This window comes from Lepisosteus oculatus, chromosome 14, assembly GCF_040954835.1.
Source record: "Lepisosteus oculatus isolate fLepOcu1 chromosome 14, fLepOcu1.hap2, whole genome shotgun sequence".
Taxonomy (NCBI): domain Eukaryota; kingdom Metazoa; phylum Chordata; class Actinopteri; order Semionotiformes; family Lepisosteidae; genus Lepisosteus; species Lepisosteus oculatus.
Genome location: NC_090709.1, coordinates 28,892,557 through 29,176,270, shown reverse-complemented (window position 1 = coordinate 29,176,270; position 283,714 = coordinate 28,892,557). Strand labels below are relative to the sequence as shown.

The following is a 283,714-nucleotide window of genomic DNA, read 5'->3' as shown; positions in this document are numbered from 1 at the left end:
TAGAGCGGGGACGAAGGCAGTGAAGAGAGAGAACGTGGGAAGAAGAGAAAAACGCAAGGGAAAAAAAGCAGCGTCGTAAAAGAGGTGACGGAGCTGTCCTCTCAATAAGAAGGGTGCCAGCGAGCCTTGCTCTCGCTTATGGCCACACCCCCTTGAGCACACCTGATCTCGTCTGGTCTCGGAAGCTAAACAGGGATGGGCCTGGTTAGTACTTGGATGGGAGACCGCCTGGGAATACCAGGTGCTGTAAGCTTTTAAGCGCAGGAGGCGCCCTATCCCCGCTCGCTCGCTCTCATTCCCCTGTTCACACGTGCAGTGCGGCTTGTCCGTCTGTTTATTTGTCAGCTTTGGCGAGACACGGGTGCTTGTGTATTAGCGTGAGCGTTTTTTATTCTGATCAGGAACAGTTTTACAAGTCCGCAAAGGATCGAGGAAAGGTTTATCGCCAGCTGAGAAGAGACACAGCGCTTCGGCTGTGGAGACTTGTTCGGCTGGCGTTCGGAGAGTCGCGTTTTTCAGAATTGTATTGAGATCGTTTTCCACAGAGCTCAGATGTCAAAGCACAGCAGCAGCTCTCCACAGCGATCCTCTATAGCGCCCTTTCTCCCGCAGCTCCGTCCTCATTGGAAGGAAGCAAGAGTGAAAGGCTGAAGTGAAATAGAGCGGGGACGAAGGCAGTGAAGAGAGAGAACGTGGGAAGAAGAGAAAAACGCAAGAGAAAAAAAGCAGCGTCGTTAAAGAGGTGACGGAGCTGTCCTCTCAATAAGAAGGGTGCCAGCGAGCCTTGCTCTCGCTTATGGCCACACCCCCTTGAGCACGCCTGATCTCGTCTGATCTCGGAAGCTAAACAGGGATGGGCCTGGTTAGTACTTGGATGGGAGACCGCCTGGGAATACCAGGTGCTGTAAGCTTTTAAGCGCAGGAGGCGCCCTATCCCCGCTCGCTCGCTCATTCCCCTGTTCACACGTGCAGTGCGGCTTGTCCGTCTGTTTATTTGTCAGCTTTGGCGAGACACGGGTGCTTGTGTATTAGCGTGAGCGTTTTTTATTCTGATCAGGAACAGTTTTACAAGTCCGCAAAGGATCGAGGAAAGGTTTATCGCCAGCTGAAAAGAGACACAGCGCTTCGGCTGTGGAGACTTGTTCGGCTGGCGTTCGGAGAGTCGCGTTTTTCAGAATTGTATTGAGATCGTTTTCCACAGAGCTCAGATGTCAAAGCACAGCAGCAGCTCTCCACAGCGATCCTCTATAGCGCCCTTTCTCCCGCAGCTCCGTCCTCATTGGAAGGAAGCAAGAGTGAAAGGCTGAAGTGAGCTAGAGCGGGGACGAAGGCAGTGAAGAGAGAGAACGTGGGAAGAAGAGAAAAACGCAAGGGAAAAAAAGCAGCGTCGTAAAAGAGGTGACAGAGCTGTCCTCTCAATAAGAAGGGTGCCAGCGAGCGTTGCTCTCACTTACGGCCACACCCCCTTGAGCACGCCTGATCTCGTCTGATCTCGGAAGCTAAACAGGGATGGGCCTGGTTAGTACTTGGATGGGAGACCGCCTGGGAATACCAGGTGCTGTAAGCTTTTAAGCGCAGGAGGCGCCCTATCCCCGCTCGCTCGCTCATTCCCCTGTTCACACGTGCAGTGCGGCTTGTCCGTCTGTTTATTTGTCAGCTTTGGCGAGACACGGGTGCTTGTGTATTAGCGTGAGCGTTTTTTATTCTGATCAGGAACAGTTTTACAAGTCCGCAAAGGATCGAGGAAAGGTTTATCGCCAGCTGAAAAGAGACACAGCGCCTCGGCTGTGGAGACTTGTTCGGCTGGCGTTCGGAGAGTCGCGTTTTTCAGAATTGTATTGAGATCGTTTTCCACAGAGCTCAGATGTCAAAGCACAGCAGCAGCTCTCCACAGCGATCCTCTATAGCGCCCTTTCTCCCGCAGCTCCGTCCTCATTGGAAGGAAGCAAGAGTGAAAGGCTGAAGTGAAATAGAGCGGGGACGAAGGCAGTGAAGAGAGAGAACGTGGGAAGAAGAGAAAAACGCAAGGGAAAAAAAGCAGCGTCGTAAAAGAGGTGACGGAGCTGTCCTCTCAATAAGAAGGGTGCCAGCAAGCCTTGCTCTCGCTTATGGCCACACCCCCTTGAGCACGCCTGGTCTCGTCTGATCTCGGAAGCTAAACAGGGATGGGCCTGGTTAGTACTTGGATGGGAGACCGCCTGGGAATACCAGGTGCTGTAAGCTTTTAAGCGCAGGAGGCGCCCTATCCCCGCTCGCTCGCTCATTCCCCTGTTCACACGTGCAGTGCGGCTTGTCCGTCTGTTTATTTGTCAGCTTTGGCGAGACACGGGTGCTTGTGTATTAGCGTGAGCGTTTTTTATTCTGATCAGGAACAGTTTTACAAGTCCGCAAAGGATCGAGGAAAGGTTTATCGCCAGCTGAAAAGAGACACAGCGCTTCGGCTGTGGAGACTTGTTCGGCTGGCGTTCGGAGAGTCGCGTTTTTCAGAATTGTATTGAGATCGTTTTCCACAGAGCTCAGATGTCAAAGCACAGCAGCAGCTCTCCACAGCGATCCTCTATAGCGCCCTTTCTCCCACAGCTCCGTCCTCATTGGAAGGAAGCAAGAGTGAAAGGCTGAAGTGAAATAGAGCGGGGACGAAGGCAGTGAAGAGAGAGAACGTGGGAAGAAGAGAAAAACGCAAGAGAAAAAAAGCAGCGTCGTAAAAGAGGTGACGGAGCTGTCCTCTCAATAAGAAGGGTGCCAGCGAGCCTTGCTCTCGCTTACGGCCACACCCCCTTGAACACGCCTGATCTCGTCTGATCTCGGAAGCTAAACAGGGATGGGCCTGGTTAGTACTTGGATGGGAGACCGCCTGGGAATACCAGGTGCTGTAAGCTTTTAAGCGCAGGAGGCGCCCTATCCCCGCTCGCTCGCTCATTCCCCTGTTCACACGTGCAGTGCGGCTTGTCCGTCTGTTTATTTGTCAGCTTTGGCGAGACACGGGTGCTTGTGTATTAGCGTGAGCGTTTTTTATTCTGATCATGAACAGTTTAACAAGTCCGCAAAGGATGGAGGAAAGGTTTATCGCCAGCTGAAAAGAGACACAGCGCTTCGGCTGTGGAGACTTTATTAATAAGGCCCCTCAGTAGTTGAGATCTCTGTTATTCCCATCTAGAAACATGCAATCAGCATGTTATTGCTGAAGCAATAGTCACAACATTATTCCACACCTGGGTGAGATGCGGGTTATGATGACAGTCATGCTTTCTACACCTTATACTGAGCTCAGAAATGGACCAAGCGGACATCTCACGAGCAGATCCCTCCGCGTATAAGAAAGGCAACTTGTCTCAGCAAAAATACAAAAAGGCAAAAACCCCACACTTGGAATGCAAACCTACCCTAAAAAGGAAACACGGTTTTAAAACGAACTTGATTTTCCCCTGGAGAAACCTTTTTATGGACACACATCGCATCTATTACACATGTAGAACTAAATATAAAGATAAAACTTAATATAAGAAGTCATGACATATCACACATGACGAAGTCTGGTCCAGAATAAACAGTTTACACTGACCCACCTTTATTTACCCTGGTCACTCACTTCTATTAACTGTTTAACTGGGTAACAAATTAATATTTGTTTCAATTTGGGATCTACACCTGGGAGCCCTGAAATGTTGGCCAGAGGGGAGAAGCTGATATTCAGACGTGAGAATATATTAAAATAAAGGATCTGATGTTGTTTTTCACCTGTCTAATCAAAGCTTGTTCAAAAATTATCTGATTATAGGACACACGAGTTTATAATCATACTCATTCCACTTTTTAACCCCGTATATATGCACAATATGAAACGTATATACACTAAATCTCACGTGTGACTCCCATAATATACATTTCTTTACGAAAATTAGGAACACTTACTACAATTATCAACCCCCCATGACGAGGCAATATTTAATACCTTTGTTTCTTTGTGGGTTCAAAGTTCTGTCCTGTCGTTTCACACGTAATGTTTTAGTAGTTATCTCAATTTTCCTTTGCAATTATCTCCAAGATCATCATCAACTTTTTGTAAAACGCTATGGACAACTGATATTTAAAGAAAGTCCTGTACCAAAACGTCTTCGTAGGGAAAGACAACTTTTTTTTCCTTACGTTAGTCGCTACACGGTTACTCAAAAAATCCATTCACCGCCTTTAAAAAAAAGTTTCGTTTTTTATTGTGGTTCACTGACATTTCTGTCACAATTCTGAGGGACCCCAAATAAAATTCACTTGCCGGTATAAAGACGCCGGCGAGGATAAGACAGGTATCGAGCCACCTGCGTATCTAGCGGACGTTTAAAATAAAAAAAATGGCGTGTAATGTTGCGAAGGGCTACTGTTTTTTTTATAGTTTGTCGATTGTAAGGGACGTGGGCCGCGACAGAAATACTGGACGGGGTGGGAAAAGCTTGATTGATGGTTTGTTGTACCGCAACGGTCACAATTGACTCACCAGCAAAGATGGCGCCGAGGCCACATCGGCTCCCTCCCGCCCTGCCTCGCACCGAAGCTCGAGCTGCGGAGCGCGACGCCAAACCGCCAGTCCACGGGCGCGGGCGCCGGACATAGACGTCATAAACCCTTCCGAGGCGCAGGAATTATAGATCACTGTAGTTTCTTCTGGACCCGGGTTAGGGACAGTGTGCCCTCCGTGAGAGTCTTCTGAGGAAGCCAGTGTCTCATGGGTGTCCAGGCTTGGTACCATCTGTCCATCACAGGACACACAGACACACACACTCACACACCCTGGACAGGACACCAGTCCATCACAGGACACACACACACTCACTCACACACCCTGGACAGGACACCAGTCCATCACAGGACATACACACACCCTAGATAGGACACCAGTCCATCACAGGACACACACACTCACACACCCTGGACAGGACACCGGTCACTCACAGGATACACACACACACTCACACACCCTGAACAGGACACCAGTCCCTCACAGGACACACACACACAACCTGGATAGGACACCAGTCCCTCACAGGACACTCAGACACACACACTCACACACCCTGGACAGGAACCAGTCCATCACATGACAAACACACATTCACTCACACACCCTGGACAGGACAGCACTCCATCATAGGACACACACACACCAGGGCCAGTTTTCCCAGAAGCCAATTAGCCCAAAAGCCTGTCTTTGGACCCGAAGAACACAGGGAGAACATGCAGACTCCACACAGACAGCACCCCCCCCCCCCCCGGGTCCAGACCCGAGCCCGGAGCCCCCCCGCGCTGAACCCCTCCGTACAGACGGCCGCACACAGCTCCGTTGTTCCCGATTCCCGAGGTGATCTGTTAAAAGAAGCCGGTGTGTTGCCTCCAGGTGACATTTCCTACTGGAGTCAGGACAGGAGGCTCTTCTGTACACAGAAGGGGATGGGGGTGGGGAACAAGCCGCCCAGCCCTGTGGTTGAAGCCGATACCCCGGCTTCTCTCCAGACACAGCTGGGTGAGCTCCTCCAGTCAGTACAGGGGGCTCTACTGTACACAGAGGGTGGTGGGGGTGTGGAACAACTCCTTTGTTCGGGGCCTTGGGGCATTCTTGTTGTGAAAGGCGCTATATAAAAAAACTGAATTGAAATTGAATCTTACAGGTTTGGGTTTTTCGGAGATCTTGTCAGAGATCTTGTCTGACGTGCCATTTCAAAAACGTAACGACACTCCTCACGTCCGAACGCCGCCGGTCTGTGACGTAACGTATGCTTACACAACCATGACGGTTTCATCATGGACAGCACGAAAGCCCGAAAAGTGGTTGACGTTTTAATTTGGCGATGGATCCCAGTTTTTTTTTTATTTTGGAGGCCAAAGAGGACAAAAAAGGAAACGTCTGGAGGTGGATCGATGGTCATCTCTGCGGTTGTTCTGATGTTCTGGAAAAAACAAAACAAAAAAAAATGGCTCGCTTGCCCGGTCGTGTAGTGTTTCCACACCCCACGCAAATCAACTTCTCTTCGCCCCCGGGGGCTCGTCGCCCGCCGCACCCCTCTCACGTGATAGGGGCTTCCCCCGGCTGTGACGTACTTACCCTACCCCCTTTTCCGCCAACGTCATACCGAAGGTCGCGCTTTGGGCCGCGGTGATGTTGACGGACTGTCTTGTAGCGTGAGAAGGGTTTAAATTTTGACTTAAGGAGTTGGCCATCGTTATATTTCGCGAGGTATCATACGGGGGGAAAAAGAACATTTATATTTATCAACCTACTAGTAATACTGGGTGGATGTCACGTTCCCCAAAGTTCAGTGCCTCTCTCTAATAAAGTAGAAACGCGACATTAAACTCCGTTCGAAACGGGAGAAATCACCAGGACACGATACAACTGACGTCCGGAAAATAAAAAAATAACTCCTATTCCCATTTGTAATGACCCTGTCGTGTTTTTCCCGGTGTGCGCTTCTCTTTCGGAGACCGTTTCTCTCTGGTGTTGTTTTGCTGTTGGAATAAATGCCGAGGTGACCCTTCTGTGTGGAGTCTGCGTGTTCTCTCCAGCGGGTCGTTTCCTCCACCGCAGGGGCTGGTCAAACCGGGGTCTCCCAGTCGTCACAGAAGTGTGTGTCGTTTTGGGTGGTGGGGGGGGTGCATCGGGGATACTGCGCCCCGAGGGGGTGACCTCTCACCTTACTCCGGACAAAGGGAGAAGACCTGTACCTTCACGAGTCCGGGTTGTGAAAACTTCTTCTGGCAGTTCAAAACGTTTCGAAGAGATAACAGCGCTACCCTGTTTTCCATTTCTATCGTGTATTATTATACAGTCATAAGTATCTGTACTGATCACAGAGTCCCCCTCTCACTGCCAGGACTGAAGCCCAGTGCAGCACGAATAATAATAATAATTAATAAGTCTGGACCCTCCCCTCAGAGCTCTTCCCAGGTCAGGGTGATCCCCTCCAGCCCCCACAGTGTGCAGCCCCTACCTGGATGATGCTCCAGTCCGCTCAGCACACAGCAGCTCTCAGTGGGGAGGAGAGCAGAGGGATGGAGCCAGTTCAGAGAGGGGGGTGATAAGGAGGCCATGATGGGTCAAGACCAGGGGGGGAATCAGGCCAGGACACTGGGGTAACACCCCTACTCCTCTCCAGAAACACCCCGGGATCGTTAATGAGCACAGAGAGTCAGGACCTCGGTTTGACGTCTCATCCGAAGGACAGCGCTTGTTTACAGTCCAGTGTCCCCGTCACTATACTGGGGCATCAGGACCCACACAGACTGCAGGGTGAGCGCCCCCTGCTGGCCCTACTAACACCTCTCCCAGCAGCAACCTCAGTTTTTCCCAGGAGTCTCCCCTCCAGGTACTGACCAGGCTTCTACCTGCTGGGCTCCAGTGGGGAGGGGGCTGCTAGCTGGGAGCTGCAGGGTGAGATGGCTGCTGGGCAAACGATGGCTAAAGAGCTTCCTAGGACACCCTGGAGTTCGTGGTCAACTTCCTTCTCTTCAGACGGAGGTGGCTTGAAATCTGTCTCGTTTCAAGGAGTATTGGACACGATGCCCCCCCTGCTTTAGCCCCGCTAACTGGTGGCACGCCGACAACGAGGGCTCTCGGCCTCAATCCATCAACCACAAACTCTCCGGGATGAAAGAGAAAGACAGACTCTGTTCGTTCGTTTCGGGGGGGGGAGGGAAAAAAACAAAAGCTTTTTTTAAAAAACATTTCAATGATGCTTAACAAAAGAACAAAAATTACAATACAGATTAATGTCAAGGGACACCCCCCCCCCCATCTTACGATCATCACAGGACCTTAAAATAATACTTAATAATACAAGGTCATGCAGACGATCTGAGGACTCAGGTGGAGATAATGTGAAAGTTTTCCACAGTCCAGTCTGGGGTCCCTCAGCTTCAGTCCAGACTGGGGTCTGGGGTCCCTCAGCTTCAGTCCAGACTGGGGTCCCTCAGCTTCAGTCCAGACTGGGATCTGGGGTCCCTCAGCTCCGGTCCAGTCCAGTCTGGGGCCCCTCAGCTCTGGTCCAGTCCAGTATGGGGCCCCTCAGCTCCAGTGCAGTCCAGTCCAGTCTGGTGTCCCTCAGCTCCAGTGCAGCCCAGTCTGGGGTCCCTCAGCTTCGGTCCAGCACAGTCTGGGGTCCCTCAGCTTCGGTCCAGCACAGACTGGGGTCCCTCAGCTTCGGTCCAGACTGGTGTCCCTCAGCTTCGGCCCAGCACAGACTGGGGTCCCTCAGCTTCGGTCCAGACTGGGGTCCCTCAGCTCCAGTGCAGTCCAGACTGGGGTCCCTCAGCTTCGGTCCAGCACAGACTGGGGTCTCTCAGCTTCGGTCCAGACTGGGGTCCCTCAGCTTCGGTCCAGCACAGCCTGGGGCCCCTCAGCTCCAGTCCAGTCCAGTCTGGGGCCCCTCAGCTTTGGTCCAGCACAGTCTGGAGTCCCTCAGCTTCGGTCCAGCACAGACTGGGGTCCCTCAGCTTTGGCCCAGCACAGACTGGGGTCCCTCAGCTTTGGTCCAGCACAGACTGGGGTCCCTCAGCTTCGGTCCAGCACAGTCTGGGGTCCCTCAGCTCCAGTCCAGTCCAGTCTGGTGTCTCTCAGCTCCGGTCCAGTGCAGTCTGGGGTCCCTCAGCTTCGGTCCAGCACAGTCTGGGGTCCCTTGGCTCCAGTCCAGTCCAGTCCAGTCCAGTCCTTGGTGGGGAAGGCGACTCCGATCTTAGCTGGCACAGAACCAGGAAAGGAACCTGGAAAGAATATTGTTATTGCAGGTGTGAGGGACACAGACACGGACATCACCATGACATCAAACAGCAAGAGGAGACTCCTTCTTGAATCACAGACACGACCGGGCGGCGTCCCCCTGTCTGCTCACCTGCACCTCCTCTTCTTCTTCTTGTCCTTCCCGGCAGCCTGCTCCTCCTCTCCCTCGCTCTTCCTCTCCTGACACACGGTCTCCGCCGCCTCCATCGGCTCGTCCTTATCATCTGTCTCCACCGACATGCAGCTCAGGGACTTTAAAAAGACGCACCAGCACTTCTGAAGCAGAGACAGGAGAGTCACGTTAAGAGTCGGACTGGACACTCCAGGACATGAACACTGCACTGAGAGAGAGAGGGGTTCATACACACACACTGACTGGACACTCCAGTACATGAACACTGCACTGAGAGAGAGAGGGATTCATACACACACACTGACTGGACACTGGACAGGAGTAAAGAGAGAATCAGAGCATTACCCACTTTCTTTTTCTTCTGTCTCACAGGAGGTGGTGATTGGACCTCCTCCAGCTGGAGTCCGAGTAGGGAGAGAGGGGGCAGGAGAGGGACAGCACAGGGAGAGAAAGAGAGAGACAGGTGAGTCAAGTGTCCCAAGAGTACAGAGACTCTGCTGAGATCACACTCGCAGTGAGTGAGCCTGGGTGTAGCCCACTAATACTGACCCACTGTACACCATAGGACAGAGAAGAGGAGGAGGAGAGAGACACACTGCCTAGACACCACAGGACAGAGAGGAGGAGGAGAGAGACACACTGACTGGACACCACAGCACAGAGAGGAGGAGGAGAGAGACAGTGACAGACAGGGCTGACAAGACAGACAAGATGGCGAAACTCCACCACAGACAGGACAGGAGGCAGGGTGGGACCAGCACTGACCTTCTTCCTCTCTCCTGCCGGAGGAGCTGTCTCCACCTCCTCTTCCTCCTGCAAGTCAAGAGACAGGCTGAGAGAGAGACGGGCTGGTGGGACATCGGCGAACAGAGCTGAAGGCAGAGAGCCGGGGAGACAGGCCCAGCTGGGACAACGCAGGACAGACAGAGAGACAGACAGAAAGGAAGGAGAGAGAGACACAAAGATGAAGGCACAGAAAGACAGCAGGCAAAGAGAAAGATTGAGATTGAGGGACAAACAAACCGAGAGAGAGAGCGGAAGGAGAGAGAGAGAGGAAGGAGAGAGAAGGACAGACAGACTGACAGACGGGGCTGAAAGAGAGAGAGACAGAGAGGCAGGGACAGACAGACAGCAGGACGAGAGAGAGACAGAGATCGAGGGACAATAATTTGGTTTCGAAATTTATTCTGAAAATATACAATCATTCACTCCTGAAAAATATCGAGTTCAAATTATACATTATGTACAATATTGTAATCAACATATGGCTAATCATCAAAAATAAAAAAAACTGTACTGGGGGACACAACTGGCTGTGCTGTTCTGGACAGAACACACTGAGGTCCAGTTTCCACCTCCTGCAGGATCAAACAGCACCTCCACTGGCTCTCCAGTGAACAGAGGGACAGACAGAGAGGCTTCAGGCTGCAGGGTGACATTGTCTCTGTGAGCTGAAAGACAATCAGGACAGAGGATGATATAAGAACACACTCTGTCAAGAATATAGAGCCCTCTAGTGATCCTACTGTAGACCTGCTCACCACCCACAGTGACGATCACAGTGCTGATACTGCTTCCATTAAGGTCCCTCACTGTGTAGTTGCCCTGATCAGCTGGAGTGAGGGAGCGGAGTGTCAGAGAGCTGTTCTGCACTGACACTCACTGTTCGTAACTGGGGCCAGGGAGCCCTGCGCTGCTCAGTAAGACTATACGATTCCGGACAGATCGTGCAGGATCAAACAGCACCTCCACTGGACCAGCAGTGTGGAGGGGGGAGACAGAGAGGCACCAGGCTGCAGGCTGTGGACTTCTGAGTGAGCTGAAAAGGGACAGGTAGAAACATGTTGAATATTTAGTTTTACAACAATACCTTGAGTTTGGACTGCGATCAGCTTCATTTTGTATTTCAGCTGTGAAAATGCAATTTCAAAAATGCACGCCACAGTCATGTTAGGTTCAAGTTACAGTTGCATCACAACTCAATACATTTGCAATTCACTTCTGAGATAATTGTTCCTGGTGTTTGTGTTGTGTATGCCTTGCAATGGAGGGGTGAGAAATAATGGACTTATTACATTATAATGAATAATAATTGCTTACACTTATATAGTGCTTTTCTGGACACTCCACTCAAAGCGCTTTGCAGGACATGGGGACTCCCCTCCACCACCACAAATGTGCAGCATCCACCTGGATGATGGGACGGCAGCCATAGTGCACCAGAACGCTCCCCACACACCAGCTATGAGTGGGGAGGAGAGCAGAGTAATGAAGCCAATTCATAAATGGGGGTTATTAGGAGGCCATGATTGGTAAGGGTCAATGGGAAATTTGGCCAGGACACTGGGGTAAAACCCCTACTCTTTTCGAGAAACACCCCGGGATTTTTAATGACCACAGAGAGTCAGGACCTCGGTTTTACATCTCATCTGAAGGACGGCACCTGTTTACAGTTTTTCCAGTGTCCCCGTCACTATACTGGGGCATTAGGACCCACATGGGCCACAGGGTGAGAGTTCCCCCTGCTGGCCCCACTAACACCTCTTCCAGCAGCAACCTTAGTTATTATTGTGAAGAATGAAAGAATATTAGGAACATGAAAAGGTTGAATGTTTTAAATGCGTTTTTTTACTGAAACATCCGCTACAGAGATGCGCACACACGTCATTACAAACGCACACCTGCACAGAGACGTCCTCAAGCGCCTTGTTCACAATTATGGGCTCCAATAGGAACAAAAAACGCCAGCCTGACAACTCGAGCATTCAAACCAAGAACCCAACACGTACTTACGTTGGTAGCCTGTGCAGAAAAGCAGAAAGAACCACAAGCCTTCTCTATTGGGAGGAAAAACACACACTCCCTCTCTCACACTCCTGGTTTCCTTAAATAGCTCATTCTTCATCTCTGGCTCCTACATACAGTATAGCAGCGCTCAGTCTGCTTTGAATAAGCCATAAATCTAAGATTTGTTTTATCTGTTCCTCTTGTCTAGGCCTAGAGCTGCTTTTCATAAAAGAGCTGTTTGCATAAATAGCTAGGGTTACAGCTGAAGACACCAGCTTCATCCCCCAGTGTGTTATACGTCGGGAGCAAGAGAAGAGGGCCAGGCCGTGCCATTTCATAGATTTTTCTTCTGAAAAGTCAGTTTCTCAGAGGCAGATTTAGCCCCTCATGCATTGTAGAGAGATAGACACGCCCGCGCGCGAACAGTTAGAGCTGCACCCTCACACAGAGTCAGACCCGCACAGACACGTCCTCTTGTTTAAACAAATACACAAACCTGACGGCGCTCACAATGATCCAGACACACACACACACACACACACACACACACACACACACACACGACATCAGTAGTCACTCTCGCACACTGGACCCCAGCTCAGTCCTCACCTCCAGCTCCTGCAAACCGCTTCGAACAAACTGCATTAAGAAAATTAGGTTGCGTTCCGGTAGCAGGCCATCCTGGGCACCAGTGTGAGTTACACACTCATTTGTAAAAGCCCTTCCGCATCGTCGGGCATGCTTCACAGTGCTGGACCTGGGGTGTGGGTGCTGTCTGTGTGGAGTTTGCATGTTCTCTCCCTGGTCTGTGGGGGTTTCCTCCAGGTGCTCCAGTTTCCCACAGTCCAGGGACAGGCTGCCACTTTCACTGGGCAGTGCACCGTCACCGTGGCAGCATGGTGGGTCGGATCTGATTTCAGTCTTTATTTCCTTTTTTAGAGATCCTGTAACCAGGACCTGTTCACTGCCATGACGGACACAAGGAACAATAAAGCCGAAGTCTTGTTTCCCACAAGAAACAACAAAACCGAAGTATTGTTCGATGTGCCGGTACAAACTTTTAGGTTATATAGTCCTTCCTTGCTGCTTCAGACGTCATTCGGTGTTATGGTAAGGGGGGGGGGGGTCGTGGTATTTGGCCAGTTAAGAGACCCTGGCCAAATGGTCAGTTTAAGATTATGCCCCCTCGCATCTGGAATCCTTATCAGTTAACCCCCTTTCCTGCCATAAACCCCTGTTGCTTAGAAGTCTAATTTTCAGGCAGAACTGACTTAAGTTAACCCTATTTACATCTTGTCTCTTACTTCAGCCCTCTTCCATTTGCTAGTTTAAAGTTGTACAACCCATTTGTATGCGACAAAAGAAGCCAGTCTGTTTCCGCCCGGTTTCGAACCGAGGGCCTTTCGCATGCAAGGCGAACATGATAACCACTACACTACGGAAATGGTGGTAAGATGTGCCCAGCGGCCCAGTGCTGAGCTTCGCCAATGCGTTTCAGCTGCCTCCAGTGCCTTTATTGGAGTGCGCTGATGGACCGTGCTCTCTCTCCAGAGACCAGCACGCCTGTCATGGACGGAGCAGGAAAGGCGGTGCCACATTCTACAGCCCTCTCCACGCAATCGGGCTACTGAAGTGGAGAAAATCGCCTCTCCAGAAAGTGCAAATATCATAGAGGTAGAGGTAGGGAGAGAGGAGGAGTACAAATTCAAGCAGAGGCCTGAGTGGAGCACTGTCGTATGGCCCTGACATCAATCCCTCAACTCTCTGCATAAAGCAGTGTCTTATGGCCATAACATCCCACCCCCACCACTCTCAATGGAAAGCACTGTCGTATAACCATGACATCCCACCCCCACCACTCTCTGCATAAAGAAGTGTCGTATGGCCCTGACGCCCACCCCTCCACTCTCTGCGTTAAGCTGTGTTGTCAGGCCCTGACATCCCACCTCCGCCACTCTCTGCGTAAAGCAGTATCTTCAGGCCCTGACATCCCACCCCCGCCACTCTCTGTATAAAGCAGTGTCATATGGCCCTGACATCCCACCCCCACCACTCTCTGTGTAAAGAAGTGTCGTATGGCCCTGACACCACCCCTCCACTCTCTGCGTTAAGCTGTGTTTTCAGGCCCTGACATCCCACCTCCTCCATTCTCTGTGTAAAGCAGTGTCATATGGCCCTGACATCCCACCCCCACCACTCTCTGCGGAAAGCACTGTCATATAGCCCTGACACCCACCCCTCCACTCTTTGAATAAAGCAGTGACGTCAAGCCCTGACATCCCACCTCCGCCACTCTCTACGTTAACCCCTGTTAACTCGCTTGCTGAATGATCTCTCAAGAAATCCCTGGTGAGATTCAACAGGTGTTTTCTTCAACAGCCACTAAAAGTCTGATGACCTTCTCTGGATTTCCTGAATATGATGTAAAATTAGTTCAAATCATTTGGTAGTTAACAGAACAAAATGCTTTGGAGGTACATTTAAAACAGCAGAGCAACACTGTAGCACTTCGTGTGTGACTGAGTTTAAATGTGTAAACCTGTCTCTCTATGAACACGAGCAAAGAGTTCTCACTCAACAGAAGATTGCGATGTGAGCACAATAATGTAAGACATCTGGTGATGCCAGGGATTGAACTCGGAACTTCATACATGAAAAGCACGCACTCTACCACTGAACTACATCCCCTATAGCACAGATGGTGGAACTGACTTAAAGATGTGCATATGTTCACTGACCACAATCCACCCTTCATGAATAATTGAAATGAATAATTTATTTTTATATCCAGTCACATGGGCGACGGTGGTTGATTCTTCAACGGGGGAGAACGTTTTTCTACCTCCTTACTCGACTGTCTTTCAATTATGTTTTCTTTGAAATCTTTTTGCATCTTTTAAGTGCTTGCGATTAAATTACGCATAGAAAAACAGCAGTACAGTTGATGTTCATGGACCGATGCACACAACTCCAGTGATAAAGCCGTCTGTAAATATTGTAGAAGAACGTTAAAGGGCGAAACAACGCTCCAACCACGGGAATGGTAACAAGAAGGATCGTGTTCTTATTTAATATGTGCTTTTGAATTGCCTTGTCAATACACACAGGCTTTAGAGATGGACAAATAATTTACAGTGGTGTTTGTAAACAAAGATGGAACATGTTTTTTTCTATACCAGGAAGAAAGGAGCAGAGTCTTAAACTTTAAGAGACAGAAACAATACCTCATCACAGCTAACACTAATTAAAACAACATCACAACAGAAGAGTGAAGCCTTGGGTGAATCAAATTAGTTTTCATTGGTTGTCTGTGTCTTCATAACTTTGTAGGTGAGAGAGAGGATTGCGAAAATGTGCGGGTGCTTCTTAGAAGTGTGTTGGTAGTACAGGTGACTTCCAAATAATTGAGCCGGGTTTTAATCCCGGCCAGTGCATCCCCAAACCTTTTCAAGATAATCATTTATCCGGTAGCACATCTCCTGAAACTAACATTCGAGGTAGGAAGCGTGCTCTTAAACACCAAAACACTCAAAAAGGAAGAAGCAGATCTCTGTACACAAGACAGTAGTGCGATATTAGAATTTCTGAGTTCTTGATGGATTCAGGCTCCTTCTCAAAGGTCCTTGCTCGCCAAATAACTTTACATCTGAGGAAGAGCACCACGGAAAAAAAACCCAACTCAACAAGCGAGCGTGTTGGTTGCTCTTGCTCTTAATGCAAGGAGCTGTTTTTTTTTCCTTGCAATAATCATTATTAACCAAAAACAGTAGCACAGGTAAGTCGCATTTGTGATTATGTCACTTCTCTGCTTCAGCAAGGTCAATAAAAGACTCTGAAAGTAGTAAAGCAAAACTGAACTCAAAATCATATTAGGAATTCTGAGCGATATCTCCATACAGGTAATCCAATAAGAACGTTGAAATATTTGAATATAATCTCTCTATATATTTCGCTGCTTTTTACCCGGAGTAAAACTATTGGATTGAAGGAATGCTAACCGCTGGGTTAAAATGTATAGTTGTTATTTGGAGAAATCTGTAAACTCGTGATCTTATATGTTTTAAAAGACAGCACAGGGAAAAACGACAGTGCTGATTATTTTCCAGAGACAGAGCACTGATGACCTCTCCGAGCTGATTGATAAAGCTCACCCAGTGGATACTCTAGCAGAACATTCACCTCTGTATCCAAAGAAACGACAGGAACAACATCAGGAAGCACAATCAATTCCCCTTTTAAATCTTTCCTGTAAGGTATGGTATGTGAATCCATGAAGTTAATCCTCTGATCTCTTTTGATCACGAACAAAGTATTTCTGATGGAGCGCTATGTTCAAAGATTTAATAAGCTTTACCCCTGCCAACGATTCGGCGTGAAGAATTAAAAGTTTCACAGACAAAAGCAGCTCACCACCACAGCCAATATTAAATGTACTTGCCGGTACACTATCATGTGCACTGCCTCAAAAGTGATCTCGGCAGACGTTGTTCCCTACATAAAGCTGAACGTGCCAAAGAGAATTTCTGTTGAGAAAACAAAATATTTTTTCTGCTTGATGTTAAGCCTGTCTTTTAGAAAGTCTATCTCTAAACACCTTCCGCAGCCTAACAAAAAGCGCTTTTACTGATTGTATTGCAGGTCTTAAAACATTAATATTTGGCAGCAGTGGGATTCAAACCCACGCCCCCAGAGAGACTGGAGCCTAAATCCAGTACCTTAGACCACTCAGCCACGCTACCTTCCTCCATACCCATCTTCACATTGCTGGCTTGGACTAGGGGGGGCTTCAGCTCTTGTCGTCAGATCTAATGATATCATGACATGTGGAAGTGACTGCACCTTCATCTTCCGAGATGCTTTCAATAACACAAACGCTACTTTCACTGGCACAAACACAGCAATAATGAAGGTGGTGGGATTCATCCTTTGTGCTGTTTGTAGGGGTGCAACTCTACGGTGATCTGCTGACTTGAAGAGCAAAAATCAAAATCCTCTGCTATTACTGTTGCTTTTTTCATAGTTTCTTCAAATCCTTCATTTGAACGTAGATTTTGAAGGATATTGATGATAATACCACATAAATTGTGGTTTTCTTGTGATCGCCAATTTTATTCAAATAACAGCCTTTTTTACAGTTCCTTGTGTGTTTCACAAGGTATAATAGCCCCCTTCGCATCCTCAGCTAACATATTTTAAAATTACAATAGCTTATACAGCATGCATGTTTACATTTATATTAAAATTAAAGTAAATATACAAGAATACATACAGTGCTAACCCAATAATTCTTGTCAGGTTCTGCAACAAATCTGCGTTGTTATTTTAACATGTTTCAGCTGAGGGTGCAACAGGAGTATAAATGAATTTTCCCGCCAGCCATTCAAAGACCAAATTCCATGAGTGAACATTATTTTCTCAGATGTTGCCGGCATTGGACTTTGCCGGTGGTATTGAATTATGTCCACAACTGTTGTAGTAGTTCCTTCTTGAAATTCGACACGTGCAAAGCACTCGTAATATCATAGGTGTTAAAGTTCGCTGAGTCTATTCGAGTCATGGTGTGTATCCCTGCCTATCATTGGGAGACGGGTAACTTTTTTACACTCAGATTCCAATCTTCAATGCTTTGTGTGAGAGCTTACATAACTTTCATTTTCTCACAATTTCTGACGATTGTTCCAAAGGGGCACCCTGTCAATTCCGAATACTTTTCAAAAATCTGCCTGCATGTTTGATTATTGTCATTTCATTTAGAAAAAGTTCAATATTGATCATAACTAAAGAAAATAATGATCACGAACAAAAAAGGGATAAAGATGCAAGTCGATCTTGAATCAGAGTTGGGTGAAACGGCTTCTGTTCTGATATGGTTGTATGAGAAACAGGAGGAATCGCCAATCTCCTATAGAACATGAGTTGAATCAGGAGTGAGACATTTCATATACTCGTGCATATGTCAACGCCTGACCTACATCGTAAAACTAAATTAAAAACTAACATTAAGTTGTCAGAGTCATTCATTTATATACAAACAAGAGACAGACCAAGTAATAATTCTACATTAGTTCAGGTGGGTAAACTTGAACTAACTAACTAATAAACCTTTTAATAATTCTACATTAACGTGTCCTACATTGATCAGACTAATTGACATGGTCTGATTCAGAGCCTGTGCAGTTCGTGCTAATTACAACAAGGACAGTTCTGATCCCTCATCACCGAACTGAACACAAGCTCAGCTGTTCTCCAGTTTTGTTACGCATGGTTTTTCATTGCAATTGAGTTCAGAGCTGGAGCTGATCTCCAGACAGTACAGTGTTTTGGGTAAGTTGTCGAAATTCGCATGAGGCTGCAGACAACTTACCCAAAGTGTTTTCTATAGCTTTCAGGTGGAGTTCATTTATATAAAACAACGTAAGTGGTATAAACGCAACAAGCCAGACGGCAGTCCAACTTATAATTTTCTGACGCGAGGCCTGACGCGTTATTCATTATGCCACTGACCCTGCTATTGTAGTGCTAAAAAACACGTTTTCTACATTTATGTCTGTTCACTCTAAAAACTCTAAAAAGGACAAAGGGTTTGTGTGTCCCGCTAAAATTCCGCTTCATTTCGAATGCAAATAAAAACCGTTTTGTTCCAAGAAATCATAGATTTGTCACATCCTTCATACTATACTTCTCTCTTGTATTAGTAAAGCATTTTGATTTAAACTGAACAATATATGAAAGGTTTCATCTATACACTTACACATAATAAGTATACGAATAAATACTCGGAAGAAGCCGCAGCTCAGGTATTAGAGAGATTTAAAATCGGATCGGAGGATTTAGAGTCCAGACTGCAAACCAACAGCTTACATGGGTCTTTTATAGAACCCTTTTGATTTCCTCTACTTTGTCCCTGTGATGTCATTGTCCTGCTCGCAGCCGAGCCCGACACACGTCTGGTTTCTGTCGCTTGACGCACACCCTGCGGTCCATGCGGGTCCTAATACCCCAGTACAATGAAGGGGACACTAAACTGTAAACAGGTGCCGTCCTTCGGCTGAGACGTAAAACCGAGGTCCTGACTCTCTGTGATCATTCAGGAGAATGGTGGTGGTGGAGGGGAGTCCCCATTACCTGTAAAGCGCATTGAGTGGAGTATCCAGAACAGCGCTATATAAGTGTGCGTAATAATAATAATAATTATTATTATTGTAATGTAAAATGCAATAAAAAATAAAAAAATATCAAACTTTGATTCAAAATAGATTAATGTAAAAACTGATAAAGCTAATGCTTTTTTCAGGGCTATAGCTGTAGCTGCGAGAAGGTTAAAAGCGCACAAGTGATCTGTCTTTCGTCAAAGTAATTGCCGGAGCAGTAAGACGCAGAGCACCATCCAGCAGCTGTAGACGATGTTCGGGGAAGAGCTAATTCTGTTTTTAGCACAGGGAGTGAGAATGAGCTCAGTCCGGCTCCGAGCAGAATCCATCCTGGTTTGGTTACAGTGCGCCTGAGGCTCTTTGGATCGCAACGTAAAAAAAACAATTGCTCACATCGTGTGACTTCCACGACAGGAAGGAAAGATATCACTTAAAAAAATCAGAACTGAAGATTTGGATCCTGGGCCTCAATTTGATCAAATTATTAAAATAATAATTATTAAAATATCAAATTGTGTTTCTGCAACATTTCGTGCACAGTACGCCATTTTTATCTAAAAATAAAACAACAGTCACAACGAGAGCTTACACGCAGTCTGGGGTATATTCCCCTTTTATATTTTTGCCACTTTATATCGAACCTGTTATACTCCCAGAAGTGCACAGTAGCTTGTACAAATGTACAATTCACCACTGGTATAAACAGATGTGTGCCGTGTTTGCCTTTGTAAGCATTTGTTTAAAAAATAAGTTCACAATACAATAAAAACACAGAAAGCACAAACTTCATAATACAACGATACAAAATCAATACCAAATCATTATGCCAATTAAGTACCTATCCTTTGAAAACAGAGAACACCTTTATATCTACAAAAAACTTGACATTTGTATGTATTTTTGAATTACAAAGCAGACAGAGTAGTCCCTTAATTCAAAGATCGGATCTTGGCCAAAACAAGACAATCAGACGTGGGCTGAATTCGGAACAGGAACCTCTACTTCGTCGTTTATTGAACTTTTGATAAATGTCTGAATGAAACAGATTCGCTTTTTTAACTCTTTGATTAAAGTACACAAAAAGCACCTTCCTTCGAGCCGGAATCGAACCAGCGACCTAAGGATTCCCTACTGACTCCACTACAGTCCTCCGCTTTACCAACTGAGCTATCGAAGGGACGTCAAGCAATGCTCCCTAGCACATACTGCCCAATGTAGTGAAATGTTCCGGGTGATTTAAATCCCACTTCGACATCAAGTTTCCAACTCGTTTCCTTAGTCTTGTTTACCTTGAATTTAAGCCACGAACCAGGATTCTACTGTATAAACTTCCAGGGATATTACAAAATGTTTGATGGGGCATCAATCATTCCAGGCGGAAATTGACTCCTTTTTTTTCTCGAGGGATCATATTAAACATGTCATTAGTATCGAGAGGAGGATCACCATGAGACACAAAACAAACAGTTTCTTTCTGTCTTTATTAGAAAGTAGCGTTTGTGCTACATTAATAATATTTTCGTGGAAATAAAGAAGTTTCGAAATGTGGTTTTGAGTTAAATATTAGCGTGTTCATGTAATTAGTTTGTGTTTGTCATTACTATATATATATATTGCCATGTTACTAGAATTTGTAACTGAAGTTTACTAGTTGTGTTTTTTATGATGGTTAGACATTTGTTGATTACAATATTGTATATAATGTATAATTTGAACTACATATTTTTCAGGTGTGAATAGTTGTATATTTTAAGAATAAATTTCTAAAATAAATCATTGGCTTTATTTACTAGTTTCTACACCTATAAAAATCTTTCTTTGATGTATAATAGACCTTTAACTATATATGTATAGTAGTCTTCTAAATTTATCCGTATAATAAACTACAACCATTTATGTATAATAAACATATAATCAATTTCATTCTAGACCAGTTACGGAGCACAGTTACTCGTGTGGTATGCGTTCAATAGTCGTATATTCTACATCTTTTGCGCACTGGGATGTGCCGATTTTAACTTGGCAAACCAAGATACACATTTTCTAATGAAACCTTAATTAAAAGACAGTTTGTTTCTCGAAAGCGTGTTATGTAAAAAAAAGAGAAAAACGAAAATATATGGATGGTAATCTTTCAAAGCTGAAGATTTTACTTTTGAAAAATTGACATTTTATGTACTGTATGCAGATGCATTCGCTGGTTTTAGAACTTTGCTGTACTTCCTGAATCATTTTCAGTATTATAAAGTGGGTGTAGATTTTTCTTTCAGGTTAGGACGCGAGTGTGTACATGTGTTTGATTTTCGTTTCACTGATTCTCATTGAAGATTTGGGAATTAACGACGAAAGAATCAGTTGCCTCGGAAAGCAGAAGGTTTGGTTCTCAACGATATTGAAGACACGCCCATGTAGAGCAGCGGGTGATGATTTGTGCTATAAAAGACCAAGTGCTCAAAGTGACGTCTGCGTTTACCGTTTAGACTTTTCATCTCGGGCGCACTTTTAGAAAGCAAAGATAGAGCAGTTGTGTTGAATCACATTATAACAGCTGTCAGCCGAGTGGCGCAGCGGAAGCGTGCTGGGCCCATAACCCAGAGGTTGATGTATTGAAACCATCCTCTGCTATGTACACTTTATGCACGATTGATAAGCATACCATCAGTTTAATGAAGTGCATTAAAACTGTTTTTTTTCTCTCGTGTGTATGAAAGCTTCACACTTAAGGTACTCTTTCATCTTTACCAATAGCAGATGCCCAAATGTATCTTTGGTTGTTCTGCGATCCTTCATAGTTTCCTCAATTCCTTCAAATGAACATCCATATCAAAGCAATTATGTATATATATTACAATTAAGGTACATATTAAAAATATCAACGCACATTTGTATAATGCTCATTTAATAATGATTGTCAAGGATTGTCAAGTTCTCCAACAAATCTGTGTTCTAATTTTAAAATATTTTTGCTAAGGATACAACGGGTGTATAAATGAATTCTCCCAACAGCCAGTTAAAGAAAAATTCCACACGTGAAGATGGTTTTCTTGGACATTGACTTAGGTACTTATTTGTTTACTTGTTGTAGTTGCACACGAGTAAAACACGAAGATTTCCTGCCACATTCAAGAGGGTTTGCGAAGAAATCCCTTCGATTTTTAGCGGAGATTTTGTTTACATCATCACAATCTGAAGCACGTCCCTGAGTACGTTTGACCCACCAGCCCTTTGTTTAACAGCTGCACAGGGACACATTCCCGTTGCTTTTCACAACTCACATGTTTGTAGTAAAAGAAAATAAAATACTGTCATTTTCTTGCCAGCTGGCAGTATTTCTTCGGCACTGACCAGGAGTAACCAAGAAGTTCATTTCATCTTTCGCAGGCTGTAATCTACAGAAAAGGAAGTGAATACTTGTATTAAGCTAAATCAAGCCGACGGAGTTGCACTGCTGTTGTTTTTCTCCACTTTTCGTTAAAAGGAGAAAAAATCACTGGCATTTTTTGGAAGCATTTCTTCTGTCCTGAGAAGCAAGATTTGTATTTTATCTTTCAGAAGTTGTATGAATTTCTTGAAGTTCAGAAACAAATTGTTCCAGAAAAGAAATGAACACTTGCTTCAAAGTAAATCAAGACGTATGTGTCTCTTGCTGTGTGTGCTCTTATCTGTCCATCTCTCGCTCCTCTTCTCTCTGGCAGTCTGTGTAGAGTATCTGAAGGGGATGTAACACCACTTGGAAAAGAAGAAAAATTCTCAGGAAAAATTCTCAGGCAGAATAAAAAATCATTATTCTCTTCTCAGTCAGATTCACAGCTCAGACTCACACTCAGACAGGATCTCAACTCCGTACTGCTCTCTATCCTCACAATCCAGAACTAGAAGATATTCAGACAATCAGTGCTGCTACATGAACAATATCAGACAGAACAGCCTGGACTCATGTCACATTTCCCCCTTTTATCCTTCCTCCCAGCCCTCTTAGAGACATAAAAGACCTCCTGGTTCTCCTCTCTGTGAACTGGGCTCAGGGGTCACTGATCTGGCAGTTGTGGGCTCTGTTCCAGGTTGAAAGCAAGAAGGTTCTATTAACGCTTTCCAGGACTTCCAGCCCTTCAGTATTACTTTCTTTACTGTATGTCAGCCTCCCAAAATGTTTATAAATGTTTTATAACACATATGAGTGTGGAATTATCTTATTATTTATATATAGTATTTATGTAATAAACACCAGTAGTGACACTATGATCAGTATATTGATTATTTGTAGCCGATGGTCCGATGGTCGTGTCTACAATAGTGACCATTTGACCAGTCTGTAGCTCTGGGCAGTGGGACTCAGATCACACAGAAGACCCGTCTGTGTGTGATTCCATACGAGCCCTGGGATTCAGCTACTCTAACAAATGTCTCATAGACCGTCTTATAAATTTACAATTAGATGAAGTCATGTAACAGTTTTACAGATAATTTAAATAATCAGACAGCAGTTTTGGCAGTGGATACATCTCCACATGGGGAAAAGAAACTGAAATATATGTGCTCACTGTGAAGTAGGAAGAGGTGGTCAGACAAGCAAAACAACTTTGCAAATAATGTGAAGTGACATTGTTTTGTGTCAATCAGCTCACAGATTTCGCTTCATGTGCCTTAAGCTGTGCAATTTGTATGGTTGTTGAATGAGATTGGTTTCTTCACAAGCCCAGTCAATTGCCCAGCTTGCCGACGCACACCTTCATGAAGACTCTCTTTAAGATTTCATTGTCAAGTCGCCTCCTTTGCATACAATAGTAGCACCGACACTAAGAGAAAGGATGAGAAATGGCGTTTATCAAGCGATTGCAGTGTTTGTTTGACTGAGGATCCTTGTGTGCTGAACTGGCCTCTGGAGAAGTGTAGTGCAGTAAAACAGAAGGTTTGTGTCACTCAAGATTGTTACAGAACAGAACAATACAATTACAATACTTTTGTGAGAGTAAATATTACTGGTGCATCACAGTTCTTATAATGGTGAAAACAGGAGCACCTTCTCTACATTTTTGACTGAAGTATTTAAACGGAAAGAAATAATATCACTATGCAATTCATAAATGCAATTGAGCTCCTCTAAATGTTCTAGTCTGATGAAACAATGTATAGAATTAGGTGACAATATCGGAATTAATTCAAATGCACAAGATTAATTTTCAGCAACAAAAAAAGTGCTCGGAAATATTTTACAAGAATGAAACCTAACATTCACCTAAATAAACATTAACCCTCTACATAAGTAGAGAACAGTAGGACAGAAGGTTAGTGTCACTGGACACTGCATCAGAGAGGCCGATCTCTTCTCCCTCATTATGCAGGCTTACCCACTCATGATGAACTGTCCTCCAGTGATACTCAGCTGCCATCATCGACTCAGACATGACGTTCATGTACATATTATACCTTAATATGGCACTGCGTTACAATAATTTGATCAAAACAACTGGTGAAAAAATAATAATCAAATATTTCTTTCCTTCTTTTAGTAAAGATAAAGACTTTGTCCAAAAAAGAAGCATTTATACCTTTCCTCTCCTACCAGCCCTTACAAGTCACCCAGTTTTTAATTTAGAGCTGGATTAAAGCTCTAGTCTCTTTGGGGGTGTGAGTTGGAATCCCACTGCTGCCAAATATCTCCAACTATCTCAGTGTTAAGAAGCAAAAAACACACATTTGCTGCAGAAGTAACAGGAGAATTTGTGCCATTCAGCCTTATAGCGTGATGTCATTTTCTCATGCTCATTTTTAGATGCTTGTGATCGAATCTATGATTCTTATGAGTGTGCCCTCCATAAAGGTAGCAGATATAACGTGCCACGTTTTCAGAGAATCGCATTAAATACAGTTCAGAAGAAGGCGACAAAGTGTCCGCTAGGCAGTTCAGCGATTTCAACAGTGTTCTCTGTTGATTAGGTCCAGAATGACACCCGTTACAACACACAGTGTCAGGCATCAAAAAGACTTCCCAAAACCCTGATCCTCTCCTTGATCCGGTGATGGCATCCAGACATTTCCTGCAACAAAGCCAGGATACGATCTTCAACAACACGAGTGAAAGGCTAATTCCCAACCTTTGCAATCCTTTGCAAAGAAGGACCGCATGTGCTCAGTGTTAAATGCACTGTTCATTATTATTAATCATAATAATAATAATCTTTACATTATATAGTGCCTTTAAAGGTGGCTTTCCAAAGCGCTTTACAGAATGAAACCAATAAAGTTAAAAAATACACAAGATAAGCAGGATGAGAATACACAGTTAGAGGAGACAATAGATGGTGGTATTAAATACAGTAGGAACAGAGGGGTAAAGAATAGTTCATTAAAGGCTCTTCTTTGTCAATTCAATGAAATGTTTCAGAAATGCTGAACGATTGATGTGTTTCACGCGCAGCGCGGGCTCTCCTTTGCTTACAAATATTTTTTTTCCACCAATTTACTCAACTACGATTTTTGCTGAGCATTTTGTTTGATTGCTTCCTATTGTATACTGCACTGATTTCTGTATTGTTCAATTTCCCTGTTGATTTTAATTTCTTGTTTTCTAAGACAATCAGACCAGCTGTTCTGACCATACCTTGCACTGGAGCCACTCTTTTCTTTCCAAAGGCGTGGAGAGAGATGCTACTGCAGGTAACACCCCATGAGAAACATCATGAGCATCTGTAAAAGCTCTCTACCTGCCCGCTCCCCACACCGACGTGTGTGAGCAGGGATTTAAAGGGACATTTTGAAGTGTAGAAACATTTTATTGTTACATACTTTTTCTGTGCAGTTAGTTCTCCTTCAACTCCGCCCAACAACAGAGGTCAGTTTTAATACAGGAGTAAAGGCACATTGCACATCTGCAAAACATCACATACAGGTTTAGGGAGAGCTACATCAGTGATTGGAAGGTAGGAAGTTTCGGGTCACTTTTTTATTATAGATTCAAGCAGCCCTGAATACCTTTTCAAGAAACATTTCAGAATCCCAGTCACGTCCAGTATGATTGCTACACAGGTCTACAGTATACAATCAGAATACTGTTTGTGCGTTATATAAAACACACCGCCCAAAGTATTTCTAAAACAGGAATTACACGTTTCTGAATGCGCCCTCCTTTATAAATAAAATAAAAGGTCTGAAGCCTGCTCCAAAGAAGCACTATATTCAGAGCTGACAAAGAAGTGATAGGAAACATCTCGGAAAACGAAGGTGCAGTCATTTCCAAGCATCGCACAACAAGAGCTGAACCCACCCGACGTTCTCCAAAAGAGTAAGGTGTTGGGAGTGTGGCTGGGTGGTCTAAGTGCTGGGTTTGTGCTCCATTTTCTTCGCTGGGTTAGGTTTGAATCTTGCCGCTGCTAAGTGTTGGTGGGTTAAGACCTTCCTTCTATTGCGAGTTCAATGGGTAAAAGCTTTGCTTGACAGTCTGTCGAGAGACTGAACTAGGTGTTTCAAGATAGTCTTTGTCAGCTTAACATCAAGGCATAAAAAAGCCTCATTTTGTGTTCCCAACAGCAATGCTCTTTGGTCCCTTCAGCATTATGCAGGGAACAACATCTGCCGTGATCACTTTTGAGTCAGTGTGAATCGTAGTGTGCCGCAATTGTTTTTTAAATTGGTTTTGTAGGCATGGTGCATTTTTCTGTGAAACTTGAATGCTGTGCTTTTTCACGCAGAATCATCGGCAGGAGCAAAGCTTATTCAATCTTTGCGCACAGCACTCCATCAGAAATACTTTGTCCAAGTTTTGAAGAGATTGTGGGATTCTCTGCACACGTTCACATTGCGTACCTCAGACAACAACACCATTCGATGGGAAGTTGATTCTGCTTCTTGCAGTTGTCCCTGTGGTTGCAGTAGTTACAAAGTTGCACTTTCCTCCACCTTCTGCTATAGTATTCACTGGGTGAGCTTCATCATTTGGCTCAGAAAGGTCAACTGTGCTTCGGAAAAAATCAGCTGCAGTGTCGTTATTTTGTCGGTGAGTATGGCTGTCTTTTAAAGCACATGAAAAACACGAGTTTGTGGATTTCTCCAAATAGCAACGAATTCAGTTGTGCAGTGCTTTACTGCTTTCAGAGGGTCTTTTATCAACGCTGCTATAGTAGAGAAGTGACATAATCACAAACACAGCCATTTGTGCTGGCTGTTTCTATCACATGATTTTAACTAATTTATCATCATCTCCAGGAGAGCACCTCGCACTGCTCACTGAGCTGATGTACAGTATGTGCCCATTTCTCAAAAATTAAATATCATCTGAACTGATTTTTTCTATTTTAAATGCTTTCCTACTCTTTTAATATTTCAGTTAAATCTTGAAGTACTTTCCATTGATATTAATCCTAGTCCCGATGAACGATTCTTGGACATGGTGTACCTTGAATAATGTTCTTATAGGTTCCAGTTTGGAAAAGTGCGCTCTCCAGAAGCTACCGAAACCTCCAATGGTCACACAAAGCTTAATGCAATAGCAACGTTTGGGGTTGAAAAAGAATATTACTTGCTATGAATACGAACACTGTTACAGGAGGCGCGTAAGGACTATTTTAGCTCAGATCATCAATTTATCTTACATTTCTACTCCATTAATATCGCTATTGAGTGCTAAAGGTAGGTCCTGGCAATACTTCATGAGATCTTCTTAAGAAAACTTAAAAAAATAGATTTCCAGTGCTGAACAAAAAGTAAAAAATATCGATTATGTGCAACTGATAAAATCTCTCTTCCAGGGATGTTGTAGCCACATGCAAATTACTTTATCAGCTTTAAAAGTTTCTTTTGCATTTATAAGACGATCAGCATGACACTCAAAACATACCTGTATTCAGTAAGCGCTGAGTCTGCTGGCTGAGCAAGTTGCCTCCTCTACACACAATAGCAGCCCTGAAGCTAAGATAAATGAAGAGAAATTGCTTTTATTGGGCACTTTTCATATCCTCCCAAGGGCGATGGAGTTTTTTTGCGACACTGCTTTTCCCTTTTTTCTTCTTTCTGTACTCTGATGGAAAAAAAAAACGAGAAATCATGTAAGGGAAAAATGTATTTTTTTTCATGGAGAAAACCTGCACCAGGAAATGTTTTGTTTTGAAGAAGTGATTTAACATGATACATGACCTAATTTACTGGAGTAAATGCTCACACTGCAAGGTCTGCTTTACTACAAGAGAGAAGTAGAGTGAAAGATGTCATAATTTCACTGCGTTGTTCAAGAAAACATCTTTTTCTTTGAATTCTAAATCAATCAGAATTTCAAAGTGACACACAAACCCTTTGTCTGTATTAAAGAGATGATATTTTAAAACTGATAAAAATGTAGAAAACACGTTTCTCACTTAGAAATTTTAGATGGGATGGTGTATTACTAGTTGCAGCGCTGAACTTACCATGGTGCAATTCAGTTACATGATTGGCCAGTGGTTTAATGGATAACGCGTCTGATTTTGCATCATGAGATTGTAGGTTCGACTTCTACCGGGTTCGTGTGTTTTTAAATCAGGCTACTCAGAAATAGATGTCCATTATGTGAATGAACCGCACCTGAAAGCAAACGTTGGTCAGGTTTCCTTCTTTCCAGCATGAAATAGCAAATCGTTACAAAAAGCACCAGCTAATGTCCAATAGCATTTTAATTAACATGAATATACTGTAAGGTCTTGGTACATGGGATTGGATTTCATCCACAATTTAAAAAAGGGCAAATTATATTTACAGGCTTCAGACACTTTTTAATACAAAAGTGACCTAAAACTCTGTAACTTTCAGGTTAGTTTGAACCTGTAATGAAAAAGGGGCCTGAAACTTCCATTCTGTGATGTAACTGTCTCTAAAGTCGGACGTGATGTTTCACGGATGTGTAGTGTGCCCTTTCTCTTGTCGTGTTCAAAATGACTTGCTGTGTAATTTCCTGAATGCGTGTTCTGTACTGCTCTGTTATTTCATTTAGATTATCTATGTGGTGTACAGATAAAACCAAACTGCATGGTATAATTTCCGGGTTCGGCACCAGCTGAACCTGAACATACATCAGCCAATCTCGACATGATTTGAACACACAACCTTCTGATGTGGTATCAGATGCACTACCGTTGCACCACAAGGTCACTCCCCGTAAGTGCTTTTAATTCCCCCAAGGAGAAAAATCAGCGTCCCTGAAAAAGATTTTTTTTTCATTCTCTCCTGTGAGAAGCGTCGCTCTTCCAACGAGGGTCTCTTCTTCCCAGACCACAGATTATTCTTCCTGTCCGGCTCTCATACAGAGAACAGACACACTGTCTCCACTAATGTGTTTACTACATCTATAGATCTGACCCCCTTACAGCCCTGATATTCCTGGACAGGATCCCATATTGAGCAGTATTTCTCGCGTTGTGAACTTACAGTGTGTACACAATGTACTTTATACATAAAGTAAGTGTTTTCGTAACTCTTGGACGTTTTGTGAAAATATTACTGGCATGTCAAAATCGCCCCCTCAACTGAACAGTTCCACCCCCCTCAGTTTTGGATAAAAGGTTTGGATAAAAAGTTTTTGAACACTTTCACTTACTGAACTTGAGCCGTAAAAAATAGTTGTACTTTGTCAATGGTCAGATAACTATACTAACCCCGAATTCACAGTTACTACATCAGACTGTTTGATGTGCAGGGGGCTATCCATCCAGGAACAGCACGTTACATAGTGTCTATGTTTTGGGGTGTCAACATTATTATGACCTTATTTGCTCAGGTGGACCAATGGCTTGCAGTAGTTTATCCTTATACTTACAATCGTTATATAACTAGGACTGTAGTTATAGAAGTTTGTACTTTCTGTTGGTTTTACAATGATTTCTTAATGATTCAGATCCTCGTTACCGTTGATGTTGTTGAAAAAATGAACACATATGGTTGATGCTCCAGGCAAAAATAATCACGTGAGTTCTGATGAACGTGGAACTGTTCTTTATCACTAAATACCAGATTGCTTGTCGTTATCTTCTAACATGAAATACTAATCAGTGGCATGCTTACGAGAATTCACTTGGATGGTTGCAACGGCTCCGTTTAAACCAAAATATCACTGCCCCCCTCAGGATTTCAGACCCCCCCCTACAGATCATTCCCCTGGCGCCAGTCCTGGGTATAATGATGAACATAGCTGCCTTGCAAGCAGTGAATCCGGGTGTGATTCCCACCTGACCCATCGACAAACCTTTTCCAATGAATCTTTGATCGATTTAAAAAAGTCTTGAAGCTGGTAGGCTAGGGAAGAAGCACTGTTTGAGTGCACTGAGGAAAATGTGCTACTGTGCTGTGCTGCTCCAGTAGCGCAATTGGTCAGGTTGTGGTGCTTTTGTAGTGGAGTCATACCAAGGTTGTGAGCTCAATCATCACGTGGAGTAGGTTCCGTTTTCAGCTGCAGAAACGTGCTGTTGAATTTAAGTTGGTTCTTGTGTTACTTTTTCCTCTCAATGGAGCTGTATTAATGCAGGCACACCTGCTTCCATGTCAAGTTATTTTATCATTGCTCACAAACCAACACACTGCAGACACCTCTGATATTGTCACTGTTTGTGGGCCACATGTTCCTGCTGTCAGCCTACCATGATCATACACCTATAGAAATATTATTGCTGTAGTACAGGAGCGAAGAAACTAAACGAAAGCACACCAAGTTTAAAAAGGTCAAAATGTGTCAAAGCCCTTCCTCGAGGAGGATGGGGTTCAAACCTACTTGTGTAGAGTATCATGTACTAAGAGAAGAGTGCTTTAACCACTAGGCCACCTCCATACACACTTTATCCCCCTCCGGACATGAGTTGGCCTCTTTCCCCATACTCAAGGGTAATTTTCCTCTTCCACCTACAATTTCAACATTTACCTTGCGAGATGTCAAACCACAGAGCCTGTGCTGCGCTTCAGTGTTAGCTGTAGTGGACAGCCCATTGAACATAAAAAGCATAATGACATAAGCCATTTCTCGTCACTTGCTCAGCGAGCAGGCTCAGCGCACACTGAATGCAGGTGTCTCAGAGCAATTGAGATGTGTCCAAGTGGCTGTAAAAGGGATATCTGATGCCAATGCCATGGCTTAGTTCTCTGGTTGGAGTATTCTCGGTCGCATTTAATGGCAACGTCATGGCAACGTCAGCTCAAACCACCAAATGGAGACGGGCGTGCCGACAAGCTGACCCTGCTGATGCAGGATTAACACTAGGATGCGAGAATGCTGTGGCTTAGTTGGTTAAAGCGCCTGCCTAGTAAACAGGAGATCCTGGGGTTGAGTCCCAGTGGTGCCTGTCTTGCCACACAGTTTATCATTATGGACAGCAACATGCTTCTACATTAAATTTAATGGAAGTGTTCATTTAATTTTTGGAGCAACTTGTTTTTAAAAAAATCCATACAAATTGCAAAAGATAAAATACTCATCTGTTTTGTCAGTGCAGAGGAATTACTGCCAGCTGGCAAGGAAACGAAAAAGATTTTTTTGTCTTTAGCCAAAAACCTGTGAATGTAGAAGAAAGGTGATGTGCGTTAGTTTCTATGGCACAGTCAGTCAGCGTATCCTTCAGTTAAACATAACGTTGGTAAATCAAAAGTCCCCAGAGACGCATTTCAAATTAATCCGACCTCAACACCGTCTCCCCTAAATGTGATGGGGTTTCTTTGGATGTCCTTAAGCATCCTGATAGTTGCAGAGATTTCAAACTTTTGGCACAAGTCAAACTACAAGAAGTTAATAATTGAGCGCCTAAGTCAATATCACGGGAATGTGACTATGTAAACTTAAATAGTATTCAAAATATTGCAATTTTGTTGTAGTTTAAAAAGATATTTTAGCTGGGGATCCTCAAATGATGAGGGTAGAAAAGAGAACTATTCGACACCATCAGGAGTGCTTAACGTGATAAAAGTGTTTTTTAATCACAAAGTGAAAATAGTGAATTTGTCTTTCACTTAGGCGTTCATTAAAAGCTCATTAAACAATGAAGGAGAGGCTCGTGTTCCGAATTCTCTTCGTGTCTCATTGTCTTGCTTTGATTTTTAAAATGTACACTGTTGGCTATTCACTCTTCCTAACACAATTAAAGAGCCGAGTTTAGTTCAGAGGTAAAGCATCTCATGCATCGTTTTCTATCACCAGCATCTCCACTCTGGATTTCTTTTTAAGCGCGATATCTTTTCTGTGATTTCTTTCGTTTGAATTCCCTCATGTGTGAATTTCAGCGCGACACATAAACTCGTTTGTCTGTTTTAAAGAGATGCAATTTTTAAAACAGACAAAATGAAAGACTGTTTAACTAAATACACATAGAAAACGTACACCTAATTGAGAAAATTTGGACTGGGGCGATTTATTATTGTAGCGGCGCAAGCTCATAGTGGTGCACTTGAGGAATGCGGTACAAGGGCCAGTGGTACACTGGATAACGCATCTGATTATGGATCAGGAGACTGTAGGATTGTAATGCTCTTAAACCCAGTACCATAACCGTAGTGTGTTCAGTCCTACACAACCTTTCTATCGACTGAATAAGCCTCCTGTTCCATCTCCATCTTCTTCCCACACATTCCGGCTATTTCAGCACCATTATTGTGGGACCACAGTCACAGATACGTAAGGGACACTATTCTGAAGAACCGTCTTAAATAAATAACGTTGCAAAAGGTAACAATAAGGGTTTCTTAATGTAACCTTACATTTGGCCGTACAATACAATTTTCTGTACCCTCAAAAAACTAAAAAAAAAATATTACTGCTTTCTCCTGAGAAAAACAAGTTTAGTGTCAAATCACAATAAATAATACAACAAATATACTAAATTAACACCCAGATATGACAACACACAGCTATGACAGAACACATTGAAGACTTAAAAGCCCTTTACATTTTTATTTCCTTAATTTCCATTCTCTTCCCTCCCCAGGATAACTGAAAACTAACTATAATAAAGACTTATGCATTACTTGTAATACAGCTACTAATAAAGATATACATGGAAGTTAATTATTAATAAATAACACTTTTATTAATAAATACATGTTAATATTTATATATATAAATATTTGTGGTGTCTGCAAATTTTTGTCGTTAAATATAATAATACTTTTCAAGCAAGTGGTGCATAACCTTGTTACTTAATGAGTACATTATTTCCATTACAAGACAGTTCTGATGTGATCAATTGTTCTGCTTAGTCCGCTACTGAGTTGCTTAAAACCTATGAAGAGGTGGTTTAAGCTAGACTCCTAATGCAGTAACATCTAACGGGCAGCAGCTGTTATTTTAGGTTTGTTGCAATTGAGAACAGGTTTAGTACAGAGTTGCTGACAAATTTCAGCGGAGTTTATTGAATATAAGTTTATTGCAATTGACCCATTGTAGCTACCAATCAGCAGCAAGGAAAAACAAACTTCACTTGTGCCTGTCAAAAAAATGGAAACAGAGTAGTAGTTTATGTGGTAATTTCAGGTACTGTACAATGTAAGAACTAATGTTAACTACTCCCATAGTAATGCGTGGGGTCCTATCAATAGAAAAAAACAATTGTTGTAACCCGAAAATACAACAAACACAAAACAAGAAGTCTTCCAGGAACCTAGGTAAATCCCGGTAGTTGTCTAACAACTACGAAAAAAAAAAACAAACGCAACAATTTCAAAAGAAAAAGAACATTAAAAACAAATCTGGGGAACAACAAAAACACAGAGTCTAATGCGAGAGCTTTTTCAAGTCTTCAGTGCTCCTCTCGTCTCAGTAGACCTCTCTCATATATTTGTGTACAGGTCAGCTGGAGATACACAGCTGATGGTAATTTAAGTAGGGAGCTGCGTCAGCATGCATGGGCTTCAAAGGAAAAAGTCAAGGTTTATTCCATGCTGAAAAGAGAAGGAAACACAATGTTTCAGCTGCGGAGCCTAATTTGATTGTGACTCGAAGTAAACCTTTACTTCTTCGTTTGATGTTAATTTATCTTCATCAGATACCTGATAGTATCTAAACTTAACAGTTGCTTTCAGTAGCTAAAGACACTAGGTGAGGCTTAAACTCACAACCTCGGTATAACTCCGCTGTGCACTGTTGTATAAGTACCGCGTGCTGACCAATTGCACCACTGGAGCTGTGCAAGGTGTGCAGAAACACAGGGTGAAAACGGTTTCGGTTGTGGATCCATCTATACATGGGGAACACTAAAATAGCAAGGAAAATACAAGAAAAGAAACTGAAAGAATTGTGCTAACAGCAAAGGGGGACGCAGGGAGGTGGTCGGACAAGTAAATCAGCCTGGCAGATTATTTGTATCGACATTTTTTGAGTCAATCAGCAAACAGATTTCTCTTCATGTGCCTTGAACTGTGCAGTTTGTATCTTCGTTGTAGATAGGTTTCTTCAGAAGTCCAGTAAACTGACAATAATGGAGAACTAGCTGACGCACCCCGTCGTGAAGACCCTCTGTAAGGTGATTACACGTTTCATTTTCAAGTCGCCTCCTTTACACGCAATTGCAGCCCGGACACTGAGAGAAAGCAGGAGAAATGGCTTCAATTTCAATGTGAAAGCGCAGTACAGGCTCGATGGCTTCACATCTCCCATCAATCAAATAAAATTACAGTAAAGCGATCTAAATATGACTCTGAAGTACTGGGAAAGACGATTATTTTGAGCGTGCCTACCAGGGTCTGCTACGAGGCTGAAGTTACAGTAGCTTCTTATTCACCAGCTTCTTATGCGTGTTTTTCGTTCCACCTTAAATGGTGCTGCTGTGATGTTATGTCACTTTTCGCCTGTAGATGGCTCTCTTCAATCAGTACTAATCCGGCTGGAATACTGTAGACATCTTCACTGAAAGGGAATATCCAAATAGCGACTGTCCAAATTATATTTTTGTATGGAATATATTTCAGAAAATCGCAAACCAATTTTAAAAACTCACCACAACACGGACTTACACTGGGAAAAGGTGATTGCACTTTCTGCTTATTGCTACAGCCTTCCCCCCGATTATGAAAATGTCTCACAGTTCTGACACCGCCGTGTGAAAGACAATGTAACAGACTATCAAAATCCTGAAGTACAAGAAATTTTAATGCACCAGTTTCTTTAAATATGACCCTCTGATCCTGGCATGTCAGAATACATTTCGAAAAAGTATGGCACGAATTGCACGAATTGCAATGGCACAAATTGTTGAGAATATCACTGACCTTGCCGATATTTGCAGGGGATACGAGTGTTTTGCACATGTTGAACTACGACACGTCAAAATTGAGCTCCTTAGTCAATATCACCGGGAATGTCCAATAATGACGAACATCAGTAGCTTCAAGGAAACTTAGACTCACACATGGAGTTTTATCTTCGAATGGAGGTTGGGAGAATTCATTTATACTCTCGTTGCTCATTAGCTAAACTATTTAAAAAATATATGACACAGATTTGTTCGAGAAAATTGTAATTGCCTTAAAGAGAGTCTTCTTGAAGATGTGCACCAGCTAGCTCTCCACTGTCAATTGACAGGACTTGAGAAGAAACTGTTCTCATACAACCAACATACAAATTACACATCTTAAGGAACATGAAGAGAAATCCGTGTACTAAATAACATAAAACTGTCGCTGCAAATTATCACCAAGCTGTTTTATGTGTCTGACCACCTCTTTCCTACTTTGCAGCGAGCACAAATCTTTCTGTTTCTTCATCGCTATTTTACTGTCTCTTTCCCCCATGTGGAGATGGATCCACAGCCGAAACTTTAGGTCAGTTCCTGTTATTCTGTCTGATTGAAAGAGCTTTATTAAAGGCACTCCCATCTCTGCAGGAAAGTTATTGCTGCTCTCAACACAATATACTGCAACCAAATATAGCGATACTGTCACTGCCTGTGGGCCACGTGTTCCTGCTGTCAGTCTATTATGTCATGTTCATCCACAGCCAGAAACATTACTGCTGGAGCACAAGAGTTATATAGGCGCAGTCCATAAAGCAAGAATCTCTTAAACTCAGAACTGTGGGTTCAGCCCCCACATTGGGTCCCTCTGTGTCAATTTCATCCCCCCAATCCTCCTAGCATGACCTGATGGCGTAACAGTGATACCCAGTACCCAGCGTAATTCAGCTTTCTTTCCACTTGATTCAGATTTTGATCTGAAATCATCGGCCGAACAAGAGTTTGTCTAAATCGAGGGAGATCTGCTCACAAGCAAGTATTAAACACTTCAGCATTTTCTGTTCGAATACCACACTTTGTCAAAACACTGCCGCTTCTTAAGCTTATAAGTAACGGTTTTTGAGCACGCATTGTATTGTTAATGCTTATATTAAAAAAGCATAAATTCACATAGTGGAATTTGGACTGAACAAAGTAGTCCAGCCCCTTTACAACATTACATACCCACTGATTAAAGCTTAAAACTACAGCAGCAGGAGTAACAATAATGACAACAACATGTTTGGAGTTCGGCATTTCATTTATTCTGCGGAAACATCGTATCGGAATGAACTGCCCGAGATAAAAGAGTAATTGCGGCTTCAGATCGTTTTTACAGAGCATTGCGTTGTTCTGTTCATGCTGACTACACACTTTAGATTTGTCATTTACTGCAGGCGTTGCTTTTCCAGGTTTTTCTGAAATTCCTCGCATTTGAGCCAGCACTAAAACATTTCATTCCCGTCGCTGAATACATCGTGGAAACGGTATTTGCAACGGAATGCTGTCACACATGAAACCTTTTTGTTATTCGGTTCTGAAGTTTGAAAATGAAAATAAAACGGTGGTCAATTCATAGGCTTGAAAGAAGTCCAAGCAGCATAAAAACCCGCGAATTCTCACAAAGGCTGCACCTTTCTTCTGCTGCTTTTATAAATCTGCCTTAAACATTTGAATGCATACCTTACTGCTGCTAATCACATTCACGTGTTTACAAAGCTTTTTTCTGTCCGTTATGTTTTTGCTAAGCAGTTTCTCCGTTTTCCTCGTACTGTGATTGTCAGCGAGCACAACAAGACTGAAACAGTGTAAAGGCAGGTAAAAAAGACAGGGTAAAACGCCTGATTGTCGGGAGTGGGATTTGAACCCGTGCGTCTATTTGGAGAGTGAAACACAAAGCTTAAAAGACACGAAGTTGTGAATTTGCTGTTTTAAACTGCTCGACTGTCCTGAAAAAAATGTGTGCTGATTGCTTCTTTCTTACCAAAAACCCAAACACACATTGAACATTTACCTCTACCATACATGTCAAAAGCTCACTCCCCATCATTTCTATCCCTTTATTTCATTCTTTTGATGCGTGTTTTTGCACATAACCTGTTACCTTTTTGTTGTTTTGCACACTGCCTGTTGTTGTATTTTGCGCATCGGCTGTTGTCTCTGTCTTTCTTTTGTTATACAATTGTATTGTTGTTGTGTTTTTTTTCTTTGTACTACTTATGTCCGAGAGCTAGCTAAATAGCATTTCGTTATACCTTATACCTGCGTATGAGTATAATGACAATAAACTTGAACTTGAACTTGACATAGTCTTGCAGGCAGTATATTATTTTATCGTTTACTCGTTTAAAAAAACACGGTCTTCTCGTTCCTAAGTCAGATTTTTAGTGCTTTCGAACGTTACTTCCAACCTGGACTGACAGCTCACCAGATCTGTTTGTGATCAGACCATGGAGTCAGGGGCTGTACCAAGCGCACGTTCCTTCCCAATGCTGAGGCGATCATTCAGAAGATGGGTGTGAAGAGAGACAAGCTTTGTCGACTAAAAAACAAGGCAGGATATGCACGGATACTAATCACTGGCGATAGTTATGTTCTCTTACTATTGAGACTCCTACATTGCAAGTTTTTTTGAAGACTTCGAAATAGGCACGGGTGGGGTTTGATAAAACGATCGTCGATTTACGAGACTGACGCCTTACCACTTGGCCACCGCACCTTCGAAAAAACGTGGGAATAATGTTGTTCAAATTATTTTTTTTCTGAATCTGGTTTACATCGCCTGGAGGTAGCAACAACAATAAAAGGGATACTTAACAAGGCGATACACTGTAGCAGTGTGACTCCAACAGATGCTCCTGAAGAGGCTGGAGGTTTAAGCCAGCTCCTTAGAGCGCTCGGCCGTGTTACTCTCAACAGCGGCTCTTCAGCTCTTGTTGTTTGACCTAGTGGTTTTATGAGGCGTGGAAATGACCGCAACTTCGTTTTCTGAGATGCTTTCTCTCACGTGGTGAAATCTCGACCTCTTTGGCATCTCTGGCTATAGTTCTTCTGTAGAGCACCTCTGCTTATAGTGCCCTTGAAGTCATTTTATTTTTACAGGAAGACGCATTCCATAACAATCTCTCCTGTTTTAGAAATGCTTCATAAGGCGTGTTTGATTCAACGGACAAACAGTATACTAATTGTTCAATGCAGATCTATGCAGCATTCGTACTGGATTTGACTGGGATTCTGAAATACTTCTTGAAAAGGTATTCAGATTTGAGAACCTATAATAAAAACACAGACCTGAAACTCCCTAGCTTCCAATCCTTTACTCTTCCTTTACTCTCGTAGTTTTCAAAACGACCTCCGTTGTCGGGCGCAGTTAAAGTGGAACTGGCCTGACTGCACAGGAAAGTACGGAATGCTAAAATGTCCCTTTAGACCCTCGTCATGTCTCTGTGAGGAACGGGTAGGTAGAGAGGTTTAATAGATGCTCATGATGTTTCACACGGGGTGTTACCTGTTGTAGTGTTTCAAAAGATGTGTTAGCGGACCACAGATTATCTTGAAAAGATTTGGGTTTGCACTGGCTGGGATTAAAAAACTGACTCAATTATTTGGAAGGCGCCTGTACCACCAACGCACTCCCGAGAAGCACCCGCAAATTATCACAATCCTCTCTCTCACCTACAAAGTTATAGAGACACAGACATCCAATGAAAGCTCAAGGCTCCACTCAAGGCTTTATTCACTCAAGGCTCCACTCTTTTGTTGTGATGTCATTTTAATAAATATTAGCTTTGACAAGGTGTCATTTTTGCCTCTTAAAGTTAAAGTCTGCTCCTTTCTTCCTGGTATAGAAAGAACTAAAAGTAAATTATTCAGCTCTACCGCCTGTGTGCATTGACAAGACATCCCAAAAGGACATATTAAATAAGAACACGATCCTTCCTGTTACCATTCCTGTGGTTGGGGCGTTGTTTCACCCTTTTACGTTAAATCATCAGTACTGCTGTTTTTCTATGCATAGTTTAATCAAGAGCACTTAAAAGATGCAAATAGGTTTCAAATAAAATAGAATTGAAGGACAGTCGAGTAAGGAGGTAGAAAAAAAAGCACTCCCCCGTCTGGGAATCAACCACCGTCGCCCATGTAACTGGATGCAAAAATAACAGATTAATTTGTGCCCAGCCTCTTGAAGCTTCGATGCGATTATTTTTCCTTCCTTATTTTTCATTCCTATGAATTTACTCTGTAGTAGAAGAAACGCGAAAGTGGGAAACTGCAGGCATTCTTCGTGAGTGGTGTGATCAGTGAGCACTTGCACATCTCTAAGTCTGTTCCATAAACTTTTTCATCGGGGATGTAGCTCAGTGGTAGAGTGCATGCTTCGCATGTATGAGGTCCCTGGTTCAATCCCTGGCATCTCCAGGTGCTTTATATTACAGTACTCACATCGCAATCTTCTGTTGAGTGAGAACTCTTTGCTCGTGTTCAGAGAGAGCCAGGTTTACACAATTAAATGCAGGCACACTCGACGTGCTGCACAGTTGCGCTGCTGTTTTAACAGAACATTTAGTTCTGTTAAATCCTAAATTATTTGAACTAATTTAGTTAAGGAAAATGCAAAAGAGCATGACAAGTATTGATCGTATAAAATATCCATGGCACAACTCGAGAAAGTACTGAAGGACTACACATCGACTTTTGATGATTACAAGAGATTCAAGAAACACAACCGTCCGCACCTGGGTTTGGATCCTGAACGCTAGAGTTAAAGGAACATAAGCGACGTTTATGACCTATAAACTCTCTAAATTGTCTTATAGTTTATGAAATAAAAAAATTACTTACTGATGATAGACGATTTATTAAATTTTAACAAAATCACAATTACAAACTTTTTCGGTTAAACTGTTATTCATATACTCTAACGTAAATAAACGTTAGTGTCTTCCGGTGTGTGAGCCAATTTCTCCCAAAAATATTCGTTAGTCTGTCGGGAGGCTGTGCAGGGTGTGAAGAAATAGAATTTCTAAAAGACAGGCTCCCTAAGCTTAACATCAAGGCAGAAAAAATGCTGTTTTCTCTACAGAAATGCTCTTTACATTTCAGCACTGTTGCAACTCCCTTTATAAAGGGTGTGCACACGTATACAACCAAGGCATTGAAAGATTTTTTTTTTAATTATTGTTCCAAAAAATGTTCCATTTGTTTTCTTTTTAATGTTGTTGATTAAAAGATTTTATTAAATGAGAAAAAAATCTGAATGTGAAAAAAGGTCCAAATGCTATTGAAAAAAATCAGTAATGTGAGGAAAGATGGATTGTGGGAGCCCCTTAACTACCCATGTCATGCTGTATTTCTCACTCATTCTACTGGGAGTGGTGCCGTCGCTTCATGATAAAGTCTGTCAGTGGTCATTCCAGACGGGTCAGGTATGACTGCTCTTCGGAACAAGAGACACGTGACTTGCGAGGATCCCGACAGTGTCGACTTTCTTTCAGAGCCCGGATAGCTCAGTCGGTAGAGCATCAGACTTTTAATCTGAGGGCCCAGGGTTCAAGTCCCTGTTCGGGCGGATGTGCTGTTCTTAAGTCTATTGTGAATGTCATTCTAAATAGTCTTTAATCTTTCACTGTTCTAGCTGTACTTGGTTATTTTAAATGTCCATTACTTGTCCATTACTTGTATTTACTTGTATTTACAGTAGTGTATTTAGTGTTTCATTTCACAAACCGAAAGTGTTCAAGTAGATCTTGTCACTCTACTCCACTTAATAAATTAAATCACAGTAGAGTACAGAACACGCAGTGAGGAGCTCACACAGTGAGTACTCTTGAATACAAGAGGAAAGGCACACTGCAACTCTGCAGAACATCACGTCCGAGTTTACAGTGACAGCAGAGGTTGGAAGCGACGTAGTTTTTTAATACTCGCTCGCTGAAGATCTCTCAAGAAACCTCGGTGGAGATTTAATGGGTGTCTAATAATCACGTTCAAAAAGGTGACGATAAGTTTTTTTTTTAACTAGGTAGCCTTAATGGCAACACGGTGTGAGTAGATCTTAAAGCAGCTGCAGAGTACCCGTAATGGCAACACAGTGCTTTGAGTTTGGCTTTTCTTATTTCTTCTGCAGAACCAGTGGAATCGGAATATACTGATCCGCATAAGAAGCGCTTTCGGGTTCTGATCATTTTTATTGAGCGCTGCTCTAAGTACCACAGGCAAGATGGCTGGTGGTCTTAGGCGTTGCGTTCAGGTCGCAGTTAACCCTGGAGACGTTTGTTAAAATCTCACTTCTAATAAAGAGGTCTTTCTCGTTAGAGTAGAAACGATAGAAGCCTTAAGCGGGAAAAAAATCACAACATCTCGCATTTCACGTGTTTAATGTTAACTGTCTCAGTGGTTGCCTCGGTGATTGATGGCTCTTCTCCCTCGCAGGGTGACGGCAAACTTCTTCAGAGAGGGAGTCTCCCACGCACGGCTTTTCTTTATCAAGAGCTGAGACAACAGAAACAGACTTCCAACTGACATGAATTACTTCTTGAGCGTTTATGACTGTCTTGAAAAGCTGAGAGCAGGTGAAAAAGTCTTTGGAAATGAGGCAATGACTGCTGACAGTAAACAGAGCTGACGCTCAGCTGCAGACAAGCGCTCCTCGTTAGTATAGTGCTGAGTACCCCCGCTTGTTGCGCGGGAGACTGGGGTACGTTTCTGTGACAGGTCGCTGGTTTAATTTTTTAACAACCTGACTTCACTTAAAAAGTGTGTACTGTGTCCTATGTTTCGGACTTGTTACAGCGGTAGAATATGGAGATCATCTCCAGTTTTGAGCTCAACTGCAACAAGAAGTCATGCTAAATGTAGTATAGTGAGTAGACATCGCGAGACAACAGAACGAGAGAGTAGAAGGCGGGAATATATGGTGTAAGGGCATGATCTGTGTAGTTAACAAAATAGTTAAAATAATATAAAAACGTATTTTTATTAAGATACAAAACATTTATTGCAACGAGAGATGAGTGCTTGACGGACTCAAAGCGGGCAGAACACTGCAAATTTTAGTTCTCTTGCTGGTAGAAACGAACTTTTGAATTTTAGGACTTTTCGTTTAGCTAGCGCCATGGAAGATATGGCAGCCGCGCCGAGAAGCTTTGCTTATGCCCAGCTTTTTCCACCGCTTCCACTGAACCTCGGAGCTCCGGATTTGTATACGGAATACAAGATATGCATGGAGTCGTACAGATTTTTTTTAAATAGCCAGTGGATCTACAGAAGCTCAGGATGCTGTGAGACGTGCTACATTACTGCACTGTATCGGGGCTCCCGTGCAGCGGATTTTTGCCAACCTCCCTGGAGAAAAAGACTGTAGCTGTCTTAGACGCTTCCTTTACACCGCGGAGAAAAGTGGTTTTAGAACGGCATAAATTTAGGCAGAGAACTTAGTCTCAGGACGAATCTGTTGATGCTTTTGTGACTGCACTAAGAGAACTGGCTAAATCTTGTGACTTTGGAGTATTGGAAACTGACATGTTAAGAGATCAACTTGTGGAAAAATGTGCACATAAGAGACTATAAATTGCTGCAGGAGGAAGGGCTGACACTAGAAAGAGCTCTTACAGTCGCTAGAATTCATGAAGCAGCTCAAGCAGAATCAAGAATGCTTTCTGACCACAGTGACAAAGTGACACTGAACGGGGCGCTCGCTCAAAATTTACAATCAAAAGCCGAGCAGCAGGACACAGTCATGCTAGAGAAATAGAAGAACAGGGGACGGCTGACATTACATGTTACAGGTGCGGACTAACAACGCACAAAGCAGATGAATGCGGAGCGTGAACAGCAAAATGTCTACACTGCAAGAAAACAGGACATTGTGCACATGTCTGCAGAACATTACGTCCGAGTTTAAGGACAAGTATCCCTTTTATTGTTGTTGCTGCCTCCGGTTTACATTTGGCGATGTAAACCAGATTCAGAAAAAAATAATTTGAACAACCTTATTCCCATGCTTACAAGTAGGTACGGTGGCCAAGTGGTAAGGCGTCGGTCTCGTAAACCGAAGAGCGTGGGTTCAAACCCCACCCGTTCCTGTTTCATTTGTCACCGCTTTCCTTTAGTTTCAAAGTCTTAAAAAAACTCACAATGTAGGGATCTCAATAGTAAGAGAACATAACTGTCGCCAGTGATTAGTATTCTTGCATATCCTGCCTTGTTTTTTAGTCGACAAAGCTTGTTTCTCTTCACACCCAACTTCTGAATGATCGCCTCAGCATTGGGAAGGAACGTGCGCTTTGTACAGCCCCCGACTCCATGGTCTGATCACAAACAGATCGGGTGAGCTGTCAGTCCAGGTTGGAAGTAACGTTCGAAAGCACTAAAAATCTGACTTAGAAACGAGAAGACCGTGTTTTTTTAAACGAGTAAACGATAAAATAATATACTGCCTGCAAGACTATGTCAAGTTCAAGTTCAAGTTTAAAGTTCAAGTTCAAGTTTATTGTCATTATACTCATACACAGGTATATGGTATAACGAAATGCTATTTAGCAAGCTCTCGGACATAAGTAGTACAAAGAAGAAAACACAACAACAATACAATTGTATAACAAAAGAAAGACAGAGACAACAGCCGATGTGCAAAAAACAACAGGCAGCGTGCAAAACAACAAAAAGGTAACAGGTTATGTGCAAAAACATGCATCAAAAGAATGAAATAAAGGGATAGAAATGATGGGGAGTGAGCTTTTGACATGTATGGTAGAGGTAGATTTTCAATGTGTGTTTGGGTTTTTGGTAAGAAAGAAGGCACCGTGAGGTTCAGATCATAGGTGAGAGGTGAGGAGAGAGTGAGAGAGGCTGGGAGTTTAATAGTTTGATAGTGCGGGGGTAAAAACTGTTTCTGAGTCTGGTAGTCCGGACCCGAATGCTCTGGTACCGTTTTCCATGTCATGCTAAATGCCACAAATTGTGTTTGTCCAGTCGTATCAATCATCCTAAAGTTACAGAAAATCGGATGCGACTGGTGCAATCAGCGCACATTTTTTCAGGATAGTCGAGCGGTTTAAAACAGCAAATTCACAGCTTCGTGTCTTTTAAGCTTTGTGTTTCACTCTCCAAATAGAGGCAGGGGTTCAAATCCCACTCCCGACAGTCAGGCGTTTTACCCTGTCTTTTTTGCCTGCTTTTACACTGTTTCAGTCTTGTTGTGCTCGCTGACAATCACAGTACGAGGAAAACGGAGAAACTGCTTAGCAAAAACATAACGGACAGAAAAAAGCTTCATAAACATGTGAATGTGATTAGCAGCAGTAAGGTATGCATTCAAATGTTTAAGGCTGATTTATAACAGCAGCAGAAGAAAGGTGCAGCACAATGCAATTTGTGAGAATTCACGGGTTTTTATGCTGCTTGGACTTCTTTCAAGCCTATGAGGTGACCCCCGTTTTATTTTCATTTTCAAACTTCAGAACAAACAAAAAGGTTTCATGTGTGACAGCATTCCGTTGCAAATACCGTTTCCACGATGTATTCAGCGACGGGAATGAAATATTTTAGTGCTGGCTCAAATGCGAGGAATTTCAGAAAAACCTGGAAAAGCAACGCCTGCAGTAAATGACATATCTAAAGCGTGTAGTCAGCATGAACAGAACAACGCAATGCTCTGTAAAAACAATCTGAAGCCGCAATTACTCTTTTATCTCAGGTAGTTCATTCCGATACGATGTTTCCGCAGACTAAATGAAATGCCGAACTCCAAACATGTTGTTGCCATTATTATACTCCTGCTGAAAGAAGAAAGAAAGAAAGGTGTCCTAAATGAACTTTGTCGCCCGTGGGAGATGTCAAGTGCATTGGACATGAAAAGTTCCCGATAAAACCCATTTCTGTACGTTTCTCTTAGTGTCGGGGCTCCTATTGAATGTAAAGGAGGCAACATGCTCAGCCAGCCGACTCAGCGCTAACTTAACGCAGGTGTCTCAGAGCGGAATTATTCAGAACAGGAGCCTCTACTTCTTTGTATACTGAGCTTTCGGGTGAACGTCAAAGTGAAAGACAAATTCGCAATTTTCACTTTTTGATTAAGGAACAAGAAAACACCATCCTTCAAACTGGATTCAGACCAGGGACATAAGACATACTCGCTGTTTTTTCTACAGTTTTAAGAGCTAGCAACTGAGCTATCGAGAGGTCTAAAATAAACGTTTTGTCACACGCGTAGCCCAATGTAGTGTAGTGTTCCTCTTTATTTAAATCCCAGTTCGACATCAAAATACTCACTCCCCATAGTCTCGTTTAGTAGAAGAAATGCAGGCTTCTACTCTATTAACGTCAAGAGTTCTTCTAAAACATTTGAAGGGATATCAGTGCAGGCGGAAATTGACTCTTTTTCTTTATGATTTGGTCATATGATTTTTCTTCATATGATTTGGTTTTGATTTTGAATCGTTATATTATTAAGTTTGTGCTTTCTCTGTTTTTATCGTATTGTGAACTTATTTTTTAAACAAATGCTTACAAAGGCAAACAGGGCACACAGTACAAGCTAAATACCCCAGACTGCGTGTAAAGTCCTCCTTGAGGTATGCTTTCAAAATAGCTGCACCAGTCACTTGGACACAGATAAACACAGGGATTTAAAATTCAGGAATATGAATGGTCAATTGCATACAGTTGGGTTTTTTACGTTTTGTATTTAGCGATTTGTGTATAAATCTTTTAACAATTCATTAAAATGCTAACAATATGTAAAATAAAAACAACAGCAACGTTAAATGCCGGGGAGACGGGCAGTTTTTTTTTACAATCAGATTCCAATCTCTAATGCTGTGTTTGAGAGCTGTGTGTGAGAGCTTACTGTACATAACTTTCCTTTTCTCACATTTTCTGAAAACTATTCCAAAGGGGCACCTGTCACGGACATCCAAAGGGACTAGCCATGGGGAGTAGGAGAGCGGAAAAAGACCCATATGCGTAGCGGCGAGACGGGAAAAAGGCCCGGGCTCATTAGTGCAAAGAGTTCAGGAATGCCGTAAAGAAACCTATGCCTTCTCGGCCTTTTGGCTAAGATCAAGTTCAAGTGGCATGCCCGCAGTTCTTGTCTTTCCAAAGGTCTAGAAGGCGATCGAAGATTCTGAAGAGTGCTTGAGCTGGTATCGCTCTAGGTTGAGCCTAGGGGGTTAAGGCCAAGCAGCAGCTGAGCTGGGTGGGATCCGGCAGTAACGTTCTCTCTCTCTGCTCTCTCCTCTCCTCTCCCCTCCCCCTTTCTCTTGCTCTGCCTCCTTGGCCTCTTGGCTGGAAGTGGGTACACGTGGCCTGCCCGCGGTGCTTGCTTTCTTCCTCGAGACTCGGAAGCGCTATCCGCTCCCTCTCTCTCTCGCTCTCTCTCTCTCCCTCTCTCTCTGCCTCCTTGGCCTCTTGGCTGGGAGTAGGTACACGTGGCCTGCTTGCGGTGCTTGCTTTCCACCTTGAGACTCGGAAGCGCTATCCGCTCCCTCTCTCTCTCGCTCTCTCTCTCTCTGCCTCCTTGGCCTCTTGGCTGGGAGCAGGTACAGGTGGCCTGCCCGCGGTGCTTGCTTTTTTCCTTGAGACTCGGAAGCGCTATCCGCTCCCTCTCTCTCTCGCTCTCTCTCTCTCTGCCTCCTTGGCCTCTTGGCTGGGAGCAGGTACACGTGGCCTGCCCGCGGTGCTTCCTTTCCACCTTGAGACTCGGAAGCGCTATCCGCTCCCTCTCTCTCTCGCTCTCTCTCTCTCTGCCTCCTTGGCCTCTTGGCTGGGAGCAGGTACACGTGGCCTGCCCGCGGTGCTTCCTTTCCACCTTGAGACTCGGAAGCGCTATCCGCTCCCTCTCTCTCTCGCTCTCTCTCTCTCTGCCTCCTTGGCCTCTTGGCTGGGAGCAGGTACACGTGGCCTGCTCGCGGTGCTTGCTTTCCACCTTGAGACTCGGAAGCGCTATCCGCTCCCTCTCTCTCTCGCTCTCTCTCTCTCTGCCTCCTTGGCCTCTTGGCTGGGAGCAGGTACACGTGGCCTGCCCGCGGTGCTTGCTTTCTTCCTTGAGACCCGGAAGCACTTTCCGCTCTCCTCTCTCTCTCTCCTCCTGCGCCTGCACCTAGCTGGGCTTTGCCCACAAGGACAAAGGCCAGGGCTCCCTCGCTGCTCCCTTTGCTCTCTCTCTTTCCCTCCTTTTTTTTTTTTTCTCCCTCAGAGATGGCAGACAAGAGGACATTGATCCGGTTCCACTGGACAAAGAAGACGGAGCCGATGCCGACTGCAAAGGCCTTCTTTATGACCTTCCTGCGAGGGATCTTGCAGTTGGTGGCCGGAGATCTCTACTGCCTCCAGGACAACAAGGCAGAGAGATACATGGAGGCCTACATGGCTACGGACGCATCGTACGAAAAGGCAACGAGACTGATCAGGGAGAAAGGTAAGCACCCTGGTTTCTCTGATTACAGGCCGGAGCCGATGAGGAAGACGAATCAGAGGACCATCACGGTTTGCACATACAATCCCTACGTACCAGCGGAACGGGTAACAGCGTACCTAGGGAGGTATGTAACCGTGGAGTACCGTGAAAAGACGGGGAGTCTTTCATGATCTGGCCTCAAAGTCTTTCTCAGTTTGTTTCTTACAGGAGGTCCACCTGAAGGATGAAAGCGACAAGCTGACATTCACCAGGGAATGGACGAAGGGAGAATCATGCTGGAGCGTAGGAGGGGTCCACTCTTCCGGAGTGGGAATCCTCCTCGGAAACCCAGAGATGACGCTGGTTTCCTCCTTCTCGGTGGTGCAGGGCCGGATCCTGGTCGCAGACATTGACTTTAGGGGGCAGAAGTTGAGAGCGATTAACGTCTATGCTCTGACGGAACCCTCTATCCGGAAGGAAGTGTTTGCTGACCTGGTCTGCTGCTGCACCACCAACAGACAGATGGTGCTCGGCGGGGACTTCAACGTCGACCGGGAGAAGGGGAGCGACGCTAGCTCGGCAGAGCTGGAGTTGCTACTCAAGCAGTTCTCCCTGGTAGACGGCTTCAGACGGTGCCGCCCTAACGACGCCGGAACGACCTGGAAAAACTCCCGGGGAGTGTGCAGCCGCCTGGACTACATCTTCCTGCACACGACCTGCTCCCTGGAGTCGGCGACGGTGTCCCCGGCGTGGTATTCCGACCACGGTCGCTTGACGGTGGTGGCTAACACCAGCCTGCCGGCATTCGGTCGTGGGTACTGGAAGCTGAACTGGGAGATACTGGAGGAAGACGACTTCAGGGCACTGTTCCGGAAAGACTACGCGAGCTGGGTTGATCTGAGAGACGGCTTCAGCTCCGTGGTGGAATGGTGGGAGTCGGTGAAGGACAGGACCCGAACACTGGCGCAGACGTACTGCAGACGGAAGGCGGCCAGGGAGAGGAAGGAAGCTGCACGTCTCCAGAGGCAACTCGAGGAGGAGTACAGCTCGGCTAACGGGGGAGGAGCCTCCAATTCAGCCCGGGCACGGGACCTGAAGGAGAGGCTCCGCAAACTGCACACTGAGAAAGCCAAAGCTTTCCTGGTCAAGGCACAAAGGGAGCATTATGAAAATAATGAAACCTGTTCCTCCTATTTCTTCAACCAGGTCCGGGGAGCCCAGAAAAAGAGGGTGATCCACAGCCTGAGACGGGGAGATGGAGAGGAAGTGCTGGACGAGAGCGACAAAGTAGAAGCGGCCACCGCTTTCTACACGGAGCTCTTTTCAGAAAAGCAGACGGAGGTGGAGGCAGGCGATGCTTTTCTGGAGGGGCTGAAGGCACGAGTACCGGAGGAGGTGAGGGAGGACTTGGAGGGTCCGATAACGGCCGAGGAGCTGAAGGCGGCGTTCTTGTCCATGGAGAATGGCAAGGTGCCGGGGCCGGACGGACTCCCCAAGGATTTCTACACCTGCTTCTGGGACACCCTGGCGGCAGATCTGGTGGAAGTGGCGCAGGAGATCTTCCGCCGGGGGAAACTCGGAGACACCATGAGGGAGGGCGTCATCTCCCTGCTCTTCAAGGGAGGAGACGCCGCCGACCTCAAAACTGGAGGCCGATCACGATGCTCTGCGTGGACGTAAAGATCCTGTCCAAGCTCCTGACCGGCAGACTGAGAACCGCCCTCCCCCACATCATCCACAGCGACCAGACGTGTGGGGTGGAGGGGCGATCCGTCAGCTGGAACCTCCAGCTGACCAGAAACGCCATCGCCTGGGCCGAGGACCGGAACGTGCCCATGATGGTGGTCAGCCTGGACCAGGAGAAAGCCTTCGACAGAGTGAACCACAGCTATCTGTTCAGGGTGCTGGAACGCTTCGGTTTCGGAGAGAGTTTCAGCCGCTGGATTCAGATTCTGTACTCTGACGTGGGCAGCAGAGTGAACGTGAACGGAAACCTGGGGGATTTCATTCCCCAGGAATCCGGAGTACGACAGGGCTGCCCCCTTTCACCCATTCTCTATGTTCTCTTCACAGAGCCCTTAGCAGAGGCGGTGAGACGGGACCCCGTCATCGACGGCCTGGAGATACCGGGAGGCGCGGGGGAAACCCTGAAGAGCTCTGCACGGAGCCCCTCAGAATACTGGGGGATTCCTTCCAGAGCCGGGACAACGAGACCAACAACTGGACCGAGAGGATCGCCAGGGTGAACGCCAAGCTGGGTCTGTGAAAAACGCGGTCGCTGTCCTACACAGGGAAAGTGATGGTGTTGAAAGCAGACGTCCTGCCGGCTTTTGTTTACCTGGCGGTGGTGTACTCGCTGCCGGCCAGACTCAGACGAGCGCTGCAAGGGATGATCTTCGGCTTCGTCTGGGGCGGCAGGTACGAGTACATCACGAGAAACCGGATGTGTCAGCCGGTCGAGGAAGGGGGTCGAGATGTCCCCCATTTCCCCCTGAAACTCGACTGCATCTTTTACTGCAACCTCTGTCGGGCGCTGCGGGAGCCTATCGGCCACAAGTACCAGTACTTTGTCAGGCTGTGGCTCTCCATCCCGATGAGGCACTTGGTCCAGTGGTCAAACACTGGGCCCAAGGCAGAGAGGCAACCAAAGTGCTACACCCACGCTGTCAAGTGGAGCAGGAGGTATGAGGCCACGAGACAGCCAGAGCTCTGCACCAACCACAGACCTCTGTACAAAGAGGTGAGGGGGCATCTGGTCGCCGACGAAAGGCTGCAAGTTCCCAGACAAGTCTGGGAAAGGACGCAGCCTAAAGAACTGGACAACGAACTGAAGGACCTCAACTGGATGGCCGTACACAAGAGACTGGCTACCAGAGAGGTCCTCTACAGACACTCGCTTACCAGGAACCCGCATTGCCCCCGGGACACGTGTTTCGTCGAGGAGACTCAGGAGCACGTGTTCTGGAGCTGCCCCTTCGCCAAGGCGGTGTGGGGCAGAATGGACAACACCATGCAACTCCTGGGGACGGGTGCGGTGCTCAGTTACCAGTACATTCTGCTGGGGCTGGCACCTACCGGACTGGACAGAGGGACGCAGTTCCTGATATGGCTGCTGCTGTCCCTCACAAAAAAAGGCCTGTGGGACGTGAGGAACAATCTCATCCGGCACAACATGTGTTTTTTTCGGAATAAAGTATATTTTATAAGAAAAAAAATATGCAAGCTTACTGCCTCCTACGGGCTCTGTATTTGTTAGCGATACAAGACCCGCTGTGGAGACATGAAGTGAGGAGGGTGTGTACATTAAAAGGCTCATAGCGTCCCTGGAAGGGCTCAAACCACCACCCTTTTGGTTAACAACTGAGCCACAAAGACGCATGTACAGCTTAACACTTCTCGGTCTCAGTGAAAGTGATACACTCCGTAAAATTTCCAGAGATTCATTTATTTTAAAAGGAAAATCACCAACAGCGGCCGAGATCTACTGGAGTTTTTTCATTCTATACTGCGATTTCTGAAGGGTATCCTGTGAAAATACGAGTTTTGACGAGAAGGGATGGACATATAAGGTCAAAAGGCTTGGGGAATTGAACTTTAAGGTGAAGACTGCGGGTTCAGTAGCAGCAGAACCTGATCAGTATCAGTTGACTCCGATATACTTTGAAATTGAACTTGGGGATTTAGAGTCAGACGTGCTACCGTTGCACCATGGGGTACTTAATTTAAAAAAATAGAAAAAACAATCAGTGTTCCTGGAGCTGTAATTGAGAACAACACCTACACAAGAGCTGCGCAGGAAGAATAAAATGTGGTCTGGGAAGAAAAGACTCTCTTCGGAAGAGCTGCGCTCTTCACAGATTTTTCTTTGTGAAGCTCATTTGTCTCCTTTGGGGAATTCAAAGGCACAGACAGCTGTGACTTCATGGCCCAATGGTAGCGTGTCTGACGCCAGATCAGGAGGCTGCGTGTTCAAATCATGTTGAGGTCAGCTGTTACTTTTTCAGGTTCTGCTGGTCCTGAACACAGAATTCACACCATGCAGTTGAGTTCTATCTGTACACCACATAGATAATCTAAACAAAATAGAGCAGTACAGGACACGCAGTGTGGAGCTCACACAGGCTTACAGTCTCCAGCATTGGAGTGAAGGGGAAAAAAAGAACTTTGTTTTTTTTTTTTAAGAGAAAAGGCACAGTTCACATCTGCTTAACATCACGTCCAACTTTAGAGACAGCTACATCAGATAATGGAATTCCTGAAGTTTCAGATAACTTTTTTTAATACAGGTTCAAGCAAACCTGAAAGTTAATGAGTTTCCGGACACTTTTGTTTTATTAAAAAGTGTCTGAAGCCTGAAAATGTAATTTGAAAAAAAAAACATTAGCAGGTGCTTTTTGTAACGATTTGCTATTTCATGCTGGAAAACAAAGGAAACAGACCCAACGTTTGCTTTCAGGTGCGGTTCATTACATAATATACGTCTATTACTGAGGAGCTTGAATACAATTTACACGAGCCAGGTAGAAGTCGAACCTACAATCTTATGCTCCGAAATCAGACGCGTTGTTGATTAAACCGCTGGCATTTCACATGACCTGAATTCCCCCATAGTGTGCTCAGCGCCGCTACTAGTAATGCACCGCTCCGTGTAAAATTGAGAAACGTGTGTTTTCTGATTTTTTATGAGTTTTAAAATATAATATCTTTAAATCAGACAAGGGGTTTATGTTTCGCATTGAAATTCCAATTGACTGAGAATTCAAAGAAAGACTGTTTTCTTCCACAACACCGTATAATTATCACATCCACCAGACTCTCCAACCTCTCCAGACCTTGCTGGTTGAGCAATTGCTCCGATAAATTAGGTCACGTATCATGTTAAATCATTTCTTCTCAACAGAACATTTCCTGGTGCACGTTTTCTCTATGAAAAAAAAGACATTTTTCCCTTGCACGATTTCTCGTTTTTTATCAAAGCGTACAGAAATAAAAAAGAAGAAGAAATAGTGTCGCAAAAGAACTCTGTCGCCCTTGGGAGATGTCAAACGCATTGGACATGAAAATGCCAGATAAAAGCCAGTTCTCTTCGTTTCTCAGTGTCGGGGCTGCTATGTAAAAGAGGCAATTTGCTCTGAGCGCAGGTTCAGCGGTTACTGAACGCAGATGTCTCAGAGCGGTGTGTCCAAGCAGCTGTAAAAGGTGATGGTTGTCCTGTCACCGTAGCTTAGTTGGTTAAAACGCTTCTCTATCAAACAAAAGAACGGAGATTCAAATCCCAGCCGTGTCTTTCTTCCTATCTTGTAGTACAGAACGTATTTCGGGCAACCACAAAGGGCTTGATTTCGTTAAATGCATGTGTTCATTTCCTTTCTGGAAAACTTGTTTTTGATTAAATTCACACAGATTGCGAAAAATGAAATTCAATTCTTGGTTATCAGTGCAGAAGAAATATTACCGGCTGACAAAATAAACGGTAAGAGATTTTTTTTTTTAACCGAAAACTTGTGATTCGAGAGAAGGACCTGCCAGTCAGTGTCTGTGGTGCAATTGGTTAGCGCGTTCGGCTATTAACTGAAGAGTTTGTAGTTCAAGTCCACCCAGGGACGGGGTTCTTTTGCGATGTAAACGTTGTCTTCAGTCGATTGGATTTCTCAGCGAAACCATAACCATTTTAATATTTGCAGGAAATGCGAATGTTTAACACGTGTCAGGGTCACCGGGAAATGTCCAATAATGCCCAACATTGCAACTCCCCAGAAAACCATATTCACCCAAGAAAAAGTATCGTCGAATCTTCATTTATACTCCAGTTGAATCCTCTGCTGAAATATTTTAAAAATAAAATGCAGGTTTGTTTGAGAACTTGACAAGCATTGTTACGATAGCACTGTGCAGTTGGATTTTGATATTTTGACATATTTACCTTAATTTTAAACATAAATACTATACAGTCTATTGTAATTTTAAAATATGTTAGCTGAGGATGCAGAGGGGTGAAAGGGAAAGGTCAGAGGGTATAGTAAAAACAAGGTTAGGATTGGTGGAGGTGGTAGGGGTGTTGATGGTTTTTCTCTGTAGAGGATGACTGAGTTTTTTATCCTTCTCTGAAGTGAGAAATTGGAAGTGAAGTCATAATCACTGAAAAACATATTTTTCATTTAGAAAGAATTAAAAAAATATAAATCACTATGAATTACATTTAGCCTGTTCTGATCTAGGTTTTCTATTTACTTTAATATGCCATGTTCAGAATGTCACAACGCAGAAATGCAACAGTGAAGTTTTGTAATTACAAATGTTCGTGATGAGTGATTTTGTCTCTCTTACCTTAGTGTCAGAATACTAAGATGTTTTGGTAACAAGGAAGGAGGGAAAAAGTAATTCAGCAGAAGGGGTGCTATTTTGTTGACTATAAATCCTCGCATGCCATGTTTAGAGGGTCATATTAAAAAAATGGTACAGTAAATTTTCTTATACTTCATGATTTTCATAATTTGTTACATTGTGTCTCACACCTTTGTGTCACAATTCTGAGATTTTTGTTTTCTAGACAGGGGCCATCACAACACAACAGAAAGAGCAATTAGCTTTTCCCTATGAATTCTCTCATGCCATATTCAGAGGATCATATTTTAAAAATGGTACAGCAACATTTCCTGAAGTTCAGGATTTTTTAGAGTCTGTTACATTGTGTCTCACACCTCAGTGGCAGAATTGTGAGACGATTTTATAATCAGGAGGGAGGATCATAGCAATAAGCAGAAAGTGTCATCACCCTTTGCTCATCCTCCGTTAACCATATATTCTCATATGCCATGTTCTAAATGTCCCATTGTAAACTGCTATAATAATATTTCTTGCAAAATGCAAGATTTTGAGACTTTGAGAATTCACGTTTTGCCTTTGTCTTATTTACTTGTTGTCTGACATGCCAGTTTGTGTTATTGTGAGTTTTGAAAATTGGTTTTCGATTTTCTGAAATGTGTTTCATACAAAAATGCAATTTGGATAATCATTACTTACATATTACCCTTTACTGAGGATATGTGCAGTAATCCACTCGGATTAGTATTTTTAAAAATTACTATAGAGAGCCATCTACATGCGAAAGGCGGCATAACATCACAGCAGCAGCATTTAAGGTGGAACAAAAAACGCGAAACGAAGCTGGCGAATAAGCAGCCAACTTCAGCCTCGTTAATGCAATAGGATTGGGTGAGGTAGAAAAATATTTCTTCCTCTGAATCCTAACATTTGTGTAGGTGTTCTAGGACTTCTCGCCTCAGATAAAGCTGCCAATACATCACTTATTTCTACTCCATCAATATCAGCAGTGTTATCAGTACTGAGCCCTAAGTGTAGGTCCTGTTATCATATAAAAACTTGAACGTATCGACTGCATTCACCTGATAAAATCTGATAAAATTGAAAAATACATCGGAAACAAATTTGCCTGTTTTTTTCAGATCCAGAAGAGAATCATAATGAGACTCAAAACAGACCTGTTTTTAATTCTTTCCAGGAGGAAAGATTATTCAGATGCAAGCATGGGTCCAAAATCAATGTACTCACCTATCGCTGTTGCTTCTTCAAATCCTTCAACTGAACGTCGATATTGAGGGATGATATCATACAAATTTTGGTTTTGTTTTAAAGCAAATTTTATTAAAATATGAGCCTCTATTATAGTTGTCTTTGATGTTTTGCAAGGTATAATAGACCCCCTTGTGCCCTCTGCTAAAATATTATAAAATACAACAATCTTTATATACAGTATATATAGAACAGCATTTATGGTTACATGTATATTAAAATTAAGATAAATATACACAAATATTAAAATAGAAATGTACAGTCCTAACATAATCATGCTGTCCAACTGTCTTTTTTGCTTTTCAAGTTGTCCAACAAATCTGTGTTGTAATTTTAAATATTTTAACTAAGGGTGCAACGAGAGTATAAATGAATTCTCCCGGCAGCCATTTAAAGGTCAAAGTCCATGGCTGAATATGATTTCCTTGAATGTTGGTCATTATTGGCCATTCCCAGTGTTAATGACTAATGTACTCAATTGTTTACTTGTTGTAGTTCGACGCACAAAACAACTGCATTTCCTGCAAATATCAAGTGGGTTAAGGTTTTACTAAGAAATCCAATTAAGTAGAATAATGAGAAATGGGCTCGAACCACTAACCTTTCAATTAACAGCTCCCAGAGACTCACGTGCAACCCTTTTCTCCATTTGCAAGCTTTTGGTAAAAAAAAAAGACTTTATTCTTGCCGGCCTGTGATATTTGTTTTGCACTGATAAGCAAGATCTGTGTTTCATCTTTCGCAAGCTGTATGAATTTCATGAAAAGCAAGTTGTTCTACAAAGAAAATGAAAACTTGCATTTAACAAAATCAAGCCGCATGTGATCATCCATAGTGATACATTCTATAAGACAAGACAGGAAGAGAGGCACCACTGGGATTTGAACTCAAGATCTCCTGTTTTAATAGGAAAACGCATTAACCAAATCAGCCAAAGTGGTATCAGAGTATTAACATCATGTCTGATGTCAGTGATTGCAGCTGACTATCGCTGGAGGACAGTTCACTGTGAACAAGTCAGCCTGCATAATGAGGGGAAGAGACCGGCCTCTGTGATGCACTATAGAGTTACACTAACCTTCTGCCCTACTGTTCTCTGCTGCATTCTACCCTAGCAGATAAATATTGGTTTCCATGCATGTAAGGTTTCTTTTTTTTGTCAAATATTTTCAAGCATATTTTTGCTGTTGAAAATAAGTGGTTTGTGGTTTTGAGTGTTGTGTTCCTCTTCCCTTAGTGTCACCCAAAGTGATACATTGTGCTTCGGCAATTCTTCAGGCTATAGTGTTTAGAGGAGTTCAGTTGAATTAGTTTGCATAGATAAATTATTTATTTTCCTTTTAATCCTTTAAAGCATATTACATTGTCAATACATTGTATCTTTCTTCCTACTAATTGTCATCATTTTTTTTTCTGGCATGATCTCGTAATCAGATATTTCAGAATCTTCCTTAAAAACTAGTAAAAGAAGTGGGACACATTCATGCACACTAAAAAATACGAAAGGGTAGCAGGACACAGTAACCACCAAACATCTTGTAGATTATGAATGTGCCTAAAATATTTCAGTACTTTAGAGGGTTCTGCCATTTTAGATGTTGTACTGTGCCTGTCTGATTTATCAAACGTCTCATTTAAATCTCCCGTCATTTCTATATCAGTCTGAAGGCCTTGCAGTAAAGATTGCAATTCATCCCAAAATGCCGTTTCCCACTGTTGATACATACAAAGAAATTAATGTACATTTTCCCCCCAAATTAACCAATTTAAAAATCAAATGCATCCCTCCTCATCTGCAGTTGGAGAGAATAATGCCAGGATAAATACAGGTTTAAAAGTCAGGAGCATTGATAGTCCTATTTAAAAATTTTGCTAAAATGCTCACAATATATTAAAAAAGTTCTATAAAATGCAAAAATCATTAAAACATTTTAAAACAAGGTAAAAAGAAATGATACACAGTTATAAAGGTCAGGAATTATCAATTTGAAGTTACAATCCACTTACAATATGCCAAAAATGGCAAGAATATGTAAAACAGGTGTATATTTTTTTTAAAATAAAACAAGTTAAAAATAAATACTAAATAATTCAGGAATGTGTTTGATCAGATGCTTACGATGAGTGTTGTTGGTGTTTCGTGTGATTTAGCGAATTGAAAAAAGATTCTATTTAAAAACGGCAATAGCTCGTATGAAAAAAATAGTTCGTAAGTATCTTTGTTGTAACAGCTGCACCAGAACTAGTGTATTCATATTCAGCAGAAAAGTACCTGAACTTGACTGGTTTATATTCAGTTATGTGTGTTGGGAACAAAAGGGAGACTTACTGTACATGCATTTTATTAGGTTTTAGGAATCAGAAAATGTATTTTTACACGTTTATGCCTACGAGCAGAAATAACCTCCTGCTTTCAGCGCTTTTATTGTTTCTGCTTGTAACCTCGAACAGAGAAACCCAGTACTGACTCACAGAAATGCCCCGGAGTTTCTGTGTTTCTGGGATTTAAGAGGGATGTATGAAGACAGTAAAGGTGAGTTTGTTGTTTTTTCTTCCCCAGCTGAAGAGTATGAAGGCGGTTCAAATGGAATGTACAGAACAGAGGGTGCAGACCTAAAAGGTCTGCTGAGACATCTGATTTAGAAAGTGATCTTACTCTGAGTGGAAAACTGAGGGAAGATCATTTTCAGAGTCCTCAGATGGCTGGTTCTCCCATGGGATTAGTTCTCTCCAATCCTACTGATCCAGCTTTAGAACTAGAGACTCAAGGAGGGCAGGTGGAGAACCATCCTATTGATGGTGGGAGTGGTGGCGGAGGAGGCAAGGAGAGCAAATGGAAAAAGAAAAAGGCCTGTATAGTAGGTGTCACAGACTGAATGATTCTAGCCAGAGCTTTTAGTCTTCCCTGGTCTAACTTTAAGTATGGCTCTGAACATTGTGTCCATAAATGTGAGAAGCATTCGATCCAAGTTAAGGGCAAGGACTATATTATCATTTGTGAGTAAGGTAAATGCTGATATTATGTTGTTACAGGAGTGTGGATTACCTTTTAAAAACACCTATAAGGATATGGAAGAACTGTGGACATTGGGCCCATCAATTTGGAGTGGGTCCAATGAGAATAAATCTGATGGTATAGCTGTTTTAATTAAAAATATGATGGTAGAGGTACGTCAGTACCTCGTAGTGAAACCAGGGAGAGCACTGGTGTTGTATCTGGGTTTCATTAATGTCAAATTTAAACTTTTAAATGTGTATTGTCCGAGTTGCCCACATGACCGATATGTCCTAATTCAGGAATTGAGAGAATATTTATTGGGATGGGAACCACTGGTTTTAGCTGGGGATTTTAATTGCCTTTTAGAAAGAGAAGGAAGAATGAGGGGTGAGATACAGGTCCAATTTGATAAATGATCAATATTATTGCAAACGGTATGTAAAGATTTTAAACTGAAAGATGCCCTCAAACTTCATAGTCAGGGGAGGGCAGGCTTCACATGGCACAAGTCTAATGGGACCCAAGCCTCACGTATAGATTTTGTTTTGATACGTGATTTTACTTGCACAACTGCAGGCTTAACCCCTGTTTTTTTTTTCTGATCATTGTTTACTGTCATGTACACTTGCTATTCCAAAGGCTGTTACTGTGGGGAAGGGTGTGTGGAAGCTGAATATTTCACTTCTGGAGGATGAGGAAGTGAGGAGCAGGTTCAGGGAAAGATAAGGAATGGCAGTCTTTGTATGACCTGTTTGGCACAAGAGCACAGTGGTGGGAGGAGGTGAAGGAGCGAACAAAAGCATTCTTCATAGAGATGGGGAGGAGAAAACAGGCTAGGATACGAAGGGTTGAAAACGGATTACAAAAGAGATTGCAGAGGTATGTTAAGTTATTAGAAGAGGGGTGGGACTTCAGTGAGGAAATCAAAGAATTAAAGAATGAGCTTTTAAATCTCTCTAGAGAAAAGATAAAAAAAAATCATGTTTCAAAGCAAAGTGAAAGAGCTTGAAGAAGATGAAAAATGTACAAGATTCTTTTTCAAGAAAAGGGTTGCAGGGAGGGGACTAATGTCAGCATTGAAGGGACGAGAGGGGGTTTTGCAAACTTGTATGGAAGACATGTTGACTGTAGCTGAGGATTTCTATGGGGAGTTGTTTGGAAAGAAACAAGTGTCTAAGGATTTGTTAGAAACATTTGTGAAAGTGGTTCCAAAGAGTGTAAAAGATGATACCGTTTTATCAAAAGGCCTTTCTGTAGAAGAGTTAATGGAAAGTTTGAAGACCTTCAAAACGGGTAAAACTCCAGGGTTGGATGGTCTACCCATTGAGTTTTACAGGGCCTTTTGGGATATTTTAGCATTGGATCTTTTAACCATTTTTAAAGAATTTGAGTTTTTAGAAGAACTGCCGGACAGCTTTAAGACGGGAGTTGTGATCTTACTATTCAAAAAGAATGATCGCACAGACCTGACAAATTGGCGACCGATAACTTTATTGAATTGTGATCTTAAACTGCTTTCCAAGTGTTTAACGCTTCGATTAAAATCTGTCCTGAGTGGAGTCATTCATCCAGATCAAGCTTGTGGTGTGGCTGGGAGGAGGATCACGGACAGCCTGATACTGATTAGAGATACCATAGGTTATGCGAGAGAGAGGAATATTGGATTAGCGGTCTTAAACTTGGATTTTGAGAAAGCTTACGATCGTATCTCTCATGAGTATATGTTTTGAGTACTACAACAGATGGGGCTTTCAACCAGGTTCCTCACTTGGGTAAGGTTATTATATAAGGGTATAGGAAGTAGAATAATGATTAATGGAAGCATGTCAAATGTGGTTAATGTGAATTGCGGTGTTCGCCAAGGCTGTCCGTTATCCCCACTCCTTTTTGTTTGCTGCATAGAACCACTGGCACTAGCCTTAAGAATGGAGAATGGGATTGAAGGCATTAAAATCCCTGGGAGTGGGGCCCAAGAGGTGAGAACTGTACTATACATGGACGATGTAAATGTTTTTTGTACAGATTATAAGGGAGTCAGAAATAGCTTGGAGATGACAACCCAGTTTTGCGGAGCATCAGGGGCCAAGCTGAATAAAAACAAATGTGTGCTGATGCAATATGGAAACTGGAGTGAAGAGGAAAATGTGGGAATCGCAATTCGTAGAGATGAAATAAAGATCTTGGGAATAAACTTTGACAGAAATGGGATGGGGAGTAGGAATTGGGAGAGGGTGGTAGGGAAAGTCAAAAGCAAGATCGGTCTGTGGAGTTTATGGGAATTGACAATGGTAGGCAAGGTTTTAGTTGTCAAGACTGTAATTTTACCATTACTGTTGTTTGTCAGTGCTGTTTTTATGCCATCAAGGTCTGTTTTATTGGTTTTAAAGAGGGCTATTTTTTTTTTCTGGAGGTCGAAATGGGAGAGAGTAAAGAGGGTGGTTGTAGAAAAAAAGGTGGAAATGGGTGGAAAAGGTATGCCTGAATTGTTCACTTTCCTAATATACAAATATGTATCATTACATTTGTCTTTAGCGGTAGGGAACAGGGGGAAAGTATCCTTTATGTCTCGCTTTTTGTGTGGTTTTTATTTAAGGACATTGAAAGTTTTAGAGATCCCTTTAACAGCACCTGTTGCTTTTAACCTCCCATATTCATATTTTATCATAAAGAAATTTTTAAGGGAATGGAATTTGGAAAATGAGGCACTGGATGTGTTGACAAGTGTAAGAAGGTTGGAACTTGTTGTGTGGGGTAGAGGTGCAGTATGTAGTATGTCATATTCGTGGCCTCGTGGCTGGAGATCCCAGCCATGTTTGGAAAAGGTTTGGCCACATGGTTTTGTTGAATAGACACAGAGACATGTGCTGGTTGATTGCACATGAAGTTTTACCAACAAGGGCTGTGATGCATTCGAGAGGCATGGGGAAGACATCAAGGTGTCCAGTGGAAGGATGCGGACAAGAAGAATCCTTCCGGCACGTCCTGTGGGACTGTGGCATCGCAAAAGAGGTGTGGACATTGGCTAACAGCTGGATAAGGTGCTTTCTGGCTTGCGGTATAAGTGACCCCCAGGTAGTGCTCTATGGATATGGACTTGAGAAGCTATCGAAATCAGAAGAAAGCAAAGCCTGGCAGGTCATCTGTTGCCTAAGGGAAGCTTTATGGAAGACTAGATCTACATTGGTATATAGAATGGAAAAAATTCGGCCTCTGTCAGTGATACAGAAGACTGTGTCTTATTTGAGAGACTACATTTTGATCCACCGGAGAAGATTTGGGGAGAAAGAGACTGAGAGGGTCTGAGAGTTGACATTATGGCCCAAGCATGTTGCAATCATGGATCACAAGTCATGTTTCAGCAGGTCATGTTGGAAACTTTTTTTTGTGATACCTCTTCCCTTGCACAAAAACTGTCTAGTGTTTTTATTCTTCGCTTTTGTATCTTATTTAATTTTATGTAGAACTTAATAGTGTAAGTTGTTATTGCTTGTGTATCAATAAAAACTTTAAAATTTAAATTTCCTTTTGAGCTGATGCTGGGTTCTTTCTCTAAAGTTATTGGAGTTGTTGGTTACTGTGCTAGACCGTCGGGAATAGCGCTATTATTTATTTCTTCTGCTCAAACAGGGCCGGGCAAAACTTAAACTATAACCCTGTTTCAGAAAGATTGAGTCTGAGGGGTAATAGGTGGAGGTTAAAACCCCAAATAAGGGGCTGTTGTTGGTGAAAGCAGTAGATTGGGTCTGATTTTGCTCGTTATTGACCTCACTCACGCAAACTCCGTACGCATTAATGTAGGCGGGGCTATGTGAGATAAAGATAAGAGTGTCCCTTTGTGGGGAGTCCCTTCCCCTGCCCACTCTCCCACTAGGGTCTGTTGTAACCCAGTGTGAAATTCAGCATATTGCAGTTCACCTTTTGATCGCTCAGCTGAGAAGCCCTGGAAATATAGGGCAAACACAGGAGACACCCACCAGCCTCAAAGGAGAGTTTTTATCCCCAAAGGATGACTTGTTTTACAACAGCAGACAATATCAAGAAACAAAAACCTCTATTCTGCTGCTCCAGGCTGGTTTCACTGGGAACAAGTGGGGCTGTTTGTAGAGGGGTGGAGGAAGTTAGATGTAAAGTGTCCAGTCTTGTCAAGGGTAATAAAGCTCATTAGATCTGATTAACCAGTTAAAATGAAATGGTCTGCTTTCTACACAGAAGCCAGTTGTCTCTTCTCAATGTGGGGATGAGTCAGTCAGTCAGTCAGTCAGTCAGTCAGTCAGTCAGTCACATTACAGCGAGGCAGGACTGACAGTCTTGTGTGATCTATTTCATCTCCTGTTACCCCATCTTCCAAAGACAATGGTCCAGTCCAGCCTGGAGTGTCCCAGACTGCTCTGTCTGTGACAGTGGAAGGCTTATCTTTTGTCTCTTGTCCAGCCGGGATGTGACAAATAATGACCCCTCAATGAAGGAAACCTTGGCCTTTGTTGGTGATTACACCCCCTGGCAATGTTACAGGCATTGGGGGAACCTCGGTGATCCCACAGTCCCCCATAGACACTGGCCAGTCTACACAAACCTCATTCATCATTCATCACAGTCCTGACCCCTGTTGTGTCACCCAGGTCTTCTCTGTGAGACAATGATTATTCAGGGAAATTTAAGGAATATATTCCAAAACAGTCAATGGAAGTATGGAATTAAAATTAGTCAAATCTTTATAGATGGAGTATGTCACCTGTTTAATATACTTTTACATTGTGACAAAATTGGACAAATTTTTAGTCCACCATATATACATGCAATGTTTTAAAGACGGGTCTCTGCACTGCACAGGAATCTTGGTTCACTTACAAAAACTTCAGCTTATAACCCATCTGAAGTGTTTTTTTTTTTTACTGCTTGTTCTTTAAGGTTAAGATACTAACTCATTGACATTGTTGATTAAAATAAGACTATTGACAAAGTATTCATCACAAAGGTATTATGCCAAATAAACTCTAGTAATCAACAGCAATTAAGAAAAGAAAACAAAGACATCTTCTGAGGATGCCAGATGGAAATACAAACACACACACTCACACTTAGGGCCAATTTTACCAGAAACCAATTAACCCACCAATGATCTTGGACTGATGTCTGAAAACCAGAGCCCGTGAAGGAAACCAAAGCAAACAGTGCAATATAAAAGTTCTTCAGGTATTAGAACAGACCTAGCTTATCAATATAATACTTATGTCTGAACTTCATAGAATGGTGACACTTCAATCTTTCATATTCAATGTTTTGCACAAAATCAACAGCTGAGAACAGACTGTCATATACCTTTATCCACTGGTTTTCAGAGCAGAGACATCCATGTGGACAAGAGTTCTTTCCCTGTGGTCCGCCGCACTTCAGCTAGCCACGTTCTGGCAGGGTTGTGTGTACTCCTCTGAACGTGGCCTGTTTTGAATATCGGGCATTTTGTGCAAATTAATAATGTGAGCATATTAGTATGATTTGTGTTGAAGCCAAACAGAAAATCGCTGTAAGAACTTTAATTTAATCTCCAGTGTCACTCCTAAATGCTGACCATCACCCATCTTCTGATTTGTAGATGCATGTGTTAATGGATATTTCTTGTCTTCTTTTTTTCACCCATATGCTCTTCTCTGCATCATTAAGTACTTCTGGGTCATCTCTTGTACCTTGTGGCATCTTGGCTGGTGGTGAATGGCAGGTTGCTGCTATAAAAATAACATGCCTACCAATATGATTATGTTGAAGACAAAACCAAAACAATACAACTGTTTTGCACTGTATAATTTACACTATCACAAGCTTGTCATATTTACAGTCATCAAATGATTTGGGATGCTGTTCCCGTGAACAATGTTGTTGGTTTAAGAAACAGATTAAATTTCAAATCTTTAGATTTTAAATATAAACCACTGACAATATGGTAATCACTTTTGCAACTTCTTAAAAGTTATAAGATAGCTGTAGAGCCATGTTGTCTTTAACCTATTCAGAAACTACCACTTAAATTGTAAGAAATTGTTCTCTAGACACATCTTGTGGGCTCTGTTCTCGATGAATTGGAAAGGTGTCACTCATGAATTCCAGTACTCTGTCGATCTCTCTCTTATCAAGAGACTACCCATCTAATGCTGCAGGAAACTCCAGTGCCTGGTCTGGGAATGCTGTGCTATTCAGATTCTGTCAATAAATTTCAAGAATGGTTCACTTCTCAAAAGCTTTTTTTTTGTTTACACGATGTGGCATTTCTTTGCAGTAACAATTGAGTGGGGTAGTTATCTGCCTTCTATGCTCTTCTGAAAATTATGTATCTTTTTGGCAGTCCCATATCCCTTCCTTATATCCTTGCTGGTGAGAATGAGAAATGCCATTTTTAAGACAATAACACAAACATAATTCTAACATTAATTTTAAGCTACAAGAAAATGTATATCTTCAAAATATGCACTTTAGTACACTTACTGAGTTTCTGTTTTGGAAATGGTCAGTGATCCAACCACTCCAGAGCTTGTCCTTTTGCCTTGAAATGATTTTCTGGAAATGCTATAATCAAAGAGGAGCTCCTCTCCCTCAACAATGTCATTTTTTTGTCACAGACAGGATTATGACAGGCTGTTCGTTTATATAAATGACCCTCTTACAGCCTTGATGTATTTATTTTCTTTGATGGATTTATCCACTCTTCTGATCGTCTCCATATCTGTGAGGCAGGCACAGTGTTCTTCACGAGCATCAGTGCACAGTTTTTGTGCAGGTCCATCAAAAAAAGAAAAGATGTATCTTCTCTCCCTTTGCCATCTGTGCCGTTAGGGCTTCAGCGGCTGTCTCTGTGATGATCTTGCCATGATAATCACACACCACCTCTCCTTTCTGAAAACCTGGAAGTCGCAACCTTCTTCCCCTTCACAGGATTGTCACTGATGCTCAGGCCTTCCCAGATTTGATGCTTTTCTATCTATGCTTGTCATTTGGTGGCAGTTCTCTCTTGGGCTTCCACTTCTCAAACACTTCAGATACTGTTGATGCATTGGCTGAGCAGTCCATCTTTTGAATATAGTAGGTTACCTGATAGCCATCTAGTGTAAAGGTCTAGAAGGAAAACCACATCATAAATCCTCAGAATATATTCCAAACTTAGTGTTTGTCGGTGAAGATAATTGATTTGTAAATTTGCCATTAACGGTCTGCAGTCTCACTTCCTCTGTCCTGATTTCCACCTGTCATGACTTCTAGTCAGTTTCAGATGCTCCTTTTTTTGTTAAGCTGCCCATATAATAACACTGGAAACACCTTTATCAGCTGCTGAAAGGCTGTAGCATCATCCATCTTCGGACATGTAAATCCTGCAGCTGCTGTTGTGGATCTTGGCCTTGATCCACTGTTGTAAAAATTTTAAATAAAATATCACAGGTCTCTGTAACACAGTCAAAAAATAACTGAAGAGGTGTACTGTATTCAAACTTACTCCACAGCAGGCATGCATTCTTGTCCAGAGTCTGATGATTGATTGCTTGACCTGAAGTTAAAAAAAAGAAATGAATGATTGTTTTGTGAGAGACTTATTTTGAGATTGTGATGATGCTTACTAAACTCCTTGTCCTGCAAAGCCTTCAATTACTTTGATTGCTGAGCAGATGCTGGCTGAGTCAGTATTCTATAATGTTTCTCTGCGGGCACATTGGGTCATCTCAATTGCCCTCCTGGCTGGTAATGAATGGCTGGAGGTATCTACAAAACAAACAAGCAAGCATTTGTGATTGTTTCCAACCCACAGAAATATAAAGTAATATATTATTCTGTTTACTTCTCATGCAGTCTTCTCAAGTCGTTGGAAGGACTGTGAATTGGCTCTCCCGCAGATGAACTGAAAAACTTCACAGCTGCTGACCTGGGCGTTACAGCTTAGTTTAGTGAAGTAAAGATGAAACAGCTGATAAAACACAAACAAAATGCAATTAAGGTAAATTGGAGATTTTCTTAAATACTATACATGATGGGAGCTATGCAAGTGGAGGTCTTTTGTTCTGTATTAACATGGATTTTAATGGGCTTCTATGAAAATTGGCCATGGTGTGAGTGAGTCCTGTGATGGATACAGTGGGTGATACAGTACTTTGCATCCACTGCTTGCCAGGATGGTTCCAGTTCTACCACAACCCTGAATTGAGTGGATGGGTATATCAATGTAGCCATCAACTTGCATGTTTCTCTTCTTCACTCAACGCAAAGGAAGCCACCTGTTGTTTGAGGTTTTGTGCTCTTTAACAGGAATTATGACCATTTTTGTGCCGATTGTTGAAACAACACTTTCTTTGCACCCATTCCTCAACCTGTAATAGCGAGAAAATAAAAATGAATACACCAAACTGTAAAAATCCCATATATGTGTTGTAACAGAAGGAATAAGGTTCTTGATCCCGAGATGAAGTAAAACAGATGAGTTTATTGCATGCAAGGAACAATAAAGCCGAAGTCTTGTTTCCCGCAAGAAACAACAAAACCGAAGTATTGTTCAATGTGCCGGTACAAACTTTTAGGTTATATAGTCCTTGCTTGCTGCTTCAGACGTCATTCGGTGTTATGGTAAGGGGAGGGGGTCATGGTATTTGGCCAGTTAAAAGACCCTGGCCAAATGGTCAGTTTAAGATTACGCCCCCAGGGGGTTCCTAGCTCGCATCTGGAATCCTTATCAGTTAACCCCCTTTCCTGCCATAAACCCCTGTTGCTTAGAAGTCTAATTTTCAGGCAGAACTGACTTAAGTTGACCCTTTTTACATCTTGTCTCTTACTTCACATGGCTAAGCATGGGTTTAAAGTATATTCAACAGTGCAGGTGCATCCAAAGAAATAGATTTTCCCAAGCCCTCGGAAAGAATTACCATTTCCAAAGATGTCTAGTTTCAAGCATTAACATCCAAAGTACCTGTCTTAGCTGGGGCAGGAAGTTTGCCAAGCCACCTGAAAGAATTACCATTTCCAAAGATGCCTGTTGTAATTTACACACCTTGCCCCAAGGTCCTGTCAGTCAAAAGCATCTTTATTAATAAGCCTCAGTGCCTTGGTATTTTTTATTAATCTAATATCAAGAATCTCACCATGTGCATGCTGAGCTGTGGAATATATGTATTGTTTTATATACTGTAAAATCGAAATACCACCTCTTCCTGTTTACTTATCCTTTATTGCATAATCAGGGGCAAATAAAACTAAATCAATGTCACCTGCTGGGTTCAAAATGCCTTCAGGGGACACCAAAGAGGAGCCACTGGACTATAAATACCCATCCATGTTATAACACACCCACCAAGGGTTTTTTAGTTTAACTCTGAGCTTTGAGAGATTTAATACCTATGGTACCCATATTCATCCTTTATTTAAGGGAAGTACACATCCTAGACACACAGGAAACCCTCTTGCCCCAAGGGAAGACCGATACTTTGGATGGTAATGATTGAACCTGGCTTACAACAGACATCTTTGGAAATGGTAATTCTTTAAGATGCAAGTAATAGGTTTATTCCATGCTGAAAAAAAGAAGAAAGAGAACACAACGTTTCGGCCGTGGAGCCTTCTTCAGGTGTCATGGATCTTGGAATAAACCTATTACTTGTTCCTTTGCAGCCTACGCATGCTGACGCAGCTACCCACCATTCTTTAAGATGGCTTGGCAAACTACATGCCCCAGCTAAGACAGGTACTTTGGATGTTAATGCTTGAAATTAGACATCTTTGGAAATGGTAATTCTTTCCGAGGGCTTGAGAAACTCGATTTCTTTGGATGCACCTGCCCTGTTGAATATACTTTAAACCCATGCTTAGCCATGTGTTTAAAATTAAATTATAACAATTTCTGTGTTTGATAATGGCAGCAGAGCCTTCCTCCACCCACTGCTTTGCCAAAGGGGAGTGCTGTTTTCTGGGAGGGGTGGAGTCTTTGCTTGGGGTAACTTTCTGCTGAGTGCAATATACCTTTCACTTTTCACCTGCAATCGAGACAGGAGGTACAGTAACTCTGAGACTTGACTAAGGTCCTGGATATTGAATCACTACTACGATCAAGAGGCAAGACTTTACATTTTTACTTTTAAATGCATTTGCTGATAACCTTTTAAAACTAATATGCAGTCAGGCAGATGCATCTTTATTCTTAAGCGTCTCTCAGTGCATTGATATTGTTTTTACTAATCAAATATCAAGAATCTCATCATGTGCATGCTGAGTTGTGGAATATATGTTTGTGTTAAATGTTATTGTTTTGTATATTGTATAATTGAAATACAGCCTCTTTCTGGTTACAAGTATTGGCTTAGAAGACTTCTCCTTGCATTGTATAATCAGGGCCAGTTCAATGGGGCATTCAATTAATTGAGAGCTCTTTCTAGTAGATATGAATGCAGAATGGAGACAGATTAATTGCAATAGTGAAACTGCAAATGAATATAAATGAGAATGTTCACTTTTTTATGAAACCATTATTTATTTGGGAGCAATGAGCAATACAATAAAATCATTATGCTCAAACTATGAGAGAGAAAATTAAGGATAATTTAAGAAATCAGTCTTAGCTTGTTTCTATACACAAATTATATTATTTATTTTCAAACGAAACCCGCGAAGATTCCCCTGGTGTGCAAGATGTGCCTGAATACTTTTGATCAGCTTCCTGCTCACTTGAAGAGGGCGTGTATGAAGCACGCCACGGCAGAGGAGATCAGGATGGCCTCTCAACAGGCGAGGAAGGACATGATGAATCACCTGAAGAACGGGGTCATCGTGGATTACAACAGAATAGAGATCGTGTCTGGTGAGGCAAACAGGACAGTGGTTGTAAGACTGCTGGAGTCCTTGGGCCTTTTTGTACGTGGGAAGCCTGAAGAGACATTGGCAAGGTGAGATATTTTTAATTTGTAAGGCTTCTGTAGTTTCTTTTTGAAATCATTGTTACAACATATCATGCAAAAGCATGTTGAAAAGAATCTACCTGTATTCCAGTGGCCCTGAGCAAGAGGCCGCTGTCCAGGAGGAAGAGATGCCAGAGGCTGCTCCAGAAACTGAAGTAGAAGCGGAGGAGGAAGGGGAAGATAGGGAACAGTAAGACTCTCTGCTCAATAGGGTTTCTAGTGCTTTATTTTTTATTGGCACATTGTATGTATAAAAATTGATTTTGTTTCACAGAGGCAAGACAAAATGTAGCCTTAATTGGGATGTCAGTGAATTGGTAGATATACATATTCACACGGGGCCACATCTAAAGCCATTTTCTCCCAGAAGCCAACTAAGAAAATGGAAACACTTATAATACATGTAATTGTCCATCTGCCTTATATCTACAGGGTGTCAGTTAAAGGTAATCTAAAAGCTCTCCGAAAAAGAGTTGCCCTGGCTGGACTTTACAGAAATAACTCTCTTGATTCTCCTCTCCTGGCTGGCTTTAAACAATACCTTATCCAGGGCCTGGGAATGGTAAACTGCTCCAAGGAGGTAGGTATTTGGTACATGGTTTTACTCGGCTTAAATTTCACATACCACGGATGTTGGTCATAAAAATAATGACTTTCACTATATATGTTTTTCAGGTTGAAAATGTCTCCAGGTTCCTGTTTTTTATGGATCCATCGGAAGTTTCCTTAAGTTTTCTGAAGGACATTTCCAAAATGCAGACATTTGTTTCCCAGTTGAAGATGACTGGGCTGTCTCACCAGACCATTGCAGGTTATATCATTAATATCAGCAGATTCCTGCTCTTCGTCCTAAAAAAACACTAGCCTGCAAGTGGAGGATCCCAGTCAAGCTAAGAGTTTAAAAGACTTCAAGAGCAATCTAAAGGATATAAAAAAAGAGAAACAACAAGAGTGTCAGACAGGAAATAACCAGAAAGAGGTACTTTACTTATTAAATGTTGGTTCAACTTGTACTTGCTTTTCTATTCAAACACATGAATGTTGCCTTTTGGAGGCTGATAGTATTGCTCTCTCTCCCCCAGACAAACACAGCTGCAGAGTCCTCCACCTAAACTAAGCGATTGCTTGAAGGTGTTGAGTGTTGCAAAGAAAGATGTGCAGCGGATACTGGGCAAGACACACACCTCTGCAGACATCACCACAAGTGAGCAGATTGTTGTGATGCTTTACCTGCAGGCCATTCTCCAGCTGAAGCACCTTCAGCGCCCAGGGGTGGTAAACAATATGACAGTAAGCATACAACCGAGAATTTTGATTATAGATGTTCTTTTTGAGAAATTGTATTTAATTAATATTTGTATAAAAAAATCTTCTGAATTCAGGTCCTGGATTGGATACAGCGAAAAATTGTTGTGAATAAAAGTGGGCAAAACAGGGTAATAATCTTTGTCAAAGAGCACATGGCTGCAACTCAGCGACTAGCTTCCTTTGCACTAAATGAAGAAGAGGAAAAGGTGAGTTGAAGGTTTTATTGATATTTCATTGCTAAAAACTGTCTTTAGCATTCAATGGTATGTGAAGAATACTGCATTTAAACTGCATTTTTATTTTTTTTATTTTCTTTTTGTTTTACTGCTACTTCATTAACTTACGCTGTGATGCAAACTGCAGAATGGAAATGGAACATTTTTTTGTGTATGCAGGAGGAGAACCAGTTCACAATCCTACCTATGATCTGCGAAGACTGCATGAGAAGTAAATTGAATTATATAATTATTTTGATGTATTTTCTTTTTACTTTTCTGTGGCTTGAAAACAACTATTTTATATATATGTTTGTTTTGCAGGTACCACCTACCACTGATTACTTGCTATGTTGCAAGAAGGGCATTTGAAATGGAAATAAAGCAGCTACCTATTGATCAGAAAACTGTCCTGAATGATTATTTAGGTGTTTCAAACGGAACTGTTGAAAACCTAGCCAGAAGGCTGACAGATGAGGACATGTGCTCAGCCAGCGAATTACTTCATGTCATTGTAGAAGCAGGATCTCTGTAAGTGTCACAGTGATATCTAAATTCAGTATTTGAAAGTCAATATTTAAGATAAACATAAATTTCTCATATTTTTTTAAACTTCAGTTCAGGATCAGGAGAGCAATCTTCAGGCTATGGACAAGAACGTACAGCTGCTATACGGTAAGTTTTAATTCAATATTCCTCTTTCAGTTACCTTTTAGCCACTCTGTCTTAGATCTGAGATATTTAAGTTTTCTTTTTACAAATAGGTCCACTGTGGCAGCTGCTGCATATAGATGCCCAAAGATGGTTGATGCTGCAGCCTTCCAGAAGCTGATACAGATGTTTCCTGTGACATTAGATGGCCAGCCTCCCAGAAAGAAAGAGCGCCTGAGAGTGACCGGCGTTCACAATCACCACTGTTACAATAGATGGAGAGCTGAGCAGAGGAAAAGGAGGCAACAGAACATATTCGGTAAGAACAGGATTTCTTCCCTTTTTAAAGAGTAATATTTCAAGAGTCTATTACTGGATATATTCTTTGGGTGGATTTCTGATTTCTCACTACAGATCAATACAATAGACGGTTACCAACAGAAAGCCAAGTGATCCATTATATAGAAAAAATGGGATGGTCAACCAATACACCAGCTGTGTCCGAGGTACTTCAGAACTGGAAGCCGCATGTAGAAGTCCAACCAAATGGCAAGGACATTGAAAATCTGGTAAAACTCTAAACCTGGAGAGGCCTGCACATCATTGACGATCCTGTGAAAGGGAAGAAGGTTATAACTTCCAGGCGTTTCCAGAAGGGAGAGGTGGTGTGTGATTACCATGGCAAGGTTATCACAAAGACAGCTGGAGAAGCCCTAATGGCACAGACGGCAGAGGGAGACATGGGATATCTATTCTTTTTTGTTGGACCTAAACAAAAAATGTGCATTGATTCGCGTGAAGAACACTGCACCTGCCACCTGGATATGGACACAATTGGAAGGCGCATAAATCATTCAAACAAAAAAGCCAACCTCAGACCAATTAAAGAATCTTTTGTAATTGACGAAAAGACTGACATAATTCTGTTCTTGGTAAAAAGAGAGATTGCAGTGGGAGAAGAGCTCCTATGTGATTATGGTGTCTCCAGGAAGTCGTTTAATGGAGAAGGACAATCTCTGGAGAGGTTGGACGAATGATCATAAAATAAAGCTTTTATTTTAATTCGATTTGTTGATTTATTGGTACATGCCCAGGGCAATAAGCAGTCTGAGGATTTATTTCCAAATGGCATAGATCAGTGAAGTAGTGCAACACACTGGATCATTATATTATTAGAATCTATTCTACTTAAATTAGGTAGGTTAGGGTTAGGTGCAGGAACACTGTATTTAGGATGTGTTTGCAGTGATTCTGTGTTTCTAGCTTCAACACAGTGATATATATATATAGGCTCAGTGATTTATTGGTACATGCCCAGGGCAATAATCAGAATGAGGATTTATTTCCAGACGGGCTAAAGGTAGTGTTGTGAAATACTTCAATACACTGGATCGCAGATTTAGACCCCCTGCACTCTTACTCCTTAAATAACATTTTAGAATAATACGTTTAGTATATTTAGTCCCTAATGCTGAAAGAAATGATCATTTGTCTAACATGCACAGGTGTGTCTCAAAGGATGCAGTGCTCCTGAAGGGCTCTCAAACCCTGCATTTCAGATTCCTAGTTGTATCCCTCACATGTGGCACCTCAGAATGACTTCTAACCTTACCTGTGGTGTCTTTAATCCCTATTGCTCAATGCATGGTGAACTTACTGCATACATGTGTCTTGAGAATGAGGAATGGGCCCTTGAAACACTCATTTGCCCGTTTCACAAATGATCGTATTTTACTAGAGATTCTGTTTGGGATTCAGATGTGCATTCAGACAGCAATCCCTTTTAAAAAAATGAAACATTCTGGATGAGGTCAAAGGTGCAGGAACACTGTATTTAGGATGTGTTTGCAGTGATTCTGTGTCTCCTGCTTCAATGCAGTGATATATAGATATGCTCCTGTAATTTATTGGTACATGCCCAGGGCAATAAGCAGTCTGAGGATTTATTTATCGACCTTCTACAGCCCCAGTGTGTGCGGGTCTCTTCTTCGTGGAGAAGAAGGATGGGAGACTTTGACCCAGCTCTGACTATCCAGATCTCAATGAAATAACTATTTAAAAAAAATAATATCGATAGCCCTTGCCTCAAATAGCAGCAGCTCTCGAGTCAGTGCAGGATGCGACTGTTTTAAAAAAACTAGATCTTTGGGGGGTGTACAGTATAATCTTTTTCATATACGAGAAGACAATGAGTGGGAAAACAGCTATTAATGATAACACATGAACATTAGGAATATCTGGTTATGCCTTTTGGCCTAGTGAACGCTCCAGCAGTCTTCCAGGCTTTTATGAAATGGAGTTGATCGCGAAAGATGACAACAGCCGAGTTCAAACAGACTCGGCTGTCAGTAATTAGTCATCGCCGCTGACACATCTAACAAAGGCGAGTCGCGATTATGTCTTCCACTGGGAGCACCCCTTGTGTTTCGCCAGTCCTGCTGCATGTACAGTGTAGAAAGTTCCACCTACAATGTAGATACATTTTAAATGCCAGAACTGCTCAGTTCTAGTAGAGTTGGAGGACAGATTTTGCATTTTGGAGGGGCGCATTAGCACACTATTAGATATTAAACACATTGAGGGGAGGATAGATTCAGCTCAGTCGGAGCACTCAGTCAATTCAGAATTGGCTGCAGTCCCTCCCGGCCCAGCTGTCTCCAGCTTGACACTGGCACCAGCAGTGACCACACGCGAGCCCTGGGTCAAGGTCAGATGGGGGTCTAAGAGCTCAAAGACGACCCCCTGCACACCAGTTGCCCATCTGACTCAGCAACAGGTTCTCTGCTTTAGGCAGCGTGTCCGTCGATGGGGATAAGGTGCTCTGAATTGGCAGCTCGATAATCAGGAAAGTTAGAACTCCTAACCGTCACAAATCTGAGGTTTCCGTAAAATGCTGACATTGAGGCGAAACTAGACATTTTCCAGCAATGAAGTCTCCACCTTGGTTGTTCATGCTAGAACTAATGAATAAAGTATCAACAATCTGAGATGTTAAAGATTTAACGTTTTATTGCATTTTATTGTCTGGTCCCTTACAAATCCTTTACAGTAACCTATAGTAGGCTATATTCTTACTAAACCACTGGTTAGAGACTTGGTGTGCATCAAATAGAATAACCTTTATCAATAAGTGAACAGCCTGGGCTTTTTTTAAACAGTCTCCACCCAAACTGGAGAGGATCATTAATTCTAACCAAGTTGCCCGCCTGATTGCTAAGAGCACATCCCCAGGTCTCAGTACTGACACACAGAAGGACATGATGGAAGGCTTAATACTCCACATATAGTACTTTTTAGAAGTGTATAATATTAGCATGCCCAGAGGGGTTGGGCAGCCAGTTGATCTCGAACCTCGAGAAATATTTTTTGTCCTCCTTACTAAGGAGTTTTTGGTTCCTCTCCTCCATTTTCTTCTGGTCTTTTCTGATCTGTATTCACATGTATGGTCACTTGCTTCTGGAATGGTCTAAGAACATCGAGGCCATTTACAAGAAGTGTCAGAGCCGGCTTTACTTCTTGAGGAGGCTCAGGTCCTTCAATGTACCTAGTAAGATGCTACATTTGTTCTATCAGTCGGTGGTGGCGAGCGCCATTTTCTACACAGTGGTATGCTGGGGCTCTGGGATTAGAGCCGTGTATTCTAACAGGCTGAATAAGCTCATCAGGAGAGCAAGCCCTGTCATTTGGTCTGGCCTGGACCCAGTGGAGGTAGTGGCTGAGAGGAAAATAATGTCCAAACTAGAGGCCATCATGGACAACGTCTCCCATCCCCTCTATGACAGGCTTGTAGAAATGAAGAGCACGTTCAGCAGTAGACTGATTTATCCACAGTGCGACAGAGAGCGCTACAGGAGGTCATTCTTGCCTTCTGCCATAAGACTGTACAACACATCCACCTTGCGTCTGGGCAGAGGCAACATTGACAGTGACCTGTTTCTGGACTGAACAGTAAACTGATACATCTGTTCTTTTTCTTTTCCCGTTTACAACCGTTTTTGTGCAATATATGCCAGGGACCTGTGCAGTATATTTATATTTATATTCAAATTGTGCAATAGGACTTTTTTGTGTACTGTTCTTTTCTGGTTTGTTCTCCGTGTGTTCCTGACTGTGAGTAACTCTTCTTAGTGCACTTCTCACTGTACTGATTGTATTGTATGTATTGTATTATTATTATTGTATCATTCGTTACACTGTGGCTGTGTTGTCTGTGTTAAACTGCTGTTGCACTGCAATTTCCCTCATGGAATCAATAAAGTATCTATCTTTCTTTGTTAAGCACCTTGGAGCAACCTTGTTGTGAAAGGCGCTCTATAAAAATAAATTGAACTGAATTAATAAAGTTGATTATGTAGTCAGCATGTTTGTATTAACCCCTTTCTCTCTCTCAGTGCTGTGTTAATGTACTGTAATGTCCAGTCCTCTTAGCCAGTGCCTCTAGAGTAGGAGGGTCTCAAACAAGCAGCACGAAGCAATTATCTGTGGCCTGCAACGACTCACTTGGACTAACAAAAAGTTACCCGTGAAATTCAGTAATTTGATGCATTGTTCTAGAGATTCATTTTCTGTTAAATAATCGCCATGGAGATATTGTAGCGAAGCAGAGGTGCACCGAGCTAATGTATGTGCCACAGTGCAGGCTAAGAACTATAGCCTGGAGATGGTCTGAGGGTCCGTAGATTGACCACTAGGTCACACTGCCTATGTAAATAGTGACTATAAAACCTAAGGTAAACAGTATTGTTAAATTAATTGTTTACTCCTGTTTTGTCCCTTGTCTTGTTACCACCCTAAACCCACGTACGTGTCCTATTCACATCCCCTGAGTGTGTTAAGTCTCTCTTCCCCAATTGCTGCCTGATGGAGTGCTGTTAATAAAGAACGTAGACAGAAAGATTTGCCAGGTTAGTCTCCACATCTGGTAGAATCATAATGTTTGGCAGGATGTACGTCAGTGAACAGTTTCTCTCATCAATGAAGATCAACAAAATCAGTTTATGCTGAAGACTCACTGATGAACGTGAATGAGCAAAATTGTGATATCAGGCCTCATGTTGACGTTCTGGTCTCTGCAAAATGCAGAAGCAACAAAGGAGCCAGAAGGACAAACTTCAGAAATAACCTCACACGCCAAGTACATTGAGGTAAAGTTAACCAACGTATGAAATAAAAATTTCAATTAATTTTTTTAAATATTTGAAGTATTTTGTATGTGTATGAATGCGGCCCCCCAATTCATTTGAGTTTGAGACACCGGCTGTAGATTCTAGATTAAATGTTGGAGATGATGATGCTGTTCAAGCTCTGTACTAAACCCTGTGTTTCTTTGTCAGAACAAGATTGTGGGAAGCTGTTTAGAGATTTGTAAAGGAACAGATCTGCTCCGTTTTGCTTGTGCGTTTTGTACTTCTGTGGCAGAAGCCAAAGAAAGTTCCACAGCAGTGGACAATAATGTAGCTCCAGGATCATTAATGACAACTTCCCCCCCATCTTAACAGATGACCCTGACATGGCTATCCTCTTTCCTGACCGTTCCTTCATCTCCTATCGCCGACCAACTAATCCGCGCAACCTCGTTCACAGCTCCCTTGACCTCACTCAGCAATCATCCACACCACGCACTTTCCCCTGCAACGGACTTCACAGCATCACCTGTGAATACATATCCAATACCACGCTCATTCAAAGGTCCCCTCTGGACAATTCTGTCACCCAGATGACATCATGCATTTCCGGTGATCTTAGTTACTGGATCTCTTGCAGAAAATGCCAAGCTATTGACATTGGTGAAAACGACGACTCACAGACCATTTCAGGGAACACGTCAGAGCTGCAATTTCTCCACACTGATAGTTCCCTTATTCACCTCTAAAGGCTGCGATCTTCCTCATCTCCCCATCTGCTATTGCAGAAAGACATCCAAAACCATACTTATCCTTAAACTTGGATCACACCACCTCCTTTCTCTCTTTCTAATCCTCTTGCCGAATGTGCTCCAGAACTTGATTATTCATTCACACCTGCTCTATGCCCATTTGCTCCCTACTTCCTGTCTGTTCTTACCTGCTCTGCCTTTTGTTCTCCAATGCCTTCCCCTCTCTCCCTCACACCTGAAGACTCCACAACCGAATTGTGGTATTTCTTTTCAGCATAGAACGAACCTCTACCATGAATACCAGGAAAGCAATTTAATTTTTTGGCTCTCACAGTGCAGAAAGGTTTCCTAAGAAGTGTACAAAGTTGTAAAGAGGGTCATTGGGTAATGCAGAGTGTGACAGAGTGGCTCTTTTTTTCTTTTGATGAATATGAAATACTCCAATATTTGCCTCTAACCTTCTGGTATGTTTGAGTGTGTATGCGATACGAATGAAGTATGAATGATACTAACCTTTTTTATTTCCCTAAAATCACTGCAGTGTTTCCTCAGTGGAGTGTTGTTTCATGCTCGTCAAGATGACCACCAGTCACTTTTTCCGCTTGAAGTATCCCACAATGCTCCCACAAATGGTTTTAAAGGGAAAGGTTACTGGTGAGCCATCTAGAAATAACAGATTTAAGATTATTTGTTTTGTTTAATTGGACATAACTTTGTCAGAGTTGCATGACTGTTGAAACCTATACGTTTTTTGTGGATGCTTAAATACTTTATTTGTATCAAATTGCCAATCTCTGTTAAAAAACATGAGCGAGTCCCTTCAAGAGATCTTAATCCCTCCATTGGGGCCCTCTTTTCTGACCGCCCCATCATCTCATATCGCCGACCACCTAATCTGCGTAACCTTCTTGTTCACAGCTCCCTTGACCGTCCTCAGAAACCATCCACACCAGGCACTTTCCCTTGCAACAGAGCTCGCTGTATTACCTGCAAGTACATATCTAAAACCACACTCATTCAAGGCCCCTCAGGACAATTCCAGATCACCCAGATGGCATCTTGTACATCCAGCAACCTTATTTACTGTATCTCTTTCAGTAAATGCCCAGCCATCTACATTGGAGAAACAGGAAGGAGACTCGGAGACCGCTTCAGAGAACGTGTCAGGGCTGTGAAGATTAAAGATCTCTCCAAGCTCATTGTTTCTCATTTCACCTCTGACGGCCACGACCACTCTAATCTCTCCATCTGTGTTGTCAAAGACGGCTTTCCAAACTTGTCCATCAGAAAGACTACCGAAACCAAAATTATCCTGCAGCTAGGATCACACCTTCCCCCTTCTCTTAACGACAGGCTGCTCTTCTTCTAAATTTTCTCCATTCATTGGAAGTTTCATTTCACACTTCTTTACACCTATTCTGACTTCACACGTCTTGATTGGCCTCTCTTTCTGTCCCCTGCTCCCGTCTCTCACTCCTCCTCCCTCCCAGCCTTTGTTCTCCTGCTACATTACCTTTGCTTACTGCCCTATCTTTCTCACACCTGAAGAAGGCTCCACAGCCAACACATAGCATTTTCTTTCTTCTCTTTTCAGCGTGGAATAAACCTATTACTTGTTCATTTAAAATGTGTTTTGTATTGTTGTAGTCCAGTAGTATTTACTGTATATATTGTATTAAAAGTTGGAATGTAAAGGAACAGTTCTGTTTTGCACATAACTCATTTGGCTTGTATCATTTAATAAAGTGATGTATTCAAGTACTACATCCCAGTTCACTAGGGTTAGAGTACACACTTTCTTCCAATGGGGTTGAGTTAACCAAGACCCACCCTTCAATGAGAAACTCACTGCCCATTGGAAAACATGTTGGTTTTGCATTGCTGTACTGTATGCATTTTAATAAAGTTATGATAGAGCATGAAAGGTCATAAAAGGGTTAAAGTAATGGATAAGTTATGGTCTCATATGATAATGTGTGGTCCCAAAAGCACTGAAGTGCCAAATCCAGTATTCACATACTTAATGTGACGTTCAAAGTCAGAATGTCTTCACTTATGCGACAAAAATGCAAATGACATTTAATAAAAAAGACAAAATGATTTAATTTCTGCTTCAGATGTGCTTGATGTGTGGATAAATGTCAAGTTATCAGACAAGCTGTAGAAGTGTATCCCATCTCTCTATGGTAGGACTTCACATATTGTTTTTGTTTTTTTAGAAGTATTTTACTCTCCAGTTAAAGAAACATGCTATAAGTACTTGAATCTTCCTACAAAACATCTCATTGAAATGAAATAGCTTTACTTCTTATTTTCTACATGCAGCCTGACCGTTCTTAAATGATTTGTACATCTCATCAGAAGAAAAATGAAGAGGGCTAGACTTTTAGTTGCAAAAAATGAAAAGGAAACCCCTAAACGTTTGATATGCAGTTTATTTTTTTATTTACTTGCACAACCATTGTTAAGATCCGTTCAATTTCAGTTTACTGTTCCTTAATATTGAAACAAAGGCAGGGGAAAATGTCAGTGATGATTACCCTCAAAAAGTTTTAATAAGTGAAAATAAAGAAATGAATAGGTTATGTTCTCACATGAGAGCATGTGGTCCAAAAAGCACTACAGTGCCAAATCTAATATTCACATATGTAACGGGCTCTGTCCACTTTTAAAGCCAGAAAATCTTCACACGCTACAGGAACATTGATGACATTAAATCGTTGTCATGTTTATTCAAGTTACTCTACAGATGTGCTTAATGTATGGAGTGGTACGTCAGTGGACTGGACAAATATAGAAGTGTATCCCATCATTCTATGTGTACGACTTCACACAGTTTTTGTTCTGCTTATTAGAAATAATCGACTCTCCCGTTAAAGAAACATACGCTACAAGTACTTGAATTTTCCTAGAACACAACTCATTGAAATATCATTACTTATTTTGCTTTGTCTAGTTTCAGTGTGACACGTGTGAAAACTGGTTGCAAGAATTGTGCCTCTCAACTGAAGAATGTGAAAGGCCAAGAATGAAGACACCTGGTTATGTACATTTCACAATGCCTGTAGTGCCGAGTAGTTTAGGCATGTATACTATCACCATGGTATGTTTTGTGAGCAGGAAATGTAGTGCTACTTTAGATTTGAAAAATACAAAAACTTATATTTATATGGAAGTGTTTCAATATAATGCGTTTGGAAGTTCATCTTCAGGCTCTGTTTTGTTCTTAGTATATTCTACTACTTAAAAAATTAAAAATGAAACCCTTAAAAGTTATTGATAATCAGTTTTTATTCCTTATTACATGCTTGCACAACCATCGTTAAGCTAGAATATGATGCATCAGTTACATATATTTTATGTCCTATACTACTGAAACAAATGTAGGATAAGATGTTAGGGATGATATTAAAGAGTGATTTCACAACCAGAAATGTGTGGATTTTCAAAACAAATAGCTGCGTACTCCAAAAAGCACCGAGAGGGAGCACCAGAGTATTGCATGTTACAGATATGGGTTTAAAGACCTAATTCCAATACCATTTTTATGTGAGATTTGAAAAATTCTACAGATGGTTTTCAGTTGAACATTAAACAGTTAAACTATTCGGGTCCTTTATGTAGGCCTCTCAGCGGGAGGATTTGCATAGGAATGTGCTTCATTTAAAATGTTTTTCAAAACCTAACCACCTCAAAAAAATGAATACAGGATTTTCCTGCATTCCTCTTCACAATACTGTAAAGTTGGTTTCAACTACTGACTGAACCAGGTTCAAAACAGACCAAGGAGCAGCTCTTTAGCCAAAGAGCTGTGGGGATATGGAACAAGCTAACCAGCCATGTTGTTGAAGCCGATACCCTGGTTTCTTTCAAGAAACAGCAGGATGAGATCGTTGGATTAGTAAATCAACTACCAAACGACATAGGAGGCCTTTTGCTAATTTACTTTTTTTGGAACCTCTTATGTTTTTGCATACTAGGCACCACTAATAAGTGAACAGCCACCCTGCACTGCAAAGCATTGTATATGTGCAATATTCCTTATCTCTTTCTACAGGATTACTCTGAAACACAGCTAACTACTGGTTTCAATATGCCCAACATTGGGGGAACTGTCCTTTTGATAACTGTTGACTTACAGAATGGATGGAGTCGCAGATCTTTTCTAAAATTACAAATCGTATACAACACTAGAGTTAAACAGTGAAGATCATTTCAAAACTTGGTCAATTGTTTCCGTGATTTAGTCAGAAATCACAGGTCATGTACTGCTTTCCCCAAGTTTGCAAGCACAAGATCTCCAATATGGACACACAGCATCTTGCACCCGGATCTGAACTGGAAAGGGAGGTCGATTCCATTTGGTCAGAGCTTGTTCAGATATTTTTGTTTCCAGGTTATTGATGCGGGACTCACAATACAAGTAGAGCAGCACAACAGGAAAGTGCTGAAAAAAAAAAGACTTGTCACTGACCAATCTGGGATGGTAACCAATGATGAATGGAAAAAAAATTGTCAACTTGTTTAAAAAGTCTCGGGATTTTGGATATGAAGTTTTACTTTATAGATCGATATAAGCCATTTTAAATACTCGTTGTGTAAATGAGACTCATTGTACAGATTCCTAAAAAAATACCAAGATACAGACATTCTCATTCTAAATGCAACAAAAACACCACAAGAAATTGTTTTTTTTTTATCCCAGAGCAGTTGGTGATCACTCACAGGTAGTAATCTACAACAAATTTATCACTCAAGTTGATTTATATAAGTACTTAGGTGTACACATAGACAATAACCTCAACACATAGATTGCAAACTTGACTAGTTCCTTACTTCAGAGAAGGAAAAAAAAACTCAATCATCTTCTACAAAAAAAGCCCAATAACACCCCTACCAGCTCAACCAATCCCAACCTTGTCATTACTATACCTTCTGACCTTTTCCTTCCACAGGATGAGCGATCTCTTCTTAGCAAAGGCCTCAGTTTTGTTCTAGTCCCCAAGAAGCTGGACACCCTGCAAACCCAAGTCGACCTCAACTGTTTTTACCACGGGATTCAGCTCAAAGTTCATTTTGCTGACGGCTCCTCCTCTCCAGTAGAGGACAATAACCCAGTCACTGATGCCATTAACAATATCAATCCTAAACAGAGCTCTTGGACTCCAACTGGCCTCTCTGTCTCTCTACTGCTCCTGCCTCCTCCTCTCTCCCAGCTTTTGATCTTCCGTGCTAGAGTTGACAACCCACGCTACTGTATGGTCACCCTCCATACTGTCGGCCACACACCAAACATGTCAAACAGACAGGATACCTTCCAACAAGGAACCAGGATCATCTACAAAATGACCCAAACAGTTCACCATTTACAAAACAGCAGTTTTTTTGGACGGGAGAACAGAACACCCACCAGCCTATGACAGAAGACCGAGGAACTTAAGCACCTCATAAAACCTTCCAAGCCAGCCAAACTCACATATTTGAAGCTGGTAAGCAATGCCAAAAATTGGCTTCATACCACACTGCAGATCCTCGAAGAGCACTACGAGGAAAATCTGTCATTACAACTAGAGGATCTTGAGCTTCCCCACAGGGAGGAAGCTTTCACGCTTGCTTCCAACTGATCAAAGAAACATTATGGGAGGAAATTACATAAGGACACGTTGGCCCATACACAAGCTATCAATACTGGGTTAGGGAAGGACACTGGGGCAGATCAAATTATCACAGCAGTTCTTAAAGTCTACAATGGCTTCTACTGAAAAGACTGCAACCAAGACTAAGTTTAGAGTTTAGTTGTTTTATAAAGTCATTATTTTAGAGCAAGGTATAATTCTGATAAAAAATACAATAAACAATATGGTGAAGCTATTGAAGAGAAAATTAAGCCTCAGTGAAGAAACTGAAACAGTCTTAATTTGTTTCTTCACACAAAAGTTATTTATTTTCAAAGGAGACCCATGAGGATTCCTCTGGTGTGCAAGACCTGCCTGAAGACATTTGACCAGTTTCCTCTTCTCCTAAATGGTGTGTATGAAATGAGCCTCAGCAGAGGAGATCAGTGAGGTCTCACTCCATGCCAGGAAGAACTTATTGAATCACCTGAGGAATGGGCAAGTTGGGGATTAATTAATAATAATTGCTTACACTTATATAGCACTTTTCTGGACACTCCACTCAAAGCACTTTACAGGTAATGGGGACTCCCCTCCACCACCAATGTGCAGCATCCACCTGGATGATGCGACGACAGCCATAGTGCGCCAGAACACTCACCACACATCAGCTATCAGTGGGGAGGAGAGCAGAGCCAATTCATAGATGGGGATTATTAGGAGACCATGATTGGTAAGGGCCAATGGGAAATTTGGCCAGGACGCCGGGATTACACCAATACTCTTTTCGAGAAACACCCTGGGATTGTTAATGACCACAGAGAGCCAGGACCTCGGTTTTACGTCTCATCCGAAGGACGGGGATTGCAAGAGCATAGAGCTCATGTCTGGTGAGGATGTGAGACTGGCAGAGTCAGGGCTGTTTTACGAGCTGTTTTATGTGGAATCCTGAAGACAAATCATCAAGGTGAGATATTTATAATTTATAAGGGTTCTTCTGTTTCTTTTTTAAATGTACCATTATGTAAAGGTATGTTAAAATAATAAACCCGTGTTCCAGATACCCTGAGTAAGAGGCTGCTGTCCAGAATACTTCTATTTTAGTTTGTCTTACAGGTATATAATGTTTAAATTTGTATCTTATATTCCTACTGACCCCCAGTAGTTAAAAGTCATCAGCAGGCTCTCAGGAAGACAGTGGCCCAGGCTGGACTGGATAGATAGCACTTCCTGGATGCTCCTCTCCTGGCTGCGTTTAAATAGGACCTTACTAAGGATCTGCGGGTGGCAGATTGCTCTCAGGAGGTATTTGTTTTTTAAAGGCATTTACAAATTGATCAGTGGTATTTCCATAGCACATGTTTTTACCCCTTAGCTTAAAATTCACCCATGTGAAATGTCAGCCATAAACATTATGACTTTAAATTTTTCAGGTAGAAAATGTTTCCAGATCCCCATTTCTTTATGGATCGATCTGAATATTCCTTAAACTTTGTAAAGGGCATAACCAAAACACAATTATTGTAACCAAATGAAGACCACTGGACTGTCTCACCAAACCATTGCTAATTATATCAAGAACATAAACCGTTTTCCGTGCTACATCCTGGATGCAATCAATGTAAAAGTAGATGATCCCAGATTGGCTAACTTCATCATCAACTTCAAAAGTATCCTAAAGGATATTCAGAAGAAAAACAGTAAGAATGTCGCCAAGAGATTATCAGAAAGAGGTACTTTTCATTTTTAAAATTATTCAACTATACTTCTTTTAATTTGAATACAAAAGAGGTTGATAGCATTACTTTCTCCCACAGATATAGGCAGATGCAGAGTCCAGAACCAGAGTTTTTATTTTCTTGCTATTACAGGTTGAGGAATGGATGCAAGGAAAGTGTTGTTTCAACAAGTGGGCAAAAAAATGGTAATAACTGCTGTTAACCAGCACAATACCTCATCACAGCAGCTGACTTCCTTTGCATTGAGTGAAGAGGAACATTAATATACCCCTCCACCTGATTCAGGGTTGTAGTGGAACTGGAACCATCCTGGAAAGCAGTGGGCGCAAAGCACATTATCCCCCATAATGTGACACCAGTCCATCACAGAACTTGCAACCTCACACCATGGACAATGTCCATAAAAGCCAATTAAAATCCATGTTAATACAGAACAAAAGACCTCCACCTGCATAGTTCCCCATCATGTACAGTATTTAAGAAAACCTGGAATGCACCTTAATTGCATTTTATTTGTGTTTTATCAGATGTTTCACCTTTACTTCACTAAACTACGCTGTAATGCCCAAGTCAGCAGCTGTGAAAGGAGACAGAAGTTTTTCAGTTAATCTGCGGGAGAGACAATTGACAGTCCTTCCAACGATTTGAGAAGACTGCATGAAAAGTAAGCATAATAATATTACTTTAATTTCTGTGGGCTGGAAACATTCACACATGCTTGCTTGTTTGTTTTGTAGATGCCACCTGCCATTCATTACCAGCCAGGAGAGCAATTGAGATGGCAGCAAAAAATGTAACCGATGCACAGAAGAGCATTTGTGGCGGATTACTTGGCCCATTCCAATGTGCCTGCAGAAAAACATTATAGAATACTGACTCATGCCAACATCTGTTCAGCAATCAAATTAATTGAAGGCTTTGCAGGAGAAGGAGTTTAGTAAGCATCATCGCAATCTTAAAATAAGTATCTCACAAAACAACGATTATTCATTTTTTTTTTTGGAATGTCAGGTCAAGCAATCAATCATCAGACTCTGGACAAGAATGCACACCTGCTGTGGAGTAAGTTTGAATACAGTACACCTCTTCAGTTATTTTTTGACATTGTGTTACACAGACCTGTGATATTTTATTTAAAATTTTTATAACATTGGATCAAGGCCAAGGTCCACTACAGCAGCTGCATGATTCACACGTCCGAAGACAGATGATGCTATAGGCTTCCAGCAGCTGATACAGGCATTTCCAGCATCGTTAGACAGGCAGCTTCCCAAAAAGAAGGAGCATCTAAGACTGACTGGAAGTCAAAGGCAACACTTATGACAGGCGAGATCAGAACAGAGGACGTGAGACTGCAGACCATTAATGGTTAGTTTACAAATCAATTATTTTCAACAACAAACACTAAGTTTGGAATATATTCTGAGGATTTATATTGTGGTTTTCCTTCCAGACCATCATATTATCAGGTTACCAAAGAAGGCCAGGTAACCCGCTATGTTCAAAAGATAGGCTGGTCAGCCAATGCATCAACAGTGTCTGAAGTGCTTGAGAAGTGGAAGCCCAACACAGGACTGCCACCAAATGACAAGCAAATTACAAAGATAGTAAAGCATCAAACCAAGAGAGGCCTGAGCATCACTGACAATCCTGTGTAGGGGAAGAAGGTTGTGACTTCCAGGCGTTTCCAGAAGGGAGAGGTGGTGTGTGATTAGCATGACGAGGTCACAAAGACAACTGCTGAAGCCCTAATGGCAAAGATGACAGAAGGAGAGATGAGATGTCTTATTTTCAGATGAACGTGCACAAAAACCGTGAATTGATGCTCATGAAGAACACTGTGCCTGCCTCCCTGATAAGGAGGCAATTTTAAGATGGATAAAGAGAAAAGACAACGTAAGGGCTGTAAGAGAGTCATTTATAATCAACGAACAGCCTGTCATAATTCTGTCTCTGACAAAAAGGGACATTGTTGAGGGAGAAGAGCTCCTCTTTGATTACAGCTTTTCCAGGAAATAATTTCAAGGAAAAGGACAAGCTCTGGAGTGGTTAGTTCACTGACCATTTTAAAGTGCATATTTTGAAGATATTCATTTTCTTGTACCTTGGAATTAATGTAAAAATGATATTCATGTTAATGTCTTGAAAATAGCATTTCTCATTCTCATCAGCAAGGATATAAAGAAGGGATATGGGACTGCCCAAAAGATACATGATTTTCAGAAGAGTATAGAAGGCAGATAACTATCCCACTCAATTGTTACTGTAAAGAAATGTCACAGTGTAAACAAATATGTGAAGCATTCTTGAAATTTATTGACAAAATCTGAATATCACAGCATTCCCAGACCAGGCACTGGAGTTTCCCGTAGTGTTAGATGGGCAGTCTCTTGGTAAGAGTGAGATCAACAGAGTACTGGACTTCATGAACGACACCTTTCCAATTCATCGAGAACAGAGCCCACAAGATGAGTCTAGAGAACAATTTCTTACAATTTTAGTGGTAGTTTCTTAATAGGTTAAGGACAACATAGTTGTAGAGCTATCTTTCAACTTCTTAAAAGTGATTACCATATTGTCAGTGGTTTATATTTAAAATCTAAAGATTTAAAATTGAATCTCTTAAACAAAGGACATTTTTCACAGGAACAGCAGCCTAAATCAGTTGATGACTGTAAATATGACAAGCTTGTGATAAATTGTAAAGTGCAAAAGTTGTTTTGCTCTGGTTTTGTCTTCAACATCATACTAATAGGCATGTTATTTTTATAGCAGCCGTCTGCCCTTCACAAGCAGCCAGGATGCCACGAGGTACATGAGATGACCCAGAGTACTTAATGATGCAGAGAAGAGCATATGGGGGAAAAAAAGATGACAAGAAATATCCATTAACGTGCATCTAGAAGCCAGAAGATGGGTGGTCAGCATTTCAAGAGTGGACAATGGAGGTTGAATTCAAGTTTTAACAGTGATTGTCTATGTTTGGTTTCAACACAAATCATATTAAGGAACAAGTAATAGGTTTATTCCATGCTGAAAAAAAGAAGAGGTTTGGGCACACCTGAAGAAGGCTCCACGGCCGAAACGTTGTGTTCTCTTTCTTTTTTTCAGCATGGAATAAACCTATTACTTTCTCCTTTGCAGCCTACGCATGCTGACGCAGCTACCCACCTGAACTACAAATCATATTAATATGCTCACATTATTCATTTGTACAAAGTGCCCGATATTCAATACAGGCCACGCTCCCATGAGTACACAGAACACAGCCAGAACGTGGGTAGCTGAAGTGTGGCGGACCACAGGGAAAGCACTCTTGCCCACACGGATGTCTCTGCTCTGAAAACCACTGGATAAAGGTATATGACGGTCTGTTCTCAGCTGTTGATTTTGTGAAAAACATTGAATATTAAAGATTGAAGTGTCACCATTCAATGAAGTTTAGACATTAGTATTATGTTGAGAAGCTAGATCTGTTCTACTAATAGCTGTAGTACCTTAATATTGTACTATTTGCTCTGGTTTTCAGACATCAGTCCAAGATCATTGGTGGGTTAACTAGTTTCTGGTAAAATTGGCCCCACGTACAAGTGTGTGTGTTTACATTTCTATCTGGCATCCTCAAAAGATGGTTTTGTTTTTTCTTAATTGCTCTTGATTACTCGAGTGTTTTTGGCATGATACATTTGTGATAAATGCTTTTTCTTTGTGAACAGTCTTATTTTAATCTACATAATGTCAATGAGTTAGTACCTTAAAGAACAAGCAGTAAAAAAAATGAAGTTTCAGGTTTATTAGCTAAAGTTTTTATAAGTGAACTGAGATTCCTTTACAGTGCAGAGACCGGTTTTCAATATGCTGCATGTGCTCATGATGGACTTGAAATTCGTTTTTGTCACAATGTAAAAGTATAATAAATAGACAATATACTCTATTTATCAAGACTTTACTATTTTAATTTCATACTTCCATTGAATAATCTAAATAATCATTGTCTCACAGTGAAGACCTGGGTGACATAACAGGGGTCAGGGCTGTGTTGACTGAGGTTTGTGTAGACTGGCCATTGTCTATGTGAGACTGTGGGATCACTGGGGATCCCCCCCCACCAACACCTGTAACATTGTCAAGTGGTATAAAGATAAAGTTTCCTCCATTAAGGGGTCACTATTTGTCACATTCTGGCTGAACAAAAGACAAGATAAACCTCTAACTGTCACTGACAGAGCAGTCTGGGACACTCCATGCTAGACTGGACTGTTGTCTTTGGAAGATGGGGTCACACGAGATGAAATAAATCACACAAGAGTAGCAGTCCTGCCTAGCTGTTATATCACTGACAGACTCACCCACACATTGAGAAGAGAGCAGTGGCTTCTGTGCAGAAAGCAGAACAATTCACTTTAACTGGTCAATCAGATCTAATGATTTTTTATTGCCCTCAACTTACTCCAGCCCCCCTTGTGGAAACAACCCCCAATTACTGTTCATGAGCTCCCAATGGAACAAGCCTGGAGCAGCAGAACAGAGGTTTTTGTTTCTTTATGTTGTAAAACAAGTCATCCTTTGGGGAATAAAAACTCTCCCTCTAGTCTGGTGGGTATCTCCTGTATTTGCCCCATATTCCCAGGGCTTCTCAGCTGAGTGATCCAAAGCTGATCTGTAAGGAGCTGAATTCCACACTGGGTTACAACAGACCCTGGTGGGAGAATGGGCAGGGGAGGGCCAGTTGTGCTTCTGAACTAGTCCCCTTCTCTCCTACTCTTGTATTTGCATCACAGTCTATAAACTCCAGCCCTATTGCTTTTCTTCCAGTTCATTTTTTTTTTAAATACAGCTCGTGAATTATGTATACTCTTGTGAAGTATCAAGAAAGCACTCTTATCTTTATTTCACGTACACAGCAGACCGCTTGACAAAAAATAAATAAATAAATAAAAGCGCTATTCCCGACGGTCTAGCACAGTAACCACAACGCCAATAACTTTAACTAGAGGAAGAAAACCCAGTTTCTACTCAAAAGGAAAAATCATAAATCTCCAACACTGCCTGGAGACTCTGTGTGTCCGCGCTCAGCGGTTATATAGGACAGGACTCGGCGCGCAGCAGGTGCGGCTCATTGCTCTGCGCTCCCCGTGCGGAATGCGTGTCTCCTCCTTCAAGACTCATCAAACTCCCTTTACTGTCTTCATACAGTACATCCCTCTTAAATCCCAGAAACACAGAAACTCCGGGGTGTTTCTGTGAGTCAGTACTGGGTTTCTCTGTTCGAGGTTACAAGCAGAAACAAAAAAAGCACTGAAAGCAGGAAGTTATTTCTGCTCGTAGGCATAAACGTGTAAAAATAAATGTTCTGATTCCTAAAACCCTAAACAAATCCATCTAAGTCTCCCTTTCGTTCCCAATGCACATAACTGAATATAAACCAGTCAAGTTCAGGTACTTTTCTGATGTATCTGAATAGTTCTGGCGCAGCTGTTATAACAAAGATACTTACGAACTTTCATACGAGCTCTTGCCGTTTTTAAATTGAATATTTTTTTGACCAGCATCACTCATAGTAAGGATCTGACCAATTACATTCCTGAATTTTAAACGCATTTAGTATTTATTTTTAACTTGTTTTATTTTAAAAAAAAAACACACCTGTTTTAAGGTTTTCTAGCCATTTTTAGCATATTGTAAGTGGATATTTTTCAAACATTTTATGTTTTTAAATCGTATGAAACACAATCAACCCATTGTAACTTCCCATTGATAATTCCTGAGCTTTATAACTGTGTATTAATTCTTTTTACCTTGTTTTAATAATTTTTGTATTATTTTTGCATTTTACAGAGCTTTTTAATATATTTTGAGCATTTTAGTCATTTTAAAATAGGACTATCAATGCTCCTGACTTTTAAACCTGAATTTATTCTGACATTATTCTCTCCACCTGTAGATGAGGGAGGTATTTGATTTTAAATTTGTTGATTTGGTGGGGGAAATATACATTCATTTCCTTGTATGTATCACCAGTGGGAAACTTGGCATTTTTTGGATGAATTGCAATCTTTACTGCAAGGCCTTCAGACTGATATAGAAATGACTGGAGATTTAAATGACACATTTGATAAATCATTCATAATAAATACAATTTATTTAATTTAAAGCATAAAATTTGCTTTAAAAAGAAAACCACAATTTGTACAATATCATATTTCAATATCGATGTTCAGATGAAGATTTTGAAGATTTTAATATCATTGAAGAGTACATCGATTTTGGGACAATGTATGCATCTGAATAATCCTTCCTCCTGGAAAGAAGGAAAAAAAAGTTTTGAGTCTCAGTCTTCAGGATCCCCCCCAAAAAACGTGCAAATTTGTTTCCGATGTATTTTGGATAAAGATATAACTCTCATAGAAGATACATTTTATCAGTTGAATGCAGTCGATACTTTCGACTTTTTATATGATGATAGGACCTACACTTAGGGCTCAGTACTGATAACACTGCTGCTATTGATGGAGTAGAAATAAGTGATGTACTGGCAGTTTTTTTTTTCTGAGGCAAGAAGTCCTAGAACACCTCCTATAAAAATGTTAAGATTCAGAGCGAAAACTATTTTTCCACCTCACCTAATGCTATTGCATTAACGAGGCTGAAGTTGGCTTCTTATTCGCCAGCCGCTGCTTAGCGTTTTTCGTTCCATCTGAAATGCTGCTGCTGTGATGTTATGTCGTCTTTCGCCTGTAGATGGCTCTCTACAGTCATTTTTAAAAATACTTATCCCGATGTATTACTGTACATTTCCTCAGTAAAGGGGAATATGTAAGTAGATATGTAATATCTACTATCTAAAATGTGTAAGTAGAGACTGTCCAAATTGCATTTTTGTATTGTAATTGCATTTTTGTATGAAACACATTTCAGAAACACAACTCACAATAAAACAAACTGGCATGTTATACCAGGAGTAAATAAGACAAAGGCAAAACGTAAATTCACTGGCACTTTCTGCATATTTTCCACGACCTTGCCTTTTGATCATAAAAAGTCTCAAACTCTTGCATTTTACAAGAAATTTTAATATAGCAGTTTTAAATGGGACATTTATTACATGGCATATGAGACTATATGGTTAACTGAGGATGAGCAGAGGGTGATCAAACCTACCTCCTGGTTATAAAAATGTCTAAAAATTCTGACACTGATGTGTGAGAGACAATGGAAAAGACTATCAAAATCCTGAACTTCAGGACATGTACCATTTTTTAAATACGACCTTCTGAACATGGCATGAGCGAATACATTGTCAAATGGTAAATGCAATGTTTGCTATATTTCTAGGGCCCTCCCTCCTGATTTTAAAATCGTCTCATATTTCTGACATCAAGGTGTGAGACACAATATAACAGACTGTCAAAATCCTGAACTTCAGGACATTTTATGATACCATTTTAAAAATATGACCCTCTGAGCATGGCATGTGAGAAAATGGCATGTGAGAATGCATTGGGAAAAGGTGAATGCAATTTCTGCTGAATTGCTATGGCCCTCCCTCCTGATTACAAACTCGCCTCACAATTCTGACACTGAGGTGTGAGACACAATGTAACAGACACTATTAAATCGTGAAGTACAAGAGATTATACTGTTACGTTTTTTTTATATATTGACCCTTTGGCATGTGAGGACTTGTAGTCAACAAAATAGCACACATTCTGCCAATTTGCTTTGTCCCTCCTTCCTCGTTACCAAAACATCTTAGTATACCAACACTAAGGTAAATGTCTCTAAATCCAGAAAGTAAGTTGTCAAAGTATATCGGAGTCAACCGATACTGATCAGGTTCTGCTGATGCTGAGCCCGCAGCCTTCACCATAAGGCCCAATTCCCCAAGCCTGCTGACCTTATATGTCCATCCCTTCTCGTCAAAATTTGTATTTTCACAGGGTACCCTTCAGAAATTGCAGTATAGAATGAAAAAAACTCCAATAGATATCGGCCACTGTTGGCGATTTTCCTTTAAGATAGATAGATAATACTTTATTAATTGACAAATGATTCTCCAGAAATTTTACGGAGTGTATGACTTTCACTGAGACCGAGAAGTGTTAAGCTGTACATGAGTCTTTGTGGCTCGGTTGTTAACCAAAAGGGTGGTGGTTTGAGACCTCCCAGGGACGCTATGAGCCTTTTAATGAACACACCCTCTTCACTTCATTTCTCCATGGCCGGTCTTGTACCGCAATCAAATACAGAGCCCGCAGGGGGCAGTAAGCCCGCATATATAGCTCACTGTGTATATAATGAAGAAGCGGAGGTTAGTTTCTCATCTGCATGTTGCAGAGCCTTATGCAACTCGTACCAACAGTTGGGGTTTGATCCCTGCACAGGCTATTAGTTGAAAGACCATTGTAAATCATGTGTAACAGATTTATCCAGCTGGCTTTTATGTTTCATACTAAATTGCTATCTTGAAACCAAAATAATTAGAAATATGGAACACAACTGTTGTTCCCCATGAAGGAAAGCTGTTTTACACTGACGTCACTCCTTTTTATTTAATCCAGATTTTAAAAACAACTCCGCCCTATCAAAGGAAAATGTTACACAAAAGTTGGAAAGCACACTCTGAATCCATCTGTATATTTGATTTCCACAATCCGTTCAAGGCTGCCTATGTTAATCGTAAGTGTATAGATGAAACATTTAATATATTGTTCAGTTTAAATCAAAATGCTTTAATACTACAAGAGAGAAGTATAGTATGGAGGATGCGACAAATGTGTGATTTCTTGGAAGAAAACTACTTTTCTTTGCGTTCGAAATTAATCGAAACAATTGACACACAAACCCTTTGTCTTTTTTAATGAGATTATATCTTTAAACAGACAAATGTATAAAATGTGTTTTTTTTTACCTAGAGATTTTGGACAGGGGCAATGTATTACTAGTAGAGGCTGCTGACTAATTAACACTACTGTCTGGAGATCAGCTCCATTTGCAATAAAAAAATGTGCATAACAAAGCTGGAGAGCAGCTGAACTTGTGCTCAGTAGTCAGTATGGTGCTGAGGGTTCAATACTGGAATTGTTGTATTAGCACGAGCTGCACAGGCTCTGAATCAGACCATTTCAATTAGTCTGATCAGTGCAGGACAAGTTAATGTAAAATTATTGCTTTGTCTGTCTCTTGTTTGTATAGAAATGAATGTCTCTGATAATTTAATGTTAGTTTTTAATTTAGTTTTAGTTTTACGATGTAGGTCATGCGTTAATATATGACATGTCTCATTCCTGATTCAGCTCATGCTCCATAGGAGAGAAGAGATTCCTCCTGTTTCTCGTACAACCATATCAGAACAGAAGCCCATGTCACCCAGCTCTGATTCAAGATCGAGTTGCATCTTCAACATTTTGTTTTTGTTTCTGATCATAATTTTCTTTAGTTATGATCAATATTGAACTTTTTCTAAATAAAACAAAAATAATCAAACATGCAGGCAGATTTTTGAAAAGTATTAGGAGTTGACAGGGCGCTCCTTCGGAATAATCATCAGAAAATGTGAGAAAAGGAAAGTTACGTAAACTCTCACACACAGCATTAAAGATTGGAATCTGATTGTAAAAAAACTAGCTGTCTCCCCGTCGGTAATCAAACCCCGGTGACAGGCAGGGACACAAAACAACTTTACTAACTAGGAGCGCTTGCTAGCTATTAGGAGGCATTTACTCTTAAGTATGTTACTGTTTTGGGTTTTGACTTTAATTTTACAAAAGTAAAGGCACACGGCACATGTGTGGCACATCACGTCCGAGTTTAGTGACAACTACCTCAGAGATTGTAAGCTGGGACAACACGGGGGAGAGTGGTGGTCCTGCACCAAGACCACCTGGCACCCTACCAGGTCGATGGTACGACCACCTGGCACGATGGGGCGTCCGTGGGCCGCCAGCCGCCACCACGCCGCAGTGGCCGCTCACGCAGAGTCCTGCAGCCTTAAGCAGAGTATGAGTACAGCCTAAGGGGGGTGTTCGACGTTGGCGGGACGCCAGACGCTTCAGGTGGGGGCAGTGTAACGCAGTGGTGAGGAGGACGCGCACCTTGGCGCTCATAGTACCGTGGAGCAGGCTGGGAGTTGTAGCCGTGAAGAGTCTGAGGGTCAGCACGATGACCAGCGGCTGACCCTGCATATGTAAATAGTGTCTTAGTAGTTTTAGTGTCCTGTATAGCTTTATAAGTGTATAGCCTGTAGTTAACGGGTTACCACCCTATCCATGTGTACGTGTTCTGTCGGTCTCCTCATGTGTGTGTATATCCTCTGTTTGGTTTTTGTGTGGTTTTGATAGGAGAATAAAGCAGTTGCTTGGTTTACTATCATGTTTCCACTTGTCTTTTGTCCTGAGGGAACCTGAAAATGCTACATGATCAAATTATTAAAATAATAATTATTAAAATATCAGATTATGTTTGTGCAACATTTCGTGCACAGTATGCCGTATTTAACAATAAAACAACAGTCACAACGTGGGCTTTACACGCAGTCTGGGGTATTTTCCCCTTTTATATTTTGGCTGCTTTATATCAAACCTGTTAAACTCCTAAAAGTGCACAGTAGCTTGTACTTAATAAAAATATACAATTTTTTGTATAAACCGCTTGTTATGGATTCGGTCAGAGAAACCGAAACCAAGTAGTGAACCCACTTGCGGGAGCCGACAGAGACGAGTCGTGATCCTAATACCGTAGCCGAAGGAGAGAGCCGAGAGTCCAAGGGAAGCCAGTGATCCAAACCGAGAGGGAGTAGCCAAAGCCAAACCGTAATCCAAAACCGTAGACGAAGGGGAGAGCCGAGAATCCAAGGGAAGCCAGTGAACCAAACTAGAAGAAAGCAACCGAAGCCGAGCCGTAATCCAATAGATGTAGTAAAAGGGGAAAAACCAAAGTCAGAACCAGAACAGTACGAGGAGGTTGAAGGCGTAGCGCAACTAAGAAGCTCGAAAGGGAAACAATACTGAGCGAGGGGGTAGGGAAAGACTAATGCTTAAATACCAGATGAGACGGAGGTGTGGTGGTGAAAGCGTACACTGATAGGTGGACTGATGAACTAAGGCTACGCCTTCTTCTGCCTCTTTCGTTGCCGAGAGGCAGGGATCGTTACATTACCCCCCTCTCTATGGGCGGCTCCCGATGCCCTAGCTGGACGATTAGGGAAACTCTGATGGAAATCCCGGATCAGGTTTGAATCCAGTATATCTCTTTCCGCTACCCACGACCGCTCCTCTGGACCGTAGCCCTCCCAATCCACTAGGTATTGCAGGGATCCACGAGACCATCGGGAATCTAAGATCTTATTTACAGTGTAGGCAGGAAGTCCATCAATTACATGAGGTGGTCGGGGTTTTTGTTGCGGTTTAGACAGAGTGGATCTGCGAAAGGGCTTAAGGAGGGAAACATGGAACGTAGGGTGAATCCTGGCACAAGGCCAGCCGATAAGTTACAGGGGTAACCTGGGTGAGGACACGAAAAGGGCCGATGAACCTGGGAGCCAGCTTGCCAGAAGGTTGCTTTAGAGGAAGGTTGTGGGTAGATAACCAGACAAATTGTCCACGTCGAAATCTGGGTATGGTTCGACGGTGCCGATCCGCCACGGTCTTCTGCCGAGCTGCAGTGTGAAGAAGGGTGGCTTTAGCCTTCTTCCAGAATTCCTGTAGGTTAGCGATATATTCTTGAACAGAAGGAACTTCTGTGTCCGGTGGGGAGTCCGGGAAGAGAGGGGGCTGATAACCTAAGGCACACTTGAATAGAGACATGCCGGTCGATGAAGTATACAAAGAATTATGAGCATATTCTGCCCACGGAATCAATGATACCCAGTTATCTTGGGTAGATGAGATATATGCCCGTAAGTTGGTTAGCAGTTCTTGATTCATACGTTCAGTTTGACCATTGGCCTGCGGGTGGTAAGCTGAAGTAAGCGAAACTGAGGCTCCCAGTGATTTACAGAAGGCCTTCCAAAATCGTGAAATAAACTGGGGGCCCCTATCGGAAACAATGTCTTTAGGGATGCCATGAAGACGGAAGATATGCAGTACGAACAGGTCTGCTAGTTCCCTAGCTGAGGGCAAGGAAGGTAGGGGAATAAAATGGGCGGATTTCGAGAAACGATCTACTACAACCATGACTGTCGTGTATCCTTGGCTTGGTGGAAGGTCAGTAATGAAATCAACTGAGAGGTGGGTCCAAGGACGGTCGGGGATAGGTAAGGGTTGAAGAGGGCCTGCCGCCCTCATCCGAGAAGACTTAATTCGGGAACATATAGAGCAGGATTGGACATACTCCTTGACATCCTTAACCATGGTTGGCCACCAGAAATCTCTAGAGATTAATTCCAAGGTACGTCGGAATCCAGGGTGTCCGGCGAAGCGGGAATCATATCCCCATTGTAAGACAGAAGATCTGACTGGGGTTGAGACAAATAACTTGTCCTGAGGGCACTGAGGAGGTACAGTTTGTCCAGCCAAGGCGCATCTAACTATGACTTCTATGTCCCATCTGACAGCTGCCAGGAATTTACCAGAAGGGATGATGGGTTCAGGAAGCAGTTCAGCCTCAGGGGGGTCGTGGATCCGTGAGAGAGCATCAGCTTTGATGTTCTTAGAGCCTGGAGTGTAGGTGATAAGGAAATTAAATCTGGAGAAAAGAGGGACCATCTGGCCTGGCGAGGACATACACGTTTGGCCGATTGTAAATACTCCAAGTTTTTGTGATCTGTGTATATCAAGAATGGATGATGAGCTCCCTCCAGCCAGTGCCTCCATTCCTCCAATGCTAACTTAATAGCCAGAAGCTCACGATAACCAACATCATAGTTCATCTGTGCAGGGGATAACTTCTTAGAAGGCGCAGGGGTGAAGAATCTGTTTTTCTCCATGACGTTGAGAGAGAACAGCGCCCACACCATGGCCAGAAGCGTCCACCTCAACAACAAAAGGAAAAGAAGGATCAGGGTGTTTCAGGATGAGGGCAGTAGTGAAAAGGTGTTTCAGGTGCTGAAATGCCTCTTCTGCTTGAGGGGTCCATTTACCTTGTCTGGGTCCTTTGCGAGTTAAACAGGTTATGGGAGCAACCACCGAGCTAAAGTTTCAAATAAACCTCCTATAGAAGTTGGCAAAACCAAGAAACCGTTGTATGTGTTTAAGGTTCCTGGGTGTGGGCCAATCAGTAATTGCAGAGACTTTACTTGAGTCCATTTCCACCCCTTCTGGAGAGATGATGTAACCTAAAAAGTGAATCCTAGAAGCATTAAAAGTGCACTTCTCCAGTTTGACATAAAGTTTATTCTTTATGAGCCGGGAGAGTACTTCTCTGACATGGAGAACATGATCCTGGGTATTAGATAAGGTATTAGAGACAATTAGAATGTCATCAAGGTATACCAAGACAAACCTTTGTAGCAGATCACAATAAATATCATTAATAAAGGTTTGAAACACTGCTGGGGCATTTACCAAACCAAAAGGCATGACCAAATATTCATAATGTCCATGGGTTGTCATGAATGCCGTCTTCCACTCGTCCCCTTCCCAAATACGGATTAAATTATAAGTCCCTCGTAGATCCAGTTTGATGAAGATCTTGGCGCCATGCACGGACTCAAGCGCTGCCGGAATTAGGGGCAAAGGGTACTGGTTCTTAATAGTGATCTCATTAAGGCCACTATAATCAATACAGGGACGGAGCCCACCATCCTTCTTTTCCACCAAAAAAAACTGGCACAAGCAGGAGAAGTGGATGGGCGTATAATTCCAGCCTTCAGAGAATCTTGTATTTATATTTTCAGGGCCTCGGATTCCATATTGGAGAGTGGAATATACGACCTTTAGGAGGAATAGTTCCTGGCAAAAGGTCGATGGCACAGTCATAATGTCGGTGGGGTGGGAGAGCCAAGGCCTCTTGCTCATTGAAGGCTTTCTGTAGATCAGAATATTGGGGGGGGGTATCGTAGGAACACCAGAAGGGGGCGTTTCCATGAGTGCAACTCTTACAACCTTGCAGACGACAGCAACTACCAATACATTGGGGTCCCCAAGTTAAAATTTCTCTACGGGACCATGAAATGTTAGGGTCATTCTGTTGGAGCCAGGGAAAGCCTAGTACAAGGGGATGTGATGGTGTCTCGAGGAGATAAAACCAGATATCTTCCACATGTATGGCGCCAATTTGCAATCTTATTAATTCAGTTTGCCATCTTATAAGTCCTGGAGACACTGGGGAACCATCAATAGATTGTCCACGAAGAGGAGGAGTCACCTGGGTCAGGGGTAATTTCCAAGCTTGAGCTAAGGAGGCGTCAATGAAGTTCCCTGCTGCCCCCGAGTCAATAAAAGCAAGTGGCGTCTGTTTAATACCCCAAAACAGTGTAGACATAATAGAAAATCCTGAGGAAAACTTAGAGGATTGAGTTAACTCACTCACCACAGGATCTTGAGTAATAGGGAGGCGCCTCAAAGATGAATGTAAAGCAGGGCAGTCAGCTTTAAAGTGTCCTAATTTTCCACAGAACATACAGCGGCCCTCTCGTCTGCGTCTCTCTCTTTCTTCTGGAGTTAACCGGGTGTGGGCAATTTCCATAGATTATTCCGAGTCTAGAGTGTTGGTAGGTGGTGGCCGAGGAACCTCTAGTATCTGTGTCTGAGATCTTTCTCTATTCCTCTGACAAATTCTAAACTCTAATTCCAACACCTGGGAAATTACTTCCTCCAAAGTTCTGCCCAACTGTGGTATAGTTACCAGGTGATCCTTTATTTCTTCACATAACCCTTGCGGAAAAAGAAAAATTAGGACCTCATCCTCCCAGTGAGTCTCTGCTGCTGCTACTCGAAGGTTTATGGCATAATCCTGGGCAGACCTGCGGCCCTGGCGGATAGATGAGACGAAGGAGAGAGCCGAGAGTCCAGGGGAAGCCAGAGATCCAAACTGAGAAAGAGCAACCGAAGCAGAGCCGTAATCCAAAAAATGTAGTAAAAGTGGAGAAACCAAAGCCAGAACCAGAACAGTACGAAGAGGTAGAAGGCGTAGCGCAACTAAGTAGCTTGAAAGGAAAACCAATACTGAGCGAGGAGGTAGGGAAAGAAATACAAGATGCTTAAGGTGCTTAAATACAAGATGAGACGGAGGTGTGGTGGTGAAAGCGTACACTGATAGGTAGACTAATGAACTAAGACTACGCCTTCTTCTGCCTCTTTCGTTGCCGGGAGGCAGGAATCGTAACACATGGTTCTAGTGTAATACTGCTACTACAGCTACTACTACTGCTGCCACTGACACAACTGCAACTAATAAAATTTTACAGCTACTCCTACTGCTACTACTAATGTTACTAAAGCTACTAGTAGTACTGTTACTGCTACTAATACTGCTGCCACTGACACAACTGCTAATACCACTACTACCATTACTACTACGACCATGACTTCAGATTCTAATACTAATTCTGATACTAATACTCCTGCTACTATTACTGCTGTCATTACTACTAATAGTGATAAAAACAGAGCACTCACAGCTCTGTAGACATTGGTCTGGACTCTAGAAAGTGATTCCATTTGCAAGCAGCTCTGGACCTCAACACCTGTTGATGGGTCACTTCTATCAGACACAACATTGGAGCCCAAGCCCACCTACAAACACATTCACACACAGAGAGATACAGTATACACCTACACACTCACACACATTCACACACACAGACACTACACATACTGACTAACACCATACACATTTATACACACAATCAGACACATACATGCACAAATACAAACTAGCACACATTCACAGACACACACATACTGTAGACACTACACTCAGAGATACACACCCACACACTGATACGCACACATTTGCAGAATCACACATAGACAGTACACATACTCACAGACACAAACTCACACACTGATGGACATCACATACACTCTTACCTACAGTTACACTATAACAAACACTAACAAAAATACCACTAATATGACAACAGTAACACTATCACTATAACTAACACTATCATTATTACTAACTATAACACAAAGTTACTACTACACTACTAATACTAATAATAACAGTAATAATTCAGGTGGGTAGCTGCGTCAGCATGCGTAGGCTGCAAAGGAACAACTAATAGGTTTTATTCCATGCTGAAAAAAAGAAGAAAGAGAGAAAGAAAGACTGTGATACCTGAAGTAGGCTCCACGGCCGAAACGTTGTGTTCTCTTTCTTCTTTTTTTCAGCATGGAATAAACCTATTTCTTGTTCCATAACAGTAATAATATCACTAAAACTAACATGACTACTAGTGTAAATAGTCTAACAGTATATCCATAATAAGCACTAATATTAACATGAATACTAGCATTAATATTAAAACTACCAGTTGTACTCTCACTAATTTTAACATGAATACACTAGTATTAGTATTAGTAGCTGTCCGTGACGTCACCGCTCTTTGTGATGAAGGCGAGACACCTAGCCGGGCACAGTGACTTGGCGCGTGTCGCCGTGGTTACCATACTTATGATTTGTAAACAAATAGAAAATGCATTTTAACTGTTACTTAAACAAATTTATCAACTTGGAATATAATTCTCTAGTTCTAGGATTAAATTCCTAAATAATAATTTGAATAACCATTCTTTAATTTCGGATTGAACATTATTAACACTTAACGCACTATGGTACTGTAATTGATCGATACAGGCGGTATTGACCGTTTTCTAGATATTTAAAACAGGGTCAAGAACGGGAAAAGAATCAGTACTCACCAGTCGATGAAGTTAATCGTTTATTCAACGGTTCTTCAGTTGAATTAATTGGTTGTCGATAGATAAGTGATCAATAACTCTTCGCAGTGCGTTCCGCGCACCTCCCGCGGTCTCGCTCGCTGATCCCGGCGCTCTGGCTGGTGTCTCTGACGTCACAGTGCTCTTTCTGACATAAACAGATGCAGCCATTCAAAACAAGTGGGCGGTACCGCATTATTTTGCGGTGGGCTTTACAGAGTCCACCGCGAGTTACCGTAAATTCTCCTATAATACCGCAAAAAAATAATAGTATCCGGAATTTCCGCAAGGTGGAGCTAATGAAGCTCAACCTCTCATGTTTGAGCTGTCGCCATCAAAGTCTTTAACGAAGATATTACTAATAGTATTAATAATGAATGACCTTGGACAAGCTGTAAACTCAAAGTATTGCCCTGGTCCACATTCTTTTTTTCATTGACCGTTTTTGTAAAAGTAACACCACAGCATTTTGCAATCACACATTTGTTTCCAATCATGCAAAGTACAGTAATTTTTGAGAATCGATTCACCATACCTTTCACATGCTCATAAAAGAGATTGATTTAGAAACATAACATATTACTGTATGCAAACTGTACTGTATACAGTATGTATATGTATATTTAATGTCTTAACTGTGCCCGTTTAAGTATTGAATATTCATATCTAATTTTACCACTGAAGGGAAATCTTAGTACCTGAGCATAAAAAGAATAGGAGCATACTGTAACACGTGTGAAGGCCATAAACTATATTAATTTTGGAACTTAAACATACAGTATATGGCTGGTCTCGGTACTTTAAAGAAAACATACACACCAGTATTCCATTTCTCCCTAAACATTTTAAGCATCGAAGTCTTTAACTAACGTGATACCGGAGTCAACAAGCATACTTTTAAAATTTGATTAAAAGGGAATATAATATGGAATCGCGTATCTAAAGAAATTAATAACGATATAATTATATTCATGTACCGCAACACAAGAATAGTACACGCTGTACATTGTCTGTTGATAATGTTTCTGTAGTGCTTTTTCAACACTCTCCATGTGACCTTGCTGGTGGCGCTGTTGGTAAGGCTCCCAACTTCCCTATCACAATGTCTGTGATCAAATCCCACTGAAGCCATGACTCTCTCTTTAACAAACATTTCTTTGAAAAAATGAAACGTTTCCCTTGGTCAGAGATTAAATAAAACCTCACTCGCACCAAACAAATTTATATTTCTAAATATAAATATTTCAAAATATCACAATATGATCGAATTTAAGTCATTTTAATAACAATGAATAGTCAACTAGTGGTAGTGGTAAAATTCCATATAAATATTCAATGCTAAAATGGGCACAGTAAAGACATTTACTGTAAATCTTTCTACGACCGACCAACGGACCACGAGTGCCCCTGTCGGTCAACCAATCACGCACCGCGGTGTTTTGCATCAATTACCTCCGGCACTTTGAATGGCTGCATCTGTATAACATCTCCAAAAAAAAAACACACCGGGCTTTGAAGAGAGGCGATTCATAACAGCTGGAGAAGGTGTAATATTTGTGTGCGTCAGCAGTGAAACTGCATGTTGATTGATGGAGGGCTGAGCGGGGAATAACGGTTGCTCAGGGTCACAGGTCATAGTGAATTTAGGAGCTAACTGGTTCGGAGTTACAGGTTAAATAATAAAGAGTTTGTTCGATTGTCACATCTTCGTCCTGGGTTCTTAATTTTTACACTATACGTGTAGGAGAAACAAGACAGTGTGTGTGTGTGCCCAGGTAATTCTGGGAGACAGATCGAATTTGTGCGTGGCAACAAAAGAAGTCTGTTTCCGCCCGGTTTCGAACCGGGGACCTTTCGCGTGTGAGGCGAACGTGATAACCACTACACTACGGAAACAGTGGTAAGACGTGCCCAGCGGCCCAGCGCTGAGCTTCGCCAATGCGATTCAGCTGCTTCCAGTGCCTTTATTGGAGTGCGCTGATGGACCGTGCTCTCTCTCCAGAGACCAGCACGCCTGTCATGGACGGAGCAGGAAAGGTGGTGCCACATTCTACAGCCCTCTCCACGCAATCGGGCTACTGAAGTGGAGAAAATCGCCTCTCCAGAAAGTGCAAATATCATCTTGGAGAGTATAAATCCTATTGCCGAAGGTCAGCCCTGTCTACCAGAGTAACCCTCCCACAGTGGTGATCAGCTCGTCTCACACGCGAGAAGTTTCGGTTGGAAACAAGCGCCCCCTCTTCTCGCACGTTTTGCACGTTCGAGTGGTTTTAATGCGGCTCCTTCGTACACGGTGCTGATCTTTTGGAAAGCAGGAGGCAAAACCGACACGTTCGCATACCGAGAGTCGAACCCGGGCCGCATGGGTGAAAACCAGGAATCCTAACCCCTAGACCATATGGCAGCGAACAACCACACTGTTCCCGGCATCATGCAAGCAAACTACATAAATATGAGAAAACACGCAAGAGAGTTGTAACTCAGAGTGTCGAAGGGTCGATGTATACTGGGGCTCAGTTGAAATGCAACGTCAGGACTTTTCCGAATTATGTCACACGAAGAGAGCACAGCCTTTTCCGCCCTGCCACGTCTGTATCGGTAACTCGCCGTGATCGTATAGTGGTCAGTAATTTGCGGTGTGGCCGCAACAACCCCGGTTCGAATCCAGGTCACGGCGGAATAGGGGCGTCTGCTTTTACTACTTGCACGAATGAAGGCAAAAAAAAGCCAATCGATGTGAACGAACGGCGCTTTGCAGAGGAGTACTGCCTGACTGGATCGTTGATGAACAACAGAGGCCACTCCGACCTCTTCTCGGTTTTCTTCAATGACTTACTAAGGATTTTCTTCACATTCGCCCATGCAGGGGAAGCCAGTTACACCAAAGCAAACGCAGGAAAGTGCATTTCAAGCAGAGACCAGGAGGGACTTGTTTACACCGAGAGTGGTCGGAGAATGGAACAATGCGCCCAGCCCTGTTGCTGGAGCCGATTCTTGATGAGATCTTGGGCTCACTAGAGGCCCCCGCTGGATGCTAATCTTTCTGTTGTTCTTGCAGGTCCTGCGCTGCTTTTGAGCCGACAGAGCTCGTCCTGGTCTGTCGGCACAGCCCAATTGCAAATGATCGGCTCCGCGTACAGAAGGAACGTGCGTTTGGTACAAGAGTGCACGAAGGCACCGGAAATACATTGGGAACAAATGACCAGTCGCTCAAGACCTCTGTGAAGTACAGGAGCGTGCAAAACGAGGCTGTTTCCACCCGGTCTCGAACCGGGGACCTTTCGCGTGTTAAGCGAACGTGATAGCCGCTACACTACGGAAACGGTGAAAGATAAGAATCACGAGAATCAATTTAATTCCTAAGGGTTATGTACTTGTTTTGAGAATCTAATGTAGAAGTTTTAAACAAGTTCAATTACGAAATGGTCTAAATGAATGATATACCGAACTTATGTCCTCTTGATATGTGTAACTCTTTGTAACTGAATTAATTTATATCTTTTGTATTCTGATAACTCTTACGATAAGATCTGTTAGGTTTACATGCATATTCTATATATTAATAAATGTATCCTCGTGTATTAGTACCTGTTGAGGTACTTTGAGTTATATCGCATGGTTGGATTCTAAGACCATTAAAAGAATCAATTTTGTGATTTACTGCCACAAAAATAATTGTCCCAGTAAATGCCCAAACCCCTACAGAACTGGTGCCTTGTGAGAGCACACTATAACAGTGTGTGATCTCCTGTCCCAGCCTGAGGAGCAGACAGCGAGCCTGTCTCTCAATAATAATAATACAGTGTGTGATCTCCTATCTTAGCCTGAGGAACAGACAATGAACCTGTCTCTCAATAATAATAACCTAGTGTGGAATGTCCTGTCCCAGTCTGAAGAACAAATAGTGAGCATGTCTCTCAATAATAATAGAACAGTGTGTGATCTCCAGTCCCAGCTAGAGGAACAGACAGTGAGCATGTCTCTCAACAATAATATGAATAAACTGTGTGATCTCCTGTCCCAGCCTGAGGAACAGACAGTGAGCCTGTCTCTCAATAATAATAATATAGTGTGTGACTTCCTGTCCCAGCCTGAAGAACAGACAGGAGTGAGCCAGTCTCTCAATAATAATAAAGCAGATTACAATCTCCTGTAACAGCCTAAGGAACAGTCAGGAAAGAGCAGGTCTCTCGATAATAATAATACAGTGTGTGTTCTCCTGTCCCAGCCTGAGGAACAGACAGTGAGCCTATCTCTCAATAATAATAATACAGTGAGACTTTCTGTCCCAGCCTGAGGAAAAGACAGTAAGCTTGTCTCTCAATAATAATAATACAGTGTGTGATCTCCTGTCCCAGCCTGGGGAACACTGAGCCTATCTCTCAATACTAATAATACAGTGTGTCATTTCCTGCCCCAGTCAGAGGAACAGTGAGCTTGTCTCTCAATATTAATAATACAGTCTGATCTCCTGTCCCAGCCTGAGGAACAGTGAGCCTGTCTCTAAATAATAATAATACAGTGTGTGATCTCCTGTTTCAGCCTAAGGAACAGCAGTGAGCTTGTCTCTCAATAATAATAATACAGTGTGTGATCTCCTGTCCCAGCCCAAATGACGACACAGTGTGCCTATCTGTCAATAATAATAATACAGGGTGCGATCTCCTGTCCCAGCCTGATGAACAGTGTGCCTGTCAATCAATAATAATAATACAGTATGTGATCTCCTGCTCCAGCCTGAGGAACAGACATTGAGACTGTCTCTCAATAATAATAATACAGTGTGATATTCTGTCCCAGCCTGGGGAACATACAGTGAGCCTGTCTCTCAATAATAATAATCCAGTGTGTGATCTCCTGTTCAAGCCCAAGCGAAGACACAGTGAGCCTATCTGTCAATAATAGTAATATAGTGTGTGATCTCCTGTCCCAGTCTGAGGAACAGACAGTCAGCCTATCTGTCAATAATAATAATGCAGTGTGTGATCTCCTGTCCCAGCCTGAGGAACAGAGAGTGAGCCTGTCTCTCAGTAATAATACAGTGTGTGATCCTTTGTCCCAGCCTGAGGAACAGACAGTGAGCCTGTCTCTCAATAAAAATAATACAGTGTGTGATCCCCTGTCCCAGCCAGAGGAATAGACAGTGAGCCCGTCTTTAAATAATAATAATACAGTGTGTTATCTCCTGTCCCAGCCTGAGGAACAGTGAGCCTGTCAATCAATAATAATAATACAATATGTGATGTCCTGTCTCAGCCTGTGGAACAGAGAGTAAGCCTGTCTCTCAATAATAATACAGTGTGTGATCTCCTGTCCCAGCCTGGGGAACAGTGAGCCAGACTCTCAGTAATAATAATAATACAGTGTAATCTACTATCCCAGCATGAGGAACAGTGAGCCTGTCTCTCAATAATAATAATACAGTATGTGACCAACTGTCCCAGCCTGAGGAACAAACAGTGAGCCTGTCTTAAAATAATAATAATACAGTGTGGTATCTCCTGTCCCAGCCTGGGGAACAGTGTGCCAGACTCTCACTAATATTAATAATAATAATACAGTGTGATCTACTGTCCCAACCTGAGGAACAGACAGTAAGGCTGTCTCAATAATAATACAGTGTGTGACCACCTGTCCCAGACTGAGGAAAATACAGTGAGTCTGTCTCTAAATAATAATAATACAGTGTGGGATCTCCTGTCCCAGCCTGGGGAACATTGAGCCAGACTCTCAATAATAATAATAATACAGTGTGATCTACTGTCCCAGCCTGAGGAACAGACAGTGAGTTTGTCTCTCAATAATAATACAGTGTTATCTCCTCTCCCAGCCTGGGGAACAGACAGTGAGCCTGTCTCTCAATAATAATAATACAGTGTGAGCTCCTGACCCAGCCTGGGGAAAATACAGTGAGCCTGTCTCTCTATAATAATAATTCAGTGTGGGATCTCCTGTCCAACTCTGAGGAACAGACAGTGAGCCTGTCTCTAAATAATAATAATACAGTGTGTGATCCTCTGTCCCAGCCTGAGGAACAGACAGTGAGACTGTCTCTCAATAATAATAATACTGTGTGAGCTCCTGACCCAGCCTGGGGAAAATACAGTGAGCCTGTCTCTAAATAATAATAATACAGTGTGTGATCCTCTGTCCCAGCCTGAGGAACAGAGAGTAAGCCTGTCTCTCAATAATAATAATTCAGTGTGGGATCTCCTGTCCCAGCCTGAGGAACAAACAGTGAGCCTGTCTTTCGATAATAATAATACAGTGTGTGTTCTCCTATCCCAGCCTGGGGAACAGTGAGCCAGACTCTCAATCATAATAATAATACAGTGTGATGTACTGTCCCAGCCTGAGGAACAGACAGTGAGCCTGTCTTTCGATAATAATAATACAGTGTGTGTTCTCCTGTCCCAGCCTGGGGAACAGTGAGCCAGACTCTCAATAATAATAATAATACAGTGTGATCTACTGTCACAGCCTGAGGAACAGACAGTGAGACTATCTCTCAATAATAATAATATTGTGTGAACTCCTGACCCAGCCTGGGGAACATACAGTGAGCCTGTCTCTCTATAATAATAATTCAGTGTGTGATCTCCTGTCCCAGCCTGAGGAACAGTTAGCCTGTCAATCAATAATAATGCAGTATGTGATGTCCTCTCTCAGCTTGAGGAACAGAGAGTAAGCCTGTCTCTCAATAATAATATAGTGTGTGACCACCTGTCCCAGACTGAGAAAAAGACAGTGAGTCTGCCTCTCAACAATTATAATACAGTGTGTGACCTCCTGTCCCAGACTGAGGAAAAGACTGAGTCTATCTCTAAATAATAATAATACAGTGTGGGATCTCCTGTCCCAACCTCGGGAACAGTGAGCCAGACTCTCAATAATAATAATACAGTGTGATCTACTGTCCCAACCTGAGGAACAGACAGTGAGCCTGTCTCTCAATAATAATAATACAGTGTGTGATCTCCTGTCCCAGCCTGAGGAACAGACAGTGAACCTCTCTCTCAGTAATAATAATACAGTGTGTGATCTACTGTCCCAGCCCAAACGAAGACACAGTGAGCCTGTCTCTCAATAATAATAAAACAGTGTGTGATCTCCTGTTCCAGTCTGGGAAACAGAAAGTGAGCCTGTCTCTCAGTAATAATAATAATATAGTGTGTGATCCACTGTCCCAGCCTGAGGAACAGACAGTGAGCCTGTCTCTCAATAATAATAATAATACAGTGTGTGATCTCCTGTCCCAGCCTGAGGAACAGACAGTGAGCCTGTCTCTCAATAATAATAATACAGTGTGTGATCTCCTGTCCCAGCCTGAGGAACAGTGAGCAGTCCTAATAGTTACCGCTTTCCTGATTTAGCTCAGCAGCTTTTATTTCGCCTGAAGCGCAAGCAACTTGTGAGAACAGGTTGGGTTTGCTGTGCTCAACTGGCTCGGCGTCTTCGTGTCGTAGCGCCGCAATGGTGTGTTTTCCTTCCTTCTCTTTTCAGCCTGGAAGAAACATTTTACTTGTTCCTTTTGTAGCCGACGCATGCCGACGCATGTGTTGTGTTGTGGATTTTCCCCTTCTTGAATTTGTACTCCTCCTCCCTCTCTCTTCCTATCTTTACCTCTCCCTCTCTCTACCTCTCCCTCTCTCCCTAACCCCCTCTCTCTCCACCACTCTCCCTCTCCCTCGCCCTCCACCTCTCTCCCTCTCTCTACCTCTCTACCTCTCCCTACCCCTCTCTGCTCTCTCTCTCTCACTCTGGAGTTTATTTTCCAGACAGAAATCCAGCTCCGTCCCTGCTGTGGAAGATTGGTGATGCAGGATGAGAGCCCCTAACCGAGAGCACTGCAGCGGCAGGTTCTGTGGTCTGTTTCAAATCCGCCCGCGATGAGACACCGAGGAGAAATGAAGAGCCCCAGTTGCGCTAGAAAATCACCCAGAAAGAGACTTTCAATGTAGGAAAAATAAGTCGTTAGTAACAGACATAATATGTTTGTTTTATTTTTTTAATCGCTGCGATGTGTGACTAAGCTCATACGACTAAGCGTTGCCCCCTTTGTCTAGATCTGGTAACCTGCTCATCGCTGGTGGGCCAGATCGTGTCCCCCGTCACTATACTGGGGCAATAGGACCCACACAGACCGCAGGGTGAGCACCCCCTGCTGGCCCCACAGAGAGGGAGAGGTAGAGGTAGGGAGAGAGGTAGGGAGGGGAAAAGTGAGAGGTAGGGAGAGAGGTAGAGAGAGGGAAAGGTAGAGGTAGCGAGAGAGAGGAGGAGTACAAATTCAAGCAGAGGCCTGAGTGGAGCACTGTCGTATGGCCCTGACATCAATCCCTCAACTCTCTGCATAAAGCAGTGTCTTATGGCCATGACATCCCACCCCCACCACTCTCAGTGGAAAGCACTGTCGTATAACCATGACATCCCACCACCGCCACTCTCTACGTAAAGAAGTGTCGTATGGCCCTGACACCCACCCCTCCACTCTCTGCATAAAGTAGTGTCGTCAAGCCCTGACATCCCACCCCCGCCACTCTCTGCGTAAAACAGTATCGTCAGGCCCTGACATCCCACCCCTGCCACTCTCTGCATAAAGAAGAGACACCTTCCCCTCAACTCTCTGCGGAATGCAGTCTCGTCAGGCCCTGACATCCCACCCCCGCCACTCTCTGCCTAAAGAAGTGTCGTATGGCCCTGACACCCACCCCTCCACTCTCTGCGTTAAGCTGTGTTGTCAGGCCCTGACATCCCACCTCCGCCACTCTCTGTGTAAACAGTGTCTTATGGCCCTCACACCCACCCCTCCACTCTCTGCATAAAGCAGTGCCGTCAAGCCCTGACATCCCACCCCCGCCACTCTCTACGTAAAGAAGTGTCGTATGGCCCACACACCCACCCCTCCACTCTCTGCGTTAAGCTGTGTTGTCAGGCCCTGACATCCCACCTCCGCCACTCTCTGTGTAAACAGTATCTTATGGCCCTGACACCCACCCCTCCACTCTCTGCATAAAGCAGTGTCATCAAGCCCTGACATCCCACTCCCGCCACTCTCTACGTAAAGAAGTGTCGTATGGCCCTGATACCAACCCCTCCACTCTCTGCATTAAGCTGTGTTGTCCGGCCCTGGCATCCCACCTCCGCCACTCTCTGTGTAAACAGTGTCATATGGCCCTGACATCCCAACCCCGCCACTCTCTGTGTAAAGCAGTGTCATATAGCCCTGACACCCACCCCTCCACTCTTTGAATAAAGCAGTGTCGTCAAGCCCTGACATCCCACCCCACCACTCTCTACGTAAAGAAGTGTCGTATGGCCCTGACATCCCATCCCCACCACTAACTGGGAAAAGCAGTATCGTCAGGCCCTGACATCCCACTCCCGCCACTGTCTACTGTCATGGAAATATAACTATCAAGGAAGCCACAAGAGAGAGTTCTCACCTGAGAAAACAGATTACATCATAGAGCGAGAGAAGAAAAACTAGATTTGTTATTCAAAGCTTATCAGTTACTTTCAGCTAATTCTAATGACCAGACAGCATATATTGTTTTGGTACATTGTCTTCTAAACTAACCTAAACAGTGTACTTTGTTGACTAACTGTTTTCTAAAATTCTGCACGCACTGCAGCACAGCAGTTACATCCTTGAAATATATTATCTAAAAGCACCAATATATTTTTTTCAAAGCTCTCTACATTTTTAAGAATCAATTTACTTATTAGATTTCCACTTCACTACGTAAAGAAGTGTCATATGGCCCTGACACCCACCCCTCCACTCTCTGCATTAAGCTGTGTTGTCAGGCCCTGACATCCCACCCCTGCCACTCTCTGTGTAAAGCACTGTCGTTTGGCCCTGACACCTCACCCCCGCCACTCTCCGTGTAAAGCAGTGTCATATGACCCTGACATCCCAACCCCGCCAAACTATGTGAAAAGCAGTGTCATATGGCCCTCACATCCCACCCCCACCACTCTATGTGTAAAGCACTGTTGTATGGCCCTGACACCCATCCCTCCATTCTCTGCATAATGCAGTGTCCTCAGTCCCTGACATCTCAATACCCCCAATCTCTGCGTAAAGCAGTATCGTTAAGCCCTGACATCCCAACCCCTCCACTATCTGCGTAAAGCAGAATTGTCAGGCTCTGACATCCCACCCCTGCAACTCTCTGCGTAAAGAAGTGTCGTATGGCCCTGACACCCACCCCTCCATTCTCTGAGTAACGCGGTATCGTCAGACCCTGACATCCCACCGCCACCACTCTCTGCATAACGCGGTATCGTCAGGCCTTGACATCCCACCCCCGCCACTCTTTCATAAAGCGGTGTATTACGGCCCTGACATCCAACCCCCGCCACTCTCTGCATAAAGCAGTATCGTCAGGCCCTGACATACCACCCCTGCTACTATCTGCGTAAAGCAGTATCGTCAGGCCCTGACATCCAAATACCGCCACTCTCTGCGTAAAGCCCTCTCGTATGGCCCTGACACCCACCCCTCCACTCTGTGCATAAAGCAGTGTCGTCAACCCCTGACATCCCACCCCCGCCACTCTTTGCGTAAAGCAGTATCGTCAGGCCCTGACATCCCACCCCGTCCACTTTCTACGTAAAGCACTGTCGTATGGCCCTGAAATCCCACCTCATCCAGTCTGCGTAAAGCACAGTCGTCAACCCCTGACATCCCACCCGCGCCACTCTCTGCGTAAAGAAGAGTCGTATGGCCCTGACACCCACTTCTCCATTCTCTGCATAATGCAGTGTCCTCATGCTCTGACATCCCAATACCGCCACTCTCTGCGTGAAGCAGTATCGTCAAGCCCTGACATCCCACCCCCTCCACTATCTGCGGAAAGCAGTATCGTCAGGTCCTGACATCCCACCCTCACCACTCTCTGCGTAAAGAAGTGTCGTATGGCCCTGATATCCCACCCCCGCCACTCTCTGCGTAAAGCAGTATCGTCAGGTCCTGACATCCCACCCTCACCACTCTCTGCGTAAAGAAGTGTCGTATGGCCCTGACAGCAATCCCTCCACTCTCTGCTTAAAGCAGTGAAGTCAAGCCCTGACATCCCACCCCCTCCACTCTCTGCGTAAAACACTGTCATATAACCCTGACATTCCACCCTCGCCACTCTCTGCGTAAGGAAGTGTCTTATGGCCCTGACACCCACCCCTAAACTCTCTACATAAAGCAGTGTCTTACGGCCCTGACATCCCACCCCCTCCACTCTCTGCATAAAGCAGTGTCTTACAGCCCTGATATCCAACCCCCGCCACTCTCTGCGTAAAGCAGTATCGTCAGGCCCTGACATCCCAACCCCACCACTCTCTGTGTAGAGCACTGTCGTATAGTCCTGACATCCCACTCCTGCCACTCTCTGCATAAAGCAGTGTCTTATGGCCCTGACAACCACTCCCGCCACTCTCTGCGTAAAGCATTATCGTCAGACCCTGACATCCCACCTCAGCCACTCACTGCGTAAAGCAGTATCGTCAGGCCGTGACATCCCACCCCTCCACTCTCTGAGTAAAGCACTGTCGTATGGCCCTCACACCCACCCCTCCACACTATGCGTTTAGCAGTTTTGTCAGGCCCTGACATCCCACCCCCAGCCCTCTCTGCGTAAAGAACTGTCATATGGCCCTGACACCCACCCCTCCACTCTCTGCGTTAAGCTGTGTTGTCAGGTCCTAACATCCCATCCCCTCCACTTTCTATGTAAAGCATTGTCGTATGCCCCTGACATCCCTCCACCAGCACTCTCTGTGTAAAGCACTGTCGTATGACCCTGATATCCCACCTTCTCCGCTCTCTGTGTAAAGTACTTTCGTCAGCTTCTGACATCCCACCCCACCACTCTCTGCGTAAAGCAGTGTCGTATGGTCCTGACACCAATCTCTCCACTCTCTGCATAAAACATTGTCTTATGGCGCTGACATCCCAACCCCACCGCTCTCTGTGTAAAGCCCAGGTTTTTGTTTGTTGTGTTTGTGCTTGTGTACTTTTTTGTTTTAAGTCTCCGGAGCTTTACTCGACCCCCCTTCCTCCACCCAATAAAGGTTAATACCCCGGAGGAGGGGGTAGCTCTCAGCCGTGGACTCCCGGAGGTTTCCTTTCAGTTAAATGAGGTTTTTACTCCCCCCAGTGCTGGGCAGCTCATGTATTTGTATGGGCGTCGGGAGCCGCCCATGAAGGGGGGGGTACTGTCACGCCCTCTGCAGCCAGAGGGCGCTCCTTCTCTGTCCTCTCCCTAGTTTCCGGTCTGCTGTCCTTCCTGTCCCTCTCTTTCCCTTGGGCTATATATTTCTGGGTCTTGCACTCTGTACTCGCTCAGCATTGACGTTCGGATGTCCTGAGACCCACTTAGCACCAGGGCGCCCCACGTCCGCTCCCTGAGGGCATAGGTTTCTATACGGCATTCCTGAACTCTTTGCACTAATGAGCCCGGGCCTTTTTCCCGTCTCGCCGCTACGCATATGGGTCTTTTTCCGCTCTCCTGCTCCCCACGGTTAGTCCCTTTGGATGTCCGTGACACTGCCAGCAGAGATGAAACTATGTTGTGTTAAGATTGTATCGCACAGTAGGAGTAGGAGGATCTCATTTAGAATAGTGCATATAATGTTGGTGCCTCTTCTTCTCAATTTAGGGTAGTTTCCACTTTCATGGTTCATTCCGAAGAAATCAGATGGGTTGACTTTGATCTATGTTCAAGACTCAAGAGATTCTGTCAGTGTAGAACACTACCCCCTTCAGACTAAAGATACTCAGCTCCTTCAGACCTGTCAGTGTGGGACACTCCCTTCAGACCAAAGAGACTCGGTTCCTCCAGCCTGTCAGTGTGGGACACTCCCTTCAGACTAAAGAGACTCAGCTCCTTCAGCCTGTCAGTGTGGGACACTCCCTTCAGACTAAAGAGACTCAGTTCCTTCAGACTAAAGACTTCTTTCAGCCTGTCAGTGTACCTTTGATGGAAAGGGTGCCAGTCTGTCAAAGGATGCTAACCACTGTACCAGAACTGTGCCACCATCTGACTTCTGAACAGTGTAAACTAATTTTCTGAAATAATCTGCTGAAACTTTGTTGCGCCACCTTCTTTGTTGACAGTGTTTTGTCTTTGTCGTATTGGTTTTGCTGGACCTTGGCCATAAGAAAACAAATTTATCCCCCCACCCCAATAGATATAAATCCAAACCTGATTTGCCAGGGATTAAAATTTAAATGAGTCCAAAGTAAAGCAGAGAGACTGATTTGCCTAGGCACCTGGCACGGGGTGGGGGGAGGAGTCCGATTTGAATATTGTCCCTGCAGAGAATCAATTAGATAGGGCCTAGCTAAGCCCAAATGGTTTCCTTGGGGACCGCAGCTAGGTGATCCGAGGGCTGTACAGTCCTGGTAACAGTCCACGTCTACGCAGCATCCCGGGACGTCGGAGACACTCCTCGCATCCAGAGGGGAGAAGAAGGGTGAGTGGTGACTAAATTAGAGAGGAAAAAAATATCGAGGAGCAAAGTTTCAGAAAAAGTGCAAAATTTCAGAAACGCTGTGTAATGAGTGACTTATTAGGAAATCCCGATGTTACTGTTTCGAGGTGTGGAAGAAGATTTTGAGGATTATAGGGAAATTTCAGGACATTTTAAAGATTATCAATGTCCAAACCTGCGAGAAATGTAAGCTTTGTTCGTTTGAGAGTCTGGGAACTTTTAAGCGGGTAGGTTTTTTTTTAAGTAACAAGCGAACCGACAGGGCTCAAAAAGAGCGTTTATTTCACTTTAAGCCCGCAATGTGACCTGTTTTGAAGAGGGAGTGGTTGGTTGTTTTATTGGAGTAAGTGGCGACACCAAAGCCAGGCTCTGCCCTGCCAGTGGAGATCAACACGTAAGCGAGCCAATCAGCACCAGCAGCGGATTACTACTAACAAGCGCCGCCGCACGAGTTAACACACCTGCAATTGCTCTACCGTGCGGCACGCCGGGTTATTTATACCATTCGTACCTGATTCCCGTTGCTCGGTATTGAGTTCTCTACTTGTTGCTCAGCCTAGCGTTCTCACCCCTCTTTTGCCTTCCTGGAATTCTGCCTGCACCTTTTGCCTTCGGACTTCGGATCTCGTCTCGCCCTTTGGATTGTTTGCTATCATTGCCTGTTTTGGATTTGGCCCTGTAGCTCTCTTATCGACTACGATTCTGTCTCACGTTTTGGATTGTTCGCCACCAGTGCCTTTACCGGATCTCGACTTACCTTCGCCTTCGGACTACGGCTCAGCTCCTGGATTTGCTCGGTACGTTTACTTACCTCCCTGCGACTCCTGCATCTGCATCGGATCCTTTTCACCTCTACAGAACATCGTTACAGCCTTAAGTGAAACTGTACCGGTCAAGCGATGTTGACCCAGGGAGAACCTGATGAGAAAGATGAAAAACGATCAGCTTCTCCTTTATTTTCATGACATCACCTTGCTTTAAGTAACTGCTTATCCAGTTAAAAACAAATCGGTGTCTCTGTGGCTCAGGCTCTGTGCCTGTGGCTGGAAGGGTTTGCCGGTTCAAGTCCCGCGGCTGGCAGAGGAATCCTACTCTGTTGGGCCCCTGAGCAAGACCCTGAACCCCAGCTGCTCCAAGGGTGTCGTATAAATGGCTGACCCTGCGCTCTGACCCCCAGCTTCTCTCTCCCTGCCTGTGTGTCACATGGAGAGCAAGCTGGGGTCTGTGAAAAGACAAATTCCTAATGCAAGAAATTGAATATGGCTAATAAAAGTGATCTGATCTTACCAATTCAAGGCCACAGGACCTATTCTGGCAAGCAAAGGGCACTAGGCGGGCTACACTCTGGACAGGACGCCACTCCATCCCAGGTCTTGGTAAATTGATCATGTATTATGTCTTTATTATATTATATTATATAGTATGTGTTGTGTTTGTCCGGCAAAGCCAAGTTCCCATCTGGGCCACTAAAGTCTGGAACCTAATTGGAAACTACATCTAAATGAAAATCGAAGAAATCTGAAAGGACCTCTTAAGTGTTTCTCTGATTGCAGATTCACCGACCCACAGTGATGGCTAAGAAGATATGCCTCACCTTAATCGTCTCAGGTTAGTGAGTCCTTTTTTCATTTGTGTGGACTAACCCTGAACCTCTGTTTGGAAAGATGATGTTGCTTTACTGCACAGTATTCAAGTTCAAGTTCAAGTTCATTGTCACTATACTCATATACAGGTATATGGTATAACGAAATGCTATTTAGCTAGCTCTCTGACGATACGTAGTACAAAAAAACAATGCAGTGTGCAAAAACAACAACAGGCAGTGTGCAAAACAACAAAAGGTAACGGGTAATGTGCAAAACAACATCAGATGTACAAAAACATGCATCAACAGAATGAAATAAAAGGATAGAAATTATGGGGAGTGAGCTTTTTGACATGTAAGGTAGAGGTAGATTTCAATGTGTGTTTGAGTTTTTGGTAAGAAAGAAGGCACTGTGAGGTTCAGATCATAGGTGAGAGGTGAGGTGAGAGTGAGAGAGGCTGGGAGTTTAATAGTTTGATAGTGCAGGGGTAAAAACTGATTCTGAGTCTGGTAGCCTGGGGCCAAATGCTCCGGTACAGTTTTCCAGATGGTAGAGGGTCAAACAGTCTGTAGCTGGGGTCTGTGGTGGTCTTTAATGATGCTTAGAGCTTTCCTCAAGCACCATCTGTCATCAATGTCCTGTATAGATGGGAGGGCAGCCCCAGTATGTGAACAGAACTGGGTCACCAGCTCTCTGTAACTATCTGAAACACAACGATGGCTACTTATCGACAGATACTTTATTGATCCCGTGAGGGGAAATTGCAGTGCGACAGCAGCACAGTCATCACAGCAACAGTGTAATGAAATGATACAACAATACAAAAACACAATCCAATCAGTCCAGTCAGTGAGAAGTGCGCTAAGAAGAGTCGCTCACAGTCCAGAATATACAAAGAGCAAGCCGGAACAGTACACAAAAAAGTTGTATTGCACAATATAAATATATTGTCCCTGGCATGTATTGCACAAAAAACAGTTGTAAACGGGGAAAAAAAAAACTGAGGGAAGCAGAGAGTTTACTGTTTAGTCCAAAACCAGGTCAGTGTCAGTGCTGCTCCTGCCCAGACACACAGTGGATGAGTGGTACAGTCTGATGGCAGAAGGCACGAATGACCACCTGTAGCACCCCCTGTCCCACCGCGGGTGAATCAGCCTGTCGCTGAATGTGCTCTTCATTCTCCCAAGCATGTCTTAGAGGGAAAAATGGGAGATGTCCATGATGGCCTGTAAGGTTTTTCCTGGGGCGCACGATCAACCTTTTCGGAGTTCTCCAGTAAAGAGGCAAAGAAATATGTGTGCAGCTTCATTCAAATACACCGTTTGCTCCTGCCTACTTGTTAATTTTATTTAGAATTGGTCACAAATTTATATAGTGTCATAGGGAAAAAAAAAACAGTGAACAGTTATAGACAATTTGCCAAGGTTAATTTATGGCTGGTTTTAAAAAAATGATTATATACAGTATATGTATTGTAATCTCCTCATGTGGGCTTTTTCTCTCCTTTCCAATATGGACCGGCAGAGATGGAAGATGAAAAGACCTCTGAACTTCGGTGTTGAAAGGGCTGGAGCTTACAATCAGTCCCAATACAGTCAGTCCAGGCGGTCTGTGTCCCCGGTCCAGTTAGTCCAGGCGGTCTGTGACCTCTGGTCCAGTCAGTCAAGGAGGTCCGTGACCCCGGTCCAGTTAGTCCAGGGATCTGTGACTCTGGTCCAGTTAGTTCAGGGGTCTGTGTCCCCGGTCCAGTCAGTCCAGGGGTCTGTGTCTCTGTTCCAGTTAGTCTAGGAGTCTGTGTCTCTGGTCCAGTCAGTCCAGGGGTCTGTGACTCTGGTCCAGTCAGTCCAGGGGTCTGTGCCACCAGTCCAGTTAGTCCAGGGCTCTATGACTCTGGTCCAGTCAGTGCAGGGCTCTCTGATCCTGACCCAGGGAGAGCTCAGGTCTAGTAAATGTTACAGGTCACCCTGAATCGCCAGTTTTATTGATGTTTGCTCCCAATGATCCCTTAGTTACTTTATTGAACAGACCACCTGTTTAATCGATCATAGTCCAGGTGATCCAGGCCTTTATTAATTGATCAAAGCACTGTTATTTACTCCTGGTCCTGGAGTGTGACAGGTAAATTTATGAGTGAGAGCCTTATAACAGTGCCAATCGAGTCTAATTGCATTTAGAGTGTATTCAAACCATTAAGAGTCCAGGAAAGGACATCAATATGCAGGACAATATTATTTGCAGGCTCCCTTTAAAACCCACTGGGAAAGGTTCAAGATGCTTCTAAATCTGGAGGTCTCAGTCCTGGTCCAAATCCAGGTATTAAGAGCCTAGGATGGAATAAAGATTAAAAGATACAAAAGCCCTCCAGGCTCAGAAATCAAATCAAATCAAATCAAAGTTTATTTATCAGATGCACAACAAAATGGCATGCAGCAGCAGTAGTTGCTGGCAATGAATTGTCTTTTTCTGCGAGCTCACAAAAACCACAAGAATCACAAAATTCACAAAATCACAAAATTGAGGTTACATTTTTTTAAATGGAATAAAACTCAATATGAGTAGAGCTGCTATGTGTCCATGGTGTATGCAATATATACAAGTAGTGCAGTTATGCTGAATATAGTGAAAACTGTGCGTCCATGTAGCCATTACAGGTGATTTGCTAAAGGAGCTGCAGGTTGGCTATTTAGCAGTCTAAAGTCTCAACAGTGAATAACAGTCTTATAGTCTCAAAAGTGAATATCAGAGCTCTGGGGCCAGGATTGGCCCTTCATTCCATGTTATCTTCATATTTCCACGGCCTTTCCTTTACTTATGTGCTTTGTGAGGAGACTGTTCAAGACTTTTTTCTGTTGGGGACACAGTCTCTTTCTGCAGGATCAAGATGGCTAAAGTCTCATAAGCACTTGGCTCACCAATGACTGGAGTGGTTGCACCCTGGATTCAGTTCTGCTGTCTGCTGTCTGGAGTTGGTATGTGCCTCCAGTTCATGTGTGTTTCTTATAGGTTTGCCCCGGTTTCTTCCCATAGTCCAAAGCCATGCTGGTGGGTTAATTGGGTTCTGGGAAAATTGGCCCTGGTGTGAGTGTGGGCATATCTGTGCCCTGCAATAGGCTGGTGTCCCTGTGTTAACATAGTCATTCATCTGTCCTGCCTTGTGCCTGTGGCTTATGGCTCGCTCACATTGTTTCGCGGATGCAAACGACGCATCAGCATAAACACCTGTCTTTTCCCCGAGTATCCTCCCTGAGTTTTGCATTGAAAGTTTGTTTTTCCTGCCGGCACGCCAGAACCCCACACTTAGACATGATCTGTCAGGTGTTTTTGGTTTAAATCATTTGAATTTCATTTGCTGCCCGCTTCTCGGCCTCCGCTAATCCCGCTGTATCACCTGCGATCGTCTGCAGTCTGGACTGGTCCGCTCATCTGGATCTGAGCAAAGTACAGAAATGACCAGGGGGCCGATTGCTCATCCAAGAACCTGTGGCCACCAGCCTACCAACTCGGAGGTTGTACCTCCTTAGATAGATAGATACTTTATTGATCCCGTGAGGGAAAGTGCAGCGCAACAGCAGCTTTACACAGACAACACAGCCACAGTGTAACGAATGATACAATAATAATAAAAATAATAATACAATACATACAATACAATCAGTACAGTGAGGGGTGCACTAAAAGAGTTACTCACAGTCCGGACACACAAAGAACAAACTAGAACAGAACAGTACGCAGAAAAATCGTAGCACACATATGAAAATAAATATAGATCTAAATATAGATATAAATATAAATGTATTGCACGGGTCCCTGGCATATATTGCACAAAAAACGGTTGTAAACGGGAAAAGAAAAGAAGAGGACAGATGTAGCAGTAGATGTGTAGATGCGTTCAGTCCAGAAACAGGTCACTGTCAATGTTGCCTCTGCCCAGATGCAAGGTGGATGCGTTGTACAGTCTTATGGCAGAAGGCAAGAATGACCTCCTGTAGCGCTCCCTGTCGCACCGTGGATGAATCAGTCTATTGCTGAACATGCTCTTCATTTCTACAAGCCTGTCATAGAGGGGATGGGAGATGTTGTCCATGATGGCTTCTAGTTTGGACACCATTCTCCTCTCAGCTACTACCTCCAAGGGGTCCAGGTCAGACCCAATGACAGAGCTTGCTCTCCTGATGAGCTTGTTCTGCCTTTTAGAATCCACAGCTCTAATCCCAGGGCCCAAGCATACCACTGCGTAGAAAATGGCGCTCGCCACCACCGACTGATAGAACAAATGTAGCATCTTACTACATACATTGAAGGACCTGAGCCTCCTCAAGAAGTAAAGCCGGCTCTGTCCCTTCTTATAGATGGCCTCGATGTTCTTAGACCATTCCAGTCTATCGTCGATGTGCACTCCCAGGTACTTGTACGAGTCCACCATCTCCACGCCACTCCCATGGATGTAGATAGGAGTAGGTTTGACCTTTTTCCTCCTGAAATCTACCACCAGTTCCTTTGTCTTTGTTACATTTAGTTCCAAGTGGTTCAACCTGAAGTTCAAAGTCCGAAGTATAGAGAGTGAAGAGGAATGGAGAAAGAACTGTCCCTTGAGGTGCCCCTGTGTTACTCACCACCTGTTCAGACACACAGTTCTGAAGTATCACAGACTGTGGTCTGCCTGTCAGGTAGTCAGTGATCCACAAGGTCATGGAGGCATCGACTTGCATATCCTCCAGCTTCCTCCTTAGAAGTAAGGGCTGGATGGTATTGAAGGCACTGGAGAAGTCTAAAAACATGATCCTTACAGTGTTGCCAGCCCTGTCCAGGTGTGAGTAGGCCTTTTGCAGCATGTAGATGATCGCATCCCCCACACCAACACTGGGCTGGTAGGTAAACTGTAGGGTGTCCAGTGATGAGCTTACCAAGGGGTCTCAGGTGGGATAAGACCAACCTCTCCAGTGTCTTCATGACGTGAGAAGTCAGTTCAACTGGTCTGTAGTTGTTGAGGACAGAGGGGTGCTCTTTCTTTGGTACCGGGACCAGGCATGTCTTCCAGAGCACCGGGACACTCTCCAAGCGCAGGGTCAGGTTGAATAGTCGCTGGAGCACTCCGCTCAGCTGATCAACACAGGCCCTCAGAACTCTGGGACAGATGTTATCTGGCCCTGTGGCCTTACCCTGGTGCAGCCTCTTCAGCTCCTTCTTCACCTGGTCAGCTGTGATGGTCAGCCTGGCCTGGGGGATGGTGCTCATAGGGCTTTCAGTGCTGCAGGTGTTAATGGCGGAGGTGTTGGAGTGGCAGCTGTGGGGGATGGGTGGGTGAGTAGCTGTCGGGGGTTGTAGCTGTAGGCGGCCATGTTTGTGGGGGGATGGAGGAGGTGTTGGGCAGTCGCACCTGTGAAGGGTTAGGGAGCGTGTGGCTGTGGGGGGATGGGTGTTGAGCCACAGAGGACCCTGGATCAAACCTGTTAAAGAACTGGTTCAACTCGTTGGCCATCTCCAGGTTCCCCTCTGTTGCACCCCCAGCCTGTTTGAAGCCAGTGATCTCTCTCATGCTGATCCATACATCCCTTACCCTATTCCTTTGCAGCTTGTCCTCTACCTTCCTCCTGTAGGCGTCCTTGCTCTCTCTTAACTTCTGCTTTAGCTCCCTCTGTACACGCTTGACCTCTTCCTTATCCCCCCTCCTAAAGGCTCTCTTCTTGTCATTCAGAAGAGCCTTCAAGTCGCTGGTGATCCAGGGTTTGTTATTGGAAAAGCAGTGTACGTCTTTGGTGGGGATGGTGTTGTCTACGGAGAAGTTAATGTAGTCAGTGACACAGTCCACCATGCTGTCTATGTCGTCCCCATGTGGTTCGCACAGCACATCCCAGTCGGTGGCCTCCAAAGCACCACGTAGATCCTCCATAGCCTCTTGAGACCATCTCCTCACAGTCCTCATGGTTGCAGGTTGACGCTGGACAATAGGCTTGTATAGTGGTGTAAGCAAGACAAGGTTGTGATCTGATCTGCCAAGGGGGGGAAGGGCTGTGGAACTATATGCATCCTTAGCATTGGCATATAATAAGTCCAGTTTTTTGTTTTCTCTGGTCGGGCACTTAACAAATTGGTGGAAAGTAGGCAAAGTGGTGGAAATAGATACGTGGTTAAAGTCCCCTGAAATAGCTATAAAAGCGCTAGGGTGCTTTGTTTGTAGACTGGCTGTGACTGTGTTTATGACGTCACACGCTACCTCTGCGTTTGCCGTAGGTGGAATGTAAACAACAACAAAGATGGCGCATGTAAACTCCCGCGGTGTCCGGGTTACAGACGCACTCCTTAAAATGAGTATGTCCACCATCTGTTGTTGACAAGCACCGCGAGCCCCCCTCCTTTCCTCTTACCACTCTCGGTGTTTCTGTCCGCCCGCACCGTCTGAAAGCCGCCGATGGTAACGTTCGAGTCCGGAATAAGTTCCTGCAGCCACGTCTCGGTGAAACACATGATACTGCATTCACGATACTCCCTCTGGCTTCTCACCAATGCTCCCAGTTCGTCCATCTTGTTCACTAAGGACCGCACATTTCCCATGATGATCGAAGGAAGGTAGGGTTTAAATCTCCTTCTCTTCGCATTTTGCGTCGCACCTGCCCCACAGCCTCGGCTTCTCCTCCTCAGCTCCTCCGGTACCAATGGCTTCTCTCCAGTGAGTAGAGCCGGACGCGCTAGCGCGATCAGCTGGTCATGCGTGTAGACAATGCCTCTGTAGCTATCGGCATTGCAACCCGATAGAAACAGAGGTCCGAGTATCAGAAAAAACAAGAAAAAGCATGTCAGCTTTCTAGTATCCATCATGTTGTGATCGCAAATCTAGTTGCCGGCAAAGGTATGAAGAAAAAACACTAACACACTAGCATTAACTAACTGAAAGAAACAAAAAGACAACAAAAAGACACAGACCTGCTGTAGCAGGCTGCCACTAACACGGCGCCATCTTAGACTGATTATCATCTGGTCTTGTTGATGCCGTTGCTTTTTGCCAATTAATCGTTCCGCCTGACTTTGATATCAGCGGTGCTCTTGATTATATGATATTCCATCCTCCCACCTGTTCCACCTCATGCAGTTCAGGGTGGTGGGACAGCCAGAGCTTATTCCAGTAAACAGCAGGCACAAGGAGTGGTACTCCATCACACTGGCACTAACTCTCCCAGACGTCAGTGAACATACCAGCATGCCTTTCGACTGGGGAGCAGACTGGAGCACCCTAGAGGAAACCCAGCGTGAGCACAGTGTCGAATATACAAACCAGACCAGAAGCAGAGCTGAACCTAGCGTCCCAACGCTGAGAAACTGCAGTCCTAAAGCCCCTGTGCCACTTCACAGTGCATTGGCAGACCCATTTGAAATCCTCCCCCAGGGAAGACAAAACCACTCAAAACGACAGCCACAAATGTCGGGTTGAGAAGTGCCGGGCCATTCCCCGACCGGATTTGCTTCTCCGACGCTTTGGCACGTCGTGCGCAGGCTTGGCCAGGCATCGCGAGCTGGTCACCCCTGCTCCTAAGCCTCAACCCTGCCTCCTGTGTTTCAGGCCTCTGGGGGTTGGTCTCACCTCACCGCTACCACTTCGTGAGCAAGCGCAGGACGTGGGCGGGGGCTCGGGCGTACTGCAGGGGCCAGTACACGGACATGGCTACCGTGAGTGGGCCAGCCGACCTGGAGCAGCTCCTTGCCACCACCGAGCCGGTCACGGGCTGCGCCTGGACCGGCCTGTACTATGTCTGGGACCTGTGGCAGTGGTCCCTCGGGGGGGGCTACCTCTACGGCGTGGGGAGGTCTGCTTTTACCAGCTGGCGTGCGGGAGAACCAAACAACTACGGCGGCAAGGAGAACTGCGTGGCGATGGTCGGCGGCGGGTTGTGGGCAGATCGCCCTTGCAGTTTCACGAGCTATTCCGTTTGCTATCAAGGTAAATGGCCCCTGAGTCTTTTACGGCCTTTTACGGTCTTTCTCACGCGACTACTGCATGTGAAGGTGGTGGAGGGAGGGGGGGGCTTGGGAGTACGAGTAATTCCTCCTTATGAAATTCCCCATTGTTCTCGGAATTGAATCCTTTGAGTGGCTCTTGGGCTGATGGGATGGCGGCACCGGGGCCCTGGGTTCAAATCCTGGGGTGGCGAGGTGGAGTTTGCATGTTCTCCCCTTGTGCGTGGGGGTTTCCTCCAGGTGCTCCAGTGTCCTCCCACAGTCCAAAGACGCTCTGGTGAGTGAATTGGCTGCTGGGAATGTTTGGCCCTGGTGTGACTGTATGCGGTGCTTGTGCGTCCGTGCAGTGGACTGGCGTCCCATCCAGGTGGTATCCTGCCTGTTGCTTGCCGAGGCTGCTCCGCGACCCTCAACCCGACTACTGACTGGGGTTCACTTCTTCAGGGGGGGAAGGCGCAGCCGATCAATACTTCCTGGTGGCTGAGGCCAAGAACTGGACAGAAGCCCTGACGTTTTGCAGAGAACATTACACCGACCTGACCCGGGTGAGGAGCCAGAGCGAGAATGAGTTAGTAAGAGTTACGGCCGGAGGCAGGGAGGTCTGGATCGGACTGTTCACCGAGCCCTGGAAGTGGTCCGATGGGGACGTCTCCACTTTCCGCCCCTGGCAGGTGGGCGAGCCCAACAATTATGGCGGCATCGAGAGCTGTGGCGCCGTGAATCTTCAGGGGAGTGCGAGAGGCTCCTGGAATGACTATAATTGCAACACCACCTACGCTTTCTTCTGCTACAGTGGTAAGTTATCGCGGTGCCACTTCGACAGCCTTATGGGGGTAACCTTGCGGGGAACGTCGCCTTCACTTTGCTAGTCCACGACCGCTTGTCCAGTTCGCACTTGTGGTGGCCCAGAGTCGGTCCCAGGGTGCACTGGGTGCAGTGGTTAGCATTGCTGCCTCGTAGTGCCTGAGCTCTGGGTTCAGTATCTGGGCTGTTGTCTGCATGGAGTTTGAATGTTCTCCTTGTCTTTGCGTGGGTTTTCTCCTGCAGTACAAAGACATGCTGGTAGGTTTTGAATCGGCTCCTGGGAAAATGAGCTGTGGTGTGTGCCCTGTGACGGACTGGCATTACTGCCAGGGTTAACCCTGCCTTGCACCTGTTGCTTGCTGGGATAGACTCTGGAACCACCTTCAGAGCACCAGTCTTTTGTAATATTGTAAGTGATGTTTTGACGTCCTTGACCATATAACTGTCCCTCAGACCAGGCAGGGTGAATCACTTAATGCTACTTCAGAATGGGGTTTGCCTCTTTTTTTGTCTTCTATGCTGTTTTCATCCTTTCCTCCACAGGGAAGAGAGTGGTGCTGAGAGTAAGGATATTAATGGACTCGGAAGTGAATCCTAATGACCCAGATGTTAAAGAATGGCTTCTGGTCCAGGTATAGGAAATCGACTACTAGATTGTGTCAGTGTGCATAGGTGGCTTGCGATATTCCAGGCTCCTCGTAAAGAAGAAACTAAGCAAATCATACTGTTGGAGCTGCAGTAGACAAAAAAGATCATCCAGTCAATGCTATGCATAATGAGCCACACATTGCTTTGTTATACAGAAATCAGAAATACACTCAATCATAATGGTTGTCACACATTGCACGCAGTGGGTTCCTACCAATATGAATCATTATTGGGGATTTTCTTTGGTTAAAAAGCAGCATTTTAGGAATTCAGGAAACAATCAGATGAATATAAAGGGATAGTGTACTTATTATTGTAGTGTTACCTCACCAAAATCATTTGTGAAGAATGAGCCAGGGAGGCAGTTGCAAGGGTCAAGATAGGATGGAGGGAGGGGAGCAAGAGAAGATTAGCGCAGAGCTGTGGACAGACTGGGAGTATTTATAAACTGGGGAGTGGAAGTGATTAATAAACACAATACAAAACAAACAGAAGAAATTACTATTATCTTCCTTTTGGCATTTTGAATTAAGGGAGCATATGAATAGGCCCAAAAGTGCAGGGTAGAGTTATAGAGTTAATAAGGGCTTTAAACTAGAATATAAGAGAGAGAATACTGGAGATCATAGTTGCAGTTATATTGAAGCGCTGACCTTTCCCTTGCTGGCTTTGTTTATTTTATCATGCCTGCTCACGTTGGATTGCTCAAAGACCCTTCCGAGTAACCACAGCAACCGACGTGGCCACCTGTCAGTCACCTGGTTGCCGTGACAGTGCAATTGGGTGGAAGATCAGTTCCACCTGCTCACAGTCAGCCCTCCACTCGCTCAGTGTTAGGGAGTTCAGGTTTGAGCCTTGGTGTTCCTTAGTCAAGTTTTCCTTGATTCTTTGACCCCATTTCCCTCGACCTTGCTCTTGGATTGCCCTTGTGTTTGCTCCTTGGCGTCGAAGATTTCTCGCCTCGACCTCGTCTCTTAGCTGCTTCGCTTGGGTATCTATCGGCTCCGGGCTTTGCTTGCTTTCGACGTCACCTATCTGGCTGCCTCCCTGCTTCGTTCTGCAACTTTGAATCCCACTACGTCCCACGTTTTCCAGAGCGCTCACTCCAGCTGCCACCTCCCACTACAGACCACTATCACCCACCACAGGCGCTGTCTGCTGCTGCTTCCCTGTTTCGCCCGGCGATCGCGTCCTCCCTGCCGCGACAAGACCGCGGCTCTCGTTCAGGAAGACGTACCGGGCCCTGATTTCTGACCCGGGCTGCTGTGGTACTGTCCCCTCCACAGGTGACGAGAGAGCTGTCCAGGCACACCGAGCTGGGCAACACCAGCTTGCGCTGGGGCCAGGAGGACAATGGCGTGGTGTTCTCGAAAGACAAGGAGGAAGATGGTGAGATGCTTAAGCAGCACAGCCTTGGCGACGCGCATTCTGAACGCCAGGAACTTCATCGGTGATGTCTTTGCTCCACAGGGCAGTGCCACCCTATGGGAGACTGAGTGTCGGAGGATCAGTCTGCACAGGATTCCTCTGTGAAACACTGGCGACTGGCCACTGGCGACAGACCGACGTCTAAGAATAATGCAAGCTTCAAATACCGTAGCATTTATATTAAGGTTCAATATATATGGATATAGTATAATATTTTCTCTATGAGTGGTTCTCTGTTTAAACATCAAGGTCTGGTCTCAGTACAGTGAAAATGCATTGAGAGTTGTTTAATGAATATATATATATTATCACATTTAAATGTAGTAGTAGTATTCAGGTCCAAGGAAATACTTTTTGAGAATTGTTTGCTTTGGCAATCACTGGTGTATTTTTCCTCTCACATATGTTTGGAAGGGAACATTCGATCAGCCTTACTGGGCAACTTGACTTTCTGACCAGCTGCTGAAAAGTTGGATTTCAAAAGTTTTAAGGAGAATAAAAATGGTTGGTTAGTTGATGGTTGATGACATTGAAACCACAGATCAGAACAGGTGGACTTACAGTAAGTGGAATATGATTAAACGTCAGATTTTCAATTTTGACAGCTTAGAGACTAACAATAGACTAAACAGATTATGAACATCTATTCTACACAGGGGGACATAGTGGGATCTTTGTAAATTATTCCATGTATTATAAGTACATGTGTACAGAACAAACACTGAGCTCTAATAAGCTGAATTGTCTATTGGTATCATTAACTTTTCATATGTTCTTAAGTAATTTGATTTGTTATAAATAATAATAATTGCTTACACTTATATAGCACTTTTGTCGACTCTCCACTCAAAGCTCTTTACAGGTTAATGGGGATCCCCTCCACCCCCTTGTGAGCAGGGTGACAGTTGATCCACTGTGAGAGCGGAGGGAGTGTCTCCTTCTACTGCACGGACACCGGAATTCAGGGATTAAGCCGCACTTCCTTAGTGACCGTTGCTATGCACGACTTTCGTTTTTTTTTATTGCAACAGCAAAAATTTATACCGTACAAACAAGAGTACATATAACATATAACACCAATAACACCGTCAGGGGCTACATACTGTAATACAATTGCACTTGACCAAAAAAAAGACTAAACAAGGTAAAAAAAAGATAAGGTCCACACAACTCTCACATTCTTACATTTAGAAATACTGTATTGTAGATAACGCCCTCATGCCTATTTTAAACTTTTCAAACATGTGTCTCAGACCATTTCATTTAATCAATATAAGAAAGTGTAGTATTAATGATTTAAAAGGAACATACTTCAAGGAACTTCTTGAAGGAGACATACTGTATATATCTGTGCATACTCAGGGTTATAGTGCTACTTAATCACGCTGGAATGTATGGAATAAATAGCGGATTATAGTGACCATGCAGCTTGGTGTCGGTCACCAGAGTAATTAAACAGTAATTGCCTTTGCTCCTAACAAGGCTGTCAAGAAAGGATCGAGGCTGTCAGGGTTGTATAAATCTTGAATATACCTGCTCAATATCTGGAACTGCAGTCGACTTTCATGAGCGTAAGACATCATCCAAACTAGGTACTGTGTAATCATCGTGGTCGTAGCTCCTCTGTCATCCAATGGAAGCACAAGGCACCCGCGTTCAAGTCTTTTGTGAGATCATGTGCATGCATCCAGGATGGATAGTGGTGTACCCTGCTAGTCCAATAAGGGACACACACACACGGAAGAATATGCAGACTCCACCCCGACAGCACTCTGGGTCTGGAATTGAACCCGGGGCCTCTGCAGTATGAGGCAGCCAAGCAAAACCACTGAGCCACAGAGCTGTCCCCCAGGTACTCCATATATATCAAATAAGGAGTCTCAGAGGCTCCTTAACACAATTCTAGCTCCTTAACCTGAAGCACTGGACAATAATGAGACAGGCCAATTTCTATTAAATAAAATAAAAAGCAAACTTGAACTAAATCTCTTCCTACAAAGTGGATGTCCAAAAGCAAACAGAGTTTTAAAAAATGCATCACCATCTAGGACTACAACACCATGCTTTGACACCCCCAGGGTGGTAGAAACATTCACCACATAATTACTCTGTAATCAGACTTCCTGCGGTTTCAATGTGAAATATACATCTTTCAGCTCAAACGTGTTCATGCTCTGTGGTGTTGTCATTGGAAGCTTATTAATATTCGTGTCCAGCATTCATGTTCCATGCGCCTGAAGTGTGTTGCCATCTTAAACAGCTTAATAATAAAAATTAATAATAATCCCTTACATTTATATAGTGCTTTTCTGGACACTCCACTCAAAGCACTTTACAGGTTAATGGGGATCCCCTCCAGCCCCACCTGGATGATGCTCCAGTCCGCTCAGCACACAGCAGCTCTCAGTGGGAAGGAGAGCAGAGGGATGAAGCCAGTTCAGAGATGGGGATAATTAGGAGGCTGTGACTGGTAAAGACCAGGGGGGGATTAGACCAGGACACTGGGGAAACACCCCTACTCTTTTCGAGAAACACCCTGGGATTGTTGATGACCACAGAGAGTCAGGACCTCGGTTTTACGTCTCATCCGAAGGACGGCGCCTGTTTACAGTCTAGTGTCCCCATCACTATACTGGGGCATTAGGACCCACACAGACTGCAGGGTGAGCGCCCCCCTGCTGACCACACTAACACCTCTCCCAGCAGTACCTCAGCTTTCCCAGGAGGTCTCCCATCCAAGTACTGACCAGTTGCGAGTTGCAGGGTGATATGGCTACTGGCTATCCAAACTGCGTACTTTAAAAATCTTAAAATCTTTTTTAAAAATCTGCGGCCGGCAGAGGAATCCTACTCCTTTGGGCCCCTGAGCAAGGCCCTTAACCCCAACTGCTCCAGGGGTGCTGTACAATGGCTGACCCTGCACTCTGACCCCCAGCTTCTCTCCCTGTCTGTGTGTCTCATGGAGAGCAAGCTGGGGTCTGTGAAAAGACTTTGTGAAGACAGTGGTAAAAATGGCACATAGCACAGCTTCTTCTGGTGCAAGATGACTACAGCCCCTGCTGCCATCACACACAGAAGTGCCAGAATCACCCTGACATGCAGTCTGGAATCCAGGTGGTTAGAGTTCAGACATGCGGCATAATCTGTTATAGAGACAAGAAAAGTTTCAGACGTTACCTGCTGCATAACAAAAATAATGTGACTCTGTTATCACCCTAGTGTGTGATACAGTATAATACACACTGATCTGCTCCAGACTCACCTGTGTGTGATACAGTATAATACACACTGATCTGCTCCTGTATCACCCCTGTATGTGATACAGTATAATACACACTGATCTGCTCCAGACTCACCCCAGTGTGTGATACAGTATAATACACACTGATCTGCTCCAGACTCACCCGTGTGTGATATAGTATAATACACACTGATCTGCTCCTGTATCACCCCTGTATGTGATACAGTATAATACACACTGATCTGCTCCAGACTCACCCCCGTGTGTGATATAGTATAACACACACTGATCTGCTCCAGACACTTACCCCAGCTCAGCGTGACGCTGTGGTTGGAGCTGTGATGAGTGACAGTACAGCTGTATTCCTCGATCTTACTCTCTCAGATCTCCACACTCTTCCTCAGCTGTCTCCATTGGGTCTGAGCCCACTGGACCACACGTCCTCTCCCTCGGTCTCTCCAGGCCTGGACAAACTGACCTCTATGACTCTAGGACTGAAGCCCCAGTGACCAGACAGGACAGGGAACAGCTCTGTGTGTTTCCCAGATGCTCGGAAGAGACAAACACCTGAGGAGAGACTGAGAGGGAGACCAGAAGCAATGTTAACACACTGAGAATTAGTGTGGACACTGTGCAAGGTGAGGCAACATCGCTGCACAGACAAAATATTGTGTGGCTCCTTTCTGCAAACCTTTACAACCAAAACATGTCAGTATTAGACAATTATACAAATCAAACACATTTTCTCTTTGTCTGTTCCTCAGGCTAAGAAAGGAGATCACAGTAGAACTGGAGCACTGCAGACACGTCCTATTCACACAGGATCACACAAGCTTCACATTCACACAGACACAGACACACACTCACACACGAGCCAATTTCCCATAAGCCAATTTACCCACCAGCAAGTGGGAGGAAACCCACACAAACATGAGGTGAACATGCAAACTCCACACAGACAGCACCCCAGAAACTGCACTGTGCCACCCACTCCTCTGCACATGGGGGAACTTCTTGTGTAGAGCTTCTAGGTGCATTTGTCTCATATTGTATCTGATATCTCTCTGTCTCACCTTTGTGTGGTTTTTGTGTTTCTTTCTGTACTGCAGGAATCTCTTCAGTGTTTCCATACAGTCAGTCTCCAGGAAGAATCTGGTATACTGGTTTTTAATCTTGTTCTGGTTCCAGTCCCTTTGAGTGCCCTCTGCCTCCAGGGAACTTGCTCTCCAGGTCATGTTGTCCACCTCAAAGGACAGGAAGTCTTGTCCATTGAAGCTGTAGTGATCAAACAGAGCCACACTCCCATCATCCTCCAGTCTACAGCCTTGCCACCTCTGGAGCGCATCTGGAGAGAGAGACCGAGGACACTGACACAGACAGAGAGACCAGGGACAGTGACACACACAGAGAGACCAAGGACAGTGACACACACACACAGAGACTGGGGACAGTGACACACATAGAGAGACCGGGGACACTGACACACACAAAGAGACCGGGGACAGTGACATCCATTTTCTAACAGCTGTATCCAGTCCAGGGTCACAGGGGGGAGCTGGAGTCTATCCCAGCAAGCAACAGGCACAAGGCAGGGTTCACCCTGGACAGGACACCAGTCCATCACAGGACATACACACACACACCCTGGACAGGACACCAGTCCATCACAGGACACACACACTCACACACCCTGGACAGGACACCAGTCCATCACAGGACACACACACTCACACACCCTGGACAGGACACCAGTCCATCACAGGACACACACACACACACTCACACACACACCCTGGACAGGACCCCAGTCCATCACAGGACACACACACACACACACACACACACACACACACACACACACACACACACACACACCTGGACAGGACACCAGTCCATCACAGGACACACACACTCACACACCCTGGACAGGACACCAGTCCATCACAGGACACACACATACACACACCCTGGACAGGGCACCAGTCCATCACAGGACACACACACACCCTGGACGGGGCACCAGTCCATCACAGGACATACACACACACCCTAGACAGGGCACCAGTCCATCACAGGACACACACACTCACACACCCTGGACAGGACACCAGTCCATCACAGGACATACACACACACCCTAGACAAGGCACCAGTCCATCACAGGACACACACACTCACACACCCTGGACAGGGCACCAGTCCATCACAGGACACACACACACCCTGGACGGGGCACCAGTCCATCACAGGACATACACACACACCCTAGACAGGGCACCAGTCCATCACAGGACACACACATACACACACACACCCTGGACAGGGCACCAGTCCATCACAGGACACACACATACACACACACACCCTGGACAGGGCACCAGTCCATCACAGGACACACACACACCCTGGACGGAGCACCAGTCCATCACAGGACACACACATATACACACACACCAAGAAGTCAATTAACCCCCCAGCCTGTCTCTGGACTGGGAGGAAACTGGAGCACCAGGAGGAAACCCCCACAAACACAGTTCAGAACTCCACACAGACAGCACCCCAGGTTCTGAACTGATCCCAGGGCAGGAAAAACAACCACTGAGCCTCCCCCAGACATCTATACCTTTTATTTGTACGGAAAGTATTATATATAGAGACATGTAAATATCACTTCTCGAACCTGTTGTTTCCAGCTTCCTGTAAAGTCGTTTGGAAAGTTATTTATTTCTGATACGAAGTAGGAGTGAAACTCCGAAGTAATGAAGACAGAAGTCGGTTCAACGACAAAAGGAGTCAGGCGCCTCTGAAGTCCGCCTACGCGTCAGAAACTGGTGCGCGTTTATGCCCTGGGCCGTTGTCATTGTTTTATTCGGTTATGCAGTTTAAAATATTTTTAAGTTAAAGAGAGCTCTCTACTTCCGTCTCTGAACAGGTTTACGATGATGATACACGCGTTTCCTTGTTCTCTGACTGGCCATGCGGCGGCCATGTGACGAGGAAACGGGAGAGAGCAGGACGAAAATGAAAGAGAGAGAGAGACGGTGGAAATGTGACAGTTAAAATAAACTGCCAGAAGAGAATAACCGTCTCCGTCCCGTCCCTCTCCCTGCAGGCGGAGTGTTTAGTCACCGCCGACCTCTCGTACCCTACAGCAGTTAGTGAACAGGGCACTAGGTACTACTGAGCTTCCGTCCGGACTAAACCCGGAGAGGACGGCGGTTCACTCACCCGTGGGGCAGCCCGGACCCAGATTCCCGTCTCGGGTTTGACAGCCCGTCTCCTGCGGAGCCGGAGCGGACTGGCGACGCGTACACCGGCCAGGCAGCAGTTTAATCGGAGGTTGTAATCGTGGGGGGGGGAATTTAACATTACGAGAGTTTCTTCTGTTACATTTTTTTTTCTGTTAGGGAAATTCATATTACAGGATAATGTAAATTTACTATGTAAGACGTTTAAAGGTCGAGGAGAGGTTGGGAAAGCCCCTGAAACCCAGCGCTGGAAACGTTGTCCGTCTCCACTAGGTATAGAATGCACTCTTTACACGTCATTCACAGGCGTCACGTTACTCGGGCAACGGAGGTACGCTTATCCTCGGTGGGCAAGTTGATGTAATTCAGTAAAGCTGGAAAAGATACTCAGACACGTTAATTTATCACCTGCATATATTAACAAAGTTATTTTAGATGGACTTGCAGAACTATACTGTAGCTGCGTCGGCATGCGTAGGCTGCAAAGGAACAAGTAAAAGGTTATTCCATGCCTTCTTCAGTTGTTAGAAAGACAGGGCAGTATGCAAAGATAATTTTCTTTTTATCTTTGCTTACTGCAGTTTATCTTTGATGACAACATCAAAGACATTAAGGAATTCTTACAGCTAACAGCTCCACATCAACTTCCTTTTATAACTAACCTCATCAGATCTCTCAACTCCCAACTCTTCCAGTTTCTCACTTCAGAGAACGATAAAAAACTCAATCATCCTCTACAGAGAAAAACCATCAACATCCCTACCACCTCCACCAATCCTAACCTCGTTTTTACTATACCCTCTGACCTTTCCCTTTCACCCCTTTGCATCCTCAGCTAACATATTTTAATATTACAACACAATTACAATAGATTGTACAGTATTTACAGTTTAAAATTAAGGTAAATATGTCAAAATATCAAAATCCAACTGCACAGTGCTAACAAAACAATGCTTGTCAAGTTCTCAAACAAATCTGCATTGTATTTTTAAAATATTTCAGCAGAGGATGTGACGGGAGTATAAATGACGATTCGACGATCATTTTTCTTGGGTGAATATGGTTTTCTGGGGAGTTGCGATGTTGGGCATTATTGGACATTTTTGACACGTGTTGAACAATCGCATTTCCTACAAATATTAAAATGGCTGTGATTTAGCTGAGAAATCCAATCGACCTATGCGAAAACAATGTTTACATCGCAAAAGAAACCCGACCCTGGGTGGACTTGAACCACCAACCTTTTGGATAACAGCCGAACACGCTAACCGATTGTGCCACAGAGACTGACTGGTGGAGTATTTTCTCGAATCAAAAAAAAAATATCTTACCGTTCTTTTTGCCAGCCGGTAATATTTCTTCTGCACTGATAACCAAAAACTGAATTTCATGTTTCGCAAGCTGTGTGAATTTAATCAAAAACAAGTTTTCCAGAAAGGAAATGAACACATGCATTTAACGAAGTCAAGCCCTTTGTGATTGCCCAAAATGGTACGTTCTGTACTACAAGATAGGAAGAAATACACAGCTGGGATTTGAGCATAGGTTCTTTTGTTTAATTGAGAAGCGCTTTAACCAACTAAGCTACAGCGACAGGATGACTGTCACCTTTTACAGCTACTTGGACACACTGCTCTGAGACATCTGCGTTCAGAAAGTGTTGAACCTGCTCTCAGAGCAAATTGCCTCTTTTACATACAGTAGCAGCCCCGACACTAAGAAACTAAGAGAAATGGCTTTTATTGGGCATTTTTCATGTCCAATGCGTTTGACATTTCCCAAGGGCGACAGAGTTCTTTTGCAACACTATTTCTTCTTCTTTTTTCTTTCTGTACGCTTTGATAAAAAACGAGAAATCATGCAAGGGAAAAATGTCTTTTTTTCATAGAGAAAACGTGTACCAGGAAATGTTGTGTTGAGAAGAAGTGATTTAACATGATACGTGACCTAATTTATCGGAGCGAATGCTCACCCAGCAAGGTCTGGAGAAGTTGGAGAGTCTGGTGGATGTGATAATTATACGGTGTTGTGGAAGAAAACAGTCTTTCTTTGAATTCTCAATCAATTGGAATTTCAGTGCGGAACATAAAGCCTTTGTCTGATTTAAAGAGATTATATTTTAAAACTCATAAAAAATCAGAAAACACACGTTTCTCACTTTGAAATTTTAGACGGGGCGGTATATTACTAGTAGCAACGCTGAGCACACTATTGGGGAATTCAGGTTATGTGAAATACCAGCAGTTTAATAAATAACGCATCTGATGTTGGATCATAAGATTGTAGGTTCGACTTCTACCTGGCTCATGTAAATTTTATTCAAGCTCCTCAGTAATAGATGTCTATTATGTAATGAACCGCACCTGAAAGCAAACATTGGGTCTGTTTCCTTTGTTTTCCAGCATGAAATAGCAAATCGTTACAAAAAGTACCTGCTAATGTCCAATAGCGTTTTTTTTTCAAATTACATTTTCAGGCTTCAGACACTTTTTAATAAAACAAAAGTGTCCAGAAACTCCCTAACTTTCAGGTTTGCTTGAACCTGTATTAAAAGAAATTATTTGAAACTTCCGGGATTCCATTCTCTGATGTAGCTGTCTCTAAAGACGGATGTGATGTTTCGCAGATGTGAACTGTGCCTTCTCTCTTGTGTTCAAGGGTATTCGCTGTGGGAGATCCTAACTGTATGTCCAGTAGGGCTCTATTTTGTTTAGATTATCTATGTGGTGTACAGATAGAACTCAACTACATGGTGTGAATTCCGTGTTCAGGACGAGCAGAACCTGAAAAACTAAAAGCAGACCTCGACATAATTTGAACACACAGCCTTCTGATGTGGAGTCAGACATGCTACCTTTGTGCCACAAGGTCACAGCTCTCAGCTGTTTTGAATTCCCCAAAGGAGACAAATCAGCTTCACAAAAAATTGTCCTGTGAAGAGCGCCGCTCTTCCGAAGAGAGTCTCTTCATCTCAGACCATATTTTATTCTTCCTGCACAGCTCTTGTGCAGGTGTTGTTCTTGATAACAGATCCAGGAACACTGACTGTTTTTCTATTTTTTTTAATTAAGTACCCCATGGTGCAACGGTAGCATGTCTGACTCTAAATCCCGAAGTTAATTTTCAAAGTATATCGGAGTCAACTGATACTGATCAGGTTCTGCTGCTGCTGAACCCGCAGTCTTCACCTTAAAGTTTAATTCCCCAAGCCTTATATGTCCATCCCTTCTCGTCAAAACTCATATTTTCACAGGGTACCCTTCAGAAATCGCAGTATAGAATGAAAAACTCCAGTAGATCTCGGCCGCTGTTGGTGATTTTCCTTTAAAAATAAATGAATCTCTGGAAATTTTACGGAGTGTATTACTTTCACTGAGACCGAGGAGTGTTAAGATGTACATGAGTCTTTGTGGCTCGGTTGTTAACCAAAAGGGTGGTTTTATGTTTCACACTAAATTGAGATCTTGAAACCAAAATAGTTAGAAATATGGAACACAACCGTTGTTCCCCAAGAAGGAAAGCTGTTTTGTACTGACGTCACTCCTTTTTATGTAACCCAGATTGTGAAGACAACTCTGCCCTATCAAAGGAAAATGTTACACAAAAGTTGGAAAGCACACTCTGAACCCATCTGTATATTTGATTCCCGTGATCCGTTCAAAGCTGCTTAGTACTTTGCAAGCAAATCAAATCATTTCAGGGAAGAAACTCAGTTTAATGAACTACTTTTGTATTTTCACTCATTGATTTTGATCTTTGTATTCTCTTCGCATTCTCAGCAATAATATTTCAAAATTACAGTTCGGATTTATTGGAAAACTTCACAAGCATTATGAGATTAGGACTGTACAATTGTTTTTTAATATCTTGGTATATTTACCTTCATTTTAATATAGATATAACCATAAATGTTGTTAAGCATATTGTACTTTTGTCGTACTTTTTAAAACATTTTAGCTGAGGACACACGGCGACTATTATACCTTGTGATACATGCAAGACATCTGTAAACGAAGATGTAATTACAATAAAATTGGCAATTCACAGAAAAACACAATTTGTATAATATTATTCCTCTATATCAATGATCAATTGAAGGATTTGAAGAAACTATCAAAGAAACAGCAGCAATAGCAGATGATTTTGGTTTTGAACCCATCTTTACACCTCAATAATCCATTTGTCCTCGAAAAAAGAAAAGACAGGGATATTTTGAGTCTCATAATTATCCTCTTCTTGATCCAAAAAAAGCGTTTATTGCTTCTGTACTTTTTTGGATTTTCTTACGAAGATCTCACGAAGTATTACCAGGATCTATATTTAGTGTTCGGTAGCGATAACACTGCTGATATTGATTGAGTAAAAATCTGTGATGTATTGACAGCTTTATCTGAAGCGAGAAATCCTCGAACACCGCTTATGAAGTGTTGGGATTCATACCAAGAAATACCTTTTGTTTTCCCACCCAAAATGCTACTATTGCATTACACATTATGCAAACATTACCAGTTTTAGTAGCTTCTGGGCGCGATTTTCCAAAACTGAAACTAATTACAAATTATTTAAGATGAACCATGTCCAAAAATTGTAAATCAGGACTAATATAATATCAAGTGAAATTACTACAGAAGAAAAGGTTTAACTGAAATATGAATAAGACTATGCAAGCCTACAAAATAGAATAATTCAATTTATATAACTTATTCTTTTCTTATTTGAGAAATGGGCTCACATACCGGAAGACACTAACGTTTCTCTTCGTTAGAATATGTGAATAACAGTTTAACCCCAAATGTCTGTAATTGTGATTCTGTTAAAATTCAAAAAAGCATCTATCAATAGTAAGAAATTATTAAGAAAGGAAGAAATTGTGTTATTTCATAAACTGTAAGACATGAAGACATTTACAGGTTATATCCTTTGCTTTGTCTTTTAACACAAGCGTTCAGGATCCAAGCCCATGTTCGGATGGTTGTGTTTCTCTTGTAATCATCAAATGTCATTGTTTTGTCCGTCAGTTCTTTCTCAAGTTGTACCATGGATATTTTATACCATCAACACTTTTCATGCTCTTTTGCATTTTCCTTCACATACGGAAAAAAACTCAAGGCGTTCTTGTCACTGTGCTACACAGTACAGGACACGCAGTGAGGAATTCGCGCAGCTTTCAGCTCAGTGCGGAATCCAGAGGGAGGACTCGCTCGGTGAATGATCTCTCAGGAAATCCCGGGTGAGGTTTTTCTGCAACAGCCACGACAAGTGTGAAGACGTTCTCTGGATTTCCTGAATGTGACTTTAAATTAGTTCACATTCTTTGGTAGTTAACAGAACTAAATGCTTTGGAGGTACATCTAAAACTGCAGAGAACACTGTAGCACTTCGAGTTAAATTGTGTAAACCTGGCTCTCTATGAACACGAGCAAAGAGTTCTCACTCGACAGAAGACTGCGATGTGAGCACAGTAACATAAAGCACTTGAAGATGCTAGGGATTGAACCTGGGACCTCATACATGTAAGACAAGCACTCTACCACTAAGCTACACCCCCAACATAGAGACCTTTCAAAGATGTGCAGGTGCTCACAGACCACAATCCATCTTTTGCATCTTTTAAGTGCTCTTGATTAAACTATGCATAGAAAAACAGCAGTACTGATGATTTTCATGGACTGATGCACACTTGTTCTGTACAACTCCAGTGATAAAACCTTGTCTGTAAATATTGTAGAACGTAAAAGGGTGAAACAATGCTCCAACCACAGGAATGGTAACAGAAAGGATCATTTTCTTATTTAATACGTCCTTTTGAGATGCCTTGTCAACGCACACAGACGTTAGAGCTGAACAAATATTTTGTACACAAGACGGCAGTGCGATATTAAAATTCCTGTCTTCTTGATGGATTCAGACTGGTAGCCAGAGGATGCCGGGACAACGCCCATTGGACAACTGCTGGAACAGAGGCTGCAACAGAGCTTGTCAGCTGGTTTGGTGTTCGTGCCAGGAGATTCCAAATCCATACACAGTGGATAAGTAAACCCCATGTTCTACATTCCGTCTCGAGAATTCAGTTGTACCTCAAAAAAAGTTGTTATCAATTTAATTCATGAGTAATGTATTTACTTCCGAGTTTAGAGTAACAGTGGGTAATAACACTGATTAGCGATTTGGTAACCGAACGATATATATTGACATATATTCTCTGTTGTGTATCTTTGTGTTTGCATCTCTTCGAGATTATATACCTTGTATATTGATAACCCTCACAGTAAGGTCTGCCGCTCGTATCCAGGCAGACTAGTATATGTTTGGTGCACAATTTATGTTAATAAATGTATCTCGTGTATTGAACCCGTGTGTGTGCGTTGTTAGTTGTTCTGACGATTGATTTTCTAAAAGCCACAATGAACAACCTCGTGATTACTGCTACAATTAATAATTGTCTCAGTAAACCCATCAAACCTCTACACTTGTATAGTATAATTTATTATCTGTACCTGCAAATCCCCAATATTACTGCTGTCTCCTGAGAAACACAAGTGTAGAGTCAAATCATATGAAATAATACAACAAATCTATTCAATTAACACCCAGATGTGACAGAACACTTTTAAGACTTATACCCCTTTAAATAAGTATTTCCTTAATTTCAGTTCTCTTCCCTCCATGGGATACCTGAAAATTCACTATAGCATAATAAAGGCTGTGCATGCATTACCTGTAATACAGCTACTAATAAAGATAACATTAAAGTTGATTATTAAAAAATCACACTTTTATTAATAAAATATGTTTTGATAAAAGAAGTCTTAATAGACTAGGTAAATCCCTGTAGTAGTCTAACAACTACAAAAAAGAAAAAAAAAACAGAACAACTTCAAAACAAAGAGAAAAAGAACATTAAAAACAAATCTTGGTAACAACAAAAACACAGAAAAGTGAGTGCTTTTTCAAGTCTTCGGTACTCCATCATGCTCCTCTCATTTCAGTAGACCTCTCTCATATATTTGTGTATAGGTCTGCTGGAGGTCCATTGCTGATGGTAATTTAAGTAGGGAGCTGTGTCAGCATGTGTGGACTGCATAGGAACAAGTAAAATTTTATTCCATGCAGAAAAGAGAAGCAAACAACGTTTGAGCTTTGGAGCCTTCTTCAGGTCTGACAAGGAACAAACCTTTACTTGTTCCTTTGATGTTAATTTAGACCTGATCTCCAGCAAATACTTAACAGGACCTAAACTGGTCAGTTAGTTTAAATAGTTGAAGATATAGGCCACACTGCTCCAGGTGAGGCTTGAACTCAATCTCAGCATGAGTTCGATTGCACCACTGGAGCTGCAGAAGTCTTTTTTTACACAGACTAATGCAATTGCAATTAGTCACGAAACAAACGAGAACTGCAGCTGTACACTTGAGACAGGACGCTACTGTATTATTTTTGTTTAACACTCCAGTCGAACAAGCCGACATGTCACTATTGCTAAATCGTTACAAAAGACGCCAACTAATGACCAGTTTTATTTTTAACAGAACTTTACTGAAAGTTAAACTTATAAAACTACCTGAGCAAATAAATACAACAATTATTGTTCCTCTGACCTTCTCAGTATTTCTTTTTTTAAATTAATACATTTATTTATCCATGGTGTGCCTTGTGCTTACTTTTCAGAACTCTCTCTCCTGTGTTAGTAGGAGCTTACATTTCAAATTAAGTTCTTTAATCAGTTCCAATATCTTCCTTTCAAAGTAGGGAAGAGCAAGCTGGCATGTTGTTTTGCCTGTGGTTATTCTTTATGACTATATCTTCTGACACCTGTGCACAATCCTACAACATTACAAGAGAAGCACTATAACAGGAGTCATAAAAATGCAAGAAGCCACTTTGAACAATCTTTCGGAATTGTAAAACAACTAACGCTTTGCTTGGCTGTCATTTGGTTTGTATACCAGTCCATCAAGAGGCAGCACCATCATCATCAGGTCATGTGCAGTCCTACACAACCTTGCGATTGACTAGGATGAGCTACCTTTTCCATCTCCATGGCATGCAGCACACTCTGGCTGTTTCAACACAGTCATTATTGGACCACAGTGCACTGTCTCTTCTGTCCTGTGGCTATCATAATCACTTTTAAGAAGCCAAGTTTTTTTTCTTTAACATGTGCTTGGGTGCCACCCATTTCCTTATTATCCCTGCTTTCCAGCGGCTGACCCTACCTGTGTAAATAATGTCCTAGTAGTTCTAGTGCCCTGTGTAGTCTTATAAGTGTATAGCGTGTTGTTAAGTAATTACCACCCTAAAGATGTGTACGTGTTCTGTCAGTCTCCTCATGTGCATGTATATCCTGTGTTTGGTATTGTGGTTGTTAAAGAATAAAGCTATTGCTTGGTTTGTTAATCGCGTCTCCACTGGTCCTTTGTTCTGAGAAGAACCTCTAAATGCTACATTGGTGTCAGAAGCGGGCAGGATGGACAAATCTTGGCATACATTAGCTGATTCTGTCAAGTGCTGTCTGACTCTAAAAGAGACAGAACCCATCGGCAGCGCACATAGGGAGCCTGAGCAACTCCTGGGTGTGACAGGTGGCCACAGCCCTTACCAGGGCTATCCAGTAGTGGTCCTGCCGGTAGAATTGGGGCGACTGCCCGCTACTCCCGCCCAGTGGATGCCCCAAAGAGAAGATACCCTCCCTGCTGGAGCTGACCAGCGATTCCCACACCCATCAGTGCGGGTGCAACCCGGTCGCTACGACGGGGAAGCGCCTTGGGAAACCTACAAGGCGCAGTTCCAGCTCGCGACCTGGACGAATGGCTGGTGCCGGGCAGAGATGGAAGGAGTGGCCTGCCAGGTGCTCCTGGACGTCCCGGAGGAGGACAGAGGCGAATACACGGCGCTGGCGGCGGCTCTCCAGCTGCGTTTCGGTGTGGAGGAGGCGCCGGACTTGATGCGGGAGAGGCTGGCCCTGCGGCGGCGCCGACCAGGAGAGCGACTGGGCCCGGTTGCCGCTGATGTCGCGTTCCTCGCCCGCCGAGGATACCCAACTTTTCCCCGGGAGGCGCAGGGGGAGATGGCTCTCCAGGCCTTTCTCAAGGCCCTCTCACCCGAGGAGCTGCGGCACCAAGTGCATCGCTGGAGCAGGCCTTGGCTGAGGCCGTGTTCAGGGTGGCTGGAAGCGCCAGCAGACACTGCTGGCTGACCGAGGCGGCGACGGAGGAGTCCAGCGAGGGGGAAGAGGAGCCAGACCTTGCAGCGACCCCTGCGGAACAGCCCCACACGCTGCTTTGCGACCGCTGCAGGAAGAGGGAACTCTGAGCCCGGTTCTGCCGGGCACCCGAACCTCGCACTCCTCGATCGGCGTCGGGAAACGGGAACGGGGCGACTCAGCGTGTGGAAGGCCGCCACTCGAACACCTCACCCCCCGCTCCGGAGAGCGCTATTAAGACCGGCGCCCCTCACGTCACCGTGGGGCGAGTCGGCTGTAGCCGGGGCCTGTACCTCCACTGCCGAATCGAGGACCAACCCTGCCTGGCCCTACTCGACGCCGGTTCATCGGTAACCTTACTCCGGCCGGGCGTCCTCCCCGACACCGAGGGCACCAACCCCCCAGGATGGGAGGCCTCCGGCCTGCGGCTAAGGACCGTGACGGGACAGCTCGCCGCAGTCCGGGGGAAACGGGTGCTTGCCTTCCGTCTAGGTGCAGCGACGGTGTGCCACCCCTGCTACCTTGCACCCATCCAGGAGGACTGCATTCTGGGGCTGGACGTACTGCAGCGAGTGGGGGCCAGTTTGGACTTGAGCCGGCAGGAGTTGGTGTGGCAGGGGGAGCAACTTCACCTGGTGGAGGGCAGGCCCGGCGAAGGCCGAGGGACGCGGGCTTGCCGGAGCTGGGAGAAAAAGAGGCAGTGGCGGCGGCGGCGGCGGCAGTCGCCGGGGCAGACCAGGCCTGTGAGCCGGGGAGCGAGCGTGCTGGATCCTGCTCCCGAGTCAGCCGGGGGGCCAGACAAGGCGGCGGCGGCGGGAGCCGAGCGTTGCATGGAAGCGAGGCGCGCCGTTGAGGATCTACCAGCAGAGCTGCGAGGGCCTCGATCAGGACCAGCGGCAGCGGCTCCAGGCGCTACTCGCCCAGAATGAGGATCTCTTTGCGGCGATAGATGAGGACTGCACCCGCACTGCCCTGGTCCAACACGAGATCAACACCGGCGACGCTCGGCCCATCCGCATCCCACCGGGACGCATGGTTCACGCCAAGCGGACCGCCGCCGAGGAAAAGATCCGGGAGATGGCCGCAGCGGGGGTGATTGAGCCCTCCGCGAGCCCGTGGTCGGCGCCAGCTGTACTGGTAAAAAAAAAAGACTGCTCGTGGAGGTTCTGCGTCAACTACCGCAAGCTGAACGAGGTCACCCGGAAAGATTCCTACCCCCTGCCGAGGATAGATGACGCCCTAGACTACATCACCGGGTCGACCTGGTTCAGCTCCCTGGACCTCCGCTGCGGCTACTGGCATGTACCGCTTGCTCCCGATGCTCGCCCGAAGACAGCCTTTTCTATCGGCCAGGGCCTCTGGCAGTTTACTGTCATTCCTTTTGGCCTGTGCAATGCCCCGGCGACGTTCGAGAGGCTGATGGAGAGGGTGCTGGCATCTGTCCCGCGGAACCAGTGTGTGCTGTATCTGGACGATCTGCTGGTTCATGCCCGGGGCTTCGACCAGGCCTTGACGAACCTCCAGGCGGTGCTGGACTGCATCCGCCGTGCTGGCCTGAGGCTCAACCCCTCACCGACAAGGGCCGCCGTTTCGACTGGGACTCGGGCTGTGAGACTGCCTTCGGCCGGTTGCGTGAAGCTCTGGTGGGGGCCCCCGTGCTGGCCTACCCCGACCCGCGGTTGCCATATGTTCTCGATACCGACGCGAGTGACTCGGGGGTGGGCGTGGTGTTGGCGCAGGAGGGGCCGGATGGGGAGCGCGTAGTGGCCTACTATAGTCGGGCTTTGACTAGGGCTGAACGGAACTACTGCGTGACCCGTCGCGAGCTGCTGGCGGTGATGGCGGTGGTCCACCACTTCAGGCCGTACCTGTTCGGGACCCGGTTCCGGCTGAGGACCGACCATGCGTCCCTCACCTGGCTGCTCCACTAAAAGGAGCCGGAGGGGCAGATGGCGCGATGGATAGAGATCCTGCAGGAGTACGACTTCACTGTCGTGCACCGTGCGGGGTCTCGCCATCTCAATGCCGACGCTCTCTCGCGGCGCCCCTGCGAGGCCGCGGACTGCCATCACTGCGCCCGGCGGGAGCAGCGTGAGGTGGCTGTCCGCACCGTGGCGGGGGTGGGCACCGCGGCCACGGCCCGGGAGGGGCCGCTGGGGGTGGGCCTGCCAGACCTGGCGCAGCGTCAGGCAGCTGATCCTGACGTGGGGCCGGTGCTCCGCTGGAGGGCAGCTGGAGTGCGGCCTACGCGAGAGGAGCTCGCCCCGCACCCAAAGTCCGTCAAGGCCCTCTGCGCCCTGTGGGAGGCCTTGGAGGTAAAGGATGGGGTGCTGCACCGGGGGTGGTGGGTACCCTCCAGTGGTGAGGTACGGTGGCAGCTGGTGGTGCCTCGGTCGCTCCGCGGGGCGGTGCACGGCCAGCCGGGCATGGGGCACTTCGGCGGTAAGAAAACCCTGCAGCGTCTCCGAGGCCATTTTTATTGGGGTCTTTGCCACTGGGACGTGCAGAGGTACTGCCAAACGTGTGCGGTGTGCGTGGCGCAGAAGGGTCCCCCCGAGCACTCTCGGGCCCCCCTCCAACAACACCAGGTGGGGGCTCCTATGGAGCGGGTGGGGGTGGACGTTTTGGGCCCGTTTCCGCGCACCGAGGCTGGGAACCGCTACGTCTTGGTGGCCATGGATTATTTTACGAAGTGGCCGGAGGCCTACGCCCTCCCGGACCAGAGTGCCCCCACGGTGGCCGATGCACTGCTGGAGGGGATATTTGCCAGGCTGGGGGTGCCGGAGGAGTTACACAGTGACCAGGGGCGTAACTTCGAGGTCTTCGCCAGAGTGTGCCAGCGCCTGGGGATCACTAAGACGCGGACCACACCGCTGCATCCCCAGAGCGACGGGTTGGTGGAGCGGTTTAATCGGACGCTCGCCACCCAGCTGGCCACCCTGGTGTCCCGGCACCAACGGGACTGGGACTGCCACCTCCCCCTTGCGCTCTGGGCGTACAGGACCGCGGTCCAGGAATCCACCGGGTGCACCCCGGCCTCGCTCATGCTGGGCCGGGAAATGCGAACCCTGGTGGACCTGGTCTTCGGCCCGCCGCCCGGAGACGGGTCGGCACCGCCGGCTGGACCGGACTACGAGTGGGACCTGCGGCAGCGGATGCAGCAGGTGCACAGCTTTGCACGGACCCACCTGACACAGGCGGGGGTCCGGCAGAAGCGGCACTACGACCTGCGCTGCAGGGGGCCTGCCTTCCAGCCCGGGGACTCGGTTTGGGTGTACAACCCGCGCCGCTGCAAAGGCCTCAGCCCTAAGCTGGCGCCGTCATGGGAGGGTCCCGCTGAGGTACTCGGGGTGGTGGGTGAAGTCTGCTACCGTGTCCGGTTGCGAACACGGGGGAGAGTGGTGGTCCTGCACCGAGACCGCCTGGCCCCCTACCGGGCCCGGGAGGAGGAGCCGTGTGGGGAGGCTCTACAGGAGCAGCCGGTGCTGGAGCCGGACGATAGTGGGGCGTCCGTGGGTCGCCAGCCGTCACTGCGGCGCAGGGTTCCACAGCAGTTAGCCCAGTACGAGTACAGCCTGAGGGGGGTGTTCGACGTCGGCGAGACGCCAGACGCCAGACGCCAGACGCCAGATGCTTCAGGTGGGGGCAGTGTAATGCCCTCGCCTGGTGGTGAGGAGAAAGTGCCCCTAGGCGCTCGTAGTACCGCTGGGCATGCTGGGAGTGGTAGCCGGGGAGAGTTTGAGGGTCAGCACGATGACCAGCGGCTGACCCTACCTGTGTAAATAATGTCCTAGTAGTTCTAGTGCCCTGTGTAGTCTTGTAAAAGTATAGTGTGTTGTTAGGTAATTACCACCCTAACTATGTGTACTTGTTCCCTCAGTCTCCTCATGTGTGTGTATATCCTGTGTTTGGTTTTGTGTTAATGCTTGTTTTTTAATCGCGTCTTCACTCGTCCTTTGTTCTGAAAAGAACCTGCAAATGCTACAGTATTTATTTTATAAACACCAGTATTGACACTTTGATCAGTATATTTATTATTAGTAGCCAGTCTTATAAATTTACAATTTAGATTAAGTCTGGTAACAGTTATACAGTTAATTTAAATCATCAGACCACTAATGGAACTGAGAGCTGGGTGGAAATAAAACCAGGATACACATTTTAACCTCCAGGATCAGGAGTCTGATCCTCCTGGCTTCTTTACTCTGAAGATTTGTGTAAAACTCTTAAAAGCGCTTATTTCAGGGACTCGTGCTTGTCCTCTACTGCTCCACATGGGTACGCTTTGTAACGCAATAATCTGCGATGTAAACTTTTTTTTCTGTTTAATGAATTTTATTCCTAGGTTTGTCGCTCTCCTTCTCCAACTGTGATGATTCGCTTCTCTTCACAGTCCGGTGTGTTTTTTTGGGGGGGGGAGATTTTATATCTGTAAGAAAAGCCCCCCGGGCTCCGGACAGGAGTCTCCTCCAGCTCTGCTTTGTCAGAAAGAGCGCTGTGACGTCACAGACACCAGCCAGAGTGCTGGGATCAGAGAGCGAGACCGCGGGAGATGCGCGGAGGGAACGGAGGAGAATTATTGATCACTTATGTATCGACAACCAATTTATTCAGCTGAAGGACCATAGAATAATCGATTAACTTCACTGATTGGTGAGTACTGATTCTTTTCTTGACCCTGTTTAAATATCTAGAAAACAGTCAATAAAGACTGTATCGATCAATTACCATAGTGCGTTTAGTGTTAATAATGTTCAATCCGAAATTAAACAATGATTATTCATATTATTATTTAGGTAACTCTATCCTAGAGCTAGAAAATTATATTCCAAGTTGATAAATGTATGTAAGTAACAGTTTAAATACATTTTTCCAGTGTTTATAAATCATAAGTATGGTAACCACGGCAACAGCCGGCACGTCACTGTATGTGTCTAGGTGTCTCGCATTCGTCACAGAGAGTGTATGTGACGTCACGGGCAGCAACTAATACTACTACTAGTGTATTCATTTTAACATTAGTGAGAGTACAACTGGTAGTTTTAATGGTAGTGTTCATAACAAAGTGTGAGTATTAATAACAAAGCGCTTGTTTGTTAATCGCGTCTCCACTCGTCCTTTGTTCTGAAAAGAACCTGTAAATGCTACAATATTCTTTACTCAGCAGCTTATTAAAAACAGCTCCTGTGATGTTCAAACCGATTTTTTACACAGAACACTGACACAGCTTTGCGTTCTGAATCTCTTTTTCTCGTGCGTTTATTTAATGTGGCACAATGCACTGGGATAAGGGTATTCTGTTCACAAACCAATAGCATTTAAACCACAGCCCAGGTTCGATCTGTCTCCCAGAATCACCAGGGCGCACACACACACACACAACCGTGCCGTTGAAGTGCTCTGCTTCATTTCTAAGGGCAACTCAACATTCACTCCTACCCCGAGTGCAGAAAAGACAGCGTCCGCAGCAACAACAGCTCAGGTCTCTGCACAGGAGCTAAGCTGCCCCCATCTCCTCTGCTCTGCGGTTCCTGCGGAGTGGATTCCTGCCTGGAGCCGTGTTTGCAGGCGGCGGCTCCCCGCGCCCTGTCTGTGCGTCGTGTCCAAGAGCTCCTGGGAGGAAGAGAGAGGCCTCACACTCGGGGGCTTTTCCACGGTCTGTGTGAGGAGGGGCGGGTGTGTCCAGTAGCTTATCGAGCGGAAGCCTGGGGCAGCGGAGAGCTGTGATCGTGCAGACCTTGAGGTGTCACCTCTTTGTGTGCTTTCCCGCCCCCCCTCCGCCCAAGCTCTGCTCCAAAGTAGCCCGGCAACCCCTCACACCTGCACGTGTCACAACCTAAGGTGTGGTCATGAGACACCCATGGGGTGTCGTTCTGTTCTTGCTAATTGTTTCCTGCCCTTCGCAGGCAGGAGTCCATGCTAGGAAGATGCGCTGGACAGAGCTCAGAGGGCGCACCTGGGTGGCTTTCCTTCAGAGTGACGTTCCTGCAACACTCTCCCGCTACTCTTGGTGCGCTCATGCCGCAACACAGGAAGGCTGGAGCAGGTGGCTGTGGGCTCTGCGCACCGCCAAAATAGCTCAGTTGGGAGAGCGTTAGACTGAAGATCTAAAGGTCCCTGGTTTGATCCCGGGTTTTGGTATTTTGTTTCATCGCGCCCTTTGTTCCTCTCTCCAGCGCACCCTGCCTAAAGTGACGCGTCCCTTTCTCAGCCCGAAATGCAAGCAAGACACCAGCAGCGGTCCCTGCAGGTTTCCATAGTGTAGCGGCTATCACGTTCGCCTAACACGCGAAAGGTCCCCGGTTTGAGACCGGGTGGAAGCAGCCTCGTTTTGCACGCTCCTGTACTTCACAGAGGTCTTGAACGACCGGTCATTTGTTCCCAATGTGTTTCCGGTGCCTTCATGCACTCTTGTACCAAACGCACGTTCCTTCTGTACGTGGAGCCGATCATTTGCAATTGGGCTGTGCCGACAGACCAGGACGAGCTCTGTCGGCTCAAAAGCAGCGCAGGACCTGCAAGAACAACAGAAAGATTAGCATCCAGCGGGGGCCTCTTAGTGAGCCCAAGATCTCATCAAGAATCGGCTCCAGCAACAGGGCTGGGCGCATTGTTCCATTCTCCGACCACTCTCGGTGTAAACAAGTCCCTCCTGGTCTCTGCTTGAAATGCACTTTCCTGCGTTTGCTTTGGTGTAACTGGCTTCCCCTGCATGGGCGAATGTGAAGAAGATCCTTAGTAAGTCATTGAAGAAAACCAAGAAGAGGTCGGAGTGGCCTCTGTCGTTCATCAACGATCCAGTCAGGCAGTACTCCTCCTATTCTGCCAGTATGTGGATTCGAACCGGGGTTGTTGCGGCCACAACACAAATTCTGAGCACTATACGATCACAGCGAGTTACCGAGACATACACAGCCAGTAGGAAAGGATGTACTCTCTTTGTGTGACACTAGTCGGAAAAGTCCTGACGCTGCATTTCAACTGAGCCCTAGTATACATCAACCCTTCGACACTCTGAGTGCCAACTCTCTTGTGTGTTTTCTCCATCAAGCAGGTCATGAAGGCAGCAATTACAGTTTGCTTACATGACGCACGCACAACATGGCTGTATGCTCCCATATGGTCTAGCGGTTACGATACCTGATCTTCACCCAGGTGGCCTGGTTTCAGCTCCTTGTATGAGAACGTGTCAGTTTTGCCTCCTGCTTTCCAAAGATCAGCACCATGTTTTATGCCTCCCCCGAATATCGAAGCTGCCTCTAAATCTGCAAATGAAGATGAGTCAATAAACCACTTGTTTTTCGTATAACTATACATATATTCATTTAATACTGATTTCATTCATTGAGCACGGATACAATAGAGGTACAGCTATTCACTGTTTGACATGTCTGCACTGGTACAGAACCTAGCAATCAGAAAACGGGTGAAACTGTCTTGAGAATTAGCATACAGTACCGAGGCCCCCATGACCAAATAAAGGCTAACCTCGATAATCAGCCTAAATAATGCAGACAACAGCAAAACGACTGACTTTGAAAAGGGAATGAATGTCCGGAAGGAGTAGTGTAACCAGCTTGAAATGCTTCTCCGGACCTCTAACTAAAAGAAACCGGGAACCAGCAGTGGCATCGACTCCTTTCGAACTGGGATCCTATCGCAGCTCATGGTGTCCTAACTCTCCCGTATCTGATATTTGACCAAGCACATCAGGAGAGAGCGCGAACGCAGTCCCCCACTACCAGAAATTATGCAGTCGAGATTCCCACATTTGGGGAATTCGCAGGGGTCAGCACAGCCGGAGTGCAATGGCCGAGCCTCGCCCTGGGTGAATCGATTTTTTAAGAACTTTATTTTCTTTTCACAAAAAAATACAGGACATCACAAATTAGAAAGCTTTACATTAATATACATACTTAAAACAGTATATATAATCCCATCTCATTACATTTTGACACGGTACCAGTTATATAGCAACAATTTATTTTTTTCTGGTGCAAATCACATTCTTTACTTAAACATGATAATGTTTTTCACAGTTTCTTGAGATATTGACCTATGCTCTCAATTTCCCACAGATTTTCTGCTTCCTCCCTCCCTTCTCTCCACAGATCTCTGAGGTAATAGTTCTCTCGGGTGATGAACAGGGCCAGGCTACCTGCTGCCTTGACTGGGACCTCGATGCCTTTGAACAGCCCCATGTTCCTCACTCTCCACAGGGCGTCTTTCCCACTGTTCACCACGGCCCAGATCCTGTCAAACATGTCAGGAGGAAGTTTGACAGGAGAGATGCCGTTGTAGCGGCAATGCTTGTTAATAAGACAGAATTAGGCCGTGGTATTCTGTCCTAAATGAGGCCCCATCTCACCCTCCATCTTTGTGGTGCAGCCACAGAGAAAGTATTCATGCAGGTTGATTTAAGATGTTTTCTTTTGATAATGGACAGCTCCCAGATGGGGATGCACTTAGCTTAGCCTGGCTATCATGATCAATGGTCATCCATTGGTGCCTATCTGTCTAGGGAGTGCCGAATGGACATCTGGACTGCATTCCTAAGTGTCAAGAGTAAGTGACTCATATCTCACCTTGACCAACCAATCAGGGACTGGCAGGGCGTGGTAATACCACGTGGGTCTCTAATGCCCGCCAAACTCTCAACCAATCAGCACACATCTATGTCTTGGTCAAAAAGGGAGCGCAAGCTCAGATCGGGGCTCTCCTTGGCCATTTTCGCGCATCCTCAGAGACAATCACGTGACAACTGCTGTTGTCTGCAAAGGGACTTGGACTTTGTTCTAAGCGCGAGGCCGAGGATCCCATACGTACTCAGAATTCTACCAACGTGAATGATCCGCTTGATCAACGGCAGCCTACAGTTGGACCCTCATCGACAACCTGAATAGCTTATTCAGAAGCAGCGCTGGACCAGGAACGAACCAGCTTCTTCCCAGGCAAAAGAGTGACTTGGTGTTCGTGCCGGGAGATTCCAAATCCATACACAGTGGATAAGTAAACCCCATGTTCTACATTGTGTCTCGAGAATTCAATTGTACCTCAACACAAGTTGTTATCAATTTAATTCATGAGTAATGTATTTACTTCCGAGTTTAGAGTAACAGTGGGTAATAACACTGATTAGCGATTTGGTAACCGAACGATATATATTGACATATATTCTCTGTTGTGTATCTCTTTGTGTTGGCATCTCTTCGAGATTATATACCTTGTATATTGATAACCCTCACAGTAAGGTCTGCCGCTCGTATCCAGGCAGACTAGTATATGTTTGGTGCACAATTTATATGAATAAATGTATCTCGTGTATTGAACCCGTGTGTGTGCGTTGTTAGTTGTTCTGACGATTGATTTTCTAAAAGCCACAACGAACAACCTCGTAATTACTGCTACAATTAATAATTGTCTCAGTAAACCCATCAAACCTCTACAACCACGATACACCACCATAAACTATATTAATTTAGGAACATAAACATATAGTGTAAACTGTATATGGCTGGTATTGGTAGTTTAAAGAAAAAATACACACCAGTATTCCACTTTCTTCCTAAACATTTTAAGCATCAAAGTCTTACATGTAGTAAGATTTTACCAGGTTTCGGAAACGTTTTTACATGCTCCTTCTGACCATCTTAACTTTATATACTTTGTGAAAAGTCATAAGATATTCACATTTTCTGTGAATGTGCTCGTTATCGGAGTAAACAAAAGCATACTTTTAGAATTTGATTAATAGGGAATATAATATGGAATCACGTACCTAAAGAAATTAATAACGATATAATTATTTTTATGTACTGTAGCTCAAATAGTAGTATAATACACTTTCTATGGATACATGTGCTTCTACGCAATGCAGAAGCACATCCACAAGTAACATAACCTAGCTAAGAGAGGACATTGGCTAGCCATTATGATAAATACAGTGGAAAAAAGGAATTGGGAAAATAAGACCTGCTGATCTGTTATACATACCAGGAAGAGAACAGAATATGATTTTTTTCTGTTCGAAACGTGTGTTGTCTTTATGAAATTCATGTATTTTAAACGTTTAATTAAGAAGAAAAAAACTTACAGAAAGATACTAAGCTGATCACGAGATAGAAAGATCACCCGTTTTTCGCGAATAAAAAGTGGGTATTAACTGGGTGAACTGTTATTAACTGGAGTCAACTGGGTGAAAACACATAATATGAACATGAAACAAAACAAAAAATAAAAATAAGATACAATCTACAGACATTAAAACCGGTGTCATGGAAATATAACTATCAAGGAAGCCACAAGAGAGAGTTCTCACCTGAGTAAGGTCTTTATTTCAATATTGGGAGCAACCAGAGACTCAATTTGTTACAAGCAGTACAGGGTTTTCATAAGACGTTGCGCTGTAAAAAAGCTCAGCGCTTTGTCCATTCTAAAACTTCCACTTTCCCTAAGAGAAAACAGATTACATCAAAAAGCGAAAGAAGAAGCACTAGATATGTTATTCAAAGCTTATCAGTTACTTTCAGCTAATTCTAACGACCCAGACAGCATATATTGTTTTCGTACATTGTCTTCTAAAGTAACCTAAACAGTGTACTTTGTTGACGCACTGTTTTCTAAAATTCTGCACGTACTGTAGCACAGCAATTACATCCTTGAAATATATTATCTAAAAGCCCCAATATATTTCTTTGCAAAGCTCTCTACATTTTAAGAATCAATTTACTTATTAGATTTCCACTTAAAGACTTGTTCGGCTGGCGTTCGGGGAGTCGCGTTTTTCAGAATTGTATTGAGATCGTTTTCCACAGAGCTCAGATGTCAAAGCACAGCAGCAGCTCTCCACAGCGATCCTCTATAGCGCCCTTTCTCCCGCAGCTCCGTCCTCATTGGAAGGAAGCAAGAGTGAAAGGCTGAAGTGAAATAGAGCGGGGACGAAGGCAGTGAAGAGAGAGAACGTGGGAAGAAGAGAAAAACGCAAGGGAAAAAGAGCAGCGTCGTAAAAGAGGTGACGGAGCTGTCCTCTCAATAAGAAGGGTGCCAGGGAGCCTTGCTCTTTCTTACGGCCACACCCCCTTGAGCACGCCTGATCTCGTCTGATCTCGGAAGCTAAACAGGGATGGGCCTGGTTAGTACTTGGATGGGAGACCGCCTGGGAATACCAGGTGCTGTAAGCTTTTAAGCGCAGGAGGCGCCCTATCCCCGCTCGCTCGCTCATTCCCCTGTTCACACGTGCAGTGCGGCTTGTCCGTCTGTTTATTTGTCAGCTTTGGCGAGACACGGGTGCTTGTGTATTAGCGTGAGCGTTTTTTATTCTGATCAGGAACAGTTTTACAAGTCCGCAAAGGATCGAGGAAAGGTTTATCGCCAGCTGAAAAGAGACACAGCGCTTCGGCTGTGGAGACTTGTTCGGCTGGCGTTCGGAGAGTCGCGTTTTTCAGAATTGTATTGAGATCGTTTTCCACAGAGCTCAGATGTCAAAGCACAGCAGCAGCTCTCCACAGCGATCCTCTATAACGCCCTTTCTCCCGCAGCTCCGTCCTCATTGGAAGGAAGCAAGAGTGAAAGGCTGAAGTGAAATAGAGCGGGGACGAAGGCAGTGAAGAGAGAGAACGTGGGAAGAAGAGAAAAACGCAAGGGAAAAAAAGCAGCGTCGTAAAAGAGGTGACGGAGCTGTCCTCTCAATAAGAAGGGTGCCAGCGAGCCTTGCTCTCGCTTACGGCCACACCCCCTTGAGCACGCCTGATCTCGTCTGATCTCGGAAGCTAAACAGGGATGGGCCTGGTTAGTACTTGGATGGGAGACCGCCTGGGAATACCAGGTGCTGTAAGCTTTTAAGCGCAGGAGGCGTCCTATCCCCGCTCGCTCGCTCATTCCCCTGTTCACACGTGCAGTGCGGCTTGTCCGTCTGTTTATTTGTCAGCTTTGGCGAGACACGGGTGCTTGTGTATTAGCGTGAGCGTTTTTTATTCTGATCAGGAACAGTTTAACAAGTCCGCAAAGGATCGAGGAAAGGTTTATCGCCAGCTGAAAAGAGACACAGCGCTTCGGCTGTGGAGACTTGTTCGGCTGGCGTTCGGAGAGTCGCGTTTTTCAGAATTGTATTGAGATCGTTTTCCACAGAGCTCAGATGTCAAAGCACAGAAGCAGCTCTCCACAGCGATCCTCTATAGCGCCCTTTCTCCCGCAGCTCCGTCCTCATTGGAAGGAAGCAAGAGTGAAAGGCTGAAGTGAAATAGAGCGGGGACGAAGGCAGTGAAGATAGAGAACGTGGGAAGAAGAGAAAAACGCAAGGGAAAAAAAGCAGCGTCGTAAAAGAGGTGACGGAGCTGTCCTCTCAATAAGAAGGGTGCCAGCGAGCCTTGCTCTCGCTTACGGCCACACCCCCTTGAGCACGCCTGATCTCGTCTGATCTCGGAAGCTAAACAGGGATGGGCCTGGTTAGTACTTGGATGGGAGACCGCCTGGGAATACCGGGTGCTGTAAGCTTTTAAGCGCAGGAGGCGCCCTATCCCCGCTCGCTGGCTCATTCCCCTGTTCACACGTGCAGTGTGGCTTGTCCGTCTGTTTATTTGTCAGCTTTGGCGAGACACGGGTGCTTGTGTATTAGCGTGAGCGTTTTTTATTCTGATCAGGAACAGTTTAACAAGTCCGCAAAGAATCGAGGAAAGGTTTATCGCCAGCTGAAAAGAGACACAGCGCTTCGGCTGTGGAGACTTGTTCGGCTGGCGTTCGGAGAGTCGCGTTTTTCAGAATTGTATTGAGATCGTTTTCCACAGAGCTCAGATGTCAAAGCACAGCAGCAGCTCTCCACAGCGATCCTCTATAACGCCCTTTCTCCCGCAGCTCCGTCCTCATTGGAAGGAAGCAAGAGTGAAAGGCTGAAGTGAAATAGAGCGGGGACGAAGGCAGTGAAGAGAGAGAATGTGGGAAGAAGAGAAAAACGCAAGGGAAAAAGAGCAGCGTCGTAAAAGAGGTGACGGAGCTGTCCTCTCAATAAGAAGGGTGCCAGGGAGCCTTGCTCTCTCTTACGGCCACACCCCCTTGAGCACGCCTGATCTCGTCTGATCTCGGAAGCTAAACAGGGATGGGCCTGGTTAGTACTTGGATGGGAGACCGCCTGGGAATACCAGGTGCTGTAAGCTTTTAAGCGCAGGAGGCGCCCTATCCCCGCTCGCTCGCTCATTCCCCTGTTCACACGTGCAGTGCGGCTTGTCCGTCTGTTTATTTGTCAGCTTTGGCGAGACACGGGTGCTTGTGTATTAGCGTGAGCGTTTTTTATTCTGATCAGGAACAGTTTTACAAGTCCGCAAAGGATCGAGGAAAGGTTTATCGCCAGCTGAAAAGAGACACAGCGCTTCGGCTGTGGAGACTTGTTCGGCTGGCGTTCGGAGAGTCGCGTTTTTCAGAATTGTATTGAGATCGTTTTCCACAGAGCTCAGATGTCAAAGCACAGCAGCAGCTCTCCACAGCGATCCTCTATAACGCCCTTTCTCCCGCAGCTCCGTCCTCATTGGAAGGAAGCAAGAGTGAAAGGCTGAAGTGAAATAGAGCGGGGACGAAGGCAGTGAAGAGAGAGAACGTGGGAAGAAGAGAAAAACGCAAGGGAAAAAAAGCAGCGTCGTAAAAGAGGTGACGGAGCTGTCCTCTCAATAAGAAGGGTGCCAGCGAGCCTTGCTCTCGCTTACGGCCACACCCCCTTGAGCACGCCTGATCTCGTCTGATCTCGGAAGCTAAACAGGGATGGGCCTGGTTAGTACTTGGATGGGAGACCGCCTGGGAATACCAGGTGCTGTAAGCTTTTAAGCGCAGGAGGCGCCCTATCCCCGCTCGCTGGCTCATTCCCCTGTTCACACGTGCAGTGCGGCTTGTCCGTCTGTTTATTTGTCAGCTTTGGCGAGACACGGGTGCTTGTGTATTAGCGTGAGCGTTTTTTATTCTGATCAGGAACAGTTTAACAAGTCCGCAAAGAATCGAGGAAAGGTTTATCGCCAGCTGAAAAGAGACACAGCGCTTCGGCTGTGGAGACTTGTTCGGCTGGCGTTCGGAGAGTCGCGTTTTTCAGAATTGTATTGAGATCGTTTTCCACAGAGCTCAGATGTCAAAACACAGCAGCAGCTCTCCACAGCGATCCTCTATAGCGCCCTTTCTCCCGCAGCTCCGTCCTCATTGGAAGGAAGCAAGAGTGAAAGGCTGAAGTGAAATAGAGCGGGGACGAAGGCAGTGAAGAGAGAGAACGTGGGAAGAAGAGAAAAACGCAAGGGAAAAAGAGCAGCGTCGTAAAAGAGGTGACGGAGCTGTCCTCTCAATAAGAAGGGTGCCAGGGAGCCTTGCTCTCTCTTACGGCCACACCCCCTTGAGCACGCCTGATCTCGTCTGATCTCGGAAGCTAAACAGGGATGGGCCTGGTTAGTACTTGGATGGGAGACCGCCTGGGAATACCAGGTGCTGTAAGCTTTCAAGCGCAGGAGGCGCCCTATCCCCGCTCGCTCGCTCATTCCCCTGTTCACACGTGCAGTGCGGCTTGTCCGTCTGTTTATTTGTCAGCTTTGGCGAGACACGGGTGCTTGTGTATTAGCGTGAGCGTTTTTTATTCTGATCAGGAACAGTTTTACAAGTCCGCAAAGGATCGAGGAAAGGTTTATCGCCAGCTGAAAAGAGACACAGCGCTTCGGCTGTGGAGACTTGTTCGGCTGGCGTTCGGAGAGTCGCGTTTTTCAGAATTGTATTGAGATCGTTTTCCACAGAGCTCAGATGTCAAAGCACAGCAGCAGCTCTCCACAGCGATCCTCTATAGCGCCCTTTCTCCCGCAGCTCCGTCCTCATTGGAAGGAAGCAAGAGTGAAAGGCTGAAGTGAAATAGAGCGGGGACGAAGGCAGTGAAGAGAGAGAACGTGGAAAGAAGAGAAAAACGCAAGGGAAAAAAGGAGCGTCGTAAAAGAGGTGACGGAGCTGTCCTCTCAATAAGAAGGGTGCCAGCGAGCCTTGCTCTCGCTTACGGCCACACCCCCTTGAGCACACCTGATCTCGTCTGATCTCGGAAGCTAAACAGGGATGGGCCTGGTTAGTACTTGGATGGGAGACCGCCTGGGAATACCAGGTGCTGTAAGCTTTTAAGCGCAGGAGGCGCCCTATCCCCGCTCGCTGGCTCATTCCCCTGTTCACACGTGCAGTGCGGCTTGTCCGTCTGTTTATTTGTCAGCTTTGGCGAGACACGGGTGCTTGTGTTTTAGCGTGAGCGTTTTTTATTCTGATCAGGAACAGTTTAACAAGTCCGCAAAGGATCGAGGAAAGGTTTATCGCCAGCTGAAAAGAGACACAGCGCTTCGGCTGTGGAGACTTGTTCGGCTGGCGTTCGGAGAGTTGCGTTTTTCAGAATTGTATTGAGATCGTTTTCCATAGAGCTCAGATGTCAAAGCACAGCAGCAGCTCTCCACAGCGATCCTCTATAGCGCCCTATCTCCCGCAGCTCCGTCCTCATTGGAAGGAAGCAAGAGTGAAAGGCTGAAGTGAAATAGAGCGGGGACGAAGGCAGTGAAGATAGAGAACGTGGGAAGACGAGAAAAACGCAAGGGAAAAAAAGCAGCGTCGTAAAAGAGGTGACGGAGTTGTCCTCTCAATAAGAAGGGTGCCAGCGAGCCTTGCTCTCGCTTACGGCCACACCCCCTTGAGCACGCCTGATCTCGTCTGATCTCGGAAGCTAAACAGGGATGGGCCTGGTTAGTACTTGGATGGGAGACCGCCTGGGAATACCAGGTGCTGTAAGCTTTTAAGCGCAGGAGGCGCCCTATCCCCGCTCGCTCGCTCATTCCCCTGTTCACACGTGCAGTGCGGCTTGTCCGTCTGTTTATTTGTCAGCTTTGGCGAGACACGGGTGCTTGTGTATTAGCGTGAGCGTTTTTTATTCTGATCAGGAACAGTTTAACAAGTCCGCAAAGAATCGAGGAAAGGTTTATCGCCAGCTGAAAAGAGACACAGCGCTTCGGCTGTGGAGACTTGTTCGGCTGGCGTTCGGAGAGTCGCGTTTTTCAGAAATGTATTGAGATCGTTTTCCACAGAGCTCAGATGTCAAAGCACAGCAGCAGCTCTCCACAGCGATCCTCTATAGCGCCCTTTCTCCCGCAGCTCCGTCCTCATTGGAAGGAAGCAAGAGTGAAAGGCTGAAGTGAAATAGAGCGGGGACGAAGGCAGTGAAGAGAGAGAACGTGGGAAGAAGAGAAAAACGCAAGAGAAAAAAAGCAGCGTCGTAAAAGAGGTGACGGAGCTGTCTTCTCAATAAGAAGGGTGCCAGCGAGCTTTGCTCTCGCTTACGGCCACACCCCATTGAGCACGCCTGATCTCGTCTGATCTCGGAAGCTAAACAGGGATGGGCCTGGTTAGTACTTGGATGGGAGACCGCCTGGGAATACCAGGTGCTGTAAGCTTTTAAGCGCAGGAGGCGCCCTATCCCCGCTCGCTCGCTCATTCCCCTGTTCACACGTGCAGTGCGGCTTGTCCGTCTGTTTATTTGTCAGCTTTGGCGAGACACGGGTGCTTGTGTATTAGCGTGAGCGTTTTTTATTCTGATCAGGAACAGTTTTACAATTCCGCAAAGGATCGAGGAAAGGTTTATCGCCAGCTGAAAAGAGACACAGCGCTTCGGCTGTGGAGACTTGTTCGGCTGGCGTTCGGAGAGTCGCGTTTTTCAGAATTGTATTGAGATCGTTTTCCACAGAGCTCAGATGTCAAAGCACAGCAGCAGCTCTCCACAGCGATCCTCTATAGCGCCCTTTCTCCCGCAGCTCCGTCCTCATTGGAAGGAAGCAAGAGTGAAAGGCTGAAGTGAAATAAAGCGGGGACGAAGGCCGTGAAGAGAGAGAACGTGGGAAGAAGAGAAAAACGCAAGGGAAAAAAGCAGCGTCGTAAAAGAGGTGACGGAGCTGTCCTCTCAATAAGAAGGGTGCCAGCGAGCCTTGCTCTCGCTTACGGCCACACCCCCTTGAGCACGCCTGATCTCGTCTGATCTCGGAAGCTAAACAGGGATGGGCCTGGTTAGTACTTGGATGGGAGACCGCCTGGGAATACCAAGTGCTGTAAGCTTTTAAGCGCAGGAGGCGCCCTATCCCCGCTCGCTCGCTCATTCCCCTGTTCACACGTGCAGTGCGGCTTGTCCGTCTGTTTATTTGTCAGCTTTGGCGAGACACGGGTGCCTGTGTATTAGCGTGACCGTTTTTTATTCTGATCAGGAACAGTTTTACAAGTCCGCAAAGGATCGAGGAAAGGTTTATCGCCAGCTGAAAAGAGACACAGCGCTTCGGCTGTGGAGACTTGTTCGGCTGGCGTTCGGAGAGTCGCGTTTTTCAGAATTGTATTGAGATCGTTTTCCACAGAGCTCAGATGTCAAAGCACAGCAGCAGCTCTCCACAGCGATCCTCTATAACGCCCTTTCTCCCGCAGCTCCGTCCTCATTGGAAGGAAGCAAGAGTGAAAGGCTGAAGTGAAATAGAGCGGGGACGAAGGCAGTGAAGAGAGAGAACGTGGGAAGAAGAGAAAAACGCAAGGGAAAAAAAGCAGCGTCGTAAAAGAGGTGACGGAGCTGTCCTCTCAATAAGAAGGGTGCCAGCGAGCCTTGCTCTCGCTTACGGCCACACCCCCTTGAGCACGCCTGATCTCGTCTGATCTCGGAAGCTAAACAGGGATGGGCCTGGTTAGTACTTGGATGGGAGACCGCCTGGGAATACCAGGTGCTGTAAGCTTTTAAGCGCAGGAGGCGCCCTATCCCCGCTCGCTCGCTCATTCCCCTGTTCACACGTGCAGTGCGGCTTGTCCGTCTGTTTATTTGTCAGCTTTGGCGAGACACGGGTGCTTGTGTATTAGCGTGAGCGTTTTTTATTCTGATCAGGAACAGTTTAACAAGTCCGCAAAGAATCGAGGAAAGGTTTATCGCCAGCTGAAAAGAGACACAGCGCTTCGGCTGTGGAGACTTGTTCGGCTGGCGTTCGGAGAGTCGCGTTTTTCAGAAATGTATTGAGATCGTTTTCCACAGAGCTCAGATGTCAAAGCACAGCAGCAGCTCTCCACAGCGATCCTCTATAGCGCCCTTTCTCCCGCAGCTCCGTCCTCATTGGAAGGAAGCAAGAGTGAAAGGCTGAAGTGAAATAGAGCGGGGACGAAGGCAGTGAAGAGAGAGAACGTGGGAAGAAGAGAAAAACGCAAGGGAAAAAAAGCAGCGTCGTAAAAGAGGTGACGGAGCTGTCCTCTCAATAAGAAGGGTGCCAGCGAGCCTTGCTCTCGCTTACGGCCACACCCCCTTGAGCACGCCTGATCTCGTTTGATCTCGGAAGCTAAACAGGGATGGGCCTGGTTAGTACTTGGATGGGAGACCGCCTGGGAATACCAGGTGCTGTAAGCTTTTAAGCGCAGGAGGCGCCCTATCCCCGCTCGCTCGCTCATTCCCCTGTTCACACGTGCAGTGCGGCTTGTCCGTCTGTTTATTTGTCAGCTTTGGCGAGACACGGGTGCTTGTGTATTAGCGTGAGCGTTTTTTATTCTGATCAGGAACAGTTTTACAAGTCCGCAAAGGATCGAGGAAAGGTTTATCGCCAGCTGAAAAGAGACACAGCGCTTCGGCTGTGGAGACTTGTTCGGCTGGCGTTCGGAGAGTCGCGTTTTTCAGAATTGTATTGAGATCGTTTTCCACAGAGCTCAGATGTCAAAGCACAGCAGCAGCTCTCCACAGCGATCCTCTATAGCGCCCTTTCTCCCGCAGCTCCGTCCTCATTGGAAGGAAGCAAGAGTGAAAGGCTGAAGTGAAATAAAGCGGGGACGAAGGCCGTGAAGAGAGAGAACGTGGGAAGAAGAGAAAAACGCAAGGGAAAAAAGCAGCGTCGTAAAAGAGGTGACGGAGCTGTCCTCTCAATAAGAAAGGTGCCAGCGAGCCTTGCTCTCGCTTACGGCCACACCCCCTTGAGCACGCCTGATCTCGTCTGATCTCGGAAGCTAAACAGGGATGGGCCTGGTTAGTACTTGGATGGGAGACCGCCTGGGAATACCAGGTGCTGTAAGCTTTTAAGCGCAGGAGGCGCCCTATCCCCGCTCGCTCGCTCATTCCCCTGTTCACACGTGCAGTGCGGCTTGTCCGTCTGTTTATTTGTCAGCTTTGGCGAGACACGGGTGCTTGTGTATTAGCGTGAGCGTTTTTTATTCTGATCAGGAACAGTTTTACAAGTCCGCAAAGGATCGAGGAAAGGTTTATCGCCAGCTGAAAAGAGACACAGCGCTTCGGCTGTGGAGACTTGTTCGGCTGGCGTTCGGAGAGTCGCGTTTTTCAGAATTGTATTGAGATCGTTTTCCACAGAGCTCAGATGTCAAAGCACAGCAGCAGCTCTCCACAGCGTTCCTCTATAACGCCCTTTCTCCCGCAGCTCCGTCCTCATTGGAAGGAAGCAAGAGTGAAAGGCTGAAGTGAAATAGAGCGGGGACGAAGGCAGTGAAGAGAGAGAACGTGGGAAGAAGAGAAAAACGCAAGGGAAAAAAAGCAGCGTCGTAAAAGAGGTGACGGAGCTGTCCTCTCAATAAGAAGGGTGCCAGCGAGCCTTGCTCTCGCTTATGGCCACTCCCCCTTGAGCACGCCTGATCTCGTCTGATTTCGGAAGCTAAACAGGGATGGGCCTGGTTAGTACTTGGATGGGAGACCGCCTGGGAATACCAGATGCTGTAAGCTTTTAAGCGCAGGAGGCGCCCTATCCCCGCTCGCTCGCTCATTCCCCTGTTCACACGTGCAGTGCGGCTTGTCCGTCTGTTTATTTGTCAGCTTTGGCGAGACACGGGTGCTTGTGTATTAGCGTGAGCGTTTTTTATTCTGATCAGGAACAGTTTTACAAGTCCGCAAAGGATCGAGGAAAGGTTTATCGCCAGCTGAAAAGAGACACAGCGCTTCGGCTGTGGAGACTTGTTCGGCTGGCGTTCGGAGAGTCGCGTTTTTCAGAATTGTATTGAGATCGTTTTCCACAGAGCTCAGATGTCAAAGCACAGCAGCAGCTCTCCACAGCGATCCTCTATAGCGCCCTTTCTCCCGCAGCTCCGTCCTCATTGGAAGGAAGCAAGAGTGAAAGGCTGAACTGAAATAAAGCGGGGACGAAGGCCGTGAAGAGAGAGAACGTGGGAAGAAGAGAAAAACGCAAGGAAAAAAAGCAGCGTCGTAAAAGAGGTGACGGAGCTGTCCTCTCAATAAGAAGGGTGCCAGCGAGCCTTGCTCTCGCTTACGGCCACACCCCCTTGAGCACGCCTGATCTCGTCTGATCTCGGAAGCTAAACAGGGATGGGCCTGGTTAGTACTTGGATGGGAGACCGCCTGGGAATACCAGGTGCTGTAAGCTTTTAAGCGCAGGAGGCGCCCTATCCCTGCTCGCTCGCTCATTCCCCTGTTCACACGTGCAGTGCGGCTTGTCCGTCTGTTTATTTGTCAGCTTTGGCGAGACACGGGTGCCTGTGTATTAGCGTGAGCGTTTTTTATTCTGATCAGGAACAGATTTACAAGTCCGCAAAGGATCGAGGAAAGGTTTATCGCCAGCTGAAAAGAGACACAGCGCTTCGGCTGTGGAGACTTGTTCGGCTGGCGTTCGGAGAGTCGCGTTTTTCAGAATTGTATTGAGATCGTTTTCCACAGAGCTCAGATGTCAAAGCACAGCAGCAGCTCTCCACAGCGATCCTCTATAACGCCCTTTCTCCCGCAGCTCCGTCCTCATTGGAAGGAAGCAAGAGTGAAAGGCTGAAGTGAAATAGAGCGGGGACGAAGGCAGTGAAGAGAGAGAACGTGGGAAGAAGAGAAAAACGCAAGGGAAAAAAAGCAGCGTCGTAAAAGAGGTGACGGAGCTGTCCTCTCAATAAGAAGGGTGCCAGCGAGCCTTGCTCTCGCTTACGGCCACACCCCCTTGAGCACGCCTGATCTCGTCTGATCTCGGAAGCTAAACAGGGATGGGCCTGGTTAGTACTTGGATGGGAGACCGCCTGGGAATACCAGGTGCTGTAAGCTCTTAAGCGCAGGAGGCGCCCTATCCCCGCTCGCTCGCTCATTCCCCTGTTCACACGTGCAGTGCGGCTTGTCCGTCTGTTTATTTGTCAGCTTTGGCGAGACACGGGTGCTTGTGTATTAGCGTGAGCGTTTTTTATTCTGATCAGGAACAGTTTAACAAGTCCGCAAAGAATCGAGGAAAGGTTTATCGCCAGCTGAAAAGAGACACAGCGCTTCGGCTGTGGAGACTTGTTCGGCTGGCGTTCGGAGAGTCGCGTTTTTCAGAATTGTATTGAGATCGTTTTCCACAGAGCTCAGATGTCAAAACACAGCAGCAGCTCTCCACAGCGATCCTCTATAGCGCCCTTTCTCCCGCAGCTCCGTCCTCATTGGAAGGAAGCAAGAGTGAAAGGCTGAAGTGAAATAGAGCGGGGACGAAGGCAGTGAAGAGAGAGAACGTGGGAAGAAGAGAAAAACGCAAGGGAAAAAAAGCAGCGTCGTAAAAGAGGTGACGGAGCTGTCCTCTCAATAAGAAGGGTGCCAGGGAGCCTTGCTCTCGCTTACGGCCACACCCCCTTGAGCACGCCTGATCTTGTCTGATCTCGGAAGCTAAACAGGGATGGGCCTGGTTAGTACTTGGATGGGAGACCGCCTGGGAATACCAGGTGCTGTAAACTTTTAAGCGCAGGAGGCGCCCTATCCCCGCTCGCTCGCTCATTCCCCTGTTCACACGTGCAGTGCGGCTTGTCCGTCTGTTTATTTGTCAGCTTTGGCGAGACACGGGTGCTTGTGTATTAGCGTGAGCGTTTTTTATTCTGATCAGGAACAGTTTAACAAGTCCGCAAAGAATCGAGGAAAGGTTTATCGCCAGCTGAAAAGAGACACAGCGCTTCGGCTGTGGAGACTTGTTCGGCTGGCGTTCGGAGAGTCGCGTTATTCAGAAATGTATTGAGATCGTTTTCCACAGAGCTCAGATGTCAAAGCACAGCAGCAGCTCTCCACAGCGATCCTCTATAGCGCCCTTTCTCCCGCAGCTCCGTCCTCATTGGAAGGAAGCAAGAGTGAAAGGCTGAAGTGAAATAGAGCGGGGACGAAGGCAGTGAAGAGAGAGAACGTGGGAAGAAGAGAAAAACGCAAGGGAAAAAAAGCAGCGTCGTAAAAGAGGTGACGGAGTTGTCCTCTCAATAAGAAGGGTGCCAGCGAGCCTTGCTCTCGCTTACGGCCACACCCCCTTGAGCACGCCTGATCTCGTCTGATCTCGGAAGCTAAACAGGGATGGGCCTGGTTAGTACTTGGATGGGAGACCGCCTGGGAATACCAGGTGCTGTAAGCTTTTAAGCGCAGGAGGCGCCCTATCCCCGCTCGCTCGCTCATTCCCCTGTTCACACGTGCAGTGCGGCTTGTCCGTCTGTTTATTTGTCAGCTTTGGCGAGACACGGGTGCTTGTGTATTAGCGTGAGCGTTTTTTATTCTGATCAGGAACAGTTTAACAAGTCCGCAAAGAATCGAGGAAAGGTTTATCGCCAGCTGAAAAGAGACACAGCGCTTCGGCTGTGGAGACTTGTTCGGCTGGCGTTCGGAGAGTCGCGTTTTTCAGAAATGTATTGAGATCGTTTTCCACAGAGCTCAGATGTCAAAGCACAGCAGCAGCTCTCCACAGCGATCCTCTATAGCGCCCTTTCTCCCGCAGCTCCGTCCTCATTGGAAGGAAGCAAGAGTGAAAGGCTGAAGTGAAATAGAGCGGGGACGAAGGCAGTGAAGAGAGAGAACGTGGGAAGAAGAGAAAAACGCAAGGGAAAAAAAGCAGCGTCGTAAAAGAGGTGACGGAGCTGTCCTCTCAATAAGAAGGGTGCCAGCGAGCCTTGCTCTCGCTTACGGCCACACCCCCTTGAGCACGCCTGATCTCGTCTGATCTCGGAAGCTAAACAGGGATGGGCCTGGTTAGTACTTGGATGGGAGACCGCCTGGGAATACCAGGTGCTGTAAGCTTTTAAGCGCAGGAGGCGCCCTATCCCCGCTCGCTCGCTCATTCCCCTGTTCACACGTGCAGTGCGGCTTGTCCGTCTGTTTATTTGTCAGCTTTGGCGAGACACGGGTGCTTGTGTATTAGCGTGAGCGTTTTTTATTCTGATCAGGAACAGTTTAACAAGTCCGCAAAGAATCGAGGAAAGGTTTATCGCCAGCTGAAAAGAGACACAGCGCTTCGGCTGTGGAGACTTGTTCGGCTGGCGTTCGGAGAGTCGCGTTTTTCAGAAATGTATTGAGATCGTTTTCCACAGAGCTCAGATGTCAAAGCACAGCAGCAGCTCTCCACAGCGATCCTCTATAGCGCCCTTTCTCCCGCAGCTCCGTCCTCATTGGAAGGAAGCAAGAGTGAAAGGCTGAAGTGAAATAGAGCGGGGACGAAGGCAGTGAAGAGAGAGAACGTGGGAAGAAGAGAAAAACGCAAGGGAAAAAAAGCAGCGTCGTAAAAGAGGTGACGGAGCTGTCCTCTCAATAAGAAGGGTGCCAGCGAGCCTTGCTCTCGCTTACGGCCACACCCCCTTGAGCACGCCTGATCTCGTTTGATCTCGGAAGCTAAACAGGGATGGGCCTGGTTAGTACTTGGATGGGAGACCGCCTGGGAATACCAGGTGCTGTAAGCTTTTAAGCGCAGGAGGCGCCCTATCCCCGCTCGCTCGCTCATTCCCCTGTTCACACGTGCAGTGCGGCTTGTCCGTCTGTTTATTTGTCAGCTTTGGCGAGACACGGGTGCTTGTGTATTAGCGTGAGCGTTTTTTATTCTGATCAGGAACAGTTTTACAAGTCCGCAAAGGATCGAGGAAAGGTTTATCGCCAGCTGAAAAGAGACACAGCGCTTCGGCTGTGGAGACTTGTTCGGCTGGCGTTCGGAGAGTCGCGTTTTTCAGAATTGTATTGAGATTGTTTTCCACAGAGCTCAGATGTCAAAGCACAGCAGCAGCTCTCCACAGCGATCCTCTATAGCGCCCTTTCTCCCGCAGCTCCGTCCTCATTGGAAGGAAGCAAGAGTGAAAGGCTGAAGTGAAATAAAGCGGGGACGAAGGCCGTGAAGAGAGAGAACGTGGGAAGAAGAGAAAAACGCAAGGGAAAAAAGCAGCGTCGTAAAAGAGGTGACGGAGCTGTCCTCTCAATAAGAAAGGTGCCAGCGAGCCTTGCTCTCGCTTACGGCCACACCCCCTTGAGCACGCCTGATCTCGTCTGATCTCGGAAGCTAAACAGGGATGGGCCTGGTTAGTACTTGGATGGGAGACCGCCTGGGAATACCAGGTGCTGTAAGCTTTTAAGCGCAGGAGGCGCCCTATCCCCGCTCGCTCGCTCATTCCCCTGTTCACACGTGCAGTGCGGCTTGTCCGTCTGTTTATTTGTCAGCTTTGGCGAGACACGGGTGCTTGTGTATTAGCGTGAGCGTTTTTTATTCTGATCAGGAACAGTTTTACAAGTCCGCAAAGGATCGAGGAAAGGTTTATCGCCAGCTGAAAAGAGACACAGCGCTTCGGCTGTGGAGACTTGTTCGGCTGGCGTTCGGAGAGTCGCGTTTTTCAGAATTGTATTGAGATCGTTTTCCACAGAGCTCAGATGTCAAAGCACAGCAGCAGCTCTCCACAGCGATCCTCTATAGCGCCCTTTCTCCCGCAGCTCCGTCCTCATTGGAAGGAAGCAAGAGTGAAAGGCTGAACTGAAATAAAGCGGGGACGAAGGCCGTGAAGAGAGAGAACGTGGGAAGAAGAGAAAAACGCAAGGGAAAAAAGCAGCGTCGTAAAAGAGGTGACGGAGCTGTCCTCTCAATAAGAAGGGTGCCAGCGAGCCTTGCTCTCGCTTACGGCCACACCCCCTTGAGCACGCTTGATCTCGTCTGATCTCGGAAGCTAAACAGGGATGGGCCTGGTTAGTACTTGGATGGGAGACCGCCTGGGAATACCAGGTGCTGTAAGCTTTTAAGCGCAGGAGGCGCCCTATCCCCGCTCGCTCGCTCATTCCCCTGTTCACACGTGCAGTGCGGCTTGTCCGTCTGTTTATTTGTCAGCTTTGGCGAGACACGGGTGCTTGTGTATTAGCGTGAGCGTTTTTTATTCTGATCAGGAACAGTTTTACAAGTCCGCAAAGGATCGAGGAAAGGTTTATCGCCAGCTGAAAAGAGACACAGCGCTTCGGCTGTGGAGACTTGTTCGGCTGGCGTTCGGAGAGTCGCGTTTTTCAGAATTGTATTGAGATCGTTTTCCACAGAGCTCAGATGTCAAAGCACAGCAGCAGCTCTCCACAGCGATCCTCTATAGCGCCCTTTCTCCCGCAGCTCCGTCCTCATTGGAAGGAAGCAAGAGTGAAAGGCTGAAGTGAAATAAAGCGGGGACGAAGGCCGTGAAGAGAGAGAACGTGGGAAGAAGAGAAAAACGCAAGGGAAAAAAGCAGCGTCGTAAAAGAGGTGACGGAGCTGTCCTCTCAATAAGAAAGGTGCCAGCGAGCCTTGCTCTCGCTTACGGCCACACCCCCTTGAGCACGCCTGATCTTGTCTGATCTCGGAAGCTAAACAGGGATGGGCCTGGTTAGTACTTGGATGGGAGACCGCCTGGGAATACCAGGTGCTGTAAGCTTTTAAGCGCAGGAGGCGCCCTATCCCCGCTCGCTCGCTCATTCCCCTGTTCACACGTGCAGTGCGGCTTGTCCGTCTGTTTATTTGTCAGCTTTGGCGAGACACGGGTGCTTGTGTATTAGCGTGAGCGTTTTTTATTCTGATCAGGAACAGTTTTACAAGTCCGCAAAGGATCGAGGAAAGGTTTATCGCCAGCTGAAAAGAGACACAGCGCTTCGGCTGTGGAGATTTGTTCGGCTGGCGTTCGGAGAGTCGCGTTTTTCAGAATTGTATTGAGATCGTTTTCCACAGAGCTCAGATGTCAAAGCACAGCAGCAGCTCTCCACAGTGATCCTCTATAGCGCCCTTTCTCCCGCAGCTCCGTCCTCATTGGAAGGAAGCAAGAGTGAAAGGCTGAACTGAAATAAAGCGGGGACGAAGGCCGTGAAGAGAGAGAACGTGGGAAGAAGAGAAAAACGCAAGGGAAAAAAGCAGCGTCGTAAAAGAGGTGACGGAGCTGTCCTCTCAATAAGAAGGGTGCCAGCGAGCCTTGCTCTCGCTTACGGCCACACCCCCTTGAGCACGCCTGATCTCGTCTGATCTCGGAAGCTAAACAGGGATGGGCCTGGTTAGTACTTGGATGGGAGACCGCCTGGGAATACCAGGTGCTGTAAGCTTTTAAGCGCAGGAGGCGCCCTATCCCCGCTCGCTCGCTCATTCCCCTGTTCACACGTGCAGTGCGGCTTGTCCGTCTGTTTATTTGTCAGCTTTGGCGAGACACGGGTGCCTGTGTATTAGCGTGAGCGTTTTTTATTCTGATCAGGAACAGATTTACAAGTCCGCAAAGGATCGAGGAAAGGTTTATCGCCAGCTGAAAAGAGACACAGCGCTTCGGCTGTGGAGACTTGTTCGGCTGGCGTTCGGAGAGTCGCGTTTTTCAGAATTGTATTGAGATCGTTTTCCACAGAGCTCAGATGTCAAAGCACAGCAGCAGCTCTCCACAGCGATCCTCTATAACGCCCTTTCTCCCGCAGCTCCGTCCTCATTGGAAGGAAGCAAGAGTGAAAGGCTGAAGTGAAATAGAGCGGGGACGAAGGCAGTGAAGAGAGAGAACGTGGGAAGAAGAGAAAAACGCAAGGGAAAAAAAGCAGCGTCGTAAAAGAGGTGACGGAGCTGTCCTCTCAATAAGAAGGGTGCCAGCGAGCCTTGCTCTCGCTTACGGCCACACCCCCTTGAGCACGCCTGATCTCGTCTGATCTCGGAAGCTAAACAGGGATGGGCCTGGTTAGTACTTGGATGGGAGACCGCCTGGGAATACCAGGTGCTGTAAGCTTTTAAGCGCAGGAGGCGCCCTATCCCCGCTCGCTCGCTCATTCCCCTGTTCACACGTGCAGTGCGGCTTGTCCGTCTGTTTATTTGTCAGCTTTGGCGAGACACGGGTGCTTGTGTATTAGCGTGAGCGTTTTTTATTCTGATCAGGAACAGTTTAACAAGTCCGCAAAGAATCGAGGAAAGGTTTATCGCCAGCTGAAAAGAGACACAGCGCTTCGGCTGTGGAGACTTGTTCGGCTGGCGTTCGGAGAGTCGCGTTTTTCAGAATTGTATTGAGATCGTTTTCCACAGAGCTCAGATGTCAAAACACAGCAGCAGCTCTCCACAGCGATCCTCTATAGCGCCCTTTCTCCTGCAGCTCCGTCCTCATTGGAAGGAAGCAAGAGTGAAAGGCTGAAGTGAAATAGAGCGGGGACGAAGGCAGTGAAGAGAGAGAACGTGGGAAGAAGAGAAAAACGCAAGGGAAAAAAGCAGCGTCGTAAAAGAGGTGACGGAGCTGTCCTCTCAATAAGAAGGGTGCCAGCGAGCCTTGCTCTCGCTTACGGCCACACCCCCTTGAGCACGCCTGATCTCGTCTGATCTCGGAAGCTAAACAGGGATGGGCCTGGTTAGTACTTGGATGGGAGACCGCCTGGGAATACCAGGTGCTGTAAGCTTTTAAGCGCAGGAGGCGCCCTATCCCCGCTCGCTCGCTCATTCCCCTGTTCACACGTGCAGTGCGGCTTGTCCGTGTGTTTATTTGTGAGCTTTGGCGAGACGCGGGTGCTTGTGTATTAGCGTGAGCGTTTTTTATTCTGATCATGAACAGTTTTACAAGTCCGCAAAGGATCGAGGAAAGGTTTATCGCCGGCTGAAAAGAGACACAGCGCTTCGGCTGTGGAGACTTGTTCGGCTGGCGTTCGGAGAGTCGCGTTTTTCAGAATTGTATTGAGATCGTTTTCCACAGAGCTCAGATGTCAAAGCACAGCAGCAGCTCTCCACAGCGATCCTCTATAGCGCCCTTTCTCCCGCAGCTCCGTCCTCATTGGAAGGAAGCAAGAGTGAAAGGCTGAAGTGAAATAGAGCAGGGACGAAGGCAGTGAAGAGAGAGAACGTGGGAAGAAGAGAAAAACGCAAGGGAAAAAAAGCAGCGTCGTAAAAGAGGTGACGGAGCTGTCCTCTCAATAAGAAGGGTGCCAGCGAGCCTTGCTCTCGCTTATGGCCACACCCCCTTGAGCACGCCTGATCTCGTCTGATCTCGGAAGCTAAACAGGGATGGGCTTGGTTAGTACTTGGATGGGAGACCGCCTGGGAATACCAGGTGCTGTAAGCTTTTAAGCGCAGGAGGCGCCCTATCCCCGCTCGCTCGCTCATTCCCGTTCACACGTGCAGTGCGGCTTGTCCGTCTGTTTATTTGTCAACTTTGGTGAGACACGGGTGCTTGTGTATTAGCGTGAGCGTTTTTTATTCTGATCAGGAACAGTTTTACAAGTCCGCAAAGGATCGAGGAAAGGTTTATCGCCAGCTGAAAAGAGACACAGCTCTTCGGCTGTGGAGACTTGTTCGGCTGGCGTTCGGAGAGTCGCGTTTTTCAGAATTGTATTGAGATCGTTTTCCACAGAGCTCAGATGTCAAAGCACAGCAGCAGCTCTCCACAGCGATCCTCTATAGCGCCCTTTCTCCCGCAGCTCCGTCCTCATTAGAAGGAAGCAAAAGTGAAAGGCTGAAGTGAAATAGAGCGGGGACGAAGGCAGTGAAGAGAGAGAACGTGGGAAGAAGAGAAAAACGCAAGGGAAAAAAAGCAGCGTCGTAAAAGAGGTGACGGAGCTGTCCTCTTAATAAGAAGGGTGCCAGCGAGCCTTTTGCTCGCTTACGGCCACACCCCCTTGAGCACGCCTGATCTCGTCTGATCTCGGAAGCTAAACAGGGATGGGCCTGGTTAGTACTTGGATGGGAGACCGCCTGGGAATACCAGGTTCTGCAAGCTTTTAAGCGCAGGAGGCGCCCTATCCCCGCTCGCTCGCTCATTCCCCTGTTCACACGTGCAGTGCGGCTTGTCCGTCTCTTTATTTGTCAGCTTTGGCGAGACACGGGTGCTTGTGTATTAGCGTGAGCGTTTTTTATTCTGATCAGGAACAGTTTTACAAGTCCGCAAAGGATCGAGGAAAGGTTTATCGCCGGCTGAAAAGAGACACAGCGCTTCGGCTGTGGAGACTTGTTCGGCTGGCGTTCGGAGAGTCGCGTTTTTCAGAATTGTATTGAGATCGTTTTCCACAGAGCTCAGATGTCAAAGCACAGCAGCAGCTCTCCACAGCGATCCTCTATAGCGCCCTTTCTCCCGCAGCTCCGTCCTCATTGGAAGGAAGCAAGAGTGAAAGGCTGAAGTGAAATAGAGCAGGGACGAAGGCAGTGAAGAGAGAGAACGTGGGAAGAAGAGAAAAACGCAAGGGAAAAAAAGCAGCGTCGTAAAAGAGGTGACGGAGCTGTCCTCTCAATAAGAAGGGTGCCAGCGAGCCTTGCTCTCGATTATGGCCACACCCCCTTGAGCACGCCTGATCTCGTCTGATCTCGGAAGCTAAACAGGGATGGGCTTGGTTAGTACTTGGATGGGAGACCGCCTGGGAATACCAGGTGCTGTAAGCTTTTAAGCGCAGGAGGCGCCCTATCCCCGCTCGCTCGCTCATTCCCCTGTTCACACGTGCAGAGCGGCTTGTCCGTCTGTTTATTTGTCAGGTTTGGCGAGACACGGGTGCTTGTGTATTAGCGTGAGCGTTTTTTATTCTGATCAGGAACAGTTTTACAAATCCGCAAAGGATCGAGGAAAGGTTTATCGCCAGCTGAAAAGAGACACAGCGCTTCGGCTGTGGAGACTTGTTCGGCTGGCGTTCGGAGAGTCGCGTTTTTCAGAATTGTATTGAGATCGTTTTCCACAGAGCTCAGATGTCAAAGCACAGCAGCAGCTCTCCACAGCGATCCTCTATAGCGCCCTTTCTCCCGCAGCTCCGTCCTCATTGGAAGGAAGCAAGAGTGAAAGGCTGAAGTGAAATAGAGCGGGGACGAAGGCAGTGAAGAGAGAGAACGTGGGAAGAAGAGAAAAACGCAAGGGAAAAAGAGCAGCGTCATAAAAGAGGTGACGGAGCTGTCCTCTCAATAAGAAGGGTGCCAGCGAGCCTTGCTCTTGCTTACGGCCACACCCCCTTGAGCACGCCTGATCTTGTCTGATTTCGGAAGCTAAACAGGGATGGGCCTGGTTAGTACTTGGATGGGAGACCGCCTGGGAATACCAGGTGCTGTTAGCTTTTAAGCGCAGGAGGCGCCCTATCCCCGCTCGCTCGCTCATTCCCCTGTTCACACGTGCAGTGCGGCTTGTCCGTCTGTTTATTTGTCAGCTTTGGCGAGACACGGGTGCTTGTGTATTAGCGTGAGCGTTTTTTATTCTGATCAGGAACAGTTTTACAAGTCCGCAAAGGATCGAAGAAAGGTTTATCGCCAGCTGAAAAGAGACACAGCGCTTCGGCTGTGGAGACATGTTCGGCTGGCGTTCGGAGAGTCGCGTTTTTCAGAATTGTATTGAGATCGTTTTCCACAGAGCTCAGATGTCAAAGCACCGCAGCAGCTCTCCACAGCGATCCTCTATAGCGCCCTTTCTCCCGCAGCTCCGTCCTCATTGGAAGGAAGCAAGAGTGAAAGGCTGAAGTGAAATAGAGCGGGGACGAAGGCAGTGAAGAGAGAGAACGTGGGAAGAAGAGAAAAACGCAAGGGAAAAAGAGCAGCGTCGTAAAAGAGGTGACGGAGCTGTCCTCTCAATAAGAAGGGTGCCAGCGAGCCTTGCTCTCGCTTACGGCCACACCCCCTTGAGCACGCCTGATCTCGTCTGATCTCGGAAGCTAAACAGGGATGGGCCTGGTTAGTACTTGGATGGGAGACCGCCTGGGAATACCAGGTGCTGTAAGCTTTTAAGCGCAGGAGGCGCCCTATCCCCGCTTGCTCGCTCATTCCCCTGTTCACACGTGCAGTGCGGCTTGTCCGTCTGTTTATTTGTCAGCTTTGGCGAGACACGGGTGCTTGTGTATTAGCGTGAGCGTTTTTTATTCTGATCAGGAACAGTTTTACAAGTCCGCAAAGGATCGAGGAAAGGTTTATCGCCAGCTGAAAAGAGACACAGCGCTTCGGCTGTGGAGACTTGTTCGGCTGGCGTTCGGAGAGTCGCGTTTTTCAGAATTGTATTGAGATCGTTTTCCACAGAGCTCAGATGTCAAAGCACAGCAGCAGCTCTCCACAGCGATCCTCTATAGCGCCCTTTCTCCCGCAGCTCCGTCCTCATTGGAAGGAAGCAAAAGTGAAAGGCTGAAGTGAAATAGAGCGGGGACGAAGGCAGTGAAGAGAGAGAACGTGGGAAGAAGAGAAAAACGCAAGGGAAAAAAAGCAGCGTCGTAAAAGAGGTGACGGAGCTGTCCTCTCAATAAGAAGGGTGCCAGCGAGCCTTGCTCTCGCTTATGGCCACACCCCCTTGAGCACGCCTGATCTCGTCTGATCTCGGAAGCTAAACAGGGATGGGCCTGGTTAGTACTTGGATGGGAGACCGCCTGGGAATACCAGGTGCTGTAAGCTTTTAAGCGCAGGAGGCGCCCTATCCCCGCTCGCTCGCTCATTCCCCTGTTCACACGTGCAGTGCGGCTTGTCCGTCTGTTTATTTGTCAGCTTTGGCGAGACGCGGGTGCTTGTGTATTAGCGTGAGCGTTTTTTATTCTGATCAGGAACAGTTTTACAAGTCCGCAAAGGATCGAAGAAAGGTTTATCGCCAGCTGAAAAGAGACACAGCGCTTCGGCTGTGGAGACTTGTTCGGCTGGCGTTCGGAGAGTCGCGTTTTTCAGAACTGTATTGAGATCGTTTTCCACAGAGCTCAGATGTCAAAGCACAGCAGCAGCTCTCCACAGCGATCCTCTATAGCCCCCTTTCTCCCGCAGCTCCGTCCTCATTGGAAGGAAGCAAGAGTGAAAGGCTGAAGTGAAATAGAGCGGGGACGAAGGCAGTGAAGAGAGAGAACGTGGGAAGAAGAGAAAAACGCAAGGGAAAAAGAGCAGCGTCATAAAAGAGGTGACGGAGCTGTCCTCTCAATAAGAAGGGTGCCAGCGAGCCTTGCTCTCGCTTACGGCCACACCCCCTTGAGCATGCCTGATCTCGTCTGATCTCGGAAGCTAAACAGGGATGGGACTGGTTAGTACTTGGATGGGAGACCGCCTGGGAATACCAGGTGCTGTAAGCTTTTAAGCGCAGGAGGCGCCCTATCCCCGCTCGCTCGCTCATTCCCCTGTTCACACGTGCAGTGCGGCTTGTCCGTCTGTTTATTTGTCAGCTTTGGTGAAACACGGGTGCTTGTGTATTAGCGTGAGCGTTTTTTATTCTGATCAGGAACAGTTTTACAAGTCCGCAAAGGATCGAGGAAAGGTTTATCGCCAGCTGAAAAGAGACACAGCGCTTCGGCTGTGGAGACTTGTTCGGCTGGCGTTCGGAGAGTCGCGTTTTTCAGAATTGTATTGAGATCGTTTTCCACAGAGCTCAGATGTCAAAGCACAGCAGCAGCTCTCCACAGCGATCCTCTATAGCGCCCTTTCTCCCGCAGCTCCGTCCTCATTGGAAGGAAGCAAAAGTGAAAGGCTGAAGTGAAATAGAGCGGGGACGAAGGCAGTGAAGAGAGAGAACGTGGGAAGAAGAGAAAAACGCAAGGGAAAAAAAGCAGCGTCGTAAAAGAGGTGACGGAGCTGTCCTCTCAATAAGAAGGGTGCCAGCAAGCGCTGCTCTCGCTTACGGCCACACCACCTTGAGCACGCCTGATCTCATCTGATCTCGGAAGCAAAACAGGGATGGGCCTGGTTAGTACTTGGATGGGAGACCGCCTGGGAATACCAGGTGCTGTAAGCTTTTAAGCGCAGGAGGCGCCCTATCCCCGCTCGCTCGCTCATTCCCCTGTTCACACGTGCAGTGCGGCTTGTCCGTCTGTTTATTTGTCAACTTTGGTGAGACACGGGTGCTTGTGTATTAGCGTGAGCGTTTTTTATTCTGATCAGGAACAGTTTTACAAGTCCGCAAAGGATCGAGGAAAGGTTTATCGCCAGCTGAAAAGAGACACAGCTCTTCGGCTGTGGAGACTTGTTCGGCTGGCGTTCGGAGAGTCGCGTTTTTCAGAATTGTATTGAGATCGTTTTCCACAGAGCTCAGATGTCAAAGCACAGCAGCAGCTCTCCACAGCGATCCTCTATAGCGCCCTTTCTCCCGCAGCTCCGTCCTCATTGGAAGGAAGCAAAAGTGAAAGGCTGAAGTGAAATAGAGCGGGGACGAAGGCAGTGAAGAGAGAGAACGTGGGAAGAAGAGAAAAACGCAAGGGAAAAAAAGCAGCGTCGTAAAAGAGGTGACGGAGCTGTCCTCTCAATAAGAAGGGTGCCAGCGAGCCTTTTGCTCGCTTACGGCCACACCCCCTTGAGCACGCCTGATCTCGGAAGCTAAACAGGGATGGGCCTGGTTAGTACTTGGATGGGAGACCGCCTGGGAATACCAGGTGCTGTAAGCTTTTAAGCGCAGGAGGCGCCCTATCCCCGCTCGCTCGCTCATTCCCCTGTTCACACGTGCAGTGCGGCTTGTCCGTCTGTTTATTTGTCAGCTTTGGCGAGACACGGGTGCTTGTGTATTAGCGTGAGCGTTTTTTATTCTGATCAGGAACAGTTTTACAAGTCCGCAAAGGATCGAGGAAAGGTTTATCGCCAGCTGAAAAGAGACACAGCGCTTCGGCTGTGGAGACTTGTTCGGCTGGCGTTCGGAGAGTCGCGTTTTTCAGAATTGTATTGAGATCGTTTTCCACAGAGCTCAGATGTCAAAGCACAGCAGCAGCTCTCCACAGCGATCCTCTATAGCGCCCTTTCTCCCGCAGCTCCGTCCTCATTGGAAGGAAGCAAGAGTGAAAGGCTGAAGTGAAATAGAGCGGGGACGAAGGCAGTGAAGAGAGAGAACGTGGGAAGAAGAGAAAAACGCAAGGGAAAAAAAGCAGCGTCGTAAAAGAGGTGACGGAGCTGTCCTCTCAATAAGAAGGGTGCCAGCGAGCCTTGCTCTCGCTTACGGCCACACCACCTTGAGCACGCCTGATCTCGTCTGATCTCGGAAGCTAAACAGGGATGGGCCTGGTTAGTACTTGGATGGGAGACCGCCTGGGAATACCAGGTGCTGTAAGCTTTTAAGCGCAGGAGGCGCCCTATCCCCGCTCGCTCGCTCATTCCCCTGTTCACACGTGCAGTGCGGCTTGTCCGTCTCTTTATTTGTCAGCTTTGGCGAGACACGGGTGCTTGTGTATTAGCGTGAGCGTTTTTTATTCTGATCAGGAACAGTTTTACAAGTCCGCAAAGGATCGAGGAAAGGTTTATCGCCGGCTGAAAAGAGACACAGCGCTTCGGCTGTGGAGACATGTTCGGCTGGCGTTCGGAGAGTCGCGTTTTTCAGAATTGTATTGAGATCGTTTTCCACAGAGCTCAGATGTCAAAGCACAGCAGCAGCTCTCCACAGCGATCCTCTATAGCGCCCTTTCTCCCGCAGCTCCGTCCTCATTGGAAGGAAGCAAGAGTGAAAGGCTGAAGTGAAATAGAGCAGGGACGAAGGCAGTGAAGAGAGAGAACGTGGGAAGAAGAGAAAAACGCAAGGGAAAAAAAGCAGCGTCGTAAAAGAGGTGACGGAGCTGTCCTCTCAATAAGAAGGGTGCCAGCGAGCCTTGCTCTCGCTTATGGCCACACCCCCTTGAGCACGCCTGATCTCGTCTGATCTCGGAAGCTAAACAGGGATGGGATTGGTTAGTACTTGGATGAGAGACCGCCTGGGAATACCAGGTGCTGTAAGCTTTTAAGCGCAGGAGGCGCCCTATCCCCGCTCGCTCGCTCATTCCCCTGTTCACACGTGCAGTGCGGCTTGTCCGTCTGTTTATTTGTCAGCTTTGGCGAGACACGGGTGCTTGTGTATTAGCGTGAGCGTTTTTTATTCTGATCAGGAACAGTTTTACAAGTCCGCAAAGGATCGAAGAAAGGTTTATCGCCAGCTGAAAAGAGACACAGCGCTTCGGCTGTGGAGACTTGTTCGGCTGGCGTTCGGAGAGTCGCGTTTTTCAGAATTGTATTGAGATCGTTTTCCACAGAACTCAGATGTCAAAGCACAGCAGCAGCTCTTCACAGCGATCCTCTATAGCGCCCTTTCTCCCGCAGCTCCGTCCTCATTGGAAGGAAGCAAGAGTGAAAGGCTGAAGTGAAATAGAGCGGGGACGAAGGCAGTGAAGAGAGAGAACGTGGGAAGAAGAGAAAAACGCAAGGGAAAAAAAGCAGCGTCGTAAAAGAGGTGACGGAGCTGTCCTCTCAATAAGAAGGGTGCCAGCGAGCTTTGGTCTAGCTTACGGCCACACCCCCTTGAGCACGCCTGATCTTGTCTGATCTCGGAAGCTAAACAGAGATGGGCCTGGTTAGTACTTGGATGGGAGACCGCCTGGGAATACCAGGTGCTGTAAGCTTTTAAGCGCAGGAGGCGCCCTATCCCCGCTCGCTCGCTCATTCCCCTGTTCACACGTGCAGTGCGGCTTGTCCGTCTGTTTATTTGTCAGCTTTGGCGAGACACGGGTGCTTGTGTATTAGCGTGAGCGTTTTTTATTCTGATCATGAACAGTTTTACAAGTCCGCAAAGGATCGAGGAAAGGTTTATCGCCAGCTGAAAAGAGACAGCGCTTCGGCTGTGGAGACTTGTTCGGCTGGCGTTATGAGAGTCGCGTTTTTCAGAATTGTATTGAGATCGTTTTCCACAGAGCTCAGATGTCAAAGCACAGCAGCAGCTCTCCACAGCGATCCTCTATAGCCCCCTTTCTCCCACAGCCCCGTCCTCATTGGAAGGAAGCAAGAGTGAAAGGCTGATGTGAAATAGAGCGGGGACGAAGGCAGTGAAGAGAGAGAACGTGGGAAGAAGAGAAAAACGCAAGGGAAAAAAAGCAGCGTCGTAAAAGAGGTGACGGAGCTGTCCTCTCAATTAGAAGGGTGCCAGCGAGCCTTGCTCTTGGTTACGGCCACACCCCCTTGAGCACGCCTGATCTCGTCTGATCTTGGAAGCTGAACAGGGATGGGCCTGGTTAGTACTTGGATGGGAGACCACCTGGGAATGCCAGGTGCTGTAAGCTTCTAAGCGCCGGAGGCGCCCTATCCCCGCTCCCTCGTTCATTCCCCTGTTCACACATGCAGTGCGGCTTGTCCGTCTGTTTGTCAGCTTTGGTGAGACACGGGTGATTGTTTATTAGCGTGAGCGTTTTTTATTCTGAACAGGAACAGTTTTACAAGTCCGCAAAGGATTGAGGAAAGGTTTATCGCCAGCTGAAAAGAGACACAGCGCTTCGGCTGTGGAGACTTGTTCGGCTGGCATTCGGGGAATCGCGTTTTTCAGAATTGTATTGAGATCGTTTTCCACAGAGCTCAGATGTCAGAGCACAGCAGCAGCTCTCCACAGCGATCCTCTATAGCGCCCTTTCTCCCGCAGCTCCGTCCTCATTGGAAGGAAGCAAGAGTGAAAGGCTGAAGTGAAATAGAGCGGGGACGAAGGCAGTGAAGAGAGAGAACGTGGGAAGAGAAAAACGCAAGGCAAAAAAAGCAGCGTCGTAAAAGAGGTGACGGAGCTGTCCTCTCAATAAGAAGGGTGCCAGCGAGCCTTGCTCTCGCTTACGGCCACACCCCCTTGAGCACGCCTGTTGTCTGATCTCGGAAGCTAAACAGGGATGGGCCTGGTTAGTACTTGGATGGGAGACCGCCTGGGAATACCAGGTGCTGTAAGCTTTTAAGCGCAGGAGGCGCCCTATCCCCGCGCGCTCGCTCATTCCCCTGTTCACACGTGCAGTGCGGCTTGTCCGTCTGTTTATTTGTCAGCTTTGGCGAGACACGGGTGCTTGTGTATTAGCGTGAGCGTTTTTTATTCTGATCATGAACAGTTTAACAAGTCCGCAAAGGATGGAGGAAAGGTTTATCGCCAGCTGAAAAGAGACACAGCGCTTCGGCTGTGGAGACTTTATTAATAAGGCCCCTCAGTAGTTGAGATCTCTGTTATTCCCATCTAGAAACATGCAATCAGCATGTTATTGCTGAAGCAATAGTCACAACATTATTCCACACCTGGGTGAGATGCGGGTTATGATGACAGTCATGCTTTCTACACCTTATACTGAGCTCAGAAATGGACCAAGCGGACATCTCACGAGCAGATCCCTCCGCGTATAAGAAAGGCAACTTGTCTCAGCAAAAATACAAAAAGGCAAAAACCCCACACTTGGAATGCAAACCTACCCTAAAAAGGAAACACGGTTTTAAAACGAACTTGATTTTCCCCTGGAGAAACCTTTTTATGGACACACATCGCATCTATTACACATGTAGAACTAAATATAAAGATAAAACTTAATATAAGAAGTCATGACATATCACACATGACGAAGTCTGGTCCAGAATAAACAGTTTACACTGACCCACCTTTATTTACCCTGGTCACTCACTTCTATTAACTGTTTAACTGGGTAACAAATTAATATTTGTTTCAATTTGGGATCTACACCTGGGAGCCCTGAAATGTTGGCCAGAGGGGAGAAGCTGATATTCAGACGTGAGAATATATTAAAATAAAGGATCTGATGTTGTTTTTCACCTGTCTAATCAAAGCTTGTTCAAAAATTATCTGATTATAGGACACACGAGTTTATAATCATACTCATTCCACTTTTTAACCCCGTATATATGCACAATATGAAACGTATATACACTAAATCTCACGTGTGACTCCCATAATATACATTTCTTTACGAAAATTAGGAACACTTACTACAATTATCAACCCCCCATGACGAGGCAATATTTCATACCTTTGTTTCTTTGTGGGTTCAAAGTTCTGTCCTGTCGTTTCACACGTAATGTTTTGGTAGTTATCTCAATTTTCCTTTGCAATTATCTCCAAGATCATCATCAACTTTTTGTAAAACGCTATGCACAACTGATATTTAAAGAAAGTCCTGTACCAAAACGTCTTCGTAGGGAAAGACAACTTTTTTTCCTTACGTTAGTCGCTACACGGTTACTCAAAAAATCCATTCACCGCCTTTAAAAAAAAAGTTTCGTTTTTTATTGTGGTTCACTGACATTTCTGTCACAATTCTGAGGGACCCCAAATAAAATTCACTTGCCGGTATAAAGACGCCGGCGAGGATAAGACAGGTATCGAGCCACCTGCGTATCTAGCGGACGTTTAAAATAAAAAAATGGCGTGTAATGTTGCGAAGGGCTACTGTTTTTTTTATAGTTTGTCGATTGTAAGGGACGTGGGCCGCGACAGAAATACTGGACGGGGTGGGAAAAGGTTTATTGATGGTTTATTGTACCGCAACGGTCACAATTGACTCACCAGCAAAGATGGCGCCGAGGCCACATCGACTCCCTCCCGCCCTGCCTCGCACCGAAGCTCGAGCTGCGGAGCGCGACGCCAAACCGCCAGTCCACGGGCGCGGGCGCCGGACATAGACGTCATAAACCCTTCCGAGGCGCAGGAATTATAGATCACTGTAGTTTCTTCTGGACCCGGGTTAGGGACAGTGTGCCCTCCGTGAGAGTCTTCTGAGGAAGCCAGTGTCTCATGGGTGTCCAGGCTTGGTACCATCTGTCCATCACAGGACACACAGACACACACACTCACACACCCTGGACAGGACACCAGTCCATCACAGGACACACACACACTCACTCACACACCCTGGACAGGACACCAGTCCATCACAGGACATACACACACCCTAGATAGGACACCAGTCCATCACAGGACACACACACTCACACACCCTGGACAGGACACCAGTCACTCACAGGATACACACACACACTCACACACCCTGAACAGGACACCAGTCCCTCACAGGACACACACACACACCCTAGATAGGACACCAGTCCATCACAGGACACACACACTCACACACCCTGAACAGGACACCAGTCCCTCACAGGACACACACACACAACCTGGATAGGACACCAGTCCCTCACAGGACACTCAGACACACACACTCACACACCCTGGACAGGAACCAGTCCATCACATGACAAACACACATTCACTCACACACCCTGGACAGGACAGCACTCCATCATAGGACACACACACACCAGGGCCAGTTTTCCCAGAAGCCAATTAGCCCAAAAGCCTGTCTTTGGACCCGAAGAACACAGGGAGAACATGCAGACTCCACACAGACAGCCCCCCCCCCCCCGGGTCCAGACCCGAGCCCGGAGCCCCCCCGCGCTGAACCCCTCCGTACAGACGGCCGCACACAGCTCCGTTGTTCCCGATTCCCGAGGTGATCTGTTAAAAGAAGCCGGTGTGTTGCCTCCAGGTGACATTTCCTACTGGAGTCAGGACAGGAGGCTCTTCTGTACACAGAAGGGGATGGGGGTGGGGAACAAGCCGCCCAGCCCTGTGGTTGAAGCCGATACCCCGGCTTCTCTCCAGACACAGCTGGGTGAGCTCCTCCAGTCAGTACAGGGGGCTCTACTGTACACAGAGGGTGGCGGGGGTGTGGAACAACTCCTTTGTTCGGGGCCTTGGGGCATTCTTGTTGTGAAAGGCGCTATATAAAAAAAACTGAATTGAAATTGAATCTTACAGGTTTGGGTTTTTCAGAGATCTTGTCAGAGATCTTGTCTGACGTGCCCGTTTCAAAAAACGTAACGACACTCCTCACGTCCGAGCGCCGCCGGTCTGTGACGTAACGTATCCTTACACAACCATGACGGTTTCATCATGGACAGCACGAAAGCCCGAAAAGTGGTTGACGTTTTAATTTGGCAACGCCACGATGGATCCCAGTTTTTTTTTTTATTTTGGAGGCCAAAAAGGACAAAAAAGGAAACGTCCGGAGTGGATCGATGGTCATCTCTGCGGTTGTTCTGATGTTCTGAAAAAACAAAACAAAAAAAAAATGGCTCGCTTGCCCGGTCGTGTAGTGTTTCCACACCCCACGCAAATCAACTTCTCTTCGCCCCCGGGGGCTCGTCGCCCGCAGCACCCCTCTCACGTGATAGGGGCTTCCCCCGGCTGTGACGTACTTACCCTACCCCCTTCCGCCAACGTCATACCGAAGGTCGCGCTTCGGGCCGTGGCGATGTTGACGGACTGTCTTGTAGCGTGAGAAGGGTTTAAATTTCGACTTAAGGAGTTGGCCATCGTTATATTTCGCGAGGTATCATACGGGGGGAAAAAGAACATTTATATTTATCAACCTACTAGTAATACTGGGTGGATGTCACGTTCCCCAAAGTTCAGTGCCTCTCTCTAATAAAGTAGAAACGTGACATTGAACTCCGTTCGAAACAGGAGAAATCACCAGGACACGATACAACTGACGTCCGGAAAAGAAAAAAAGAACTCCTATTCCCATTTGTAATGACCCCGTAGTGTTTTTCCCGGTGTGCGCTCATCTTTCGGAGACCCGTTTCTCTCTGGTGTTTTGCTGTTGGAATAAATGCCGAGGTGACCCTTCTGTGTGGAGTCTGCGTGTTCTCTCCAGCGGGTCGTTTCCTACACCGCAGGGGCTGATCGAACCGGGGTCTCCCAATCGTCACAGAAGTGTGTGTCATTTTGGGTGGTGGTGGGGGGGTGCATCGGGGATACTGCGCCCCGAGGGGATAACCTCTCACCTTACTCCGGACGAAGGGAGAAGACCTGTACCTTCACGAGTCCGGGTTGTGAAAACTTCTTCTGGCAGTTCAAAACGTTTCGAAGAGACTACAGCGCTACCCTGTTTTCCATTTCTATCGTGTATTATTATACAGTCATAAGTATCTGTACTGATCACAGATCCCCCTCTCACTACCAGGACTGAAGCCCAGTGCAGCACGAATAATAATAATAATAATTAATCCGTCTGGACTCTCCACTCAGAGCTCTTCCCAGGTCAGGGGGATCCCCTCCAGCCCCCCCAGTGTGCAGCCCCCACGTGGATGATGCTCCAGTCCGCTCAGCACACAGCAGCTCTCAGTGGGGAGGAGAGCAGAGGGATGGAGCCAGTTCAGAGAGGGGGGGTGATAAGGAGGCCATGATGGGTCAAGACCAGGGGGGGAATCAGGCCAGGACACTGGGGTAACACCCCTACTCCTCTCCAGAAACACCCCGGGATTGTTAATGAGCACAGAGAGTCAGGACCTCGGTTTGACGTCTCATCCGAAGGACAGCGCTTGTTTACAGTCCAGTGTCCCCGTCACTATACTGGGGCATCAGGACCCACACAGACTGCAGGGTGAGCGCCCCCTGCTGGCCCTACTAACACCTCTCCCAGCAGCAACCTCAGTTTTTCCCAGGAGTCTCCCCTCCAGGTACTGACCAGGTTTCTACCTGCTGGGCTCCAGTGGGGAGGGGGCTGCTAGCTGGGAGCTGCAGGGTGAGATGGCTGCTGGGCAAACGATGGCTAAAGAGCTTCCTAGGACACCCTGGAGTTCGTGGTCAACTTCCTTCTCTTCAGACGGAGGTGGCTTGAAATCTGTCTCGTTTCAAGGAGTATTGGACACGATGCCCCCCCTGCTTTAGCCCCGCTAACTGGTGGCACGCCGACAACGAGGGCTCTCGGCCTCAATCCATCAACCACAAACTCTCCGGGATGAAAGAGAAAGACAGAGTCTGTTCGTTCGTTTCGGGGGGGGGAGGGAAAAAAACAAAAGCTTTTTTTAAAAAACATTTTAATGATGCTTAACAAAAGAACAAAAATTACAATACAGATTAATGTCAAGGGACACCCCCCCCCCCCCCCCCATCTTACGATCATCACAGGACCTTAAAATAATACTTAATAATACAAGGTCATGCAGACGATCTGAGGACTCAGGTGGAGATAATGTGAAAGTTTTCCACAGTCCAGTCTGGGGTCCCTCAGCTTCAGTCCAGACTGGGGTCTGGGGTCCCTCAGCTTCAGTCCAGACTGGGGTCCCTCAGCTTCAGTCCAGACTGGGATCTGGGGTCCCTCAGCTCCGGTCCAGTCCAGTCTGGGGCCCCTCAGCTCTGGTCCAGTCCAGTATGGGGCCCCTCAGCTCCAGTGCAGTCCAGTCCAGTCTGGTGTCCCTCAGCTCCAGTGCAGCCCAGTCTGGGGTCCCTCAGCTTCGGTCCAGCACAGTCTGGGGTCCCTCAGCTTCGGTCCAGCACAGACTGGGGTCCCTCAGCTTCGGTCCAGACTGGTGTCCCTCAGCTTCGGCCCAGCACAGACTGGGGTCCCTCAGCTTCGGTCCAGACTGGGGTCCCTCAGCTCCAGTGCAGTCCAGACTGGGGTCCCTCAGCTTCGGTCCAGCACAGACTGGGGTCTCTCAGCTTCGGTCCAGACTGGGGTCCCTCAGCTTCGGTCCAGCACAGCCTGGGGCCCCTCAGCTCCAGTCCAGTCCAGTCTGGGGCCCCTCAGCTTTGGTCCAGCACAGTCTGGAGTCCCTCAGCTTCGGTCCAGCACAGACTGGGGTCCCTCAGCTTTGGCCCAGCACAGACTGGGGTCCCTCAGCTTTGGTCCAGCACAGACTGGGGTCCCTCAGCTTCGGTCCAGCACAGTCTGGGGTCCCTCAGCTCCAGTCCAGTCCAGTCTGGTGTCTCTCAGCTCCGGTCCAGTGCAGTCTGGGGTCCCTCAGCTTCGGTCCAGCACAGTCTGGGGTCCCTTGGCTCCAGTCCAGTCCAGTCTGGTGTCCCTCAGCTCCAGTCCAGTCCAGTCCAGTCCAGTCCTTGGTGGGGAAGGCGACTCCGATCTTAGCTGGCACAGAACCAGGAAAGGAACCTGGAAAGAATATTGTTATTGCAGGTGTGAGGGACACAGACACGGACATCACCATGACATCAAACAGCAAGAGGAGACTCCTTCTTGAATCACAGACACGACCGGGCGGCGTCCCCCTGTCTGCTCACCTGCACCTCCTCTTCTTCTTCTTGTACTTCCCGGCAGCCTGCTCCTCCTCTCCCTCGCTCTTCCTCTCCTGACACACGGTCTCCGCCGCCTCCATCGGCTCGTCCTTATCATCTGTCTCCACCGACATGCAGCTCAGGGACTTTAAAAAGACGCACCAGCACTTCTGAAGCAGAGACAGGAGAGTCACGTTAAGAGTCGGACTGGACACTCCAGGACATGAACACTGCACTGAGAGAGAGAGGGGTTCATACACACACACTGACTGGACACTCCAGTACATGAACACTGCACTGAGAGAGAGAGGGATTCATACACACACACTGACTGGACACTGGACAGGAGTAAAGAGAGAATCAGAGCATTACCCACTTTCTTTTTCTTCTGTCTCACAGGAGGTGGTGATTGGACCTCCTCCAGCTGGAGTCCGAGTAGGGAGAGAGGGGGCAGGAGAGGGACAGCACAGGGAGAGAAAGAGAGAGACAGGTGAGTCAAGTGTCCCAAGAGTACAGAGACTCTGCTGAGATCACACTCGCAGTGAGTGAGCCTGGGTGTAGCCCACTAATACTGACCCACTGTACACCATAGGACAGAGAAGAGGAGGAGGAGAGAGACACACTGCCTAGACACCACAGGACAGAGAGGAGGAGGAGAGAGACACACTGACTGGACACCACAGCACAGAGAGGAGGAGGAGAGAGACAGTGACAGACAGGGCTGACAAGACAGACAAGATGGCGAAACTCCACCACAGACAGGACAGGAGGCAGGGTGGGACCAGCACTGACCTTCTTCCTCTCTCCTGCCGGAGGAGCTGTCTCCACCTCCTCTTCCTCCTGCAAGTCAAGAGACAGGCTGAGAGAGAGACGGGCTGGTGGGACATCGGCGAACAGAGCTGAAGGCAGAGAGCCGGGGAGACAGGCCCAGCTGGGACAACGCAGGACAGACAGAGAGACAGACAGAAAGGAAGGAGAGAGAGACACAAAGATGAAGGCACAGAAAGACAGCAGGCAAAGAGAAAGATTGAGATTGAGGGACAAACAAACCGAGAGAGAGAGCGGAAGGAGAGAGAGAGAGGAAGGAGAGAGAAGGACAGACAGACTGACAGACGGGGCTGAAAGAGAGAGAGACAGAGAGGCAGGGACAGACAGACAGCAGGACGAGAGAGAGACAGAGATCGAGGGACAATAATTTGGTTTCGAAATTTATTCTGAAAATATACAATCATTCACTCCTGAAAAATATCGAGTTCAAATTATACATTATGTACAATATTGTAATCAACATATGGCTAATCATCAAAAATAAAAAAAAAACTGTACTGGGGGACACAACTGGCTGTGCTGTTCTGGACAGAACACACTGAGGTCCAGTTTCCACCTCCTGCAGGATCAAACAGCACCTCCACTGGCTCTCCAGTGAACAGAGGGACAGACAGAGAGGCTTCAGGCTGCAGGGTGACATTGTCTCTGTGAGCTGAAAGACAATCAGGACAGAGGATGATATAAGAACACACTCTGTCAAGAATATAGAGCCCTCTAGTGATCCTACTGTAGACCTGCTCACCACCCACAGTGACGATCACAGTGCTGATACTGCTTCCATTAAGGTCCCTCACTGTGTAGTTGCCCTGATCAGCTGGAGTGAGGGAGCGGAGTGTCAGAGAGCTGTTCTGCACTGACACTCACTGTTTGTAACTGGGGCCAGGGAGCCCTGCGCTGCTCAGTAAGACTATACGATTCCGGACAGATCATGCAGGATCAAACAGCACCTCCACTGGACCAGCAGTGTGGAGGGGGGAGACAGAGAGGCACCAGGCTGCAGGCTGTGGACTTCTGAGTGAGCTGAAAAGGGACAGGTAGAAACATGTTGAATATTTAGTTTTACAACAATACCTTGAGTTTGGACTGCGATCAGCTTCATTTTGTATTTCAGCTGTGAAAATGCAATTTCAAAAATGCACGCCACAGTCATGTTAGGTTCAAGTTACAGTTGCATCACAACTCAATACATTTGCAATTCACTTCTGAGATAATTGTTCCTGGTGTTTGTGTTGTGTATGCCTTGCAATGGAGGGGTGAGAAATAATGGACTTATTACATTATAATGAATAATAATTGCTTACACTTATATAGTGCTTTTCTGGACACTCCACTCAAAGAGCTTTGCAGGACATGGGGACTCCCCTCCACCACCACAAATGTGCAGCATCCACCTGGATGATGGGACGGCAGCCATAGTGCACCAGAACGCTCCCCACACACCAGCTATGAGTGGGGAGGAGAGCAGAGTAATGAAGCCAATTCATAAATGGGGGTTATTAGGAGGCCATGATTGGTAAGGGTCAATGGGAAATTTGGCCAGGACACTGGGGTAAAACCCCTACTCTTTTCGAGAAACACCCCGGGATTTTTAATGACCACAGAGAGTCAGGACCTCGGTTTTACATCTCATCTGAAGGACGGCACCTGTTTACAGTTTTTCCAGTGTCCCCGTCACTATACTGGGGCATTAGGACCCACATGGGCCACAGGGTGAGAGTTCCCCCTGCTGGCCCCACTAACACCTCTTCCAGCAGCAACCTTAGTTATTATTGTGAAGAATGAAAGAATATTAGGAACATGAAAAGGTTGAATGTTTTAAATGCGTTTTTTTACTGAAACATCCGCTACAGAGATGCGCACACACGTCATTACAAACGCACACCTGCACAGAGACGTCCTCAAGCGCCTTGTTCACAATTATGGGCTCCAATAGGAACAAAAAACGCCAGCCTGACAACTCGAGCATTCAAACCAAGAACCCAACACGTACTTACGTTGGTAGCCTGTGCAGAAAAGCAGAAAGAACCACAAGCCTTCTCTATTGGGAGGAAAAACACACACTCCCTCTCTCACACTCCTGATTTCCTTAAATAGCTCATTCTTCATCTCTGGCTCCTACATACAGTATAGCAGCGCTCAGTCTGCTTTGAATAAGCCATAAATCTAAGATTTGTTTTATCTGTTCCTCTTGTCTAGGCCTAGAGCTGCTTTTCATAAAAGAGCTGTTTGCATAAATAGCTAGGGTTACAGCTGAAGACACCAGCTTCATCCCCCAGTGTGTTATACGTCGGGAGCAAGAGAAGAGGGCCAGGCCGTGCCATTTCATAGATTTTTCTTCTGAAAAGTCAGTTTCTCAGAGGCAGATTTAGCCCCTCATGCATTGTAGAGAGATAGACACGCCCGCGCGCGAACAGTTAGAGCTGCACCCTCACACAGAGTCAGACCCGCACAGACACGTCCTCTTGTTTAAACAAATACACAAACCTGACGGCGCTCACAATGATCCAGACACACACACACACACACACACACACACACACACACACGACATCAGTAGTCACTCTCGCACACTGGACCCCAGCTCAGTCCTCACCTCCAGCTCCTGCAAACCGCTTCGAACAAACTGCATTAAGAAAATTAGGTTGCGTTCCGGTAGCAGGCCATCCTGGGCACCAGTGTGAGTTACACACTCATTTGTAAAAGCCCTTCCGCATCGTCGGGCATGCTTCACAGTGCTGGACCTGGGGTGTGGGTGCTGTCTGTGTGGAGTTTGCATGTTCTCTCCCTGGTCTGTGGGGGTTTCCTCCAGGTGCTCCAGTTTCCCACAGTCCAGGGACAGGCTGCCACTTTCACTGGGCAGTGCACCGTCACCGTGGCAGCATGGTGGGTCGGATCTGATTTCAGTCTTTATTTCCTTTTTTAGAGATCCTGTAACCAGGACCTGTTCACTGCCATGACGGACACAAGGAACAATAAAGCCGAAGTCTTGTTTCCCACAAGAAACAACAAAACCGAAGTATTGTTCGATGTGCCGGTACAAACTTTTAGGTTATATAGTCCTTCCTTGCTGCTTCAGACGTCATTCGGTGTTATGGTAAGGGGGGGGGGGGTCGTGGTATTTGGCCAGTTAAGAGACCCTGGCCAAATGGTCAGTTTAAGATTATGCCCCCTCGCATCTGGAATCCTTATCAGTTAACCCCCTTTCCTGCCATAAACCCCTGTTGCTTAGAAGTCTAATTTTCAGGCAGAACTGACTTAAGTTAACCCTATTTACATCTTGTCTCTTACTTCAGCCCTCTTCCATTTGCTAGTTTAAAGTTGTACAACCCATTTGTATGCGACAAAAGAAGCCAGTCTGTTTCCGCCCGGTTTTGAACCGAGGGCCTTTCGCATGCAAGGCGAACATGATAACCACTACACTACGGAAATGGTGGTAAGATGTGCCCAGCGGCCCAGTGCTGAGCTTCGCCAATGCGTTTCAGCTGCCTCCAGTGCCTTTATTGGAGTGCGCTGATGGACCGTGCTCTCTCTCCAGAGACCAGCACGCCTGTCATGGACGGAGCAGGAAAGGCGGTGCCACATTCTACAGCCCTCTCCACGCAATCGGGCTACTGAAGTGGAGAAAATCGCCTCTCCAGAAAGTGCAAATATCATAGAGGTAGAGGTAGGGAGAGAGGAGGAGTACAAATTCAAGCAGAGGCCTGAGTGGAGCACTGTCGTATGGCCCTGACATCAATCCCTCAACTCTCTGCATAAAGCAGTGTCTTATGGCCATAACATCCCACCCCCACCACTCTCAATGGAAAGCACTGTCGTATAACCATGACATCCCACCCCCACCACTCTCTGCATAAAGAAGTGTCGTATGGCCCTGACGCCCACCCCTCCACTCTCTGCGTTAAGCTGTGTTGTCAGGCCCTGACATCCCACCTCCGCCACTCTCTGCGTAAAGCAGTATCTTCAGGCCCTGACATCCCACCCCCGCCACTCTCTGTATAAAGCAGTGTCATATGGCCCTGACATCCCACCCCCACCACTCTCTGTGTAAAGAAGTGTCGTATGGCCCTGACACCACCCCTCCACTCTCTGCGTTAAGCTGTGTTTTCAGGCCCTGACATCCCACCTCCTCCATTCTCTGTGTAAAGCAGTGTCATATGGCCCTGACATCCCACCCCCACCACTCTCTGCGGAAAGCACTGTCATATAGCCCTGACACCCACCCCTCCACTCTTTGAATAAAGCAGTGACGTCAAGCCCTGATATCCCACCTCCGCCACTCTCTACGTTAACCCCTGTTAACTCGCTTGCTGAATGATCTCTCAAGAAATCCCTGGTGAGATTCAACAGGTGTTTTCTTCAACAGCCACTAAAAGTCTGATGACCTTCTCTGGATTTCCTGAATATGATGTAAAATTAGTTCAAATCATTTGGTAGTTAACAGAACAAAATGCTTTGGAGGTACATTTAAAACAGCAGAGCAACACTGTAGCACTTCGTGTGTGACTGAGTTTAAATGTGTAAACCTGTCTCTCTATGAACACGAGCAAAGAGTTCTCACTCAACAGAAGATTGCGATGTGAGCACAATAATGTAAGACATCTGGTGATGCCAGGGATTGAACTCGGAACTTCATACATGAAAAGCACGCACTCTACCACTGAACTACATCCCCTATAGCACAGATGGTGGAACTGACTTAAAGATGTGCATATGTTCACTGACCACAATCCACCCTTCATGAATAATTGAAATGAATAATTTATTTTTATATCCAGTCACATGGGCGACGGTGGTTGATTCTTCAACGGGGGAGAACGTTTTTCTACCTCCTTACTCGACTGTCTTTCAATTATGTTTTCTTTGAAATCTTTTTGCATCTTTTAAGTGCTTGCGATTAAATTACGCATAGAAAAACAGCAGTACAGTTGATGTTCATGGACCGATGCACACAACTCCAGTGATAAAGCCGTCTGTAAATATTGTAGAAGAACGTTAAAGGGCGAAACAACGCTCCAACCACGGGAATGGTAACAAGAAGGATCGTGTTCTTATTTAATATGTGCTTTTGAATTGCCTTGTCAATACACACAGGCTTTAGAGATGGACAAATAATTTACAGTGGTGTTTGTAAACAAAGATGGAACATGTTTTTTTCTATACCAGGAAGAAAGGAGCAGAGTCTTAAACTTTAAGAGACAGAAACAATACCTCATCACAGCTAACACTAATTAAAACAACATCACAACAGAAGAGTGAAGCCTTGGGTGAATCAAATTAGTTTTCATTGGTCGTCTGTGTCTTCATAACTTTGTAGGTGAGAGAGAGGATTGCGAAAATGTGCGGGTGCTTCTTAGAAGTGTGTTGGTAGTACAGGTGACTTCCAAATAATTGAGCCGGGTTTTAATCCCGGCCAGTGCATCCCCAAACCTTTTCAAGATAATCATTTATCCGGTAGCACATCTCCTGAAACTAACATTCGAGGTAGGAAGCGTGCTCTTAAACACCAAAACACTCAAAAAGGAAGAAGCAGATCTCTGTACACAAGACAGTAGTGCGATATTAGAATTTCTGAGTTCTTGATGGATTCAGGCTCCTTCTCAGAGGTCCTTGCTCGCCAAATAACTTTACATCTGAGGAAGAGCACCACGGAAAAAAAAACCCAACTCAACAAGCGAGCGTGTTGGTTGCTCTTGCTCTTAATGCAAGGAGCTGTTTTTTTTTCCTTGCAATAATCATTATTAACCAAAAACAGTAGCACAGGTAAGTCGCATTTGTGATTATGTCACTTCTCTGCTTCAGCAAGGTCAATAAAAGACTCTGAAAGTAGTAAAGCAAAACTGAACTCAAAATCATATTAGGAATTCTGAGCGATATCTCCATACAGGTAATCCAATAAGAACGTTGAAATATTTGAATATAATCTCTCTATATATTTCGCTGCTTTTTACCCGGAGTAAAACTATTGGATTGAAGGAATGCTAACCGCTGGGTTAAAATGTATAGTTGTTATTTGGAGAAATCTGTAAACTCGTGATCTTATATGTTTTAAAAGACAGCACAGGGAAAAACGACAGTGCTGATTATTTTCCAGAGACAGAGCACTGATGACCTCTCCGAGCTGATTGATAAAGCCCACCCAGTGGATACTCTAGCAGAACGTCAAAGAACATTCACCTTTGTATCCAAAGAAACGACAGGAACAACATCAGGAAGCACAATCAATTCCCCTTTTAAATCTTTCCTGTAAGGTATGGTATGTGAATCCATGAAGTTAATCCTCTGATCTCTTTTGATCACGAACAAAGTATTTCTGATGGAGCGCTATGTTCAAAGATTTAATAAGCTTTACCCCTGCCAACGATTCGGCGTGAAGAATTAAAAGTTTCACAGACAAAAGCAGCTCACCACCACAGCCAATATTAAATGTACATGTGCACTGCCTCAAAAGTGATCTCGGCAGACGTTGTTCCCTACATAAAGCTGAACGTGCCAAAGAGAATTTCTGTTGAGAAAACAAAATATTTTTTCTGCCTTGATGTTAAGCCTGTCTTTTAGAAAGTCTATCTCTAAACACCTCCCGCAGCCTAACAAAAAGCGCTTTTACTGATTGTATTGCAGGTCTTAAAACATTAATATTTGGCAGCAGTGGGATTCAAACCCACGCCCCCAGAGAGACTGGAGCCTAAATCCAGTACCTTAGACCACTCAGCCACGCTACCTTCCTCCATACCCATCTTCACATTGCTGGCTTGGACTAGGGGGGGCTTCAGCTCTTGTCGTCAGATCTAATGATGTCATGACATGTGGAAGTGACTGTACCTTCATCTTCCGAGATGCTTTCAATAACACAAACGCTACTTTCACTGGCACAAACACAGCAATAATGAAGGTGGTGGGATTCATCCTTTGTGCTGTTTGTAGGGGTGCAACTCTACGGTGATCTGCTGACTTGAAGAGCAAAAATCAAAATCCTCTGCTATTACTGTTGCTTTTTTCATAGTTTCTTCAAATCCTTCATTTGAACGTAGATTTTGAAGGATATTGATGATAATACCACATAAATTGTGGTTTTCTTGTGATCGCCAATTTTATTCAAATAACAGCCTTTTTTACAGTTCCTTGTGTTTTTCACAAGGTATAATAGCCCCCTTCGCATCCTCAGCTAACATATTTTAAAATTACAATAGCTTATACAGCATGCATGTTTACATTTATATTAAAATTAAAGTAAATATACAAGAATACATACAGTGCTAACCCAATAATTCTTGTCAGGTTCTGCAACAAATCTGCGTTGTTATTTTAACATGTTTCAGCTGAGGGTGCAACAGGAGTATAAATGAATTTTCCCGCCAGCCATTCAAAGACCAAATTCCATGAGTGAACATTATTTTCTCAGATGTTGCCGGCATTGGACTTTGCCGGTGGTATTGAATTATGTCCACAACTGTTGTAGTAGTTCCTTCTTGAAATTCGACACGTGCAAAGCACTCGTAATATCATAGGTGTTAAAGTTCGCTGAGTCTATTCGAGTCATGGTGTGTATCCCTGCCTATCATTGGGAGACGGGTAACTTTTTTACACTCAGATTCCAATCTTCAATGCTTTGTGTGAGAGCTTACATAACTTTCATTTTCTCACAATTTCTGACGATTGTTCCAAAGGGGCACCCTGTCAATTCCGAATACTTTTCAAAAATCTGCCTGCATGTTTGATTATTGTCATTTCATTTAGAAAAAGTTCAATATTGATCATAACTAAAGAAAATAATGATCACGAACAAAAAAGGGATAAAGATGCAAGTCGATCTTGAATCAGAGTTGGGTGAAACGGCTTCTGTTCTGATATGGTTGTATGAGAAACAGGAGGAATCGCCAATCTCCTATAGAACATGAGTTGAATCAGGAGTGAGACATTTCATATACTCGTGCATATGTCAACGCCTGACCTACATCGTAAAACTAAATTAAAAACTAACATTAAGTTGTCAGAGTCATTCATTTATATACAAACAAGAGACAGACCAAGTAATAATTCTACATTAGTTCAGGTGGGTAAACTTGAACTAACTAACTAATAAACCTTTTAATAATTCTACATTAACGTGTCCTACATTGATCAGACTAATTGACATGGTCTGATTCAGAGCCTGTGCAGTTCGTGCTAATTACAACAAGGACAGTTCTGATCCCTCATCACCGAACTGAACACAAGTTCAGCTGTTCTCCAGTTTTGTTACGCATGGTTTTTCATTGCAATTGAGTTCAGAGCTGGAGCTGATCTCCAGACAGTACAGTGTTTTGGGTAAGTTGTCGAAATTCGCATGAGGCTGCAGACAACTTACCCAAAGTGTTTTCTATAGCTTTCAGGTGGAGTTCATTTATATAAAACAACGTAAGTGGTATAAACGCAACAAGCAAGACGGCAGTCCAACTTATAATTTTCTGACGCGAGGCCTGACGCGTTATTCATTATGCCACTGACCCTGCTATTGTAGTGCTAAAAAACACGTTTTCTACATTTATCTGTTCACTCTAAAAACTCTAAAAAGGACAAAGGGTTTGTGTGTCCCGCTAAAATTCCGCTTCATTTCGAATGCAAATAAAAACCGTTTTGTTCCAAGAAATCATAGATTTGTCACATCCTTCATACTATACTTCTCTCTTGTATTAGTAAAGCATTTTGATTTAAACTGAACAATATATGAAAGGTTTCATCTATACACTTACACATAATAAGTATACGAATAAATACTCGGAAGAAGCCGCAGCTCAGGTATTAGAGAGATTTAAAATCGGATCGGAGGATTTAGAGTCCAGACTGCAAACCAACAGCTTACACAGGTCTTTTATAGAACCCTTTTGATTTCCTCTACTTTGTCCCTGTGATGTCATTGTCCTGCTCGCAGCCGAGCCCGACACACGTCTGGTTTCTGTCGCTTGACGCACACCCTGCGGTCCATGCGGGTCCTAATACCCCAGTACAATGAAGGGGACACTAAACTGTAAACAGGTGCCGTCCTTCGGCTGAGACGTAAAACCGAGGTCCTGACTCTCTGTGATCATTCAGGAGAATGGTGGTGGTGGAGGGGAGTCCCCATTACCTGTAAAGCGCATTGAGTGGAGTATCCAGAACAGCGCTATATAAGTGTGCGTAATAATAATAATAATTATTATTATTGTAATGTAAAATGCAATAAAAAATAAAAAATATCAAACTTTGATTCAAAATAGATTAATGTAAAAACTGATAAAGCTAATGCTTTTTTCAGGGCTATAGCTGTAGCTGCGAGAAGGTTAAAAGCGCACAAGTGATCTGTCTTTCGTCAAAGTAATTGCCGGAGCAGTAAGACGCAGAGCACCATCCAGCAGCTGTAGACGATGTTCGGGGAAGAGCTAATTCTGTTTTTAGCACAGGGAGTGAGAATGAGCTCAGTCCGGCTCCGAGCAGAATCCATCCTGGTTTGGTTACAGTGCGCCTGAGGATCTTTGGATCGCAACGTAAAAAAAACAATTGCTCACATCGTGTGACTTCCACGACAGGAAGGAAAGATATCACTTAAAAAAATCAGAACTGAAGATTTGGATCCTGGGCCTCAATTTGATCAAATTATTAAAATAATAATTATTAAAATATCAAATTGTGTTTCTGCAACATTTCGTGCACAGTACGCCATTTTTATCTAAAAATAAAACAACAGTCACAACGAGAGCTTACACGCAGTCTGGGGTATATTCCCCTTTTATATTTTTGCCACTTTATATCGAACCTGTTATACTCCCAGAAGTGCACAGTAGCTTGTACAAATGTACAATTCACCACTGGTATAAACAGATGTGTGCCGTGTTTGCCTTTGTAAGCATTTGTTTAAAAAATAAGTTCACAATACAATAAAAACACAGAAAGCACAAACTTCATAATACAACGATACAAAATCAATACCAAATCATTATGCCAATTAAGTACCTATCCTTTGAAAACAGAGAACACCTTTATATCTACAAAAAACTTGACATTTGTATGTATTTTTGAATTACAAAGCAGACAGAGTAGTCCCTTAATTCAAAGATCGGATCTTGGCCAAAACAAGACAATCAGACGTGGGCTGAATTCGGAACAGGAACCTCTACTTCGTCGTTTATTGAACTTTTGATAAATGTCTGAATGAAACAGATTCGCTTTTTTAACTCTTTGATTAAAGTACACAAAAAGCACCTTCCTTCGAGCCGGAATCGAACCAGCGACCTAAGGATTCCCTACTGACTCCACTACAGTCCTCCGCTCCACCAACTGAGCTATCGAAGAGACGTCAAGCAATGCTCCCTAGCACATACTGCCCAATGTAGTGAAATGTTCCGGGTGATTTAAATCCCACTTCGACATCAAGTTTCCAACTCGTTTCCTTAGTCTTGTTTACCTTGAATTTAAGCCACGAACCAGGATTCTACTGTATAAACTTCCAGGGATATTACAAAATGTTTGATGGGGCATCAATCATTCCAGGCGGAAATTGACTCCTTTTTTTTCTCGAGGGATCATATTAAACATGTCATTAGTATCGAGAGGAGGATCACCATGAGACACAAAACAAACAGTTTCTTTCTGTCTTTATTAGAAAGTAGCGTTTGTGCTACATTAATAATATTTTCGTGGAAATAAAGAAGTTTCGAAATGTGGTTTTGAGTTAAATATTAGCGTGTTCATGTAATTAGTTTGTGTTTGTCATTACTATATATATATATTGCCATGTTACTAGAATTTGTAACTGAAGTTTACTAGTTGTGTTTTTTATGATGGTTAGACATTTGTTGATTACAATATTGTATATAATGTATAATTTGAACTACATATTTTTCAGGTGTGAATAGTTGTATATTTTAAGAATAAATTTCTAAAATAAATCATTGGCTTTATTTACTAGTTTCTACACCTATAAAAATCTTTCTTTGATGTATAATAGACCTTTAACTATATATGTATAGTAGTCTTCTAAATTTATCCGTATAATAAACTACAACCATTTATGTATAATAAACATATAATCAATTTCATTCTAGACCAGTTACGGAGCACAGTTACTCGTGTGGTATGCGTTCAATAGTCGTATATTCTACATCTTTTGCGCACTGGGATGTGCCGATTTTAACTTGGCAAACCAAGATACACATTTTCTAATGAAACCTTAATTAAAAGACAGTTTGTTTCTCGAAAGCGTGTTATGTAAAAAAAAGAGAAAAACGAAAATATATGGATGGTAATCTTTCAAAGCTGAAGATTTTACTTTTGAAAAATTGACATTTTATGTACTGTATGCAGATGCATTCGCTGGTTTTAGAACTTTGCTGTACTTCCTGAATCATTTTCAGTATTATAAAGTGGGTGTAGATTTTTCTTTCAGGTTAGGACGCGAGTGTGTACATGTGTTTGATTTTCGTTTCACTGATTCTCATTGAAGATTTGGGAATTAACGACGAAAGAATCAGTTGCCTCGGAAAGCAGAAGGTTTGGTTCTCAACGATATTGAAGACACGCCCATGTAGAGCAGCGGGTGATGATTTGTGCTATAAAAGACCAAGTGCTCAAAGTGACGTCTGCGTTTACCGTTTAGACTTTTCATCTCGGGCGCACTTTTAGAAAGCAAAGATAGAGCAGTTGTGTTGAATCACATTATAACAGCTGTCAGCCGAGTGGCGCAGCGGAAGCGTGCTGGGCCCATAACCCAGAGGTTGATGTATTGAAACCATCCTCTGCTATGTACACTTTATGCACGATTGATAAGCATACCATCAGTTTAATGAAGTGCATTAAAACTGTTTTTTTTCTCTCGTGTGTATGAAAGCTTCACACTTAAGGTACTCTTTCATCTTTACCAATAGCAGATGCCCAAATGTATCTTTGGTTGTTCTGCGATCCTTCATAGTTTCCTCAATTCCTTCAAATGAACATCCATATCAAAGCAATTATGTATATATATTACAATTAAGGTACATATTAAAAATATCAACGCACATTTGTATAATGCTCATTTAATAATGATTGTCAAGGATTGTCAAGTTCTCCAACAAATCTGTGTTCTAATTTTAAAATATTTTTGCTAAGGATACAACGGGTGTATAAATGAATTCTCCCAACAGCCAGTTAAAGAAAAATTCCACACGTGAAGATGGTTTTCTTGGACATTGACTTAGGTACTTATTTGTTTACTTGTTGTAGTTGCACACGAGTAAAACACGAAGATTTCCTGCCACATTCAAGAGGGTTTGCGAAGAAATCCCTTCGATTTTTAGCGGAGATTTTGTTTACATCATCACAATCTGAAGCACGTCCCTGAGTACGTTTGACCCACCAGCCCTTTGTTTAACAGCTGCACAGGGACACATTCCCGTTGCTTTTCACAACTCACATGTTTGTAGTAAAAGAAAATAAAATACTGTCATTTTCTTGCCAGCTGGCAGTATTTCTTCGGCACTGACCAGGAGTAACCAAGAAGTTCATTTCATCTTTCGCAGGCTGTAATCTACAGAAAAGGAAGTGAATACTTGTATTAAGCTAAATCAAGCCGACGGAGTTGCACTGCTGTTGTTTTTCTCCACTTTTCGTTAAAAGGAGAAAAAATCACTGGCATTTTTTGGAAGCATTTCTTCTGTCCTGAGAAGCAAGATTTGTATTTTATCTTTCAGAAGTTGTATGAATTTCTTGAAGTTCAGAAACAAATTGTTCCAGAAAAGAAATGAACACTTGCTTCAAAGTAAATCAAGACGTATGTGTCTCTTGCTGTGTGTGCTCTTATCTGTCCATCTCTCGCTCCTCTTCTCTCTGGCAGTCTGTGTAGAGTATCTGAAGGGGATGTAACACCACTTGGAAAAGAAGAAAAATTCTCAGGAAAAATTCTCAGGCAGAATAAAAAATCATTATTCTCTTCTCAGTCAGATTCACAGCTCAGACTCACACTCAGACAGGATCTCAACTCCGTACTGCTCTCTATCCTCACAATCCAGAACTAGAAGATATTCAGACAATCAGTGCTGCTACATGAACAATATCAGACAGAACAGCCTGGACTCATGTCACATTTCCCCCTTTTATCCTTCCTCCCAGCCCTCTTAGAGACATAAAAGACCTCCTGGTTCTCCTCTCTGTGAACTGGGCTCAGGGGTCACTGATCTGGCAGTTGTGGGCTCTGTTCCAGGTTGAAAGCAAGAAGGTTCTATTAACGCTTTCCAGGACTTCCAGCCCTTCAGTATTACTTTCTTTACTGTATGTCAGCCTCCCAAAATGTTTATAAATGTTCTATAACACATATGAGTGTGGAATTATCTTATTATTTATATATAGTATTTATGTAATAAACACCAGTAGTGACACTATGATCAGTATATTGATTATTTGTAGCCGATGGTCCGATGGTCGTGTCTACAATAGTGACCATTTGACCAGTCTGTAGCTCTGGGCAGTGGGACTCAGATCACACAGAAGACCCGTCTGTGTGTGATTCCATACGAGCCCTGGGATTCAGCTACTCTAACAAATGTCTCATAGACCGTCTTATAAATTTACAATTAGATGAAGTCATGTAACAGTTTTACAGATAATTTAAATAATCAGACAGCAGTTTTGGCAGTGGATACATCTCCACATGGGGAAAAGAAACTGAAATATATGTGCTCACTGTGAAGTAGGAAGAGGTGGTCAGACAAGCAAAACAACTTTGCAAATAATGTGAAGTGACATTGTTTTGTGTCAATCAGCTCACAGATTTCGCTTCATGTGCCTTAAGCTGTGCAATTTGTATGGTTGTTGAATGAGATTGGTTTCTTCACAAGCCCAGTCAATTGCCCAGCTTGCCGACGCACACCTTCATGAAGACTCTCTTTAAGATTTCATTGTCAAGTCGCCTCCTTTGCATACAATAGTAGCACCGACACTAAGAGAAAGGATGAGAAATGGCGTTTATCAAGCGATTGCAGTGTTTGTTTGACTGAGGATCCTTGTGTGCTGAACTGGCCTCTGGAGAAGTGTAGTGCAGTAAAACAGAAGGTTTGTGTCACTCAAGATTGTTACAGAACAGAACAATACAATTACAATACTTTTGTGAGAGTAAATATTACTGGTGCATCACAGTTCTTATAATGGTGAAAACAGGAGCACCTTCTCTACATTTTTGACTGAAGTATTTAAACGGAAAGAAATAATATCACTATGCAATTCATAAATGCAATTGAGCTCCTCTAAATGTTCTAGTCTGATGAAACAATGTATAGAATTAGGTGACAATATCGGAATTAATTCAAATGCACAAGATTAATTTTCAGCAACAAAAAAAGTGCTCGGAAATATTTTACAAGAATGAAACCTAACATTCACCTAAATAAACATTAACCCTCTACATAAGTAGAGAACAGTAGGACAGAAGGTTAGTGTCACTGGACACTGCATCAGAGAGGCCGATCTCTTCTCCCTCATTATGCAGGCTTACCCACTCATGATGAACTGTCCTCCAGTGATACTCAGCTGCCATCATCGACTCAGACATGACGTTCATGTACATATTATACCTTAATATGGCACTGCGTTACAATAATTTGATCAAAACAACTGGTGAAAAAATAATAATCAAATATTTCTTTCCTTCTTTTAGTAAAGATAAAGACTTTGTCCAAAAAAGAAGCATTTATACCTTTCCTCTCCTACCAGCCCTTACAAGTCACCCAGTTTTTAATTTAGAGCTGGATTAAAGCTCTAGTCTCTTTGGGGGTGTGAGTTGGAATCCCACTGCTGCCAAATATCTCCAACTATCTCAGTGTTAAGAAGCAAAAAACACACATTTGCTGCAGAAGTAACAGGAGAATTTGTGCCATTCAGCCTTATAGCGTGATGTCATTTTCTCATGCTCATTTTTAGATGCTTGTGATCGAATCTATGATTCTTATGAGTGTGCCCTCCATAAAGGTAGCAGATATAACGTGCCACGTTTTCAGAGAATCGCATTAAATACAGTTCAGAAGAAGGCGACAAAGTGTCCGCTAGGCAGTTCAGCGATTTCAACAGTGTTCTCTGTTGATTAGGTCCAGAATGACACCCGTTACAACACACAGTGTCAGGCATCAAAAAGACTTCCCAAAACCCTGATCCTCTCCTTGATCCGGTGATGGCATCCAGACATTTCCTGCAACAAAGCCAGGATACGATCTTCAACAACACGAGTGAAAGGCTAATTCCCAACCTTTGCAATCCTTTGCAAAGAAGGACCGCATGTGCTCAGTGTTAAATGCACTGTTCATTATTATTAATCATAATAATAATAATAATCTTTACATTATATAGTGCCTTTAAAGGTGGCTTTCCAAAGCGCTTTACAGAATGAAACCAATAAAGTTAAAAAATACACAAGATAAGCAGGATGAGAATACACAGTTAGAGGAGACAATAGATGGTGGTATTAAATACAGTAGGAACAGAGGGGTAAAGAATAGTTCATTAAAGGCTCTTCTTTGTCAATTCAATGAAATGTTTCAGAAATGCTGAACGATTGATGTGTTTCACGCGCAGCGCGGGCTCTCCTTTGCTTACAAATATTTTTTTTCCACCAATTTACTCAACTACGATTTTTGCTGAGCATTTTGTTTGATTGCTTCCTATTGTATACTGCACTGATTTCTGTATTGTTCAATTTCCCTGTTGATTTTAATTTCTTGTTTTCTAAGACAATCAGACCAGCTGTTCTGACCATACCTTGCACTGGAGCCACTCTTTTCTTTCCAAAGGCGTGGAGAGAGATGCTACTGCAGGTAACACCCCATGAGAAACATCATGAGCATCTGTAAAAGCTCTCTACCTGCCCGCTCCCCACACCGACGTGTGTGAGCAGGGATTTAAAGGGACATTTTGAAGTGTAGAAACATTTTATTGTTACATACTTTTTCTGTGCAGTTAGTTCTCCTTCAACTCCGCCCAACAACAGAGGTCAGTTTTAATACAGGAGTAAAGGCACATTGCACATCTGCAAAACATCACATACAGGTTTAGGGAGAGCTACATCAGTGATTGGAAGGTAGGAAGTTTCGGGTCACTTTTTTATTATAGATTCAAGCAGCCCTGAATACCTTTTCAAGAAACATTTCAGAATCCCAGTCACGTCCAGTATGATTGCTACACAGGTCTACAGTATACAATCAGAATACTGTTTGTGCGTTATATAAAACACACCGCCCAAAGTATTTCTAAAACAGGAATTACACGTTTCTGAATGCGCCCTCCTTTATAAATAAAATAAAAGGTCTGAAGCCTGCTCCAAAGAAGCACTATATTCAGAGCTGACAAAGAAGTGATAGGAAACATCTCGGAAAACGAAGGTGCAGTCATTTCCAAGCATCGCACAACAAGAGCTGAACCCACCCGACGTTCTCCAAAAGAGTAAGGTGTTGGGAGTGTGGCTGGGTGGTCTAAGTGCTGGGTTTGTGCTCCATTTTCTTCGCTGGGTTAGGTTTGAATCTTGCCGCTGCTAAGTGTTGGTGGGTTAAGACCTTCCTTCTATTGCGAGTTCAATGGGTAAAAGCTTTGCTTGACAGTCTGTCGAGAGACTGAACTAGGTGTTTCAAGATAGTCTTTGTCAGCTTAACATCAAGGCATAAAAAAGCCTCATTTTGTGTTCCCAACAGCAATGCTCTTTGGTCCCTTCAGCATTATGCAGGGAACAACATCTGCCGTGATCACTTTTGAGTCAGTGTGAATCGTAGTGTGCCGCAATTGTTTTTTAAATTGGTTTTGTAGGCATGGTGCATTTTTCTGTGAAACTTGAATGCTGTGCTTTTTCACGCAGAATCATCGGCAGGAGCAAAGCTTATTCAATCTTTGCGCACAGCACTCCATCAGAAATACTTTGTCCAAGTTTTGAAGAGATTGTGGGATTCTCTGCACACGTTCACATTGCGTACCTCAGACAACAACACCATTCGATGGGAAGTTGATTCTGCTTCTTGCAGTTGTCCCTGTGGTTGCAGTAGTTACAAAGTTGCACTTTCCTCCACCTTCTGCTATAGTATTCACTGGGTGAGCTTCATCATTTGGCTCAGAAAGGTCAACTGTGCTTCGGAAAAAATCAGCTGCAGTGTCGTTATTTTGTCGGTGAGTATGGCTGTCTTTTAAAGCACATGAAAAACACGAGTTTGTGGATTTCTCCAAATAGCAACGAATTCAGTTGTGCAGTGCTTTACTGCTTTCAGAGGGTCTTTTATCAACGCTGCTATAGTAGAGAAGTGACATAATCACAAACACAGCCATTTGTGCTGGCTGTTTCTATCACATGATTTTAACTAATTTATCATCATCTCCAGGAGAGCACCTCGCACTGCTCACTGAGCTGATGTACAGTATGTGCCCATTTCTCAAAAATTAAATATCATCTGAACTGATTTTTTCTATTTTAAATGCTTTCCTACTCTTTTAATATTTCAGTTAAATCTTGAAGTACTTTCCATTGATATTAATCCTAGTCCCGATGAACGATTCTTGGACATGGTGTACCTTGAATAATGTTCTTATAGGTTCCAATTTGGAAAAGTGCGCTCTCCAGAAGCTACCGAAACCTCCAATGGTCACACAAAGCTTAATGCAATAGCAACGTTTGGGGTTGAAAAAGAATATTACTTGCTATGAATACGAACACTGTTACAGGAGGCGCGTAAGGACTATTTTAGCTCAGATCATCAATTTATCTTACATTTCTACTCCATTAATATCGCTATTGAGTGCTAAAGGTAGGTCCTGGCAATACTTCATGAGATCTTCTTAAGAAAACTTAAAAAAATAGATTTCCAGTGCTGAACAAAAAGTAAAAAATATCGATTATGTGCAACTGATAAAATCTCTCTTCCAGGGATGTTGTAGCCACATGCAAATTACTTTATCAGCTTTAAAAGTTTCTTTTGCATTTATAAGACGATCAGCATGACACTCAAAACATACCTGTATTCAGTAAGCGCTGAGTCTGCTGGCTGAGCAAGTTGCCTCCTCTACACACAATAGCAGCCCTGAAGCTAAGATAAATGAAGAGAAATTGCTTTTATTGGGCACTTTTCATATCCTCCCAAGGGCGATGGAGTTTTTTTGCGACACTGCTTTTCCCTTTTTTCTTCTTTCTGTACTCTGATGGAAAAAAAAAACGAGAAATCATGTAAGGGAAAAATGTATTTTTTTTCATGGAGAAAACCTGCACCAGGAAATGTTTTGTTTTGAAGAAGTGATTTAACATGATACATGACCTAATTTACTGGAGTAAATGCTCACACTGCAAGGTCTGCTTTACTACAAGAGAGAAGTAGAGTGAAAGATGTCATAATTTCACTGCGTTGTTCAAGAAAACATCTTTTTCTTTGAATTCTAAATCAATCAGAATTTCAAAGTGACACACAAACCCTTTGTCTGTATTAAAGAGATGATATTTTAAAACTGATAAAAATGTAGAAAACACGTTTCTCACTTAGAAATTTTAGATGGGATGGTGTATTACTAGTTGCAGCGCTGAACTTACCATGGTGCAATTCAGTTACATGATTGGCCAGTGGTTTAATGGATAACGCGTCTGATTTTGCATCATGAGATTGTAGGTTCGACTTCTACCGGGTTCGTGTGTTTTTAAATCAGGCTACTCAGAAATAGATGTCCATTATGTGAATGAACCGCACCTGAAAGCAAACGTTGGTCAGGTTTCCTTCTTTCCAGCATGAAATAGCAAATCGTTACAAAAAGCACCAGCTAATGTCCAATAGCATTTTAATTAACATGAATATACTGTAAGGTCTTGGTACATGGGATTGGATTTCATCCACAATTTAAAAAAGGGCAAATTATATTTACAGGCTTCAGACACTTTTTAATACAAAAGTGACCTAAAACTCTGTAACTTTCAGGTTAGTTTGAACCTGTAATGAAAAAGGGGCCTGAAACTTCCATTCTGTGATGTAACTGTCTCTAAAGTCGGACGTGATGTTTCACGGATGTGTAGTGTGCCCTTTCTCTTGTCGTGTTCAAAATGACTTGCTGTGTAATTTACTGAATGCGTGTTCTGTACTGCTCTGTTATTTCATTTAGATTATCTATGTGGTGTACAGATAAAACCAAACTGCATGGTATAATTTCCGGGTTCGGCACCAGCTGAACCTGAACATACATCAGCCAATCTCGACATGATTTGAACACACAACCTTCTGATGTGGTATCAGATGCACTACCGTTGCACCACAAGGTCACTCCCCGTAAGTGCTTTTAATTCCCCCAAGGAGAAAAATCAGCGTCCCTGAAAAAGATTTTTTTTTCATTCTCTCCTGTGAGAAGCGTCGCTCTTCCAACGAGGGTCTCTTCTTCCCAGACCACAGATTATTCTTCCTGTCCGGCTCTCATACAGAGAACAGACACACTGTCTCCACTAATGTGTTTACTACATCTATAGATCTGACCCCCTTACAGCCCTGATATTCCTGGACAGGATCCCATATTGAGCAGTATTTCTCGCGTTGTGAACTTACAGTGTGTACACAATGTACTTTATACATAAAGTAAGTGTTTTCGTAACTCTTGGACGTTTTGTGAAAATATTACTGGCATGTCAAAATCGCCCCCTCAACTGAACAGTTCCACCCCCCTCAGTTTTGGATAAAAGGTTTGGATAAAAAGTTTTTGAACACTTTCACTTACTGAACTTGAGCCGTAAAAAATAGTTGTACTTTGTCAATGGTCAGATAACTATACTAACCCCGAATTCACAGTTACTACATCAGACTGTTTGATGTGCAGGGGGCTATCCATCCAGGAACAGCACGTTACATAGTGTCTATGTTTTGGGGTGTCAACATTATTATGACCTTATTTGCTCAGGTGGACCAATGGCTTGCAGTAGTTTATCCTTATACTTACAATCGTTATATAACTAGGACTGTAGTTATAGAAGTTTGTACTTTCTGTTGGTTTTACAATGATTTCTTAATGATTCAGATCCTCGTTACCGTTGATGTTGTTGAAAAAATGAACACATATGGTTGATGCTCCAGGCAAAAATAATCACGTGAGTTCTGATGAACGTGGAACTGTTCTTTATCACTAAATACCAGATTGCTTGTCGTTATCTTCTAACATGAAATACTAATCAGTGGCATGCTTACGAGAATTCACTTGGATGGTTGCAACGGCTCCGTTTAAACCAAAATATCACTGCCCCCCTCAGGATTTCAGACCCCCCCCTACAGATCATTCCCCTGGCGCCAGTCCTGGGTATAATGATGAACATAGCTGCCTTGCAAGCAGTGAATCCGGGTGTGATTCCCACCTGACCCATCGACAAACCTTTTCCAATGAATCTTTGATCGATTTAAAAAAGTCTTGAAGCTGGTAGGCTAGGGAAGAAGCACTGTTTGAGTGCACTGAGGAAAATGTGCTACTGTGCTGTGCTGCTCCAGTAGCGCAATTGGTCAGGTTGTGGTGCTTTTGTAGTGGAGTCATACCAAGGTTGTGAGCTCAATCATCACGTGGAGTAGGTTCCGTTTTCAGCTGCAGAAACGTGCTGTTGAATTTAAGTTGGTTCTTGTGTTACTTTTTCCTCTCAATGGAGCTGTATTAATGCAGGCACACCTGCTTCCATGTCAAGTTATTTTATCATTGCTCACAAACCAACACACTGCAGACACCTCTGATATTGTCACTGTTTGTGGGCCACATGTTCCTGCTGTCAGCCTACCATGATCATACACCTATAGAAATATTATTGCTGTAGTACAGGAGCGAAGAAACGAAACGAAAGCACACCAAGTTTAAAAAGGTCAAAATGTGTCAAAGCCCTTCCTCGAGGAGGATGGGGTTCAAACCTACTTGTGTAGAGTATCATGTACTAAGAGAAGAGTGCTTTAACCACTAGGCCACCTCCATACACACTTTATCCCCCTCCGGACATGAGTTGGCCTCTTTCCCCATACTCAAGGGTAATTTTCCTCTTCCACCTACAATTTCAACATTTACCTTGCGAGATGTCAAACCACAGAGCCTGTGCTGCGCTTCAGTGTTAGCTGTAGTGGACAGCCCATTGAACATAAAAAGCATAATGACATAAGCCATTTCTCGTCACTTGCTCAGCGAGCAGGCTCAGCGCACACTGAATGCAGGTGTCTCAGAGCAATTGAGATGTGTCCAAGTGGCTGTAAAAGGGATATCTGATGCCAATGCCATGGCTTAGTTCTCTGGTTGGAGTATTCTCGGTCGCATTTAATGGCAACGTCATGGCAACGTCAGCTCAAACCACCAAATGGAGACGGGCGTGCCGACAAGCTGACCCTGCTGATGCAGGATTAACACTAGGATGCGAGAATGCTGTGGCTTAGTTGGTTAAAGCGCCTGCCTAGTAAACAGGAGATCCTGGGGTTGAGTCCCAGTGGTGCCTGTCTTGCCACACAGTTTATCATTATGGACAGCAACATGCTTCTACATTAAATTTAATGGAAGTGTTCATTTAATTTTTGGAGCAACTTGTTTTTAAAAAAATCCATACAAATTGCAAAAGATAAAATACTCATCTGTTTTGTCAGTGCAGAGGAATTACTGCCAGCTGGCAAGGAAACGAAAAAGATTTTTTTGTCTTTAGCCAAAAACCTGTGAATGTAGAAGAAAGGTGATGTGCGTTAGTTTCTATGGCACAGTCAGTCAGCGTATCCTTCAGTTAAACATAACGTTGGTAAATCAAAAGTCCCCAGAGACGCATTTCAAATTAATCCGACCTCAACACCGTCTCCCCTAAATGTGATGGGGTTTCTTTGGATGTCCTTAAGCATCCTGATAGTTGCAGAGATTTCAAACTTTTGGCACAAGTCAAACTACAAGAAGTTAATAATTGAGCGCCTAAGTCAATATCACGGGAATGTGACTATGTAAACTTAAATAGTATTCAAAATATTGCAATTTTGTTGTAGTTTAAAAAGATATTTTAGCTGGGGATCCTCAAATGATGAGGGTAGAAAAGAGAACTATTCGACACCATCAGGAGTGCTTAACGTGATAAAAGTGTTTTTTAATCACAAAGTGAAAATAGTGAATTTGTCTTTCACTTAGGCGTTCATTAAAAGCTCATTAAACAATGAAGGAGAGGCTCGTGTTCCGAATTCTCTTCGTGTCTCATTGTCTTGCTTTGATTTTTAAAATGTACACTGTTGGCTATTCACTCTTCCTAACACAATTAAAGAGCCGAGTTTAGTTCAGAGGTAAAGCATCTCATGCATCGTTTTCTATCACCAGCATCTCCACTCTGGATTTCTTTTTAAGCGCGATATCTTTTCTGTGATTTCTTTCGTTTGAATTCCCTCATGTGTGAATTTCAGCGCGACACATAAACTCGTTTGTCTGTTTTAAAGAGATGCAATTTTTAAAACAGACAAAATGAAAGACTGTTTAACTAAATACACATAGAAAACGTACACCTAATTGAGAAAATTTGGACTGGGGCGATTTATTATTGTAGCGGCGCAAGCTCATAGTGGTGCACTTGAGGAATGCGGTACAAGGGCCAGTGGTACACTGGATAACGCATCTGATTATGGATCAGGAGACTGTAGGATTGTAATGCTCTTAAACCCAGTACCATAACCGTAGTGTGTTCAGTCCTACACAACCTTTCTATCGACTGAATAAGCCTCCTGTTCCATCTCCATCTTCTTCCCACACATTCCGGCTATTTCAGCACCGTTATTGTGGGACCACAGTCACAGATACGTAAGGGACACTATTCTGAAGAACCGTCTTAAATAAATAACGTTGCAAAAGGTAACAATAAGGGTTTCTTAATGTAACCTTACATTTGGCCGTACAATACAATTTTCTGTACCCTCAAAAAACTAAAAAAAAAATATTACTGCTTTCTCCTGAGAAAAACAAGTTTAGTGTCAAATCACAATAAATAATACAACAAATATACTAAATTAACACCCAGATATGACAACACACAGCTATGACAGAACACATTGAAGACTTAAAAGCCCTTTAAATTTTTATTTCCTTAATTTCCATTCTCTTCCCTCCCCAGGATAACTGAAAACTAACTATAATAAAGACTTATGCATTACTTGTAATACAGCTACTAATAAAGATATACATGGAAGTTAATTAGTAATAAATAACACTTTTATTAATAAATACGTGTTAATATTTATATATATAAATATTTGTGGTGTCTGCAAATTTTTGTCGTTAAATATAATAATACTTTTCAAGCAAGTGGTGCATAACTTTGTTACTTAATGAGTACATTATTTCCATTACAAGACAGTTCTGATGTGATCAATTGTTCTGCTTAGTCCGCTACTGAGTTGCTTAAAACCTATGAAGAGGTGGTTTAAGCTAGACTCCTAATGCAGTAACATCTAACGGGCAGCAGCTGTTATTTTAGGTTTGTTGCAATTGAGAACAGGTTTAGTACAGAGTTGCTGACAAATTTCAGCGGAGTTTATTGAATATAAGTTTATTGCAATTGACCCATTGTAGCTACCAATCAGCAGCAAGGAAAAACAAACTTCACTTGTGCCTGTCAAAAAAATGGAAACAGAGTAGTAGTTTATGTGGTAATTTCAGGTACTGTACAATGTAAGAACTAATGTTAACTACTCCCATAGTAATGCGTGGGGTCCTATCAATAGAAAAAAACAATTGTTGTAACCCGAAAATACAACAAACACAAAACAAGAAGTCTTCCAGGAACCTAGGTAAATCCCGGTAGTTGTCTAACAACTACGAAAAAAAAACAAACGCAACAATTTCAAAAGAAAAAGAACATTAAAAACAAATCTGGGGAACAACAAAAACAGAGTCTAATGCGAGAGCTTTTTCAAGTCTTCAGTGCTCCTCTCGTCTCAGTAGACCTCTCTCATATATTTGTGTACAGGTCAGCTGGAGGTACACAGCTGATGGTAATTTAAGTAGGGAGCTGGGTCAGCATGCATGGGCTTCAAAGGAAAAAGTCAAGGTTTATTCCATGCTGAAAAGAGAAGGAAACACAATGTTTCAGCTGTGGAGCCTTATTTGATTGTGACTCGAAGTAAACCTTTACTTCTTCATTTGATGTTAATTTATCTCCATCAGATACCTGATAGTATCTAAACTTGACAGTTGCTTTCAGTAGCTAAAGACACTGCTCCAGGTGAAGCACAAACTCACAGCCTCGGTATAACTCCGCTGTGCACTGTTGTATAAGTACCGCGTGCTGACCAATTGCACCACTGGAGCTGTGCAAGGTGTGCAGAAACATAGGGTGAAAACGGTTTCGGTTGTGGATCCATCTATACATGGGGAACACTAAAATAGCAAGGAAAATACAAGAAAAGAAACTGAAAGAATTGTGCTAACAGCAAAGGGGGACGGAGGGAGGTGGTCGGATAAATAAATCAGCCTCGCAGATTATTTGTATCGATATTTTTTGAGTCAATCAGCAAACAGATTTCTCTTCATGTGCCTTAAACTGTGCAGTTTGTATCTTCGTTGTAGATAGGTTTCTTCAGAAGTCCAGTAAACTGACAATAATGGAGAACTAGCTGACGCACCCCGTCGTGAAGACCCTCTGTAAGGTGATTACACGTTTCATTTTCAAGTCGTCTCCTTTACACGCAATTGCAGCCCGGACACTGAGAGAAAGCATGAGAAATGGCTTCAATTTCAATGTGAAAGCGCAGTACAGGCTCGATGGCATCAGATCTCCCATCAATCAAATTAAATTGCAGTAAAGCGATCTATATATGACTCTGAAGTACTGGGAAAGATGATTATTTTGAGCATGCCTCCCAGGGTCTGCTACGAGGCTGAAGTTACAGTAGCTTCTTATTCGCCAGCTTCTTATGCGTGTTTTTCGTTCCACCTTAAATGCTGCTGCTGTGATGTTATGTCGCTTTTCGCCTGTAGATGGCTCTCTTCAATCAGTACTAATCCGGCTGGAATACTGTAGACATCTTCACTGAAAGGGAATATCCAAATAGCGACTGTCCAAATTATATTTTTGTATGGAATATATTTCAGAAAATCGCAAACCGATTTTAAAAACTCACCACAACACGGACTTACACTGGGAAAAGGTGATTGCACTTTCTGCTTATTGCTACAGCCTTCCCCCCGATTATGAAAATGTCTCACAGTTCTGACACCAACGTTTGAAAGACAATGTAACAGACTATCAAAATCCTGAAGTACAAGAAATTTTAATGCACCAGTTTTTTAAATATGACCCTCTGATCCTGGCATGTCAGAATACATTTCGAAAAAGTATGGCACGAATTGCACGAATTGCAATGGCACAAATTGTTGAGAATATCACTGACCTTGCCGATATTTGCAGGGGATACGAGTGTTTTGCACATGTTGAACTACGACACGTCAAAATTGAGCTCCTTAGTCAATATCACCGGGAATGTCCAATAATGACGAACATCAGTAGCTTCAAGGAAACTTAGACTCGCACATGGAGTTTTATCTTCGAATGGAGGTTGGGAGAATTCATTTATACTCTCGTTGCTCATTAGCTAAACTATTTAAAAAATATATGACACAGATTTGTTCAAGAAAATTGTAATTGCCTTAAAGAGAGTCTTCTTGAAGATGTGCACCAGCTAGCTCTCCACTGTCAATTGACAGGACTTAAGAAGAAACTGTTCTCATACAACCAACATACAAATTACACATCTTAAGGAACATGAAGAGAAATCCGTGTACTAAATAACATAAAACTGTCGCTGCAAATTATCACCAAGCTGTTTTATGTGTCTGACCACCTCTTTCCTACTTTGCAGCGAGCACAAATCTTTCTGTTTCTTCATCGCTATTTTACTGTCTCTTTCCCCCATGTGGAGATGGATCCACAGCCGAAACTTTAGGTCAGTTCCTGTTATTCTGTCTGATTGAAAGAGCTTTATTAAAGGCACTCCCATCTCTGCAGGAAAGTTATTGCTGCTCTCAACACAATATACTGCAACCAAATATAGCGATACTGTCACTGCCTGTGGGCCACGTGTTCCTGCTGTCAGTCTATTATGTCATGTTCATCCACAGCCAGAAACATTACTGCTGGAGCACAAGAGTTATATAGGCGCAGTCCATAGAGCAAGAATCTCTTAATCTCAGAACTGTGGGTTCAGCCCCCACATTGGGTCCCTCTGTGTCAATTTCATCCCCCCAATCCTCCTAGCATGACCTGATGGCGTAACAGTGATACCCAGTACCCAGCGTAATTCAGCTTTCTTTCCACTTGATTCAGATTTTGATCTGAAATCATCGGCCGAACAAGAGTTTGTCTAAATCGAGGGAGATCTGCTCACAAGCAAGTATTAAACACTTCAGCATTTTCTGTTCGAATACCACACTTTGTCAAAACACTGCCGCTTCTTAAGCTTATAAGTAACGGTTTTTGAGCACGCATTGTATTGTTAATGCTTATATTAAAAAAGCATAAATTCACATAGTGGAATTTGGACTGAACAAAGTAGTCCAGCCCCTTTACAACATTACATACCCACTGATTAAAGCTTAAAACTACAGCAGCAGGAGTAACAATAATGACAACAACATGTTTGGAGTTCGGCATTTCATTTATTCTGCGGAAACATCGTATCGGAATGAACTGCCCGAGATAAAAGAGTAATTGCGGCTTCAGATCGTTTTTACAGAGCATTGCGTTGTTCTGTTCATGCTGACTACACACTTTAGATTTGTCATTTACTGCAGGCGTTGCTTTTCCAGGTTTTTCTGAAATTCCTCGCATTTGAGCCAGCACTAAAACATTTCATTCCCGTCGCTGAATACATCGTGGAAACGGTATTTGCAACGGAATGCTGTCACACATGAAACCTTTTTGTTATTCGGTTCTGAAGTTTGAAAATGAAAATAAAACGGGGGTCAATTCATAGGCTTGAAAGAAGTCCAAGCAGCATAAAAACCCGCGAATTCTCACAAAGGCTGCACCTTTCTTCTGCTGCTTTTATAAATCTGCCTTAAACATTTGAATGCATACCTTACTGCTGCTAATCACATTCACGTGTTTACAAAGCTTTTTTCTGTCCGTTATGTTTTTGCTAAGCAGTTTCTCCGTTTCCCTCGTACTGTGATTGTCAGCGAGCACAACAAGACTGAAACAGTGTAAAGGCAGGTAAAAAAGACAGGGTAAAACGCCTGATTGTCGGGAGTGGGATTTGAACCCGTGCGTCTATTTGGAGAGTGAAACACAAAGCTTAAAAGACACGAAGTTGTGAATTTGCTGTTTTAAACTGCTCGACTGTCCTGAAAAAAATGTGTGCTGATTGCTTCTTTCTTACCAAAAACCCAAACACACATTGAACATTTACCTCTACCATACATGTCAAAAGCTCACTCCCCATCATTTCTATCCCTTTATTTCATTCTTTTGATGCGTGTTTTTGCACATAACCTGTTACCTTTTTGTTGTTTTGCACACTGCCTGTTGTTGTTTTTTGCACATCGGCTGTTGTCTCTGTCTTTCTTTTGTTATACAATTGTATTGTTGTTGTGTTTTTTTTCTTTGTACTACTTATGTCCGAGAGCTAGCTAAATAGCATTTCGTTATACCTTATACCTGCGTATGAGTATAATGACAATAAACTTGAACTTGAACTTGACATAGTCTTGCAGGCAGTATATTATTTTATCGTTTACTCGTTTAAAAAAACACGGTCTTCTCGTTCCTAAGTCAGATTTTTAGTGCTTTCGAACGTTACTTCCAACCTGGACTGACAGCTCACCAGATCTGTTTGTGATCAGACCATGGAGTCAGGGGCTGTACCAAGCGCACGTTCCTTCCCAATGCTGAGGCGATCATTCAGAAGATGGGTGTGAAGAGAGACAAGCTTTGTCGACTAAAAAACAAGGCAGGATATGCACGGATACTAATCACTGGCGATAGTTATGTTCTCTTACTATTGAGACTCCTACATTGCAAGTTTTTTTGAAGACTTCGAAATAGGCACGGGTGGGGTTTGATAAAACGATCGTCGATTTACGAGACTGACGCCTTACCACTTGGCCACCGCACCTTCGAAAAAACGTGGGAATAATGTTGTTCAAATTATTTTTTTTCTGAATCTGGTTTACATCGCCTGGAGGTAGCAACAACAATAAAAGGGATACTTAACAAGGCGATACACTGTAGCAGTGTGACTCCAACAGATGCTCCTGAAGAGGCTGGAGGTTTAAGCCAGCTCCTTAGAGCGCTCGGCCGTGTTACTCTCAACAGCGGCTCTTCAGCTCTTGTTGTTTGACCTAGTGGTTTTATGAGGCGTGGAAATGACCGCAACTTCGTTTTCTGAGATGCTTTCTCTCACGTGGTGAAATCTCGACCTCTTTGGCATCTCTGGCTATAGTTCTTCTGTAGAGCACCTCTGCTTATAGTGCCCTTGAAGTCATTTTATTTTTACAGGAAGACGCATTCCCTAACAATCTCTCCTGTTTTAGAAATGCTTCATAAGGCGTGTTTGATTCAACGGACAAACAGTATACTAATTGTTCAATGCAGATCTATGCAGCATTCGTACTGGATTTGACTGGGATTCTGAAATACTTCTTGAAAAGGTATTCAGATTTGAGAACCTATAATAAAAACACAGACCTGAAACTCCCTAGCTTCCAATCCTTTACTCTTCCTTTACTCTCGTAGTTTTCAAAACGACCTCCGTTGTCGGGCGCAGTTAAAGTGGAACTGGCCTGACTGCACAGGAAAGTACGGAATGCTAAAATGTCCCTTTAGACCCTCGTCATGTCTCTGTGAGGAACGGGTAGGTAGAGAGGTTTAATAGATGCTCATGATGTTTCACACGGGGTGTTACCTGTTGTAGTGTTTCAAAAGATGTGTTAGCGGACCACAGATTATCTTGAAAAGATTTGGGTTTGCACTGGCTGGGATTAAAAAACTGACTCAATTATTTGGAAGGCGCCTGTACCACCAACGCACTCCCGAGAAGCACCCGCAAATTATCACAATCCTCTCTCTCACCTACAAAGTTATAGAGACACAGACATCCAATGAAAGCTCAAGGCTCCACTCAAGGCTTTATTCACTCAAGGCTCCACTCTTTTGTTGTGATGTCATTTTAATAAATATTAGCTTTGACAAGGTGTCATTTTTGCCTCTTAAAGTTAAAGTCTGCTCCTTTCTTCCTGGTATAGAAAGAACTAAAAGTAAATTATTCAGCTCTACCGCCTGTGTGCATTGACAAGACATCCCAAAAGGACATATTAAATAAGAACACGATCCTTCCTGTTACCATTCCTGTGGTTGGGGCGTTGTTTCACCCTTTTACGTTAAATCATCAGTACTGCTGTTTTTCTATGCATAGTTTAATCAAGAGCACTTAAAAGATGCAAATAGGTTTCAAATAAAATAGAATTGAAGGACAGTCGAGTAAGGAGGTAGAAAAAAAAGCACTCCCCCGTCTGGGAATCAACCACCGTCGCCCATGTAACTGGATGCAAAAATAACAGATTAATTTGTGCCCAGCCTCTTGAAGCTTCGATGCGATTATTTTTCCTTCCTTATTTTTTCATTCCTATGAATTTACTCTGTAGTAGAAGAAACGCAAAAGTGGGAAACTGCAGGCATTCTTCGTGAGTGGTGTGATCAGTGAGCACTTGCACATCTCTAAGTCTGTTCCATAAACTTTTTCATCGGGGATGTAGCTCAGTGGTAGAGTGCATGCTTCGCATGTATGAGGTCCCGGGTTCAATCCCTGGCATCTCCAGGTGCTTTATATTACAGTACTCACATCGCAATCTTCTGTTGAGTGAGAACTCTTTGCTCGTGTTCAGAGAGAGCCAGGTTTACACAATTAAATGCAGGCACACTCGACGTGCTGCACAGTTGCGCTGCTGTTTTAAATGTACCTCATTTAGTTCTGTTAAATCCTAAATTATTTGAACTAATTTAGTTAAGGAAAATGCAAAAGAGCATGACAAGTATTGATCGTATAAAATATCCATGGCACAACTCGAGAAAGTACTGAAGGACTACACATCGACTTTTGATGATTACAAGAGATTCAAGAAACACAACCGTCCGCACCTGGGTTTGGATCCTGAACGCTAGAGTTAAAAGAACATAAGCGACGTTTATGACCTATAAACTCTCTAAATTGTCTTATAGTTTATGAAATAAAACAATTTCTTAATAATTACTTACTGATGATAGACGATTTATTAAATTTTAACAAAATCACAATTACAAACTTTTTCGGTTAAACTGTTATTCATATACTCTAACGTAAATAAACGTTAGTGTCTTCCGGTGTGTGAGCCAATTTCTCCCAAAAATATTCGTTAGTCTGTCGGGAGGCTGTGCAGGGTGTGAAGAAATAGAATTTCTAAAAGACAGGCTCCCTAAGCTTAACATCAAGGCAGAAAAAATGCTGTTTTCTCTACAGAAATGCTCTTTACATTTCAGCACTGTTGCAACTCCCTTTATAAAGGGTGTGCACACGTATACAACCAAGGCATTGAAAGATTTTTTTTTAATTATTGTTCCAAAAAATGTTCCATTTGTTTTCTTTTTAATGTTGTTGATTAAAAGATTTTATTAAATGAGAAAAAAATCTGAATGTGAAAAAAGGTCCAAATGCTATTGAAAAAAATCAGTAATGTGAGGAAAGATGGATTGTGGGAGCCCCTTAACTACCCATGTCATGCTGTATTTCTCACTCATTCTACTGGGAGTGGTGCCGTCGCTTCATGATAAAGTCTGTCAGTGGTCATTCCAGACGGGTCAGGTATGACTGCTCTTCGGAACAAGAGACACGTGACTTGCGAGGATCCCGACAGTGTCGACTTTCTTTCAGAGCCCGGATAGCTCAGTCGGTAGAGCATCAGACTTTTAATCTGAGGGCCCAGGGTTCAAGTCCCTGTTCGGGCGGATGTGCTGTTCTTAAGTCTATTGTGAATGTCATTCTAAATAGTCTTTAATCTTTCACTGTTCTAGCTGTACTTGGTTATTTTAAATGTCCATTACTTGTCCATTACTTGTATTTACTTGTATTTACAGTAGTGTATTTAGTGTTTCATTTCACAAACCGAAAGTGTTCAAGTAGATCTTGTCACTCTACTCCACGTAATAAATTAAATCACAGTAGAGTACAGAACACGCAGTGAGGAGCTCACACAGTGAGTACTCTTGAATACAAGAGGAAAGGCACACTGCAACTCTGCAGAACATCACGTCCGAGTTTACAGTGACAGCAGAGGTTGGAAGCGACGTAGTTTTTTAATACTCGCTCGCTGAAGATCTCTCAAGAAACCTCGGTGGAGATTTAATGGGTGTCTAATAATCACGTTCAAAAAGGTGACGATAAGTTTTTTTTTTAACTAGGTAGCCTTAATGGCAACACGGTGTGAGTAGATCTTAAAGCAGCTGCAGAGTACCCGTAATGGCAACACAGTGCTTTGAGTTTGGCTTTTCTTATTTCTTCTGCAGAACCAGTGGAATCGGAATATACTGATCCGCATAAGAAGCGCTTTCGGGTTCTGATCATTTTTATTGAGCGCTGCTCTAAGTACCACAGGCAAGATGGCTGGTGGTCTTAGGCGTTGCGTTCAGGTCGCAGTTAACCCTGGAGACGTTTGTTAAAATCTCACTTCTAATAAAGAGGTCTTTCTCGTTAGAGTAGAAACGATAGAAGCCTTAAGCGGGAAAAAAATCACAACATCTCGCATTTCACGTGTTTAATGTTAACTGTCTCAGTGGTTGCCTCGGTGATTGATGGCTCTTCTCCCTCGCAGGGTGACGGCAAACTTCTTCAGAGAGGGAGTCTCCCACGCACGGCTTTTCTTTATCAAGAGCTGAGACAACAGAAACAGACTTCCAACTGACATGAATTACTTCTTGAGCGTTTATGACTGTCTTGAAAAGCTGAGAGCAGGTGAAAAAGTCTTTGGAAATGAGGCAATGACTGCTGACAGTAAACAGAGCTGACGCTCAGCTGCAGACAAGCGCTCCTCGTTAGTATAGTGCTGAGTACCCCCGCTTGTTGCGCGGGAGACTGGGGTACGTTTCTGTGACAGGTCGCTGGTTTAATTTTTTAACAACCTGACTTCACTTAAAAAGTGTGTACTGTGTCCTATGTTTCGGACTTGTTACAGCGGTAGAATATGGAGATCATCTCCAGTTTTGAGCTCAACTGCAACAAGAAGTCATGCTAAATGTAGTATAGTGAGTAGACATCGCGAGACAACAGAACGAGAGAGTAGAAGGCGGGAATATATGGTGTAAGGGCATGATCTGTGTAGTTAACAAAATAGTTAAAATAATATAAAAACGTATTTTTATTAAGATACAAAACATTTATTGCAACGAGAGATGAGTGCTTGACGGACTCAAAGCGGGCAGAACACTGCAAATTTTAGTTCTCTTGCTGGTAGAAACGAACTTTTGAATTTTAGGACTTTTCGTTTAGCTAGCGCCATGGAAGATATGGCAGCCGCGCCGAGAAGCTTTGCTTATGCCCAGCTTTTTCCACCGCTTCCACTGAACCTCGGAGCTCCGGATTTGTATACGGAATACAAGATATGGATGGAGTCGTACAGATTTTTTTTAAATAGCCAGTGGATCTACAGAAGCTCAGGATGCTGTGAGACGTGCTACATTACTGCACTGTATCGGGGCTCCCGTGCAGCGGATTTTTGCCAACCTCCCTGGAGAAAAAGACTGTAGCTGTCTTAGACGCTTCCTTTACACCGCGGAGAAAAGTGGTTTTAGAACGGCATAAATTTAGGCAGAGAACTTAGTCTCAGGACGAATCTGTTGATGCTTTTGTGACTGCACTAAGAGAACTGGCTAAATCTTGTGACTTTGGAGTATTGGAAACTGACATGTTAAGAGATCAACTTGTGGAAAAATGTGCACATAAGAGACTATAAATTGCTGCAGGAGGAAGGGCTGACACTAGAAAGAGCTCTTACAGTCGCTAGAATTCATGAAGCAGCTCAAGCAGAATCAAGAATGCTTTCTGACCACAGTGACAAAGTGACACTGAACGGGGCGCTCGCTCAAAATTTACAATCAAAAGCCGAGCAGCAGGACACAGTCATGCTAGAGAAATAGAAGAACAGGGGACGGCTGACATTACATGTTACAGGTGCGGACTAACAACGCACAAAGCAGATGAATGCGGAGCGTGAACAGCAAAATGTCTACACTGCAAGAAAACAGGACATTGTGCACATGTCTGCAGAACATCACGTCCGAGTTTAAGGACAAGTATCCCTTTTATTGTTGTTGCTGCCTCCGGTTTACATTTGGCGATGTAAACCAGATTCAGAAAAAAATAATTTGAACAACCTTATTCCCATGCTTACAAGTAGGCACGGTGGCCAAGTGGTAAGGCGTCGGTCTCGTAAACCGAAGAGCGTGGGTTCAAACCCCACCCGTTCCTGTTTCATTTGTCACCGCTTTCCTTTAGTTTCAAAGTCTTAAAAAAACTCACAATGTAGGGATCTCAATAGTAAGAGAACATAACTGTCGCCAGTGATTAGTATTCTTGCATATCCTGCCTTGTTTTTTAGTCGACAAAGCTTGTTTCTCTTCACACCCATCTTCTGAATGATCGCCTCAGCATTGGGAAGGAACGTGCGCTTTGTACAGCCCCCGACTCCATGGTCTGATCACAAACAGATCGGGTGAGCTGTCAGTCCAGGTTGGAAGGAACGTTCGAAAGCACTAAAAATCTGACTTAGAAACGAGAAGACCGTGTTTTTTTAAACGAGTAAACGATAAAATAATATACTGCCTGCAAGACTATGTCAAGTTCAAGTTCAAGTTTAAAGTTCAAGTTCAAGTTTATTGTCATTATACTCATACACAGGTATATGGTATAACGAAATGCTATTTAGCAAGCTCTCGGACATAAGTAGTACAAAGAAGAAAACACAACAACAATACAATTGTATAACAAAAGAAAGACAGAGACAACAGCCGATGTGCAAAAAACAACAGGCAGCGTGCAAAACAACAAAAAGGTAACAGGTTATGTGCAAAAACATGCATCAAAAGAATGAAATAAAGGGATAGAAATGATGGGGAGTGAGCTTTTGACATGTATGGTAGAGGTAGATTTTCAATGTGTGTTTGGGTTTTTGGTAAGAAAGAAGGCACCGTGAGGTTCAGATCATAGGTGAGAGGTGAGGAGAGAGTGAGAGAGGCTGGGAGTTTAATAGTTTGATAGTGCGGGGGTAAAAACTGTTTCTGAGTCTGGTAGTCCGGACCCGAATGCTCTGGTACCGTTTTCCATGTCATGCTAAATGCCACAAATTGTGTTTGTCCAGTCGTATCAATCATCCTAAAGTTACAGAAAATCGGATGTGACTGGTGCAATCAGCACACATTTTTTCAGGATAGTCGAGCGGTTTAAAACAGCAAATTCACAGCTTCGTGTCTTTTAAGCTTTGTGTTTCACTCTCCAAATAGAGGCAGGGGTTCAAATCCCACTCCCGACAGTCAGGCGTTTTACCCTGTCTTTTTTGCCTGCTTTTACACTGTTTCAGTCTTGTTGTGCTCGCTGACAATCACAGTACGAGGAAAACGGAGAAACTGCTTAGCAAAAACATAACGGACAGAAAAAAGCTTCATAAACATGTGAATGTGATTAGCAGCAGTAAGGTATGCATTCAAATGTTTAAGGCTGATTTATAACAGCAGCAGAAGAAAGGTGCAGCACAATGCAATTTGTGAGAATTCGCGGGTTTTTATGCTGCTTGGACTTCTTTCAAGCCTATGAGGTGACCCCCGTTTTATTTTCATTTTCAAACTTCAGAACAAACAAAAAGGTTTCATGTGTGACAGCATTCCGTTGCAAATACCGTTTCCACGATGTATTCAGCGACGGGAATGAAATATTTTAGTGCTGGCTCAAATGCGAGGAATTTCAGAAAAACCTGGAAAAGCAACGCTTGCAGTAAATGACATATCTAAAGCGTGTAGTCAGCATGAACAGAACAACGCAATGCTCTGTAAAAACAATCTGAAGCCGCAATTACTCTTTTATCTCAGGTAGTTCATTCCGATACGATGTTTCCGCAGACTAAATGAAATGCCGAACTCCAAACATGTTGTTGCCATTATTATACTCCTGCTGAAAGAAGAAAGAAAGAAAGGTGTCCTAAATGAACTTTGTCGCCCGTGGGAGATGTCAAGTGCATTGGACATGAAAAGTTCCCGATAAAACCCATTTCTGTACGTTTCTCTTAGTGTCGGGGCTCCTATTGAATGTAAAGGAGGCAACATGCTCAGCCAGCCGACTCAGCGCTAACTTAACGCAGGTGTCTCAGAGCGGAATTATTCAGAACAGGAGCCTCTACTTCTTTGTATACTGAGCTTTCGGGTGAACGTCAAAGTGAAAGACAAATTCGCAATTTTCACTTTTTGATTAAGGAACAAGAAAACACCATCCTTCAAACTGGATTCAGACCAGGGACATAAGACATACTCGCTGTTTTTTCTACAGTTTTAAGAGCTAGCAACTGAGCTATCGAGAGGTCTAAAATAAACGTTTTGTCACACGCGTAGCCCAATGTAGTGTAGTGTTCCTCTTTATTTAAATCCCAGTTCGACATCAAAATACTCACTCCCCATAGTCTCGTTTAGTAGAAGAAATGCAGGCTTCTACTCTATTAACGTCAAGAGTTCTTCTAAAACATTTGAAGGGATATCAGTGCAGGCGGAAATTGACTCTTTTTCTTTATGATTTGGTCATATGATTTTTCTTCATATGATTTGGTTTTGATTTTGAATCGTTATATTATTAAGTTTGTGCTTTCTCTGTTTTTATCGTATTGTGAACTTATTTTTTAAACAAATGCTTACAAAGGCAAACAGGGCACACAGTACAAGCTAAATACCCCAGACTGCGTGTAAAGTCCTCCTTGAGGTATGCTTTCAAAATAGCTGCACCAGTCACTTGGACACAGATAAACACAGGGATTTAAAATTCAGGAATATGAATGGTCAATTGCATACAGTTGGGTTTTTTATGTTTTGTATTTAGCGATTTGTGTATAAATCTTTTAACAATTCATTAAAATGCTAACAATATGTAAAATAAAAACAACAGCAACGTTAAATGCCGGGGAGACGGGCAGTTTTTTTTTACAATCAGATTCCAATCTCTAATGCTGTGTTTGAGAGCTGTGTGTGAGAGCTTACTGTACATAACTTTCCTTTTCTCACATTTTCTGAAAACTATTCCAAAGGGGCACCTGTCACGGACATCCAAAGGGACTAGCCATGGGGAGTAGGAGAGCGGAAAAAGACCCATATGCGTAGCGGCGAGACGGGAAAAAGGCCCGGGCTCATTAGTGCAAAGAGTTCAGGAATGCCGTAAAGAAACCTATTCCTTCTCGGCCTTTTGGCTAAGATCAAGTTCAAGTGGCATGCCCGCAGTTCTTGTCTTTCCAAAGGTCTAGAAGGCGATCGAAGATTCTGAAGAGTGCTTGAGCTGGTATCGCTCTAGGTTGAGCCTAGGGGGTTAAGGCCAAGCAGCAGCTGAGCTGGGTGGGATCCGGCAGTAACGTTCTCTCTCTCTGCTCTCTCCTCTCCTCTCCCCTCCCCCTTTCTCTTGCTCTGCCTCCTTGGCCTCTTGGCTGGAAGTGGGTACACGTGGCCTGCCCGCGGTGCTTGCTTTCTTCCTCGAGACTCGGAAGCGCTATCCGCTCCCTCTCTCTCTCGCTCTCTCTCTCTCCCTCTCTCTCTGCCTCCTTGGCCTCTTGGCTGGGAGTAGGTACACGTGGCCTGCTTGCGGTGCTTGCTTTCCACCTTGAGACTCGGAAGCGCTATCCGCTCCCTCTCTCTCTCGCTCTCTCTCTCTCTGCCTCCTTGGCCTCTTGGCTGGGAGCAGGTACAGGTGGCCTGCCCGCGGTGCTTGCTTTCTTCCTTGAGACTCGGAAGCGCTATCCGCTCCCTCTCTCTCTCGCTCTCTCTCTCTCTGCCTCCTTGGCCTCTTGGCTGGGAGCAGGTACACGTGGCCTGCCCGCGGTGCTTCCTTTCCACCTTGAGACTCGGAAGCGCTATCCGCTCCCTCTCTCTCTCGCTCTCTCTCTCTCTGCCTCCTTGGCCTCTTGGCTGGGAGCAGGTACACGTGGCCTGCCCGCGGTGCTTCCTTTCCACCTTGAGACTCGGAAGCGCTATCCGCTCCCTCTCTCTCTCGCTCTCTCTCTCTCTGCCTCCTTGGCCTCTTGGCTGGGAGCAGGTACACGTGGCCTGCTCGCGGTGCTTGCTTTCCACCTTGAGACTCGGAAGCGCTATCCGCTCCCTCTCTCTCTCGCTCTCTCTCTCTCTGCCTCCTTGGCCTCTTGGCTGGGAGCAGGTACACGTGGCCTGCCCGCGGTGCTTGCTTTCTTCCTTGAGACCCGGAAGCACTTTCCGCTCTCCTCTCTCTCTCTCCTCCTGCGCCTGCACCTAGCTGGGCTTTGCCCACAAGGACAAAGGCCAGGGCTCCCTCGCTGCTCCCTTTGCTCTCTCTCTTTCCCTCCTTTTTTTTTTTTTCTCCCTCAGAGATGGCAGACAAGAGGACATTGATCCGGTTCCACTGGACAAAGAAGACGGAGCCGATGCCGACTGCAAAGGCCTTCTTTATGACCTTCCTGCGAGGGATCTTGCAGTTGGTGGCCGGAGATCTCTACTGCCTCCAGGACAACAAGGCAGAGAGATACATGGAGGCCTACATGGCTACGGACGCATCGTACGAAAAGGCAACGAGACTGATCAGGGAGAAAGGTAAGCACCCTGGTTTCTCTGATTACAGGCCGGAGCCGATGAGGAAGACGAATCAGAGGACCATCACGGTTTGCACATACAATCCCTACGTACCAGCGGAACGGGTAACAGCGTACCTAGGGAGGTATGTAACCGTGGAGTACCGTGAAAAGACGGGGAGTCTTTCATGATCTGGCCTCAAAGTCTTTCTCAGTTTGTTTCTTACAGGAGGTCCACCTGAAGGATGAAAGCGACAAGCTGACATTCACCAGGGAATGGACGAAGGGAGAATCATGCTGGAGCGTAGGAGGGGTCCACTCTTCCGGAGTGGGAATCCTCCTCGGAAACCCAGAGATGACGCTGGTTTCCTCCTTCTCGGTGGTGCAGGGCCGGATCCTGGTCGCAGACATTGACTTTAGGGGGCAGAAGTTGAGAGCGATTAACGTCTATGCTCTGACGGAACCCTCTATCCGGAAGGAAGTGTTTGCTGACCTGGTCTGCTGCTGCACCACCAACAGACAGATGGTGCTCGGCGGGGACTTCAACGTCGACCGGGAGAAGGGGAGCGACGCTAGCTCGGCAGAGCTGGAGTTGCTACTCAAGCAGTTCTCCCTGGTAGACGGCTTCAGACGGTGCCGCCCTAACGACGCCGGAACGACCTGGAAAAACTCCCGGGGAGTGTGCAGCCGCCTGGACTACATCTTCCTGCACACGACCTGCTCCCTGGAGTCGGCGACGGTGTCCCCGGCGTGGTATTCCGACCACGGTCGCTTGACGGTGGTGGCTAACACCAGCCTGCCGGCATTCGGTCGTGGGTACTGGAAGCTGAACTGGGAGATACTGGAGGAAGACGACTTCAGGGCACTGTTCCGGAAAGACTACGCGAGCTGGGTTGATCTGAGAGACGGCTTCAGCTCCGTGGTGGAATGGTGGGAGTCGGTGAAGGACAGGACCCGAACACTGGCGCAGACGTACTGCAGACGGAAGGCGGCCAGGGAGAGGAAGGAAGCTGCACGTCTCCAGAGGCAACTCGAGGAGGAGTACAGCTCGGCTAACGGGGGAGGAGCCTTCAATTCAGCCCGGGCACGGGACCTGAAGGAGAGGCTCCGCAAACTGCACACTGAGAAAGCCAAAGCTTTCCTGGTCAAGGCACAAAGGGAGCATTATGAAAATAATGAAACCTGTTCCTCCTATTTCTTCAACCAGGTCCGGGGAGCCCAGAAAAAGAGGGTGATCCACAGCCTGAGACGGGGAGATGGAGAGGAAGTGCTGGACGAGAGCGACAAAGTAGAAGCGGCCACCGCTTTCTACACGGAGCTCTTTTCAGAAAAGCAGACGGAGGTGGAGGCAGGCGATGCTTTTCTGGAGGGGCTGAAGGCACGAGTACCGGAGGAGGTGAGGGAGGACTTGGAGGGTCCGATAACGGCCGAGGAGCTGAAGGCGGCGTTCTTGTCCATGGAGAATGGCAAGGTGCCGGGGCCGGACGGACTCCCCAAGGATTTCTACACCTGCTTCTGGGACACCCTGGCGTCAGATCTGGTGGAAGTGGCGCAGGAGATCTTCCGCCGGGGGAAACTCGGAGACACCATGAGGGAGGGCGTCATCTCCCTGCTCTTCAAGGGAGGAGACGCCGCCGACCTCAAAACTGGAGGCCGATCACGATGCTCTGCGTGGACGTAAAGATCCTGTCCAAGCTCCTGACCGGCAGACTGAGAACCGCCCTCCCCCACATCATCCACAGCGACCAGACGTGTGGGGTGGAGGGGCGATCCGTCAGCTGGAACCTCCAGCTGACCAGAAACGCCATCGCCTGGGCCGAGGACCGGAACGTGCCCATGATGGTGGTCAGCCTGGACCAGGAGAAAGCCTTCGACAGAGTGAACCACAGCTATCTGTTCAGGGTGCTGGAACGCTTCGGTTTCGGAGAGAGTTTCAGCCGCTGGATTCAGATTCTGTACTCTGACGTGGGCAGCAGAGTGAACGTGAACGGAAACCTGGGGGATTTCATTCCCCAGGAATCCGGAGTACGACAGGGCTGCCCCCTTTCACCCCTTCTCTATGTTCTCTTCACAGAGCCCTTAGCAGAGGCGGTGAGACGGGACCCCGTCATCGACGGCCTGGAGATACCGGGAGGCGCGGGGGAAACCCTGAAGAGCTCTGCACGGAGCCCCTCAGAATACTGGGGGATTCCTTCCAGAGCCGGGACAACGAGACCAACAACTGGACCGAGAGGATCGCCAGGGTGAACGCCAAGCTGGGTCTGTGAAAAACGCGGTCGCTGTCCTACACAGGGAAAGTGATGGTGTTGAAAGCAGACGTCCTGCCGGCTTTTGTTTACCTGGCGGTGGTGTACTCGCTGCCGGCCAGACTCAGACGAGCGCTGCAAGGGATGATCTTCGGCTTCGTCTGGGGCGGCAGGTACGAGTACATCACGAGAAACCGGATGTGTCAGCCGGTCGAGGAAGGGGGTCGAGATGTCCCCCATTTCCCCCTGAAACTCGACTGCATCTTTTACTGCAACCTCTGTCGGGCGCTGCGGGAGCCTATCGGCCACAAGTACCAGTACTTTGTCAGGCTGTGGCTCTCCATCCCGATGAGGCACTTGGTCCAGTGGTCAAACACTGGGCCCAAGGCAGAGAGGCAACCAAAGTGCTACACCCACGCTGTCAAGTGGAGCAGGAGGTATGAGGCCACGAGACAGCCAGAGCTCTGCACCAACCACAGACCTCTGTACAAAGAGGTGAGGGGGCATCTGGTCGCCGACGAAAGGCTGCAAGTTCCCAGACAAGTCTGGGAAAGGACGCAGCCTAAAGAACTGGACAACGAACTGAAGGACCTCAACTGGATGGCCGTACACAAGAGACTGGCTACCAGAGAGGTCCTCTACAGACACTCGCTTACCAGGAACCCGCATTGCCCCCGGGACACGTGTTTCGTCGAGGAGACTCAGGAGCACGTGTTCTGGAGCTGCCCCTTCGCCAAGGCGGTGTGGGGCAGAATGGACAACACCATGCAACTCCTGGGGACGGGTGCGGTGCTCAGTTACCAGTACATTCTGCTGGGGCTGGCACCTACCGGACTGGACAGAGGGACGCAGTTCCTGATATGGCTGCTGCTGTCCCTCACAAAAAAAGGCCTGTGGGACGTGAGGAACAATCTCATCCGGCACAACATGTGTTTTTTTCGGAATAAAGTATATTTTATAAGAAAAAAAATATGCAAGCTTACTGCCTCCTACGGGCTCTGTATTTGTTAGCGATACAAGACCCGCTGTGGAGACATGAAGTGAGGAGGGTGTGTACATTAAAAGGCTCATAGCGTCCCTGGAAGGGCTCAAACCACCACCCTTTTGGTTAACAACTGAGCCACAAAGACGCATGTACAGCTTAACACTTCTCGGTCTCAGTGAAAGTGATACACTCCGTAAAATTTCCAGAGATTCATTTATTTTAAAAGGAAAATCACCAACAGCGGCCGAGATCTACTGGAGTTTTTTCATTCTATACTGCGATTTCTGAAGGGTATCCTGTGAAAATACGAGTTTTGACGAGAAGGGATGGACATATAAGGTCAAAAGGCTTGGGGAATTGAACTTTAAGGTGAAGACTGCGGGTTCAGTAGCAGCAGAACCTGATCAGTATCAGTTGACTCCGATATACTTTGAAATTGAACTTGGGGATTTAGAGTCAGACGTGCTACCGTTGCACCATGGGGTACTTAATTTAAAAAAATAGAAAAAACAATCAGTGTTCCTGGAGCTGTAATTGAGAACAACACCTACACAAGAGCTGCGCAGGAAGAATAAAATGTGGTCTGGGAAGAAAAGACTCTCTTCGGAAGAGCTGCGCTCTTCACAGATTTTTCTTTGTGAAGCTCATTTGTCTCCTTTGGGGAATTCAAAGGCACAGACAGCTGTGACTTCATGGCCCAATGGTAGCGTGTCTGACGCCAGATCAGGAGGCTGCGTGTTCAAATCATGTCAAGGTCAGCTGTTACTTTTTCAGGTTCTGCTGGTCCTGAACACAGAATTCACACCATGCAGTTGAGTTCTATCTGTACACCACATAGATAATCTAAACAAAATAGAGCAGTACAGGACACGCAGTGTGGAGCTCACACAGGCTTACAGTCTCCAGCATTGGAGTGAAGGGGAAAAAAAGAACTTTGTTTTTTTTTTAAGAGAAAAGACACAGTTCACATCTGCTTAACATCACGTCCAACTTTAGAGACAGCTACATCAGATAATGGAATTCCTGAAGTTTCAGATAACTTTTTTTAATACAGGTTCAAGCAAACCTGAAAGTTAATGAGTTTCCGGACACTTTTGTTTTATTAAAAAGTGTCTGAAGCCTGAAAATGTAATTTGAAAAAAAAAACATTAGCAGGTGCTTTTTGTAACGATTTGCTATTTCATGCTGGAAAACAAAGGAAACAGACCCAACGTTTGCTTTCAGGTGCGGTTCATTACATAATATACGTCTATTACTGAGGAGCTTGAATACAATTTACACGAGCCAGGTAGAAGTCGAACCTACAATCTTATGCTCCGAAATCAGACGCGTTGTTGATTAAACCGCTGGCATTTCACATGACCTGAATTCCCCCATAGTGTGCTCAGCGCCGCTACTAGTAATGCACCGCTCCGTGTAAAATTGAGAAACGTGTGTTTTCTGATTTTTTATGAGTTTTAAAATATAATATCTTTAAATCAGACAAGGGGTTTATGTTTCGCATTGAAATTCCAATTGACTGAGAATTCAAAGAAAGACTGTTTTCTTCCACAACACCGTATAATTATCACATCCACCAGACTCTCCAACCTCTCCAGACCTTGCTGGTTGAGCAATTGCTCCGATAAATTAGGTCACGTATCATGTTAAATCATTTCTTCTCAACAGAACATTTCCTGGTGCACGTTTTCTCTATGAAAAAAAAGACATTTTTCCCTTGCACGATTTCTCGTTTTTTATCAAAGCGTACAGAAATAAAAAAGAAGAAGAAATAGTGTCGCAAAAGAACTCTGTCGCCCTTGGGAGATGTCAAACGCATTGGACATGAAAATGCCAGATAAAAGCCAGTTCTCTTCGTTTCTCAGTGTCGGGGCTGCTATGTAAAAGAGGCAATTTGCTCTGAGCGCAGGTTCAGCGGTTACTGAACGCAGATGTCTCAGAGCGGTGTGTCCAAGCAGCTGTAAAAGGTGATGGTTGTCCTGTCACCGTAGCTTAGTTGGTTAAAACGCTTCTCTATCAAACAAAAGAACGGAGATTCAAATCCCAGCCGTGTCTTTCTTCCTATCTTGTAGTAGAGAACGTATCATTTCGGGCAATCACAAAGGGCTTGATTTCGTTAAATGCATGTGTTCATTTCCTTTCTGGAAAACTTGTTTTTGATTAAATTCACACAGATTGCGAAAAATGAAATTCAATTCTTGGTTATCAGTGCAGAAGAAATATTACCGGCTGACAAAATAAACGGTAAGAGATTTTTTTTTTAACCGAAAACTTGTGATTCGAGAGAAGAACCTTCCAGTCAGTGTCTGTGGTGCAATTGGTTAGCGCGTTCGGCTATTAACTGAAGAGTTTGTAGTTCAAGTCCACCCAGGGACGGGGTTCTTTTGCGATGTAAACGTTGTCTTCAGTCGATTGGATTTCTCAGCGAAACCATAACCATTTTAATATTTGCAGGAAATGCGAATGTTTAACACGTGTCAGGGTCACCGGGAAATGTCCAATAATGCCCAACATTGCAACTCCCCAGAAAACCATATTCACCCAAGAAAAAGTATCGTCGAATCTTCATTTATACTCCAGTTGAATCCTCTGCTGAAATATTTTAAAAATAAAATGCAGGTTTGTTTGAGAACTTGACAAGCATTGTTACGATAGCACTGTGCAGTTGGATTTTGATATTTTGACATATTTACCTTAATTTTAAACATAAATACTATACAGTCTATTGTAATTTTAAAATATGTTAGCTGAGGATGCAAAGGGGTGAAAGGGAAAGGTCAGAGGGTATAGTAAAAACAAGGTTAGGATTGGTGGAGGTGGTAGGGGTGTTGATGGTTTTTCTCTGTAGAGGATGACTGAGTTTTTTATCCTTCTCTGAAGTGAGAAATTGGAAGTGAAGTCATAATCACTGAAAAACATATTTTTCATTTAGAAAGAATTAAAAAAATATAAATCACTATGAATTACATTTAGCCTGTTCTGATCTAGGTTTTCTATTTACTTTAATATGCCATGTTCAGAATGTCACAACGCAGAAATGCAACAGTGAAGTTTTGTAATTACAAATGTTCGTGATGAGTGATTTTGTCTCTCTTACCTTAGTGTCAGAATACTAAGATGTTTTGGTAACAAGGAAGGAGGGAAAAAGTAATTCAGCAGAAGGGGTGCTATTTTGTTGACTATAAATCCTCGCATGCCATGTTTAGAGGGTCATATTAAAAAAATGGTACAGTAAATTTTCTTATACTTCATGATTTTCATAATTTGTTACATTGTGTCTCACACCTTTGTGTCACAATTCTGAGATTTTTGTTTTCTAGACAGGGGCCATCGCAACACAACAGAAAGAGCAATTAGCTTTTCCCTATGAATTCTCTCATGCCATATTCAGAGGATCATATTTTAAAAATGGTACAGCAACATTTCCTGAAGTTCAGGATTTTTTAGAGTCTGTTACATTGTGTCTCACACCTCAGTGGCAGAATTGTGAGACGATTTTATAATCAGGAGGGAGGATCATAGCAATAAGCAGAAAGTGTCATCACCCTTTGCTCATCCTCTGTTAACCATATATTCTCATATGCCATGTTCTAAATGTCCCATTGTAAACTGCTATAATAATATTTCTTGCAAAATGCAAGATTTTGAGACTTTGAGAATTCACGTTTTGCCTTTGTCTTATTTACTTGTTGTCTGACATGCCAGTTTGTGTTATTGTGAGTTTTGAAAATTGGTTTTCGATTTTCTGAAATGTGTTTCATACAAAAATGCAATTTGGATAATCATTACTTACATATTACCCTTTACTGAGGATATGTGCAGTAATCCACTCGGATTAGTATTTTTAAAAATTACTATAGAGAGCCATCTACATGCGAAAGGCGGCATAACATCACAGCAGCAGCATTTAAGGTGGAACAAAAAACGCGAAACGAAGCTGGCGAATAAGCAGCCAACTTCAGCCTCGTTAATGCAATAGGATTGGGTGAGGTAGAAAAATATTTCTTCCTCTGAATCCTAACATTTGTGTAGGTGTTCTAGGACTTCTCGCCTCAGATAAAGCTGCCAATACATCACTTATTTCTACTCCATCAATATCAGCAGTGTTATCAGTACTGAGCCCTAAGTGTAGGTCCTGTTATCATATAAAAACTTGAACGTATCGACTGCATTCACCTGATAAAATCTGATAAAATTGAAAAATACATCGGAAACAAATTTGCCTGTTTTTTTCAGATCCAGAAGAGAATCATAATGAGACTCAAAACAGACCTGTTTTTAATTCTTTCCAGGAGGAAAGATTATTCAGATGCAAGCATGGGTCCAAAATCAATGTACTCACCTATCGCTGTTGCTTCTTCAAATCCTTCAACTGAACGTCGATATTGAGGGATGATATCATACAAATTTTGGTTTTGTTTTAAAGCAAATTTTATTAAAATATGAGCCTCTATTATAGTTGTCTTTGATGTTTCGCAAGGTATAATAGACCCCCTTGTGCCCTCTGCTAAAATATTATAAAATACAACAATCTTTATATACAGTATATATAGAACAGCATTTATGGTTACATGTATATTAAAATTAAGATAAATATACACAAATATTAAAATAGAAATGTACAGTCCTAACATAATCATGCTGTCCAACTGTCTTTTTTGCTTTTCAAGTTGTCCAACAAATCTGTGTTGTAATTTTAAATATTTTAACTAAGGGTGCAACGAGAGTATAAATGAATTCTCCCGGCAGCCATTTGAAGGTCAAAGTCCATGGCTGAATATGATTTCCTTGAATGCTGGTCATTATTGGCCATTCCCAGTGTTAATGACTAATGTACTCAATTGTTTACTTGTTGTAGTTCGACGCACAAAACAACTGCATTTCCTGCAAATATCAAGTGGGTTAAGGTTTTACTAAGAAATCCAATTAAGTAGAATAATGAGAAATGGGCTCGAACCACTAACCTTTCAATTAACAGCTCCCAGAGACTCACGTGCAACCCTTTTCTCCATTCGCAAGCTTTTGGTAAAAAAAAAAGACTTTATTCTTGCCGGCCTGTGATATTTGTTTTGCACTGATAAGCAAGATCTGTGTTTCATCTTTCGCAAGCTGTATGAATTTCATGAAAAGCAAGTTGTTCTAGAAAGAAAATGAAAACTTGCATTTAACAAAATCAAGCCGCATGTGATCATCCATAGTGATACATTCTATAAGACAAGACAGGAAGAGAGGCACCACTGGGATTTGAACTCAAGATCTCCTGTTTTAATAGGAAAACGCATTAACCAAATCAGCCAAAGTGGTATCAGAGTATTAACATCATGTCTGATGTCAGTGATTGCAGCTGACTATCGCTGGAGGACAGTTCACTGTGAACAAGTCAGCCTGCATAATGAGGGGAAGAGACCGGCCTCTGTGATGCACTATAGAGTTACACTAACCTTCTGCCCTACTGTTCTCTGCTGCATTCTACCCTAGCAGATAAATATTGGTTTCCATGCGTGTAAGGTTTCTTTTTTTTGTCAAATATTTTCAAGCATATTTTTGCTGTTGAAAATAAGTGGTTTGTGGTTTTGAGTGTTGTGTTCCTCTTCCCTTAGTGTCACCCAAAGTGATACATTGTGCTTCGGCAATTCTTCAGGCTATAGTGTTTAGAGGAGTTCAGTTGAATTAGTTTGCATAGATAAATTATTTATTTTCCTTTTAATCCTTTAAAGCATATTACATTGTCAATACATTGTATCTTTCTTCCTACTAATTGTCATCATTTTTTTTTCTGGCATGATCTCGTAATCAGATATTTCAGAATCTTCCTTAAAAACTAGTAAAAGAAGTGGGACACATTCATGCACACTAAAAAATACGAAAGGGTAGCAGGACACAGTAACCACCAAACATCTTGTAGATTATGAATGTGCCTAAAATATTTCAGTACTTTAGAGGGTTCTGCCATTTTAGATGTTGTACTGTGCCTGTCTGATTTATCAAATGTCTCATTTAAATCTCCCGTCATTTCTATATCAGTCTGAAGGCCTTGCAGTAAAGATTGCAATTCATCCCAAAATGCCGTTTCCCACTGTTGATACATACAAAGAAATTAATGTACATTTTCCCCCCAAATTAACCAATTTAAAAATCAAATGCATCCCTCCTCATCTGCAGTTGGAGAGAATAATGCCAGGATAAATACAGGTTTAAAAGTCAGGAGCATTGATAGTCCTATTTAAAAATTTTGCTAAAATGCTCACAATATATTAAAAAAGTTCTATAAAATGCAAAAATCATTAAAACATTTTAAAACAAGGTAAAAAGAAATGATACACAGTTATAAAGGTCAGGAATTATCAATTTGAAGTTACAATCCACTTACAATATGCCAAAAATGGCAAGAATATGTAAAACAGGTGTATATTTTTTTTAAAATAAAACAAGTTAAAAATAAATACTAAATACTTTTAAAATTCAGGAATGTGTTTGATCAGATGCTAACGATGAGTGTTGTTGGTGTTTCGTGTGATTTAGCGAATTGAAAAAAGATTCTATTTAAAAACGGCAATAGCTCGTATGAAAAAAATAGTTCGTAAGTATCTTTGTTGTAACAGCTGCACCAGAACTAGTGTATTCATATTCAGCAGAAAAGTACCTGAACTTGACTGGTTTATATTCAGTTATGTGTGTTGGGAACAAAAGGGAGACTTACTGTACATGCATTTTATTAGGTTTTAGGAATCAGAAAATGTATTTTTACACGTTTATGCCTACGAGCAGAAATAACCTCCTGCTTTCAGCGCTTTTATTGTTTCTGCTTGTAACCTCGAACAGAGAAACCCAGTACTGACTCACAGAAACGCCCCGGAGTTTCTGTGTTTCTGGGATTTAAGAGGGATGTATGAAGACAGTAAAGGTGAGTTTGTTGTTTTTTCTTCCCCAGCTGAAGAGTATGAAGGCGGTTCAAATGGAATGTACAGAACAGAGGGTGCAGACCTAAAAGGTCTGCTGAGACATCTGATTTAGAAAGTGATCTTACTCTGAGTGGAAAACTGAGGGAAGATCATTTTCAGAGTCCTCAGATGGCTGGTTCTCCCATGGGATTAGTTCTCTCCAATCCTACTGATCCAGCTTTAGAACTAGAGACTCAAGGAGGGCAGGTGGAGAACCATCCTATTGATGGTGGGAGTGGTGGCGGAGGAGGCAAGGAGAGCAAATGGAAAAAGAAAAAGGCCTGTATAGTAGGTGTCACAGACTGAATGATTCTAGCCAGAGCTTTTAGTCTTCCCTGGTCTAACTTTAAGTATGGCTCTGAACATTGTGTCCATAAATGTGAGAAGCATTCGATCCAAGTTAAGGGCAAGGACTATATTATCATTTGTGAGTAAGGTAAATGCTGATATTATGTTGTTACAGGAGTGTGGATTACCTTTTAAAAACACCTATAAGGATATGGAAGAACTGTGGACATTGGGCCCATCAATTTGGAGTGGGTCCAATGAGAATAAATCTGATGGTATAGCTGTTTTAATTAAAAATATGATGGTAGAGGTACGTCAGTACCTCGTAGTGAAACCAGGGAGAGCACTGGTGTTGTATCTGGGTTTCATTAATGTCAAATTTAAACTTTTAAATGTGTATTGTCCGAGTTGCCCACATGACCGATATGTCCTAATTCAGGAATTGAGAGAATATTTATTGGGATGGGAACCACTGGTTTTAGCTGGGGATTTTAATTGCCTTTTAGAAAGAGAAGGAAGAATGAGGGGTGAGATACAGGTCCAATTTGATAAATGATCAATATTATTGCAAACGGTATGTAAAGATTTTAAACTGAAAGATGCCCTCAAACTTCATAGTCAGGGGAGGGCAGGCTTCACATGGCACAAGTCTAATGGGACCCAAGCCTCACGTATAGATTTTGTTTTGATACGTGATTTTACTTGCACAACTGCAGGCTTAACCCCTGTTTTTTTTTTCTGATCATTGTTTACTGTCATGTACACTTGCTATTCCAAAGGCTGTTACTGTGGGGAAGGGTGTGTGGAAGCTGAATATTTCACTTCTGGAGGATGAGGAAGTGAGGAGCAGGTTCAGGGAAAGATAAGGAATGGCAGTCTTTGTATGACCTGTTTGGCACAAGAGCACAGTGGTGGGAGGAGGTGAAGGAGCGAACAAAAGCATTCTTCATAGAGATGGGGAGGAGAAAACAGGCTAGGATACGAAGGGTTGAAAACGGATTACAAAAGAGATTGCAGAGGTATGTTAAGTTATTAGAAGAGAGGTGGGACTTCAGTGAGGAAATCAAAGAATTAAAGAATGAGCTTTTAAATCTCTCTAGAGAAAAGATAAAAAAAATCATGTTTCAAAGCAAAGTGAAAGAGCTTGAAGAAGATGAAAAATGTACAAGATTCTTTTTCAAGAAAAGGGTTGCAGGGAGGGGACTAATGTCAGCATTGAAGGGACGAGAGGGGGTTTTGCAAACTTGTATGGAAGACATGTTGACTGTAGCTGAGGATTTCTATGGGGAGTTGTTTGGAAAGAAACAAGTGTCTAAGGATTTGTTAGAAACATTTGTGAAAGTGGTTCCAAAGAGTGTAAAAGACTATACTGTTTTGTCAAAAGACCTTTATGTAGAAGAGTTAATGGAAAGTTTGAAGACCTTCAAAACGGGTAAAACTCCAGGGTTGGATGGTCTACCCATTGAGTTTTACAGGGCCTTTTGGGATATTTTAGCATTGGATCTTTTAACCATTTTTAAAGAATTTGAGTTTTTAGAAGAACTGCCGGACAGCTTTAAGACGGGAGTTGTGATCTTACTATTCAAAAAGAATGATCGCACAGACCTGACAAATTGGCGACCGATAACTTTATTGAATTGTGATCTTAAACTGCTTTCCAAGTGTTTAACGCTTCGATTAAAATCTGTCCTGAGTGGAGTCATTCATCCAGATCAAGCTTGTGGTGTGGCTGGGAGGAGGATCACGGACAGCCTGATACTGATTAGAGATACCATAGGTTATGCGAGAGAGAGGAATATTGGATTAGCGGTCTTAAACTTGGATTTTGAGAAAGCTTACGATCGTATCTCTCATGAGTATATGTTTTGAGTACTACAACAGATGGGGCTTTCAACCAGGTTCCTCACTTGGGTAAGGTTATTATATAAGGGTATAGGAAGTAGAATAATGATTAATGGAAGCATGTCAAATGTGGTTAATGTGAATTGCGGTGTTCGCCAAGGCTGTCCGTTATCCCCACTCCTTTTTGTTTGCTGCATAGAACCACTGGCACTAGCCTTAAGAATGGAGAATGGGATTGAAGGCATTAAAATCCCTGGGAGTGGGGCCCAAGAGGTGAGAACTGTACTATACATGGACGATGTAAATGTTTTTTGTACAGATTATAAGGGAGTCAGAAATAGCTTGGAGATGACAACCCAGTTTTGCGGAGCATCAGGGGCCAAGCTGAATAAAAACAAATGTGTGCTGATGCAATATGGAAACTGGAGTGAAGAGGAAAATGTGGGAATCGCAATTCGTAGAGATGAAATAAAGATCTTGGGAATAAACTTTGACAGAAATGGGATGGGGAGTAGGAATTGGGAGAGGGTGCTAGGGAAAGTCAAAAGCAAGATCGGTCTGTGGAGTTTATGGGAATTGACAATGGTAGGCAAGGTTTTAGTTGTCAAGACTGTAATTTTACCGTTACTGTTGTTTGTCAGTGCTGTTTTTATGCCATCAAGGTCTGTTTTATTGGTTTTAAAGAGGGCTATTTTTTTTTCTGGAGGTCGAAATGGGAGAGAGTAAAGAGGGTGGTTGTAGAAAAAAAGGTGGAAATGGGTGGAAAAGGTATGCCTGAATTGTTCACTTTCCTAATATACAAATATGTATCATTACATTTGTCTTTAGCGGTAGGGAACAGGGGGAAAGTATCCTTTATGTCTCGCTTTTTGTGTGGTTTTTATTTAAGGACATTGAAAGTTTTAGAGATCCCTTTAACAGCACCTGTTGCTTTTAACCTCCCATATTCATATTTTATCATAAAGAAATTTTTAAGGGAATGGAATTTGGAAAATGAGGCACTGGATGTGTTGACAAGTGCAAGAAGGTTGGAACTTGTTGTGTGGGGTAGAGGTGCAGTATGTAGTATGTCATATTCGTGGCCTCGTGGCTGGAGATCCCAGCCATGTTTGGAAAAGGTTTGGCCACATGGTTTTGTTGAATAGACACAGAGACATGTGCTGGTTGATTGCACATGAAGTTTTACCAACAAGGGCTGTGATGCATTCGAGAGGCATGGGGAAGACATCAAGGTGTCCAGTGGAAGGATGCGGACAAGAAGAATCCTTCCGGCACGTCCTGTGGGACTGTGGCATCGCAAAAGAGGTGTGGACATTGGCTAACAGCTGGATAAGGTGCTTTCTGGCTTGCGGTATAAGTGACCCCCAGGTAGTGGTCTATGGATATGGACTTGAGAAGCTATCGAAATCAGAAGAAAGCAAAGCCTGGCAGGTCATCTGTTGCCTAAGGGAAGCTTTATGGAAGACTAGATCTACATTGGTATATAGAATGGAAAAAATTCGGCCTCTGTCAGTGATACAGAAGACTGTGTCTTATTTGAGAGACTACATTTTGATCCACCGGAGAAGATTTGGGGAGAAAGAGACTGAGAGGGTCTGAGAGTTGACATTATGGCCCAAGCATGTTGCAATCATGGATCACAAGTCATGTTTCAGCAGGTCATGTTGGAAACTTTTTTTTGTGATACCTCTTCCCTTGCACAAAAACTGTCTAGTGTTTTTATTCTTCGCTTTTGTATCTTATTTAATTTTATGTAGAACTTAATAGTGTAAGTTGTTATTGCTTGTGTATCAATAAAAACTTTAAAATTTAAATTTCCTTTTGAGCTGATGCTGGGTTCTTTCTCTAAAGTTATTGGAGTTGTTGGTTACTGTGCTAGACCGTCGGGAATAGCGCTATTATTTATTTCTTCTGCTCAAACAGGGCCGGGCAAAACTTAAACTATAACCCTGTTTCTGAAAGATTGAGTCTGAGGGGTAATAGGTGGAGGTTAAAACCCCAAATAAGGGGCTGTTGTTGGTGAAAGCAGTAGATTGGGTCTGATTTTGCTCGTTATTGACCTCACTCACGCAAACTCCGTACGCATTAATGTAGGCGGGGCTATGTGAGATAAAGATAAGAGTGTCCCTTTGTGGGGAGTCCCTTCCCCTGCCCACTCTCCCACTAGGGTCTGTTGTAACCCAGTGTGAAATTCAGCATATTGCAGTTCACCTTTTGATCGCTCAGCTGAGAAGCCCTGGGAATATAGGGCAAACACAGGAGACACCCACCAGCCTCAAAGGAGAGTTTTTATCCCCAAAGGATGACTTGTTTTACAACAGCAGACAATATCAAGAAACAAAAACCTCTATTCTGCTGCTCCAGGCTGGTTTCACTGGGAACAAGTGGGGCTGTTTGTAGAGGGGTGGAGGAAGTTAGATGTAAAGTGTCCAGTCTTGTCAAGGGTAATAAAGCTCATTAGATCTGATTAACCAGTTAAAATGAAATGGTCTGCTTTCTACACAGAAGCCAGTTGTCTCTTCTCAATGTGGGGATGAGTCAGTCAGTCAGTCAGTCAGTCAGTCAGTCAGTCACATTACAGCGAGGCAGGACTGACAGTCTTGTGTGATCTATTTCATCTCCTGTTACCCCATCTTCCAAAGACAATGGTCCAGTCCAGCCTGGAGTGTCCCAGACTGCTCTGTCTGTGACAGTGGAAGGCTTATCTTTTGTCTCTTGTCCAGCCGGGATGTGACAAATAATGACCCCTCAATGAAGGAAACCTTGGCCTTTGTTGGTGATTACACCCCCTGGCAATGTTACAGGCATTGGGGGAACCTCGGTGATCCCACAGTCCCCCATAGACACTGGCCAGTCTACACAAACCTCATTCATCATTCATCACAGTCCTGACCCCTGTTGTGTCACCCAGGTCTTCTCTGTGAGACAATGATTATTCAGGGAAATTTAAGGAATATATTCCAAAACAGTCAATGGAAGTATGGAATTAAAATTAGTCAAATCTTTATAGATGGAGTATGTCACCTGTTTAATATACTTTTACATTGTGACAAAATTGGACAAATTTTTAGTCCACCATATATACATGCAATGTTTTAAAGACGGGTCTCTGCACTGCACAGGAATCTTGGTTCACTTACAAAAACTTCAGCTTATAACCCATCTGAAGTGTTTTTTTTTTTTACTGCTTGTTCTTTAAGGTTAAGATACTAACTCATTGACATTGTTGATTAAAATAAGACTATTGACAAAGTATTCATCACAAAGGTATTATGCCAAATAAACTCTAGTAATCAACAGCAATTAAGAAAAGAAAACAAAGACATCTTCTGAGGATGCCAGATGGAAATACAAACACACACACTCACACTTAGGGCCAATTTTACCAGAAACCAATTAACCCACCAATGATCTTGGACTGATGTCTGAAAACCAGAGCCCGTGAAGGAAACCAAAGCAAACAGTGCAATATAAAAGTTCTTCAGGTATTAGAACAGACCTAGCTTATCAATATAATACTTATGTCTGAACTTCATAGAATGGTGACACTTCAATCTTTCATATTCAATGTTTTGCACAAAATCAACAGCTGAGAACAGACTGTCATATACCTTTATCCACTGGTTTTCAGAGCAGAGACATCCATGTGGACAAGAGTTCTTTCCCTGTGGTCCGCCGCACTTCAGCTAGCCACGTTCTGGCAGGGTTGTGTGTACTCCTCTGAACGTGGCCTGTTTTGAATATCGGGCATTTTGTGCAAATTAATAATGTGAGCATATTAGTATGATTTGTGTTGAAGCCAAACAGAAAATCGCTGTAAGAACTTTAATTTAATCTCCAGTGTCACTCCTAAATGCTGACCATCACCCATCTTCTGATTTGTAGATGCATGTGTTAATGGATATTTCTTGTCTTCTTTTTTTCACCCATATGCTCTTCTCTGCATCATTAAGTACTTCTGGGTCATCTCTTGTACCTTGTGGCATCTTGGCTGGTGGTGAATGGCAGGTTGCTGCTATAAAAATAACATGCCTACCAATATGATTATGTTGAAGACAAAACCAAAACAATACAACTGTTTTGCACTGTATAATTTACACTATCACAAGCTTGTCATATTTACAGTCATCAAATGATTTGGGATGCTGTTCCCGTGAACAATGTTGTTGGTTTAAGAAACAGATTAAATTTCAAATCTTTAGATTTTAAATATAAACCACTGACAATATGGTAATCACTTTTGCAACTTCTTAAAAGTTATAAGATAGCTGTAGAGCCATGTTGTCTTTAACCTATTCAGAAACTACCACTTAAATTGTAAGAAATTGTTCTCTAGACACATCTTGTGGGCTCTGTTCTCGATGAATTGGAAAGGTGTCACTCATGAATTCCAGTACTCTGTCGATCTCTCTCTTATCAAGAGACTACCCATCTAATGCTGCAGGAAACTCCAGTGCCTGGTCTGGGAATGCTGTGCTATTCAGATTCTGTCAATAAATTTCAAGAATGGTTCACTTCTCAAAAGCTTTTTTTTTGTTTACACGATGTGGCATTTCTTTGCAGTAACAATTGAGTGGGGTAGTTATCTGCCTTCTATGCTCTTCTGAAAATTATGTATCTTTTTGGCAGTCCCATATCCCTTCCTTATATCCTTGCTGGTGAGAATGAGAAATGCCATTTTTAAGACAATAACACAAACATAATTCTAACATTAATTTTAAGCTACAAGAAAATGTATATCTTCAAAATATGCACTTTAGTACACTTACTGAGTTTCTGTTTTGGAAATGGTCAGTGATCCAACCACTCCAGAGCTTGTCCTTTTGCCTTGAAATGATTTTCTGGAAATGCTATAATCAAAGAGGAGCTCCTCTCCCTCAACAATGTCATTTTTTTGTCACAGACAGGATTATGACAGGCTGTTCGTTTATATAAATGACCCTCTTACAGCCTTGATGTATTTATTTTCTTTGATGGATTTATCCACTCTTCTGATCGTCTCCATATCTGTGAGGCAGGCACAGTGTTCTTCACGAGCATCAGTGCACAGTTTTTGTGCAGGTCCATCAAAAAAAGAAAAGATGTATCTTCTCTCCCTTTGCCATCTGTGCCGTTAGGGCTTCAGCGGCTGTCTCTGTGATGATCTTGCCATGATAATCACACACCACCTCTCCTTTCTGAAAACCTGGAAGTCGCAACCTTCTTCCCCTTCACAGGATTGTCACTGATGCTCAGGCCTTCCCAGATTTGATGCTTTTCTATCTATGCTTGTCATTTGGTGGCAGTTCTCTCTTGGGCTTCCACTTCTCAAACACTTCAGATACTGTTGATGCATTGGCTGAGCAGTCCATCTTTTGAATATAGTAGGTTACCTGATAGCCATCTAGTGTAAAGGTCTAGAAGGAAAACCACATCATAAATCCTCAGAATATATTCCAAACTTAGTGTTTGTCGGTGAAGATAATTGATTTGTAAATTTGCCATTAACGGTCTGCAGTCTCACTTCCTCTGTCCTGATTTCCACCTGTCATGACTTCTAGTCAGTTTCAGATGCTCCTTTTTTTGTTAAGCTGCCCATATAATAACACTGGAAACACCTTTATCAGCTGCTGAAAGGCTGTAGCATCATCCATCTTCGGACATGTAAATCCTGCAGCTGCTGTTGTGGATCTTGGCCTTGATCCACTGTTGTAAAAATTTTAAATAAAATATCACAGGTCTCTGTAACACAGTCAAAAAATAACTGAAGAGGTGTACTGTATTCAAACTTACTCCACAGCAGGCATGCATTCTTGTCCAGAGTCTGATGATTGATTGCTTGACCTGAAGTTAAAAAAAAGAAATGAATGATTGTTTTGTGAGAGACTTATTTTGAGATTGTGATGATGCTTACTAAACTCCTTGTCCTGCAAAGCCTTCAATTACTTTGATTGCTGAGCAGATGCTGGCTGAGTCAGTATTCTATAATGTTTCTCTGCGGGCACATTGGGTCATCTCAATTGCCCTCCTGGCTGGTAATGAATGGCTGGAGGTATCTACAAAACAAACAAGCAAGCATTTGTGATTGTTTCCAACCCACAGAAATATAAAGTAATATATTATTCTGTTTACTTCTCATGCAGTCTTCTCAAGTCGTTGGAAGGACTGTGAATTGGCTCTCCCGCAGATGAACTGAAAAACTTCACAGCTGCTGACCTGGGCGTTACAGCTTAGTTTAGTGAAGTAAAGATGAAACAGCTGATAAAACACAAACAAAATGCAATTAAGGTAAATTGGAGATTTTCTTAAATACTATACATGATGGGAGCTATGCAAGTGGAGGTCTTTTGTTCTGTATTAACATGGATTTTAATGGGCTTCTATGAAAATTGGCCATGGTGTGAGTGAGTCCTGTGATGGACTGGTGTCACATTATGGGTGATACAGTACTTTGCATCCACTGCTTGCCAGGATGGTTCCAGTTCTACCACAACCCTGAATTGAGTGGATGGGTATATCAATGTAGCCATCAACTTGCATGTTTCTCTTCTTCACTCAACGCAAAGGAAGCCACCTGTTGTTTGAGGTTTTGTGCTCTTTAACAGGAATTATGACCATTTTTGTGCCGATTGTTGAAACAACACTTTCTTTGCACCCATTCCTCAACCTGTAATAGCGAGAAAATAAAAATGAATACACCAAACTGTAAAAATCCCATATATGTGTTGTAACAGAAGGAATAAGGTTCTTGATCCCGAGATGAAGTAAAACAGATGAGTTTATTGCATGCAAGGAACAATAAAGCCGAAGTCTTGTTTCCCGCAAGAAACAACAAAACCGAAGTATTGTTCAATGTGCCGGTACAAACTTTTAGGTTATATAGTCCTTGCTTGCTGCTTCAGACGTCATTCGGTGTTATGGTAAGGGGAGGGGGTCATGGTATTTGGCCAGTTAAAAGACCCTGGCCAAATGGTCAGTTTAAGATTACGCCCCCAGGGGGTTCCTAGCTCGCATCTGGAATCCTTATCAGTTAACCCCCTTTCCTGCCATAAACCCCTGTTGCTTAGAAGTCTAATTTTCAGGCAGAACTGACTTAAGTTGACCCTTTTTACATCTTGTCTCTTACTTCACATGGCTAAGCATGGGTTTAAAGTATATTCAACAGTGCAGGTGCATCCAAAGAAATAGATTTTCCCAAGCCCTCGGAAAGAATTACCATTTCCAAAGATGTCTAGTTTCAAGCATTAACATCCAAAGTACCTGTCTTAGCTGGGGCAGGAAGTTTGCCAAGCCACCTGAAAGAATTACCATTTCCAAAGATGCCTGTTGTAATTTACACACCTTGCCCCAAGGTCCTGTCAGTCAAAAGCATCTTTATTAATAAGCCTCAGTGCCTTGGTATTTTTTATTAATCTAATATCAAGAATCTCACCATGTGCATGCTGAGCTGTGGAATATATGTATTGTTTTATATACTGTAAAATCGAAATACCACCTCTTCCTGTTTACTTATCCTTTATTGCATAATCAGGGGCAAATAAAACTAAATCAATGTCACCTGCTGGGTTCAAAATGCCTTCAGGGGACACCAAAGAGGAGCCACTGGACTATAAATACCCATCCATGTTATAACACACCCACCAAGGGTTTTTTAGTTTAACTCTGAGCTTTGAGAGATTTAATACCTATGGTACCCATATTCATCCTTTATTTAAGGGAAGTACACATCCTAGACACACAGGAAACCCTCTTGCCCCAAGGGAAGACCGATACTTTGGATGGTAATGATTGAACCTGGCTTACAACAGACATCTTTGGAAATGGTAATTCTTTAAGATGCAAGTAATAGGTTTATTCCATGCTGAAAAAAAGAAGAAAGAGAACACAACGTTTCGGCCGTGGAGCCTTCTTCAGGTGTCATGGATCTTGGAATAAACCTATTACTTGTTCCTTTGCAGCCTACGCATGCTGACGCAGCTACCCACCATTCTTTAAGATGGCTTGGCAAACTACATGCCCCAGCTAAGACAGGTACTTTGGATGTTAATGCTTGAAATTAGACATCTTTGGAAATGGTAATTCTTTCCGAGGGCTTGAGAAACTCGATTTCTTTGGATGCACCTGCCCTGTTGAATATACTTTAAACCCATGCTTAGCCATGTGTTTAAAATTAAATTATAACAATTTCTGTGTTTGATAATGGCAGCAGAGCCTTCCTCCACCCACTGCTTTGCCAAAGGGGAGTGCTGTTTTCTGGGAGGGGTGGAGTCTTTGCTTGGGGTAACTTTCTGCTGAGTGCAATATACCTTTCACTTTTCACCTGCAATCGAGACAGGAGGTACAGTAACTCTGAGACTTGACTAAGGTCCTGGATATTGAATCACTACTACGATCAAGAGGCAAGACTTTACATTTTTACTTTTAAATGCATTTGCTGATAACCTTTTAAAACTAATATGCAGTCAGGCAGATGCATCTTTATTCTTAAGCGTCTCTCAGTGCATTGATATTGTTTTTACTAATCAAATATCAAGAATCTCATCATGTGCATGCTGAGGTGTGGAATATATGTTTGTGTTAAATGTTATTGTTTTGTATATTGTATAATTGAAATACAGCCTCTTTCTGGTTACAAGTATTAGCTTAGAAGACTTCTCCTTGCATTGTATAATCAGGGCCAGTTCAATGGGGCATTTAATTAATTGAGAGCTCTTTCTAGTAGATATTAATGCAGAATGGAGACAGATTAATTGCAATAGTGAAACTGCAAATGAATATAAATGAGAATGTTCACTTTTTTATGAAACCATTATTTATTTGGGAGCAATGAGCAATACAATAAAATCATTATGCTCAAACTATGAGAGAGAAAATTAAGGATAATTTAAGAAATCAGTCTTAGCTTGTTTCTATACACAAATTATATTATTTATTTTCAAACGAAACCCGCGAGGATTCCCCTGGTGTGCAAGATGTGCCTGAATACTTTTGATCAGCTTCCTGCTCACTTGAAGAGGGCGTGTATGAAGCACGCCACGGCAGAGGAGATCAGGATGGCCTCTCAACAGGCGAGGAAGGACATGATGAATCACCTGAAGAACGGGGTCATCGTGGATTACAACAGAATAGAGATCGTGTCTGGTGAGGCAAACAGGACAGTGGTTGTAAGACTGCTGGAGTCCTTGGGCCTTTTTGTACGTGGGAAGCCTGAAGAGACATTGGCAAGGTGAGATATTTTTAATTTGTAAGGCTTCTGTAGTTTCTTTTTGAAATCATTGTTACAACATATCATGCAAAAGCATGTTGAAAAGAATCTACCTGTATTCCAGTGGCCCTGAGCAAGAGGCCGCTGTCCAGGAGGAAGAGATGCCAGAGGCTGCTCCAGAAACTGAAGTAGAAGCGGAGGAGGAAGGGGAAGATAGGGAACAGTAAGACTCTCTGCTCAATAGGGTTTCTAGTGCTTTATTTTTTATTGGCACATTGTATGTATAAAAATTGATTTTGTTTCACAGAGGCAAGACAAAATGTAGCCTTAATTGGGATGTCAGTGAATTGGTAGATATACATATTCACACGGGGCCACATCTAAAGCCATTTTCTCCCAGAAGCCAACTAAGAAAATGGAAACACTTATAATATATGTAATTGTCCATCTGCCTTATATCTACAGGGTGTCAGTTAAAGGTAATCTAAAAGCTCTCCGAAAAAGAGTTGCCCTGGCTGGACTTTACAGAAATAACTCTCTTGATTCTCCTCTCCTGGCTGGCTTTAAACAATACCTTATCCAGGGCCTGGGAATGGTAAACTGCTCCAAGGAGGTAGGTATTTGGTACATGGTTTTACTCGGCTTAAATTTCACATACCACGGATGTTGGTCATAAAAATAATGACTTTCACTATATATGTTTTTCAGGTTGAAAATGTCTCCAGGTTCCTGTTTTTTATGGATCCATCGGAAGTTTCCTTAAGTTTTCTGAAGGACATTTCCAAAATGCAGACATTTGTTTCCCAGTTGAAGATGACTGGGCTGTCTCACCAGACCATTGCAGGTTATATCATTAATATCAGCAGATTCCTGCTCTTCGTCCTAAAAAAACACTAGCCTGCAAGTGGAGGATCCCAGTCAAGCTAAGAGTTTAAAAGACTTCAAGAGCAATCTAAAGGATATAAAAAAAGAGAAACAACAAGAGTGTCAGACAGGAAATAACCAGAAAGAGGTACTTTACTTATTAAATGTTGGTTCAACTTGTACTTGCTTTTCTATTCAAACACATGAATGTTGCCTTTTGGAGGCTGATAGTATTGCTCTCTCTCCCCCAGACAAACACAGCTGCAGAGTCCTCCACCTAAACTAAGCGATTGCTTGAAGGTGTTGAGTGTTGCAAAGAAAGATGTGCAGCGGATACTGGGCAAGACACACACCTCTGCAGACATCACCACAAGTGAGCAGATTGTTGTGATGCTTTACCTGCAGGCCATTCTCCAGCTGAAGCACCTTCAGCGCCCAGGGGTGGTAAACAATATGACAGTAAGCATACAACCGAGAATTTTGATTATAGATGTTCTTTTTGAGAAATTGTATTTAATTAATATTTGTATAAAAAAATCTTCTGAATTCAGGTCCTGGATTGGATACAGCGAAAAATTGTTGTGAATAAAAGTGGGCAAAACAGGGTAATAATCTTTGTCAAAGAGCACATGGCTGCAACTCAGCGACTAGCTTCCTTTGCACTAAATGAAGAAGAGGAAAAGGTGAGTTGAAGGTTTTATTGATATTTCATTGCTAAAAACTGTCTTTAGCATTCAATGGTATGTGAAGAATACTGCATTTAAACTGCATTTTTATTTTTTTTATTTTCTTTTTGTTTTACTGCTACTTCATTAACTTACGCTGTGATGCAAACTGCAGAATGGAAATGGAACATTTTTTTGTGTATGCAGGAGGAGAACCAGTTCACAATCCTACCTATGATCTGCGAAGACTGCATGAGAAGTAAATTGAATTATATAATTATTTTGATGTATTTTCTTTTTACTTTTCTGTGGCTTGAAAACAACTATTTTATATATATGTTTGTTTTGCAGGTACCACCTACCACTGATTACTTGCTATGTTGCAAGAAGGGCATTTGAAATAGAAATAAAGCAGCTACCTATTGATCAGAAAACTGTCCTGAATGATTATTTAGGTGTTTCAAACGGAACTGTTGAAAACCTAGCCAGAAGGCTGACAGATGAGGACATGTGCTCAGCCAGCGAATTACTTCATGTCATTGTAGAAGCAGGATCTCTGTAAGTGTCACAGTGATATCTAAATTCAGTATTTGAAAGTCAATATTTAAGATAAACATAAATTTCTCATATTTTTTTAAACTTCAGTTCAGGATCAGGAGAGCAATCTTCAGGCTATGGACAAGAACGTACAGCTGCTTTACGGTAAGTTTTAATTCAATATTCCTCTTTCAGTTACCTTTTAGCCACTCTGTCTTAGATCTGAGATATTTAAGTTTTCTTTTTACAAATAGGTCCACTGTGGCAGCTGCTGCATATAGATGCCCAAAGATGGTTGATGCTGCAGCCTTCCAGAAGCTGATACAGATGTTTCCTGTGACATTAGATGGCCAGCCTCCCAGAAAGAAAGAGCGCCTGAGAGTGACCGGCGTTCACAATCACCACTGTTACAATAGATGGAGAGCTGAGCAGAGGAAAAGGAGGCAACAGAACATATTCGGTAAGAACAGGATTTCTTCCCTTTTTAAAGAGTAATATTTCAAGAGTCTATTACTGGATATATTCTTTGGGTGGATTTCTGATTTCTCACTACAGATCAATACAATAGACGGTTACCAACAGAAAGCCAAGTGATCCATTATATAGAAAAAATGGGATGGTCAACCAATACACCAGCTGTGTCCGAGGTACTTCAGAACTGGAAGCCGCATGTAGAAGTCCAACCAAATGGCAAGGACATTGAAAATCTGGTAAAACTCTAAACCTGGAGAGGCCTGCACATCATTGACGATCCTGTGAAAGGGAAGAAGGTTATAACTTCCAGGCGTTTCCAGAAGGGAGAGGTGGTGTGTGATTACCATGGCAAGGTTATCACAAAGACAGCTGGAGAAGCCCTAATGGCACAGACGGCAGAGGGAGACATGGGATATCTATTCTTTTTTGTTGGACCTAAACAAAAAATGTGCATTGATTCGCGTGAAGAACACTGCACCTGCCACCTGGATATGGACACAATTGGAAGGCGCATAAATCATTCAAACAAAAAAGCCAACCTCAGACCAATTAAAGAATCTTTTGTAATTGACGAAAAGACTGACATAATTCTGTTCTTGGTAAAAAGAGAGATTGCAGTGGGAGAAGAGCTCCTATGTGATTATGGTGTCTCCAGGAAGTCGTTTAATGGAGAAGGACAATCTCTGGAGAGGTTGGACGAATGATCATAAAATAAAGCTTTTATTTTAATTCGATTTGTTGATTTATTGGTACATGCCCAGGGCAATAAGCAGTCTGAGGATTTATTTCCAAATGGCATAGATCAGTGAAGTAGTGCAACACACTGGATCATTATATTATTAGAATCTATTCTACTTAAATTAGGTAGGTTAGGGTTAGGTGCAGGAACACTGTATTTAGGATGTGTTTGCAGTGATTCTGTGTTTCTAGCTTCAACACAGTGATATATATATATAGGCTCAGTGATTTATTGGTACATGCCCAGGGCAATAATCAGAATGAGGATTTATTTCCAGACGGGCTAAAGGTAGTGTTGTGAAATACTTCAATACACTGGATCGCAGATTTAGACCCCCTGCACTCTTACTCCTTAAATAACATTTTAGAATAATACGTTTAGTATATTTAGTCCCTAATGCTGAAAGAAATGATCATTTGTTTAACATGCACAGGTGTGTCTCAAAGGATGCAGTGCTCCTGAAGGGCTCTCAAACCCTGCATTTCAGATTCCTAGTTGTATCCCTCACATGTGGCACCTCAGAATGACTTCTAACCTTACCTGTGGTGTCTTTAATCCCTATTGCTCAATGCATGGTGAACTTACTGCATACATGTGTCTTGAGAATGAGGAATGGGCCCTTGAAACACTCATTTGCCCGTTTCACAAATGATCGTATTTTACTAGAGATTCTGTTTGGGATTCAGATGTGCATTCAGACAGCAATCCCTTTTAAAAAAATGAAACATTCTGGATGAGGTCAAAGGTGCAGAAACACTGTATTTAGGATGTGTTTGCAGTGATTCTGTGTCTCCTGCTTCAATGCAGTGATATATAGATATGCTCCTGTAATTTATTGGTACATGCCCAGGGCAATAAGCAGTCTGAGGATTTATTTATCGACCTTCTACAGCCCCAGTGTGTGCGGGTCTCTTCTTCGTGGAGAAGAAGGATGGGAGACTTTGACCCAGCTCTGACTATCCAGATCTCAATGAAATAACTATTTAAAAAAAATAACATCGATAGCCCTTGCCTCAAATAGCAGCAGCTCTCGAGTCAATGCAGGATGCGACTGTTTTAAAAAAACTAGATCTTTGGGGGGTGTACAGTATAATCTTTTTCATATACGAGAAGACAATGAGTGGGAAAACAGCTATTAATGATAACACATGAACATTAGGAATATCTGGTTATGCCTTTTGGCCTAGTGAACGCTCCAGCAGTCTTCCAGGCTTTTATGAAATGGAGTTGATCGCGAAAGATGACAACAGCCGAGTTCAATCAGACTCGGCTGTCAGTAATTAGTCATCGCCGCTGACACATCTAACAAAGGCGAGTCGCGATTATGTCTTCCACTGGGAGCACCCCTTGTGTTTCGCCAGTCCTGCTGCATGTACAGTGTAGAAAGTTCCACCTACAATGTAGATACATTTTAAATGCCAGAACTGCTCAGTTCTAGTAGAGTTGGAGGACAGATTTTGCATTTTGGAGGGGCGCATTAGCACACTATTAGATATTAAACACATTGAGGGGAGGATAGATTCAGCTCAGTCGGAGCACTCAGTCAATTCAGAATTGGCTGCAGTCCCTCCCGGCCCAGCTGTCTCCAGCTTGACACTGGCACCAGCAGTGACCACACGCGAGCCCTGGGTCAAGGTCAGATGGGGGTCTAAGAGCTCAAAGACGACCCCCTGCACACCAGTTGCCCATCTGACTCAGCAACAGGTTCTCTGCTTTAGGCAGCGTGTCCGTCGATGGGGATAAGGTGCTCTGAATTGGCAGCTCGATAATCAGGAAAGTTAGAACTCCTAACCGTCACAAATCTGAGGTTTCCGTAAAATGCTGACATTGAGGCGAAACTAGACATTTTCCAGCAATGAAGTCTCCACCTTGGTTGTTCATGCTAGAACTAATGAATAAAGTATCAACAATCTGAGATGTTAAAGATTAACTTCGTTTTATTGCATTTTATTGTCTGGTCCCTTACAAATCCTTTACAGTAACCTATAGTAGGCTATATTCTTACTAAACCACTGGTTAGAGACTTGGTGTGCATCAAATAGAATAACCTTTATCAATAAGTGAACAGCCTGGGCTTTTTTTAAACAGTCTCCACCCAAACTGGAGAGGATCATTAATTCTAACCAAGTTGCCCGCCTGATTGCTAAGAGCACATCCCCAGGTCTCAGTACTGACACACAGAAGGACATGATGGAAGGCTTAATACTCCACATATAGTACTTTTTAGAAGTGTATAATATTAGCATGCCCAGAGGGGTTGGGCAGCCAGTTGATCTCGAACCTCGAGAAATATTTTTTGTCCTCCTTACTAAGGAGTTTTTGGTTCCTCTCCTCCATTTTCTTCTGGTCTTTTCTGATCTGTATTCACATGTATGGTCACTTGCTTCTGGAATGGTCTAAGAACATCGAGGCCATTTACAAGAAGTGTCAGAGCCGGCTTTACTTCTTGAGGAGGCTCAGGTCCTTCAATGTACCTAGTAAGATGCTACATTTGTTCTATCAGTCGGTGGTGGCGAGCGCCATTTTCTACACAGTGGTATGCTGGGGCTCTGGGATTAGAGCCGTGTATTCTAACAGGCTGAATAAGCTCATCAGGAGAGCAAGCCCTGTCATTTGGTCTGGCCTGGACCCAGTGGAGGTAGTGGCTGAGAGGAAAATAATGTCCAAACTAGAGGCCATCATGGACAACGTCTCCCATCCCCTCTATGACAGGCTTGTAGAAATGAAGAGCACGTTCAGCAGTAGACTGATTTATCCACAGTGCGACAGAGAGCGCTACAGGAGGTCATTCTTGCCTTCTGCCATAAGACTGTACAACACATCCACCTTGCGTCTGGGCAGAGGCAACATTGACAGTGACCTGTTTCTGGACTGAACAGTAAACTGATACATCTGTTCTTTTTCTTTTCCCGTTTACAACCGTTTTTGTGCAATATATGCCAGGGACCTGTGCAGTATATTTATATTTATATTCAAATTGTGCAATAGGACTTTTTTGTGTACTGTTCTTTTCTGGTTTGTTCTCCGTGTGTTCCTGACTGTGAGTAACTCTTCTTAGTGCACTTCTCACTGTACTGATTGTATTGTATGTATTGTATTATTATTATTGTATCATTCGTTACACTGTGGCTGTGTTGTCTGTGTTAAACTGCTGTTGCACTGCAATTTCCCTCATGGAATCAATAAAGTATCTATCTTTCTTTGTTAAGCACCTTGGAGCAACCTTGTTGTGAAAGGCGCTCTATAAAAATAAATTGAACTGAATTAATAAAGTTGATTATGTAGTCAGCATGTTTGTATTAACCCCTTTCTCTCTCTCAGTGCTGTGTTAATGTACTGTAATGTCCAGTCCTCTTAGCCAGTGCCTCTAGAGTAGGAGGGTCTCAAACAAGCAGCACGAAGCAATTATCTGTGGCCTGCAACGACTCACTTGGACTAACAAAAAGTTACCCGTGAAATTCAGTAATTTGATGCATTGTTCTAGAGATTCATTTTCTGTTAAATAATCGCCATGGAGATATTGTAGCGAAGCAGAGGTGCACCGAGCTAATGTATGTGCCACAGTGCAGGCTAAGAACTATAGCCTGGAGATGGTCTGAGGGTCCGTAGATTGACCACTAGGTCACACTGCCTATGTAAATAGTGACTATAAAACCTAAGGTAAACAGTATTGTTAAATTAATTGTTTACTCCTGTTTTGTCCCTTGTCTTGTTACCACCCTAAACCCACGTACGTGTCCTATTCACATCCCCTGAGTGTGTTAAGTCTCTCTTCCCCAATTGCTGCCTGATGGAGTGCTGTTAATAAAGAACGTAGACAGAAAGATTTGCCAGGTTAGTCTCCACATCTGGTAGAATCATAATGTTTGGCAGGATGTACGTCAGTGAACAGTTTCTCTCATCAATGAAGATCAACAAAATCAGTTTATGCTGAAGACTCACTGATGAACGTGAATGAGCAAAATTGTGATATCAGGCCTCATGTTGACGTTCTGGTCTCTGCAAAATGCAGAAGCAACAAAGGAGCCAGAAGGACAAACTTCAGAAATAACCTCACACGCCAAGTACATTGAGGTAAAGTTAACCAACGTATGAAATAAAAATTTCAATTAATTTTTTTAAATATTTGATGTATTTTGTATGTGTATGAATGCGGCCCCCCAATTCATTTGAGTTTGAGACACCGGCTGTAGATTCTAGATTAAATGTTGGAGATGATGATGCTGTTCAAGCTCTGTACTAAACCCTGTGTTTCTTTGTCAGAACAAGATTGTGGGAAGCTGTTTAGAGATTTGTAAAGGAACAGATCTGCTCCGTTTTGCTTGTGCGTTTTGTACTTCTGTGGCAGAAGCCAAAGAAAGTTCCACAGCAGTGGACAATAATGTAGCTCCAGGATCATTAATGACAACTTCCCCCCCATCTTAACAGATGACCCTGACATGGCTATCCTCTTTCCTGACCGTTCCTTCATCTCCTATCGCCGACCAACTAATCCGCGCAACCTCGTTCACAGCTCCCTTGACCTCACTCAGCAATCATCCACACCACGCACTTTCCCCTGCAACGGACTTCACAGCATCACCTGTGAATACATATCCAATACCACGCTCATTCAAAGGTCCCCTCTGGACAATTCTGTCACCCAGATGACATCATGCATTTCCGGTGATCTTAGTTACTGGATCTCTTGCAGAAAATGCCAAGCTATTGACATTGGTGAAAACGACGACTCACAGACCATTTCAGGGAACACGTCAGAGCTGCAATTTCTCCACACTGATAGTTCCCTTATTCACCTCTAAAGGCTGCGATCTTCCTCATCTCCCCATCTGCTATTGCAGAAAGACATCCAAAACCATACTTATCCTTAAACTTGGATCACACCACCTCCTTTCTCTCTTTCTAATCCTCTTGCCGAATGTGCTCCAGAACTTGATTATTCATTCACACCTGCTCTATGCCCATTTGCTCCCTACTTCCTGTCTGTTCTTACCTGCTCTGCCTTTTGTTCTCCAATGCCTTCCCCTCTCTCCCTCACACCTGAAGACTCCACAACCGAATTGTGGTATTTCTTTTCAGCATAGAACGAACCTCTACCATGAATACCAGGAAAGCAATTTAATTTTTTGGCTCTCACAGTGCAGAAAGGTTTCCTAAGAAGTGTACAAAGTTGTAAAGAGGGTCATTGGGTAATGCAGAGTGTGACAGAGTGGCTCTTTTTTTCTTTTGATGAATATGAAATACTCCAATATTTGCCTCTAACCTTCTGGTATGTTTGAGTGTGTATGCGATACGAATGAAGTATGAATGATACTAACCTTTTTTATTTCCCTAAAATCACTGCAGTGTTTCCTCAGTGGAGTGTTGTTTCATGCTCGTCAAGATGACCACCAGTCACTTTTTCCGCTTGAAGTATCCCACAATGCTCCCACAAATGGTTTTAAAGGGAAAGGTTACTGGTGAGCCATCTAGAAATAACAGATTTAAGATTATTTGTTTTGTTTAATTGGACATAACTTTGTCAGAGTTGCATGACTGTTGAAACCTATACGTTTTTTGTGGATGCTTAAATACTTTATTTGTATCAAATTGCCAATCTCTGTTAAAAAACATGAGCGAGTCCCTTCAAGAGATCTTAATCCCTCCATTGGGGCCCTCTTTTCTGACCGCCCCATCATCTCATATCGCCGACCACCTAATCTGCGTAACCTTCTTGTTCACAGCTCCCTTGACCGTCCTCAGAAACCATCCACACCAGGCACTTTCCCTTGCAACAGAGCTCGCTGTATTACCTGCAAGTACATATCTAAAACCACACTCATTCAAGGCCCCTCAGGACAATTCCAGATCACCCAGATGGCATCTTGTACATCCAGCAACCTTATTTACTGTATCTCTTTCAGTAAATGCCCAGCCATCTACATTGGAGAAACAGGAAGGAGACTCGGAGACCGCTTCAGAGAACGTGTCAGGGCTGTGAAGATTAAAGATCTCTCCAAGCTCATTGTTTCTCATTTCACCTCTGACGGCCACGACCACTCTAATCTCTCCATCTGTGTTCTCAAAGACGGCTTTCCAAACTTGTCCATCAGAAAGACTACCGAAACCAAAATTATCCTGCAGCTAGGATCACACCTTCCCCCTTCTCTTAACGACAGGCTGCTCTTCTTCTAAATTTTCTCCATTCATTGGAAGTTTCATTTCACACTTCTTTACACCTATTCTGACTTCACACGTCTTGATTGGCCTCTCTTTCTGTCCCCTGCTCCCGTCTCTCACTCCTCCTCCCTCCCAGCCTTTGTTCTCCTGCTACATTACCTTTGCTTACTGCCCTATCTTTCTCACACCTGAAGAAGGCTCCACAGCCAACACATAGCATTTTCTTTCTTCTCTTTTCAGCGTGGAATAAACCTATTACTTGTTCATTTAAAATGTGTTTTGTATTGTTGTAGTCCAGTAGTATTTACTGTATATATTGTATTAAAAGTTGGAATGTAAAGGAACAGTTCTGTTTTGCACATAACTCATTTGGCTTGTATCATTTAATAAAGTGATGTATTCAAGTACTACATCCCAGTTCACTAGGGTTAGAGTACACACTTTCTTCCAATGGGGTTGAGTTAACCAAGACCCACCCTTCAATGAGAAACTCACTGCCCATTGGAAAACATGTTGGTTTTGCATTGCTGTACTGTATGCATTTTAATAAAGTTATGATAGAGCATGAAAGGTCATAAAAGGGTTAAAGTAATGGATAAGTTATGGTCTCATATGATAATGTGTGGTCCCAAAAGCACTGAAGTGCCAAATCCAGTATTCACATACTTAATGTGACGTTCAAAGTCAGAATGTCTTCACTTATGCGACAAAAATGCAAATGACATTTAATAAAAAAGACAAAATGATTTAATTTCTGCTTCAGATGTGCTTGATGTGTGGATAAATGTCAAGTTATCAGACAAGCTGTAGAAGTGTATCCCATCTCTCTATGGTAGGACTTCACATATTGTTTTTGTTTTTTTAGAAGTATTTTACTCTCCAGTTAAAGAAACATGCTATAAGTACTTGAATCTTCCTACAAAACATCTCATTGAAATGAAATAGCTTTACTTCTTATTTTCTACATGCAGCCTGACCGTTCTTAAATGATTTGTACATCTCATCAGAAGAAAAATGAAGAGGGCTAGACTTTTAGTTGCAAAAAATGAAAAGGAAACCCCTAAACGTTTGATATGCAGTTTATTTTTTTTATTTACTTGCACAACCATTGTTAAGATCCGTTCAATTTCAGTTTACTGTTCCTTAATATTGAAACAAAGGCAGGGGAAAATGTCAGTGATGATTACCCTCAAAAAGTTTTAATAAGTGAAAATAAATAAATGAATAGGTTATGTTCTCACATGAGAGCATGTGGTCCAAAAAGCACTACAGTGCCAAATCTAATATTCACATATGTAACGGGCTCTGTCCACTTTTAAAGCCAGAAAATCTTCACACGCTACAGGAACATTGATGACATTAAATCGTTGTCATGTTTATTCAAGTTACTCTACATATGTGCTTAATGTATGGAGTGGTACGTCAGTGGACTGGACAAATATAGAAGTGTATCCCATCATTCTATGTGTACGACTTCACACAGTTTTTGTTCTGCTTATTAGAAATAATCGACTCTCCCGTTAAAGAAACATACGCTACAAGTACTTGAATTTTCCTAGAACACAACTCATTGAAATATCATTACTTATTTTGCTTTGTCTAGTTTCAGTGTGACACGTGTGAAAACTGGTTGCAAGAATTGTGCCTCTCAACTGAAGAATGTGAAAGGCCAAGAATGAAGACACCTGGTTATGTACATTTCACAATGCCTGTAGTGCCGAGTAGTTTAGGCATGTATACTATCACCATGGTATGTTTTGTGAGCAGGAAATGTAGTGCTACTTTAGATTTGAAAAATACAAAAACTTATATTTATATGGAAGTGTTTCAATATAATGCATTTGGAAGTTCATCTTCAGGCTCTGTTTTGTTCTTAGTATATTCTACTACTTAAAAAATTAAAAATGAAACCCTTAAAAGTTATTGATAATCAGTTTTTATTCCTTATTACATGCTTGCACAACCATCGTTAAGCTAGAATATGATGCATCAGTTACATATATTTTATGTCCTATACTACTGAAACAAATGTAGGATAAGATGTTAGGGATGATATTAAAGAGTGATTTCACAACCAGAAATGTCTGGATTTTCAAAACAAATAGCTGCGTACTCCAAAAAGCACCGAGAGGGAGCACCAGAGTATTGCATGTTACAGATATGGGTTTAAAAACCTAATTCCAATACCATTTTTATGTGAGATTTGAAAAATTCTACAGATGGTTTTCAGTTGAACATTAAACAGTTAAACTATTCGGGTCCTTTATGTAGGCCTCTCAGCGGGAGGATTTGCATAGGAATGTGCTTCATTTAAAATGTTTTTCAAAACCTAACCACCTCAAAAAAATGAATACAGGATTTTCCTGCATTCCTCTTCACAATACTGTAAAGTTGGTTTCAACTACTGACTGAACCGGTTCAAAACAGACCAAGGAGCAGCCCTTTAGCCAAAGAGCTGTGGGGATATGGAACAAGCTAACCAGCCATGTTGTTGAAGCCGATACCCTGGTTTCTTTCAAGAAACAGCAGGATGAGATCGTTGGATTAGTAAATCAACTACCAAATGACATAGGAGGCCTTTTGCCCATTTACTTTTTTGGAACCTCTTATGTTTTTGCATACTAGGCACCACTAATAAGTGAACAGCCACCCTGCACTGCAAAGCATTGTATATGTGCAATATTCCTTATCTCTTTCTACAGGATTACTCTGAAACACAGCTAACTACTGGTTTCAATATGCCCAACATTGGGGGAACTGTCCTTTTGATAACTGTTGACTTACAGAATGGATGGAGTCGCAGATCTTTTCTAAAATTACAAATCGTATACAACACTAGAGTTAAACAGTGAAGATCATTTCAAAACTTGGTCAATTGTTTCCGTGATTTAGTCAGAAATCACAGGTCATGTACTGCTTTCCCCAAGTTTGCAAGCACAAGATCTCCAATATGGACACACAGCATCTTGCACCCGGATCTGAACTGGAAAGGGAGGTCGATTCCATTTGGTCAGAGCTTGTTCAGATATTTTTGTTTCCAGGTTATTGATGCGGGACTCACAATACAAGTAGAGCAGCACAACAGGAAAGTGCTGAAAAAAAAAAGACTTGTCACTGACCAATCTGGGATGGTAACCAATGATGAATGGAAAAAAAATTGTCAACTTGTTTAAAAAGTCTCGGGATTTTGGATATGAAGTTTTACTTTATAGATCGATATAAGCCATTTTAAATACTCGTTGTGTAAATGAGACTCATTGTACAGATTCCTAAAAAAATACCAAGATACAGACATTCTCATTCTAAATGCAACAAAAACACCACAAGAAATTGTTTTTTTTTTTATCCCAGAGCAGTTGGTGATCACTCACAGGTAGTAATCTACAACAAATTTATCACTCAAGTTGATTTATATAAGTACTTAGGTGTACACATAGACAATAACCTCAACACATAGATTGCAAACTTGACTAGTTCCTTACTTCAGAGAAGGAAAAAAAAAACTCAATCATCTTCTACAGAAAAAGCCCAATAACACCCCTACCAGCTCAACCAATCCCAACCTTGTCATTACTATACCTTCTGACCTTTTCCTTCCACAGGATGAGCGATCTCTTCTTAGCAAAGGCCTCAGTTTTGTTCTAGTCCCCAAGAAGCTGGACACCCTGCAAACCCAAGTCGACCTCAACTGTTTTTACCACGGGATTCAGCTCAAAGTTCATTTTGCTGACGGCTCCTCCTCTCCAGTAGAGGACAATAACCCAGTCACTGATGCCATTAACAATATCAATCCTAAACAGAGCTCTTGGACTCCAACTGGCCTCTCTGTCTCTCTACTGCTCCTGCCTCCTCCTCTCTCCCAGCTTTTGATCTTCCGTGCTAGAGTTGACAACCCACGCTACTGTATGGTCACCCTCCATACTGTCGGCCACACACCAAACATGTCAAACAGACAGGATACCTTCCAACAAGGAACCAGGATCATCTACAAAATGACCCAAACAGTTCACCATTTACAAAACAGCAGTTTTTTTGGACGGGAGAACAGAACACCCACCAGCCTATGACAGAAGACCGAGGAACTTAAGCACCTCATAAAACCTTCCAAGCCAGCCAAACTCACATATTTGAAGCTGGTAAGCAATGCCAAAAATTGGCTTCATACCACACTGCAGATCCTCGAAGAGCACTACGAGGAAAATCTGTCATTACAACTAGAGGATCTTGAGCTTCCCCACAGGGAGGAAGCTTTCACGCTTGCTTCCAACTGATCAAAGAAACATTATGGGAGGAAATTACATAAGGACACGTTGGCCCATACACAAGCTATCAATACTGGGTTAGGGAAGGACACTGGGGCAGATCAAATTATCACAGCAGTTCTTAAAGTCTACAATGGCTTCTACTGAAAAGACTGCAACCAAGACTAAGTTTAGAGTTTAGTTGTTTTATAAAGTCATTATTTTAGAGCAAGGTATAATTCTGATAAAAAATACAATAAACAATATGGTGAAGCTATTGAAGAGAAAATTAAGCCTCAGTGAAGAAACTGAAACAGTCTTAATTTGTTTCTTCACACAAAAGTTATTTATTTTCAAAGGAGACCCATGAGGATTCCTCTGGTGTGCAAGACCTGCCTGAAGACATTTGACCAGTTTCCTCTTCTCCTAAATGGTGTGTATGAAATGAGCCTCAGCAGAGGAGATCAGTGAGGTCTCACTCCATGCCAGGAAGAACTTATTGAATCACCTGAGGAATGGGCAAGTTGGGGATTAATTAATAATAATTGCTTACACTTATATAGCACTTTTCTGGACACTCCACTCAAAGCACTTTACAGGTAATGGGGACTCCCCTCCACCACCAATGTGCAGCATCCACCTGGATGATGCGACGACAGCCATAGTGCGCCAGAACACTCACCACACATCAGCTATCAGTGGGGAGGAGAGCAGAGCCAATTCATAGATGGGGATTATTAGGAGACCATGATTGGTAAGGGCCAATGGGAAATTTGGCCAGGACGCCGGGATTACACCAATACTCTTTTCGAGAAACACCCTGGGATTGTTAATGACCACAGAGAGCCAGGACCTCGGTTTTACGTCTCATCCGAAGGACGGGGATTGCAAGAGCATAGAGCTCATGTCTGGTGAGGATGTGAGACTGGCAGAGTCAGGGCTGTTTTACGAGCTGTTTTATGTGGAATCCTGAAGACAAATCATCAAGGTGAGATATTTATAATTTATAAGGGTTCTTCTGTTTCTTTTTTAAATGTACCATTATGTAAAGGTATGTTAAAATAATAAACCCGTGTTCCAGATACCCTGAGTAAGAGGCTGCTGTCCAGAATACTTCTATTTTAGTTTGTCTTACAGGTATATAATGTTTAAATTTGTATCTTATATTCCTACTGACCCCCAGTAGTTAAAAGTCATCAGCAGGCTCTCAGGAAGACAGTGGCCCAGGCTGGACTGGATAGATAGCACTTCCTGGATGCTCCTCTCCTGGCTGCGTTTAAATAGGACCTTACTAAGGATCTGCGGGTGGCAGATTGCTCTCAGGAGGTATTTGTTTTTTAAAGGCATTTACAAATTGATCAGTGGTATTTCCATAGCACATGTTTTTACCCCTTAGCTTAAAATTCACCCATGTGAAATGTCAGCCATAAACATTATGACTTTAAATTTTTCAGGTAGAAAATGTTTCCAGATCCCCATTTCTTTATGGATCGATCTGAATATTCCTTAAACTTTGTAAAGGGCATAACCAAAACACAATTATTGTAACCAAATGAAGACCACTGGACTGTCTCACCAAACCATTGCTAATTATATCAAGAACATAAACCGTTTTCCGTGCTACATCCTGGATGCAATCAATGTAAAAGTAGATGATCCCAGATTGGCTAACTTCATCATCAACTTCAAAAGTATCCTAAAGGATATTCAGAAGAAAAACAGTAAGAATGTCGCCAAGAGATTATCAGAAAGAGGTACTTTTCATTTTTAAAATTATTCAACTATACTTCTTTTAATTTGAATACAAAAGAGGTTGATAGCATTACTTTCTCCCACAGATATAGGCAGATGCAGAGTCCAGAACCAGAGTTTTTATTTTCTTGCTATTACAGGTTGAGGAATGGATGCAAGGAAAGTGTTGTTTCAACAAGTGGGCAAAAAAATGGTAATAACTGCTGTTAACCAGCACAATACCTCATCACAGCAGCTGACTTCCTTTGCATTGAGTGAAGAGGAACATTAATATACCCCTCCACCTGATTCAGGGTTGTAGTGGAACTGGAACCATCCTGGAAAGCAGTGGGCGCAAAGCACATTATCCCCCATAATGTGACACCAGTCCATCACAGAACTTGCAACCTCACACCATGGACAATGTCCATAAAAGCCAATTAAAATCCATGTTAATACAGAACAAAAGACCTCCACCTGCATAGTTCCCCATCATGTACAGTATTTAAGAAAACCTGGAATGCACCTTAATTGCATTTTATTTGTGTTTTATCAGATGTTTCACCTTTACTTCACTAAACTACGCTGTAATGCCCAAGTCAGCAGCTGTGAAAGGAGACAGAAGTTTTTCAGTTAATCTGCGGGAGAGACAATTCACAGTCCTTCCAACGATTTGAGAAGACTGCATGAAAAGTAAGCATAATAATATTACTTTAATTTCTGTGGGCTGGAAACATTCACACATGCTTGCTTGTTTGTTTTGTAGATGCCACCTGCCATTCATTACCAGCCAGGAGAGCAATTGAGATGGCAGCAAAAAATGTAACCGATGCACAGAAGAGCATTTGTGGCGGATTACTTGGCCCATTCCAATGTGCCTGCAGAAAAACATTATAGAATACTGACTCATGCCAACATCTGTTCAGCAATCAAATTAATTGAAGGCTTTGCAGGAGAAGGAGTTTAGTAAGCATCATCGCAATCTTAAAATAAGTATCTCACAAAACAACGATTATTCATTTTTTTTTTTTGGAATGTCAGGTCAAGCAATCAATCATCAGACTCTGGACAAGAATGCACACCTGCTGTGGAGTAAGTTTGAATACAGTACACCTCTTCAGTTATTTTTTGACATTGTGTTACACAGACCTGTGATATTTTATTTAAAATTTTTATAACATTGGATCAAGGCCAAGGTCCACTACAGCAGCTGCATGATTCACACGTCCGAAGACAGATGATGCTATAGGCTTCCAGCAGCTGATACAGGCATTTCCAGCATCGTTAGACAGGCAGCTTCCCAAAAAGAAGGAGCATCTAAGACTGACTGGAAGTCAAAGGCAACACTTATGACAGGCGAGATCAGAACAGAGGACGTGAGACTGCAGACCATTAATGGTTAGTTTACAAATCAATTATTTTCAACAACAAACACTAAGTTTGGAATATATTCTGAGGATTTATATTGTGGTTTTCCTTCCAGACCATCATATTATCAGGTTACCAAAGAAGGCCAGGTAACCCGCTATGTTCAAAAGATAGGCTGGTCAGCCAATGCATCAACAGTGTCTGAAGTGCTTGAGAAGTGGAAGCCCAACACAGGACTGCCACCAAATGACAAGCAAATTACAAAGATAGTAAAGCATCAAACCAAGAGAGGCCTGAGCATCACTGACAATCCTGTGTAGGGGAAGAAGGTTGTGACTTCCAGGCGTTTCCAGAAGGGAGAGGTGGTGTGTGATTAGCATGACGAGGTCACAAAGACAACTGCTGAAGCCCTAATGGCAAAGATGACAGAAGGAGAGATGAGATGTCTTATTTTCAGATGAACGTGCACAAAAACCGTGAATTGATGCTCATGAAGAACACTGTGCCTGCCTCCCTGATAAGGAGGCAATTTTAAGATGGATAAAGAGAAAAGACAACGTAAGGGCTGTAAGAGAGTCATTTATAATCAACGAACAGCCTGTCATAATTCTGTCTCTGACAAAAAGGGACATTGTTGAGGGAGAAGAGCTCCTCTTTGATTACAGCTTTTCCAGGAAATAATTTCAAGGAAAAGGACAAGCTCTGGAGTGGTTAGTTCACTGACCATTTTAAAGTGCATATTTTGAAGATATTCATTTTCTTGTACCTTGGAATTAATGTAAAAATGATATTCATGTTAATGTCTTGAAAATAGCATTTCTCATTCTCATCAGCAAGGATATAAAGAAGGGATATGGGACTGCCCAAAAGATACATGATTTTCAGAAGAGTATAGAAGGCAGATAACTATCCCACTCAATTGTTACTGTAAAGAAATGTCACAGTGTAAACAAATATGTGAAGCATTCTTGAAATTTATTGACAAAATCTGAATATCACAGCATTCCCAGACCAGGCACTGGAGTTTCCCGTAGTGTTAGATGGGCAGTCTCTTGGTAAGAGTGAGATCAACAGAGTACTGGACTTCATGAACGACACCTTTCCAATTCATCGAGAACAGAGCCCACAAGATGAGTCTAGAGAACAATTTCTTACAATTTTAGTGGTAGTTTCTTAATAGGTTAAGGACAACATAGTTGTAGAGCTATCTTTCAACTTCTTAAAAGTGATTACCATATTGTCAGTGGTTTATATTTAAAATCTAAAGATTTAAAATTGAATCTCTTAAACAAAGGACATTTTTCACAGGAACAGCAGCCTAAATCAGTTGATGACTGTAAATATGACAAGCTTGTGATAAATTGTAAAGTGCAAAAGTTGTTTTGCTCTGGTTTTGTCTTCAACATCATACTAATAGGCATGTTATTTTTATAGCAGCCGTCTGCCCTTCACAAGCAGCCAGGATGCCACGAGGTACATGAGATGACCCAGAGTACTTAATGATGCAGAGAAGAGCATATGGGGGAAAAAAAGATGACAAGAAATATCCATTAACGTGCATCTAGAAGCCAGAAGATGGGTGGTCAGCATTTCAAGAGTGGACAATGGAGGTTGAATTCAAGTTTTAACAGTGATTGTCTATGTTTGGTTTCAACACAAATCATATTAAGGAACAAGTAATAGGTTTATTCCATGCTGAAAAAAAGAAGAGGTTTGGGCACACCTGAAGAAGGCTCCACGGCCGAAACGTTGTGTTCTCTTTCTTTTTTTCAGCATGGAATAAACCTATTACTTTCTCCTTTGCAGCCTACGCATGCTGACGCAGCTACCCACCTGAACTACAAATCATATTAATATGCTCACATTATTCATTTGTACAAAGTGCCCGATATTCAATACAGGCCACGCTCCCATGAGTACACAGAACACAGCCAGAACGTGGGTAGCTGAAGTGTGGCGGACCACAGGGAAAGCACTCTTGCCCACACGGATGTCTCTGCTCTGAAAACCACTGGATAAAGGTATATGACGGTCTGTTCTCAGAAAAACATTGAATATTAAAGATTGAAGTGTCACCATTCAATGAAGTTTAGACATTAGTATTATGTTGAGAAGCTAGATCTGTTCTACTAATAGCTGTAGTACCTTAATATTGTACTATTTGCTCTGGTTTTCAGACATCAGTCCAAGATCATTGGTGGGTTAACTAGTTTCTGGTAAAATTGGCCCCACGTACAAGTGTGTGTGTTTACATTTCTATCTGGCATCCTCAAAAGATGGTTTTGTTTTTTCTTAATTGCTCTTGATTACTCGAGTGTTTTTGGCATGATACATTTGTGATAAATGCTTTTTCTTTGTGAACAGTCTTATTTTAATCTACATAATGTCAAAGAGTTAGTACCTTAAAGAACAAGCAGTAAAAAAAATGAAGTTTCAGGTTTATTAGCTAAAGTTTTTATAAGTGAACTGAGATTCCTTTACAGTGCAGAGACCGGTTTTCAATATGCTGCATGTGCTCATGATGGACTTGAAATTCGTTTTTGTCACAATGTAAAAGTATAATAAATAGACAATATACTCTATTTATCAAGACTTTACTATTTTAATTTCATACTTCCATTGAATAATCTAAATAATCATTGTCTCACAGTGAAGACCTGGGTGACATAACAGGGGTCAGGGCTGTGTTGACTGAGGTTTGTGTAGACTGGCCATTGTCTATGTGAGACTGTGGGATCACTGGGGATCCCCCCCCACCAACACCTGTAACATTGTCAAGTGGTATAAAGATAAAGTTTCCTCCATTAAGGGGTCACTATTTGTCACATTCTGGCTGAACAAAAGACAAGATAAACCTCTAACTGTCACTGACAGAGCAGTCTGGGACACTCCATGCTAGACTGGACTGTTGTCTTTGGAAGATGGGGTCACACGAGATGAAATAAATCACACAAGAGTAGCAGTCCTGCCTAGCTGTTATATCACTGACAGACTCACCCACACATTGAGAAGAGAGCAGTGGCTTCTGTGCAGAAAGCAGAACAATTCACTTTAACTGGTCAATCAGATCTAATGATTTTTTATTGCCCTCAACTTACTCCAGCCCCCCTTGTGGAAACAACCCCCAATTACTGTTCATGAGCTCCCAATGGAACAAGCCTGGAGCAGCAGAACAGAGGTTTTTGTTTCTTTATGTTGTAAAACAAGTCATCCTTTGGGGAATAAAAACTCTCCCTCTAGTCTGGTGGGTATCTCCTGTATTTGCCCCATATTCCCAGGGCTTCTCAGCTGAGTGATCCAAAGCTGATCTGTAAGGAGCTGAATTCCACACTGGGTTACAACAGACCCTGGTGGGAGAATGGGCAGGGGAGGGCCAGTTGTGCTCCTGAACTAGTCCCCTTCTCTCCTACTCTTGTATTTGCATCACAGTCTATAAACTCCAGCCCTATTGCTTTTCTTCCAGTTCATTGTTTTTAAATACAGCTCGTGAATTATGTATACTCTTGTGAAGTATCAAGAAAGAACTCTTATCTTTATTTCACGTACACAGCAGACCGCTTGACAAAAAATAAATAAATAAATAAAAGCGCTATTCCCGACGGTCTAGCACAGTAACCACAACGCCAATAACTTTAACTAGAGGAAGAAAACCCAGTTTCTACTCAAAAGGAAAAATCATAAATCTCCAACACTGCCTGGAGACTCTGTGTGTCCGCGCTCAGCGGTTATATAGGACAGGACTCGGCGCGCAGCAGGTGCGGCTCATTGCTCTGCGCTCCCCGTGCGGAATGCGTGTCTCCTCCTTCAAGACTCATCAAACTCCCTTTACTGTCTTCATACAGTACATCCCTCTTAAATCCCAGAAACACAGAAACTCCGGGGTGTTTCTGTGAGTCAGTACTGGGTTTCTCTGTTCGAGGTTACAAGCAGAAACAAAAAAAGCACTGAAAGCAGGAAGTTATTTCTGCTCGTAGGCATAAACGTGTAAAAATAAATGTTCTGATTCCTAAAACCCTAAAAAAATCCATCTAAGTCTCCCTTTCGTTCCCAATGCACATAACTGAATATAAACCAGTCAAGTTCAGGTACTTTTCTGATGTATCTGAATAGTTCTGGCGCAGCTGTTATAACAAAGATACTTACGAACTTTCATACGAGCTCTTGCCGTTTTTAAATTGAATATTTTTTTGACCAGCATCACTCATAGTAAGGATCTGACCAATTACATTCCTGAATTTTAAACGCATTTAGTATTTATTTTTAACTTGTTTTATTTTAAAAAAAATACACACCTGTTTTAAGGTTTTCTAGCCATTTTTAGCATATTGTAAGTGGATATTTTTCAAACATTTTATGTTTTTAAATCGTATGAAACACAATCAACCCATTGTAACTTCCCATTGATAATTCCTGAGCTTTATAACTGTGTATTAATTCTTTTTACCTTGTTTTAATAATTTTTGTATTATTTTTGCATTTTACAGAGCTTTTTAATATATTTTGAGCATTTTAGTCATTTTAAAATAGGACTATCAATGCTCCTGACTTTTAAACCTGAATTTATTCTGACATTATTCTCTCCACCTGTAGATGAGGGAGGTATTTGATTTTAAATTTGTTGATTTGGTGGGGGAAATATACATTCATTTCCTTGTATGTATCACCAGTGAGAAACTTGGCATTTTTTGGATGAATTGCAATCTTTACTGCAAGGCCTTCAGACTGATATAGAAATGACTGGAGATTTAAATGACACATTTGATAAATCATTCATAATAAATACAATTTATTTAATTTAAAGCATAAAATTTGCTTTAAAAAGAAAACCACAATTTGTACAATATCATATTTCAATATCGATGTTCAGATGAAGATTTTGAAGATTTTAATATCATTGAAGAGTACATCGATTTTGGGACAATGTATGCATCTGAATAATCCTTCCTCCTGGAAAGAAGGAAAAAAAAGTTTTGAGTCTCAGTCTTCAGGATCCCCCCCAAAAAACGTGCAAATTTGTTTCCGATGTATTTTGGATAAAGATATAACTCTCATAGAAGATACATTTTATCAGTTGAATGCAGTCGATACTTTCGACTTTTTATATGATGATAGGACCTACACTTAGGGCTCAGTACTGATAACACTGCTGCTATTGATGGAGTAGAAATAAGTGATGTACTGGCAGTTTTTTTTTTTTCTGAGGCAAGAAGTCCTAGAACACCTCCTATAAAAATGTTAAGATTCAGAGCGAAAACTATTTTTCCACCTCACCTAATGCTATTGCATTAACGAGGCTGAAGTTGGCTTCTTATTCGCCAGCCGCTGCTTAGCGTTTTTCGTTCCATCTGAAATGCTGCTGCTGTGATGTTATGTCGTCTTTCGCCTGTAGATGGCTCTCTACAGTCATTTTTAAAAATACTTATCCCGATGTATTACTGTACATTTCCTCAGTAAAGGGGAATATGTAAGTAGATATGTAATATCTACTATCTAAAATGTGTAAGTAGAGACTGTCCAAATTGCATTTTTGTATTGTAATTGCATTTTTGTATGAAACACATTTCAGAAACACAACTCACAATAAAACAAACTGGCATGTTATACCAGGAGTAAATAAGACAAAGGCAAAACGTAAATTCACTGGCACTTTCTGCATATTTTCCACGACCTTGCCTTCTGATCATAAAAAGTCTCAAACTCTTGCATTTTACAAGAAATTTTAATATAGCAGTTTTAAATGGGACATTTATTACATGGCATATGAGACTATATGGTTAACTGAGGATGAGCAGAGGGTGATCAAACCTACCTCCTGGTTATAAAAATGTCTAAAAATTCTGACACTGATGTGTGAGAGACAATGGAAAAGACTATCAAAATCCTGAACTTCAGGACATGTACCATTTTTTAAATACGACCTTCTGAACATGGCATGAGCGAATACATTGTCAAATGGTAAATGCAATGTTTGCTATATTTCTAGGGCCCTCCCTCCTGATTTTAAAATCGTCTCATATTTCTGACATCAAGGTGTGAGACACAATATAACAGACTGTCAAAATCCTGAACTTCAGGACATTTTATGATACCATTTTAAAAATATGACCCTCTGAGCATGGCATGTGAGAAAATGGCATGTGAGAATGCATTGGGAAAAGGTGAATGCAATTTCTGCTGAATTGCTATGGCCCTCCCTCCTGATTACAAACTCGCCTCACAATTCTGACACTGAGGTGTGAGACACAATGTAACAGACACTATTAAATCGTGAAGTACAAGAGATTATACTGTTACGTTTTTTTTATATATTGACCCTTTGGCATGTGAGGACTTGTAGTCAACAAAATAGCACACATTCTGCCAATTTGCTTTGTCCCTCCTTCCTCGTTACCAAAACATCTTAGTATACCAACACTAAGGTAAATGTCTCTAAATCCAGAAAGTAAGTTGTCAAAGTATATCGGAGTCAACCGATACTGATCAGGTTCTGCTGATGCTGAGCCCGCAGCCTTCACCATAAGGCCCAATTCCCCAAGCCTGCTGACCTTATATGTCCATCCCTTCTCGTCAAAATTTGTATTTTCACAGGGTACCCTTCAGAAATTGCAGTATAGAATGAAAAAAACTCCAATAGATATCGGCCACTGTTGGCGATTTTCCTTTAAGATAGATAGATAATACTTTATTAATTGACAAATGATTCTCCAGAAATTTTACGGAGTGTATGACTTTCACTGAGACTGAGAAGTGTTAAGCTGTACATGAGTCTTTGTGGCTCGGTTGTTAACCAAAAGGGTGGTGGTTTGAGACCTCCCAGGGACGCTATGAGCCTTTTAATGAACACACCCTCTTCACTTCATTTCTCCATGGCCGGTCTTGTACCGCATTCAAATACAGAGCCCGCAGGGGGCAGTAAGCCCGCATATATAGCTCACTGTGTATATAATGAAGAAGCGGAGGTTAGTTTCTCATCTGCATGTTGCAGAGCCTTATGCAACTCGTACCAACAGTTAGGGTTTGATCCCTGCACAGGCTATTAGTTGAAAGACCATTGTAAATGATGTGTAACAGATTTATCCAGCTGGCTTTTATGTTTCATACTAAATTGCTATCTTGAAACCAAAATAATTAGAAATATGGAACACAACTGTTGTTCCCCATGAAGGAAAGCTGTTTTACACTGACGTCACTCCTTTTTATTTAATCCAGATTTTAAAAACAACTCCGCCCTATCAAAGGAAAATGTTACACAAAAGTTGGAAAGCACACTCTGAATCCATCTGTATATTTGATTTCCACAATCCGTTCAAGGCTGCCTATGTTAATCGTAAGTGTATAGATGAAACATTTAATATATTGTTCAGTTTAAATCAAAATGCTTTAATACTACAAGAGAGAAGTATAGTATGGAGGATGCGACAAATGTGTGATTTCTTGGAAGAAAACTACTTTTCTTTGCGTTCGAAATTAATCAAAACAATTGACACACAAACCCTTTGTCTTTTTTAATGAGATTATATCTTTAAACAGACAAATGTATAAAATGTGTTTTTTTTTACCTAGAGATTTTGGACAGGGGCAATGTATTACTAGTAGAGGCTGCTGACTAATTAACACTACTGTCTGGAGATCAGCTCCATTTGCAATAAAAAAATGTGCATAACAAAGCTGGAGAGCAGCTGAACTTGTGCTCAGTAGTCAGTATGGTGCTGAGGGTTCAATACTGGAATTGTTGTATTAGCACGAGCTGCACAGGCTCTGAATCAGACCATTTCAATTAGTCTGATCAGTGCAGGACAAGTTAATGTAAAATTATTGCTTTGTCTGTCTCTTGTTTGTATAGAAATGAATGTCTCTGATAATTTAATGTTAGTTTTTAATTTAGTTTTAGTTTTACGATGTAGGTCATGCGTTAATATATGACATGTCTCATTCCTGATTCAGCTCATGCTCCATAGGAGAGAAGAGATTCCTCCTGTTTCTCGTACAACCATATCAGAACAGAAGCCCATGTCACCCAGCTCTGATTCAAGATCGAGTTGCATCTTCAACATTTTGTTTTTGTTTCTGATCATAATTTTCTTTAGTTATGATCAATATTGAACTTTTTCTAAATAAAACAAAAATAATCAAACATGCAGGCAGATTTTTGAAAAGTATTAGGAGTTGACAGGGCGCTCCTTCGGAATAATCATCAGAAAATGTGAGAAAAGGAAAGTTACGTAAACTCTCACACACAGCATTAAAGATTGGAATCTGATTGTAAAAAAACTAGCTGTCTCCCCGTCGGTAATCAAACCCCGGTGACAGGCAGGGACACAAAACAACTTTACTAACTAGGAGCGCTTGCTAGCTATTAGGAGGCATTTACTCTTAAGTATGTTACTGTTTTGGGTTTTGACTTTAATTTTACAAAAGTAAAGGCACACGGCACATGTGTGGCACATCACGTCCGAGTTTAGTGACAACTACCTCAGAGATTGTAAGCTGGGACAACACGGGGGAGAGTGGTGGTCCTGCACCAAGACCACCTGGCACCCTACCAGGTCGATGGTACGACCACCTGGCACGATGGGGCGTCCGTGGGCCGCCAGCCGCCACCACGCCGCAGTGGCCGCTCACGCAGAGTCCTGCAGCCTTAAGCAGAGTATGAGTACAGCCTAAGGGGGGTGTTCGACGTTGGCGGGACGCCAGACGCTTCAGGTGGGGGCAGTGTAACGCAGTGGTGAGGAGGACGCGCACCTTGGCGCTCATAGTACCGTGGAGCAGGCTGGGAGTTGTAGCCGTGAAGAGTCTGAGGGTCAGCACGATGACCAGCGGCTGACCCTGCATATGTAAATAGTGTCTTAGTAGTTTTAGTGTCCTGTATAGCTTTATAAGTGTATAGCCTGTAGTTAACGGGTTACCACCCTATCCATGTGTACGTGTTCTGTCGGTCTCCTCATGTGTGTGTATATCCTCTGTTTGGTTTTTGTGTGGTTTTGATAGGAGAATAAAGCAGTTGCTTGGTTTACTATCATGTTTCCACTTGTCTTTTGTCCTGAGGGAACCTGAAAATGCTACATGATCAAATTATTAAAATAATAATTATTAAAATATCAGATTATGTTTGTGCAACATTTCGTGCACAGTATGCCGTATTTAACAATAAAACAACAGTCACAACGTGGGCTTTACACGCAGTCTGGGGTATTTTCCCCTTTTATATTTTGGCTGCTTTATATCAAACCTGTTAAACTCCTAAAAGTGCACAGTAGCTTGTACTTAATAAAAATATACAATTTTTTGTATAAACCGCTTGTTATGGATTCGGTCAGAGAAACCGAAACCAAGTAGTGAACCCACTTGCGGGAGCCGACAGAGACGAGTCATGATCCTAATACCGTAGCCGAAGGAGAGAGCCGAGAGTCCAAGGGAAGCCAGTGATCCAAACCGAGAGGGAGTAGCCAAAGCCAAACCGTAATCCAAAACCGTAGACGAAGGGGAGAGCCGAGAATCCAAGGGAAGCCAGTGAACCAAACTAGAAGAAAGCAACCGAAGCCGAGCCGTAATCCAATAGATGTAGTAAAAGGGGAAAAACCAAAGTCAGAACCAGAACAGTACGAGGAGGTTGAAGGCGTAGCGCAACTAAGAAGCTCGAAAGGGAAACAATACTGAGCGAGGGGGTAGGGAAAGACTAATGCTTAAATACCAGATGAGACGGAGGTGTGGTGGTGAAAGCGTACACTGATAGGTGGACTGATGAACTAAGGCTACGCCTTCTTCTGCCTCTTTCGTTGCCGAGAGGCAGGGATCGTTACATTACCCCCCTCTCTATGGGCGGCTCCCGATGCCCTAGCTGGACGATTAGGGAAACTCTGATGGAAATCCCGGATCAGGTTTGAATCCAGTATATCTCTTTCCGCTACCCACGACCGCTCCTCTGGACCGTAGCCCTCCCAATCCACTAGGTATTGCAGGGATCCACGAGACCATCGGGAATCTAAGATCTTATTTACAGTGTAGGCAGGAAGTCCATCAATTACATGAGGTGGTCGGGGTTTTTGTTGCGGTTTAGACAGAGTGGATCTGCGAAAGGGCTTAAGGAGGGAAACATGGAACGTAGGGTGAATCCTGGCACAAGGCCAGCCGATAAGTTACAGGGGTAACCTGGGTGAGGACACGAAAAGGGCCGATGAACCTGGGAGCCAGCTTGCCAGAAGGTTGCTTTAGAGGAAGGTTGTGGGTAGATAACCAGACAAATTGTCCACGTCGAAATCTGGGTATGGTTCGACGGTGCCGATCCGCCACGGTCTTCTGCCGAGCTGCAGTGTGAAGAAGGGTGGCTTTAGCCTTCTTCCAGAATTCCTGTAGGTTAGCGATATATTCTTGAACAGAAGGAACTTCTGTGTCCGGTGGGGAGTCCGGGAAGAGAGGGGGCTGATAACCTAAGGCACACTTGAATAGAGACATGCCGGTCGATGAAGTATACAAAGAATTATGAGCATATTCTGCCCACGGAAGCAATGATACCCAGTTATCTTGGGTAGATGAGATATATGCCCGTAAGTAGGTTAGCAGTTCTTGATTCATACGTTCAGTTTGACCATTGGCCTGCGGGTGGTAAGCTGAAGTAAGCGAAACTGAGGCTCCCAGTGATTTACAGAAGGCCTTCCAAAATCGTGAAATAAACTGGGGGCCCCTATCGGAAACAATGTCTTTAGGGATGCCATGAAGACGGAAGATATGCAGTACGAACAGGTCTGCTAGTTCCCTAGCTGAGGGCAAGGAAGGTAGGGGAATAAAATGGGCGGATTTCGAGAAACGATCTACTACAACCATGACTGTCGTGTATCCTTGGCTTGGTGGAAGGTCAGTAATGAAATCAACTGAGAGGTGGGTCCAAGGACGGTCGGGGATAGGTAAGGGTTGAAGAGGGCCTGCCGCCCTCATCCGAGAAGACTTAATTCGGGAACATATAGAGCAGGATTGGACATACTCCTTGACATCCTTAACCATGGTTGGCCACCAGAAATCTCTAGAGATGAATTCCAAGGTACGTCGGAATCCAGGGTGTCCGGCGAAGCGGGAATCATATCCCCATTGTAAGACAGAAGATCTGACTGGGGTTGAGACAAATAACTTGTCCTGAGGGCACTGAGGAGGTACAGTTTGTCCAGCCAAGGCGCATCTAACTATGACTTCTATGTCCCATCTGACAGCTGCCAGGAATTTACCAGAAGGGATGATGGGTTCAGGAAGCAGTTCAGCCTCAGGGGGGTCGTGGATCCGTGAGAGAGCATCAGCTTTGATGTTCTTAGAGCCTGGAGTGTAGGTGATAAGGAAATTAAATCTGGAGAAAAGAGGGACCATCTGGCCTGGCGAGGACATACACGTTTGGCCGATTGTAAATACTCCAAGTTTTTGTGATCTGTGTATATCAAGAATGGATGATGAGCTCCCTCCAGCCAGTGCCTCCATTCCTCCAATGCTAACTTAATAGCCAGAAGCTCACGATAACCAACATCATAGTTCATCTGTGCAGGGGATAACTTCTTAGAAGGCGCAGGGGTGAAGAATCTGTTTTTCTCCATGACGTTGAGAGAGAACAGCGCCCACACCATGGCCAGAAGCGTCCACCTCAACAACAAAAGGAAAAGAAGGATCAGGGTGTTTCAGGATGAGGGCAGTAGTGAAAAGGTGTTTCAGGTGCTGAAATGCCTCTTCTGCTTGAGGGGTCCATTTACCTTGTCTGGGTCCTTTGCGAGTTAAACAGGTTATGGGAGCAACCACCGAGCTAAAGTTTCAAATAAACCTCCTATAGAAGTTGGCAAAACCAAGAAACCGTTGTATGTGTTTAAGGTTCCTGGGTGTGGGCCAATCAGTAATTGCAGAGACTTTACTTGAGTCCATTTCCACCCCTTCTGGAGAGATGATGTAACCTAAAAAGTGAATCCTAGAAGCATTAAAAGTGCACTTCTCCAGTTTGACATAAAGTTTATTCTTTATGAGCCGGGAGAGTACTTCTCTGACATGGAGAACATGATCCTGGGTATTAGATAAGGTATTAGAGACAATTAGAATGTCATCAAGGTATACCAAGACAAACCTTTGTAGCAGATCACAAAAAATATCATTAATAAAGGTTTGAAACACTGCTGGGGCATTTACCAAACCAAAAGGCATGACCAAATATTCATAATGTCCATGGGTTGTCATGAATGCCGTCTTCCACTCGTCCCCTTCCCAAATACGGATTAAATTATAAGTCCCTCGTAGATCCAGTTTGATGAAGATCTTGGCGCCATGCACGGACTCAAGCGCTGCCGGAATTAGGGGCAAAGGGTACTGGTTCTTAATAGTGATCTCATTAAGGCCACTATAATCAATACAGGGACGGAGCCCACGTTAAAATTTCTCTACGGGACCATGAAATGTTAGGGTCATTCTGTTGGAGCCAGGGAAAGCCTAGTACAAGGGGATGTGATGGTGTCTCGAGGAGATAAAACCAGATATCTTCCACATGTATGGCGCCAATTTGCAATCTTATTAATTCAGTTTGCCATCTTATAAGTCCTGGAGACACTGGGGAACCATCAATAGATTGTCCACGAAGAGGAGGAGTCACCTGGGTCAGGGGTAATTTCCAAGCTTGAGCTAAGGAGGCGTCAATGAAGTTCCCTGCTGCCCCCGAGTCAATAAAAGCAAGTGGCGTCTGTTTAATACCCCAAAACAGTGTAGACATAATAGAAAATCCTGAGGAAAACTTAGAGGATTGAGTTAACTCACTCACCACAGGATCTTGAGTAATAGGGAGGCGCCTCAAAGATGAATGTAAAGCAGGGCAGTCAGCTTTAAAGTGTCCTAATTTTCCACAGAACATACAGCGGCCCTCTCGTCTGCGTCTCTCTCTTTCTTCTGGAGTTAACCGGGTGTGGGCAATTTCCATAGATTATTCCGAGTCTAGAGTGTTGGTAGGTGGTGGCCGAGGAACCTCTAGTATCTGTGTCTGAGATCTTTCTCTATTCCTCTGACAAATTCTAAACTCTAATTCCAACACCTGGGAAATTACTTCCTCCAAAGTTCTGCCCAACTGTGGTATAGTTACCAGGTGATCCTTTATTTCTTCACATAACCCTTGCGGAAAAAGAAAAATTAGGACCTCATCCTCCCAGTGAGTCTCTGCTGCTGCTACTCGAAGGTTTATGGCATAATCCTGGGCAGACCTGCGGCCCTGGCGGATAGATGAGACGAAGGAGAGAGCCGAGAGTCCAGGGGAAGCCAGAGATCCAAACTGAGAAAGAGCAACCGAAGCAGAGCCGTAATCCAAAAAATGTAGTAAAAGTGGAGAAACCAAAGTCAGAACCAGAACAGTACGAAGAGGTAGAAGGCGTAGCGCAACTAAGTAGCTTGAAAGGAAAACCAATACTGAGCGAGGAGGTAGGGAAAGAAATACAAGATGCTTAAGGTGCTTAAATACAAGATGAGACGGAGGTGTGGTGGTGAAAGCGTACACTGATAGGTAGACTAATGAACTAAGACTACGCCTTCTTCTGCCTCTTTCGTTGCCGGGAGGCAGGAATCGTAACACATGGTTCTAGTGTAATACTGCTACTACAGCTACTACTACTGCTGCCACTGACACAACTGCAACTAATAAAATTTTACAGCTACTCCTACTGCTACTACTAATGTTACTAAAGCTACTAGTAGTACTGTTACTGCTACTAATACTGCTGCCACTGACACAACTGCTAATACCACTACTACCATTACTACTACGACCATGACTTCAGATTCTAATACTAATTCTGATACTAATACTCCTGCTACTATTACTGCTGTCATTACTACTAATAGTGATAAAAACAGAGCACTCACAGCTCTGTAGACATTGGTCTGGACTCTAGAAAGTGATTCCATTTGCAAGCAGCTCTGGACCTCAACACCTGTTGATGGGTCACTTCTATCAGACACAACATTGGAGCCCAAGCCCACCTACAAACACATTCACACACAGAGAGATACAGTATACACCTACACACTCACACACATTCACACACACAGACACTACACATACTGACTAACACCATACACATTTATACACACAATCAGACACATACATGCACAAATACAAACTAGCACACATTCACAGACACACACATACTGTAGACACTACACTCAGAGATACACACCCACACACTGATACGCACACATTTGCAGAATCACACATAGACAGTACACATACTCACAGACACAAACTCACACACTGATGGACATCACATACACTCTTACCTACAGTTACACTATAACAAACACTAACAAAAATACCACTAATATGACAACAGTAACACTATCACTATGACTAACACTATCATTATTACTAACTATAACACAAAGTTACTACTACACTACTAATACTAATAATAACAGTAATAATTCAGGTGGGTAGCTGCGTCAGCATGCGTAGGCTGCAAAGGAACAACTAATAGGTTTTATTCCATGCTGAAAAAAAGAAGAAAGAGAGAAAGAAAGACTGTGATACCTGAAGTAGGCTCCACGGCCGAAACGTTGTGTTCTCTTTCTTCTTTTTTTCAGCATGGAATAAACCTATTTCTTGTTCCATAACAGTAATAATATCACTAAAACTAACATGACTACTAGTGTAAATAGTCTAACAGTATATCCATAATAAGCACTAATATTAACATGAATACTAGCATTAATATTAAAACTACCAGTTGTACTCTCACTAATTTTAACATGAATACACTAGTATTAGTATTAGTAGCTGTCCGTGACGTCACCGCTCTTTGTGATGAAGGCGAGACACCTAGCCGGGCACAGTGACTTGGCGCGTGTCGCCGTGGTTACCATACTTATGATTTGTAAACAAATAGAAAATGCATTTTAACTGTTACTTAAACAAATTTATCAACTTGGAATATAATTCTCTAGTTCTAGGATTAAATTCCTAAATAATAATTTGAATAACCATTCTTTAATTTCGGATTGAACATTATTAACACTAAACGCACTATGGTACTGTAATTGATCGATACAGGCGGTATTGACCGTTTTCTAGATATTTAAAACAGGGTCAAGAACGGGAAAAGAATCAGTACTCACCAGTCGATGAAGTTAATCGTTTATTCAACGGTTCTTCAGTTGAATTAATTGGTTGTCGATAGATAAGTGATCAATAACTCTTCGCAGTGCGTTCCGCGCACCTCCCGCGGTCTCGCTCGCTGATCCCGGCGCTCTGGCTGGTGTCTCTGACGTCACAGTGCTCTTTCTGACATAAACAGATGCAGCCATTCAAAACAAGTGGGCGGTACCGCATTATTTTGCGGTGGGCTTTACAGAGTCCACCGCGAGTTACCGTAAATTCTCCTATAATACCGCAAAAAAATAATAGTATCCGGAATTTCCGCAAGGTGGAGCTAATGAAGCTCAACCTCTCATGTTTGAGCTGTCGCCATCAAAGTCTTTAACGAAGATATTACTAATAGTATTAATAATGAATGACCTTGGACAAGCTGTAAACTCAAAGTATTGCCCTGGTCCACATTCTTTTTTTCATTGACCGTTTTTGTAAAAGTAACACCACAGCATTTTGCAATCACACATTTGTTTCCAATCATGCAAAGTACAGTAATTTTTGAGAATCGATTCACCATACCTTTCACATGCTCATAAAAGAGATTGATTTAGAAACATAACATATTACTGTATGCAAACTGTACTGTATACAGTATGTATATGTATATTTAATGTCTTAACTGTGCCCGTTTAAGTATTGAATATTCATATCTAATTTTACCACTGAAGGGAAATCTTAGTACCTGAGCATAAAAAGAATAGGAGCATACTGTAACACGTGTGAAGGCCATAAACGATATTAATTTTGGAACTTAAACATACAGTATATGGCTGGTCTCGGTACTTTAAAGAAAACATACACACCAGTATTCCATTTCTCCCTAAACATTTTAAGCATCGAAGTCTTTAACTAACGTGATACCGGAGTCAACAAGCATACTTTTAAAATTTGATTAAAAGGGAATATAATATGGAATCGCGTATCTAAAGAAATTAATAACGATATAATTATATTCATGTACCGCAACACAAGAATAGTACACGCTGTACATTGTCTGTTGATAATGTTTCTGTAGTGCTTTTTCAACACTCTCCATGTGACCTTGCTGGTGGCGCTGTGGGTAAGGCTCCCAACTTCCCTATCACAATGTCTGTGATCAAATCCCACTGAAGCCATGACTCTCTCTTTAACAAACATTTCTTTGAAAAAATGAAACGTTTCCCTTGGTCAGAGATTAAATAAAACCTCACTCGCACCAAACAAATTTATATTTCTAAATATAAATATTTCAAAATATCACAATATGATCGAATTTAAGTCATTTTAATAACAATGAATAGTCAACTAGTGGTAGTGGTAAAATTCCATATAAATATTCAATGCTAAAATGGGCACAGTAAAGACATTTACTGTAAATCTTTCTATGACCGACCAACGGACCACGAGTGCCCCTGTCGGTCAACCAATCACGCACCGCGGTGTTTTGCATCAATTACCTCTGGCACTTTGAATGGCTGCATCTGTATAACATCTCCAAAAAAAAAACACACCGGGCTTTGAAGAGAGGCGATTCATAACAGCTGGAGAAGGTGTAATATTTGTGTGCGTCAGCAGTGAAACTGCATGTTGATTGATGGAGGGCTGAGCGGGGAATAACGGTTGCTCAGGGTCACAGGTCATAGTGAATTTAGGAGCTAACTGGTTCGGAGTTACAGGTTAAATAATAAAGAGTTTGTTCGATTGTCACATCTTCATCCTGGGTTCTTAATTTTTACACTATACGTGTAGGAGAAACAAGACAGTGTGTGTGTGTGCCCAGGTAATTCTGGGAGACAGATTGAATTTGTGCGTGGCAACAAAAGAAGTCTGTTTCCGCCCGGTTTCGAACCGGGTACCTTTCGCGTGTGAGGCGAACGTGATAACCACTACACTACGGAAACAGTGGTAAGACGTGCCCAGCGGCCCAGCGCTGAGCTTCGCCAATGCGATTCAGCTGCTTCCAGTGCCTTTATTGGAGTGCGCTGATGGACCGTGCTCTCTCTCCAGAGACCAGCACGCCTGTCATGGACGGAGCAGGAAAGGTGGTGCCACATTCTACAGCCCTCTCCACGCAATCGGGCTACTGAAGTGGAGAAAATCGCCTCTCCAGAAAGTGCAAATATCATCTTGGAGAGTATAAATCCTATTGCCGAAGGTCAGCCCTGTCTACCAGAGTAACCCTCCCACAGCGGTGATCAGCTCGTCTCACACGCGAGAAGTTTCGGTTGGAAACAAGCGCCCCCTCTTCTCGCACGTTTTGCACGTTCGAGTGGTTTTAATGCGGCTCCTTCGTACACGGTGCTGATCTTTTGGAAAGCAGGAGGCAAAACCGACACGTTCGCATACCGAGAGTCGAACCCGGGCCGCATGGGTGAAAACCAGGAATCCTAACCCCTAGACCATATGGCAGTGAACAACCACACTGTTCCCGGCATCATGCAAGCAAACTACATAAATATGAGAAAACACGCAAGAGAGTTGTAACTCAGAGTGTCGAAGGGTCGATGTATACTGGGGCTCAGTTGAAATGCAACGTCAGGACTTTTCCGAATTATGTCACACGAAGAGAGCACAGCCTTTTCCGCCCTGCCACGTCTGTATCGGTAACTCGCCGTGATCGTATAGTGGTCAGTAATTTGCGGTGTGGCCGCAACAACCCCGGTTCGAATCCAGGTCACGGCGGAATAGGGGCGTCTGCTTTTACTACTTGCACGAATGAAGGCAAAAAAAAGCCAATCGATGTGAACGAACGGCGCTTTGCAGAGGAGTACTGCCTGACTGGATCGTTGATGAACAACAGAGGCCACTCCGACCTCTTCTCGGTTTTCTTCAATGACTTACTAAGGATTTTCTTCACATTCGCCCATGCAGGGGAAGCCAGTTACACCAAAGCAAACGCAGGAAAGTGCATTTCAAGCAGAGACCAGGAGGGACTTGTTTACACCGAGAGTGGTCGGAGAATGGAACAATGCGCCCAGCCCTGTTGCTGGAGCCGATTCTTGATGAGATCTTGGGCTCACTAGAGGCCCCCGCTGGATGCTAATCTTTCTGTTGTTCTTGCAGGTCCTGTGCTGCTTTTGAGCCGACAGAGCTCGTCCTGGTCTGTCGGCACAGCCCAATTGCAAATGATCGGCTCCGCGTACAGAAGGAACGTGCGTTTGGTACAAGAGTGCACGAAGGCACCGGAAATACATTGGGAACAAATGACCAGTCGCTCAAGACCTCTGTGAAGTACAGGAGCGTGCAAAACGAGGCTGTTTCCACCCGGACTCGAACCGGGGACCTTTCGCGTGTTAAGCGAACATGATAGCCGCTACACTACGGAAACGGTGAAAGATAAGAATCACGAGAATCAATTTAATTCCTAAGGGTTATGTACTTGTTTTGAGAATCTAATGTAGAAGTTTTAAACAAGTTCAATTACGAAATGGTCTAAATGAATGATATACCGAACTTATGTCCTCTTGATATGTGTAACTCTTTGTAACTGAATTAATTTATATCTTTTGTATTCTGATAACTCTTACGATAAGATCTGTTAGGTTTACATGCATATTCTATATATTAATAAATGTATCCTCGTGTATTAGTACCTGTTGAGGTACTTTGAGTTATATCGCATGGTTGGATTCTAAGACCATTAAAAGAATCAATTTTGTGATTTACTGCCACAAAAATAATTGTCCCAGTAAATGCCCAAACCCCTACAGAACTGGTGCCTTGTGAGAGCACACTATAACAGTGTGTGATCTCCTGTCCCAGCCTGAGGAGCAGACAGCGAGCCTGTCTCTCAATAATAATAATACAGTGTGTGATCTCCTATCTTAGCCTGAGGAACAGACAATGAACCTGTCTCTCAATAATAATAACCTAGTGTGGAATATCCTGTCCCAGTCTGAAGAACAAATAGTGAGCATGTCTCTCAATAATAATAGAACAGTGTGTGATCTCCAGTCCCAGCTAGAGGAACAGACAGTGAGCATGTCTCTCAACAATAATATGAATAAACTGTGTGATCTCCTGTCCCAGCCTGAGGAACAGACAGTGAGCCTGTCTCTCAATAATAATAATATAGTGTGTGACTTCCTGTCCCAGCCTGAAGAACAGACAGGAGTGAGCCAGTCTCTCAATAATAATAAAGCAGATTACAATCTCCTGTAACAGCCTAAGGAACAGTCAGGAAAGAGCATGTCTCTCGATAATAATAATACAGTGTGTGTTCTCCTGTCCCAGCCTGAGGAACAGACAGTGAGCCTATCTCTCAATAATAATAATAATACAGTGAGACTTTCTGTCCCAGCCTGAGGAAAAGACAGTAAGCTTGTCTCTCAATAATAATAATACAGTGTGTGATCTCCTGTCCCAGCCTGGGGAACACTGAGCCTATCTCTCAATACTAATAATACAGTGTGTCATTTCCTGCCCCAGTCAGAGGAACAGTGAGCTTGTCTCTCAATATTAATAATACAGTCTGATCTCCTGTCCCAGCCTGAGGAACAGTGAGCCTGTCTCTAAATAATAATAATACAGTGTGTGATCTCCTGTTTCAGCCTAAGGAACAGCAGTGAGCTTGTCTCTCAATAATAATAATACAGTGTGTGATCTCCTGTCCCAGCCCAAATGACGACACAGTGTGCCTATCTGTCAATAATAATAATACAGGGTGCGATCTCCTGTCCCAGCCTGATGAACAGTGTGCCTGTCAATCAATAATAATAATACAGTATGTGATCTCCTGCTCCAGCCTGAGGAACAGACAGTGAGACTGTCTCTCAATAATAATAATCCAGTGTGTGATCTCCTGTTCAAGCCCAAGCGAAGACACAGTGAGCCTATCTGTCAATAATAGTAATATAGTGTGTGATCTCCTGTCCCAGTCTGAGGAACAGACAGTCAGCCTATCTGTCAATAATAATAATACAGTGTGTGATCTCCTGTCCCAGCCTGAGGAACAGAGAGTGAGCCTGTCTCTCAGTAATAATACAGTGTGTGATCCTTTGTCCCAGCCTGAGGAACAGACAGTGAGCCTGTCTCTCAATAAAAATAATACAGTGTGTGATCCCCTGTCCCAGCCAGAGGAATAGACAGTGAGCCCGTCTTTAAATAATAATAATACAGTGTGTTATCTCCTGTCCCAGCCTGAGGAACAGTGAGCCTGTCAATCAATAATAATAATACAATATGTGATGTCCTGTCTCAGCCTGTGGAACAGAGAGTAAGCCTGTCTCTCAATAATAATACAGTGTGTGATCTCCTGTCCCAGCCTGGGGAACAGTGAGCCAGACTCTCAGTAATAATAATAATACAGTGTAATCTACTATCCCAGCATGAGGAACAGTGAGCCTGTCTCTCAATAATAATAATACAGTATGTGACCAACTGTCCCAGCCTGAGGAACAAACAGTGAGCCTGTCTTAAAATAATAATAATACAGTGTGGTATCTCCTGTCCCAGCCTGGGGAACAGTGTGCCAGACTCTCACTAATATTAATAATAATAATACAGTGTGATCTACTGTCCCAACCTGAGGAACAGACAGTAAGGCTGTCTCAATAATAATACAGTGTGTGACCACCTGTCCTAGACTGAGGAAAATACAGTGAGTCTGTCTCTAAATAATAATAATACAGTGTGGGATCTCCTGTCCCAGCCTGGGGAACATTGAGCCAGACTCTCAATAATAATAATAATACAGTGTGATCTACTGTCCCAGCCTGAGGAACAGACAGTGAGTTTGTCTCTCAATAATAATACAGTGTTATCTCCTCTCCCAGCCTGGGGAACAGACAGTGAGCCTGTCTCTCAATAATAATAATACAGTGTGAGCTCCTGACCCAGCCTGGGGAAAATACAGTGAGCCTGTCTCTAAATAATAATAATACAGTGTGTGATCCTCTGTCCCAGCCTGAGGAACAGAGAGTAAGCCTGTCTCTCAATAATAATAATACTGTGTGAGCTCCTGACCCAGCCTGGGGAAAATACAGTGAGCCTGTCTCTAAATAATAATAATACAGTGTGTGATCCTCTGTCCCAGCCTGAGGAACAGAGAGTAAGCCTGTCTCTCAATAATAATAATTCAGTGTGGGATCTCCTGTCCCAGCCTGAGGAACAAACAGTGAGCCTGTCTTTCGATAATAA

The 283,714-nt window shown here is 44.0% G+C and overlaps 1 protein-coding gene, 3 long non-coding RNA genes, 53 other non-coding genes and 11 pseudogenes across 59 annotated transcripts; 54 read left to right on the top strand and 14 right to left on the bottom strand.

The window, feature by feature from the left end:
- The first annotated feature begins 134 nt into the window (after positions 1–134).
- On the top strand, positions 135–253 carry LOC138216181 (5S ribosomal RNA). Its single transcript, XR_011179893.1, has one exon. It is a non-coding gene; the product is annotated as a 5S ribosomal RNA (ribosomal RNA).
- A 539-nt stretch (positions 254–792) lies between these two features.
- Positions 793–911, top strand: LOC138245262 (5S ribosomal RNA). Its single transcript, XR_011193873.1, has one exon. It is a non-coding gene; the product is annotated as a 5S ribosomal RNA (ribosomal RNA).
- A 537-nt stretch (positions 912–1,448) lies between these two features.
- LOC138216257 (5S ribosomal RNA) lies at positions 1,449–1,567 on the top strand. The gene has a single exon (XR_011179969.1). It is a non-coding gene; the product is annotated as a 5S ribosomal RNA (ribosomal RNA).
- A 537-nt stretch (positions 1,568–2,104) lies between these two features.
- Positions 2,105–2,223, top strand: LOC138216989 (5S ribosomal RNA). The gene has a single exon (XR_011180702.1). It is a non-coding gene; the product is annotated as a 5S ribosomal RNA (ribosomal RNA).
- Positions 2,224–2,760: 537 nt separating this feature from the next.
- Positions 2,761–2,879, top strand: LOC138243939 (5S ribosomal RNA). The gene has a single exon (XR_011192553.1). It is a non-coding gene; the product is annotated as a 5S ribosomal RNA (ribosomal RNA).
- Positions 2,880–13,053: 10,174 nt separating this feature from the next.
- trnaa-ugc (transfer RNA alanine (anticodon UGC)) lies at positions 13,054–13,126 on the bottom strand. The gene has a single exon. It is a non-coding gene; the product is annotated as a tRNA-Ala (tRNA).
- Positions 13,127–16,338: 3,212 nt separating this feature from the next.
- trnal-uag (transfer RNA leucine (anticodon UAG)) lies at positions 16,339–16,420 on the bottom strand. Its single transcript has one exon. It is a non-coding gene; the product is annotated as a tRNA-Leu (tRNA).
- Positions 16,421–19,921: 3,501 nt separating this feature from the next.
- trnay-gua (transfer RNA tyrosine (anticodon GUA)) lies at positions 19,922–20,009 on the bottom strand. Its single transcript is given in 2 exon segments — positions 19,922–19,957; positions 19,973–20,009. It is a non-coding gene; the product is annotated as a tRNA-Tyr (tRNA).
- Positions 20,010–39,384: 19,375 nt separating this feature from the next.
- On the top strand, positions 39,385–39,456 carry trnaa-cgc (transfer RNA alanine (anticodon CGC)). Its single transcript has one exon. It is a non-coding gene; the product is annotated as a tRNA-Ala (tRNA).
- A 1,077-nt stretch (positions 39,457–40,533) lies between these two features.
- Positions 40,534–40,606, top strand: trnak-uuu (transfer RNA lysine (anticodon UUU)). Its single transcript has one exon. It is a non-coding gene; the product is annotated as a tRNA-Lys (tRNA).
- A 2,443-nt stretch (positions 40,607–43,049) lies between these two features.
- trnat-cgu (transfer RNA threonine (anticodon CGU)) lies at positions 43,050–43,121 on the top strand. Its single transcript has one exon. It is a non-coding gene; the product is annotated as a tRNA-Thr (tRNA).
- Positions 43,122–68,658: 25,537 nt separating this feature from the next.
- Positions 68,659–101,300, bottom strand: LOC138243076 (uncharacterized). The gene is made up of 6 exons (XR_011191924.1): positions 101,150–101,300; positions 77,504–77,653; positions 71,551–71,727; positions 71,174–71,398; positions 69,022–69,860; positions 68,659–68,910 (listed from the first exon to the last, which is right to left on the bottom strand). It is a non-coding gene; the product is annotated as an uncharacterized lncRNA (long non-coding RNA).
- A 1,690-nt stretch (positions 101,301–102,990) lies between these two features.
- trnav-cac (transfer RNA valine (anticodon CAC)) lies at positions 102,991–103,063 on the bottom strand. The gene has a single exon. It is a non-coding gene; the product is annotated as a tRNA-Val (tRNA).
- A 1,354-nt stretch (positions 103,064–104,417) lies between these two features.
- On the bottom strand, positions 104,418–104,490 carry trnav-aac (transfer RNA valine (anticodon AAC)). The gene has a single exon. It is a non-coding gene; the product is annotated as a tRNA-Val (tRNA).
- Positions 104,491–115,316: 10,826 nt separating this feature from the next.
- On the top strand, positions 115,317–127,205 carry LOC138243106 (macrophage mannose receptor 1-like). Of its 2 annotated transcripts, XM_069198616.1 has the most exons (8): positions 115,317–115,455; positions 115,955–116,034; positions 116,212–116,266; positions 123,800–124,177; positions 124,639–124,989; positions 125,542–125,630; positions 126,933–127,035; positions 127,117–127,205. In XM_069198616.1, exons 3-8 carry the CDS (start codon positions 116,230–116,232, stop codon positions 127,140–127,142), a joined length of 984 nt encoding a protein of 327 aa, XP_069054717.1. In that variant the 5' UTR covers positions 115,317–115,455; positions 115,955–116,034; positions 116,212–116,229; the 3' UTR covers positions 127,143–127,205. The 2 variants fall into 2 exon arrangements, with proteins under 2 accessions (XP_069054717.1, XP_069054716.1); XM_069198615.1 differs by lacking the exon at positions 127,117–127,205 and having other exon boundaries at positions 126,933–127,100.
- Positions 127,206–127,256: 51 nt separating this feature from the next.
- Positions 127,257–133,830, bottom strand: LOC138243107 (uncharacterized). Of its 2 annotated transcripts, XR_011191962.1 has the most exons (4): positions 133,544–133,830; positions 131,389–131,660; positions 130,623–130,893; positions 127,257–130,217 (listed from the first exon to the last, which is right to left on the bottom strand). It is a non-coding gene; the product is annotated as an uncharacterized lncRNA (long non-coding RNA). The 2 variants fall into 2 exon arrangements; XR_011191961.1 differs by lacking the exon at positions 133,544–133,830 and having other exon boundaries at positions 131,389–131,751.
- A 15,003-nt stretch (positions 133,831–148,833) lies between these two features.
- On the top strand, positions 148,834–148,906 carry trnaf-gaa (transfer RNA phenylalanine (anticodon GAA)). Its single transcript has one exon. It is a non-coding gene; the product is annotated as a tRNA-Phe (tRNA).
- A 109-nt stretch (positions 148,907–149,015) lies between these two features.
- On the top strand, positions 149,016–149,088 carry trnav-aac (transfer RNA valine (anticodon AAC)). The gene has a single exon. It is a non-coding gene; the product is annotated as a tRNA-Val (tRNA).
- A 1,387-nt stretch (positions 149,089–150,475) lies between these two features.
- On the bottom strand, positions 150,476–150,640 carry LOC138243622 (U1 spliceosomal RNA). The gene has a single exon (XR_011192277.1). It is a non-coding gene; the product is annotated as a U1 spliceosomal RNA (small nuclear RNA).
- A 3,186-nt stretch (positions 150,641–153,826) lies between these two features.
- On the top strand, positions 153,827–153,945 carry LOC138216170 (5S ribosomal RNA). The gene has a single exon (XR_011179882.1). It is a non-coding gene; the product is annotated as a 5S ribosomal RNA (ribosomal RNA).
- Positions 153,946–154,482: 537 nt separating this feature from the next.
- LOC138244381 (5S ribosomal RNA) lies at positions 154,483–154,601 on the top strand. The gene has a single exon (XR_011192994.1). It is a non-coding gene; the product is annotated as a 5S ribosomal RNA (ribosomal RNA).
- A 537-nt stretch (positions 154,602–155,138) lies between these two features.
- On the top strand, positions 155,139–155,257 carry LOC138244939 (5S ribosomal RNA). Its single transcript, XR_011193556.1, has one exon. It is a non-coding gene; the product is annotated as a 5S ribosomal RNA (ribosomal RNA).
- A 537-nt stretch (positions 155,258–155,794) lies between these two features.
- On the top strand, positions 155,795–155,913 carry LOC138216169 (5S ribosomal RNA). Its single transcript, XR_011179881.1, has one exon. It is a non-coding gene; the product is annotated as a 5S ribosomal RNA (ribosomal RNA).
- A 537-nt stretch (positions 155,914–156,450) lies between these two features.
- LOC138244380 (5S ribosomal RNA) lies at positions 156,451–156,569 on the top strand. The gene has a single exon (XR_011192993.1). It is a non-coding gene; the product is annotated as a 5S ribosomal RNA (ribosomal RNA).
- A 537-nt stretch (positions 156,570–157,106) lies between these two features.
- LOC138216168 (5S ribosomal RNA) lies at positions 157,107–157,225 on the top strand. Its single transcript, XR_011179880.1, has one exon. It is a non-coding gene; the product is annotated as a 5S ribosomal RNA (ribosomal RNA).
- Positions 157,226–157,761: 536 nt separating this feature from the next.
- Positions 157,762–157,880, top strand: LOC138245168 (5S ribosomal RNA). The gene has a single exon (XR_011193782.1). It is a non-coding gene; the product is annotated as a 5S ribosomal RNA (ribosomal RNA).
- Positions 157,881–158,417: 537 nt separating this feature from the next.
- On the top strand, positions 158,418–158,536 carry LOC138244379 (5S ribosomal RNA). The gene has a single exon (XR_011192992.1). It is a non-coding gene; the product is annotated as a 5S ribosomal RNA (ribosomal RNA).
- A 537-nt stretch (positions 158,537–159,073) lies between these two features.
- Positions 159,074–159,192, top strand: LOC138216833 (5S ribosomal RNA). The gene has a single exon (XR_011180545.1). It is a non-coding gene; the product is annotated as a 5S ribosomal RNA (ribosomal RNA).
- A 536-nt stretch (positions 159,193–159,728) lies between these two features.
- On the top strand, positions 159,729–159,847 carry LOC138217030 (5S ribosomal RNA). The gene has a single exon (XR_011180743.1). It is a non-coding gene; the product is annotated as a 5S ribosomal RNA (ribosomal RNA).
- A 537-nt stretch (positions 159,848–160,384) lies between these two features.
- On the top strand, positions 160,385–160,503 carry LOC138244378 (5S ribosomal RNA). Its single transcript, XR_011192991.1, has one exon. It is a non-coding gene; the product is annotated as a 5S ribosomal RNA (ribosomal RNA).
- Positions 160,504–161,040: 537 nt separating this feature from the next.
- On the top strand, positions 161,041–161,159 carry LOC138244919 (5S ribosomal RNA). The gene has a single exon (XR_011193534.1). It is a non-coding gene; the product is annotated as a 5S ribosomal RNA (ribosomal RNA).
- Positions 161,160–161,695: 536 nt separating this feature from the next.
- On the top strand, positions 161,696–161,814 carry LOC138244377 (5S ribosomal RNA). Its single transcript, XR_011192990.1, has one exon. It is a non-coding gene; the product is annotated as a 5S ribosomal RNA (ribosomal RNA).
- Positions 161,815–162,351: 537 nt separating this feature from the next.
- Positions 162,352–162,470, top strand: LOC138218653 (5S ribosomal RNA; annotated as a pseudogene).
- A 536-nt stretch (positions 162,471–163,006) lies between these two features.
- Positions 163,007–163,125, top strand: LOC138244376 (5S ribosomal RNA). The gene has a single exon (XR_011192989.1). It is a non-coding gene; the product is annotated as a 5S ribosomal RNA (ribosomal RNA).
- Positions 163,126–163,662: 537 nt separating this feature from the next.
- On the top strand, positions 163,663–163,781 carry LOC138244375 (5S ribosomal RNA). The gene has a single exon (XR_011192988.1). It is a non-coding gene; the product is annotated as a 5S ribosomal RNA (ribosomal RNA).
- A 537-nt stretch (positions 163,782–164,318) lies between these two features.
- LOC138217861 (5S ribosomal RNA) lies at positions 164,319–164,437 on the top strand (annotated as a pseudogene).
- A 537-nt stretch (positions 164,438–164,974) lies between these two features.
- On the top strand, positions 164,975–165,093 carry LOC138244373 (5S ribosomal RNA). Its single transcript, XR_011192986.1, has one exon. It is a non-coding gene; the product is annotated as a 5S ribosomal RNA (ribosomal RNA).
- A 537-nt stretch (positions 165,094–165,630) lies between these two features.
- On the top strand, positions 165,631–165,749 carry LOC138244372 (5S ribosomal RNA). The gene has a single exon (XR_011192985.1). It is a non-coding gene; the product is annotated as a 5S ribosomal RNA (ribosomal RNA).
- A 537-nt stretch (positions 165,750–166,286) lies between these two features.
- LOC138244918 (5S ribosomal RNA) lies at positions 166,287–166,405 on the top strand. Its single transcript, XR_011193533.1, has one exon. It is a non-coding gene; the product is annotated as a 5S ribosomal RNA (ribosomal RNA).
- Positions 166,406–166,941: 536 nt separating this feature from the next.
- On the top strand, positions 166,942–167,060 carry LOC138244371 (5S ribosomal RNA). Its single transcript, XR_011192984.1, has one exon. It is a non-coding gene; the product is annotated as a 5S ribosomal RNA (ribosomal RNA).
- A 536-nt stretch (positions 167,061–167,596) lies between these two features.
- LOC138245521 (5S ribosomal RNA) lies at positions 167,597–167,715 on the top strand. The gene has a single exon (XR_011194131.1). It is a non-coding gene; the product is annotated as a 5S ribosomal RNA (ribosomal RNA).
- A 536-nt stretch (positions 167,716–168,251) lies between these two features.
- Positions 168,252–168,370, top strand: LOC138216875 (5S ribosomal RNA). The gene has a single exon (XR_011180588.1). It is a non-coding gene; the product is annotated as a 5S ribosomal RNA (ribosomal RNA).
- Positions 168,371–168,906: 536 nt separating this feature from the next.
- Positions 168,907–169,025, top strand: LOC138244370 (5S ribosomal RNA). The gene has a single exon (XR_011192983.1). It is a non-coding gene; the product is annotated as a 5S ribosomal RNA (ribosomal RNA).
- Positions 169,026–169,562: 537 nt separating this feature from the next.
- Positions 169,563–169,681, top strand: LOC138244369 (5S ribosomal RNA). The gene has a single exon (XR_011192982.1). It is a non-coding gene; the product is annotated as a 5S ribosomal RNA (ribosomal RNA).
- A 536-nt stretch (positions 169,682–170,217) lies between these two features.
- LOC138244368 (5S ribosomal RNA) lies at positions 170,218–170,336 on the top strand. The gene has a single exon (XR_011192981.1). It is a non-coding gene; the product is annotated as a 5S ribosomal RNA (ribosomal RNA).
- A 537-nt stretch (positions 170,337–170,873) lies between these two features.
- On the top strand, positions 170,874–170,992 carry LOC138216754 (5S ribosomal RNA). Its single transcript, XR_011180466.1, has one exon. It is a non-coding gene; the product is annotated as a 5S ribosomal RNA (ribosomal RNA).
- Positions 170,993–171,527: 535 nt separating this feature from the next.
- LOC138218166 (5S ribosomal RNA) lies at positions 171,528–171,646 on the top strand (annotated as a pseudogene).
- Positions 171,647–172,183: 537 nt separating this feature from the next.
- On the top strand, positions 172,184–172,302 carry LOC138217814 (5S ribosomal RNA; annotated as a pseudogene).
- Positions 172,303–172,839: 537 nt separating this feature from the next.
- Positions 172,840–172,958, top strand: LOC138218461 (5S ribosomal RNA; annotated as a pseudogene).
- A 537-nt stretch (positions 172,959–173,495) lies between these two features.
- Positions 173,496–173,614, top strand: LOC138244367 (5S ribosomal RNA). The gene has a single exon (XR_011192980.1). It is a non-coding gene; the product is annotated as a 5S ribosomal RNA (ribosomal RNA).
- Positions 173,615–174,151: 537 nt separating this feature from the next.
- On the top strand, positions 174,152–174,270 carry LOC138245261 (5S ribosomal RNA). Its single transcript, XR_011193872.1, has one exon. It is a non-coding gene; the product is annotated as a 5S ribosomal RNA (ribosomal RNA).
- A 537-nt stretch (positions 174,271–174,807) lies between these two features.
- On the top strand, positions 174,808–174,926 carry LOC138218077 (5S ribosomal RNA; annotated as a pseudogene).
- A 537-nt stretch (positions 174,927–175,463) lies between these two features.
- LOC138218079 (5S ribosomal RNA) lies at positions 175,464–175,582 on the top strand. Its single transcript, XR_011181469.1, has one exon. It is a non-coding gene; the product is annotated as a 5S ribosomal RNA (ribosomal RNA).
- Positions 175,583–176,119: 537 nt separating this feature from the next.
- LOC138218869 (5S ribosomal RNA) lies at positions 176,120–176,228 on the top strand (annotated as a pseudogene).
- A 537-nt stretch (positions 176,229–176,765) lies between these two features.
- On the top strand, positions 176,766–176,884 carry LOC138244619 (5S ribosomal RNA). Its single transcript, XR_011193234.1, has one exon. It is a non-coding gene; the product is annotated as a 5S ribosomal RNA (ribosomal RNA).
- Positions 176,885–177,421: 537 nt separating this feature from the next.
- LOC138218824 (5S ribosomal RNA) lies at positions 177,422–177,540 on the top strand (annotated as a pseudogene).
- Positions 177,541–178,077: 537 nt separating this feature from the next.
- LOC138218020 (5S ribosomal RNA) lies at positions 178,078–178,196 on the top strand (annotated as a pseudogene).
- Positions 178,197–178,731: 535 nt separating this feature from the next.
- On the top strand, positions 178,732–178,850 carry LOC138218700 (5S ribosomal RNA; annotated as a pseudogene).
- Positions 178,851–179,380: 530 nt separating this feature from the next.
- On the top strand, positions 179,381–179,496 carry LOC138219019 (5S ribosomal RNA; annotated as a pseudogene).
- Positions 179,497–189,801: 10,305 nt separating this feature from the next.
- Positions 189,802–189,874, bottom strand: trnaa-ugc (transfer RNA alanine (anticodon UGC)). Its single transcript has one exon. It is a non-coding gene; the product is annotated as a tRNA-Ala (tRNA).
- A 3,208-nt stretch (positions 189,875–193,082) lies between these two features.
- On the bottom strand, positions 193,083–193,164 carry trnal-uag (transfer RNA leucine (anticodon UAG)). Its single transcript has one exon. It is a non-coding gene; the product is annotated as a tRNA-Leu (tRNA).
- Positions 193,165–196,661: 3,497 nt separating this feature from the next.
- Positions 196,662–196,750, bottom strand: trnay-gua (transfer RNA tyrosine (anticodon GUA)). Its single transcript is given in 2 exon segments — positions 196,662–196,698; positions 196,714–196,750. It is a non-coding gene; the product is annotated as a tRNA-Tyr (tRNA).
- Positions 196,751–216,129: 19,379 nt separating this feature from the next.
- On the top strand, positions 216,130–216,201 carry trnaa-cgc (transfer RNA alanine (anticodon CGC)). Its single transcript has one exon. It is a non-coding gene; the product is annotated as a tRNA-Ala (tRNA).
- A 1,090-nt stretch (positions 216,202–217,291) lies between these two features.
- On the top strand, positions 217,292–217,364 carry trnak-uuu (transfer RNA lysine (anticodon UUU)). Its single transcript has one exon. It is a non-coding gene; the product is annotated as a tRNA-Lys (tRNA).
- Positions 217,365–219,807: 2,443 nt separating this feature from the next.
- Positions 219,808–219,879, top strand: trnat-cgu (transfer RNA threonine (anticodon CGU)). The gene has a single exon. It is a non-coding gene; the product is annotated as a tRNA-Thr (tRNA).
- Positions 219,880–245,438: 25,559 nt separating this feature from the next.
- LOC138243037 (uncharacterized) lies at positions 245,439–277,714 on the bottom strand. Its single transcript, XR_011191898.1, has 6 exons — positions 277,564–277,714; positions 254,275–254,424; positions 248,320–248,496; positions 247,943–248,167; positions 245,791–246,629; positions 245,439–245,679 (listed from the first exon to the last, which is right to left on the bottom strand). It is a non-coding gene; the product is annotated as an uncharacterized lncRNA (long non-coding RNA).
- Positions 277,715–279,404: 1,690 nt separating this feature from the next.
- trnav-cac (transfer RNA valine (anticodon CAC)) lies at positions 279,405–279,477 on the bottom strand. Its single transcript has one exon. It is a non-coding gene; the product is annotated as a tRNA-Val (tRNA).
- Positions 279,478–280,831: 1,354 nt separating this feature from the next.
- Positions 280,832–280,904, bottom strand: trnav-aac (transfer RNA valine (anticodon AAC)). Its single transcript has one exon. It is a non-coding gene; the product is annotated as a tRNA-Val (tRNA).
- Positions 280,905–283,714: the final 2,810 nt, after the last annotated feature.

Excerpts from the sequence above, each read along its gene's own strand:
- LOC138243106 (XM_069198615.1), top strand. The coding sequence starts at position 116,230 with ATGGCTAAGAAGATATGCCTCACCTTAATCGTCTCAG. Across the intron at positions 124,178-124,638 it reads CTATTCCGTTTGCTATCAAG|GGGGGGAAGGCGCAGCCGAT; the intron begins GTAAATGGCCCC and ends TCACTTCTTCAG. Across the intron at positions 124,990-125,541 it reads CGCTTTCTTCTGCTACAGTG|GGAAGAGAGTGGTGCTGAGA; the intron begins GTAAGTTATCGC and ends TTTCCTCCACAG.